We start from the raw sequence: 279,487 nt of genomic DNA on the forward strand, positions 1-279,487 counted from the left end.
TGTGTGAGTGCCAGTAGGGCGCCCCGCGCATGCGCGAGTCCCGGGACGTGCGGCGGCGGCGGCGGCGGCGGCGGCGGCGGCGGCCTGGGCTACGCCGGGGCGGGGGGGCCCTCCCCGCTCCTGGCGGCCGGCGCGGACCTACTACGGTGGCCGTGGAGGGACGTGCGGCAGTACGGCGCCCACGCGGGGCCAAACGCCGCGCCTCGAAGCCCGCTCCGCGGCCTGACGCCGCCATGCACGGGCCTCCCTGCGCCACCCGGAGCCCCAAGGGAGCGTGGGGTCCGCAGGCGCGGCCTCCAGCACCGCCGCCGGCCTCCCCCGCGGCGCTGAGCCGGTCCCCGGTGAGTGGGCGGGCGGTGGGCGAGCCAGAGCCGGCAGGGAGCGGGGACCCCCGCTGGCCACGCAGACACACCCCTTGCTTTTTGCCGGGGCGCCCGGGGCCAAAGCGCACTGATGCAGAGGCCGGTGCGAAGCTGCGCCCCCTTGAACCCCGCGTTGGAGTGGGCATCGGAGCCGGGAGAGTGGGGTGGGCGCGTGCCCGGGTGTCCTTCGCCTTCCTCCAAGCTGGCTGCGGGCTTCCCGATGTTGGGGGACCCCTCCCCACCTCCCCAATAGCTGACCCAAATCTTTTTTTATTTTTATTTTTGTATGTTCTTTTGGATTTGGGGTCACACCGGCAGCACTCAGGGGTTGCTCCTGGCAGGCTCATTTGGGGGACCCTCTGGGATGCCGGGATTCGAACCCCTGCACTGGCCTTCTGCATGCAAGGCAAACGCCCTGCCTCCGTGCTATGTCTCCGGCCCCCTGACCCAAATCTTGTCCTTGCCTCTCTCTCTCTCCCCCCACCCCCGCAGGCCCAAGCCTCCTCCCGAGGGCTCCTCCACCCGCCTCGCTGCGCCCCGGGGCCCCGGGGCCCATGAGGGCCTGCGCTGCCCGATGCTGCTGCCCGCCGCCCGGACGGCGGCCCGATGCCCGTTATGCCCATCCCGCGGCGGGTGCGCTCGTTCCACGGCCCGCACACCACCTGCCTGCACGCCGCCTGCGGGCCCGCGCGCGCCTCGCGCCCCGCGCGCACCAAGTACAACAACTTCGACGTGTACGCGCGCGCGCGCTGGCTCTACGGCTTCATCCGCTTCTTGCTCTACTTCAGCTGCAGCCTCTTCACCGCGGCGCTCTGGGGCGCGCTGGCCGCGCTCTTCTGCCTGCAGTACCTGGGCGTGCGCGCCCTGCTGCGCTTCCAGCTCAAGCTGTCGGTGCTGCTGCTGCTGCTGGGCCGCCGCCGCCTGGACTTCCGCCGCCTCAACGAGCTGCTGGTGTCCGCCATCCACGTGACCATGCTGCTGGTGGGGGGCCTGGGCTGGTGTTTCATGGTCTTCCTGGACATGTGAAGTCGGGTGGGGGGCTTTGAGAGGGAGCCCCCCTAGGAGGGGTGTGGCAGCGCACCTGGAGGGGGGAGTCCCAGCTTGAAGGGGTGTCCTGCCTGGCATCCTTGATCAGCGCTGCTGCTTGAGCGGGTTGCAGCCAGCCCCCCATCCTCCCAGGCTGCAGGGGCGCCTGGACCTGGCCTATGCAGAAAGGCCCCACGAGGCTGACCGTCATCGAGAGGGAGCCCCAGATCCCTGGTTCCTGCAGCACCACCTTAGAGGGTGACCCCCAGGAAAAAGAAAAAAGTCAAATGTAGATCAGGTGGCATCTTCGTTCCTGTTGACTTTCTGGCCCTCCCTTTGAGGGAGTGCCCCAGTTCCATACTGGTATCCATCCTGGGTAGATGTGAGGTCCCCAGGGGCAACACAGGAGCAAACCTGGGGGTACACCAGGTTTACTTCTCAGCTCCCCTGGCACCTACCTGCCTTGGGAGCTGCTGGACCAGTGACCAGCAGGGGGAGGGGAGAGTTTCTGGTCAGCAGCTTTCTTATTCTGCAGGGCACGGGTTGCTCTGGGGCTGGGGCTCAGCCATCTCAGCTCTGGGTGATCCTGGGCAGGGATTTGGGGTGGGAGGGGCTGCAGGGTGCCTGGGAGTGACATGAATCTACTGCCCCAAGCAGAAACTCAGGCCAAACTCAGGCCTACAGGGCTGGAAGTGGGGGGCAGCCTGGACCCTCCAGTGTGAGGGTGTTTGCATACTCCCTGGCTGAATGTCTCTTCTCTCCCTCCCCCCCTTTTTGCACTGAGTCTTGCTTTGTTTCCTGTTATGTGGTTCAAGTTCTAGGGCCCCAGAGCCCCCGTCTCCGAGGTGGGTGCATGTCCTGGGATGAGACGGCAGCTGTCTGCCAGGGCGCACCAACCTGCTCGTTGCCAGTGCCTGTGGGGTCCTGTGAAGGAACCGCCTGCATTAAACTTATTTTTCTACTGTGATGGCCCATTGCTGCAGGCACAGAAAGCCATTTCCCGCACACCAGGCTTACTGACCCACTCTTGAGTGTTTGTGTGGGCGCGTGCATGTGCGTGTGTGTGTGTGTCTGACCCCCTCTTGAGTGTGTGTGTGTGTTGTGTGTGTGTGTGTGGTGTGTATGGTGGGGTTTTAAGCCATGTCAGGATCTGCCCAGAGTTGGCTATTGTGAGGGTAGAGTGGAGGGAAGGAAGGGATGCATTCATCACTGGACCCCAACTTGAAAGAGGGTCCGTCCCAGGGAGCCTATGCAGGAAGAAGCCAGGCAGTGGGATTTTATCTCTAATGAAGGTTCCTGACCTTCCTGTCCTCACTCCACACTTGCAAGCTCTTCTCTCAGCCTGCAGTGAAGAGAGGCCGGGCTGGGCTGTTCCAAGGGAGAACTGAATGTTCCGGAAAACTGCCCCACCATGGGGCTGCGTGCAGATGCGGAGACTTGGCAGGTCCTTGCCCTGGAAACAGCAAGGGGCCCAGCCTGTCCCACTGAGAGGGCCCCAGATTCCCTGTTGGGGGGCCTTGTGTGGGCGCTGAGCCCAACATAAGGCGAGCCAGAGTGGCTGTGCTGCCCGGAGACTTAGCTCTCCAGGGTGGTGCTCAGGCTGCCCAGAGGAGGCTGTGGGGGACCTCTTTGGGGGTGGAGGGTGGCCAAATGCCAAGCCTGCTTGGGAGGGGGGGGGTAAGGGGCTACTGGAGTGACCAGAGGCTTCCAGAGCTGCTCACACTCTCAGGAGCAGGTTGGCTGTGGGAGAGCTGGGCGGAGGGCAGGAGGGCAGGCGGGCAACAAGACAGGACCCGGTTGAGGGGTGACTGGCTGCAGGAGCTGGGGGTGTCCAACCCCTGGCCCTACCTGGCCCCAGGCTGCTGAGAAGATGAGCAGAAGTGAATGAGGGTCAGTGCTGTGGGGATGCTCCCTGGGAAGGTGGTCCAGCCCCATCTCTGTCCTCCCCAGCCTGGTGCGGGTGCTGATACTCAGTGACCTTGAGAAGCTCCGGGATAGGCTGCGCCAGCCAGAGGGTGGCAGGCACCTGGCGCTGACTCTGCACTCTCCGCCTCCCCAGCCCAAAGCCCACGCACCAGCATGGCTCCCTGGTTGGGTCATGTTTGGAGGGGTCCACAACACCCCTTCCAGGAAGACCTTCGCCTCAACCCCCTGAGAGTAGAGGTATAGCCGCTGGCACCCACATAGGGACTGTGACACTGGGCCCTGCGGGCTTCCCAGAGGCCCCCCTGCTTCACCCCCACCGCACCCCCTGCATCCAGCCTGCCAGGCCAGCTGACTCAGCACTCAGCATGCCCCTCCCCCACAGCCTGTCACAGCTCCTTCACTGGCTCTCTCTCTCTCTCTCTCTCTCTCTCTCTCTCTCTCTCTCTCTCTCTCTCTCTCACTCTCACTCTCTCTCTCTCTCTCTCACACACACACACACACTCTCTCACTCTCCCTTTCCCTCTCTCCTCCCCCCTCCCACCAAGATCCAGATTGGATCACCTCTGGGTTGTAGGGTAGAGGGTGGCCTTCCTTTACCAAGGGTGTCCTATGGAGCCTCCCTCCCCTGTGCAGAGGGTGGGAAAGGGTCTGGCAGCATGAGGTAACTGGGATGGTCAGGGGGTCTTTATAGTGTCTTCTGAGATAGCCGGAAGGCTCCTGTGCTGCAATGAGCCCCACCCCCCTTCCTCCTGCGGCAGCCATGACAGGTGCCTGAGGGGATCTGGGTCTGCTGTAACCTGGGAACATCAAGTCCTGCCCTCATGCTTCAGGGAGCCATTGTCCCCTTGCTGGGGATGCCCTGACCTAGGTCAGGAACATTTAGGAGGCAATGCCAGGTCTGGGCACAACCAGGCATGGGTGAGGGAGCCAATTCCCACACAGCCTGGAATTCCAAAGCACCCACCCGGCCCCACAGTCCCACTGCACACATGGAAGCTCGTGGTTCTAGCCCCACCATGTGGTTTGGCTCCCTTGCTGGGGCTGAAGGGGGTCCTAAGCTGCTGTCACCCACCCATCCCACCTCTGAACTCTATGCCCCCTGTCTGAGGTGCCATCCCGTGCCCTGTCTGCACACTGGTGGGTTTCCAGGGCCCTACCCTGCCTCCAGCTCTGGACATTTCCCCTGCATGCCAGATTTGAGACAGCACAGCATATGACATACAGAGCTCTTTGTCCCGCTCCATGTCCCAGCCCCTCCATGCCTAAGCCCCCGGGAAACACGAGACAGCACTGGCCTGGTGAGCTATCGTCAGAAAAGTATCAGTCCAGAGTCCTAGTATGGTGTGCAGTTTGGAGAGCATACATTTGAATCATACATTTGAAGGAGGTGTGCACACAGCTACATTGTATACATGTGTATGTGAAGTGGGTCACCTATGTTAGGCCCATGTACATGTATACATGTGTGTCTGGAGATGCACATTGGGTTACATGTGTGCATATTTGTATGAGTGTGCATTGTATATATGTGTATGCCTATTATGTGTTGCTGGGGTATACACACAGGTGTGTGTGTAAATGCAATGGGTGTGTACAGCTTTGGGTGTACATGAGTGCACGAGTGAAGCTGTGGTGCGACACTTCAGGTGCACATGCACATAGCTGTGTCCACACATTCGTTGTGTTTCACATGTGTATGTATGTAATGGATGAGCATGCTAGGTACACTACATGTGTGTTGGGCTATACACAAGTATGTGTGGATGGTATGCACGCATGTGGGCGCACATGTTCATGTGTTAACTGGGGTATGACATATAAGGTCCATGTGTGTATGTGGTTGTGCATGTTAGGTGCACTTGCCTGTGTGTGACAGGTATGCACACATTAGGTGTATGCGTATATGACTAGGGAGCGTGCACGTTAGGAAAATGTGTGTGTAGCTGGCCGCCCATGTCCATGTGCATGCATATACCGTGTGATTGTTTTCTGTTGCTCTAGGGTTGGAGTCCTGCTGTTCTCCCACTCCTGTGCACAGTGCTGGCTACCCCTTTTGGTGGGGCCTATGGACAGAGAGCCCGCTTCACTGGTGGTTGCTCCCCCCTTCCCTGTAGGGGTGAAGAGATCCCAGTCTGAGAGAAGCTCTGACTTCTGTGCTGGGCTGACTGCCCCCCTAGGTGCTTCCTGCCCACAAGAAAGTTAGGAGCCGGGCCCGGAGAGATAGCACAGCGGCATTTGCCTTGCAAGCAGCCGATCCAGGACCAAAGGTGGTTGGTTCGAATCCCGGTGTCCCATATGGTCCCCTGTGCCTGCCAGGAGCTATTTCTGAGCAGACAGCCAGGAGTAACCCCTGAGCAACACTGGGTGTGGCTTAAAAACCAAAAAAAAAAAAAAAAAAAAAGAAAGTTAGGAGCCGCTGGGCATAGGCTGCTGGATACTGTCCCACGGGAGGGGAGAGGCTTTGGGGTGTAGCCAACGCAGAACTGTAGAGAGGATGGCCAGGGTACCTGGCACTTCTTGTCCAGACTTCCCAGGACCCTAATCAGAGAGCAGGGCCAGAAGCCAGGGGCCCTGAAGAGGGCTAAGCCAGGTGGATCTGGCCAGGGTGGCAAGGCCCTCGAGTCTCAAATCCATTCCCTGATCTTACCCTCAGGAACATGACTGTTGGGGCCAGATTGATAGCATATCGGTAGGGCATTTTCCCTTGCATGCAGCCAACCCGGACAGACCCCAGTTCAATTCCCAGAATCCCATACAATCCCCTGAGCCTACCAGGAGTGACTCTGAGCGCAGAGTTAGGAGTAACCCCTGCTCGCCGCCGGGTGTGACCCAAAAACAAAAACAAAAAAAGGGAACATAACTCTTGGGGTTAGCCTGTAGGAGGACATCTGACCTCACTGAGCTCCAGGCTCTCAGCAGGCTGAGGATAAGTGAATGCCTAAGGAATGAGTGAGGTACACTGAGTACGTGAGTGAGTGAGTGAGTGAATGAGTGAGTGAGTGAGTGGATAAGATACACTGAGTGAATGAATGAGTGAGGTACACTGAGTGTGGTTCTCTGAGTAGATGTGGACTCCTGAGTGAGTGAGTGAGAGTGAGACACACTAAATGGGTGAGTTACACTGGGTGAGTGCATGAGGAACAGTGAGTGGTGTAGATGAAGCAGATTGAGTAGGTGAGTGAGGTACACTGAGTGAATGAGTGGTACACTGTGGATGAGGCAGACTGAATGGGTGAGGTACTGAGGGGATGAGATACATTGAATAAGTGAGTGAGGTCAACTGAGTGATTGGATAAAGTATATTGAGTGAGTGAGTGGATGAAGTACCAAGTCCACCATGGAAGTGTTGGCCAGGCTCTGCTGATTTCCCACTTCATGAGGATGGTCATTTCCCATCACTGCAGATAGGGAGGGAGGATGTAAGGTTGGCACATGGGGAGACTCTCAGAGGAGAAAGGACCGGCTCCCAGTTTCCACACACCCAATTCCTTTGGGGTCCCTGAGAGTGAGTGTGACCCTCTGCCCACTCATTTGGGGTCCAGCTGTCTCTCCTGCAGCCTCTGAGTTCTCAGTGCTTTGGGGGCATGCCTAGCCAGGTCACAGGTGCCCCCAAGCCACCCCTGGGGCTTGCTGAGGCAGAGAGGCAGCAGCTGGGCTCCAGCTGCAGTTGGAGGGGAATTTAGGACAGGGAGAAGGCGCGGGAGCGAAGGCGCAGGAGCCGTGAGCTGTCCTCATTCACGCAGGGAGCAGCACCGGTTCCGCCCAGACACCAAAATACTCACCCAGTTTCTTAACGTGGCTGGATCTGAGTTCACTGCGGGGAACAGGGTGGGGATCTCAGCCAGCCGGAGCCTGGCAGACCCCACAGCCAAAGATAGACACCACGTCCTGGTGGGCATCTGGGCAGAGCCACAGGGTCAGGCAGCATCTGGGGGAGGTGCTGGCTCCAGCTCTGGAGGCCCCTGAGGCCACCATACAGCCTGATCCTTCTTCCTGGAGCTCCTGCATCCTAGTGCTCCCTCCAGGTGCTCCTGGCTGGAGCAGGGAAGCAGAGGCTGACCCTCACTGGAAGGACTTTCTAGAAGGAGTCTGGAACTGGAGGAGCAAGACAGTACCCTCAGTGACAACCACTACTCTGATGGTCTGCAAGCAAGTGGCAAGTCTCCAGCCCTGGTGTTCCCTTCCTGGTTATGCCCTCCCCAGCCCTGGCTCCTCTCTGAGCCAGGCTCCCTTCTACACCCTGCGCAGAGACACGCTAGGTCCCATTCAGCTTGAAATGTCAAACAACATCACCACCCACTGGCCCTTTCTGCAGGACTAGCCAGCCTGTTTGGCCCATCTCAGGCTGCTCCGGAAGGAAAACGCATGTCCTAGTAGAGCTGCCCTCGGTGATGAAGGAAAGCCTTGAGGGCCATTGTTTGTGTCCTGGATCTGCATAGATTTGGTGTCTCACCATTCCAATGCAGGGCAGAGAGGAAGGGGCGTTGGAGTGAGCAGAGGGATTAATAGGGTGCAGACTTGACCTTGTGCCCAGAGGGAGGTATGGTGGCATTATTGGGTGGCACATGGCCCCTCCTTCTGCAGGGTGCAGAAGGTCTCAGGTGGAGTCAAGGTACTAAGAGCCCAGATGCCACTACCTCCCCAGAAATGGGTCCTGCCTGGGCAGTGCCAGACAATGCCCTGCCTCTACCCTTTGGGACCAGCCATTCCCTTCTTATGGGGTCTGCAGGAGATGCTGCATACCTGGAACACAGTGCGCTGTCCACAGTGAAGAGGCGAGCACACCCCAGTACCCATTGATTCGAGGTACTGGGCTCAGCCTATGATGAGGGGATCTGTCACAGCCCCACATGGATGTACCTGGGGGCCCCGTGAGGTGTCACTGGGGCACAAACTTCAGAGACCTGGTGCAGGAGGATGGAGGGTAGGAGCTGGCAGGCCAGGTCTAGAAGGGACAGAGGTGGGTGTGGGGCCCTTGCCAAGGCCTCACCCAGGTTCTTCCTTTTGTCTCTAAGAGTGGACCCCACAAAGCACCCTCAGCTGGCCCAGTGTCTCCACCATCACCCTCCTGCAGGCTGGTGCTGTGGCTTGGGCTATGTAGGGTGGAGGTTTGGGCCACACAAGGTATTGGGGCTGGGATAATGTGGGTGTCTCTCGAGACTGCCGACCCTGCGTAGGCCTGTGTAGGCCTGGACAATTTTGGGGTGTAGTTCCCAGGCCTCTGTTGGGGTGAAGCATTAGCAGTTACCACTCCTCCCCAGCACGTCTGGGTTGCTGACCCCTGACCAGTCTGCAGGACAATTTGGGTGGGGAGCACACCCGGCCATGCTCAGGGCATACTCCTGGAGGTGCTCAAGGTACCATTTAGGATGCCAGAGAAGGAAGACAAAGACAATTGCCCTGCCCATTGTCCTATTGTTTTGGCTCCAGCTTGCAGGATTCTAGAGCACCAGGTTTGTTTCCAGGTGCTGGCCAGGCCAGATGCACGCTGGCCTGATGGTTCTGGACTCTAGACAGAGGAGGGTCCAGCCTGCCCTGTGGGATGCAGGGGCCTGAGGTGCACCCCTTAGTTTAGCACCAGGAAGGGAATGCCTCTGTCATGCCCTGCATCCCAGCTGGTGCAGGGCCGGAGCCAACAAAGGGGTTATTGTGGGCTTTGGGCCTGGCCTCGAGCAGAGTGAGCAACAGGCCCCTTCTGGAGTGCCTGGCCCACATTCTCTGCTCAAACAGGGCTGATCCTGGGGCTGGGGCTGGGACTGAGGCTGCTCCAGGCTGGAATCACTCTGGGAGGCAGGGTTCTCTGAAGGGGACAAGCATCACTCCCAGTAATTAGGCTTCTCTTGAAGTGGGCTTCTGAGGGGCACGCACGCGCGCGCACACACACACACACACACACAGATATAGATCTATAGTGGGCTTCTGAGGGGCACACACACACACACACAGATGTAGATATATATTTTGGCCACACCTGGTGGTGCTCAGGGGTTCACTTTTGGCAATGCTCAAGGGGGCCATATGGGATGCTGGAGCTCTAACCCCTGCTGCCTGCTGCAAGGCCAGTGCCCTCCCAGCTCCACTATAGCTCATGCCCATGGGGATGCAGCAGTCTGTGCAGGGAGGGAGGGAGCTTCTCTTTGGAGACAATTTTCTGGAGGACCCATCTCACTGGACTTTTTTCTGTTGGGAAGAATTTTCTTTGGTGGGGGGGAATTTTGTTCAGGGGGTTGGAGCTGTACTCTGGGCGGGCAGGAGATAGTTTCTAAGGGGGCCATGGCTTCCCACCCCTGTGGGTAGAACGCTTCCGGTGGGGGCTTGAGATTCCTTTCCAGAAGACAGGAAGTTCATGTGGGTCCTTGCAGTGGGCGTGGTTTCGTTGGGGGCGTGGCTTCTTAAGGGGCGTGTCCTTCAGGGGCGGGGTCTCTTAAACCCTTTGTTTTAGACCGTGGCCCCCCAGTCTCATGCACTGGGGCCAAATGTGTTTCCTTTTCCCCTGGGGCCTCCTTAGAGTATCCCGGGGATGAGAAAGGGGGATTTTATTCTGGGCTAGCGCTTCTTCCTGACGAGAGGGGGCTTTTCTCTGGGTGGGGGGAAAATAGAGCTTCTCTCTGAGGAATCGCTCCTCAGGGGAATGGGGTTTGGAGCGTCTTGAGGGGTTTCTCTGAGGAGCGAGCTTCTCCCTGAGAGGAGACGCTACAGTGGGAACAGGCCCTTCCTCTGAGGAGGCGGGGTTTCTTTGAGGGGCGGAGCTTCTCTGTGGAGAAGCGTCTTCGGGAAAAGGCATTTCCGGATAGGGGCGGGGCTTTCCTACGAGGAGGCGTGGTTTCTCTGAGGGAAGCTTCAGGGCAACAGGCACCTCGTGCTAGGCGGGGCTTTCCCAGAGAGAGGCGTGGCTTTTATACGGGGGCGTGGCCCTCTCTGGGAACCGTTCGGGCACTTCCTGATTGGGATGGTGCTTTTTCTGGCGGGGGTGTTGTTTCTCTCCTGGGTACTTACTGACTGACTGACTGGGCCCTCTCCTGAATGCACGAACCTTCCCAGAGGCGTGGTTAGCAAGACGGGCGGAGCATCCTCTAGGAGGGCGTGGCGTTACCTGATATGGGCGTGGTCTTCTGTAGATAGGCGGGGCATCATTCTAATGGGCGGGTGTTCTCGTGTGGGCGGGGCTTCTCGCTGGAGGTGCTTCTCTGGGTGCGTGGACCTCTCTGTGCGGTGATGGAAGGCTTCTTCCTAGGGGAATGGCATCTTGTTGGTGTGTTGAGGTTCTAGGAGACTGTGCACTGGAAACAGATAATGTTCCTGGGGTCAGAGGCTTCCTGGGGTCCGGCATGTCAGTCAGGGTATGGGGATGGAGATTTGTCTCCCCCCCAGCCCTAGCCAGCCTCTGAGACCTTTGCTTTGGGACTGGAGAAAGGTACCCCCTTCTATATGGTTTCTAGGAAGGGAACAGCAGATCCCCAGAATGGGGTGGTAGGAGAGGAGAGGGGCTGGTGGTGGGCAAGGAAGCTGAAGGCTCCTGTGCAGGTGGGAGGAAAGCACCTGGCAGGGTTTGGGGCATGTCCGCAGAGGTCACCAGTTCCACATGGGTGACATGAAAGTGCTGATCGCTTGCAGGGGCTACCAGGTGGTGAGGAGAGCACTGGGGAGATGAGGGAGCAGCAGAGCTGGGAGGACAGGGCAGAGGCCAGTACTGCAAACTAAAAAGGGACACCCAGAAGCTGCTCAGCACTAGGGTTTCTTTTTGTTTGTTTGTTTTTTTGTTTTTGGGTCACACCTGGCATCGCTCAGGGGTTACTCCTGGCTCTATGCTCAGAAATCACCCCTGGCAGGTACAGGGGACCATATGGGTTTCTCTGTCTATCCCTTCATCAGGAGAACCTACTTCTCTCCCCAACTCCCCTCTTTCCTCCTCCTTTTCTTTCCTCCCTCTTCTTCATTTCTGCACCCATCTACTCACTCTCTCCCCCTCTCTGTACTCCTATGTTGCACACAGGCCTAGTGGCTGTGTGCTGACTTCACTCCCAGTCTGTGGGAACCCTAGTACCAGAAAAGGGTTACTCACAGTGGCCTCCCCCAGGCCCCAGGGATGAGGGTGCCCTGCAGGAATCAGGATCGAGGCCACTGAAGGTGAGCCTGGGTGGATGGAGGCCCTTGCGGGGGAGGTCCCCTGACACACCCCAGAACCCAGAAGGAGGAGTTGGTATGATTGGGATTGGGGCAGGGTTTTGAGATAGGACTTTGGGACAGAACTGAGGTTTTAAAGGGGGAGGGACAGGGCAGGGCAGGGGGTGAGCAGGTGGGGTGTTCTGGGCAGACCTCAGCTGGGAGGGGATGGATGACTGGGTCCAGCTGACTTGATGTTACTGAGGCTGACCTTCATGGCGTCTCCCCAGAGGTCAGAGCTTCCCCTCACGGAGGATCCTTGAGTCCCCATCACTATTTTGCAGGATCCCAAGTCCAGGACATCCTTTTCCCACCCCAATAAGTAAAGCTGCCTTTGGGGGACCCCAGACTTCCAGACTGTGGGAAGGGGTAGTGTGGGTGGGTCTCCATCTTCTGTCTCTGGGAACTTGGCCTACGTGTGTGTGTGTGGGGGGCACACCCGGGGAGTCCAGCCTGGATCACACCTGACCTGAATGTAGGTAAAACTGCCGCATGCAACCCCATTGATGCAGTAGCAGGCTCGCCCCGTTCTGGGGAGCAGCGGCGAGCGACCCTACCGGCGTCCGTCCCACGGGGTACCGCTCCCGGGCAGGGTACCTCCCTCTGCGCGGAGGTGGGGTCCCAGTGGGGGTGTGGGTCGGCGCCCCCGGGTCGGGTCCGACTGGCAGCCAGCCCCCGCGGCGGGCGCCTGTGCCTTTAAACGGCCCGGGGCGCCTCCCCCGCGTGCCCCGCCTCCGCCGCCGCGTGCGGCCGGTGCTGGGCGAGGTCGGAGAAAGTCCGCGGAGCCGCCGGGGACGCCGCAGCCGCAGGCCGGACCGCGCCGCAGGGCCCGCAGGTAACGCGCTCAACTTCGCCCCGCGGGGGCCCGCACTCGCGCCAACTCCGCGGGGCCCCAGGCCGCCCCGGCACCCCAAGTTGGCACCGCGCGCGCCGGACGCGTCCTCCCCGGCACCAACCCCACCCGGCCGGGAGACGAGCGCCTGGCCCCGGGGTCGCCCTTCCGACGCCGCCCGGGCCAGGGGATGGAGGGCTCTGCGGTCCCGGCGCCCCTGGGAAGTTTGCTCCCGTGGCCCGGGAAGCGGTGAGCGGGGACGCCCCGCGTCCGCGCCTGCAGCGGCCCCTTCCCTCCACCCCACCCCCCGTTTCCGATGGACGCTGCGCTGCGGGGGACCCTGGCTCCGCGCGTGGCTTCGGGGTGGGGGGCACCCCGCTGCAGCGGGCCCGACGTCGTCCGCTCTGGTGTGTCCCGCGAGACTCAGTCTCCCCTCTTCCTGTCCTGTCCCCCGAAAACACGCCCCCCCACCCCCATCCAGCCGCCTCCTGCTTCCTGCGCCAGGACGCCGGGCCGGGTTGGGTGGGAGTGTGGGGGTGCTCTCTTCCAGCTTCCCCACACCCCCAGCGTCTTGGGGTGACCCGGCTCACTTGGGCAGGCCGAGGAGGAAGCGGGCTGGGTGCCGGCAGGAAGGCGCTGGGGCCCGAGTGAGGCCCCTGCATGCAGCAGTGAGCTGCCTGGCCCGGTGGTGGCCTCGCCCCAGGAGCCAGGAGGGCCCCAGCTGGGTCCACTGCGCGCTGCTCTGCGCTGCTTTGGACTCCGCTCGCTCGCTCCGGGGTGGCACTTATTCTTGGGAGAGGAAACCGGAGGCGCCCCGAGCAGCTGGGCCCCGCTTTCGGGGAGCAGTTGGAAGCTGCAAGGAATGAGAACAAGATATCACTTGTCACCTCTCGGCGGCCAGACGCCTGTCCTCACGGTGCACACCCAGGCCAGGACTCTGCGGCAGTGCCAGGGGACTCTGGGGTCTCGGCCCCGCCCTGCCCTGCGCTGCCTGAGCACCGATGCCCCGGCCCGGATCGGTGCCCAGGCGGGGACAGCTGCGCCCCCTGGCATCAGGGCAGGGACAGTGCAAGATGCGGGGGGGGGGGGCGCCCTGGGGCCCTGCTCTGTTGGGGAAGAGTGCTGGAGCAGGTGCTCCTCTTTACCTCAATCCTCCAGTCCTGCTTCCCAGCTGGTCCTGGGGGCTTCCCTGCTCCTGTTCAGGGACCACTAGGCCTCAGGGGAACAGTTGGAGCAGCCAAAAGTGAAGTGCATCACCCCCTCCCCGAAACTCGGACACTAGATCTTTTGCTTCCCCTCTCTTGGTAGTCAGAACTGGTCAGCCCTGCCATCCTGCCAGGCCCCCTTCCAATGTTCCCTTGGGATGAATGTGCCACTGAATCTTGGGGCAGGAGTCTCCTGACATGGACTGTGTGTGGCCCAGTCCCCAGTGCCTTTGGATTCCTTCTAGAACTTTCTTGGAAGCAAGACCTTCTCCTCTCAACCCCCGTGGAATAGAATAGCCGGACTTGGGAAGTTTTCACTTGGCTGAGGCTGGGTTCAAGTTGCCTGTAACTTCAAGGCCTGGCTGCTGGCTTACTTCTGTCCTCCCCTTATACTCCCATCAGGGTGCCCAGGTCTAAGCCCCCTGCACTGGGTTCCAGGCTTAGCTTTTGTGAGGCTGCAGAGCTGGGGTGAGGGGGACTGGCATTGGTGGGGACTGGTGGAGGGGCCTTTCTTTGGAGGTTTGTGGGGTTGGCTGGTTCTGGGAGGGGGCCCACAGAGCTGGTTCAGGACTGGCTGGATCTGGCCAGACCACCTCTGATCCTTGCTGCATGGGGACTTCCAGGCAGGGGGGCTGGAATAAAGGGTTGAGACCAAAGCCCCAGTTTGGGGAGAAGTGTCACTGCATGCAGTTATCCTGCCCCACCTTTCGTACTTCCAGGGCATCATGAGTAGAGAGCCCCCTGGACTTGGGTTCACCCAGAGAGGTGCTCATACCCTGTGCCTCCCCCCACCCCCAACATGGCCCAGATCTGCTGACCAGCTGGGTCCTCCCTGAACTCATTGCCAAATACCCCTCCTGGGCAGCAGCCTCAGACACCTGCCCATCCCTGGGAGCTTGGCTGCCTCAGCAGGTTTGGGCCATGGGCACTGAGGGGCAAGGGCCTTGCACACAGGGCAGGTGCACACAAGTATCCCGAGGTACCTTACCTCCCTGGTGGCCACCCTTGGGCTTGGCATCTGCAGACCATGGCAGTGCCTGAGGGTGAGGCCTGGGGAAACCTGCGGGGCCCTGACCTGGGTCTTTGCTCATTACCTGGGCCTTGGCAGGGGCTTCTGAGCTGGGGCTACAGTGGGCTTCCTAGTCTCACACAACTATGGCTGTGTGACCTTGGGTGGGCAGCTTGCCCTCTCTGAGCCCCGCCCTGCCAGTTTTTGCTTCCTTATTCGGTGATGCTGGGTGAGCATTCCCTGTTGGGGTGGGAGTTCCCCCTCTGCCCTTCCTTTCTGCTCCTCCCTAACAGCAGGGAGCCTTTGGGGTACATGCCCCTTTAAGGGGACATGGCCTCTCCCTCTCCAGGAGGACTGAGGCTTTTTTCTCAGAGGTGGTTCTTGTTCCCCCAGGGAGAGGAGATAGGCTGGCTCTGGGCTTCTGAAGGAATCTCTTCTCCCATCCCCCCATCCCTGGCATCGAGAAGGGCACATGTCCCTGGGTGGGCCCCACCCGTGGGCTTGGGAAGCAGGCAGGACCGGCAGGGCCAAGGGGCCTGAAAGTGCCCATATATAGTCACTGCTGCACATGGGGTGAGCAAGGGGTGCCACTAGGCTGTGGCCCAGCCCAGCCCAATCCAGTGCTGTGTTCCCGAGGGCAGCTGCATTTGGGGGAGAAGCCTCAGATGCTGCAGCAGACCTAGGGCTGGTCCTCTAGACATGTTTGTTGATTGGAAAAATAAAATATCTGAACGCTGTATATGAGGGCATCCCCATGGAAGCTCAGGTGCCGAAATGTGCCCTGCGGGCATGGTTGGTTCATCCTGTGTCCCCTGGTTCAGGAACTTGGCCACTCCTTCCCTGCCCTGAGGGGGAGTCTGCCTCTGGCCGGTCCTTTCTAGAAGAGTCCTTCCCTCTCTAGAACAGTCCTGGAATCTGGCCAGTAGGAAGGGCCCGGCTGCTACTGCTATGGGTGGGTGGCCAGTGGCCCTGGGGCCCTCCCTGGCCTGTGCTGGAGCAGAAGGAGGTACGGGCGCTTCACCCCACCTCCCCTGTGATTCCAGGCCAGGCCTGTCTCTCTGCCAGGCAAGAGGTTTCTGGGCTGCAAAAAGTGAAGCTGTTCGCTGAGGTTTGCTCATTTAATCTCTTCCCGTGGCTCTGCAAAGCGCCTTTGTTACATTTGGTGTAGTGATACTTTTTGTTGCCTCAGCATCTTTTCTTCCTTTTTTTTTTTCTTTTTGGATATAAAACCATTAGGGTGAGGGAAGATTAAAAAGATACATTACAATTAAAATGTTAATGAAATCTGCATCATACAACTTTGGAAACCCTTTAGGCATTAATCTTGCCCATGTCATGTCCATTAACTTTGGCTATTCTTATTCCACACTGACCCCTGCTGAGAGATTCTTGCTATAATTGGATTTTTTTAATAAAAAAAGAAAAAAAAAAGCTTTTAAGAAAATAGAGGTTGAGTGGTCGCCCCTGGCCCTGAAAGAGAGAGGAATGAATCTGGGTGGCGCTCCCTTCTGGGGCCAGGGAATATACCCCTCATATATGCCCTACCATTCCCTTTGTGGTCCCAAGCCTCTGCCCCTCACTGTCACCCTGAGGGGACGGGGATTCAGCTCTCAAATAGCTCTCACTTGTCACTTGCCTTGGGATCTCCAGGCTGTGGAGTGTGCTCAGAGGAATGATGCCCCCCAGCCTAGGTGCTGCTGGGGAACATTGCTTTGCATATTCTTAGCTCCCCTTGTGGCCTGCCCAGCACCAGTGGGCAATAGGTGCCCCTAAACTTCTCTGCCCATACTGGCCTGTGTCCTTCGGAGTGGGGCCCAGGGTGGGAGACAGGCTGGCCAGTACCTCGGTGCCAAGCGCCAAGTGGCTGGGAAGCTGGTCAGGTGGCTGGCAGCGGGCGGCACTGCCAGATTTCGTGTCTGTGTGTTTTTGCAACACCTTTCTATAAAGGGAAACATAATTTAAAATATGATTACTGAGTGTTGTAACAGCCGCCTCAGCGCCCCGCGCCAGATCATTATCAGAGACTGATATTAACTGCAAAGAATATTATGCAAATTGCCCGCTGCTCCGGAAGCTGCTTCCTCCGCCCCCACCCCAAGGCCTGCAGCCCACCCCTCCCTTGCCAGGGTTGGTCTGTAGGTCTGCTTGGAGGACGCTGGGCAGCAGGGCCTGAGCCAGAGCCAGCCCCATTGCCCACTGGTCTGTGATGCTCGCCAAGGTCTGCGTCTATGCCCGGGCCTGGCACCAGTGACCTTGGGGGAAATCCTGGGCCCTGCATGGCCCAGTGTTTGAGGTGGTCCCTGGACGGACTCCAACACAGCATAGACTTGGCCGCTGTGGGGATGCAGGTATTTCAACTTGACCATCCATTCAGCCATTCCCATGGGCAAGGGGCAGGCCAACCCCTACTAGTCCCGATGGCGGGACCCTGCCATCTCTCTGTCTAGGGGTCCACAGCCCTCTCTTTAGGCACACTGAGTTGGAGTTCAAAGCCTCTGGCCGACGTGGTAAAGTTAGGAGTTCTATAAAGCCCATTAGTCTCCAGGTCTGCAGGATAGGCAGTGCCCATCAGCCCCAGACTAGTGGAGCAGAGTGGGAGCTGGGGCCCCTGTTCCAACCACTGTCTTCCAGAGGGGCAAGGTGTGCTTTTTTTGGTGGGGGGGCATAGTGGTGCCACACCTGGTGGTACTCAAGGTTACTCCTGGCTCTGTGCTCAGAATCATTGCTGGCAGGCTTAGGGAACCAAATGGGATGCTGGGGATTGAATCGGGTCAGCCATGTGCAAGGCAAATGTCTTCTCTGCTGTGTTCTCCCTCTGGCTCTCAAGGGGTCAGGGCAAGCTTTGAGGAAGACACACAGAGAGGTGGAAGGCCACCAAGGGTGTGTACTGGGGTTGCTCCTGCCTCATCTCTACCAGATTCAGTTTCCTTTGCTGTGACCCCTGTTCCGAGGACTGCTCAGCTGTCCTTTGTTGTGCAGTGTGCCCCCCCATACTAAGATTGGCAGGGAGGGGGACCCCACTAGGAGGGTTCCTGATAGTCTGTTCTCATGTCAGTCAGGATAGCCGGAAACAGGTTTGAGATAACCAGGTTTTGTTTAGTTTTGCAACCACACCCAGTGGTGCTCTTAGCTTACTCTTGGCTCTGAGCTGGGGGTCACTCCTGGCAGGACATGAGGGGGTTCTTGTACAGAGCCAGGTTCGAACCTAGGTCAGTGGTGTGGCAGATCAGTGCCTTAAGCCCTGTGCTCTCTCTCTAGCCTAGATTCAGGTTCACTGTTGCCTAGTTTAGTTTTGAACCCTTGATAGCAGGAAGCCTGGCAGTAAGGGGTGGGGCTTCTCTGGCTGCCCAGTGGTTACCTGGTTATCCTTTGCCCCTCACTCCTCTGGCTCCTATTCATACCTGGCCCCAGGCCTCCCAGTTAATATTGAGGTATCAGTGTAGGGACCCTGGAGGTGTACTGTGCTTGGAAATAATACTTTGGGCATTGGAGCTGCTGGTCCAGGGTGGGAGTGGGGGTGCAGCGGGCAGTCATGACCCCACTGAGGCCACCCATGATGGTTCTTCCCGAGAGAGCACTGTTTGGGGAAGTGGGTCACTAGAGTCCTATCTGGAAGGTTGGAGTTGTGCTGGACAACTGGTCACCGGGGTCTGGGCTGAGGGGACGAGAGTTCCTATCTCGGGGGCCTGAGGGGACATTTCCTAGTCTCTGGGGAGAGATGGGGGAACTTCTGATCTCAGGGGGGACTTGAGGGAAAATCCCAATCTCAGGGGTGGGGGGGTGGGGCACTGTGTCTTTCTGTGCTCTCGGTCTTAAGCTGTCCCTGGTGCTCTGTCCTCTGGGCTCCTCAGACAGACCTCCTGGCCTGGAGCAGGCAGGTCACACTTAACAGTCAGATCTAAAGTCCTACAGTGCCCACACAGGCTTGTCCTGGGGCTAGGAGTCATCCAGGTCCCACTGTGAAAGGGGAGTCCCCAATGAGGAGTCGGGGACTCCTACTGCTTTTCATTTTGGGAGGAAGGGAGCAGAAGGGATGAGGGACAGACCCTGCATGACTGGCTCAACACTGAGGACTGGGCTTGGGGGCCCCTGGGTGGCCTCAGTGAGTTGAGCTGTTCACCCATGTGGGTGGCCCCGGGTGTCTGACTCCTGGTAGCCTGAGCTCTCAGGGCTGGATTTTTCAGACTCCAGGGACTGCCCTGGGTGGTGCAGTTGGGTACACAGGCACATGGTACCCCACTGTTTCCAGACACAGCTGCACAGGTACCTCATGCAGCCCTTGCCGGCTTCTAGGCGGGCCTGCCTTTAGTCACCGTCCCCCTGGCTGTAGCCGCAGGCCGGGAGGCTGGCACCAGGCCTGCAGCTGGGATTGCGTTACAGACGTTGACTTCCAGGAATCCCATCAGCAGATTCGTTTGTTTGTGCCCACATGCTGTGCCCAGATGCCCCATGATGTGTCTCCTGGCCAGGCTGTAGCTAGGGAGGGAGGAAGCCCTGGGGAGACCCTGCTGGGCTGTCCCATCCACCTTGCCTCTGGGTTCACTGGGATGCCCAGATACTCACACACCCCAGCCCCTCTGCTGGGTATCTGGGGGAATCTTAGGTTCTGCTGGGTTAGGCTTCTTTCTGCAGAAGTGATTCCCTTGCCCTTCCTGGTTCTGGAAGGTTCTACAACAGAGGCTGCGTTTTGCTGTCCATGGCTCCATCAGTCCTGGAACACCAGAAGTGGCTATGGGGGTCTGACTTATAAGGGGGTTCTCACCTGGACAAGTGGTGCTGGTCCCTGGATCCCTACACCCAGGGCAAGGATAAGTGTGGGGCTGAGCTTGGTTTCCATCCTGGTGCCCCTGTATCTCCCTGCCCCACCAGGTGTGACCCGAATCAAGTGAGTTAGTGAGAGAGGGCCAGCCCAAGGGTTTCTGATGGAGTGGCCATTTGGGGACCCTGGAGCTTTTGGATGTGGCTCTGGGGCTGGGATGTGGCACTTGGGGGCGTGGCAATGCAGAGCAAGGCTCTAGGGCTAGGGGCGTGGCTCTGGGGTTTTAGGGTCTACTTCTGGGATTGCAGGGGTGTGGCTGTCTCTGGGTATTAGGTGTGATGGCTTGGGGGCCTGATGCTAAAGAGGAATGGCCCTGGGTTTCAGGGATGATCTTGTGGGCGTGGCTACTTAGGGCATGGCCTCTCAGGTGGGGTTTGGGGACTGGCTTCAGGGATATTCAGGGGGCATTTTGCAGGCCCCTGACTTTCATGAGCTCTTGTAGCCCTGAGCTGGGGCTCCACACTCTTCATGGCTCTCAGAGGTCTTTGCTTCAGGCTGTGTATGGCTCTCCCAGCTAATGTTCTGGGTATGAGTGTTCTGAGCAAGTTGGAGGGGAATTAGTGGCCACAAGTGTGCCTGGACCCTGAAACCTCCTTGTTCAGATGTGCCCATCTGCGACCCCATCTCAGGGGTCTCAGTCCTGAGTGGCTGACATTGCCCTCCCCTAGTTTTCTCTGAGGATTCTGGTCAGCCCCTTGGATTCTCCTCCCTCCCCCTCCGGTGCATTTTCATCAAATGCTTAGTTATTCTGGATTTTTATGCTTCTTCTATTGTCTTTGAGCCCTTTTACAAAAGTCTCATTTCTTTTTTTTTTTTTTTTTTTTTTTTGGTTTTTGGGCCACACCTGGCGGTGCTCAGGGGTTACTCCTGGCTGTCTGCTCAGAAATAGCTCCTGGCAGGCACGGGGGACCATATGGGACATCTGGATTCGAACCAACCACCTTTGGTCCTGGATCAGCTGCTTGCAAGGCAAACGCCGCTGTGCTATCTCTCCGAACCCTCATTTCTCTATTTTATTTTATTTTTTTAGGCTGTACTGGCAGTGCCCAGGGCTTACTCCTGGCTCTGCTCAGGGATCACTTCTTCTGGGGCTCAGGGACCCTTTGCAGTGCTGGGTTTGAACCTGGGTTGGGGAGCACCATGGGTCATCTCTATGTAAGGCAAGTGCTTTACCTGGCCCCTAACTTCAGTTTTTTGTTTGGGGGCCAGACCCAGTAATGCTCAGAGGTTACTCCTGGTTCTATACTCAGGAATCACTCCTGGTGGTGCTTGGGGAACCATATGGGATGCCAAGGTACAAACCCGGTTAGCTAAGTACAAGGCAAGTGCCTTTCACGCTGTGCAGTTACTCTGCAGTCACTCTGGCCCCTATTTTTTTTTTTTTATTTTGTGAACACACAGATGTAAATTTCTGAATATACATATGCCCCCGGGTGGCCCCAACTCGCTCACACAAACGACTGTCTCCACATGCATCTCAGGATATCCTAGGTGGACACTGGGACCTGTGAGACACCCCCTCACCCCTCTCACCTGACTCTTCCGGGTCCTTGTATCACTGTGACCCCCAGTGTATCCTCTGTGAAGCCTCATTTTTCCTTTTTCTTTCTTTTTTTTTTTTGGGGGGGGGTCACACCCAGCAGCACACAGGGGTTACTCCTGGCTCTATGCTCAGAAATTGCCCCTGGCAGGCACAGGGGACCATATGGGATGCTGGGATTCGAACTACTGTCCTGCGTGAAAGGCAAATGCCTTACCTCCATGCTATCTCTCTGGCCCCGACGTCTCATTTTTCTATGCAGGCAATGTGGTCCCTTACTTAAGGGCTGTGCTATGGGGCCAGAGCAATGGGAGAGGAAGAGGGAGAGGGAGAAGGAGAGGGAGAAAGGGAAGGAGGGAGGGAGGGAGGGAGGGAGGGAGGGGGAGAGGAGAGAGAGAGAGAGAGAGAGAGAGAGAAGACCAGGGCGGGTCAGGTAGTGGCCATCTTGCTGTGGCTGTCATGACCAGATAGGGCTTCCTTACTCACCATGGGTGGCGAGTGTCTCAGAGACTGTAACTGCCACAGACAGACCGTGGGAATCAGAATCGGGCTGCGTCCTGTCATCTCCCTGGGGCCCTGAGCATGAAGGGCCCAGGGACATGTCAGCTCCATGGTGGCCACCAGGCTTGGCCTCAGCCACTGCTATCACCTGGACCTTGGTCTCCCCCCCACCCCCCGACTTTTAGTGGAGCCATGTCCAGTGGGATAGGGGGCGGCACAGCCCCTTCCATGCCTGCTACTGGGGCCATATGCGGTACTAGGGCCTGAGTCTGTCCAAGCAGGTGCCCTGCAGCCCCTATACCCTGCTGAGCGAGTTTTGGTTCTTTCCCACCCCCTTCTGGAACCCTTGGAGCCTCTTCTTGTCCTTGGTCCTGCAAGGTGGGGGTCTGGGGTGGAGGGGTTCTGCCTGGCTTGACTCAGAGCCCACAGTACTATGAAAGGGGCAGACTGGACAAATGGGATCTGGGTTTCTTTGGGAAGGATGGAACAGGTAGAGGAAGAGGAAGAGGCAGCTCTGTGGGGACCCTCAGCCACTGCCCCACTACCCAGGGTGGCCACCAGCCACTGTCTGCCTCACGGGCTTGCAGAACCAAGAATATTTCCTAGAAGACCAGTCCCCAATAGCCTTGCTGAGCCAAGCTAAGCACAGGCCCTTCTTGTTCATTTGGAGGTCACGCCTAGTCCTTCTCAGGGTTCACTCCCGGGACATCTCTGGATGCCTGCCCCCCAGGATGGCAGGAACTAAACCCAGTTTGGCTACCATGCCAGGCAAGGGCCCACCCCTTGTCCTGTTGCTCCTATCTTGACTGTAGGCTCTGTGTGCTGGTGATTTGGGCTGGACCCTAGCACTGCATCTGCCTCCAAGCACTGCTGGATATGATCCAGAGTTGGAGGGAAGGGGAAGACAGTCAGACAGAAAAAGAAGGAAAGAAGGGCTGAAGGAATGAGGAAGGGGGGTGGGTGAGCTGGCAAGGAAGAGCCTCATCAACCCCTCCTCGCCCCTACCCCTGCATGTCAGGACACAGGTTTGATTTTGGTTTTAATTTTGAAATTTGGGCTTTGTAAGGGTCCCGTAGCTGTGAAAGACTAAAGAACCTTAGAACCTTCTCGGGAGGAATCAGCCCACTCCAAAGATGAATTCCACCCAAACCTGGATGCTTTCTGGCTTCTCCTTAGTCACCTTGGGCCAGGTGTTCTTAGCCTGGTACAGGCCACAGGCCACTTTCTGTCAGTTTCTACATCTGCTGTCCACACTGTAGTTCACACTGCCACCCATACTATCGTTTACATTGCTGGCCACACTGCCATCCACACTGTGCCCCCCACAGAAATTTATTGGAAAAAAAATGCCTCTTCCTATGGCAAGAGAATGGTGTGTCTGTGTGTGAGAATGCATACATGTGTGAGTGTGCATTTGCACCTGAGTATGTTATGGATGCATGAGTATACATATTTGCACACATGCATTTTGTATGAAGTTACATGCTTGTATGAGTGCATGTATGTGTGAATGCATATATGGATGACTATGTGAGTGTATTGTGTCTGATTATGTATTTGTGTGTTAGTATATTTGAATGTAGTATATAATGTACGTATGTGTATATGTGAGTGTGAGTGTTATTTGTGTGTGTGAAGTGTATATCTTTTTGAGTGTGTGTATGTTTGTGAGATGTATTTGTGTATTTGTGTGTAAAATATAAAAGGATGTGAGAGGTGTGTGTGTCTGAATGCTGGCTATTGAACTCTGATTTTAGACTCTGGCCCAGCAGAACCAGCTTCGTCGTCAGCCAAACTGCTCTGGGCTGAAGGGATCAGACCACGGCACCAGGGCTTTAGAGGGAGAGGCTGTTGGCAGTGTATAAGACCACACATACACTGGGGCCGGAGTGTTGGTGCAGTGGTAGGGCATTTGCCTTGCACGTGGCTGACCTAGGACGGACTGTGGTTCAATCCCCTGGCATCCTATATGGTCCCCCAAACCAGGAGCGATTTCTTAGTGCAGAGCCAGGAGTAACCCCTGAGCGTCACCGGGTGTGGCCCCCCAAAAAGAGACCACACACATGTGCCCACATGCACACAGATGCATATGTATACACACAAGCACAAGAATGCACCCACATGCATACTCACGCTCACACACATGCACATCTGTGTCTTCTGTGCCTCAGTGCAGGTCAGAGTCCCTTAAGCAGGACCAGGACCCACAGGGGTCCAGCATCAAGTGAGGTAAATGCATCTCTTAGCAGTGCTTGATGCTACCATCAGACCACCTCATGTATGGGGAGTCTGGGCACAGCAGTGGACACTGAGATCAGTGACTCGTTCATTGACTCACCCAGTGGACACACTAGTGGACTAACTCAGTGACTCCCTCAGTAGACACACTCAATGACTCCCTCAAAGGATTCCCTCAGTAGACTCTTTAGTGGATATACTCAGTCAGTTCCTTCAGTGGACTTGCTCAGTGACTTGCTCAGTAGACTCCCTCAGTGGACATCCTAGTGAACTCCCTCAAAAGACTCCCTTAGTGGACTTGCTCAGTTGCTCGCTTAGTGGACTCCCTCAATGGACTATCTCAGTGGGTTCCCTCAGCGGACTCACTCACAAAGCATACATGCTCAGTGGACTCCCTCAGTGGATTCCTTTAGTGGACTTGCTCAGTGGACTCCCTCTGACTTCCTCAGTGGACTCCCTCAGTGGACACTCGTGGACTTCTTTAATGGACTTGCTCAGTGGCCTCCCTCAGTGTATTCTCAGTGGACTCTCTCAGTGAACTCACTCAGAGGATTTTCAGTGGACTTCCTCAGTGATGCCCTCATACATGCTCAGTGGAATTCCTCAGTGGACATGCTTAGACTCCTTAGGGGACTCAGTGTCTCAATTAATGGGCTCCTTTAGTGGACTCTCTCAGTGGACGAGATCTCAGTGGTCTTGCTCAGTGACTTGCTCAGTGGTCTCCCTCAGAGGACTCCCTCAGTTGACATGCTCAGTGAGCTTGCTCAGTGGACTTGCTTCGCTAAGTGGATATGCTTAGTGGACTCCACCAGTGGATTTCCTTAGTGGACTCACTCAGTGGACTCCCTCTGACCATACTCAGTGGATACACTCTGGCATTCAGTTTTTGGGGACTTACTGTTAGGGGCTGGGGAATGGCTGAGCCCCTCACACCTGAGGCCCCAGATTCCATACCTGGGACCACACAGAAGGATGGTGACTGGGACAGAGAAAGTCCATCCTGAGGAGGGGTTGGTCCCTAGATCGTGATTGTGTGGGACAGGGGGTAGAGAACAGGCCCAGGAGGGATTTCCTGGAACTAGAACAAAGAGTACTGGGGCTTGTGAGGCTGGCTTAATGGTGTAGCCCCTTCCTTCTCCCCCAGATATTCACCCTGACTTCTGGGCCCACCCTGCTCACCCACCTCTTTCCCAGCCCCCAAGCACCCATCACAGCTGCCCATTGCAAACTCAGTGGTCTCATGGGACCTGGTGGAACGTACCACTGGGGACCTTGCATTCACTGGCCACTTGTCTGGTCTCCTTTTTTTTGGGTCACACTTGGCAATTCTCAGGGGTTACTCCTGGCTCTGCACTCAGGAATAACTCCTGGTGGTTCTTAGGGACTATATGAGGTGCCAGGTATGGAACCCAGGTTGGCTGTATGCAAGGCAGGCACCCTTACCACTGTACCATCACTCCAGCTCCTGGTTATTTTCTTTATGTTTTCGTTTTTGGAGATGCCCACTAGTGCTTGGGTTACTCCTGGTTATGCCCTCAGAAATCATTCCTGGCAGGTTCAAGGGACTCTATGGAAAGCCAGAGATTGAACCTGGTCCTGCATGTACAAAGCAAATGCTTTACCCATTGTGCTATCTCTCTTGTCTCTTAGGAATCACTCTTGGCAGGCTCAAGGGACCTTGATGTGATGTTGGGGTGGGGATGGGGAGACCCTATGTAGTGCTGGGGATAGAACCCGGGTCTGTTGCATGCCAGTCTGTTTACCCACTCACTGTACCTTATTTTATTTGTTTGTTTTGGGATCACACCTAGCACTGCTCAGGATTTACTCTAGGTTCTGTGCTTAAGTATTGGAGTAACTGTTTTTCAATTATTATTATTCAGGATATTTCTTCTTTGCATGTGCTTGTCCCACCTTGGTGGGAAGAACCTCTTGATACCCCTACCTGTTTTCCATCAGTGGGGATGGTCCTACTCTTCCCAATAAAGACCTCTACTCAGAGAGACTTACGGTTTTGGCCCACAGCTTACCTCTCTGCCTGCCAGTGCCCTTTTGCCTGCTAGCAGATTGCTTGTGGTGGAAGTTCCTGTACCTGTTTTATCTCTCTAACCTGTGTGGATTATTTCCTATGTTGACATTGCTTCCAGACCAGTATTTCCAATGCCCCCAGGATTGGGCTATGAGGCTTCATTTACATTCAGGGATTACTCCTGGTGAGCTCAGATCATATAGGATGTTGGAAATCAAACCCAGGTTGGCTGCATGCAAGGCAAGCACCCTCTCTGCTATACTATCACTCCAGGCAAAGGCAAAGTAATATAATTAGTTCCTATTGACTTGTTACAGAAAGAAAGGATTGATTTTGGGTTCCTGCAAACACCATCACCATGAAACATGTAACAAATAACCCACTACAGGTGCCCATCAAGGGAGAGAAACAATTGTTTAGTTCTGTTATGTAAGATACAGTTTCCCTTTTTTTTTGGTTTTGGTTTTTGGGTCACACCTGGCAGCGCTCAGGGGTTACTCCTGGCTCTACCCTCAGAAATCGCTCCTGGCAGGCTCGGGGGACCATATGGGATTCGGGGATTCAAACCACCGTCCTTCTGCATGCAAGGCAAATGCCTTACCTTCATGCTGTCTCTCCGGCCCCTGTTTACCATTTTTGAACGTCATCCTCAGCAATTCATTCTGCACCCTGCAGAAAATCTTGCTCCACAGTTTTCAAGGATTCATCCCCCCTACCCCACCCCATCACTGCTGCAGTTTTATCTTGGGTTCCAGGGCAAGACTGTTCCAGAGTGTGTCAGTCTTCTCCCATGGACTCCATGGACAGGGCATCGAGCAACACTGTAGCACACAATTAAAGCATTATTACAGATAACCTCAAGGAGCTTTGTCCAGCATTGTGACAGACGATTTCCTAAAATACCCAGAATGAACCAGAACAGAATGATCTTGAGGGTTCCCGTGGGCTCTGAGACTGCTGTATTATGATCTACATGCTTGCTACGAAGGTCAAATAACTCTGATTACGTGACATTGCTCATCACAAACCTTACCACACTGGCCGGAATTGATCCCGTTCCTATTTTGTTTTTGTTTTTGGGTCACACCCGGCAGCATTCAGGGGTTCCTCCTGGCTCGATGCTCAGAAATCGCTCCTGGCAGGCTCGGGGGACCATATAGGATGCTGGGATTTGAACCACCGTCCTTCTGCATGCAAAGCAAATGCCTTCCATGCTATCTCTCTGACCCCTTGATCCCTTTCCTTAATGAGAATAATTATATATACTTCTATATATGTTATATAGATATAGGTTCACCTAAGACTTTCTATTTACTTTCCCTCTAACCAACCAAGTTTGTTTGTTGTTTGTTTTTCCTTAGAATTTTTATTTCAGGGGGCTGGAGAGATAGCACAGTAGTGCTTGCCTTGCAAGCAGCCAATCCAGGACCTAAGGTGACTGGTTCGAATCCCGGCGTCCCATATGGTCCTCTGTGCCTGGCAGGAGCTATTTCTAAGAAGATAGCCAGGAGTAACGAGTAACCCCTGAGCACTGCCGGGTGTGGCCTCCCCCGCCCCCCCAAAAAAAAGAATTTTGATTTCAGGAAAGTTTTGTCTTAGGCATTGAAAGGTTTTAAATACTTTCCCAGGGGCCAGAGCAATAGCACAGTGGTAAGGCATTTGCCTTGCACGCAGCCAACACAGGACGGACCCTGGCTTGAATCCCAGCATCCCATATGGTCCCCTGAGCCTGCCAGGAGAGACTTCTGAGCACAAAGCTAGGAGTAACCCCTGAGCACTGCCAGGTATAACCCCAAAACAAAACAAAACAAAAAAAGTAAATACTGCTGACTTTCCTCTCAAACAAAAATGTCTCTTTTTCTTTTTCTTACTGCATTTGTGCTCTGGACAGGTTGAAATTTCTAGTTTTGAAAGCCACTAACGAATCAAGTTACTCGGTGAATTCTCATTACTAGACTATGTGGCTCAGTTTCCTCACATGATTTGGAGAGCACTTGAGACAGAGCAATGGAGTGGTTGGTGAGTTTGCTCTAGGGACTCCTTCTAAGCCCTCTTCTCCCCATGGATCTCACTGCTACCAGTTAGAAGCCTTGTCTTGTGCTGTGGCCATGCATTGGCAATTTTCACCTGGGCACCACAGAAGACCCTAGGATCCCACCAGCCCGCCGGGAAGATCCACTCTCTCCTTGGTCCCCGGGCAGTGGCTTCCACTTTCTCAGGATCTTGGAGACTTGGCACAACCTGGCATCACTCACCACCATGGTTTTTCCTAGGCTTTCCCATGGTAAGAAGTGCTTTTCGAGTCTGAGTGCTTTCTCGGGCACTGCTTTAAATTCTGGGAATCTTAGACCCACAAGCAACCCCCACAAGCCAAGGGATGGACTCAGGTTCTAAGTAAACATCCACAATCACTGCCCCTTCATAGAAGCCCCAAGTCCTCAGAGGAGGCTGCAGAGGGCAGGGAGTCCTGAGGGACCACTGCAGAAGGGAGTCATCAGACAACGAATGTGCAGGAGTGAACACTGCTTCATGTGCTGGAGATAAGTTATCCTTGCACTGCCAGGGAGTTACCCTGAGCACAGAGTCAGAAGGAAGCACTGCCTAGGAGCGACTCCTGAGCACACAGCCAGGAGCACCACTAGGGAGTGGCCTCTGAACACAAAGCCAGGAGCAATGCCAGGAACAAACCCTGAGCACAGAGCCAGGAGCATTGCCACAGATCGACCCCTGAACCTGGAGCCAGGAACACTGCCTGAGAGCAACCCTGAGAAATAGAGCCAGAAGCACTCCCAGGGAGTGATCCCCAAGCATAGAGCCAGGAGTATTGCCACAGAGTGACCTCTGAGCAGAGTCAGGACAAATGCCACAGAGTGAATCTTGAGCATGGAGCCAGGAGCACTGCCAGGGAGGAGTCCCTTAGCACAAAGCTAGTAGCACTGACACACACACACACACACACACACACACACACACACACACAGGGAGGAGTCCCTTAGCACAAAGCCAGTAGCACTGACTCTCTCTCTCTCTCTCTCTCTCTCTCTCTCTGTCTCTCTCTGTCTCTCTCTCTCTCTCTCTCTCTCTCTCTCTCTCTCTCTCTCTCTCCTCTCTCTCTCCTCTCTCTCTCTCTCTCTCTTCCCAGCTGTTCCCAATAGTGGAGGGGGCCCATCCATAGGGGCTTCCTCAGCTGCCCACAGCTGTCCACAACTGGATAGTCTGGTGTGAGGCTCCTGGGTGGATCTGGGAAGGGGCGACTTCCCAGGATGGTGAGCCAGAGGTGAAGGGGCCTCCCTGACATTTCCTGATTCAAATCAGGAAGGGAGGGGAAAGGGTTCCTGACTTCAGAGCAGCCTCCTTTGCACCAGTGGCTGGTTGTGGCTTGATTTCAGGCCTCACCCAGCTGTGATCAGAGGTTGCCCCTCCGATTTGGGCTCTCATGTGCAGAGCAAGCGTGGCTGCCTTTGAGAGCAAACTTCGAGGAGACCACATGCAGGCCCTGGGAGCTTGTCTTGGGCAGGGGGACTCAGCTGTGTCCCTGCTCCAAGTGGCAACTGGGTGGGGCCAGAAGCTGCCCCAGGCATGCTTGGGGACCTCTGCTCTGTCTCCACTGCAAACTGAAGAAGTAGTGCTGGACTCCTGGGCAGGGGAATGACAGGGGAGTCAATCCAGACAGACTGTCCTTGGGCTCTGGGGCAGGGATGAGTCTGTCTAGGGCCTATTGCTGGCATTGTTCCTTGGGGCTGGTCACTCTCAGGCGGCCTCTTTTGCATCTCTGGAAAGTTAGCCTGTCTCCATCCCTAGCACCTCATGGTTCTGAGCACTGGACTGTGCCCCCAATGTAAGGTGGTTCAGCCTGTTCATGCTGCATCAAATGCACTGGGAAAACAGGTCCTGGGGCGGAGGGCAGCCATCACCAGAAGTGAGCCTGTTAGGAAGTGGCCCAGGCCAGGACCCAGTCAGGAAGTGACCCAGTCAGGTTAGGACCCAGTCAGAGAGTGACTTAGGTCAGGACATAGTCAGGACCCAGTCAGGAAGTGATCCTGGTCAGGAAGTAACCCCATCAGGAAGTGACTCAGGTTAGGAAGTGACCCAGTCAGGAGTTGGCCCAGGTTAGGAAGTGACACAGGTCAGGAAAGGCCTAACAGGAAAGTGATCCTGTCAGGAAATGGCATAGGTTGGGAAGTGGCACAGGTCAGGAAGTGGTCTAACAGAAAAGTGACCCTGTCAGGAAGTGGCCTGGTCAGATTGTGTCCTTGTCAGGAAGTGGCCTGGTCAGATTGTGTCCTTGTCAGGAAGTGGCTTGGTTAGGTCATGACCCTGTCAGGAAGTGGCCTGACTGGAAAATGATCCAATTAAGAAGTGACCTGGGGGCCGGAGAGATAGCATGGAGGTAAGGCATTATTTGCCTTTCATGCAGAAGGTCATCGGGTTTGAATCCCAGCGTCCCGTATGGTCCCTCAAGCCTGCTAGGAGCGATTTCTGAGCATAGAGCCAGGAGTAAGTAACCCCTGAGCAATGCTGGGTGTGACCCAAAAAACAAAAACAAAAACAAAACAAAAAAAAGAAGTGACCTGGTCAGGAAGTACCCTGACCTGAACCTCTATTTCTCACCCTCCATTTCTTGTTCCCTAGCAGCCTCATTTCTATGGGATGCAGTGGATGAGTGGCCACGCCATGACTTGTGGAGAAGGCAGCTAGGGCTGCCCTGGGTGTATGGCTGTCCCTGGGATGAGCTCATTGAGTTTCTTGATGTTTGGGGGGACCCTGGGGATCAGCAGTCATGGCATTTTACTCCTTTCTCTGACTAGTTCCTACTGGTAAATGATTTTTGGTTTTGTTTTTGAGCTGCACACAGTGGGGCTCTTGTCTCACACCTGGCAGGCTCAGGGATGCTGGGGATTGAACCTGGGTTGGCTGCATGCAAGGCAAATGCTTTCCCTGCTATGTGTTCTCTCTGGCCTCTGTAATCTGCCTCTTTCTCCTTCTCTTTCAGTCTCATGAAATGTCGTCAGAGTCATTGATCACTGCAGTGAACCAGCTCTTTGTTTCATTGATTTCCCCCACCCCCCGTTGTTTTCTATTTTCAATTATATCGATCTTCACTCTTATTTCCTGCCTTCTGCTTGCTTTGAGTTTCTTTTGTCGTTCCCCCCCCCCCCCCACTGTTCTTGAGATGAGAGCTTAGTAAGCTCTCAGGGATCTCAAACTCAATTTACCTGGGGGGGCCTGGAGAGATAGCACAGCGGCGTTTGCCTTGCAAGTAGCCGATCCAGGACCAAAGGTGGTTGGTTCGAATCCCGGTGTCCCATATGGTCCCCCGTGCCTGCCAGGAGCTATTTCTGAGCAGACAGTCAGGAGTAACCCCTGAACACCGCTGGGTGTGGCCCAAAAAACAAAACAAAAAAAAAATAATTTACCTGGTGGCCACAGGAGGCAAAGTCGGGGTGATCCTTGAGTGCAAAGTCAGTAGTAAGCCTTGAACATTGGGGTGTGTGACCCAAACAACTAAAACAAAACAAAACAAAAAAAGATTCCTCTAGGGCAGGGCCACAAAATGTTGTATGGAGGGCCACAAACGGCCCGTGGGCCACGAGTTAGAGACCCCTGGCTTAGACCATTGCTTAACCCCCTTGGGCCTGGTCCATGCCTTCCCTGTAGATCTCTCCCTCTCATTACGGCTCCCCCCAGTTGGAAGCCGTGAGTTTTGCCTCCTTCGGTTCTCCTTCTAAGAAGTATCTTTCTTGTTGTTGCTGTTTTGTTTTTTGGGTCACACCCAGCAGCACCCAGGGGTTACTCCTGGCAGGTTCTGGGGACCATATGGGATGCCGGGATTCGAACCACCATCCTTCTGCACACAAGGTAAACGCCTTACTTCCATGCTATCTCTCAGGCCCCAGGAAGTATCTCATTGTACCCTGGGGCTCAGCGCTTTCCCTGTTCTGTTTCTGTTCTTGTTTCTATCTTGACTCTGCGGTGCTGAGCTGCACCTTATCTTAGACCATCCTTGGCTTGGTTCCCACCAGCGCTGTAGCCTGGTTGTGTGTGGGCCTGAACATCCATCCCTCTGCTGTGTCCTGGTGTGAACCTAGACCACTGGGTTTGCTGTGTGCTGGAGGATGTCTTGAGGGTTGCCCTCAGTCAATGAGCCAGCCGCCTCTGATGGCTCCTTTGCTGAGTCTGCTTTATTTGATATTAATGGATCATTTGTACGATTTGCAATTTTGTTGTTTTTGTTTATTTTTGTTTTTTTAGGGGGGCTACAGCCAGCGGTGCTCAGGAATTACTCCTGGCTCTGCACCCAGGAGTCACTCCTGGCAGGGTCAGAAGACCCTAGCAGGGGTCTCAAACTCGCGGCCCATGGGCTGCAAACGGCCTTCTGTACAACATTTTGTGGCCCTGCCCTAGAGGAATCTTTTTTTGTTTTGTTTTGTTTTAGTTGTTTGGGTCAGCCCCCCCAATGTTTGCACTCAAGGATCACCCCGACTTTGCCTACTGTGGCCACCAGGTAAATTGAGTTTGAGACCCCTGATGCTGGAGATCAAATGGGTCAGCCACATGCAAGGCAAATGCTTGCCCCCCTGTACTATCACTCTGACCCCACAATTTGCTTTTTTTCCTCTATTTTTTTCTGTTAAACTTTCCTTCTATACATAGTATTACTATTATTATATTTTATTTGACATCCGTGGATCTTTGTACAATTTTATTTATTTTCTGTTGCCGAAGATAGCATGGAGGTAGGGTGTTTGCCTTGCATGCAGAAGGACAGTGGTTCTAATCCTGGCATCCCATATGGTCCCCCATGCCTACCAGGGGCCATTTTTGAGTGCAGAGCCAGGAGTAACCCCTGAGCACTGCCGGGTGTGACCCAAAAACCAAAAGAAAAACACATTTATTTTCTGTTAAACTTGACTCCCTTAGATTGATAATGATGATGGAATAACTGGTCTTCAGACCTTTAGATTGAAGCACCTTTTGGATCCCTTAACCTACCTATTCTTCATCTCCAGGGCATGGTCTCTCACTTCCCAATAAAGACACCGGGTTTCAGGAAAAACTATGTGCAGTTTTGATTTTCCACAACTGAGCTATCTGCCTGCTGGCCTTACTGTTAGGAGCAGAAAGCCTGTAGTGGAATTTTCCTGGACCTGTACCATTTCCTTCAACTTTGTGTGGATTATTTCCTGTGTCAGCATTTGCTCCCAGGCCCTCATCTCCTCAATCCCTTGGGATTGGAGCATGAGTCTTTGCTTCAGATGATGATGGTGGTGATGGTAATGGTGATGATGATGATAATGATGATGTTGTTTTGATTTGGGATCATATCTGGTGGTGCTTAGGGATCACTCCTGGCAGGCCTGGGAAAGAGGTATACAGAGAATCGAACTTGGGTCAGCTGTACGACACACGAGCACCTTACCCACTCTTCTATCCCATGAAACATTATTTTGAAGAGGGCTTTTTTTTTTTTTTTTTTTTTTTGCCTTTGGGCCACACCCAGTGGTACTCAGGGGTTCACTCAGGAATTACTTCTCATGGGCTCAGGGGACCATATGGGGTGCAGGGATAGAACCTGGGTGGGCTGTTACCAAAGCAAGTGACCTCCATGCTGTGCTATGGCTTTGACCCGAGTTTCAGTCCTTCTTTCCTTCCCATTCTCCTCCATCCTCCAGCCTTCCTCCCTTCTCTCTTCCTTCCTCCTTCCCTTCTTCCTTCCTTCTCCCTATCCCTTCCTTTCTCTTTTCCTTCCTCCCCTTCCTTCCTTTCTTCCTTCTTCCTTCTTTCTTTCCTTCCTTCCTTCCTCTTTTCCTTCCTTTCTCCCCTTCCTTCCTCCCCTTCCTTCTTTCCTCCCCTTCCTCCCCTTCCTTCCTTCCTCCCCTTCCTTCCTTCCTCCCCTTCCTTCCTTCCTTCCTTCCTTCCTTCCTTCCTTCCTTCCTTCCTTCCTTCCTTCCTTCCTTCCTTCCTCCCCTTCCTTCCTTCCTTCCTTCCTTCCTTCCTTCCTTCCTTCCTTCCTTCCTTCCTTCCTTCCTTCCTTCCTTCCTTCCTCCCTTCCCTCCCTCCCTCCCTCCCTCCCTCCCTCCCTCCCTCCCTCCCTCCCTCCCTCCCTCTCTCCCTCCCTCCCTCCCTCTCTCTTCCCTTCACCCTGCTCAGGGATCCTCCCCGATAGTCACTGTATATACAGGTTCCTGTTCCTGTCTCCCCCAGCCTGTTTTTTCACTTGCTTTTGTTATTGTTGGTTCACAGCTATTCTCAGGGGTTACTTCAATGAAGGACCGAGTAGGATGCTGGGTGAACCTGGTACCTGCTGTCCAGTCGCCCTGGCTTGGGCTTATGTGGTGAGCATCTTTGCTGATAGACGTTTGGTGTGTCAGCTGGGGGTTTGAAAGCGGCAGCCAGAATCCCCGACACCCAATCCCCAGAAGCAGAAATCGACCACATTAATTTTGAGATCAGTGTCGGAATTATTCAGGAGAGTTGACTATATAATTTTATGTTTTTTTAGAATCTTGTGCATAATGTGAAAGTAACGGCAGCTTGTCAGGCTGCAGGCGTGAGGAGCCCCAGAGTTCAGAGGCGCTGTGCTCAGAACGCTTCATGCTTTTGGCTTCTGAACAGAGAAAAGCCAGCAAAGTGGTTTATGTTTGGACGAGGGTGGGGGGGCATACCCCCCAGCAATGTTTGGGGCCCTTTCAATGCTGGGGATGGAGGCCGGAATCAGTTCTAGCTTAAGGGGATGACGAGTTGCGTCTTTAACCCAACTTGCAGAGTCTGTGCCCCTTTGGTTGTGTGACTTTGGGGCCTGTGTGTGGAAATCTCTGACTTCTCAGGAGAGGCTTTTCCTCCTCAGAGTGGGCTCAGGATCATGGTGTGGTGGCTGTGGTGGCCAAACTTTTGCTTCAGATTCAGGTAACCATGAGAATTATCAATTCTGAAGTTTTCTCACCCAAAAGGACAAAGTCCTGAGTGTTGCCGAAAGTCACAGGCATGGCGGAAGCAGGAAACCTGCTAAAGGGTCCTCAGGGATTGGGGTTGATGTTCAAGTCTGCGCCATGCACCAGGCCCAATACTGCTCGCAGGACCTGTAGATGCCCGCATGGACTGTCAGGGACAGTACGACTCACTGCCACCTCCCTCCTGTCTCAGCTCTCAGTCTGGGGTATCCTTCCATCCCCGACTCTTGACCAGGGGTGCCCTCATGGTATGGCTAACCCACCAGCCCTCACTGTGGAGAAGGATGGGCCAGGCTCTGCCTGCTGGGATCATAGTCAAGGATTGTCTGCACTGGCCTAGCCATACATGCTGTCACTCCAGACCCCACATCAGTTTCATTTTAGTTGCTGCTGCTGTTGAATATTGGAGGCCTGTGAGACTGATTTTGGGGGCAGGGGTCACACGCTCAGGGGTTATTCCTGGCTCTACTCAGGGATCACTCCTGTTGGGGCTTGGGGATGAAACCTGGGTCGGCCGCATATAAGGCAAGTGCCCTCTCTGCTGTGCTGTCACTTCAGCCCCAGGCTGATTTTTCCAAAGCTAAACCCCAGTAAGCACAAGGCCATGTTGTATCACCAGGGGAGAAACACCAGGCTTGGCAGCAGGCAGGGCAGAGCAAAGCATGGGCCGAAGTTGCTAGAGAAGAGCATTCTCAGGAATACTGTGAGGGGCACTGTGTTGCTGACCTTTCCCTTTCCTTTAGATCCCTTTCCTTTATCTGAATTCGGAGTGGGGATAAGGAAAGAAAGAAAAGGATAAGTTTCCCTGCCATAGCCTGAGCAGGAAGTGAGTGGAGGTGACAGAGGACAGGCAGGAAGTGAGTGGTAGCATCTCCTGAATGGTCCCAGGCTCCGTCATCCTACAGGTTGGCCCTTGGGGTCTCACCATGCTGTGATCTTGAGGCCCAGGACCTTTCTGTGTTTGTAGGCAGGTGGGAAGGAGACTGTGACTGTAGGATACCGGTGTGGGGCATTGGGGTGTTCTGGCCTGTCACCTGCCTTTTCTAGGTGAAGGCCTTCACTTTCTGCAGTGTGTGTGTGTGCCTGTTTGTGTGCCTGTTTGTATATTTTTGTATGTGTGTGCCCCTGTCCTTGCCTTTTCTGCAGTCACTGTGGCCCGCCTCTGTCTCATTCTGTCTCTGTTTAACCCCATCTCTGTCTCACCATGTATGTAGCTCACGCAACTCCCTGCCCTGCATTACCCGGATTTCCTTTAATTTGTGGGATTTCTAGTAAATGGGTTTAGAATTAGGCCTGGGCATGGTGCCAGGCAGCATACACCTGTCTCTGGGAGGCACAGGGGCAGCCCTCAGCCACACCCTGAGGGACCTCTGCCTTGTGTCCTCAGGGCTAAGGGTTGCCCCAGCCCAGGCTCCCATAGCAGAAAGTTCTTGGTTGTCCTGGAACAGGACAATGTGTTAGGAGGTGTGTGAGGAAGTGGGGTGCAGGCCACAGGGCCCTCTGGCACACTTGAGGAAGTTTAGTGGCAAGCTAGGGGGTTCTGGAATCTGTTTGGGTGCTTTGCAGGCCTGACAGCCCCTCTCATGCTCCTTCTGTGCCCACCGTGAAGTGGGCACCAGAAGAAGGGCTCTACTCAGAGCCAAATGCTATGTTTCCTCAGAGGCTGCCATGTGCTGGCCTGAGGGGGGAGGCTGGGGAGCGCTGAGCTGCTCCTGCAAGGGCAGGTGCCCAGCTGTCCTCTTTCCTGGAAGTGTCAGGGGCGGGTGTCTGGGCCGCCTCTATGGAACCCTCACCCCGGCGCTGATTTAGTGTTTCTGTGTCTGTCTGATTTACATGAGATTTTCGGCATAATTAGAGATGCAGGAGCGAGTGTCGTACCTCGACTATTTATGGCAGTGATGCAAATGAGTGAGGATGAATATTAACATGGGAGTACCAGTCCCTGAGTGCTCTGTGCTGGTCCACCCACCCCCGCCTTATCCCAGCATCCCTGGGTCTGTGCTTGCGGGGTTGCCCCCCTCCCAGCCAGCTCAGGGCCTGGTGGACTATGGTCTGTGTCCCCCAAAGGAGCCACAGCAGCACTGTCCCTACAGGCCCAGAAGCAAGGCTGCATGGTCTTGGGGACCCATCTCTATCCAGGAATGTTAGGGTGGGCCAGTCCCTGTGGGTAGGACCCAGCAGCACCCTGGAATTTTCAGGCCCTGCCCACAGCTCCCACTGTGGCTCCCAGCCAGTCCCACTGGATTATACAGCTGCTCCTGGCCACTGACTCTGGCACCTGCTTCCTACTGGCCTACCTTAGGCTGGGGGCGCCAGGAGGCCATAAGGGAAACTGACCCAGGGTGTCCATTCTAACCTGCCCCTCTGTTCCACCAGTCCCATATCTACTCTCAGGAACAGTGGATGGGGCTCTGCCCACCTGCTTGGGGCAGCCCTGAGTTAAATGCACGTTAGAGTCCCCATCACAGGCACCTGGCCACCACCCCAGTGTCCTCTTGTCTCTCCCACCCCATCCCCATTTATGGAAGCTCTTTGTGGGTACTATGTGCACTGAGCCTGCCAGGTCAGGTTGGAGCTGTGCAGGGGGCCAGGACTGCGTCTGCCAAAGCCCAGACTCCATATCTGTGCTGTGCTGGATGCTGAGCTGGGCTGGGGCTTCAGGGCACCCTGGGTGCCTTTGTGGGTACATCTGTGCTATGGGGGTGCTATGAGGCACTCCTGACCTCAGGCTGCCATGGGAATCCTTTAGCACAGCCCAGTACCAGCTAGAGCTTCTGCTCCCCAGTTGGGCGATGCCTGAACCCCTAACTAGTTTATCTCTGATGTACATTGTACTGCTTTTTTTTGCTTGATTGTTTTTCTTTTGTTTGTTTTTTTTGTTTTGTTTTAGAGCCACACCCAGTGGTGTTCAGGGCTCCTCCTAGCTCTGTGCCCAAAAATCACTCCTAACATGTTTGGGGGACCCCTTGGGATGCCAGGGATCAAACCCAGGTCAGCTGTGTCCAAGGCAAATGCTCTCCCCGTTGTATTGTGTCTACAGCCCTGTATGTGCAACTCTTGGGCTCAGACCTTCTTGTTCACAGGACTGTACCCCATGTCCATGTGGGCTTACACAGGGGGGGGACCCCAGAGGAGGAATTAGGAATCAGGGGGGGACCCTGGCCAGGGCACCCCGGTGTGGCCTGAGGTGAGGTTCCTTTGTCCACTTAGAGCAGGTAGGGGATGACAGGGTAGGCCCTGCTCTGGGGAGCTGGTGGGGGAGGCTGGGCAGGGGCAGAGCTTAGGGAAGGGGCAGGTTCCTGGTGCCCAACTGTCCTCTGGTGTGTAACTCGAGCTCAAATCACTGCTTTTCTGCTCAAACCCAGCTTTGTCCGAGTCTGTCGGCAGAGGCTTCTGAGAAAGCGACCCAACACCAGCCCAGCCGGACCTGGCAGCCAGGGCAGTAGAGTGGCCACAGGTGGCCTGAGGACACAGCAGCAGGTGCCAGCTGGCCCGGCCTGGCCCCGACCATCTGGGGGGGGGGGTCAGCAGCTTCTGTGTGTGAGGGCAGTCACAGAAAATGGGGTCCTAGCCCCCCCAGGGTCCTTCAGCTCTCAGGAGGCTCCCAAGGAGCACTTGTGGGCCATGGAGAGAGTTGTGGGGGGTCCCACCTCAGCCACTATTAGTGCCTGTCAGGCCCCTGGTCACATGACCAGCGCTGGGCAGATATCTCTCATACTGTACACTTCTCTGTGCCCAAGTTAACAGGGCCAGGCACAGCAGGGAGCATTCCCAGCTGGCCTGCCTCAGCTTCCCTACACCTAGCTGCAGCACTTGCTCCTATGCAGCCTGTGGTTTGTGTCCTATACTGGGGACTTCTGTGTCTGGAGAAAATCCCTCCAAAACACCAGTTTCTGGGCACGAGAGCAATGCCTAGGAGGGTCAGGTGGTGTTTCCCAGGGTAGCAGGAACCTACTTCTGGCTTCCCCTGCTCCAGCCTCCACTCAGGGTCACAGGGCAGCCCTTAGGTACCTGCACCTCCCCTGGGCACCCATCAATACCTTCTTCTCCCTCTGGCGTCCTTAACTCCCCTGAGCACTTTATCAACATCCTAACTTCCCCCTGGGTACCCACCAACAGACACTATTCCCTTCCTTCCAGATACCTTCCCCCTGGATGCCCTCTCTTTCCCAGACATCCTGACCTTTCCCTGGGCATCCTCACCTCCCACTCACCTCACCTCACATCCCCCTCTGGGCACTTTCACTCCCCCCAGGATCCTCACCTCTTCTGGGCACACATCAACACTTTCATCTACCCTAGGTCCCCCACCAGACACTTTTACCTCCCCTGGACTCCCACTGACATCCTAACTCCCAGAAGCTGCCTGCAGCCCTGTGGTCCAGCCGCAAAGAGGTGTCCTGGCGGAGAGGAGGAGGCCATGACCCACACTGGGCCAGGCCCATAGTGACCACAGAACAAAGTGCCCTTCTGAAGGAAATGTTTGGAGGCCCAGCCACTCCTGGGGTCTGACCACAGGGTCTTGCACCTGATGGGACCCCAGGAAGGGGGTGAATCGCCCTGTTTGCTGGGCAGGATGCAGAGGGCCTGCCTGTACCCTCATTTCCCCTCCATCCACCCTCCCCTCCCAGGCTCCCCTGCCCTGTCCCTGTCTGTCCCCTGGCGGGCCCCGCCTGCCAGCAGCAGACTGTTTGGAATAGTTGAAATGCTTTGACGCTGGGCAGCCCTGGAGGGCGGGCGGGCGGTGTTTGCGGGGTGATTCATATGCAAAGCCGCAGATCAGTTGCCAGGCTGTCTGGTTGCGGCGGCCAGGCCCGCAGCTTCCCGCGTCCCGTACAGTATTTCTGCCATCTTTGTTTGCATCGCAGTGAGTCATCAAAAGTCTGTCCTGTACCGACACCCCGAGCCCAGCCGGGGCCGCGCCGCGCATTCCGCTGGCACCAACACGCCCGCTGTTTGTAAAGCCGGGCTGGGAGCTGGCAGCGCCTTGGGCTCCCGAATCAAAGGCGGTTATTCATCCCTGCGCGGGCGCTGCCTGAATGTCCGTCTGCATCCGGACTCTTCATTTAGATGCTCAGCACCAGGGCCTGGGAGGGAGCGGGAGGGAGAGCCAGAGCGTGCGGGGCTGCCTGCAGCTGAGCCTCTACCGAGCCTCTGCCCCCACTCCTTCTCCTCTTCCTCCTCCTCCTCCTCCCCCTCCTTCTCCTCCTCCTCCTCCTGCCCCTATCTCCTTCTCCTCCTGCGCCCTCCCCACCCCAAAGGCTCCCACTCCGTTTGCTGCATTCTCGGAGCAGCTGCGGGCGGCCAGTGCTGGATTGCGGGGCGGGCACGCGGGCTGGCGAGCCCCTGCCAGGTGGAGGGACCCGGGCCGGGCCGGGCTGGGGCCACAGGAGGCAGCAGCTGAAGGTAGGTGTCCCCCCTGCCCAGCACACAACTTCTCCGCAGCGGGGGTCCTGCCCCCCTCAACCGCCACCTCCCCAACTCCGGAACCCAGGCGGTCCCACGTGCCCCTCCCAGGCTTCTTTCTGCTAGGTGGGGGGTTGGGGGGGACCCTGCACAGAGTTGGGCCAGCCCGGTCCTGCCCTGTGTCCTCATTGGTCACCAGACCAGCCTCCTCCCCAGCCTCCCCAGGCAGCGCAGGGGCCCCAGATGTCACCAGGCTGGTGCGGGGGTAGGGGGAGCCAGCAGGGATTGGCCGCTCAGAAGTGGGGCTGTGAGGGGCTCCAACTCGCCTGTGCGAGGGAGCCGGGAGCTGGCTACGGGTGGGGTGCTGGCACTGAGGGCCCCCCACCGCCGCGGGAGACTGTGCAAAAACCATGAGGGTAGGATAGGGAGTGGCCGCTGCAGCCAGGACTAGGGGTGGCCACTTGGCAACTGGGCTGGTGGGACTTGATCCCCACTAAAAGGGGAGGAAGAAAAGGTGCAGAAACTCTGAGCCAGCAGCTTTGGAGGGAGTGCTGCCGGGTCACTTCTTGGAGAGTTGATGGGAGGGAACTGTCCCCTCCTGCCCTGCATTGCCTCTTTGCAGCAACTATGCACCCTCCACGCCCCCCCCCCCAAGCCCTTCATTCCTGCATCCTCCTGAGTTCTGGGCCAGGTATGGGGTTTCCTGAGCTCTGACAGCACCCCCTGCCCTGTGTCCCACAGATGTGCCCCGTGAGGGCAGTGCCGGCCTGAACCTGGGAAGCCATCGCTGCATCGCCATGTCCCAGGTGCTCCACATCGAGATTCCCAACTTTGGGAGCACCGTGCTGGGCTGCCTGAACGAGCAGCGGCTGCTGGGCCTATACTGCGATGTGTCCATTGTGGTCAAGGGCCAGGCCTTCAAGGCGCACCGGGCCGTGCTGGCCGCCAGCAGCCTGTACTTCCGGGACCTCTTCAGTGGCAACAGCAAGTCTGCCTTCGAGCTGCCGGGCTCAGTGCCGCCCGCCTGCTTCCAGCAGATCCTGTCCTTCTGCTACACAGGACGGCTGACCATGGCAGCCAGCGAGCAGCTGGTGGTCATGTACACAGCTGGTTTCCTGCAGATCCAGCACATCGTGGAACGTGGTACGGACCTCATGTTCAAGGTGAGCTCCCCACACTGCGACTCGCAGACAGCCATGATCGACGACGCTAGCTCCGAGCCACAGAGCCCCAGTAACCAGCTGCAGCCAGCCACCGCTGCGCCCTATGTGGTGTCCCCATCGGTGCCCATCCCACTGCTGACACGGGTCAAGCACGAAGCTGTGGAGCTGCCGCCAGCCGCCGCCATTGCCGCTGCTGGCCCAGGCCTGGTGGCCAAGAGGCCACTGGAGACAGGGCCCCGGGATGGCCCTGTAGTGGCAGCAGCCAGTACGGCGCCTCTCAAGCTGCCCCGTGTGTCCTATTATGGGGTGCCCAGCCTGGCTGCCCTCATCCCCGGCACCCAGCAGGTGCCCTATGCTGCAGGCGAGAGGGCCAGTCCTGGGGCCAGCAGTCTGCCCACCACCGACAGCCCCACGTCCTACCACAACGAGGAGGAAGAGGAGGACGATGAGGCATATGACACGATGGTGGAGGAGCAGTACGGCCAGATGTACATCAAGGCCACCGGCGGCTATGCAGGTGACAGCAGTGACAGCATGCAGGGTGTGCAGGGAGGGTGAGTGGGGAGGACAACTCAGAGGATGCTGCAGGCCTGTAGGGACAAGGACCAAGGAAGGACTTTGAGATTGGTTTTCCTGGATGAGTTCAGAAGACTATATGGGGTTCTGGGAATTGAACACCAGGTCGGTCAGATGCAGGGCAGTGCCCTTCCCACTGTGCTCTTATTCCTGCCCCTGAGTGAGAGAGCCTGAAAAGGAGAAAACACGATGGTAGGATAGTGACAAATGGAACAAGGGCCAGGGCTGGGGGACACACTGAATGTGGTGGTCAGGGCCGGAAACACTGGCCTTTCTCAACTGCTCAGGCCTGAGCTCTATCTAACCCCTGTTCTCCATCTCCCTGTCCTGGCCTGAAAGGGCCAGTTGATGGAATGAGCTTCCCTGTCCTTGGTTAAGGGGTGTAAGGGATAATTGTGGCCCTGAGAACTCAGGGTTAGGAGCCCCTCATCCTCACCATCCTTCTCTCCAGGACCTGCTAGCTTATGGGCTGGGCCTGGCCATTGACAATGAGCCAAGAGCTGGCCTAGAGGGGCTGGGACTCTGTCCTGCACCTATCATGTCTCTTGAGAGACGTGATCCTTTGGCCAGGACAGACACTCCTGTGCCCAGTGATAGACATTCCTGCGTGTCCCATAGACAGACACTCCTGTGTTCCATGGAGAAACAGTTCTATTCCCAGGGACAGATATTCCTGTGCTCAGGGACAGACACTGTGCCCGCTCTGTACTCATCAGGTCATGGTGCAGCATGGGGACTGTGAAAGGCATCCAGGGCTCCCCTTGGGAGCTGTCCTGGGCTCCTTGTGGGTGTCTTGTCTGCAGACTGCTGGGAGCATATGTTTGACAAGCTCTGTTGCCTTCTGAGACCCCAGTTTTTCCTGATATGAAGACCCCACAACCTGGCTTTCGACTTTCCATTTCTCAGACCCAACTCCCTAAGGCCCCTTTTCCTGGTCACAGCTGAGGGATTCAGGTGGGGGTCCTCACAAAGCCCCTGGACTCTGGCAGGGACTTACCTGCATAGCTCCAGGTCAGCCAGAGCAGTGTTGAGTCAGGGCCAGCAGCATGAGTGGTCCAGGGCCCCGTGGCAGTGTCCTGGCCAGTCCCAATGCATCTTTTCCAGTGGCCGCAAATGCTAACCTGCCTGGAGGGAGATTGGCATCCACCAAAGCCTGGTCTCTTTCCATGGTGTGGTCACAGAGGCCACTGGCACCCCATCTGCTCCCCTCAGGTGGGGAGCCCTCGTGAGGACCAGGACGAGTGATTTACTGGTGAAAATCCAAGTTACCTTGGAGCCAGTGACACACAGCGGATAGGGCACTTGCCTTGCATGCAGCCAACCTTGGTTCAATCCCCAGTTTTCCATATGGCTCCAAAGCCTGCCAGAAATGATTCCTGAGCACAGAGCCAGGACTAACCCCTGAGCACCACAAGATGTGGTTAAAAAAAAAAAAAAATCGGGGCCGGGAAGGTGGCGCTAGAGGTAAGGTGTCTGCCTTACAAGCGCTAGCCAAGGAACAGACCGCAGTTCGATCCCCCGGCATCCCATATGGTCCTCCCAAGCCAGGGGCGATTTCTGAGCACATAGCCAGGAATATCCCCTGAGCGTCAAACGGGTGTGGCCCAAAAACAAACAAAAAATAATCTAGGGGGCCAGAGAGATAGCAAGGAGGTAAGGCGTTTGCCTTTCATGCAGAAGGTCATCGGTTCGAATCCCGGGGTCCCATATGGTTCCCCATGCCTGCCAGGAGCAATTTCTGAGCATGAAGCCAGGAGTAACCCTGAGCACTGCCGAGTGTGACCCAAAAACCACAAAAAAAAAAAAAAGAAAAAAAAATCTAGGTCATCAACGTGACACTCGGGCGTCATTGGTGCAGATGTGGGCAGGCCCTATCCCATCCAGGCACCCTGACACCTCACCTAGGGACCTTTTCACACCCTGGGCAACCCTGCAAACCACACCTTGTCATTGGGCCTTCACTCCATCCCTAGCAGAGGCCACAGTGACCCCCCCACAAGGATGCCCAGATTCTGGTCTCGGGCTTCTCCATCCTCATTTTCCTTTATGACCCACTGAGACCAGGAGTGTCCAGATTTAGGCCTCTTTCTGGGTTGGGAGGGGCATTTCCTTCTCTGCAGTGGCAGCTGTGGGGTTCTCTCAGGTGAAGTAGCTTTCCAGGGTGGCTTTGGGACTCAGCTCCACTCCCCTGCTGTGGAGACTCCTCCACTTGAGTCGGTCCCTGCACACTTGAGTCCAAAGAGCTCTGAAGGTGTGGAGGACCCAGTCAGGGGATACAGCCCTACCTGCTGGCAGGAATACTTGGTCACTATAGCCTACAGCATGTGCCCTGGCTGGCCTGTCTCTGTGCCCAGCTCTGACCCTGCCCCGCCCCAATTTCTTTGCCTTTTCTGGACCCCACATTTTTTGTTGTTGTTGTTGTTGTTGGTTTTGGTTTTTGGGCCACACTCAGCAGCGCTCGGGTTACTCCTGACTCTGTGCTCAGGAATCTCTCCTGGCACTCTCAGGGACCATGTAGAATGCTGGGGATCAAACCTGGGTAAGTCCCATGCAAGGCAAATGCCCTCCCCGTTGTGCTATCGTTCTGGTTCCCCCAATACTTATTTCTTGATGCTGTTGCCAGCCAGGTCTAGGGACTTGCATGTGGCCCCTCTTGTCCTCAGCTCCTGCTTGCTGAGAGTCTCGGGTATGAGAGAGGCACTTGTGAGCAACAGTGACAGCCATGAGCAGTGGTGGCAGGGTCTGAGAGTTGTTTCAAGACTGGCATCTGGCCTGGATGGCCTGGCTGTCTCTTCCCTACACGGACGTGCCTGGTGCTGCCGAGATTCTCAGGGTTGAACCTTCCTTGTCTGGTGCTGGTCCTGGTTCCTTTCCACGGAAGGTCCCATTTTCTGCCCTGGTTCTTCTCTGTCCTGGATCCCATTTGCCTGATGCTCAGTTTCTCAACAGTGCTTATGTATCAAATTCCCTCTAGTCTCATTCAGCTCTGGGTTGGTGACTGGTTGGTGACTCTCTGGCCAAGCCTATGCCCCAGGACATTCTCTCTTAGATGATGCACACATTTTGTGTTCACTACAGAAGCCTCTGGAGCATGCTGTCTTGTCACTTGTGATTCCATATCTGTCAGATTTTTACTATCTTGCCCCATAAAAATTAGTAAGTGGCACTGTATGCAGTCCTTGTGTGCTGTTGTATGCCATGCGCCCATGTGTGCCCATGCTGCTGTCAATACAGAGCTGCTGCTCTCCCCCTCTGTCCTGTAGTCTCATGTTCTTCTCTGGAACTGAAGCCTGTTTCGTGTCCCTCTTTCTATCCTCCATGGATTTGAGGATAGGCTCTATCCCCCTGCAGAGCTCTGGTTTCTCATCCTGTCTGTCCTGCCCTGCCTGGCAGGACTGTGAGGCTTGGCTGCAGGTATGCTAACATGCATACTCTCTCTCATTGTATTTTAGTGTTTTTCATTCTTTTTTGTTTGTTTGTTAGTTTTGGGGTTACTCCTGGATCTACACTCAGAAATCGCTCCTAGCAGGCTCAGGGGACCATATGGGATTCAAACCACCGTCCTTCTGCATACAAGGCAAACGCACCACCTCCATGCTATCTCTCCGGCCCCTTTCATTCTTTTTTGTTTGTTTTCTGGGTCATTCCCAGCAACGCTCAGGGGTTACTCCTGGCACTGTGCTCAGAAATCACTCCTGGCAGGCTCTGGGGACCATATGGGATGCCAGGAATTGAACCAGGGTCTGTCTGAGGTTGGCGTGTGCAAGTTAAACGCCCTATCACTGTGCTATCACTCTGGCCCCTCATTCATGTTTTTTTCTGTTGACCCTTTTTTTTTTTTTTTTTTTTTGGTTTTTTGGGCCACACCCGGTAACGCTCAGGGGTTACTCCTGGCTATGAGCTCAGAAGTCGCTCCTGGCTTGGGGAACCATATGGGACGCCAGGAATCGAACCGCGATCTGTCCTAGGCTAGCGCTGGCAAGACAGACACCTTACCTCTAGCGCCACTGCCCGGCCCCTTTCTCACTCCTCTTTTGTTTTTTGTTTTTTTTTTTTTTTGGTTTTTGGCCCACACCCGGCGGTGCTCAGGGGTTACTCCTGGCTGTTTGCTCAGAAATAGCTCCTGGCAGGCACGGGGGACCATATGGGAAATCGGGATTCGAACCAACCACCTTTGGTTCTGGATTGGCTGCTTGCAAGGGAAACACCGCTGTGCTATCTCTCCGGGCCTCTGTTGACCCTTTTGTACTCTGTCCTCTACTCTGTCATTTCTTTCTTTTGGTTTTGGTTTTTGGGCCACATTTGGTGGTCCTCAGGAATTATTTCTGGCTCTGCATTCAGAAATCGCTCCCGGGGGCTGGAGAGATAGCATAGCGGTAGGGCGTTTGGCCAACACAGGACGGATGGTGGTTCAATTTCTGGCATCCCATATAGTTCCCTGAGCCTGCCAGGAGCAATTTCTGAGCACAGAGCCAGAAGAAATCCCTGAGCACCACCGGGTGTGACCCCACACACAGAAAAAAATTCACTCCTGGTGGACTCAGGGGCCATATGGGATGCCGTGGATCGAACCTGGGTCAGCTGCTCGAGCCTTTTTCATCTTTCTTTACTACTGTCCAAGTAGATTAACTTGGGCCTCTGCAGCCCCGACCTTGTTTTAGGTGCTGTTTGTGCTCCGAGAACTGTGAGTTATTGTGTTCTCCATACATGCATCCCATGTTGACAAGCACACTCCACATGCATGTCCTATGTTGGCAAACATTGCATGTATATCCCGTGTTGGCAGACACACTCGGCATACATGTCCTTTGTTGGTGAGCATTTTCTCCATGCTCTTGTTCGTAATATTCTCTAAATATTGTTATTTGAAGACTTTTTTTTGTTTTGTTTTTGTTTTTCAGCCACACGCAGTGACACTAAGGGGTTACTCCTGGCTATGTGCTCAGAAATCGTTCCTGGCTTGAGGAACCATATGGGACACTGGGGGATCAAACTGTGGTCTGTCCTAGGCAAGGCAGATGCTTTATGTCTTGTGTCACTGCTCTGGCCCCTGAAGAAGACTCTTTTGCTTTGTTTTCTAAAAATTGATTTTAAGGCCTCTCCCAAATATAAAGGTGACATGGGCAATGCCGGCTGAGAATGTGGCCCTCACACTTCAGTGCCAGGCCCCGTGGGCCAAGTGATGCCGTGCTGGGGTCAGTGTTGGGGCCTTGGTGTCCAGCGCCACCTGAGCCCAGAGCAGCTCCAATTCCCTGTGGGTCAGGCGGGGCCAGTTCCGACCTTCTTGACAAAGGTGGTCTGAGTTTTCTTCGAATGGGCACTGGGTTGAACAGTCAGCCAGAGAGGGAACCGATTTTGATGGTCATCAGTGGGTGGACCTTGGGTTTGATGGTCAGTCAGGGAGTGGACATTGGATTTGATGGTCAGTTTTTAGTGCTGGGTTGGACAGTCAGCCAGTGGGTGGATTTGATGGTTTGATGGTCAGTCATGTACAGATTATTTTGTATTCATTGTTACACAGGGCCACAGAGTTTAGCGAGGTTTATTTTTTTTCCCCTGCAAATATTGTTTCCTTTCCATTCATTCCTGTCTTATCTCTTGCCTTTGCTCAGTCATTGAGGGTTTACACATGGGCCTGGCTATGGCCTCCAGGTTATGGGGCTCCCCAAAATCCTCACATGTGTTCCCAATGCTTGTTCTTTCCTGGCTGTCCCATCATCCTGGTGCTCATGGGGTGGGGTTCTCTTTGTTTCTCCCACACTCTAGGCTGGTACAGCTACTACTTGACCCTGGCACAGACACTCACAGACCAGAATTGCGCTGGCCACACCTAGCATTTTGGGGTGTTGAGGGGTTGTGTTTGTAGGCAGGTACCTGAGCAGCCGAGCCATTCCCCAGACCTGTCTTTCCTCTCCAGGGGTTTGAGTGCTTAGTGAGGATGCAGTTTTGGGTGCAGTTTTAGCTGCAGCAGTGACTGAGCATCTGTATTGTCAAATCCACAGCAGGCCGAGATGTTGGCCTTTTGCCACCTGTGTCTGCAAAGTTTTCTTCTGAAGAATTCTGAAATATTAAAAACCCTTTTCACAATTACTCAGATATAACTGTTGAATTGGATTTTTCATAGAGGATCATTATCTTTTGCTCAGATAATTTTTTCTTGGATGTTTCTTTTTTTTTAATTCCTTAATTTTTTATTCCTGGTACCAATACCACAATTTACAGGGCAATATACCTGATGCAATGAAAAGAAAAAGAAGGGCCCGGAGAGATAGCACAGCGGTGTTTGCCTTGCAAGCAGCTGATCCAGGACCAAAGGTGGTTGGTTCGAATCCCGGTGTCCCATATGGTCCCCTGTGCCTGCCAGGAGCTATTTCTGAGCAGACAGCCAGGAGTAACCCCTGAGCACTGCCGGGTGTGGCCCAAAAACCAAAAAAAAAAAGAAAAAGACAAAGCTACAACAAATAAAAGACCTCAGGAAGGTACTTTTAATTGACCCTACATTGCATTAATCAATATCTGCACTTCTGCAAACTGGTTATGACAGTCCTGAACAAGAAGGGTTTCCTGTTTTAACTGCAGTAACTTTTCTGACTATGATCATCACTCCTTCTGTGGCAGATTTTTACAGTTCCTCTAATGGATTTGGGACAACTGTCTCAAAGTAACCCTGCAGCTTTCCTGACAATCCCTCTCCTGCTAAGATCTGTAGCCCTTTGCTATTGAGTTTTTAGAACCTTCTGCTACCATAGCCACCACTTCCACCACCAGATTTATAACCACTACCATATGGACTGCCCAAGCTTCTGCCACCAAAACTGTCCCCTTTCATGGGTCAATAATTTGATTACTGTTGTCCAGTATAATTTCTAAAATCATTATAGTTGCCGCCACCACCATAGTTACCACCACCAAAATTTCCTCATTCATTGTAACCATCATATCCTCCACCACCTCCAACATATCCATCCCCTTCGTTTCCATATCCTGATCCTCCACCGCCATAGCCTCCTCTGCTACTATAACCAGGACCTCCGCCATAGTTGCCACCATCACCACCAAATCCATTATATCCACCATCTTAACTACCTCTGCTGCCACCGCCTCCACCACCATAGCCTCCTCTTCCACCAAAGTTTCCACGATAGCCAAAGTTTCCTCCACCACCTCCAGAATTGCCTCCACAACTCATAAAGTTGCCAGATCCACCTCCACGACCTCTTTGAGATACAGCAGACTGCATTTCTTGTTTAGAAAGGGCCTTTTTCACTTCACAATTATGCCCATTAATAGTGTTGTATTTCTGAACAACAAATTTTTTTTTGGGATCGAACCGAGGCCCGTCCAAGGCTAGCGCAGGCAAAGCAGACACCTTACCTCTAGTGCCATCGCCCGGCCCCTCAGAACAACAATTTTATCAACTGTATCATGATCATCAAAAGTAACAAAAGTGGGACTGGAGAGATAGCATGGAGGTAGGGCATTTGCCTCCAAGTCTGCCAGGAGCGATTTCTGAGCGTAGAGCCAGGGATAACCCCTGAGCGCTGCCGGGTGTGACTCAAAAACAAAACAAACAAACAAACAAAAAAACTCACAAAAGCAAATCCTCTTTTTCCACTCTGCCTATCTTCTATAACTTCTATGTAGTAACTTCGAAGTGGTCTCTCAAATTATATTCCTTTGTATCTCCTTTAATACTATCAACAAAAATTTTCTTCACTGTTAGATGGGCACCAGGTTGTACAGAATCCTCTCTAGAAACAGCTCTCTTTGGTTCCAGTACTCACCCATCAACCTTATGTGGTCAAGCACACACTGCTGCATCCACCTCTTCAACACATAAGTCACAAAACCAAAGCCTCTGGAACGTTTTGTCTGGGGATCTCTCATCACCACATAATCTGTAAGTGTGCCCCATTTCTGAAAATGTCTCTTAAACTATCATCTGTAGTTTCAAAACTCAAACCTTGATAAACAGTTTTCTCAAGTGCTCTGGTTCCTTTGGTCATGGCCCTCCTACACCCAGCGGTGGCGATGGCCGGAGTTGTGCTGGGGGTGACTGGGTGGCGATTTTACCTCCATTTTGAGACCTCTTCCAACTTGAGTTCAATATCTCTTGGACATTTCTTTCCTTTTCTGTCTTTTTGATGAGGAAGAGCTATACCCATTGATGCTAGGGGGGCTTACTCCTGGCTCTGCACTCAGGAATCACTCCTGGTAGTAAGGATTGAGCCTGGGTTGGTAGTGTTCAAGGTCAGCATCCTCCCCGCTGTGCTGTCACTCTGACCGTGTATTGTCTTACACTTTTTAGTGATAGTTCCTTCTCCAGAGTGTTTGGCATCTTACTCAGTGCTGGTCTCCTAGGAGGGCAAGGTAGGATGGCTGTAGATGGAGGCCATGTATGGGCCCCAAGGCCTGGCTCCTTGAGCTGCAACCAAACTTTGGAGCTACTTCTGTGTACCCCTATTTAGCACATGCAGCTCAAGGAGCTGGTGGAGACCCTGAGCCCTCAGAGAGGGCGGTGTGGCACTCAGAGAGGACAGCTGAGTTTTCTGAGAAAGCTTTTCTGAGCTTTCATTCTAGCATGTTTTGTTGTTGTTGGTGGTGGTTTTTGGGTCACACCTAGAGGTGCTCAGGGGCTAGGGGGACCATATGGGATGCCAGGGATCGAACCCAGGTCTGTCTTGGGTCAGCTACATGCAAGGCAAACGCCCTACCACTGTGCTACCACTCTGGCCCTCCATTCTAGCATGTTCTTGGGGACTCCTTTGGCACTCCTGCCCTCTATGTTTCTTCAGTCCCTGCTGTGCTTTTTGTTTTACTAGTCTGAGGAAAGAAGGCAAGAACAGGGCTTGGAATATGGTCACCTGCTTTGCCCTCTGCAGACCTGGATTCTGCTGCCCCCTCCAAATTCTTCACCCAGAAAAGCTCTCACCACAGGGCATGGCACCCAAGCATCAGAACAGAACAAAAGAGGAGATGGAGCAGTAGTACAGCAGAGAGGGCACTTGCCTCACTCAGATTCAATTCCTGGCATCCAACACAGTCCCCAACCACCACCAGGAGTGATCCCTGAGTGCAGAACCTGGAGTGATCCCTGAGCATAAACACTGCCAGAAGTGATCCCTGAGCTCATAGCCAGGAGTGATCTCTTAGTACAGTGCCAGGAGCCAGACCTGAGCGTTACTAGGAGTCAACCCTGAGCTCTACCAGGTGTGCTCCAAAAACCAAACCACAGACCTGCAGCCGAGTGGGTGTGGTGAAGAGTCCTTCCAGGAGCTGCTGATTTGTGCCTTTTCTCTTCTCTCAGAGCAGCATGCCGGGCATTTCTCATGATCTCAGCAATGCTCAAGTCTGGAGTTGGTTTGCACTGTGTGGTGGGGCCCCCAAGTTCATCCTAGAATGCACAGCTTGCTTAGCACTGAGCATGAGCAGCTCTAGCCATGGACAGAACCACCAATTTTGGAATTTATTTTCTCATGTAAATAGTTGCATGCTTTCATTTCAGTTTATTACAGATTTCCTTATATGTTCTTTTTCTAGCTTTTGAACTGGGTTATTTTTTTGGGGATGAGCAGTGGTTTGGGGCCATTCCTGGTGGTGCTCAGGGGTTACTTCTGGCTCTGTGCTTGAGTGCTCCCTAGAAGTACTGGAGTACCTGATGTGGTTCTGCCACATGTGCAAGCAGCCCAGTGCTACCCGCTGAGCCATTTCCGTAGTCTGTCAAGCTACAGTCCTGGCTCACTGGTCTCTCAGCCTTCTCTGGCTCCATATCCAGCCCCTGCCTATGTGCTGTGCCCACATGTCATCCAATCACATGTGTTTTCTGAGGCTTCAGGTGTTGCCCGGGACATTTCCAAATACGCTGTGACTCTTTGGTCATCTTGTCACTGCTTTGCTGTAGATCTATGCAGAGATGCATCTACACAGGCGGTGATAGCTTAGGTCAGGGCATGCTACTTCTCCAGCTTTGTACCCCTTTCTCCCCACACCATGACCCTGCATTACCATGCCCATTTCCACTACTCAGGAAGATCAAGGTTGGTCCTGAGTGACAGCAGCCCTGCTGTGGGCAGGTCCTCTTGTGAGCGACAGCAGCTGGTCTGAGAGTGGGTTACTTCCATGTGCCCAGCTGTGCTCATAGCTGTCTTGGCCCTGCACCACCAACCCATCTAACCCCTATTTCCGAGAAACTGTGTATCTGCAGACTTTGGTTCTCGTCACTGCCTCTGTTCTCTCGCTTTTGAGTCCCTGCTAAGACCTGGCGTCCACTTAGTATCTCACTGCTCCCATGGGGCAACCCGCCCGGCATCTCCTGTACTATGGCTGTCCTAAAGGAGCAAGCTTGCTTCCATCTTTTCTGACTTGTCTTCCAGTGCTGGGCGGTTTTCTCCAGTTGTTTTCAGCACCTCTAGGGAGTCTCTCTTATAAGTTCCTCCTTGTGGACCCTAGCCTGGCTGTCTGCTGAACGTCCCCTCTGTCCCTTAGCCTGACTTCCTATCATGAGTTGCTGTCTACCATAGTCTCCTCCATCTAAGTTTGCTGGTTTGTGTCAGGTTTTTATGGGAAGAACACAACTGATGGTGCTCAAGCATTATTCCTAGTTCTGTGCTCAGCAGTGATGTGTGCAGGGGACCCCATGTGGCACAGGATTCAAACCTGGGTTGGCCCGATCCCCTTGTATATCTCCGACCCTCTCCATTGCTTCCTGTGGTCTTGGCTTCCTGTTATTTTTGGAGGGGGCCACATTGGTGTTGCTTGGGTTATTCCTGGCTTTGTGCTCAGAAATTACTCCTGGCAGACTTGGGGGACTCTGGAATGTTGGGGATCAAACCCAGGTCTGCTGTGTGCAAAGCAAAAAAGAAAGAAAGTACCCTCTGTGCTTTTGTTCTGGCCCCAGCTGTTACTTTTATTCCTGAATGCTGGTCCTCTCGGAAGCTCCAGGCCACTTTTTTACTGATGCCAGGGATTTGGAGGGCACTGGGTGCATTTTTTTTCTGAAAAGGGGTTGGGAGGCCAGAGTGAAATACAGCAGGGAGGATGCTTACCTTGCAAACAGTCTCCCCAGATTTGATCTCTGGCATCCCATATGGTTCCACAAGCCTCACCAGGAGTGATTTCCTGAGGGCAAAGCCAGGAGTGACCCCCTAAGCACCACTGGGTGTAGCTAAAAACAAATTGATAAGGGGGCCTGAGAGGTGGTGCTAGAGGTAAGGCATCTGCCTTGCAAGTGCTAGCCTAGGACAGACCGCAGTTCGATCCTCCAGCGTCCCATATGGTCCCCCGAAAGCCAGGGGTGATTTCTGAGCGCATAGCCAGGAGTAACCCCTGAGCGTCAAACGGGTATTGCCCAAAAAGACAAACAAAAAAAAAAAACACCTGAAGGGCCAGAGAGGTAGCATGGAGGTAAGGCTTTTGCCTTGCATGCAGAAGGACGTTGGTTTGAATCCAGGTATCCTGTATGGTAACCTGAGCCTGCCAGGAGCAATTTCTGAGTGTAGAGCCAGGAGCAACCCCTGAGCGCTGCCAGGTGTGACCGAAAAACAAACAAAAAAAAAAATTGAAAAGGGGATGGTAAGCCACACAGGACTGGGATTCTTGAGTTAGGCAGTGCCACTGAGGAGGGTTTGGACTGATACAAACTTTAAAGCATTTCCTTGCATGCATCTGACCCGATTCCATCACTTTAGTGGTATCCCTAGGGCTCCCCTCCTTGCTAGAGATGAAGTCCAGCATTGTTCCCCCACAAGTGGAACTGCAGCATGATTGGTTGGTGGTAATACCAGCCTACAGGTACTGTCCACATGGGCCCCCCCAAGACCTATCCCCAGAGGGTACATACGTGCCTGACCTGCTCCCCCAATACCTGCTGGTATGTGTGCCCTCTTGCTGCAGGGTTGGGTGGTTTCAGGAAGGGTGAGCCCGATGCTTTAAACACCTCTGTCTTCCTGAGCTCACTGTGTATCCCCGGTCCTGGGGGTTCCTGGTATCACATGAACACACACACACATACACACACACACACAGACACAGACACACACAGACACAGACACACACACACACCTCACATTGTGTTAAGGGCACTTTTCTGTGCCACTATTCCCAGAGGCTGATGTGTAATACAGGCAGCACCAACTGAGTCTGTGCAGTTTAGGCCCGGCACTGGCTGTAAGGGAGCCCAGAGCCTCCAAGCCAACAAGTCTGGGGCACTTGTGGCCGAGTGTGGGCGAATGGTGCAGAGGAGACAGTGGTCCTGAGGGTAGTACACAGGGTTGTCTCCAAGCCTTCTGAACCACCACCCAGAGGAACACCAGCTGGTCCTGGGGCTGAAGTCAGGGATATATTGACTGCCAACTGTCTTGGGCCCTAAGGGTGCCCTCCATCCCTGCCCCACCTACCTGGCCTCCCAACCCCACCCCACATCCTCCCAGCCCTGACCACACCCCTTAGCACCACCCACCCTGCCTTATATCCTCTAGCTCCATCCACTCCTTCTAGCCCTGCCCCTTGTCCTCCCAGCCCTGCCACACATCCCCTGAGCCCTACCCACACCCTCCTAGCCCTGCTGCATCCTCCCAGCCCCACCTCTCTAGACGTCCTTCCATGCCCCCTTCCATCAAACACTTCCCAGCAAAGGCTGGTGCCTTCGCTTTGCCTTGCACTTCATTTCCCTTCCATTTTTGCCGCTTCTTCTGACAGGCACCTGTCTGTCACCCTGTGGGACAACTGTGACCCAATGGCTTCTGCCCTCTAGCACGTGTGAAAAAGGGCCATGACCTCCTGGGTGATGCCTAACTTGACCAGGCTGATTCCCAGCGGCCCAAAGGTGCTCACTGCCATGTGCCACAGGACAATCTTGTGACTGCAGGGCAGCGGCCCCCCCCCCCCCACTGGGCATGAGAGTAGGGTGCTGGGACAGCCGGCATCCCCACAACCCCTCTGCTTCCTTTGATCCCGCAGCAGCCCCGGCAGTGTCTGCTCATTGTGTCTGCCTGTGTGTTGTGCGGGCCCTGCATGTGGGTGGCTCAGAGCTGGCGAACTCGTCTGTGAGGACTCTAGGCAGACTCTGGGGTCTTGGTCTCCTGTGTGGCACACACAGACGCCACAACGGACTCCTGCATGTTCTAGGTCCCACCTGTCCCTGCCATATTCACCACATTCTGCACCCACGCCCCATACTCCGCACCCACCAGGCGGGGCTGTGCCGGCACTTGGTGTGGGCAAATTTCCCTGCAGCCTTCCAGGAAAAGTGCAGCCCGGCCCGCGGGGCTCCCTCGCATGCTCGCATCTTCCTCAGGGCTAATGATGGGCGCGTCTTCCATGTGCTAATTCGCCATCTGTCTCTTCGCTGGAGAAGTGTCTGTTCAGAGCTTTTGCCTGTTTTTAAAATCAGTTGCTCACTTTGACCGTGGGGTTCCTAGGGTGCTGCTACACTCCCAGTAGGTAGCTCCAAGCCCGAGGAAATGTCCTGGTGGGGCTATGGCTGAGGTGGCCGGACGGTTTCATGTGTCTGTCCAGCAGCACACAGCAGCTTTCCCACCCCTCGTTGTTCACTGCAATTTCCTTTTCATCCTAGGGACAGGCACGTTCCTGTCCCACTGTTAGGATGTTTTAGGGAAGCTCCCCGTTCGTTGTCAGAGGGTCCCGGCATGGGGCTGCTCATATGCTCTCAGATGGGGTGTCATGGTGTGCTTTGGGGTACAGGGAAGGAGCAGGGATTAGAGGACCCAGCGTGTTCTTCACATCCTACTCTGGGCTTGAGGGGGACACATGCACTGTGTCTCTCTTAGAAGGTCACCCCATCTGTGCCCTGAGATGCGTGTCCTCCCAATCGAGGCCTCCTCTTTCCTCCCAGGGACGCTCAGGGCTGTGCAGCATTGGGGGCACTGATAGTGAGCACCAGGACCCTGCAGGAGGCCCTAGGGTGTGAAGATGATGCTCCCCCCTTGCCTCCCCGTGCCTCCTTCTGGGGCCCTGGTTCTCCAGGAGCAGGTGTGGCTTGGAAGGAGCAGTTTGGGGTGCAGGGAGAGGTGGGGCGCACCTCTGCAGATGAGACACTCTCTTCGGGGTATTTTTAGAGGCGGCAGCAGCCCATAGCAGAGCAGAAATAGAAGAGGCTCCGGCGTGTGAGCTGACAGGCTCTGGGGTGGGGGGGACTGTCTGTTTAGAGATCCGCATGTAAGGGAGTGTTGTGGCAGGGTTGTTCTGTGGGGTGAACATTGGGTTAGATGCTTGGTATCATTGTCTGAAATCCAGGGTAGGGTAATTGTGTATTAAAATGTCATGGGGGGGGGCGGGCGGTGGCGCTGGAGGTAAGGTGCCTGCCTTACCTGCGCTAGCCTTGGACAGACTGCGGTTCGATCCCCCGGCATCCCATATGGTCCCCCAAGCCAGGAGCGACTTCTGAGCGCATAGCCAGGAGTAACCTCTGAGCGTCACCGGGTGTGGCCCAAAAACAAAAACAAAAACAAAAACAAAAAAAAAAAGAAAAAGAAAATGTCATTGGGGGGGGGGGGCAGAGAGATAGCATGAAGGTAAGGCGTTTGCCTTTCATGCAGAAGGTCATCAGTTCGAATCCGGCTTCCCATATTGTCCCCCGTGCCTGCCAGGAGCAATTTCTGAGCATGGAGCCAGGAGTTTCCCCTGAGCACTGCCGGGTGTGACCCAAAAACCACACACACAAAAAAAATGTCATTGGGGATAGGAGGGTCTAGTTTGATAGTACAGCAGGGAGGGTGCTTGACTTGCACAGATTCTATCTCTGGCATCCTATGTGGTCCTCTGAGCACTACCAGACATGGTATCCCCTGAAATCCAAATTTAAAACCATCTGGAGCTGCTTCCCTCCATCCCTAGGCTCCAGCCATTCTGGGCTTGGGGATTCTTCAGCACTTGTGTGAGGGTCACACCCTTGGATCCCCATTCACCACACAGACAGGGGTGAAGGTATATCCAGAGTCCCTGTACCCTGATCCCTTCTCTGGTCTGACTGCAGCCTCCTGGGGCTGTCTGTGGAGTCCCCCATCCCCCTAGACTGACCTGGAAGGCCAAGGCAGGGCTCCAGTCCCCCAGTCCTAGGGCCCTACCTTCTCATTCACGCTGAGTGGCTGGTGGGGGAAGATGGGAGATTTCTGATATGTCAGACATGAGGGGCGTGGGCTGAGGAGTCTGGTTAGAGATGAGGGAGTAGGCAGGGGAGTCAGGTCAGAGATGAGGGTGGTGGGCTAGTGGGCTGGTTGGAAGTGAGAGGGCCACACACCCTAACCTCCCGGAACGGCTGCCTTGCCTGGCTAATCACTGAGTACCTCCAAGGCCTCTGCAGTTCTGTCCAGCACCAGGGTAAGGGACTGAAGGCAGCATCGGAGTAGGGGACTCCAGGCATAGGGGACTTCAGCCTGGCTGGGAGGTGGTTGGGGCTCTGGGGGTGCTGAGTCTGAGCTTGTCCCCCAGCAGTGAGGTCTTCCTGTGCCCACAATAAGGTTTATCCTGACCATGCCCGAAAGACCCAGAGCAAGAGCCCTGTGGAAACTCCTCCAGGCACCGTGTGTGTGCCCACCAGGCTCTGCTTTTGCCCTTTTGTGCCAAGTGCCCCTGTCCCCTACCTCTGCTGGGGTCTCCCCTGGCAGCCCCCCAGCACCAGCTACCTGGAGAGGGCAGCACTGCAGTCTGAAGCGCCAGGCGGGGCCCTGACTCCTGGTCCTGTGTTGCAGTGCCCGAGAAGCCGGAGCCAGCACCGCTGGAGAGTCGTTCCTGCGTGCTCATCCGCCGTGACCTGGTGGCACTGCCTGCCAGCCTCATCAGCCAGATAGGCTACCGCTGCCACCCTAAGCTCTACTCTGAGGGGGACCCTGGGGAGAAGCTGGAGCTCGTGGCAGGTGAGCCCCCACACCCTGATTGCCCACAAACGAGGTGCTCCAAGCCCAGTGCTCATCACATAGAGCTCCGAGCTCAGTGCTCATCAGTCAGAACTGGGCCCAAGAAGGTCAGTGGTTCGGGCCTGGAGAGATAGCACAGCGGCGTTTGCCTTGCAAGCAGCCGATCCAGGACCAAAGGTGGTTGGTTCGAATCCCGGTGTCCCATATGGTCCCCCGTGCCTGCCAGGAGCTATTTCTGAGCAGACAGCCAGGAGTAACCCCTGAGCACTGCCGGGTGTGGCCCAAAAACCAAAAGAAAAAAGAAAAAAAAAAGAAGGTCAGTGGTTCGAATCCCGACATCCCATATGGTCCCCTGAGCCTGACAGGAGTGATTTCTGAGCTTAGAGCCAGGAGGAACCCCTGAGTGCTACTGAATGTGACCCAAAAACAAAAACAGAACTGGGCCCAGGTCCGCTGATTTCCTTAGTATTAAAGCAGCATCATTCCACTGAGTCCATTTGGCATTTTAACCCTGGCCCAGGCTGTTACACCTGATTAGCAGGGCTGCGCTTCTGCATGTTTGGTTCTGGGGCTATTAAAGCTGGCCGATACCTGGGCCACCGTGCCTGGTGATGCAATTGTAGGGTCCCTCCTGCTCCCCAAATCTCCCTGCAGGCCGTATGGGTTGTGGGATGGTGGTGAGGGACCAGGGTGGGCGGTACTAGTGGCCACGAGCCTGGGCCATGGAGGAGTCCCAGGCACTGATAGGTGTGTCCCCCCACCCCTGTGCCACCAGTGAGCTCACCCTGCACAGTTCCCTACAGGTGGGCTCAGTGGTCTGACTCTACAAGGGAGCTTTGCCTTCAGGGCAGGTACACAGGGTTTGGGTGAGGCCCAATGACAGATCTGTAGGGGCTCTAGCCCTGTTTCTGTGGGGTTGACATGGGGCATTAGGTCCTCAGAGCTGCTTCTGGAGAAGCCACGCGGGGCCAGAGCAATAGCACAGTGGGCAGGGGATTGACTTTGCACGTAGCTGACCCAGGTGAGCGCCACTGGGTGTGACCCAGAAATTAAGAAAAAACATATCACTAACAAAGAAGCCACAGCGGACAGCACCAGCTGTACCAAAGGCCCCAAGCCTTTGGGGTCCTCAGACCGTGGTCCTGTCAGCCCCTTCCCTCTGGGTATTCCCTCCTGGGTATAGGTTTCACGTCCCTCAGCCAGCTGCACCCCACCCAAACCCCGCAGCCCTGACTATACCCCCTTTGGAGGGGCCCAGGACTGAGTAAAGGGTCAGCCCCAGTCTGAAACCTGGTCCTTAGCATGCTTCTAGCCTGACTCTGGCTCCCATCCTTGTAGTCCCAGACATCTTGGGCCTGGCCTGGGCTGTGTTTTGCCCCAGTTCCCGAGTTGGGGTTCGAGGGCCCAAAGCCTGTGAGTCTCACTGTCTCCCATACAGGCTCTGGCGTCTATATCACTCGGGGGCAGCTCATGAACTGTCACCTCTGTGCGGGCGTCAAACACAAGGTGCTGTTGAGGCGGCTACTGGCCACCTTCTTTGACAGGTAGGATTGGGGGCTCGAGATCCAGATGTGGGGAGCTCAGGGGCCTGGGGGTGCTCAGGGCCTGGGTGTGGGGGACTCAGGGGTCTTGGGGTCTGGGCGTGGAGACTCTGCCTCTTTGGTCTGGCTGTGGGCTGGGGGACCAGCCTTTGAGACAGCCTAGGGGAGCATGTGAGCACATGCACCATGTGTTTGCCATGTGCATTTATAGATTTCAGCATTGTACATGTGTCATGTGTGCACATACATGTGAGTATGTACACGGTGGCTTCATTGCCCCATCACAGAAGGTGAAGGGTACCACAGCTTTTGCCCTCCATAACCCTTCCTTCTCCACAGAAACACCCTCGCCAACAGCTGTGGCACCGGCATCCGCTCGTCCACCAGCGACCCGAGCCGCAAGCCCCTGGACAGCCGTGTCCTGAACGCTGTGAAACGTGAGGGGACATGGGGGCGGGTGGGGCCCCCCAGAGCCAAGGTGTGCGCGTTCTTGGGCCCTTTCCAAGCGTGATGAATTCAGCTGCGAAACTATTTTAATACGTGCCATAGATCTAATTTTCCTTTTTGAACAAAACCCCTTATTTACATTGGGAGGTTATTTCTAGCCTTTGCCATCTGCTCGGCGGCTCCTCCTCCCGCTCCTGGGTGTGTGGGGTGGAGCCAGCCCCTCTCTCCAGCACCCCCAACTCCCTCCTGTACCATTCCTGTGGGTGCCTGTCAGAGAGGCCCGTCAGCTCCCCAGTGGGTCAGGGGAAGGAGCCAGGGGCTCATGGCAGGGGTGGCTGGGGGGGATCCCTGCACAGAGAGGCCTCCCCAACCTCGTGGGGGTGTGGGGTGTGGGTCCTCACAACTGTGCCCCCCTCTCCACAGTTTACTGTCAGAACTTCGCCCCGAGCTTCAAGGAGAGTGAGATGAATGTGATTGCGGCCGACATGTGCACTAACGCCCGACGCGTCCGCAAGCGCTGGCTGCCCAAGATCAAGTCCATGCTGCCTGAGGGCGTGGAGATGTACCGCTCTGTCATGGGCCCCGCAGCCGCCGGCGTGTCCCTGGATGCCGACTTCGGGCCTGCCCTGGAGCAGCGGCTGTTCGAACGCCGGCCCGACGCGGCTGCCCTATCAGCGCTGAGAACTGAGGCTGCCAGCGTGGAGTTGAGCGTGGCCAACCCGGCCTTCGAAGCCAGCGAGGAGGCCGTGGGCGAGGGTGCGGGCACACAGGAGGCGGCCGCCCCTGAGCCACTGCCGGCTGACAGCCAGAGCCCCCCGCGGCCCTTCGACCAGGCAAGCGGCAGTTCCAGCCGGCCCCAGACGCCGGCGGCCCCCCGGAGACAGGAGGGCGCGTACTCGGGGACCTTGTAGAGGCAGCCGGGCCAGGGCTGGGCCAGGGCCAGCCATACTAAGCTGCTTGCATGCCGTACTAATACAATGTGACCAGCCCTAACGCCGGGGCTGCTACTGTTGCCTGAACAAAATGTGATTCTGATCCTGCTTGTATCCACCCCGAGGAGATGCATCGTTATGCTGGCCGGCGGCCGGGCCTCAGGCAGGAGCCCCAGGCTCCTTTCTCATGCTGAGGTCGCCTAAGTCTGTCCCCTACCCCCAGGAGGGACCCAGGCTGCCCTCCACCCACCCCAGCTCTTACCCTTGCTGCTTCTGTGTCCCGGACAAACAAAGCCGGGGGCCTGGCTGGCCGCATCTCCTGAACCCCACCCACCCTGGGAGCGACTCCTTGTTTCCCTGTGACTTGGGGTTAGGCTTTCCAGGTCCACTGTGTGAAGGAGCTGGGGGGTGTGTGGGGTGCACCCATGAGGATCCTGTGAAGTGCGCGCACATGGGTGGCGGAGTGCTTGTCTGCCTGTGTGCGTAGGTTGTTTTGTGCAGCACATGTGAGTCAGTGTCCTTGTGTTCAGTACATGTGTGCCACATGTGTGCAGCATAGTTGTACCTTGTGGCAACTGTGTACAAAGGTGCGTGTGCATATGGTACATGTGTGTGTTGCATTGCAGGTCTTGCATGTGTGTCCACATAGTTCTATGCCACGTCCACACTGCGCCCATGTGCAGTGTATGTACCTGTTTGCTGTACATGTATGTCTATAGTACACGTGCCCTTTGTTGCATTACATGCACACATGTGCCTATGTGTGTTGCATTGCATATATGTATCTGTGCGCCATGGGCACACACATGTTCCCATGAGCATGTGAGCCTGTGTGCTGAGCATGTGTCTTGTTAGCATATATGTGCCTGTGGGCTGAGTGTTTTAGCATGGATGAGCATATGTGCCATTTGCTGCATGTGTGTGCCTCGTGTGTGAGCACGAGCACCTGTGTGCTGAGCGTGTTTCATGGAAGCACACGCGCCATGTGTGGACATGAGCCTCGTGTGCTGAGTACGTGTGCCTGTGTGTGGACACGGGCCCCATGTGCTGTGCTGAGTGCGTGTGCCTGTTTGGGCGTGAGCACCCCTGTGCGGAGTGGGGGCAGGTGCTGGACTGGCCGTGGGCTTCTGGGGTCCTGGGGAAGGGTCTGACCCGACTTCTCCTCCCACCCCTCCCAGATCACATGCTAAGACCCAGTGCTGAGCCCTGCTGGCTTCCGGGTGCCTGTGGCCTGTGGGTGGGCCGCCCCAGCCTCCTCAGCCACTTTGGATTATTTATTTCTTTTCCGTCTTAATTCAGAACAATTTCATACACGGTTTGGAAACTTTCAGACCCTCAAAAGCAAAAAAGTAAAAAAAAAAAAAAAAAAAAAAGCAGATGGGAGGGTTCCGGGTTCTGCCCCTTAGGGCCTCTGTGACCCAGGCTGGACCTCTGAGTGCCCCGGCCACACCCCCAGCACAGTGCCTGCCTGCTGCTGCCTGTTGCTCACCACCATGATGATGAGCTGGGGTGGGGGGGCACGACCAGCTGAACATAGGCTGGAATGAGCACTTTGAAGCAAGGTTGCTGGTTTGGGGGTTCAGGGGTGAGGAATATCCAGGGGCAGCCCTGCTCTGCCTGGCCCCATGTGCACTCAGGCCTGCTGCTTGATGCCCTGCCCGGTGCTCGCGCCAAGCCTCACCTGCTTCAGGGCCACAGGTGGCAGTTCCTGTGTAGCAGCCCCAAGCTGGGTCTTTTTTTCAACACCATTGCCCCAGGGCCTGGCCTTTTCCTCTAGAACAGTCCCTCAGCTTCTTGAAAGGTGATGGGGTTCAGGGGGATGGCCGAACTGCACCTCCCTTCCCTGCTGCGACTAGTGACTGAGTCCCTCCCTTCTTGAAGGGGCTCCAGATTGTGTCCAGCCTTGAGGCCCAGAGCCAGGTTCCCCTGCACCCCACCCCCCACCTTGGGCCCACAAATCCTGGGACCAATCCTCCAGTCCTGAAGGGGCTTCCCCCCTGTGCTCTGGAGTTTCCCTTCATTCCCTGACCCCCATCCCCCAAATCTGCACTTTAATTTAACCCTCCCTGGGGGCCTTCAGGGACGGGCCCACCTGTCTCAGCTTGGACAGAAAAGCTCCCCCCTCCTCTCCAAAGGGGGGAGTCCCCACCAACAACAGGGGGGGGCACCATGCCATGACCCTGTCCCGGAGGCAGGCAGAGGCTGGGAACCCCTTCCCGGAGCTGCAGGGAGGATTTGCACTAATGTGCCCGTGATGGTGGGCCGGGAGCGCTGCAGACGGGCCAGCTGCTGATTGTATCCACTGGGCGCTCCCTCTGCGTCCAGAATGTTCCGGAATGTTCCTGAATGTTCTGCGGGGCGGGCAGCGGTGGGCTGGGCTCTGACGGGCTTTCCAGAGTGCCTTAGCATCTTTGGATCGTTTCCCCCCTCCCCAAGGAAAACCAATTAAGGAACCCTCCCCACTTCCCTCCTCTGTTTACAAGACACTTTGTCCACCCCGTCTGCTGTCCGGTCCCACAATCCTGGCTCCCCAGCTACCCCCCTGCCAAGCCCCTCTCCCGGCCACCCCGTCTGGCAGAGACAACCCCATCATTCAGTATTTAGGAGATGCCCGCGCCTTGCTTCCTCGGCTTGATGATCAGCAATACGCATATACTACATAGTCTATTTTAGAGCTAAGTTCTACCTGCACCTTTCGGGGATGCCACTGGGTCCCGGGGAGGTGGGCCAGGCCGGGCTGGGCCGGGAAGTGTGTCCGCTACTGTGAGCTGGGGGCGGCAGCCAGCCTCGTACTTGAATTGTCCGTTTCTGCACTGTGTGGGCGCCACAGCGCCTGTGGTCAGTTCCCTTCACGTTGGATTCTGTCTCCCTTTGCCCCTGAATGTGGATGCAGCTATGGATGGATGGGAGAGGGGCAAGAGAGAGGTGGGAGACCTGGAAAGCTGGATCAGCCTCTGCCCAGGCTGGTTTCTCTTTTCAGATGAGCAGCTGGGAGAGGCGGACAGCATCCCCCCCGGAACTGTCCAGGTGGGAACCCCAATATGCGCCTCTCCCACCTATCTTTGACAGCTCCAGTTGCCCACTCCCATCATGAGCATGTCGGGGGCCAGTCTTGGGATCCTTCGAACCAAGCGCCGGGCTGCCCTGGCCCCTAAGCCCCCATCACTGCCTTGGTTTCAGCTACTGTTGGAGAAAGTTGCTGCTGTGACACCTTCCTCCCCCCCTCGAGCTGCTCGCAGGCCTGGCCTGCACCCGCTTCTCGGGGCTCAGGACCGGAAGCTTCGGAAGTGGCGAAGGTCTTTGGTGTCTTCATGTGTTTGTTCGTTTGTTCGAGAAGGTGGAGAAGAACCGTCATGCAGAATCAGAGGCTTCCAGACTGGACGACCTGCTTGAATTCTGACCAGTCGCTTCCATTGCTATCGCGTTTTGCACATGATTGTAATTTTTATGTCAGAAGAAGCCAAAACTTGCAATACTATTTTTAGCAGAACAAAAACAAAAGACGAACTAAGTGTAAAATGTATAAATATTTTTGACTTGAACACTTGGGCGACTCTGGGTGCAAACAGCACATTCATCCCTGGGACGGGGTGTTTGGGGAAAAGGGAGTCAGTGGCTTCTCAGCCTGGTTCCGAGGTGGCTGTTCCAACAGCCCCATGTGACTCTGCCCGTCCTCCCCCTGCCTGTGCTGCCCAGTTGCTCTCTCCGTTGGTTGGTTTGCTTGCTCCTTTAAAGGAGAGAGAACTTGGTGGGCGCATCCTAGGGCCCCCCAGGGAGCGGTTGCAGGGATGAGGGTGCCTGGTCCTTACACACAGCAGGACGTGATCTTACTTGTAAAGCGCTTTGTAAAATTCACATTTACAAAATAATAAAGTCAGTTCAAACCAGTTGCCTTTACTTTTGCCAGAGAGGGGAATCTGGGCAGGTGACCCACTGTCTTGGACCTGCTAGTGAGTGGCACCCCAGGGCAATATACGCCCCCCCAAGGCCCTACTCTCCTTCCACACCCTGAATGAAGGTCCTAGAGGTGATGGTTGGGGGGAGTGTTGAATACCCAGGGGTGTGAGCATTCGTGAGGAATGAGAGACTTCCAGAAGATTACAAGGGGGCATCCCTCCCCCCTTTTTTTTTTTTTTTGTTTTTGGGCCACACCTGGCAAGTGCTTGGATTACTACTGGCTCTGTGCTCAGATATTATTCCTGGCAGGCTCGGGGAACCATGTGAGATGCCAGGGATCGAACCTGGGTCAGCTGCATGCAAGGTGAGTGTCCTCCCCACCTGCTCTGCTTTTTGTCCACTCCCCCGACACACACACACACACACACACACACACACACACACACACACACACACACACACACACACACACACACACACACACACACACACATCCCAAGGCTCCCTTTTTTGTCCTCTCCCTGTAGGACTCCAATTTCTCCCTCTCCCTGCTGAGTCCTGGGCCAGGCCTGCCCCCAGGTGGATAGAGGTGGGATTTCAGCCTAGGGTGCTGCCCAGAGGGCCTTTCACCTCTCTAGCCCTGGTCCTTGGGCTGCCCTCTACCTTTTCTGAGCCTGTGTGCGCCACAAGTCAGGCAAGGGCCCAGGGCAGGGGGATCTCTTTAGAATTACCCTACCTGCAGCACCCCCATGCTTGTTGCATTATCTGCCAGCACCCCATCACTTAATCACTCCCGTTACTAAAGGTCTGTGGAACCCTGGTGCAAGAGGTAACCCCAAGTCTAAGTGGGCCCCCATGCAGTGAAATTCTGCTGCAGGGTCACTGAGCCAATGCTGCAAGGGGACGGGAGCTGGCTTGGGGAGGTGGGGGGGAACCGGGGTCACACAGGGACTCACCAGCTCTACACAGATCCAGATCAAGGATCTTCAACCCCTCCCAACAGACACCCAGGCTCCTGGTGAGAGATACCCACTCTGCTCTGCCCCCCCCCCCCCCCGAACCTGGGAAGCTGCCCCAGTTTACAGCTCATTTATTTATTTTTGTTTTGAGTCCACACCTGAAAGTGCTCAGGGTTTATTCCTGGCAGGCTTAAAGGATTCTTTAGGGGGCCGGGCGGTGGCGCTGGAGGTAAGGTGCCTGCCTTGCCTGCGCTAGCCTAGGTTCGATCCCCCGGCGTCCCATATGGTCCCCCAAGCCAGGAGCAACTTCTGAGCGCATAGCCAGGAGTAACCCCTGAGCGTCACAGGGTGTGGCCCAAAAACCAAAAAAAAAAAAAAAAAAAAAAAAAAAGGATTCTTTAGGATGCTGGGGTTTGAACAAAACTTGGCCCCATGCAAGGCAAAGGCCCTTCCTGTAGTGCTATCGCTCTGGCCCTAGGCGCTCCTTTTGAGGCATGATGGGAGGAGTTGCTGGCATCCAGGGACTCCCATTTCCCCTGGCTGAGGCCCAGAAGAGGATCCTGCTTTGATCAGAGCAGTGACCCCAAGACTCAACCATCAATGCCACCCTCCTTTGTGCCCTGAAAGCCCAACATCTCTGACATGCCATGATTCATCTGGAGGGAGGGTTCATCTGGAGAAGGGGTCAGCTCTCAAGATGGGGAAGTCCCCAGGGGGCCTGATGAGGGGGTGTCCTTACATCCCCATACCTGGCCCTCAGAAGGGCTCTAGGGAGCCACACCTTGCCCTGCATCTGCCTGAAGGGGAAGCCCTGAACTCTGTCCAGACCCCAAAGCCATGAGGGCCCTGAGGCTCCCACAGCAGGGGAAATGCATGCCCCATCCTGTAGCCCCCTCACTGTGGGGCAAGGCACCAGCAGCCTTTCCTGCCCACAGTCCGCACCCCTGGGAGCATTCATAGTCCGGAGACTGGGCTGCAGGCACGAGAGATGATGCCACATCCCCATTCATCCCACAGCGCAGTAAAAGGAGGCTCAGGGAGCTGCAGCAGCGGGGGCAGGGAGGGTGGGCAGTGATAGGCATTGACTGAAGCGATACAGCCTCCTGGGGTCAGGGAGCATGGGGGGAACCTGCACTTCCATCCTTCCATGCATACCAGCCCCCATGGCCCTCCCAAGTAGCCGGTGAGCCTGGGCCCTCCCTGGGAAGGCAGAGGCCTGAGAATTCATCTAAGACACTGGCCGCACCCAGCAGATGCTCCCCCCAGCTCTTGATACTGGCCACTCCTGCCCATCACTGCCCCAGCTGCCCTTGCCTTGCCCTGAAGGTGAGCAAGCAGAGGCAAAGCCTGGAGGTCCACTGGCGCCCTCTGCTGGCTGGGCACTGTGCCTACAGGGTCTGCAGAACCCGATGCAGGCGCTGGGCGGTCTCAGCGAGGACTCACTACCACATGTGACGCATACAAACGCGCGCATATTAACACACACGATGTATACCACACGTGTGCATGTCTCCACGAACACACTAACACTTGATTTGTTCAAACATGTCTGTGTATACTAATACACGATGTACCTACCCACACGTGTGTGCTCACATTAACGCATGCTATGCTCATATACACACAGGTACACACATTAACGCACATGAAGTATCATACATGCACACAAAAACTGGGAGGTCTCAGCACACACACTGTAGTGCAGATGTGTATACATTAACACAGAGCACATGTCATGTACTTATATGTAGATATGTGAACCCAGGTAAGACATGCATGCACGCATGGAGTGAAGATGTATGTAGATAAGCCCATGAATATATATATATATATATATATATTGAACACAAATTGGTCTAACCTCAGGGTCTGGCACCTGGTCCTCCCTCCCAAGGGAGTGGCAGGGTCATAGGCAATGGGGTATGTCTCTGGAAAGACCAGGGCAAGGACTAGCCCCCCCTCCTGGGCAGACAAAAACTGGGAGGTCTCAGCACACACACTGTAGTGCAGATGTGTATACATTAACACAGAGCACATGTCATGTACTTATATGTAGATATGTGAACCCAGGTAAGACATGCATGCACGCATGGAGTGAAGATGTATGTAGATAAGCCCATGAATATATATATATATATATATATTGAACACAAATTGGTCTAACCTCAGGGTCTGGCACCTGGTCCTCCCTCCCAAGGGAGTGGCAGGGTCATAGGCAATGGGGTATGTCTCTGGAAAGACCAGGGCAAGGACTAGCCCCCCCTCCTGGGCAGAGGATCTCCTCCTGGGTGCTGCTGCTGGCTGGGCCTCAGCCGTGGGCGCCTTCCCGTGTGTGTGCATGCCGGGAGCTCGAGGATGGGAAGCTGTCGCCTGCAGTCGGCAAACACCCGCGCCTCACTGTCTGCCAAGCACTAGCAACAGCTTGGCTCTGCCTTTGGCACAAACTGCAGCAGCTCAGGGCTCCCTGCACGGGATATTTGGGGCAGCCCTGAGTGTCTCTGCCCTCCTGGGTCCTCACGAGAGGAGTCAGAAAATCCTAGGACTTTCAGCTTCTAAGAGTCCCAGTAAGGGAGTGGGGAGTCCCCAGGATGGAGCCTTGGGAACGGCCACCCCAGGGCAGCCTGTCTAGTGCCCGGACTCCTCTAAGGGTTGCAGCACCTCCTTCCTTCCTTCCTTCCTTCCGTCCACCTACTCAGTCCGGTTGAGGAAAGCCCCAAACTAGCATTTCTTGACATGTTTTTGTTTGGTTTGGTTTTGGGGGCCACACTCAGCAGTTCTCAGGGTAGACTCCTGGTTCTGTGCTCAGGGATCACTCCAGCTCTGGGGGGACCATGTGGGATGTCCAAGATATGATCAAATCACATTCAAGGCAAATGCTTTCTCTGCGGTGCTGTGGCTCCTTGCCCAGTCTCTTCTGTCTCCGGTCTCTTCTGTCTCCTCTTCCTTCCTGCTGCCGCAAAATTCCAGGCTCCCAAGTCTCTGAGTCTGTCTCTCTCTGTGACTGCCCAGGAGGGAGATGTCATAGGGGAGCCTCACAGGGCACTGTGTGATGAGACTGGAGGGCTGGGTCTGGGGTTGCAGGATACAGTTTTTTGGGGGGCTGCGACGGGCAGGGCCCGCACAGGAAGAGCTGCAGGTCACTGCAGGTTCTAACTCCCTGCCTGGCCCCATTTGCTAGACCCCACTTGCCTGGAAGGTGAGGACTGTGGCTTTGAGCTGGGCTGGACTGGGCTGGACTGGGCTGGGCTAGGTTGAGCTCAGTGAGGCTGTGCTGGGCTGGGCTGGGCAGGGCAGAGATGGGGCTGGGATCAGGGATCAGGGCTGGGTGGGGCTCCAGGAATGGTTTTCTAGGATGGCCCCCCAGCCCAGCTCTTTGGTTCATTCACATCCTCCACAGCTCACATTCCAGGGCATCAGCAAGGATTGGCCTCCTGCTGTCTCCGTCTTTAGGGTCCAGCCAGATGACTCAAAACATCCACCTTCATCACTGCCTAGATGTTGCCTGTGCAACAGGCAGCAGGAACTTTGGAGTCCATGTGGACAGTGAGCTGGTCACTGGCTGTCACCAAGTCTACAGCTGGCCTGTCAAGGAATCTCCACTGCGGGAAACCCAGCACTCTGCGTGACCTATAGAATTGGGGCCCAAGGGCTAGGCCCCCCACGCTACTCATGTCCATCCCAGGTCACCCTCTCAGGTGCCAAGGGTTGAATCTTCGGGTCAGCCCAGGGGGGACCATCCTGCCTCTCCTACTCTCCAGCGCCTCCTGGTGTGCTGTGTGTTGATACCCACTGCTGGCTCCTCCATAATAATCTCAGTGGAGGTCACAGAGCCTCACTCAACTGGGACATCCACAGTGACAGTTCCTTCAGGACCCCGTATTTACATCAGGGCCCAATCTGGGACAAAATTCTTTTTTTAGGGGCCCCATCAGCTTCCTCCAAATCCTTCACAGAGGGCAGCTGAAGGTGCCTGGCCTTGCCCACCTCTCACCTCTGCCTGTGCCCAAGAGGCAGGTAGATCTGGACAGCCTGCCTGGTCTCTTCCCTCTGACTCTGAATTAAAACAGCATGTTCTGCTTATGGATCCCCAGCAGGGCCACGGCTCCATAAAGGCAGTTTCCAGAACAAGCCATTCTGCACGGCTTGCGCCATACCCGCCTGCAAATGGCCCGCAAACAACCACGACTTATGGGCAGACATGGCGAGTGGTTCATTTGGGAAACAAATGAGCCTTGATTTGATTTTAAGTGAAATGACAGCCGCGTTTATTTCTTATTTAATCACTTGGCTGCACTGCTGAGGCGGCCAAAGAAGAGATGATGTTTATGGGCCCTGGCATGGGCCTCCAATTGCGGCTCCTGCAGTAAAAATGCAGCAGTGGGGTTCTCTGTAGTACTAGTCTCCATCCAGGGGGCCAGAGCGACAGCACAGCGAGGAGGGCATTTGCCTTGCACACGGTCAACCTGAATTTGATCCTTGGCATCCCATATGGTCCTCCAAGCCTGCCAGGAATGATTCTTGTGTGCAGAGGCAGGAGTAAGCTCTGAGCACCACAATATATGGTCCAAAAAACAACCAACCAAAAAAGTATACATCCTTTATGGATACTTTTTTCATCTTAATAAACACAGGTCCAGCAGATTGGATTGTATGGTTGCCCTGTCCTGGGTGCCTTCCTGAGAAGGGAGATCCCCTTGTCCCTCTAGCCTCCCCCCTCCCTGTGGGTCCCAGTGCTGGGCAGGGACAAGTTTACTGCCTGAAGACTCATCTTTGTTCCCCTTATTTAGGGAAAGAGAGCCGTGCCTGGGTTTCAGGCCTGGCCAGTGCCACCCACTGGGAGGTGCTCAAGTGCAGACCAGGGGACTGGGACACTGACCCTGTGAGCCAGTCGGGTCTTGATGCTGGATGGCCCAAGTAACGTGTGTCCTGACATCCCAGAAAGAGAAGAGGCACCCAGAAATGAGGCAGGGGAGCCACCCCTGCACAGTTGATGGATGAAGGTCAGACGAAGCCTGTCTGGGGTGGGGGCCACCCTCTGGCACCTCCTTCAGAATTTGGCAGTAGACTTGGGGGGGGGCTGCCTGAGAACTCAGCACTGCCCTGGCACCAAAACATTAGCTTCTTATGTCCTTCTTCAGACAGGACTCCAAATACAGTGAAGACTACGTGTGTGCTGATAGCAATGGGCTGTGGTTGACACAGGGTGAAGGTTTGGCTGAGGTTCTCAACTGGGTGTTCTTCCCTGAGTGTTCTCTGTTGTGGTTCTCTGCTGAGTATTCTCTGCCGGGTGTTCTCCACTGGGTGCTCTCTATTGTGGTTCCCAGCAGGAGAAATTCCTGAATGTAGTGCCCTAAGCATCACCTTACGTGTCCCCACTGCCCCAAAATAAAACAGTTAATAGAAACTAATTCCTGGTGCCAGACTCCCCATCTGTGGAGGAGTGGAGGGAGGCCAGTGGGATCTCGCATATCAGTGCCTCATAGATGCACTCATTGAGGATAGACCCTGAAGTCAGAGCAAGGGGTCAGGCAAGATCTGAGAAGGGTGCAGACCCCTGAGTGGGGACCCCTCCTTAGGGCATCTCCCTGACTCTGACTGGGAGATTGTCCCTCCAGCATACAGTGTGGCCACATAGGCTCAAGGATGTGGTGCTGAGGCTGAAGCAGCATGTGGGTTGGGCTGGGGGCACTGTGGGATCCTCACAAAAACCCTGTGAAGACTCAGTCCTGAGCCACACTGTGCTGACGTGATAGGGCTATTTCTAGGGAAGAACAGGAGGTGCCCCTGGCCAAGGCTTAGCTGGGTTAGGCTCAGAGGGAGCCTCAGGGGCACTGGCCGGAACCTTACTGGCCTATGGCCACATGATCGGTTTCGTTACGGAAAACACCAGAAAGCCATTAATGTCGGTCATGAAATATTCAGCAAGGAAGTCGCTTACTGTCTACCCGGGTTCCCAGAAACAGTGCTGAGCTTCCTGCCCAGGGATCCATCTCTGGGGGATGTAGCACAGCAGTGGGAAGCCCAGAGTCTACCCCCAACGCTTCATCGCACCCTCCTAGGCTCTGGCCCTCCCAGGCCAGCAGCCACCCCTACCTGGCACGTTGCTCCTCCTCATAACTCTGTGCTTTTTGTTACCACCAGCTGGGAGGAGAGGTGAGTCAGGCTCCGTCAGTGGGTGCCAGGATCATCCAGGAAGAGGAGGGATGAGGGCAGTGAGAGTGTAGTGGGACATGCCCAGGGTACATGAAATCTATGGGGGGCAGCATGGGGCAGCGAGGTCTGGAGTTCAACACAGGAGAAGTCTATGGTGCAGCAGTATAGGATGCCCAGACCACCTGGTCATATCTGAACAGAAATAATGCCCCTCCCTCCCTTCCTCCCTCCCTCCCCCTCCCTTCCTTCCTTCCTCCCTTCCTCCCTCCCTCCCTTCCTTCCTCTCTTCCTCCCTCCCTCCCTCCCTCCCTCCTTCTCCCTTCCTTCCTTCCTTCCTTCCTTCCTTCCTTCCTTCCTTCCTTCCTTCCTTCCTTCCTTCCTTCCTTCCTTCCTTCCTTCCTTCCTTCCTTCCTTCCTTCCTTCCTTCCTCCCTCCCTCCCTCCCTCCCTCCCTCCCTCCCTCCCTCCCTCCCTCTTGCAGACACCCTTAACTAAAGCAGCTGCATCAACCAGGCATCAACCAGGCACCAACCAGGGATCATTGGGCAACGGGGGCTTTGGCGCCCTCTAGTGGCCCTTACAGGAATGGTATGATCACGCTCAGAGACTACAGATCCCTGAGGCCCCCATAGACCCAGGTCCCTGGGACACCTCAGAGGGTGCGTGTTTGTGGGGCTGGGGTGGGGGGGCAGGGAGCAGTTCGGGAGGATAACACGAAACACTTGAGGCCAGGGCTGGAGAGATAGCATGGAGGTAAGGCGTTTGCCTTGTATGCAGTAGGTGGTTCGAATCCCATATGGTCCCCTGAGCTTACCAAGAGCGACTTCTAAGCATAGAGCCAGGAGTAACCCCTGAGCGCTGCAGGGTGTGACCTAAAAACAAAAACAAAAACAAAACAAAAAAAAACAACACTGAGGCCATCCCCACATCAAGGTGCCAGCGCTCACCCTGCATCCTATAAATAAGACCATATTCTGAAGGGATGGAAGCCGAGCACAGGGCAAAGCTGGGCAGAGGTTTTGCACGTAGGAGGCCCAGGTGCAAGCCCTGGCACTGCATAGCGTGGGATGAATCGCGAAATATAAAACCCAACCCCAGGGGCCGGAGAGATAGCACAGCGGTAGGGCATTTGCCTTGCACGCAGTTGCAGTTGACCCAGGACAGACAGTGGTTCGAATCCCGGCATCCCATATGGTCCCTAGTGCCTCCCAGGAGCAATGTCTGAGTGCAGAGCCAGGAAGAACCTGAGTGCCGCCTGGTGTGACCCCCCCAAAAAATCCAACCCCAGCAACCTGGGGCAGGAAGGCCTCCCAGGACAAGACCCCTGATCCCAGGAGCAGCAGGAACTCGGGAGTCCCCAGGGCACTGTATCCCGAGATCTACATAGTGCCCTGCAAAGGTGCACCTCTCTGCGGTGATCTTACTCCTTCTGTGGTGCCCATGAGAGTGGGGTGGGGGGAATAGCCAGCACGAGAGGCCCTGCTCTAGCACTGGCCCCGGGAGGTAGGAGTGTCTGCTGTGCCCAGTGTCCCCACTACCCACCCCATGGTATTGAATCATCCAGGCACATAGTGCCTCCCTCCCAGAAAGTGGCTTCTTCGCCTGAGTATCTGAGGAGATCCCTGCTTACAGGGAGATGTGCAGGCATACAGTGGCCAGGGCAGAGCCGGCCCAAAGAACTGAGAAGTGCTCCCAACCCCTTCAGTCTCCATGACCAGGGAGGGCGCTGAAGGATGGATTTGGTGTGTTGTGGGGAGAGTGCGGGTGTCACAGGTGTTGCATCTTTTAACTATGCAGAGGGGGACTGCCTTCTCCTCTCTGGTGGTCCCAGACTGTTTCATTTTTTGTTTTGTTTTTGAGCCACAGTTGGCTCCAGATGTTACTCCTGCTTCTGTGCTTGGAATCATTCCTGGCAGGCTTATGGGACCCTATGGGATGCTGGGGATTGAACCCAGGTTGTTGCGTGCAAGGTAAACACCTGTGCTCTCACTCTACCCCATCCCCAGCCTGTTGTGGAAGCCCAGTGGAGGCTGGGGGCTTGTGTTCATTTGTGGTGGGGCAGTGGGGTGCTGTCCCTGTGTGGGCTGGAGCTGGAGGGCTGCAGGTGAGAAGCTGGAAATGCAGGCAGGGCCTGAGGCCCAGTCTGCAGGGCAGATACTGTAGACCTGGAGCAGGTCAGCAGAGGCCAGCAGTGGAAGATGGGGGCGTTGCCCACATTGCACCTTGCAGATGTATCTGTGGACAAGCTCTCTGGGCACAAGGGGGCTACCATTCATCCTGCTGGCCCCTTATGATGGCCTCTGTGACCGTGTGAAGGGGAATAAAAAACTGGGGGTGTTGTGGGAGCTGCTGGCAGGCTCACTACTGTGCTCTGGAGTAAAAGAGGTTTAGAAGGTGACCAGAGGGAGCCAGTGGGAGCTGGGTCTCCCATTTCACAGATATTCAACATGAGGCAGAGTCTGGAGCTGGCTGAGCCTCACAATGCCAGGGCTTGGGCTTGGCACCTGGCTTTGATGTCAACCCCCACACACCTGGCTCACAGCTGGTACATGGCCCGACACCAGGCCTAGGTTACAGTGTTTGGGGGTGCCCAGAGAAGAAGGAGGCAGTGCATTCCTGCCTTCCCCAGCAGTGTGTGATGCACGGGACATAGCATGAAGGCTGGCATCATGCCCAGCTCTGGACAGGAAACAACCCTGATTGGCCCTGGCACTGTCTCTGGAAGGACAGTTACTGCCTTAGCATTATTTGGAAACCCGGAGGATAATTATTCATGACAGCCAACTTGAAAATGAAATAATGAATCTGTCCTTTTAAGAAGCTAATCCTGGCGCTAGAATATTCATGAGCCAGGATGGGCAGAGCTGGGAGATGATTCGGTTAAGTCAGCAGCTGGGGAAATTTAGGGAAATGCACATGTCATCGGGAGGAAGCTGGTGATGAATCCTTTCCGGTTAGTAGAAACCCTTAACTGATGCGTCCTCACTGGGGGTGATTAATTGGTCTCTTGCCCAGACTCTGCAGACCTCGGTTCTTCAAGGGTGGGTGAGACCTGTCCAGGCTGTGGTCAGTCGGAGCTCAGGGTACCAGGGGGTGGAGGTCCTCGGCAGGGCCTCCGAATAACCTTCCCAGAAACCAGTTTCTGCAGACGGGGAGGGCCTGGGACTAAGTGCATCAGGGGAAGGAGGAGGAAAGCTGAGTCAGGAGGGAGCACAGCGCAGGCGAGGAACATGCACCCACTCAGCACCAAGAGCCAGTATGTGGGTGACCTGGGGCCAGCCTTCTGGCCCCCGAGGATTTGAGCCAAGGCTCCATCGGGGCTCAGGCTTCCAGCCCCAGACACTGTCACCGAGGCCAGGATCCCGGCATCCTAGTGCGAAAGAATTTCGGGTTTTGGCTGAACAAGGGGTTCAGAGGCTCCCCGCGATAGCAGCGTGCAGGGGCTGCGGGGCAGCTTTGTAAGGGCGCCTCAGTGTCTCCCCACGCCCCTTCTCGAACGGTGCCGAGGCAGTGAAGCCAGCACGCACTCATAGGGCACCCCCAGGTTTGCAGCGTTCAGCATCCCCAGGCGCCCCCTGGCAACAGCCTGGAGCTCCCCGCGGCCTCCCGCCCGCCTGCGGAACCGCAGCTCGCTTTCGCCCTCTGGAGGCCTCCGAGTGGGTGGGTGGGCGCGCGCTGAACCCGAGGGGCTCGCGGAAGGCCGGGGTTCCCTGCTGAGCCTTCCGCGCTCAGCCCCTCATTCCGACCCGGGGTGCACGGGAGGAGCAGCCATAGAACTACAAGTCCCGGCCTGCATCAGGCACATTCATGACGCACTTCCGGCGCGACGACCCCAGGGCGAGACGCCTCCTCGGAGAACTACATTTTCCGTCGTGCTCCGGGCGCCCTATAAGACACTTCCGGCGCGGCGGCCTTTGAGAACTACATTTCCCGTCCTGCCTCGGGCGCCACGTGACTCCACATCGGGATCCCAGTGAGCACTTCCGGGTGCGGCGGCCTTCGCGAACTACATTTCCCGTCCTGCTCCGGGCGCCCTTCATGTGATGCACTTCCGGCGCGCCGACCAGAGAGGCAGCAGCAAAGGGCGCGCGGCCACCGACCGCTCGGGCCGCAGCGAGTGACGGTCGGGGCGGCGGCCGAGAGGGCCGGGCCGGGGCGGGGCGGCAGCCCAGCGAGGCGGCGCGCGGGCGGCCTTGTCCCGCCCCCGGCCCGCCCCGGTGACCTTCACGGGCTGGGCTGGGCGGCGGCGTTGGCGGCGGCGGCGGCGCGATGTTCGTGCAGGAGGAGAAGATCTTCGCGGGCAAAGTGCTGCGGCTGCACATCTGCGCGGCCGACGGCTCCGAGTGGCTGGAGGAGGCGGCGGAGGACACGTCGGTGGAGAAGCTCAAGGAGCGCTGCCTCAAGCACGTCAGTCCGGGCACGGATCGGGGACGGATTGGGGACGGGTGCGGCTCCCCGGCTGCCTGGCGCCGAGTGTCGGCTCTCCTGGGTGTCCCGGGGTGAAGGCGATCGCCGTGGAGGAGCCCCCGACCCTCCCGACCCGGTGACAGCTGCCGCTGGGGTCGCGTCTGGCTTCCCGTTGGTCCTAGAGACACCCCCCCCCCTTTTCTGCAGTGAACCCCTTCCCTGGCGTTGACTCCCCAGGCGGCTTCTCTCTGGCCTGGCATGCACTCCATCTCCCTAGCTCCCTCCCTCCCTCCCGCAGGGCCACTCTGGCTGCCCGGGGACACTCGATCCCTTGGCCTGATGGAGAGAGAGAGAGGTCAGTGCCCGTATTCGGGCTGGCCTTGGCGGTCTTAGCCTTGCTCTCTGGCTTGAGCTGATGACTTTCGGCCAGTAGCTCCGTCTCAGCTGGCCAGGCCCTCCTGCACGGGAACTCACAGGGGCATATTCTGTAGGGACCTACCTGCCTAGGGCAAGAACCAAGAACCGCTGCTTGAAGTGATCTTTGACAGGAGACCAGAAGTTCTCCTGTCCCAGGACTGAGTGCTTGGGGGGGTGGGGGTGGATCCTCGGTTGCTTGTGGAATAGATGCCAGGTAGGCCAGTCCTGAGTGTGCTATAGTGTCATGTTTGCAGTCACTTTCCAGTGAGTTTTTGCTGTGCAAGTGCCCAGCTGGGACTTGCAGCAGTAGGCTGGGTGCTCCTGGCAGGCAGGCCCAGGATTGCTCCGGTGTCTACCCTCCCCTTCCCTCCCCTCCTCCCTGGGTGGCCTTATCAAAGGGTCCCAGCAGAGGGCGCTGTTCCCGGGACCCGCCCCCCCCCCCCCCCCCCAGGTCACAGCAGGGCACTGTTCTCTGGGACCTCATCAGACCCCAGGGGCACTGTTCCTGCAGACCCCGACAGCCGAATGTGAGCCACTCATCCTTTAAGGCAGGGGTCTTCAAACTTTTTAAAGTGGGGGCCAGATTATGGTTCATTTGAGAGCTGGAGGGCCGGACTATATGAGCTACTAATTCCTACTCACACTGCACATATCTTTTATAAATAAAATGAAAACCATTTATAAATAAACAGATCACGCACCAGTATTTCAATGGGAACTGTGGGCCTGCTTTTAGCTAATGAGATGGTCAATGTCCGGTTCCATATTTGTCACTGCCAGCCGTAACAAGTGATGCAAGTGGGCATCAGTTAATCTTGATCTGGTTGGAGATTTCAGATGTTTCATTCTTGAAAAAGTCTGTTCACAGGCATAAGTGCTACCAAAGATGGTTACCATTTTGAGTGCATGGTTCCTGATATTTGGATATACACTGAGTGTATATGCTGGCAGGTATCTTGGCAACCAAACAGCGCTCACTGCTGGCAGGCCGATCAGACGCCTCTGCGGGCCGCATGTGGCCCGCGGGCCGTAGTTTGAAGACCCCTGCTTTAAGGGGTTGAACAGCAGTGACGCTGATGGCTTTCAGGCTTGTGGGTAGCTGCTTTCTTCAGGGTGATGCTGGGCCTGCTCTTGGTGACAAGGGTCTTGAGATCTGGGCCTTGTACTGTCTGCCGGATGTCATTACCCCTCCCTGCAAGCCCCCGAACCCCCCTGGGTGGACAGAGCCAGTTAGGGTTCCTAGGCCCTGACCTTGCCTCCTGTCAGCCTAGGCTCACTCTCTTCTCTTTGTCTCTGTTCCACTGGCCCTGCTGACCCTTCCTGGGCTGGGGTTGGGGGCTAATGGGGTTCCTGCTCCCCTCACTAAAGCCAGACCTGTTGTCTCCTCTTCCTCTTTGGTGTGACACTAAGTGGCATCTCCTGTGGCCAGGCGGGTGGGGCAGGTGGCGGGGGCTCTAGCTAACATGAGGCATGGGGGTCCCATGAGCCACTCCAAAACTGTTGAGACTTCCATGAGCTCTGTGGCTTCAGGGACAGGCTGTAGCTCTGGACAACTTATCGCACACACGGCACCATAAGCACTGGAAGACCAGGTAACTGCAGGCAGAGTCCGTGGTAGCCTGTGGAATGGATCCCAGGCCCAGTCCTGAGTGTGCTGTAGTGTCATGTTTGCAGTTACTTTCCAGTGAGCTTTTGCAGTGTGATTGTGGGACTTGTAGAGGTGGCCTGGGTGCTCGTGCGTGGCAGTCAGGCCCCGGGTTGCTGTGGTGTCTACTTTGGGGTGCCATGCCCCAAAAGCTGAGAGACTATGGGGACAGTGCCCCTAATTTGGGAGAGTGGGGTTCATGGGACTGCACATCTGCTTTTGTGAGGATCCCTTAAGAAAGCTGATAAGGTGCCAGGGGCTATACTGGGCTTGGGGTGTCTGAGTGCAGTTTACTTTGGGGGTGTCCTGGGCTGAGCTTGCTGCTGGCTCTCTCTTGAAGGGATCTCTGTGGGAGCTGCTTCCAGGCTACTGGTATTAGTTCTGGGCCTGGGACCCAGAGGTTGGGGCTAGTCATTTGTTTTTCTGCTTCCCAGAGGGAAACTATAGTATGATTTGTCTGTTCTTTTTTTTTTTTTTTTTTTTGTCTGTTCTTGGGTTTCTTTCTTTCTTTTTTTTTTCTTTTTGGTTTTTGGGTCATACCCAGCAGCGCTCAGGGGTTACTCCTGGCTATACGCTCAGAAATCTCTCATCTCTCCAGCCCCTGTTCTTGGATTTCTTAGCTGCTAAGAAAATCCCGTGGATTCTGGTGTATGCCCAGCCCTACTCTAAGGTTATTAGTAGCTTTAGTATTATTTTTGGGTTTAGGGCCACACTTGGTGGTACTCAGGGCTTACTCCTGGCTGTGTGCTCAGGGCTCACTCCTGAGTCGTCCTCGTAGTGCTGGAGGGACTATACAGGGTACTAGAGATCAAGTACTCTCCCCTCCCTACTGTCCTATCTCCTACCTCACTAAAAGTCATTATTACGGTTTGTGTCTTTTCTGAAATCTCGTTTTTCCTTAGTGTGCACCGGGGAGCTTAGAAGACCCCAAAAGTGTGACCCATCACAAGTTAATCCATGCTGCATCAGAACGTGTGCTGAATGACGACAAGACAGTCTTGGAGGAGAATGTCCAGGACCATGGTAGGGCCAGGTGGTGGGCAGAGGGCTCCTTGGCATCCAAGTTTGTGGGCTGGGTATGAGCCAGGGCATCTCATCCCCTTTAGGGTGCTGGCCTCAATCTCGGGCCTCACCCCGCCACTTCCTCTTCATCCATTTGTGTGTGGGCTGGACAGCGAGTCCAGGTAGATGCTTCCTCTCCTGGGCCCCTTTGGGACGGGGCCCCAAAAAACAAAACGTACCTTGTGGGACATTTTAAGAAATGGATAGAAGCTGGAAGTATCTGCATGGTGTCCCTGAGAGGCTTAATGTGACAGACCTTCATCCTTAATCTGATGCAGAGGACTGGTCGAACAGGACAGCAATGGCAACTGGGCAATGCTTGGGGAGTCCAGTCTCATCCTGTAATGCTTAGGGACAGCCTCTTTCTCACCCTGTAGTCCTCAGGGACAACCTCAGTCTCACCCTCCAGTGTTAGGAGAGCCTTGCTCTGACCCTGCAATGTTTGGGGAGCCTTGGTCTCACTCTTCAATGCTCAGGGACAACCTTGGTCTTATCCTATAGTGTCCTGCAGTCTCAGGGAGTCTGCTTCCCACCTGACTATTTGGAGGTATGCTGGGCTCTGGTTAATAGATGTTGTGGTGGCTCACCCCAAACATGGGGGCTGTGCTGTGCTGGGCCATTCAGCCGGGCCATAGGCTCACTGTCTTGATCCCACAGAGCCTTGACCCTGCACCTCTCTCCTAGATGTCCTGCTGCTGGTCCGGAGGCGTGTGCCCACCCCACTGCCCAAGATGGCCGAGGTGTCTGCAGAGGAGAAGGTGGGTCTGGGGCCCCAGGAACATCCTGGGCAGCTCCATCCAGCCTATGGACGAGCTAGCTCCAGTCTGGCACAACACTGTGCCTCGCTGTCAGGGCCACCTTCTGTCCCTGCTCCACTGAGGCTGTCTTACTGGCTGGACTGGTTGGGCAGATACAGGGGCATCCCTGCCATCTCTCTTCCTCCAACAAAGGCAGGATCTGGGAACCCACAGCTCCTCTTAGCCTAGTGCCTGCCTACTGCTCACTCTCTAGAAGCTTTGCTCAGCAAGGCAGGAGGCTGGGGCCAGCACAGCCCGTGTGTGTGGGGCTGGGTCAGACCTGTGTGTGAGTGTCCTGGGCCAGGTATAGGATTGGTCTCAGCCGCATCCATTTCATAGGCAGTTTTTCCCTCCTTCTCAGAACTCAGACTGAGTTTCGAGCTGCCTACTCTGAGATTCCCCAATACTGCCCTGAGCCTGGCAGTGGAGGCTCTTGGGGAGGGTGAGGCATCTTTGGGGCCCTTATCTAGCTCCCCACCTTCCTGTGCTAGCAGATAGGATGTGCTGTTTGCCCAGGAGGGAGAATCTCCTTCTAGGCTGGGTGTTTGCTGCCCTTAGAGTGAGAGTGGGGTGTTGGGAGGCTCCAAGGCAGCCCCCCAATCTTGCTCTTTGGGGACCCTTAGGGTCCCACTCTCTGTGCCCCTTCTGTTGCTGTGCCCCAGCTCCTCCTGCAACTCCAGCTGTGCTGGTCCTGACCTGGGGTACAGGGAGCAGAGGGAGGATTCTGGGGGCCTGTGGGAATTGGGGTGCTGGGAAGGAGGAGGGAAAGGGTGCTCTGCCTGAGACCTACTATTCTGCAGTCCTGAGGGTCTCCTGGAGCCTCTCGGACTTCACACCAGACTGAGGAGAATGTGAGTGGCTGCCCTCCACCTTGGGGCCCCTCATCTCACATGTTGAGGGTACCTCCTTGTAGTAGCCCCTGAGCTGCACCCAAAGTACTGGTTTTGGGGTGCTACCCATCTGCTGCTGAGTTGTCCTTCTGGGTACTACTGGGTCTGTGCCTCACACCCACCTGTGATGCTCCTCCTCTGTGCCCTCCCAGCCACTCCCTGCTGGTTCAGACCGAGCTTGTGAGGGAGGAACCCAGGTACTCCCCAGAATGCCCCCACCATTCTGGAGGCCAGGTCTGCTGTCCGCTTTCCTTGCCCCCTGGGCTGCTCAGGCCTCCCATGTACCACTTTCCTGCCCCCCCCCCCCGGGCTGCTAGGGTCCCCCATGTGTCCCCATGTACTGCCCAGGGCATGTGCCCGTGTCTGGTCTGTGAATCCACTGCCAATCAGCTCTGCATTTGTGTCTGTTCTGAGGTGCCTGCCTGGCCCCCAACAGTGGTCTGGAAACTGAATGGCAGGCGGGCATCTGTCCCTCTGCCAAGCTCAGGACCCAGGTCAGTGACTTGAGGCTGGGCTTTCCTGGTACCACCTAGCAGCTCAGTCAGGCACTCACGGGGCCCAGCTTCCTTGGGCTCTGTTCCCTCCCTACAGAGTAAGGCTTGTCTCTAAACCTCCATCTGACCTTGCACTATCCCTCTATCCCCACCTCCCACTGTCCTCCATCTCCCTCTGTTCCCATATTCTGCTGTCGCTCTGGTGGTCAGTCCCTCTCCTGCCACACTCTGAGCCCAGAGTTCCCACCCATCACAGTGGTGGCCCCTTCAGACTGACGCAGGCATGCCAGACTAGACCCTATGCATGCCCCTCCCCACACTCAGAATCTTCTGGAATCTGGTGTTTTGGGCTTTTCCTGACTCAGGGTACTTGGTCTTGGCATTTTGGGTGTTGGGTTTCTCAGGCTGCTATGATCTTCCCCATAGAAGAAGCAGGAGCAGAAGGCCCCTGACAGGGACGCCATCTTCCGGGCCACTGCCAACCTGCCAGCCTTCCACACAGAGCAGACAGCATCGCAGAGCAGCATGAGGGACGTGAGTGTCCGAACCTTGGGAGGGTTCATGGAGTCTCGACCCCGGTTGCAGAGTTTCAAAGTAGAAGCAAGAGGACAGTGGGGAGGGGTCCTGAGCGATAGCACAACAGCTAGGGAGTTTATCTTTCACATGGCCAACCTGGGTTAAATCCCCAGCATCCCAGATGGTCCCTGAACTTGCTGGAAATGATTCTTGAGCACAGAGCCAGGAGTAACCCCAGAGCACTGTAGGGTGTGACATAAAACAAACAAAATATAAATACATTGGGGAAGGTGTATGCCTTGCACACAGCTGACTGATTACTGTCTCCATTACTCCATCTGGTTCCACAAACCAACCTGGAGTGATCCCTGGGTAAAGAGTAAGGCACAGCCAGGTGTGGCCCCTACACAGTGGAGGGGTGCTGAGAGCTGGTGGCAGAGGGGCTTTTTCTGTGCCTGAGGCAGAGACGGCTCTTGGCGCTGCCTGGCCCATGACTCTGGGCTGGGCATCATGTGCCAGCACAGCACCCTTGTTCTAGGGCCCTAGCAGCTACAGGGCCCTAGCAGCTACGGGGCCCTAGCAGCTACGGGGCCCCCTACACACACACACACACACACACACACACACACACAGGGACCCCTACACAAACACACACACTCACACACACAGGGACCCCTACACAAACACACACACTCACACACACACACACACACACACACACACACACACACACACGCGCGCGCGCGCGCACATGCATAGTCTCTGAGCTGAGGTATGTCTGTGCATGACCCAGGCCCTTCTCCTCCTGCAGTTCCAAACAGAACTCCGCAAGATCCTGGTATCACTCATCGAGGTGGCACAGCGTCTGCTGGCATTGAACCCCGACGCAGTGGAGCTGTTCAGAAAGGCGAACGGTAAGGGTGGTTGGTGGGGGCTTAGCTTGGAGACAGGCTCTACGAGCTGAAACTTCGTCTCTGTCTTGGAAGGTGGGGGACACACCCCCAGCTGACCACTAGGCATGTGCCCGTGTGTTGTCCGCAGCAATGCTAGACGAGGATGAAGATGAGAGGGTGGATGAGGCGGCCCTACGGCAGCTCACGGAGATGGGCTTTCCTGAGACCAGGGCAGCCAAGGCGTTGCGGCTCAACCAGTACGTGATCTCGGGGTGGGGAGAAACTACATTGTCCCCGTCCCTGTCAGCCTGGCCAAGTTCATAACACCTCACAGCCTCTCCCCGGGCTGCAAGTGCAGCCTTTGTGTCTGTCCTGAGGTGCCTGCCTGGCACCCCATAGTGGTCTGGAAACTGAATGGCTGGTGGGCATCTGTCCCTCTGCCAAGCTCAGGACCCAGGTCAGCGACTTGAGGCTAGGCTTTCCTGGTACCACCTAGCAACTTAGCCGGGCACTCATGGGGCCCACCTCCCTTGGGCTCTGTTCCCCCCTACAGAGCAAATCTTGGCTCTAAGCCTCCCTTGAAGGGCTCATCCTGGGCCCCTTCTGGGGCTGGTGTGAGTGATGGCGGGTAGAAAGGCAGTCGCTTCTTTCATGACCATGATGCTCCTCTCAGCATGTCAGTGCCTCAGGCCATGGAGTGGCTCATCGAGCATGCGGAGGACCCCACCATTGATGCCCCTCTCCCCGGCCGCACCGAGTCGCCCGCTGGGCCCCAGGCTCCTTCCACATCCGAGGCAGCATCTGCTGGGCCTGGGAGTGACGAGGAGGCCCGGGACGAGCTGACTGACATCTTCAAGAGGATCCGGCGGAAACGGGAGTTCCGGGCAGATGGCCGGGTGAGCACTGATGGACAACATTCTTGCTCCTGGGCCCTGGCCTCATGGCCCCAACACACCCCCTGCATGCCAGAGACCACCCACCATGGAGGGACGGGGAGGTCGAGGCTCTTGGGAGCCAGAGAACGAATTGTGCTTGGCCATGTTGTGTGACAACACTAGGGAGCCCCGGCTTGCTTTTTGGTGTTTGAAGGCTTTACCTGGTGGTATTCAGAGGTTATTCCTTTTGTTTGTTTTGGGGTTGCGCCCAAAGGTGCTTGGGGCTTATTGCTGACTCTACTCCAGAATCCCTCCTGGTGGGCTCTGGACCACATGGAGTTCTGGGAATCAAACCAGATAGACTGTGTGCAAGGCAGAAACCCTATCTGCTGTGCTATAGCTCCAACCCATCTTCTGTGATTTTTTTTTTTTTTTTTTGGTTTTTGGGCCACACCCAGCAGTGCTCAGGGGTTACTCCTGGCTGTCTGCTTAGAAATAGCTCCTGGCAGGCACGGGGGACCATACGGGACACCGGGATTCGAACCAACCACCTTTGGTCCTGGATCGGCTGCTTGCAAGGCAAACGCCGCTATGCTATCTCTCGGGGCCCTTCTGTGATTTTTTTTTTTATAAGTTTTTAAAATAACTTTATTGATTGGGGCTAGAGCGATGGCACAAGCAGTAGGTCATTTGCCTTGCACCTGCTAACCTAGGATGGACCAGGGTTCGATCCCCCGGCATCCCATATGGTCGGTCCCCCAAGTCAGGAGCGATTTCTGAGCACATAGCGAGGAGTAACCCCTGAGCGTCACCAGGTGTGGCCCAAAACACAAAATAAATCTTTATTGATTGATTGGTTTTTGGGCCACACCTGGCAGCACTCAGGGATTACTCCTGGCTCTGTGCTCAGAAATCGCCCCTGGCTGGCTGGGGGACCAGCTGCTGGGAATTGAACTAGGTCTCTTCTGGGTCGGCCACATGTAAGGCAAATGCCCCACTGCTGTGCTATCTCTCTGGACTCTGTATATTTATTTTTGTGGGGGTGGGTTTATTTATTATTTATTATTTATTTATTTATTATTTTTTTGTTATAGGGCCACATCTGATGCTCAGGGGTTATTCCTAGCTCTGTGTTCAGGAATCACTCCTGGCAGACTTGGGGAGGACCGAGATAGGATACTGTGCATCGAAGCTAGGTTGGCTGCATGCTAGGCAAACACCCTTCCCACTGTGCTATTTCTCCATTCCCATCAGGATTATTACTAGCTCTGGGCTCAGGAATGACTCCTGGCAGGGCTTGGAAAATATATGGGGTGCTAGGGATTGAACCGGGTTGGCCTCTGTGCAGTGCATTCTTTTCCATGAGTGTTGGGGGTGCATGAAGCAGCAGGGCTAGAGCGCAGTCCCTGGGGCTGCTTTCAACCCCTCTCACCAGTGGGATTCCAACCCAACATCACCCCTACTCAGTCCTCTGGGTTTGTCAAAGTGCACAAGCACGGCAGAGTCTGTGGCCTTCATGCGGGTGGTAGCACCAGTGAGCAGCTGCGGTGATGGTCAGGTCAGGGAGAGTGAGGAATCAGGCCAGGGCTGGTGGGCCAGTGGGATGGGCACTTGACTTTGGACTGTGAAGCCCTGGGAAATGGAAGGAACCTGCTTTCCCATTTGCTTTTAAAGACATGATCCTTTATTCTGCAGGGGCCATGCAAGTCTCTGTATCATGCCAATTTTAATATATGAGCTGTCAAAGTGAACATGATATGACCCTTGTTGTTTTGTTTTTGTTTTATGGCCACCACAGCATCACTCAGGTTACTCCTGAGTCTGCACTCAAAAATCACTCCTTGTGGACTTTGGGGACCCTATGGGATGCCAGGGATCCAACCCTGGTTGGCTACATGTGAGGCAGTGCCCCCCCCCCCCAATTGTGCTGTCACTCAGGCCCCCCAGAAGTGACCTTTTAAAGTCTTCTCCAAGGGAAAATGGAGCAGAGGGGCCGAGCTTTTGAGTCAGGTTCAATAAACCTTGTGTGTGTGAGGTCCTGGGTGTCACCCTAGCATTGCTGGGAGAGATTCAGAGGGCCAAGCAGGGTTTGGTCCCCATGACCCCAGGATACCCAAAGCGAGAGCACAGTGGGGAGGGTATTTTGCCCTGCAGAGGACTGACCCAGGTTCAATCCTCAGTGCCCCATGTGATCCCTCTGAGCATCATCATGAGTAATTCTTGAGCACAGAGCCAAGAGTAACCTAGGAGCATAACCATGTATGGCCTCAAACAAAAAGCAGGATACCCTGGAGTGGCCAGAGAACAAAAAAGCTGAAGGTTTTTAATCTCAACAATGGAGAGAACAGGGATTGGTGGGGGGGAGGGGCTGGGTATGCAGGCATAGAACCTGGTTTCTTCCTGATGGCATCTGTGACCCTAGACTGCTCCTGATGCCTCCAATCATAGGAGTCCGGGTTTGTTCCCTCTAGACCCAGCTCCTGTTCGTATTCTTTTTGTTTTGTTTTGTTTCTTGGGTCACCCCCGGCAGTGCTTAGGTGTTACTCCTGGCTCTGCACTCAGAAGTACTCCTGGCGGGCTCAGGGGACCATATGGGATGCCAGGATTTGAACCCAGGTTCATCCTGTGTTAGCCGTGTGCAAGGCAAATGCCTTTCCACTGTGCTATCACTCAGGCCCCTGTTCATATTTTTTTTTTGTTTTTTTTTTTTGGGCCACACCTGTTTGATGCTCAGGGGTTACTCCTGGCTAAGTGCTCAGAAATCACCCCTGGCTTGGGGGGACCATTTGGGACATCTGGGGATCAAACCGCGGTCTGTCCTACACTAGCACTTGCAAGGCAGACACCTTACCTCTAGTGCCACCTCACCTGCCCCCCTGTTCATATTCTTGACTGAAATCCTGTGAAGTAGCAGATGCAGTGTTTGTGAGGTGCGGAGAGCTCCCCCCCTTGGGCCCCTTCTGGGGATGCTAGATCCTCCAAACCTGCTGTTCATGCTTAGGGATCTTGAGGTGCCAGGGAGGGAGCCTGGGGCAACTCGAGCCTTAACCCCCGATTCTCTCTGGTCCCCCTCACTATTTCTACTTGGGTTTCCTTTTGGGGGGGGTCACACCCGGCAGCGCTCAGGAGTTTCTCCTGGCTCTGCCCTCAGAAATTGCTCCTGGCAGGCCCGGGGGACCATATGGGATGCCGGGATTTGAACCACTGTCCTTCTGGATGCAAGGCAAACATTCTACCTCCATACTATCTCTCCGGCCCTCTACTTGGGATTCTTTTTTTTTTTTTTTTTTTTTTTTTTGTGGTTTTTGGGTCACACCCGGCAGTGCTCAGGGGAAACTCCTGGCTCCATGCTCAGAAATTGCTCCTGGCAGGCACGGGGGACATATGGGAAGCCGGATTCGAACTGATGACCTTCTGCATGAAAGGCAAATGCCTTACCTTCATGCTATCTCTCTGGCCCCTCTACTTGGGTTTCTTAAAGGGTAAAGTTGGGGTGAGATGGTTCTTCCCTATTCTGACCTGGGTCTCTAGATCTTTTCACCTAATCTGGCCTGTGTCACCTGCACTGATCAGGGCCTTCTCCCTTATTCTGGTCCGTGTCCCCTGGACTGGTTACCTGTGGCCCTCAGACCAACCCTGGCGGGCCTAGTCCTTGCTAGGAGCCACTGAAACAAGAGGAGGGTCAGCAGACCCATAAGCTGGCCCTGCCCCCATATTGAGACTTGGGCAGGGGTTCCCTGAGCAGCATGTAGAAGCAAGTGATCACTCCACACAGGCTGTCATCTCCCTCATGGAAATGGGATTCGATGAGAAGGAGGTACTGGATGCACTGCGCGTCAACAACAACCAGCAGAGCGCCGCTGTGAGTACCGTGGGGGATGGGGTGGGGGAGATCTTAGAGCTTCAACCCCCTTCCCCCCGCCCCATCTTGGCAGGGCTTCCTAGAGCTGTAGTCTCAGCGCCCAAGCCAGAGCCTATCTGCTTTATATCCTGGGGCTTTTCTAACTCTGGAGTATTGTGGGGTCCTGCCTCCCCCCACACACACAGTGACACCTCGCTCTGATGTCCCCAGTGTGAGTGGCTGCTAGGTGACCGGAAGCCATCTCCCGAGGAGCTGGACAAGGGTATCGACCCCGACAGCCCCCTCTTTCAGGCCATCCTGGACAACCCTGTGGTGCAACTCGGCCTCACCAACCCCAAAACTCTCCTCGGTGAGTCTGTGATCTTCGGCCCTTCATCAAGCCTGAGGAGTGTGAACTACCCGTCCTGCTGAGCCTAGGGCCAGCCAGGACTCCCTTGGACTAAGAGGAATTATGGGGTGTGCATATCCCTCTGTCCCCAACCCATAGAGATCCTATTCCACAGAGATCTTCCAGAGCTGGGCCATAGTTGTCCACTATCCTGCCTGGCCCAAGTTTATCCCTTCCAGGAAATCTAGGGCTAGCCCTGGCAGTGAGCATGGGCTGACCCTGGGTCTTGGTGCTGGCGAGGGGCCTGGTCTTAAGGTTGAACCCCTCTAGAATCCCCACCCTGCCTCCTGTATTCCTATGCACTCTGTCTGCCTATGACTCTCTGCCTGTGACCCTTTCTCTGTCTATGACATCTGTCTGCCTATCTATGATTGTCTGCCTGTGACCTTCTGTATGTGTTTGCTTGTGACCATTTGCCTTGACTGTCTCTCTGCCTGTTGCTTGGTCAGGTGCAATGTGGCCCTGAGAGCTGAGCCCATGAGCACCCCTCAACCTCTTTTCTGTCAACCCCTCCCTCCTGCCATCCCATCCTTTCTACTCTTGCCTGGGACTGTCCTATCCCCTCCCGGGACTGGTAGCACAAGCTGGTGGGGAGGGCACTCTGCCCTACTTTGGGGCCTTTCTTTTGCTGCTCTCTGAGCATGGGGAACACTCGGGCATCAAAGGGTGACATGGGTACTCCTGTGGATCCCCAAGAGTTGATGCTGGGGGCACCACTAATGTGGTGGGAGGCCAGGGCGGATTTCATTCCTAATGGGCATCTGTCGCAGCATTCGAAGACATGCTGGAGAACCCGCTAAGCAGCACGCAGTGGATGAACGACCCTGAGACAGGCCCTGTCATGCTGCAGATCTCGCGCATCTTCCAGACCCTCAATCGCACCTAGGATGGTTTGCCCACACTCACGGAGAAGCAGCTGCTCCTTGGTGGCCTCTGGGAGGGTCCCTCTGACAGCGGTGGTGAGCGTGAGCGGCCCACTAATAAAAAACCCTTCCTAGCTCCTGAGTGTCCGTGAGCTCTTTGCCGCTTCCGATGGCCTCTAATGGCCTCTCTCCGCAGGAATCACGTCCCTGCTATGGGGCCCTGCCCTGTTGGCCTTGCTTACCCAGAACATACCTGGACAGAGGTCCCAGCCCTTGGGACTCTGCTCCACTGGACAGCTTCTGCCCCCCTTTTTCTCTCTCCTTTTTCCTTCCCTCTCCCCCATCTTTCCTTTCTCTTTTCTCTCTTTATCCTACCTTCTCTTGCTCCTCTTTGATCCTTCTCTGTCTCCCTTCTCCTTACGATCCCTATTTGGGGCCCCTCTTGGTTACACTCAGGACCCATATGTGGTCCAGGGTGCTGCAGCCTTTATCCTTGATCTCTGGACCTCACTCTCTTGGCCTACAGAGCCTTCATCTGACCCTGACTTATTTTCCTGCTCTCTGGCTTTCTTTCCTTTTCTTTCTTCTTTTTCTTTCTTTTCTTTTCTATTTTGTTTGTTTGTTTGTTTTTGTCGATTTGAGGTAAATGGGTGGTATACTTCAGGGTCACTCCTGGCTCTGACATGACTCCTGGGAGTGCTCAGGAGATCATATGGGATGGCAGGGATCAAACCCAGGTAGATCGCATGCAAAGCTCTTTGTTGTCCTATGGCTCTGGCTTTGAATCCTAGAATGTTCGTGTGTGCTTGTGTGTGCATGTTTGTGTGTGTGTGTGTGTGTACGCACACGTGTGTTGGGTCACTCCCATCAGTACTTCAGGGCTACTCCTGTTTCTGTGCTCCAGGGTTTTTTTCCAGTGGTGCTGGTGCTCGGAAGACCATGTACAGTGCCAGGGAGTGAGTGACCCAGTGTCTGCCATGTGCAAAGTGCCTAGTTGAAGCTGCACTTCCTGCCCGGACTAAGAGAGATTATAAGCCCAGAGTGGTGAAGATTGGCCCAGCCCTGCACCCATACCAAGGAGGCAGCTGAGCTGTGTGGGTCCAGGCTAGGTGAGGCCCCGACATAGTGGGGGGGGAGAGAAAAAGAGAGGAGAGAGAGCGAGCGCCAAGGTTAAAACAAGACCAAGAAGTAAATTAGAGAAAGAGAAACAATAGAAAAAGTAGCCAAAGGCAGCAGGAACAGAGTCCAGCAAGCAGCTTCTCTGGCAATCCAGCAGGCACAATCTGGCAGAAGTTGGCTCCTAGCGCTTTTGCCCTGGCCTTATATATCCTCGGCTCAACTGTCCTCCAACAGCTGGTGCTACATAATTGACTTCTTCATTCTTAAAGGAACAGTAGCATGCTTATGGCTGGTCAGGGCCGTAAAAGTCTGTTTCCTTATAGGCCAGCAAGAGGGCACAGAGCCTGCAGGGTCTGCAAAGTCAGTAGTCTGAGCCCAGGGAACCTAGTGCTTGTGTGGCTCAGACCTCAGGGACAGCTGGGGGTGCTCTGGCCTTTGGGGCCTGCAGGTGCACCCCAGACTCTCTTGACACCAAGTGCTTGAGGCTGCCCCTGCGTAGGGACAGAATATGCTGGAGGCCTGTGTGGGACCAGATACGAGGACTGGTGTAGGAGGACACAGGCTCCAGCAACTCCCACGTTCCTGCCTTCCCTGTCAATGGGTTCCAGCGGCCCCTTGTAGGAGGGGCACCCCAGAAAATGGGGCATATGAGCCAGGCCAGGTTATAACATGGGAAAGGAAACCTGGGGGTCAGAGTGGTAGTACAGCCAGGAGGGCATTTGCTTAACACATGGCTAACCCGGGTTTGATCCCAGCATTACATATGCTAACCCAAGCCTGCCAGGAGTTATTTCTGAGTACAGAGCCCCTAGTACTGCTGAGTGTGGCCTCAATAACAATACCAATAACAAAAATGTAGATCGGGGCAGTAAAGGTAGCACAGTAGTAGGGCATTTGCCTTGCAAGTGGCCTACCCAAGACCAACAGTGGTTCGAATCCCAGAATCTCATATGGTTCCTTGTGCCTGCCAGGAGTGATTTCTGAGCACTGAGCCAGGAGTATCCCCTGAGTGCCACCAAGTGTGGCCCAACCCAAAAAAGCCAAAACAAAAAACCAAAAATGTAGATCGTCTGCAGAGCTGCCCGCCCTTGTTCTTGCGACCTTCACTCCTCAGGATATGATCCCCCAGGGCTGATGGGAACTGGCTGGTGGCTGAGGTGGTGCATGTCTGGGTCTAGTGGCTGGAAGGAAGGAGAGTGAGCACTGGGTCTAGGCAGCTTGGTCCCACCATGTGCCCCTCTTACATCCCCTGCTGAGTGACAGGGTGGACCTTCCCATATCCCTTGAAGGGCTGGGGGCGCCTGTCCCCAGGGCTGAAGTTGGGCTTTGCAGCCCCTGTTTCTCTCATAGGATGCTCCATCTCTACAGCTACTCCCAAACCTGGGTCCCCATAAAGTGGGGTTAGACATGGGCCTGACATGATAGGCTGGACATCACCTGGATCCCCAGGCTCTATCCCCATCATCTCATGCCCCCTCCCCACATACTAAACAGCTCAGGAGAGAGCCCCAGGTGAGGTGTGGGGTCCCTGGAGTTCATTTTTGCTTCATCTCACAGGATCTTCATGTACCTCATGGAGATACGACAGGCTTCTCCTGAGGGAGTCTGGGTTCTGTGCTGGGAGCACAAGTGTCTGGGAGTCCCTTGTTTCACTGCTGCTTGAACTAAAAACACATGGGAGATCCTTTCTCTTAGTACTTGGGGAGTATGCACTCAGTCCCTTAGCACCCTGATGTGTAGGCATTTGGGGGACCAGGAGCCTCTGGTCTGTGCTGAGTAAGGGGTCACCTAGTGTGGGAGCAATACCCTAACCTGGGTTCGATCCCCAGCACCCCATATGGTTCCCTGGGTGCAGGGAGTACCCTGAGTACCACTGGGTGTGACTCCCAGTGAAGAGGAGGAAAGGGGATGACTCATCCCCCTTACATCAATATTCCCTCGTGGCTCGTTTCCGCTTTTCAAACACTTGGGGTCACAGCAGGCACCACAACTCTAACTCCTGGAGGCCAAACTCTGGTCAAACAGCCAGGCAAGTGGTCTGCCACAGTGCTGTCCATGGTCCCAGGAGCAGATGTCTGGCACTGAGGACCACGTGTGTCACCTACACTCAGAACTGTTGGCTTTTGGAAAAAGAACATGGGGCTGCTCCAGGCTCTGTACCTAGGACTTGCTCCTGCGTTGTTTTTTTTTTTTTTTTTAATAAGGTTCTACCAGTGCCTTATATATCTTTGATAGTAACCCCAACCAGATGATTGGTTGATAATCTCTCCTAATTTGTGGGCTGGCCCTGTATTCTGATCACTTGTTTCCTTTGAGGGCAGAAGCTTAAATTAATGTAGTCCCATTTGTCTTTGCTTTTATTTGCTTGGTCAGTGGTGTTTTATCCTGGAAGATGTCTTTATCTAAAAAAAAGATGTCTTTATCTTCAATGTCATAAAGAGTTCTGCCTACATTTTCCTCTATTTATTAATTAAGGTCTGACATCAAGATCTTTAATCTACTTTGACTTTGTACATGGTGTTAGACATCTGAGTTCATTTTTTAGTACATAGCTGACCAGTTTTCTTAACACCCTTTTTAGACTTTCCTTGCTCCACTTCATAATTTTTGCTCCTTTATTGTTTTGTAGTATCTGGGTCATACCCGGTGATGCTCAGGATTCCATCTGGCTCTGGCTCTGGCTTTGATTCTCAGGAGTCACACTTGCTGGTTTTTTGGAGGATCCTCTGGACGACCAGGGGATCAAACCTGGGTCAGCTACGTGCAAGGCAAGTGCCTCACTTGCTGCACTATAGCTCCAATCCCTCTTTTGCTCCTTTATTAAAGATTAGCTGATCATATACCTTAGGTTCTGTTTCAGGATATTCTATTCTAATCCTTTGATCTGAAGGTTTGTCTTTGTTCCAGTACCATACTGTCTTAATTACTACTGCTTTGTAGTCTGAGGATGAGGAAAGTGATACCTGTCTTTTCCCCAAAAATTTGTTTTAGGGGTGTGTGTTATTGTTCCCAGTGAACTTCAGGAATGTTTGATCTGTTTCTTTGGAAAACGTCAGGTGTGATCTCGAGTGCAGAGTAACCCCTGAGTATTGCTGGGTGTGGGCCCAACACAAAAACACAAAATTCCCAATACAGAAATACAATTTTAAAAGTAAAAATAATTGAAGTAGGGACCTTAATTGAAGTAGGGACCTGCACAATGGTAGGGCTGTGATAGCAAGTGGCAGACCCAGGAAAGACCCGGATTCGATCCCTGGCATTCCATATAGTCCCATGAGCAATTTCTGCCAGGAGCAGTTTCTGAGTGCAGAGCCAGGAGTAACTCCTGAGCACCTGAGCACCCCCCCTAAAAAAAAAAGATAAAACTAATAGAAGTGATACCCCACTTTCCATATTGGAGAGACAGAAAATTGACATGAAAATTTATACATTCACACAGACCCAACAACATTCTGGCCACAGTAGCACATGTGGTGTAATCTTGAGCACACAGAATGTGGGTAGGGCGCATTTTAGGTCACATGCAAGTGATAACATGGTTACAGGATTTAGATCAGATCAAGTAGCTGTTGTGTCTTTGATGTCACGAAACTGAAAATGAATGCCTAGAAAATCAGGGAACTTCATTACAGACATGCCGTGGAGCACCACACACTGAGCAACTTGGGCCAAGAAGAAATCTAAGTGGGGCTAGAGCAGTAGGACAGTGGGGAGGGCTCTTGTCTTCTATGTGGTTGACTCTGAGTTCCTTCTCTAGCATCTATGAGCCTGCCAGGATTGAACCCTATGCATCATTCAATCATGGCTCCCCTCACACTAAAGAGAAAAAAGTTCAACTTTTTTGCCTTGCATGCAGAAGGATGGTGGTTTGGGTCCCGGTGTCCCATATGATCACCTGAGCCTGTCAGGAGCGATTTCTGAGTGTAGAACCAGGAATAACCCCTGAGTGCTGCCGGGTGTGACCCAAACCACCCCCAAATTCTAGAAATATTGGGGCTAAGTAATAGCACTGCAGAGAGGGCATTTTACCTTGCATGTGGCTGACTTGGGATGGACCCGAGTTCGATCCGGCATCCCATATGTCCCCCGAGTCTGCCAGGAGTGATTTCTGAGCACAGAGCCAGAAGTAACCCCTGAGCATCGATGGGTGTGGCCCCCCAAAAAACAAAACAAAACAGTTCTAGAAATACTGAAAGCATCATGAAAATTCTTCCAACAAAGACTAGCCTAGAAAGTGGGGGCAGGGGCAGCGGTAATAGCTTATTGATACAGCACTTTTCTTGCAGTGTGAGGCCTAAGGAGGGAAGAAGGTAGAGAAGGGAAAAAGGCAGGAGGGCAGCTTAGGGTTCATGGTTTCTCTGGCAAATTGGATCAAACATTCAAGGGCATGATGTCAACTACTGGTAATTCTCAGGCTCTTCCAGAATATGGTGCCCAGACAAAAGGAATGAGCCATGCAGATAACCTGATAGATGAGATGTGTGTCATGAACGGAGTGAAAGATCATATGAGCATCTCGAGAGATGCAGAAAAATACGACAAAATACAACTTTTTTTTTAATTTTGGGGTCACACCCAGCAGCGCTCAGGGGTTACTTCTGGCTCTACGCTCAGAAATCACTCCTGGCAGGCTCAGGGGACCATATGGGATGCCGGGATTAGAACCACTGTCCTTCTGCATGCCTTACCTCCATGCTATCTCTCCGGCCCCCAAATTCAACTTTTTCTAGGGGGGAGACACATCTGGCATTGCTCAGGTTTTACTCCTGTCTCTGCACCTAGGAATCACTCCTGACACCATAAGATGCCAGGAATCAAACCCATCAGCTGTGCAGGGCAAGCGCCCTACTACCTGTTCTATTATCTCTCCCATCCTCTACACATCCCACCCCTAATTTCAATTTCTTTTTGTGGTACACGAATTGTTTCATGTGCTATGATAGGAATAGCCGCAATAGACCCAGGTTTCGAGAGTTTAAGTGCAGCTATCACGGAGCCCTCACCAGACCTGTTGGGCAAGAAAACTGAGTAACAGGCACATCGAAACGAGGGAGGAAGCCACAGACTGGTCTCTGCTTGCACAGAATGATCCTGAACAGCGTGTCCTAGAAAACTTCAGGGAATCCTTAGGAAAAGGGTCAGGTCTGAAGTGCAGACTCATGAAGGAGCAGGATGCAAAACCAACACTCACAACAGCTGCATACCTATAAAGTGACAAGAAGCAATGGGGGAAATTCTATCTCGAATCTCAAGCCTATCAGTATAATCTATCGAATCGAGAAACAGTGAAATGCCTGGGAGGAAACCAGGGAAAGATGAGACGTGAGGAGGGCAGAGACAGTACAGGGGTTAAGCTGTTTGTCTTGCTCTCATCTGGTGATCTGGGTTCAAATTCCAGCACCATATAGCCCTCTAAGTACAGTCAGGAATGAGCACTGCCAGGTATGATTCAAGACACCCAAAAGCCAAAACCAAAAAAATAAGATGTGAAAGAAATGGTAAAGTGGGCCAGAGCAATAGCGCAGTAGTAGGTGTTTGCCTAGCACACGGCCAACCCAGGATGGACCTGGGTTCAATCCCCTTATGATTTCCCAAGCCAGGAGTGATTTCTGAATGCATAGCTAGGAGTAACCCCTGAATGTCACCAGATGTGGCTCAAAAACAAACAAAAAAGGGCCAGAGTAATAGCATAGCAAGAAGGGCTTTTTCCTGGCATGTAGCTAACCTGGGTTTGATCTCCATCATCTCAAATGGTCCCCAGAATCCACCAGGAGCAATTTCTGTGTGCAGAGCCAGGAATAACTTCTGAATACCACTGGGAATAGTCCAAATACAAAACAAAACAAAACAAAAAAACAAACAAAACACACACACACAAAAGGTAAAACAAAATAAATGCAAACTAGTTTGTGTTTGTGATCAGAATAAAGTTAATCAAGATGTTCATACTGCTCCAATTCTTATTGTTGAATTAACTAGGTCCCTCCCTATTTTTCATCCCAGGGTGTGATCTAGTGCTTCCTAATAAAGATCCTTATATCTCTTATGTTTCCAGCTTTTCTCTTAAAAGTGGAAGGCTTGCATGTTGGAGTTTCTGAAACTGTTTTTGCCCGCTTCACTATGTGTGGATATTTTCACTTCCAGACCTTCGTCTCTCATTGTCTGGTCTTGAGGCATGAGGCTTCCTCCACACCACATCATGTTATATTTGATTATGGTCACTTCTGCTCTATCTTTAGAATTCATTTTTGTTTTGGAGACCCCTGAAGACACTCGGGTTACTCCTGGCTCTGCTCAGGGACTACTCTTGGAGGTACTTGGGGGACCATATGGGATACTAGGGACCAAACTGAGGTCAGCTGCACGTAAGGCAAACTCTACCTGCTGTGCTATTGCTCTGGTCCCAATCTTTTTTTTTTTTTTTTTTGGGGGGGGGTCACACCGAGCAGTGCTCAGGGATTGCTCCTGGCTCTGCACTCAGAAATTGCCCCTGGCAGGCATGGGGGACCATATGGGATGCCGGGATTCGAACCACCATCTTTCTGGATGTAAGGCAAATGCCCTACCTCCATGCTATCTCTCCGGTCCCTCAGTCCCAATCTTTAGAATTTCTTAATTCAGAATATCAAATATAATTTCATTAATGGTTTTCTTTACTCTCAGGGACAATGACAGCTGAGAAGTGATCCAGGGCCTCACAATATGTGAAATATTTGCTGTACTCTGAGTCCCATCCCCAAGCTCCAGTAGCATTTTCCATAAAAAAAGAAAAACAGTCCCAAATTCTAAATAGCAAAAGCAGTCCTAAGAAAGATCAGCATCAAAATCGTCACACTTAGTTCGGAGCCACAGATAGCACAGCAGGGAGGGCATTTGCTTTGTACACAGCTGACTTGGGTTTGATCCCTGACATCTCCAGGTCTTCACAGCCTGCCAGGAGTAACTTCTGAACTCAGAGCCAGGAGTACCCCTGAGCACTGCTCAATGTGCCCCCACCCCCGCCAAAAAAATCTGCACTTTCTGATTCCAAAATTTAAAAAATATTTATTTATTTAGGTTTTTGGGCCACACCCAGCAGCACTCAGGCTACTCTAGGCTCTGTGCTCAGAAATCGCTCCTGGCAAGCTTGGGAGATGAAATCCATGTGGGATTTCAGGCATCAAACCCGGGTCCTTCCTGGGTTGACCATGTGCAAGGCAAACGCCCTACCTCTGCTATTGCTCTGGTCCCTCTGATTCCAAATTCTGTTACAAAGCCACAGTAATCAAATCCATAACACTGGCTGCCAGAGAGATAGTACAACAATGAAGTTTCTTGACTTGCACAGGGCTGATCCAAGGTTTGTCTCCAAGCCCACCAGGTGTGCTCCCTGAGAGCAGAGCCTTATTGTAAACCCTGAGTACAGCTAGATATGGTACAATCCTCCTTTTCCCCAAGAAAAGAAACAAATGACATTGGTCTTAAACTAAGAAATGGAAGGGCTAAAGTGATAGCACAGTCGTAGGGCATTTGCCTTGCAAGCGGCCAATCCCGGATTCAATCCCCGGCAATCCATATGGTCCCTGAAGCTTGCCAGGAGAGATTTCTGAGCACAGAGCCAGGAAGTAACCCTTGAATGCCCTCTGGTATGGCCCCCCCCAAAATGGGAAGAGAAACATGAACCCCCAATATAATCCCCCAAATAAACAGTCAAGTTTGACAAAGAGTGAGGTCCCAGTGGGAAGAGTCTCTAAGTGCTAGGTCCGAATTTGAGATCTATCCTACGAAGACCACAGGAGACAAACAGCATTACAATAAGGCATGCTGGGGTCACCCTGCTAAGGCAATGACCCCTTACTGAGCTCTCAGGCTCCTTTCATATGGTTATAGAGGCTTCAAACCTTCACAGTTAACCTTTAAGTTGATTGGCTGTTGTCTAGGTTGTTTCCTTTTATGAATAGATATCTAGAGTGTTTTATGGGGCCTTGGGGTCTGTATCATCTGATAGAGGAGGTCACTGGGCACCTGTGACCTTTTTGGCCTGCAGGCTCCCAGGTGTTCCTAGCTTATCTAGTTGAAGTAGTAGAGGAGAGGCTTGGGTGCTCATGACCTTGACCACCTGCAGGTCCCTACATCCCACATCCGCTCTTGGCTGTTCTGGCCTAGTCTTTGTTCCTTAAAACTGCAGCCTGTCATGGCTGTACTTAGGTTCACAGCAAAGCTACATTACAGTTAATTTTTTATTTTTTTATTTATTTTTTTTTGGTTTTTGGGCCACATCCGGCAGTGCTCAGAGGTTACTCCTGGCTGTCTGCTCAGAAATAGCTCCTGGCGGGGCCGGGCGGTGGCGCTCGAGGTAAGGTGCCTGCCTTACCTGCGCTAGCCTAGGAGACGGACCGCGGTTCGATCCCCCGGCGTCCCATATGGTCCCCCAAGCCAGGAGCGACTTCTGAGCGCATAGCCAGGAGTAACCCCTGAGCGTCACCGGGTGTGGCCCAAAAACCAAAAAAAAAAAAAAAAAAAAAAAGAAATAGCTCCTGGCAGGCACGGGGGACCATATGGGACACCAGGATTCGAACCAACCACCTTTGGTCCTGGATCGGCTGCTTGCAAGGCAAACGCCGCTGTGCTATCTCTCCTGGGCCCCCCCTTTTTTTGTGGTTTTTTGGGTCACACCCGGCAGTGCTCAGGGGAAACTCCTGGCTCCATGCTCAGAAATTGCTCCTGGCAGGCACGGGGGACCATATTGGAAGCCGGATTCAAACTGATGACCTTCTGTATGAAAGGCAAACGCCTTACCTTTATGCTATCTCTCTGGCCCCACATTACAGTTAATTCTAAATAAACTTTAGATCCTAATATAAGAAAAGGTGAAAAATTAAACAAAGGAGAAAATTATAATCACATGCAAAGGAAGGGAACTTTGGGGCTAGGGACATATTGGGGGAACTGGAGCTTATGCTTTGCATGGTGGTGGGGACCCCTGGTTCCCCTGAGCACTTTCCCCTACTTGAAATCACCAGGTGTGGCCCAAGGACCTAAATGTGAGCCTGAAATCATTCAATTCTTAGAAGAAAGCAGAAGGTAAGTGTCCTGACATTGGTTCTAGGCAATGAATTTTTGGTTTTATGGTCACTCCTGAGTCTGCAATCAGTGATAACTTCTGGTAGTGCTTGGGTATCATATGTGGCAATAGGTTTTGGGGATATGATGCTAAAATATATAGGCAAGAAAAGCAAATCCGTGTGGGATGACATCAGACAGAACAGCTTTACTCCAGGCTGGAGAGGTAGTGGGTAGCAGGCCCTGGGTTTTATTCTTGGCACCACAGGGTCTCCCAAACACCACCCTGAACCACCCCCAGCACAGAGTGGGGCCCAGAACAGACCCTGAGCATTAGGGTGTGACTCAACACTCTAACCACCACCCCTCCCACAAAAAAAGCCTAGAGGAACAAGTGTTGATGAGGATTGGAGAAAATGGGAGGTGCTGGGCCACTATGGATGGGAAGAGAATCCTAATATGGGCTGACCCTGGGATCCAGCAAGCTTGGACACATCGCCCATCCCCACCAGTGCAATCAGAATGAGGGCTTTCGGGGGGCCTCAGCACAGACAGTAGGGCAATTGCCTTGCATGCGACTGATTCACGTTTGATCCCCTGCATCCCATAAGTATCTGTGCACTACCAGGAATGACCCCTGAACATAGAGCCAGGAGCAGCTCCTGAGCACTGCCAGGCATAGCCCTCAAACAAAAAATGAATAAGGGCATCCAGGAAAGAGGCAGCCTGCCACTGGGGTATTATACTGAATGAAATTTGGAGATGAGAGCTGGGCTGGGGAGGTAGCGCAGGGGTAAGACGCTGGCTGACTTGCTAGTAACCAACTCTGGATTGCCCCTCAGCACCATTCCTAAGCACAAAGCTAGGAATAGCTCTGGAGCATGAGCAGGTGGTGAGCGACCTCCCCACAATGAAAAGATACTGATGTTGCTTAAACACGATCTACTAAATCAAACATAGAAAGCTAGAGAACCAAACCAATTCTCCTTTTCCAATTGTAAATTCCAGTCCCTGGGGATACAAGTTATACCCCGTACTCCCACTTTCTCCCCGTCCCTCAGTTAACAACTTTGTGTTATGGGTTTGAGGTTGCTAAAGAGCCTAGATTGTTTGATTGTTTCTTTGTTTTGGGGCCACACCTGGTAGTGCTCAGGGCTCACTCCTGGCAACCTTGCAGGAGACAGTTGAATTGGTGCCAGGATCTAAAACCAGCTTCTGAGATTTTTTTTTTTTTGGTGGTGGTGGTGGGTGGTGTTGGGGGGGTGGGTCATACCTGGTAATGCCCAAGGTTTATATCCAGGATCTGTGTTTAGGAATTTGTTCCTGTAAGTGCCAGGGATTGAACTGGGATTGGTTAAGCTGCAAGGCCAGAGCCTTAATTTTTGTCCAAACCCGACTTTTCTGGTCCTGATGTTTAAAAACATTTTTGGGTTTGTTTTTGGGCCTTACCCTGGCAGGGGTCAATCCTGGCAGTGCTTGTAAGACCCTTTGCAGCGCTGGGCTTATAAAATTAAGGTCAGCTGCAAGGCAAATGTAGTTCTTGTTTGGTGGCCACACCCACAAATCGCTCCGGGCAGGCTCAGCGTCCCTTTTCGAACCGTCTAGTCCGGTTCGGCCCTGATCGGCCAACTCCAAGGCAAACCCACTCCCGCTGTGCAATCGTTTTGCGCCCCCCCCCAACAGTTCTTAAATATTCTCACCCATGCTAACTGGGGGGGGGTTAGATGCATATGCAAATAACCGTAGTGCCACCATCATTTCACAATTTTTATGCATCTGACCCAAATCACCACGGGTTTTTTTTTTTAATATAGGATGTCAAGTAGTATCTCAGTCCAGTTTAAATATCCTTGTCAGGCCTCAAGCTATTAGCCGACCTTGTTGCCCCGCCTGGGGCGGGCCCAGATGGCCCAGATGGACCTGCCTGCATTAAAAGAACTAACCCCTGAGCGGCACAGGGTGTGGCCCAAAAACCAAAAAAAAAAAAAAGTACTCATGGAAACGCCCGGTGGGCTGGGTACCCAGGTTCGCCAGGCCACACGACCTGGGTGGGCGTTGCAACATAGGACAGGAAACGAGTTCCAGCTCCCAGACTTGGGGGATTCTGAAGACGAAGCTGGGGGGACAAGGACCAGCTGGAGGTGCAAGCGTTCAGGGCTGAGGGTGCTGTGATTGCACTCAGGTGTCCCAGAGCTAGGGCTCCCCAGCACCTCTCAGAGAGCCGTAGACACGGGCGACGCCAGTCTGGAGCCCACCGTGGAAGCCTGGGAGGAACAGGAGGAAATGTCAGTTAGAGGGAGCCTCGGGGGGCAACCGGCTCTTAGCACAGCCGGGGAGTAGCGAGAGAGAGTCCCTGAGGCTAGGGAGAGGCGCGTGGCCCCAGACAGGTGAAAGGTGCGGCCGATCTCAGCCGTTCAGAGTTGAACAGTGGGATCGGCGCGGGCGCGGTCCAGTCAGCAGCAGCAGCGGCGGCGGACGAACGCGCCGCACAGACAATGGCTCGTGCGTGCGGGAGCCGCCCGCATGCATCATCCTCCCGCTCCGCGCGACCCCGCGCTCGCTAGGCGCCCGGGGAAAGGGGGCGTGGCCTCGGAGCGGCACGCACTGCGCCTGCGAAAAGAGGCGTGGCCAACTGAAAAGGGGCGTGGCGAGCGGCCGGCGCGCACTGCGCCTGCGGAGAGGGGGCGTGGTTATCTGCGAAGGGGGCGCGGCAAGCGGCCGGTGCGCTCTGCGCCTGCGTAGAAGGGCGGGGCGGGCCGCGGGCGGCGCGCATTGCGCGTGCGTAGGCCGCGCGGGGCTGTGGGGGGGGCGGCGGTGCGCGCTCCCGCCGTTGGTCGCCGCCTCAGCCGCCTCGGCCGCCTCCGTGCGGCCCCTTCAGCCGCCTCGGCCCGGCCGCCTCAGCCGCCGGTCCGGCTCGCGCTCGCGCTCGCCCCGCCTGTAGGCCCGCGAGCGCCCCGGCTCCGGCCCCGCAGCATGCAGCCCCGGCGGCGTCGGCGGCGGCGGCGGCTGTGAGGCGCGGCGAGCGAGGCGAGGCGAGGCCGGGGTGGGGGCGGCCTCCTCCGGCGCCTCCGATCCTCGCCGGCCCCGCTCGGCTCGGCTCGGCCCAGGCAGTCGGCCGGGCTCGGGCTCGGGCTCAGGCTCGGGCGCTGCTCTGCCTTTGTCGCGGCCCTCGCCTCGCGGGGCCCGGGGGACGCCGCGCGCCGGCCGAGGATGGAGGCCCCGCCCGACGGCGCCGCGGACATCGCGCCCCTGGACCGCTACGACTCGGCGCGGGCCAAGATCGCCGCCAACCTGCAGTGGATCTGCGCCAAGGCCTACGGCAGAGGTGCGCGCGCCCGCCCGCCCGCCCGCCAGCCTGGGAGGGGGCCTCCCGAGCCAGACCCCCGGCTTTGTGGGGCTGCGTGCGGGTGCGGGTGAGGGTGCGGGTGCCGGAGTCGCGCGCAGCCCCGCTCCCAGATCCGCTCCCACCCGGCCCCAGCTCCTGCCCCGCGTCTGGACCCGCCCAGACCCGCTCCTAACCGCGCTCCAGAGCCTCTCTAGCTTCGCTCCAGCTCCGACCCGCTTCGAGACCCGACCCAGCTCCTGACCCGCTCTAGACCTGCTCCGGACCCGATCCAGCTCCTGACCTCGCTCCTAACCCCGCTCCCACCCGGCCCCAGCTCCTGACCCGCGTCTCGACCCGCTCCTGACCCCGATCCAGACCCGACCCAGACCCGCTCCAGCTCCGCCCCGCTCCCAGCCCCGCTCAGCTCCCCTCCCGCGCCGAGTCCAACCTTGTGGCAGGCTCCGACCGGCCCCGGCCCCGGCCCCGCCGGCTTAGTCATGGGGAGAAAGAAACACGCTCGGCAGGTCCCGGGATTAAGTGGGTCGCCCTGTTGGCGAGAGCTTTGGCTTGGCTTTCCCTCCCAAGGCGATTCCGGGGTCCCAGGCCCCCCCCCCCCCACACCCCCGCTGTCGACCCCAAAGCTCGCGCTTTAGGGGCATCTGTGAATGATCTCTGGGTGACCCGGTGAGATGAGGCTCAGGTGGGGACTGTGAAGAACCCACATATCCTCCTCGACGTGATTCGATTTCTGATCGCTCACCCGTTTTTTTCTGATCGCAAACCCGTTTTTTTTTTTTATCCCCGGCTTTGTTTCTTCTCTCGCCCCATTTCGTGTTGGGTCCGGCTAGTGTTCCTTGATTTATGAGACACTAGTACAGACACTTGCAAAGCGCCCAGATTCTGGGAGGTTGTCTAGTTCCTATGACCCACCAAAGCCCCGGCAGTGCCCTTCACCCCAAGATTTCAACCCCTTGATTTCTTACCCAGCATGTCATTGGGCATTCTTGGAGACAGGGTAGGTGCCTCCTGCTGCCCCCTGGAAGCAAAAATACATCCCACCCCTTTTGTTCCGTTGTCTGTTTGGTCTCTGGTATGTTGGGTCTCTGCCTCTCGGTGTACTTACTCCCAGTTAGAGGTCCGGCCTCCGAGTCTGGAGTTGATGGTGAGGTGGCCTTGCGCTTGGCTCTCTTTGAGTCTTGGGCCCCCCAATTATGCAAGAATGGGGCTCAGTACTCTGAAGCGCCTAATTGTTTGTGTTAGACTCAGGGACTCCGGGTGTCCCCAGAGCCTGAGTCTGCCTTTGGTAGTCATTGGGGAAGCTGAGAAGCGCGCTGGCCGGGCCCTGGAGTGGCAGAATGGCAAAGGGCTTGGAGAAATGTTGGATGCCACTATTGCTGCTTTACATTCAGTCTCCTCTTCTTCCCGTGGTAATTTTTTTTTCTTTTTGGTTTCTTGGGCCACACTAGAAAATTCTCAGGGATCTCTCCTGACAGAGTAGGGGGAGCATATGTAGTGGTGGGGATCAAACCTGTGTCAGTAGTGTGCGAGGAAAGGGCCTCAGTTGTGTTGTATTTCCAGCTCTGACCATTTTTCATTTGCCTTAGTAATAACGTACTGAATATTTTGAAAGTCACGCATTTAAAAATATTATAACGCAAAGAACCGGCTGCACTGGAACATATCGTTTTTAGGATGTAATGGTAAACTAAAAACCTCAAAAACGTTTGAAGAGTGACTTCAAGTACCCTTTATAGGACAGAACAGTAATCTGGGCTTTTCCTATCAGCTTTTTATTGAGTTATTTTGGGGTGTCATTCCCTGTGATGCTCAGTAATTATTTCCTTCTGGCTGTACTGGAGTGGGATCATTTTTGGTGGTGCTCCGGAGAGTGTGTAGTGCCAGCGCCCAACCGGAGTCTCCACTGCAAGGCAAACACCTTAACCACTGTGCTAGCTCTCAAGGCCCTAGGTTTTGATTTTATTTTTAAATTTTTATTTTTTTCTACACAGTTTCAAAGTTGTTCTTGATTGAGTTCAGTCAATGATCAACACCCTTCACCAGAGCACATTTTCTGTCTTCAGTGTCCCCAGTTTCCCATCCCTCTCCCCATCTGCCCTTCCCTGTCCTGCTTTTATGGCAGACTTTTTTTCTTCTCTCTCCGCTCACTTTTTTTTTTTTTTTTGGCCACACCAGTAGCACTCAGGGGTTACTCCTGGCTTTGCTTAGAAATCGCTCCTGGGGGGCCGGAGATATAGCACAGCAGTAGGGCGTTTGCCTTGCACGCAGACGGATGGTGGTTCAAATCCCAGCATCCCATATGGCCCCTCAAGCCTGCCAGGGGCAATTTCTGAGCACAGAGCCAGGAGTAGCCCCTGAGCGCTGCTGGGTGTGACCTAAAAATTAAAAGAAAAAAATCAGTCCTGGGGCTGGAGTGACATAATGGTAGGGTTTTTGTCTTGCATGCTGCCAACCTGGGATGAATGGATCTGCGTTCGATCCCTGGCATCCCATGTAGTCCACAAGCCTGCCAGGAGCAGCTTCTCAGGTTAGGGGCCGGAGTGGTGGTGCATCCGCAAGGCGTTTGCCTTGCTCATGGCTGACCTAGGATGGACTTGGCATCCCATATGGTCCCTCAAGCCAGGAGCGATCTCTCAGCGTCACCAGGTGTGACCCAAAAAGAAAAAAAAGAAAGAAATCACTCCTGGCAAGTTCGGGGTACATATGGGATGCTGGGTATCGAACCCAGGTCCATCCCGGGTAGGCTGTGTGCAAGGCTAATGCCTTACTGCTGTGCTCTCTCTCTTTCCCTGGTCCCTGTGCATGTCACTTGATCTCCTTTCAGCACCCAGTTCTTGTCCACAGTGATCATTCCCAGCTCTCTTGTCATAGTGGTCCCTTCTCTGCTGCTTTAGGAGATGTCAAGAGATGTTGATCTTGGTTTTGCAGGACAATCAGGATTAATAGCTTTTGTTATCTCAAGGACTGGAGAAAACCCAGGAAGGACCGGAAGGGACAGTTCCATTTGCTATCTTTTTGTGGGATTTCCATCTGCTGGGAGGACCTTGTGAAGGGAGTTGACACTCCTGGTAGCTGAGCTGCAGGGAGGACCAAGGTATACCAGGGCAGCCTTCTCATTCTGCAGCAGCATGCAGATGTACCAGCCCTTTGGAGGCATTAGATCGGGGGCCTCAGAGACCCAAGTGTGGACTGGGGTTTCAAGTGGGAGCCTCTAGGCTGCTGCAGTGTCTTCAAAGGATAGCTTGATTTGCTTGCTCAGGTCAATGGTAGGAGCAAAAACCCCTTAATTATTGACTTCTGATGTTACCACCTTGATGTTTGGTCATGACCTATGACTGAAATGAATGATGCACTGAGAGCTCTCTCTCCGGTCCGAACCATGAAGCTGGTATCTTGACTCCAGGGAGATGGACCATCACACCAGCACATTGACACAAGCTGTTCTTGTGGTGCAAAGCATTTCATGTGGTGATGTGCTTTCACTGTTTTGTTTGTGGCCACACCCAGCGGTGCTCTGCTTGGCTCTGCTCAGGGATTGCTCCTGGCATGGCTTGGGGGGACCATATGGGAAACTGGGGATCGAACTTGGATGCGGTGCATGCAAGACAAGTATCTTACCCATTTATTATTCCTCTGCCCTGGCCTCAGCATTTTCTTTTCTTTTCTTTCTTTTTTTTGGACCACATCTGGCAGTGCAAAGGGGTTACTCCTGGCCCAGCAGGCTGGGGATCATATGGAATGCTGGGAATAAAAATCAGCTCTGGCTCCTGATCTCATCATTTTCATCTTGTCTTCTGATGGTTTACAGGGCTTGAGTGAGTGAGTGAGTGAGTGAGAGAGAGAAGAGAGGGAGGAGAGTGAGAGAGAAGGGAGGGAGAAGGGAGGGAGAAGGAGGGGGAGAGAGTGTCCAAGTATTGGACTTCTTTTTTTTAATTGAATCACCTCACTGAGGTAGTTAGGAAGTTGTTGATGACTAAGTTTCAGCCATGCAATGTTCTAATACCAGTGTGTTCATCAGTGCACGCTTCCTGCCACCAGTATCCCTGGTTTCCCTCCCCTGCAGTCTCTTCTGTCTCTGTGGCAGGCACTTTAGAATAAACTCTTTTATTTATTTTTGTTTCTGTGCCACACCCGGTGGCACTCAGGGGGATTACTTCTGGCTCTGCACTTAGGAATTAATCTTGGCAGGCTCTGGGGACCACATGGGATGCCAGGGATCGAACCTGGGTTGGCCGTGTGCAAGGCAAACCCCTTATCTGCTATGCTATTGCTCTGGCCCCTAGAATAAACTCTTCACAAGCTCAGAATAGCTCTCACTTTTTTTGGGACCTTCAAGCCATGTTCAGGGTTCCTGGGGGGCATGGTTGCCATTGCTATACAGCTAGGGTCTAGTGGAGCTGAGAAATACTAGATCATCCCCAGGGGAACTTGGGTGCTCTGCGATGCTGTGTGTGTGTATGTGTGTGAGTGTGTGTGTGTGGGGGTGGTGTGGTGTGTGGCTGGGGGTGTCATACAGGGCAGTGCTCAGGCTGCCCTGGCTCTGCTCAGGGATTATTTCTGGCTCTGCTTAGGGATCGTTCCTTGTGAGGCTTGGGGATTATGGGGTACTGGGGACTGTGCTTTGGTCTACTAAATATCTGCTGTACTCTCTGGCCCCTTGGTTTTGTGTTTTTTTTTTTTTTTTTTGGTACTCTGTTGTACAACCCCCCCCCCCATTGTTCTTATTTTTATGGAGGTGGGCACACCTGGTGGTACAGTTCTCAGGGCTTACTTCTGGCTCTTGGCTTAGGGTCACTCCTGGGGGTGCTAGGATGTTCATATATAATGAATGCTAGGGATTCGAACTACAATTGGTTATGTGCAAGGCAAAATGCCTTCACCCCTGTACTAACTAGTTCCTGCTTTGATGCTCGCTTGGCTTCTGATCAGTGTGACCATTCTCTAACAGCTCACACTGCCTGTGTACTGTTGACTGTGAGCACTAGAGTATGGTAGGGTGTTGTTGGGCCAGACTGAGGCAGGGCATTGGAGTTTTCGGAACTTTGGTGTGGGTTCCAGGGGCAGCGGTCTTGGTGGCTGCTTTGTGGTGGGCAAGGTGATTCAAGAGTGGGTCACCTTGAGCAGAGAGCTGCTTTAGTGGAAGAGCCAAGAGCTGGCTCTTGACCTTGTTGCAGGGGATTTGGAGGCTGAAATCTTAAGATGATCAGCTTGGAAAGGTCCAGGATTTCTTTACTGTTGTGGGTTGGGAAGGGGTCAATAGGGGCATGTGATGGCAGAGAGCCTGTCAGCAAGTGGGGTGGGTAGCTGGGCCCCATGGAAGATGCCGAAGCCCATGCGGCTTAGAACGGCGCATTCATTTCTTGCTGTTCCGGAGGCTGGAGCCCAGATCCTGGCACTGGCATGAGAGAAGGAGCCAAAAGATAGGCACACAGTCCGGAAGGGGGGACTGATTGACAGCGGGGGTAGGAGGAGGCGGGGGGAGTCAGCTGGGCCCCAGCTCCAAGCCTCTTGGTATTTATAGCTTCTACTTCATAGTGTTCTTCTGCTTCCAGGCTTTGTTGGTGTACACGGGAAGATGGTCTTGGCATTTTATTTCTATTTCAGATTCTTTGGGGCTTGCACCTACCTTTTTTTTTTTTCAGACTTGGTGCTAAGTAACTCTCAGCAGTTCTCCTAGATATCCCCTTGGTTACCGTGAGGAGACCTAGTCAGAACAAGTTCATTGGGGCATCTAATCCTCCTCCTGTGGTGCCTGGAATGGCCAAACTGGCCTGTGGTACTGGGGGAGGGACTCTAGAATGTTCCCTTCAGGAAGGGAGAGCAGGGCTTTGTACTTGGGTAGGTAAGGAAGGAGGTCAGGGCAGGATAAGTGGGGAAGAAGCATCCTTCACGCTGAGGAAGAGCAGGGGTCTCATTGGAATGGATTGGGGGAACAGGTCTCCTGGGATGGGACCAGAGGTTTCCAGGAGTGGGCCCAGGAAGCAGGGGTCTCACTGGGATGAACTGGAGGAACAGGGGGGTCTCCTGGATGGCTGGAGTTAAGCTGTAGCTGTGCATTCTCTGAAGGTGAGAAGGGGCTCATGGGGGCTGATGAAGGCCTAGAGGGCTAATCCATGTATTGGTTTTAGGTGGCCTGGGGATATTAAGGTTTTTGAAGAAGAAAGGAAGGGAGGGAGGGTTGAAACCTGGGCTTCCCAGAATGCTGTGGAGTTGGTGATGCTTATTTTGCTAAAGACTAGGAACAGTGAATTTGATTCCAGGTCTTTGAGAAAACCCCTTTTTGGGGTGTATACTTTTGTATTGTTTTGGTTTGATTTTTGGGCCACACCCGGCGGCACTTGGGTTACTCCTGGCTCTGCACTCAGAAATCGTTCCTGGCAGACTCTGGGCATCATATGGGATGCCAGGGATTGAACCCGAGTTCATCTTGGGTCAGCCGCGTGCAAGGCCAGCGCCCTACCGCTGTGCTATCACTCCAGCCCTGAAGTATATTGTTAATACATTTTGAGAAAGTAGCGGGAGAACTGGAACTGACCTTTAGCGCCTGTGAGCAGAACTCCAGACCAGGTAGCATTTTCTTTCCTCCTGCCTGCCCCTGGGGTGAGGGGGCTCTGCACACAGCAGGTGCCCTAGTGGGGGGCTTGGCTAGGACATGTGAACAGGGCCTGCATTTTGCTTTGTGGGTACTGGGAATAAACTGAGTGAATATTCTCCTGCACTTGTGTGGGTTTGCATTTTCATCTGTCTGCACCTGAAATTACTTTGTCAGAGAAGTGTTTGGGAGGGAGGGAGGGAGAGGGGGGAGGGGAGTGTGTGTGTGTGTGTGTGTGTGTGTGTAAGAGAGAGAGAAGAGGGGAGGAGTGTGTATATGTGTGTGTGTGTGTGTGTGTGTGTGTGTGTTTTGCTTAAACTCTTGGCTCCATGCTCAGGATCACTCCAGTCGGGGGTTCAGGGACCTTGAATGGTAGCACCATTAAGTGGAACTGGGCAAGGTAGCAGGCAGGGCAGTCACTTTCACCTTCTGTCTGTCCTGAATCACCCAACTCCTTTTGCTTTTCTTTGGGGATTGGGACCACACCCAGCAGTGCTCAGGGTTTACTCCTGACTCTGTGCTCGAAATCACTCCTGGCAGATTTAGAGGACAGTATGGGATGATGGGGATCAAACCCTGGTTGGTCCTGGTTCGGCTGCATGCAAGGGAAAACACCCTACCGCTGTGCTCCTGCTCCTATGGCTCCTGCTCTCCACTCCTTTTTTTAACCAGCAGCACTCTAGGGAGGGAGGGTCTTGTCCCGTAGCTCTGTTGCCTGTCACTCTGTTGCCGTGGCAGCATTGCCACTGTTAGTCTTACTTAGTGATTTAAGGACTGTGTCCTGCTGTGGTTTGGGTTTGTATTTCCCTGGTGATTAATGATGATGAGGCAGTTTGGTTTTTCCCCCTTGGTGCTTGGGATAGAACTCAGGGGCTTCCTACTTGTCAGGCAGGTGCTGTATGTACTCCTGAACTACGGCCCTGATCCCAGTAATCATTTTAAATGCTTGTTAGCCTTCTCACTGTCCTTTTTTTTTTTTTTTTTTTTTTTAATTTTAAAGAAATTTGGGCCACACAGCAGTGCTCAGGGTTTACTCTTGACTGTTCTCAGGTCATTTCTGGCTGTGCTTGGGGACCACATGGGGTGCTGGGGATTGTACATGAGTTGGCTGTGTGCAAGGCAAGCGTCTTAACTGCTGTACTATTTCTTTGACCCCAAAAGACTTTTTTGGAAGGGGTCACACCTAGCAGTACTCAGGGGTTACTTCTGGCTCTACGCTCACAAATCGCTCCTGGCAGGGTCAGGGGATCATATGGGATGCCAGGATTTGAACCTTCTGTATGCAAGGCAAATGCCCTACCTCCATGCTATCTCTCTGGCTTGAGACTTTTGCTTTTGAGATTTTTTTTTTTTGATTTTTGGGCCATACCTGTTGATGCTCAGGGGTTACTCCTGGCTATGCTCTCAAAAATAGTTCCTGGCTTGGGGGACCATAAGGGAGGCAGGAGGATTGAACTGTGGTCTGTCCTAGGCTAGCGCGTGCTCAAAGATGATACCTTATGCCCTGTGCCACTGCTCTGGCCCCTTTTAATATGTCTTGTGATAGATTATTGATCTTAGGCATCCTTTACCTTGTATCCTTTGATGTCAGTAAAAGGATTTGATTTTGGCCACACTTGGTGGTGCTCAGAACTTACTTCTGGCTGGCTGTGCTCAGATATCATTCCTGGAGGCATTTGAAGACCTTATGTCAGGGGTCTCAAACTCAATTTACCTGGGGGCCGCAGGAGGCAGAGAGAGTCAGGGTAATCTTTGAGTGCAAAGTCAGTAGTAAGCCTTGAACATTGGGGGGTGTGACCCAAACAACTTAAAACAACAAAACAAAAAAAGATTCCTCTAGGGCAGGGCCACAAAATGTACGGAGGGCCGTAAATGACCCGCAGGCCTCGAGTTTGAGACCCCTGCTGTGTGCTGTGGATTGAACACAGGACGGTGTGTGCAAGTCAGGTGTCCTTAGCCCATTTCTTCTTGATTAGTGGTGCAGGATATTGAACACAGGACCTTCCAGTGAAAGCCATGTGCTGTACCACTGGGTTTTAATTGGTCCCCTCCTATTTGTCTCGATTTCTTGTATAGGTTTCATGTTTTCTTTCCTTGTCTTCCTATGGATCCTTGACCTTTTAGGGTTCATTCCATCTTGAGTTACTAATGTGTTTTTGGGTGTGTCTTTGTTTGAAGTTCTTGGTTGTTCTGTAACCTCACTTTGTACACCAGAAAGGTATTGATTTGTCGTTTTGAGTTGTGAAAATCTTTCTGTTTAGATTCCTTACTCTCCTCATTCTTAGATACCATTGACTTGGGGCCAAGAGGGTAGTGCAGGGCTTAAGGCACTGTCTTTGCAGGCAGCTGGCTCTGCCCTGCCCTAATTCTATCCCCAGCATCATCTGTGGTCCCCTGAGCACTGTCAGGTGTGTGATCCAGAAACGAAAAACCAAAGTAGCAGCAACATCACACCAACCAAACAAAAGCGTTGTCTTTAGTATCTGAGGGTGGTGCAGCTGTGTTTGTCCTAGTGATCAGGAAAACTGTAGTCATCTGGGGTCACTCATTTGTTTCCCTGTCCCCTCGCTCTCCCCATCTCCTCCTAGAACTTTGCATTTTGGGGGTTCTTTAGCTGCTCTGGGGTTCCTTTGAGAGAATATTTTTTACTCTTTGCTTGTGTGACTGTCTTTATTTCTTCTTCTTACCTTTTCATAAAAACTTGATTGATTGATTGATTGGTTTCTGGGCCACACCCAGCAGTGCTAAGGGTTTACTCCTAGTTCTGCACTCAGAAATCTCCCCTGGCAGGCTGGGGGACCATATGGGCAGGAATCGAATCGGGTCCCTTCGGGTCAGCTGCATGCAAGGCAAACGCCTAACCGCTGTGCTGTCTCTCCAGCAGCCCCTCTTACCTTTTTTTTTTTTTTTTGGTTTTTGGGTCACACCTGGCGGTGCTCAGGAGTTACTCCTGGCTGTCTGCTCAGAAATAGCTCCTGGCAGGCACGGGGGACCATATGGGACACCGGGATTCGAACCAACCACCTTAGGTCCTGGATCGGCTGCTTGCAAGGCAAATGCCGCTGTGCTATCTCTCCAAGCCCCTTATGTTTTTCTTTTTAATTTTATTTTTGTTTTATGTTAATTTTGGGTCACACCCAGCAACACTCAGGCTATTCCTGGCTCTGCGCTCAAAAATCATTCCTGGCAAGATCTCCTGGATGCCAGAGATCTAACCCGGGTTCGTCCTGGTTCATCCACATACAGAGCAAATGCTCTATCACTGTACTGTCGCTCTGGCCCTTCTTCTTCATTCTTTAAGGATATTATTGCCACACATGTAATTTGTGGTGACAGTTATTTTCTCTAGCATTTGAAAAATTCAGCCCCCAACTCAGAGGGCAGTCCCTGGACCGCACCGCTGACCCCCGGTGTTAGAGTAAGTATCTTCCAAATGCCTCAGAGCCTCTCTCTTAATCTTGTAATTTCAGGGGTTTGATTAATATGTGTCTTGGCTTGGAATTATTATTATTATTATTTTATTTTGGGCCACACCAGTTGTGCCAGGGATTGCTTATGGCTCTGCACTGAGGACTCACTCCTGGTGGTGCTCCCAGGACCATATAGGATGCCAGGGATTGAACCTAGGTCAACTGCCTGCAAAGCAACACCCTCCCACTGTGCTATCTCTCCAACCTCATCCAAGGAGTTTCTAATATTCTTTTTATTCTTATTTTTCAGTTCTTTGTTTTATTCTTTCTGACTTCCCCCTTTCCTTCCCCCATCTGTTTAGTTTGAAGAGATTGTGTGATTGTGGTGCATTCTCTTGTTTGAGCCCATGCCGTGGTGGGAAGGGGACCAGGGGCTTCACAGGGTGGCTTAAAACTCAAAAGCCAACCAATTAAAAGCACTATCAAAGGGGCCGGGTAGGTGGCGCTGGAGGTAAGGTGTCTGCCTTGCAAGCGCTAGCCAAGGAAGGACCGCGGTTCGATCCCCCGGCGTCCCATATGGTCCCCCTAAGCCAGGAGCGATTTCTGAGCACATAGCCAGGAGTAACCCCTGAGCGTCAAACGGGTGTGGCCCAAAAACCAAAAAAAAAAAAAAAAAAAAAAAAAAAAAGCACTATCAAAAACAAAAACCACCGAAAGATTCAACAGAAGAAATGAAACAATAAATAGAGGAGGGTGGAAAGATAGTCCAGTGGATATGGCCTTCACCTTGCACACAGCTGGACACAGGTTTGATCCCTGGCATACCATTACGACCCTATGCCTCCCAGGAGTGATTCTTGAGTACAGAGCCAAGAGTAACCTGAGCACTGCTGAGTGTACGTACAGGTACACGTGTATACACATATAAAGCAACAGTACAGCAGGGAGAGCGCTTGCTTTGCATGTGGCAACCTAGATTTGATTCCTGGTATCCCATATGACCCCCCAAACACCATCTGGAACCCAACTACAAACATGTTTGTAATCATGGTGTTTATAAAAAAATATTATTAGGGGCCGGGAAGGTGGCGCTAGAGGTAAGGTGTCTGCCTTACAAGCGCTAGCCAAGGAACGGACCGCGGTTCGATCCCCCGGCGTCCCATATGGTCCCCCCAAGCCAGGGGCGATTTCTGAGCACATAGCCAGGAGTAACCCCTGAGCGTCAAACGGGTGTGGCCCAAAAACCAAAAAAAAAAAAAAAAAAAAAAAAAAAAAAAATATTATTAAAAAAAAAACACTGCCTGGAGTCATTCCAAGCAGAGTCAGGAATAACCCTGAACCCCAATGAGTGTGGTTCCCTGCCTTCCCAAAAGACAATAAGGATGGGAGAGGGAGTCCAGCAGGGACGGTACATATCGTATAGTCCCCTGAGCACTGCTAGGAGTGATCCTGAGTAAGCCCTGAGCATTGCTGGGTATGAATCCCCCCCAAAATAAAAAACTGATTTACTGTATCAATTGTCAAAGCAGCTTTTTAGACACTAAGGTAGAAATCTTAAGTTGTAGTCCTATGTCCAGAGAAGAAGTCAGAAACCATGAAATGAGAATCCTCAATACTGGGTAAAACCACCAAGATTAAAAACAAAGAAATTTATGCCCCAAAGGACATTGCAGCAAAAGGAAGGAAATTCATGAGCAAAGACAAAAATGGGGGGGGGGGAGGCACTGACCTTACATGAATCCACACCTCTCCAGCACCATCAGGACAGCCCCTAGCACAAGCTGGGAGCAGTACCCAAAACACCAGGTTTGCAGGTGTGGCCCAAGCCCCCTACCTAAACAAGCTTTAGAATAGTATCTCTTACTCTGACCCTGAAAAGGGGGCAGAGGCTACAGAACAGCTTGGGGCCCAGCAGAAAGAACTGGATAGCAGCAGCCAGCACAGGAAACCATCATCCCATCAAGTCAGGACATAGGTGGGAGCCCCCTCAACCACAACTAGCAGCCCAGCCTGGATAGAGTTGCTCATTCGCCTGCCCCTGACTCACAGGGTTCAACAGTAGTTCTTCCACCATAACCCTGGTAGAACACAGACCAGCCACCCACAGACAGTCTTCTGCCTCCAGAAACAAGGTCAGCAGGAACAGAAGAGGCCCAGACACACCACGGAGACCAGACCAAGCTGGCCACACAAAGGCTGTGAATGTTCTAGTGTCACCAGAACCACCATCCATAGAATCAATCTAAGTTAAGCACAGTCATGACTGGAAGGTACGGCTACCAGCTACCTGCTACCACCAACAATTTTTTTTTTTTATTTTTAATTATGAGAACAAAGATGCAAAGAAAGAGGACAAGGTGGGCCGGAGAGGTGGCGCTAGAGGTAAGGTGCTTCCTTGCAAGCACTAGCCAAGGAAGGACCGCGGTTCGATCCCCCGGCATCCCATATGGTTCCCCCAAGCCAGAGGCAATTTCTGAGCGCTTCGCCAGGAGTAACCCCTGAGCATCAAACGGGTGTGGCCCCCAAAAAAACAAAAACAAAACAAAACAAAAAGAGAAAGAGGACAAGGTAAAGTTACAGTGGAAGGACAATCACCCATAACATAATTCTCAGAAGAAGTCCCCTTGCTGATACCTTAACTTTGAACTTTCAGCCAAAGAACATTAAGATAAATAAAACAGAATCCATGTACAATTACTTTGTCCCTCAAGTCCCCAGATTGTAACACATTATAATATTTCTTAACAGCACACAAGGCAATCTAAAGCCATAAAACTTAAGTAACTCCTTAAACATTAGAGGCATAATATTTTTTACATTTCCATGTACATGCATATTAGCTTAAGTTAACCTCAAATTTTAAGTGGTTTTTTTTTTAAGGATTAGAGTCAAAAGGAGCACAGTAAAAACGGTGTTAGAGTGGCAATTGTTGTTTGCATAGGCCCACCAAAATATTAGAGGCATGGAAAGGAATAACCTTGGCCTAAATACAAAGAGACCCTACCCCTGAAGTTTCCTGGCATAAGATCAACTCTAGGCTCCAGGCAAGTTAGATTGTTCAATCCAAGACATTGTCCGTAGTGCCAACACACTTTTCACACAGTCTCTGTTGTTGTACCAACAATTTAAACAGTGCCCCCAAGCATTCACAACACCCTAGCCAGAAAAGGAGCAGGCAATGACAGAGTCAGTAGTCACATCAGAAACCAGAAAAAAGAAACATGACAACGGAAAAAGGAAAGAACCAACACTGAGGCCATCAGTCAGGTCTGGAGCTCTCTGGGCAGGAAGTCAAGGTAGAAGTTTAAGGATGGGGGCCGGAGCGATGGTGCAAGAAGTAGAGTGTCTGCTTTGTACGCTAACCTAAAACAGACCTCCATTCGATCCACCGGCATCCCATATGGTCCCCCAAGCTAAGAGCAATTTCTGAGCGCATAGCCAGAAGTAACCCCTGAGCGTCACTGGGTGTGGCCCCCAACCCCCCCCCAAAAAAAAAAAAGTGCAAGAATGGCTGCAAGGGGGCCAGGACAGGCTCTGTGGACTGCACACAGGCCTTGCATGAGGAGCCCCTGGATCCTGCCTCTTTGCTCAGGGATCATATCTGTTGCTCAGGGCATGAGAGGTAATCAAACATAGTTTGGCTGTGTGTAAGGCAAGTACCTTACCCACGTACTGTCCTGCCTCTTTGCTCAGGGATCATATCTGGTGCTCAGGGCATGAGAAGTATCAAACATAGTTTGGCTGTGTGTAAGTCAAGTACCTTACCCACGTACTGTCGCTCCAATTCTGAATTTTTTCTTTCTGAATTATCAGTCTCTCTCTCTCTCTCTCTCTCTCTCTCTCTCTCTCTCTCCCCTTCCCTCTCCCCCCTTCTCTCTCTCTCTCCCTCCCTCTCCCTCCCTCTCCCCCTCCCTCTCCCCCCTCTCTCCCCCTCCCTCTCCCCTCCCCTTCTCTCCCCCTCTCCCTCTCTCCCTTTCTCCCTCTCCCTCCTCTGTTGAGAATTTCTGTAGTTCTCAAGCATTCTTGGTATCCGTCTCCCTCAGTGTCTTTCCTGGAAACTTACTCCTCTTTTTTGCTTTCCTATTTTTTTTTTTCGGTTCCTGTTGTTTTGTGATTTTTTTTTTTTTTGGCCATACCCGGGGGCACTCAGGTTACTCCTGGCTCTGCATTCAGAAGTTATGTCTGGCAGGCTTGAGGGATCCTATGGGATAATGGGGATCGAGCCCAGGTCTGCTGCGTACAAGGCAAATGTCCTACCCGCTGTGCTATCACTCTGGCCAACCCTTACATTTGAGAAATGTTGGTACTTTGGGTTGGGGGTTGTTGTAGCTGGGCCGTGATCTGAGTGTGTCAGCCATTTCTGGGCTAGTGTAGTTTTTGGATCTGCCTACTTGGAGCTCTGGAGGGATCATGGGGTTGTATGGATTTATACTGGACTGGGGATCAGGTTTTGGCCCTCTCCTCTCAGAACTGCCCATGCCTTTTTGCTTGCTAGAGTTATGCTCCCTCCCCTCCAGTAAGCTGGGCTTCTCTCCCCCACTGACAGCCAGGCAGGGGCCCTCTGACATCTCCTTGCCCAGGTCTCTACCCACCTGTCTACCTCCGCATGGTTCCAGGACCCTGGTGGACAGCTTGCTCTGCTCCAGCATGCTGTACCCCCTAACCAGACGGAGGGGCTCTCTGAGGAAATGGGTTTCCTGGGAATTGCTGCTCCAAACTTTGCCTTTGTCCAGGTTGCTCTGGCAGGTTTTGGAAGCTGAGCATTGTGTTGAGGTTTGGTGGTGTCTGGGGCAGTGTCCTTGGCAGCTCCACTGCAGGCAGGCACCGGGAGTCAGAGCTACTTCTATTTCTGCCTTTGTCCTTTGTGCTTTGTGTCATGTAGTTGAAGAAATTAGCAATCATTTTATTATTTAAACTTGGCCACACCTGACTATGCTCAGGGTTACTCTTGGCTATGCACTGCTGAGGAATTACTTCTAGTGGTGCTCTCAGGGGACTGGATGGGGTGCTGGGGATTGAACCTGGCTTGGCTGCGAGCAAGGCTAGCCCAACCTGTTGTCCTGTAGCTCTGGCCCTAGTTAAACGTGGTAGGGTGTTTGCCTTTCATGCAGACAACCTGGACGGACCTGGGTTCAATTCCCGACATCCCATATAGTCCTCCGAGCTTGCCAGAAACCATTTCTGAGTTCAGAGCCAGGAGTGAGGGTCCCCCCCCCCCCACTAAAAAAGATATTCTTTCTCCCCTTTCCTTTCTTCTTTTGTGTCTCCTCCCTCTCTTCCTCTGTTCCTCCTCTCTTCCCTCCTTTTTTCCTTCCTTTGTACCCCTGCATTGCATGATGGGGAGGGGGGTCACCTACACTAAACTGCAGTACTTGCACACTTTGGATCATATACTTGCATGCACTTTTGTGTAGTGCCAAGGACATGCACTTGGCCGTGGCGCACCTGGTTCCCAGACGGTAGTGTTTGGGGACCACACTCAGGCTTGTGGAATGTTGCTAGGGAACAGACTTTTTACCTCTTTTTTTTTTTTTTTTTTGGTTTTTGGGCCACACCCTGTGAGGCTCAGGGGTTACTCCTGGCTATGCGCTCAGAAGTTGCTCCTGGCTTCTTGGGGGACCATATGGGACGCCGGGGGATCGAACCGCGGTCCGTCCTAGGCTAGCGCAGGCAAGGCAGGCACCTTACCTCCAGCGCCACCGCCCGGCCCCAGACTTTTTACCTCTTGATTGCCTGGAAGTTACTATGCTATTGAACTTCCTGGGCCTGGAGGGGGAATCGAGAGGTTGGAGTCCTTGACCTTTCTTGTGACTCCAAGCTTGCAGTCGTCATCCAGGCATTTGGGGTTGTGGTTGCAGACTGGGGTGCTTATATGTCTAAGTTTAGTCTGTTTTCTTATTTCATAAGGACAACAACAACTCATAGTCATGGTAGCTGGAAGCTCCTCTTTTTTTTTTTTTTTTTTGATCACACTCACTGGTGCTCAGGGATTACTCCTGGCTCTGCTCAGAAATTGTTCCTGGTACAGGAGACCATATGGGATACTGGGATTCGAACCACTGTCCTGGATCGACTGCGTACAAGGCAAACACCCTACTGCTGTGCTATCTCTCCGGCCCCTGGAAGCTCCTCTTGACTTGATGTTTCTTGGGTTTCCAGATCTGGAGGACAAAGTGGTATTCCTGAGTGCCTCAGTTTTTCGATGCCTCAGATGCTTGGGACAGGACAAAGACAACTAACAGGGCTCTTGTGTAACCTGTGGTCCTTGGGTCCCCAGGTCACACCTGTTGGTGGTAGGGATCCAGCTCAAGCCCCTGTGTGCAGCTTGTTTGTTCTGCCTCTCAGTGCCTCCTGCCCCAAAGCCTCATTCTTCAGTCATCAGACAGTGTGCAGGAAGAGAGAATGGGTTTCACATAACCTGCTGGTCCCAGAGCCCAAATTGGGAGCTCAAAAGATGGCAGCCTGCTGACAGAACCCCCTTCCACTCCCTGCAGGTGATCACTGGGTAGTGGGTGCCCGTGGAGCCTGCTGACTGCCCCTCCAGCCATCCAGTGAGTTGGTGGGCACAGGCACTAAATAAAGCCAGTCTTGTCCTGTTACCTGGGCCAGGCAAGAAGGCCTTCCTCAGTATACACAGTACCCTGTTCTCTCCTCAGCGCACACAGCACCCTGTTCTTTCTCAGAGCATACACAGTACCCCGTACTCGCCTTAGCTCACATAGCACCTTGTTCTCTCTCAGCATACACAAAACCTCATTCTCTCCTCAGTGCATACAGCACCTCGTTCTTTCTCAGCACACACAGCATCCTGTTCTTTCATCAACTCACACAGCACCCCATTCTCTCTTCAATGCACACAGCACCCTGTTCTCCTCAGTGTACACAGCACCCCGTTCTCAGCGTGTACAGCACCTTGTTCTCCTCAGAGCACACACACCACCTCATTCTCAGTGCACACAGCACCCCATTCTCTCTTCAGTGTACACCGCACCCTGTTCTCTCCTCAGTTCACACAGCCCCCCTGATCTCTCCTTAGCACATACAGCACTCTGTTCTCCCCTTAGAGTGTACACAGTACCCAGCTCTTCCCTCAGAGTGCTCATGTCACCCCCTTTCTTCACCCCCTTTCTCTCCTCAGAGTAAGCACAGCATCTCATTCTCTCCTCGAGAGTGTTCACAGCATCTTATTCTTTCCTTAGAGCATAGCACATTGTTACCACACCCCCATTCCTCCTGCATAATCTTACCTGCTAATAGACCTCCCATTTCTGGGAGGGGTCTTTGGTAGATAATAAAAGGCTTTGACCGGGAGGGAAAAGGATTTACCTGAATGGAGAAGAAGCAGGAGGAGAGATAACTGAAAGAAGCTAGACGCAGGACAAGCTAAACAAGACCATGCTTAAATAGGTTTAAGATTATAGGCCACACATGTTGGCCAGGGCAAATAAAGATCTTATCTCCTAAAGAAGCCTGAGTGCATGTGAATGATTTCCTTGCCTCTGTGTGAACCTGCTGACCCCTCTACTGGAGGGGTTTGGAGCCACGTGGCCTGGGACGGCAGAGAAAGGTCCCTCCATTCATCCCATCACCATCCAAGCCCATTCTAAGGGCTCTGATGCAACAGCACATCATTCTCCCCTCAGAGCACACAGTTACCTTGCTCTCCCCTTAGAGCACGGCACCCTGTTTTCCCCTCGTGCACATAGCAGTCTGTTCTTCCTTCGAAAGCATAGAGCACCCCGTTTTCCTGTTCTTCCTTAGAACGCATAGAGCACCCCGTTTTCCCTTCAGAGCACATGGCCTGTTCTCGCGTCATCATGGCACCCTGTTCTCCAGAGCATGGAACCTCCTTGCCCACTCTGGGCAACATGGGTCTAGGCTCCCCCTTTCCTCTGTCGGTGGATCCCAGGCCTCACACATGGGATGAGCACTGTCCCACATTGGCTCTCTTGATACAGTTCGTCCCTACCCCAGGTTAGGGGGTCGGGCTGGTGCCAGGTAGGTCCTGTCCTGTCTTTAGAGTCAATGTGTGCCCTTACACGCCTCTCTCCTGCATCAGCTTGGAGTATGGTTGGGTCACAAGACCCGATAGTCTCTGGTCATTTCCCTCATGCTGGAGGGTAAGGGTGAGCCACTGGGTAGTGTCAGGGGTGTAAACACAAGTGGTTACAAATTTGATTGTCTGTCTCCCTGGGCATGCAAGCAGCCAGAAATCCTGGCAGTCCAGGGCAGCCCACTTACAGCCCATTTCCATTCTCATGTCACCTCTTGCTTTAAGGATCTGAACCTGTGCTCTGGCTAGGTGGCCCTCTAGGCACCCACCCAGCTTCAGGGTGGGACATCCCTGGTGTCCTCACTTTAGAGATGAGGGGAGTACTTTAAGACCTTGTCAGCAGGGGTTAGGGAGGTGACTTAGAAGATGGAGTACAGGGGCCGGAGAGATAGCATGGAGGTAAGGTGTTTGCCTTTCATGCTGGAGGTCATCGGTTCAAATCCCGGCGTCCCATATGGTCCCCCGTGCCTGCCAGGAGCAATTTCTGAGCCTGGAGCCAGGAATAACTCCTGAGCACTGCCGGGTGTGACCCAAAAACCAAAAAAAAAAAAAAAAAAAAAGAAGATGGAGTACACCTAATTTGTAGGATATATCTCTACACAGTAACCTAAACACCGCTAGAGTGACCCCCAACCACTACCAAGTAGGGCCCCCAAACTAAAATTCGAATACTTGTCGACTGAATGCATGGATGAATGAAGGAAGGCAGGCTTGGAGGTAGCAAGTACTCCCTGCTCTTGGACATGCTGTGGTTCTCAGTGTTCTTCCTGGAATCTCTTCCTCCTGTCTCCCTGACCCTTCTCATGCCACCAAGAGCCTGGGACCTCTGCCACTGTGCCCACCCATGCCTAAACCCTGGAGCATTTTGCCCTGCCTTTGCTGACTCCTCACTCTGGATCTTGTCTCAACGCCTTCCCACAAAGATTCAACCTCTCAATAGTCTACCTGGTGACTAGTGACAGTCAACTGGTTTCAATACTCTTGGTCCCTGAAGGAGATGAAAGGGAGGCTGGCTGGAGGTTCAGGGCTTGTGGCCAATCACGAATGTGGTAGCAGCTGCCATGGTTGCAGAGTGACTGCAGCAGGAAGGGCCTGCAGGCCCAGTCTGTCTTATGTGTGGGATGGGATCTTGAGGCTGTGGCTTTGATCTCTATGCTGTCACACTTTGCATTTGCTCTTGTCCCTAACCTGAGCTTTGACTGAGGAGTAAAATGGTTCATCTGAGGAGAGGCACCAACAGCTAAAGGGGCCAGAATTGGCTGTGAAGAGAGCACTGGTAGAGTATTTGCCTTGCATGTGACTAACCCCAGTTCCTCTCTCATACTCATGGGTGTGGTCCCAATAGTCAGTCCCCTTGCTCTCCATTCCTGGTGTCGTCAGTCCACAGCAAACTGAACTGTGCAGTGGCTCATGTAGATGTGCTGCCCAAGAGCCATACCATGCTTGCTGCCACCCTTGGGTCCTATGTTGGGATGACTCAGGTCCTCCTGTTCCTGTACTCATGGTGTTCAGAAGGGGCCACCCTTCACCTGTGCTGCATTCTCTCCCCCAGAACCATGTGTCAAGGACTCCTCTCAATGCATTCTGACCCACATACAGAGGCGAGTTGTCAGGGAAAGGTTGGGCTCTTGTGGCTAGGCATAAAGCTTACAGCAAGGTAAGTACCTTTTAAAAGAAGAGCTGCAGGTCCAGGTCTGGGTCTGATCTTGAGCTTCATAGGAAGGTGTTTTGTGTGTATATGGGGTGTGTGTTTGTGTGTGTGTGTTTTGTGTGTATATGGTGTGTGTATGTGTGTGATGACAGTGGGTCAGGCTCCATTGATGAGTTCCCTGGAAGCAGAGAGATAGAGGGACTGGGGAGGTGCAGCTCACATGACCACCCACATATGGTCACCCTGCAGTACCCTTTCTGGAATTCAGGGAGAGAAGGAAAGTAGAATAGCTCAGGAGGTGAAGTGGAAGGCAGTGCAGAGAGGCTTCTCTGGGGGTGGGGGTGGAGTCACTGTAGCCAGAAGTGCCCACATCCACTTCCCATGTCAGTGAGCAAGACTGTATGAGCTACAGAATAGTGGTAGAGTCTGGGCTTTCTGCCTCTGGCTGCTGCCTCCTGTCCCACGTAGATTCAGTCATGCATGAGTCTTTACTCCTGGTGACAGGTCCCCTCCCTCAGATCCCATTTTTTGCTGCCAAGGCAGAAATCTTCCCACTGTATTTGTTTGCTTTTGGGCCACACCTGACATTACTCAGAGCTTCAAGTTCTGTGCTCAAAGATCGTACTTAGGGCTTACGTCCTGACTGTTAAGGGATCACTCCTGGTACTACTCTGGACTTACTCCTGGTTCTGTCCCAGGAATCACTCCCTAATAGTGTTAGGAACCTATGGGATTTTGGAGATTGAATTTGAGCAGGCTGCTTACAAGATAAGTCCCCTTCCCGCTATATTTGAGTAGGGCCCACTTCTTTCTTTAAAAAAAAAAAAAAAAGATAGAGCCATAGCACAGCAGCCTTGCATGCAGCCAACCAGGGTTTGATCTCCAGCATCACATATGGTCCCCTGAGCCTTCCAGTAATGATTTCTGAGTGCAGAGACAGGAGTAAACCCCCCCCCCCGCCCCCAGTATCACCAGGTGTGGCCCAACCCCCCCAATATTCTGTAAATTGATTTACAAAGTTAATCACTATTGAGTTGAGTTTCAGGTATACATTGTTCCAATACCTGTCCCTTCACCTGTCCCTATTCTCCCTCTTCCGGCCTGCCCATTTGGCTGGCAACTTTCTCTTATGGTACTGTGGTTTGCAACCCCGTTACTGGTACATTGCCATTTATACTACTTTATTGCCTTCCAACACCCCTTTTTCCAGAGTAAGACTCCCTCCACTATATTTATACCCTGCATCCCCAGTAGCATGCTTCTCTGAAGACTAGTTCTCACATTCTTTTTTAGTTTCTCTTGCCTTTGGACATGTGTTATTCTAGTATGTTTCTTTAGAGCTTTCATCAGAGATCATTCTGGGTAGGTCTCTCTCCTGTTTTCACTCAGCATGATACTCTCCAGACCCATCTACATAGCAGCAAAGTCAATGATGTCATCTATTCTTACAGCTGCACAGTATATCTTCAGTCAGTGGTGTAGATGGATCGTAGTTGCTTTACCTACTCCTGTTTTGGGGCACTTGGTTGTTTCCAGATGTGGGCTCTTGTGTGTAGTGCTGTGTTGGTTGCCATTTCTGCCTCATGCACCCACCATCTGTTCTGTTCCAGAACTCTGTGCAGATAGTGCCAGGAGGCCAATCCCCAATGTAGTGGGATTTGGGATAGTCTGTAATCTCGGTCTGGCTGTCCTCTAGGGGGCCTTTGGCTGTACAGTTGCAGGAAGTTCCTCAGGGGCAGGAACGCTGGAGAGACTGGTGAGGTACCTCCATCTTAGCCCTTTTAGGGGGCTTGTGGGCTCTTGGCCCTTTTGGAGACCCTACTCTTTCAGATGCCCTACAGAGCCAGGGAGTTCCAGAAAGCTTTAGGAGTAGGTATTAGGGCACAGCAGGGGAGAAGCTCTTTTCCTCTGGGGCAGCTGGATGCCACTAGGGTGCAGAAGACTGCAGACAGGAGAACTAGGGCCATTGAGATTTGGGCCTGGCCTGCTTGGAAGGGAGTATAGACTGGGTGCCCCTATGGCTTCTGGTATCATGACTCAGATGCTCACTCACTGGCTTGGTGCCTCAATTCTATGTTGGTGATGAATGGCGCTGGTGGCTCATGCCAAAAGGAATGTGCTGTCTTGTCTTGGTTCTCCATGGGGGAAGCCCCTGCCATGGTCTGGGCCATGCAGTAAGGTCTGGCTGGGCCTCTAAGGGAATGTGCTACTGTGACCAGATCCTCATGTTCTGAGGTCTGAGGACTAGGCAGCCTCCTCCAGGAGGGGTGGCACCAGCAGCACGTCTTGTTCCACTCCTGCCTGGGAGCATGGAGCATGTTGATATGGTGCGGTACTCATGAACCCTTTTCTTCCTCAGATAACATCCCTGAGGACCTCCAAGACCCCTTTTACGTCGACCAATACGAGCAGGAGCACATCAAGCCACCCGTTATCAAGCTCTTACTGTCCAGTGAGCTGTACTGCCGCGTCTGCAGCCTCATCTTGAAAGGGGACCAGGCAGCCGCCTTACAGGGACACCAGTCAGTCATCCAGGCCCTGTCCCGGAAAGGGATCTATGTGATGGAGAGCGATGACACTCCTGTGACGGACCCCGACCTCAGCCAAATCCCCATAAAGATGGTGAGTGCCACACCCCTTCAGTGAGGGCTGGAGTGGTCAGCTGGTTGTATGCCGAGGCTACCAGTGTCCTGCAGATCATGACAGTGCCAGTGGACCAAGGAAGATGGGCCTTTCTGCAACAGGTTTTTCAGGCCAGGCCCACCCCTCTGTGGTTTGCTGCTGTCCAAAGACATTGAGTGCCACTGATTTCTCCAAAAAGCCAGTCAGTTGTGTGAAGACTTGCCAGGCTGTTCTCGGTCTTAGCTAGTTTGGTGGCTCCAATTAGGCCTCACTGCCATCTTGTTCTGGGCTGTTGCTCTTGGACCCTATATCTGCCTATACTGAACAAGGATGTTCCTGGGCTGCTGGGGAGAGCAGAATGAGGTCTATGGGGCCTTTTGCTGTTTAGGGCTGTGAGTAATGCATCCCACTTACACCTTTTTCCCCAGTTAGGAAATAGGGGTACCATCTTCCCTTGAGGAGTTCTCATAGTTTAGGGTACCATAACTGCCTCACCCAAGGGGAGAAGTGTGATAGGAGGAGAAAGGGAATCCAAAGGAGTTATGGGTGGCACGTGTCCTGACTGTCCTTGCTCCCAGAGTGCCCACATGGCGATGGTGGATGCCCTCATGATGGCCTACACTGTGGAGATGATCAGCATTGAGAAGGTGGTGGCGAGTGTCAAGCGCTTCTCTACGTTCAGTGCCTCCAAAGAGCTTCCCTATGACCTGGAGGATGCCATGGTGTTTTGGATTAATAAGGTGAGTGCTGGACCGTACTTGGAAGGTGCTCCTCGCTGCCTGTGCTGAGCCAGAGCCAGCAGAGCTTTGAATGGAAGTGTCAACTGGGTCTGTTGGGGTGGTTGATTTGTAGGGAGGGGCACACCTAGTACTCTTCAGGGCTGAGTCCTGGCTCTGTGCTTAGGGATCACTCCTGGTGGGCTTCAGGGAACTATCTGGGGTGTTGAGGATTGAATCCAGGTCAACCGCATGCCAGGAAAGCACCCTACATACTATACTATTGCTCCAGACCCATATTTGGGATTGGGGTAGTATACTCTGTGATACTCAGGGCTTACTTATGCCTCTTCTTAGGCATCCCCCCTAGTGGGCTTCAGAGACCTTATGAAGTGCTGGGGATTGAACTTGGGTCTACAGCTCTTATCTTATTGTGATTCCAGTCTACCCTTAATATAGGTTTTTGGTCTCAGTCCATACAGTTTTTTTTTTTTTTTCTCTTAGTTTTTTGCTTTTTGCTTTGGGTCATACCCGGCCATGCTCAGGGCATACTCTTGACTGCTCAGGGGATCACTCCTAGCAAGCTCAGGAGACCACATGGGGTGCCAGGATCAAACCCAGGTTAGTCAGCTGTCTATAAGGCGAGGGTCCTACTCACTGAACTATGTCTTTTGCTCTTTTACTTTGGGGTTTGGTGGTGCTATTAGCTGTGGCACTGGCCTGTGCCACATCGTGAACTTTGGTGCGTCAGGGCTGTCTCCTGGCACACATTGTTTCTAAGCATTGAGGGGTTCTGAGTGCTCCTCCAGTCATTCCTAGGAGTAGAATGATCACTGCCCCTTTGTTGATTTTGGGGGATAGACCTCCCTTTCAGGAGCCTGACTGCTCCCAGTGATTTGGATAGTTGAGTGTTCGGGTCCAAAGTTGCTGGAGAGCTTATAGAATTGTACTCAGCAATGGGGAGTGCCATCTGTGCCAGGAATCAGATCAGAGTCTGCAAATGCCACACACACAAACACACCTTTGCTCATCCCTGTGCTATCTCAACTCCTGTTTTCACTTGTTTTCTTTTCTTGGTTTTGGGACACACCCAGTAATGCTAAGGGGGTTACTCCTACTATGCACTCAGAAATCACTTCTGGCTTGGGGGACCATATGGGATACCGGGAGATTGAACCGTGGTCCTTCCTAGGGTAGCGCAGGCAAGGCAGACGCCTTACCCCTTACACCACCACTCTGGCCCCTTTCTTTCTTTCTTTCTTTCTTTCTTTCTTTCTTTCTTTCTTTCTTTCTTTCCTTTCTTTCTTTCTTTCTTTCTTTCTTTCTTTCTTTCTTTCTTTCTTTCTTTCTTTCTTTCTTTCTTCCTTCCTTCCTTCCTTCCTTCCTTCCTTCCTTCCTTCCTTCCTTCCTTCCTTCCTTCCTTCCTTCCTTCCTTCCTTCCTTCCTTCCTTCCTTCCTTCCTTCCTTCCTTCCTTCCTTCCTTCCTTCCTTCCTTCCTTCCTTCCTTCCTTCCGCCCGCCTTACCCCTTACACCACCACTCTGGCCCCTTTCTTTCTTTCTTTCTTTCTTTCTTTCTTTCTTTCTTTCTTTCTTTCTTTCTTTCTTTCTTTCTTTCTTTCTTTCTTTCTTTCTTTCTTTCTTTCTTTCTTTCTTTCTTTCTTTCTTTCTTTCTTTCTTCCTTCCTTCCTTCCTTCCTTCCTTCCTTCCTTCCTTCCTTCCTTCCTTCCTTCCTTCCTTCCTTCCTTCCCCCCTCCCCCCTCCCCCTCCCCCCCCCCCCCCCCCCCCTCCCCCCTCCCCCCCTCCCCGCCCCGCGGCCTCCCTCCCTCCCTCCCGCCCTCCCTCCCTCCCTCACTCCCTTCCTCCCTCCCTCCCTTCCTTCCTTCCTTCCTTCCTTCCTTCCTTCCTTCCTTCCTTCCTTCCTTCCTTCCTTCCTTCCTTCCTTCCTTCCTTTTTTAACTTTTGGGTCTCCCTTATCGAGGCTTAGGGGTTACTCTTGGCTCAGGAATCACTCCTGGCAGTGCTCAGGGGACAACAGAGGATTCTGGGATTTAAACCCAGGTCTGCCACTTGCTAGGCAAACAGTTTGTCGGCTGTATCCCTCTTTAGCCCTGAGATTGAATTTTATAGGTTATTTTTTTGGGGGGGAGGGGTCACACCTGGCAGTGCTCCGGGGCTACTCCTGGCTCTACACTTAGGCTCGGGGATCATATAGGATGCTGGGATTCGAACCATCGTCCTTCTGCATGCAAGGCAAATGCCTTACCGCTGTGCTATCTCTCCGACCCCGAATTTTATAGGTTTTTTGTTGCTGAGCTTTTTGAGTTTTTTTTTCTACCTTTTGAATGTTAGTGTTTAGTGTGCTGTATTCAGTGGATAAAGCTTCCTCCATTTGGGAGGGTGTCTTATTTTAGCTTGTTTCTCTTGCCATGTAATACTTCCTTAACTTTGGGGTAGAGAGATTGAACTTGGGATGTCCGCATGCAAGGCAGACTCCTTACCAATTGTACTATCCTTCAGCCCAATCTCTCTCTCTCTCTCTCTCTCTCTCTCTCTCTCTCTCTCTCTGTCTCGCTCTCGCTCTCGCGCTCTCTCTCTCTCCTTCCTTCCTTCCTTCCTTCCTTCCTTCCTTCCTTCCTTCCTTCCTTCCTTCCTTCCTTCCTTCCTTCCTTCCTTCCTCCCTCCCTCCCTCCCTCCCTCCTTCCTTCCTTCCTTCCTTCTTCCTTCCTTCCTTCCTTTCTTTCCCTTCCCTCCCTTCCCTTCCCTTCCCTTCCCTTCCCTTCCCTTCCCTTCCCTTCCCTTCCCTTCCCTTCCCTTCCCTTCCCTTCCCTTCCCTTCCCTCCCCTCCCCTCCCCTCCCCTCCCCTCCCAGTTTCCTTTTTTATTTTTGTTTTTGGGGTCACATCTGGCAGCACTCAGGGGTTATTCCTGGCTCTGTGCTCAGAAATTGCTTCTGGCAGACTCAGGGACCATATGTGATGGTGGGGATTGAACTCAGGTAGGCTGCATATAAGGCAAATGCCCTACTCTGTTATTGTTCTGGCCTCTAATTTTTCTTTCTTTCTTTCGTTTTTTTTTTTTTTTTTTTTTTTTTTTTTTTGGTTTTTGGGGCCACACCCATTTGATGTTCAGGGGTTACTCCTGGCTAAGCGCTCAGAAATTGCCCCTGGCTTGGGGGGACCATATGGGACGCCGGGGGATCGAACCGAGGTCCTTCCTTGGCTAGTGCTTGCAAGGCAGACAGACACCTTACCTCTAGCGCCACCTCACCAGTCCCTCTTTCTTTAGTTTTTTTTTTTTTTTTTTTTTTTTTTTGTGGTTTTTGGGTCACACCCGGCAGTGCTCAGGGATTATTCCTGGCTCCAGGCTCAGAAATTGTTCCTGGCAGGCACGGGGGACCATATGGGACGCCGGGATTCGAACCGATGACCTCCTGCATGAAAGGCAAACGCCTTACCTCCATGCTATCTCTCCGGCCCCTCTTTCTTTAGTTTTTAAGATACCCATTTTGGTTCTTTTCTTTTCTTTCTTTCTTTTTTTTTTTTTTTTTTTTGGTTTTTGGGCCACACCTGGTGACGCTCAGGGGTTACTCCTGGCTACGCACGCGCACAGAAGTTGCTCCTGGCGAGGGGGACCATATGGGACACCGGGGGATCGAACCGCAGTCCATCCAAGGCTAGCACAGGCAAGGCAGGCACCTTACCTCTAGTGCCACTGCCCGGCCCCCATTTTGGTTCTTTTCATTTGATCTACATTCTTGTTTGTTTGTTTGTTTTTGGTTTTTGGGTCACATCCAGCAGCGCTTATGGGTTACTCCTAGCTCTAGGCTCCTGGCCTAGAAAATGCTCCTGGCAGGCTCAGGGGATCATATGGGATACCAGGATTTGAACTACCATCCTTCTGCATGAAAGGCAAATGCACTACCTCCATGCTATCTCTCCGGCCTCTGATCTGCCACATTCTTTTAAATATCTAGTGTTACTATTTTTCTCCCCAGGGTATTGCTTTATATTTGCAATTTGAGACACTGAGGAGATAGTTCAAAAGGCTGTTGGCAGGAGCTGGATGATAGTACAGAGAGTAGGACATTTGCCTTGCAAGTGGCCAAACTGGGTTTGATCCTGGGCATCCAATAGTTCCATGAGCTCACCAAGAGTAAACCCTGAGCACCTCTGGGTGTGGCCCAAAAATAAAAAACAAACCAACCAACCAAAGGCTCCTGATAGGAACTGAGCTCTGGGTGTGATCCTCAGCAACAGATGTTTCCTTGGGCATTGCCAGAGTAGATCCCTGACTCCCAGCACTGCTGAGCTCCAGAGTGAATATCTGGGTGTGATCCCAGCCCCTGACACCATTGGAGAGATAGATACCCAGAGGCAAAATTTACAGTTTACACTGGCAATTGTGATGGTCACCCGGCAGTGCTCAGCAAACGCTCCTGATAGTAGTGCTCAAAGGACCATTTGAGATGCTGGGGATCTGACCTGGGTCAGCTGCATTCAAGGCAAGTGCCCTCCCCGCTGCCCTCTCTCCAGCCCCTCTACCCCCTTCACTTCTAAGTTGTAGTGATTATGTAGTTGTTCTTGTTGCCTTTTTTTTTTTTTTTTTTGGTGTTTGGAGCCCTACCTGATGGTGCTCAGGGGACCGGGTGATGCTGAGGCTTGAGCTTACTACCTTCTCTCCACCCCACTGCAAAACCCCACTCAGCCTTCTGCAGCCCAGTGTGCAGGCAGGGCAGACTGCAGCTCGACACAGGGTCAGTGAGACATAGGTGTCCTGTGGCTTGGTGCTCAAGAAGATCTGTTTCGAGTTCACTGCACAGGGTGCTCACCACACCAGCCTTGGTTCTCCTCTGGGCCTGCATGTTCCTTCCCACTCATTGACCACACAGGCAGGTGGAGCCAGCCAGGACAGGACACCTGTGTTGGAGAGGAATTGCCTTTGACATGGAGCTTACTACTGTTTTAGGTAAACCTGAAGATGCGGGAGCTGACGGAGAAAGAGGTGAAGCTGAAGCAGCAGTTGGTGGACAGTCCAGCACATCCAAAGGTACTGGGTCTAGATGAGTCCCTGGAAACCCTGGTCGGCTTCTACTCTAATCTCAGAGCTGGGGAATTGTCCCACTAACTTTCTTGTGGGGGCGGCAGGTCTTTTCTTAACTGGAGGCTGTTGGGAAGTTTCTAGAAGTTAGCAGTTCAGGTCAGATAGCCTGTGGCAAAGCCCTGTCTGAGCTGTGGGCCACTGTTTCCCTGACAGTGGGCTTAGATATAAGGCTGCAGGACATGGCTCCTGTCCCCTGACTGTGGTTGTGATGTTGTGGGTTCTGAGTGTGCCCCTTATCACCTTTTCCCACTCTTGGACGCCATACACTACACCCCCCTTGTTACCTGTAAAGGCACACTTGACTCCAAGGCTCCTTATTGTCAGATGGGGAACAAGGATTCTCTGAGCCCTTTTCCACTGTCCATCTGCCACCTCCCATTTGATGCCCAGCCTGTCCCCAGTTTAGTTGGAGTCTTGATTCTTGTAAAAGTGCCTTGAGCCCTCTCAGTGCTGCTGAGTCCAGTCACAGGCACTTGATGTGTCTGCTTCTCCAAGGACATCCAATTGGCGTGTCCACACTGTGCATGTGTCTCACCTCTGTCTCAGTGGACCTGCTCTGCTGACCTCCTCTCCTGCCTTCCTTCCTTCCCTGCCTCCTCAGCAGTCTCCCTCCAAGTGGTACTGGAAGCTGGTGCCTGTAAGTGGACTCTGCGCTCCAGCTGCCCCTTGGCAGCCGTTCTGTGCCATCACCTGCTTCCATTGACAGCCGTTCCCCATCCTGGTCTCATTGCTCCACCTGCTTCTGAACACCCTGGCCTCATGCAGGACCCTGGGACTTTCTACCCACTTCCTCACTTCACACTAGTGGGGGTAGGGGAGGCGTCTTGCCTGGTTTCTTAGTTTTATAGATGGTCACTATTTTTGGAGGGTTGGGGTAATTTGTCTGGGTTGGCCACATTCAAGGCAAGTTTCTCTATAGCTCCAGCCTGAGATTTTTTTTTTTATTTTTTTTTTATTTTTGGGTCACACCCAGCAGTGCTCAGGGATTATTATAGAGCATGATTATTATAGATTATTATAGAGCATGCTCAGAAATCACCCCTGGCAGGCACAGGGGACCATATGGGATGCCAGGATTTGAACCACTGACCTTCTGCATGAAAGGCAAACGCCTTACCTCCGTGCTATCTCTCTGGTACCACACTTTTTTTTTTTTTTTTTTTGAGATTGTTTCTTTTAATAGACATTGTTACTTTAAAAAAAAAAAACATTTTTTTTTATTTAAACCATTGTAATTTAAAAGTTATTCCGTAGTTGAATTTTAGGCATATCATGTTTCAGGACCAGTCCCATCACTGTGTCAACCTCCCTCCACCAATATTCCCAGAGTCCATCCCATGACACAATCTGTTACTTACTTACCTCTGCCCCCAGGTGGGTACATTGTTCCTGGAAGTACCAGGTCAATGAGTAGAGTGGATAGAGAAAATTCCTATTCAAATTTCCTTATCCAAAAATCCATTTACTATATTGTCCTTGGATAGAGGACGTATCTCATTCTGTTATTTCTTAATGAGCTGACCATAGATGAGTTTGCTCTTTTTCATAGAAAGGAGGAAATAAGAAATAACCCAGCATTCAGTTATTCTCTAGACTTTGCTCTTTCTGGTATTTCCCTAGTGGTGACATTTAACTAATGGGCTTTCAGTTATTCTACAGAGGGTTGTCTGGTAAAAGAGATGCACCAGATTGGGGTGCCAGCTTGGGGGAGCAAGTTTTCTGGGCTCTAGAGGCCTTTGCTATTGGTGGCTGCTATTGTGGAGCAGGGTAGCCCCTGTTCTAGCCCAGGGCAGTCTGGGCAGCCTGGAAATGTGGTGTGGAGCCTGGGTGAGCACTCAGATTTTTCAAGGCAGTGGTGGAGGCGTAAGGCTCTGGCCATGTGCAATCGACCTGTTCCACAGGGCAGCCTTGTGTGCTCTGTGGGGTGTCAGCACAGTGGGAGCACAGGTTTCTCTCCACCACATCCTAGCATCTCCTTCAAACCAGGTTGTCCTCAGCATCAGTTGGGTAGTAGAGCAGGCTGGTGAGCGGGAGCAGGGACAGATCCTATGGAGCAGAGATGCAATTATGGTTCTCTGTGCCAAGAAGAATTTTTTTCTGGGTAATTAAGTATTTTTTTTGACTTCTTGAGTCCTCAAGGCTGGGGAGCTGGCACGAGCATTTCTGAGAGTGAGCAGGCCATGAGCTGCACCCCATCATCTTATTATCACAGCAGACACCTTAGTCACTAAGTAGGCAAGGGCCCCACCAGGTGGCCTCTGGACTGTCCCTGCAGACTCATCAGGTGCCAGTTGTGTGCTCAGCATGTCCAGGCTCCCCTGGTTCTCAGTGCCCCCTTCATCTCTGTGAGCGCCCATCTGCTTCCTGCATGTTGTGTCCGTGTGTGCGTGTATCAGTGTGGATGCCTGGCCTGCTGGCAGGCTGGTGCCATGCATGCTGCCCACCTGGCTTTGAGAAACAAGTTAATTCATGCCCACATGGACCTGGGCAAGAACCCAGCTCTGCAGAAGCTATTGGACTCTCATGGGCTGGTGGGGCCCTGAGCTGCCATGCCTCACACTGGCGTTGCTGTTGGCCTCTCGGAAATCTAGGCAGGAAGGCTGTGGGGCCTCTCCCAGTTGGTGTGGGATGTGTTGGAGACCTCCCTCCCTGGCTAGCCTCTGAGTCGGGCACCAGTTGCCCTTCATGGGACAGCCTGCATTGAGGCTCGGGGAGGGCAGGATCCAGCAGCCCTGGTGTCATTGTCCCTGTTCCATCCACCTTCCTGAACCTGTTAGAGGAGCTGGTTGATGTCCAAATGACAGAACTTTGACCCGTTTTCCAAAGTTCTTTACTCTCAGAGCTGTTTGAGAGTCTCTGAGCTGAGGTCTTGCTGAGGAACTGAGAAGAGCCTGTGACTAACAGGCACCCACCGCTTAGCTTGTTTCTCGGGCCATTGTCCACTGTGGCAGCCCATGTGCCTGCGCTGCCTTCCCTGCACGGCTCAGTGTAGCGTGGCCTGGCTACCTGGCCACTCCCCAGATTAGACATGAGGGTTGGACTGAGTGGCGGGCAGATGTCTGGAGCTTTCCACCTTCAGCATACATCCGTTCTAGAACTGTCTGTGAGGGCAAGAGAGCGACCTTTCTTTTCGTCCCTCAGGTGCGCTACCGCCGGGAGCCCCTGTCCACTAGACAGCCACCCCACTTCCCGCTGCTGGAGGATCTGATGCGGGATGGTAGCGATGGCGCCGCTCTCCTAGCCGTGATCCATTACTACTGCCCAGAGCAGATGAAGCTGGACGGTGAGTGCCGTGGGCCTCAGACTCACAGCGCCCCTCTGCCCCTAGGGCATCTGGGCAAGGGGAAGGTCCACCTTCCTATTTCTCTGAAACCTGCTTCTGTTTGGCTGATGCTGGGGATCAAACCTGCATCTTGTACACTGATGGGCACTCAGCCTGCTGAGCCTTGTCTCTGGTACTTGCCTGCATCTTATGAGATGTAGAAAGTGTCCAAACACCAGGTAATGGGACCTGGTCAACCCTGCTGACTGGCCCTGTTTAGGGCTTTCTGGAAGAGCTCCCAGGTGCTTGGTGGCCAGAGCCTGATGCGCCCACAACAATGATGTGAGGGCCCTCTGGGGACCTTCAACAAGTTTACCTATATGAGCATCTGTCAGACTCAGGTGTGGAGTCCAACTCTGAGATCATTGTTTTTATAGAGAAAATACTTTTGAACCTATTAGACTGAACTTAGGGAAGACGAACACATGTCTGTGGACACATGTAAACAGATTGTAATTGGCCTAAAATGACTCAGTGTGGCGAGGTTGGGGGCTTGACTTGGCTTGTGAGTGGAGCTCTGCTGGGTAGAATACTTGGTGAATTTCACAAACCTCCTCTCTAACCAAGCATTGCCTGTGGCACTGGGATGTCTGCTCACTGTAGGGTCCATCCAGGGCATGGCAGCAGAAACATCCAGGCAGGGACAGTGCCTCCTCTGGTAATAGCTGAGAATAGGCTCACATGGGGCTTCACTGTAATCACTGGTGGGTCTTCAGGGCAGAGGGTTTGGACCTCAAAGATGCTAGGCACGGGTAGGCCATTGCCTCCCCCATAGAGCAGGCTCGTATCTAGTGAGCTGACATTCCTGATGTGATGAAGACCTTAGAAAGAGTCGCAGCTGGTTGCGCGCGCGCGCGCACACACACACACACACACACACACACACACACACACACACACACACACACACACACACACACACACACACACACACACACACACACACTGCTGCAAGGATTCACAACAGACGCACAAAGAGTCACAGCTAGGACCTCCGTGAGCCATATTCCTTGGCCCCGAGGACTTTAATTTTTGATCCTATCTGAAAAAAATAGCCCCAAGGCTGTGGATAGAAGAAGAAATGAGACTTTTCTTTTTCAGTTACTGAGGGAAGACAATCATCACCCTGAGACTTGGAGCAGAGCTGAGGAGGGGTGGTGGTGGTGGTGGTGGTACCCAGACACAGCCATGCCCACTCACAGCCTGGGGCAGTGGTGCCTGTTGCTTGGCTGACTGGGCTCTGGCAGTGCAGTCCTTTGTCCTCCTTTACCTCCTAGAGGTGGGGTTCATTCTCCAAGACAGCTGAACTCAGCAGACTCAGGCCAGCAGGAGTATAAGGAAGCACCCTGAAGTCAGACTTTGTGTAGGACCTGTTTATAGGCCTCCTGGATTGCAGGAGAGCCAGAGTGTGGACTGAGGCCTGTCAGGTGGTACAGGATCTGCTTTATGTACTGACTTTACTCCAGTAAGCTTTCTTCATCCCTAGCAAATGACCCATTGCACCCCACAACCATCTCTAGTCCTGAGCTCCCTGCCCTGTTTTCTGCCTTGCTAAGCCTCACAGTTGACTACACGTCAATAGCCCCTCCCTGGGATTTGGGGGTGGCCCTGGTCTGAATGAGAAGTCCAGTCTCCAGAGGCAGGCAGGTGGGCGTAAAAACTGCAGGAGAATTTCCCAGTGTGGGGGGGGGCAGGTGGGCAAGTGAAGCCTTAGTCCTGGGGGGAAGGTGGGAAGCTGCACAGAGGGTAGCCTGGATGTGCCTCAGCACAATGCTTGGGACCCAGTGTGTCAGTGATCAAACCTGTCCATGTCTTAATCTGTGAGAAATTTTCCTGATAGGGATTTTTTTTGTTTTGTTGTTTTTTGGGGGCCACACTTGGCAGTACTTAGGTGTTAGTTTTACTCTTGGCTCTGCACTCAGAAATCACTCCTGGTGGACTTGGGGGATCATATGGGATGCCGAAGATTAAAACCATGTTGGCTGTGTGCAGGAAAATGCCCTCCGCAGCATAAGGCCTCTGATAGGGATTTATGATAGCTTCATTTAGACCCTTGGGTTTTGGGTTTTTTGTTTTGTTGTTGTTGTTGTGTTGTTTTTTTTTTTGTTTTTTGTTTTTTGTATTTTTGGTGTTTTCCTATGTTCTTTGTTTTCTTGCAGTACTGGGGATTTACTCTAGGGTCTACACATGCAAGACAAGTTCTCTACCACTGAGCTTTGGGCCTGGCATCACACATTTTCAAAGAAACATTTGTTATGCTGGAGAGATGGTACAGCAGGGAGAGTGTTTGCTCTGTACCAGGCCAATCTGGGTTTTATCCAGTGGGGCCTTGCTCAGTGAAGCCCGAGTTGGAAGTCTTGAGTTTGCCTAGACAGGAAGCTCAGCTGCAGGCACAGTGTGTTAAGGGGTGTCTGTCGGGTGCTGGGAAGATTGGCACTTGCTGGTATTCCCATTTCATGGTCAGATGTACCTAATCTCTTCAGAGCCAGCCAGGAGGCTGGTAAAAAAGTAGGAGCTGCAGTGTGTGGCTTTGAGATCCCTGTGGTACCTGTTTCTTCCCCCGAGGAGGGTTGTGGTCAGTTTTGATCTCTCTTGGCCTTGTAGAGTGTGAGGGTCAGTGCTTTCTGGAGTCTCTGCCAGATATGATACCATATCATACTCAGAGGTCCCAGATATGATACGGTTCACTGCCAAGAGCGATCCCTGAGCACAGCAGGGTGTGGGACCCCGGCCTCTCTTGACATGCATTTCTCTGCAGACTGTTCTGACCAGAGTCCTAATTGCACAAACTTCAGACTCCTCTGAAGGGATGTCCTTAGACTCAGTCGTGTGTGTGTGTGTGTGTGTGTGTGTGTGTGTGTGTGTGTGTGTGTGTGAGAGAGAGAGAGAGAGAGACCCATATGTTATAAGAGGTGCACCAAAATCTGTAGCCAAAGAAAAGTTTTCTTAAGCAGTTTGTTTATTTATTTATTTATTTATTTATTTATTTATTTATTTATGAATTAATCGGTTTTTGGACCACACCTGGCTATGCTCAGGGGTTACTCCTGGCTCTGTGCTAAAAAATTGCTCCTTGGGGGACTATATGGGATGCCAGGAATCAAACCAGGTCCGTCTCAGGTTGGCTGCATGCAAGGCAAATGCCTTACTGCTGTGCTATCTCTCCAGCCCCGGAAGCAGAGGTTGTTTTTGGTTTTTGGGTCTTACCCAGAAGCGTTCATGGGTGACTCGTGGTTCTATGCTCAGAAATCGCTCCTTGCAGGCTCAGGGGACCTTATAGGATGCTGGGATTCGAACCACTGACCTTCTGCATGCAAGCAAATGCCTTACCTCCATGCTCTCCCCCCCCCTTTTATTTCAGAAGTAGGGGTTTTTGATAAAACTTGTGATTATGTCTCTAGCATATTCCTGTATGCAATAACCCCAACAGTTACTTACACACACACACACACACACACACACACACACACACACACACACACACACACACACACACGTCAGAACTGTTCAAGTGGACACGTGAAAAGCTGCCCATCTCTATAGTCCTTGGCTCTGTAGGCTCCTGATTTGGATCTAGGGAATCCTGTGTTAGTCCTGGGATAAACTTAACACTTGCCATTTGATCTTTTCTCGTTCCTGCCCTATCTTCCCCCCTCCCCAGCTAACTGTGGGCATCACCTGCTGAGGGGTTCTAGTAGGTGACAGAATATTAGTTGGCCCTTGCTGCCTTTAGTCAGCCCAGCCCTGAGTAAATGCTCCACTTTGGGGACCCAGTCTCAAGCTTTCATTAATTGCTGAAAGGTTTTGTGTGTGTGTGTGTGTGTGTCGGGGGGAGCTGCAGTTAGGCTTAGAGCCTGGCGCTTTCTTTTGCTTTTTGTTTGTTTTTGGGTCATACATGGTGGCACTTGGGTTACTCCTGACTCTGCACTCAGAAATCGCTCCTGACAGGCTCAGGAGTCCATATGGGATGCTGGGAATCGAATCACTATCTGTCCTGGGTTGGCCACTTTCAAGGCAAACACCCTACCGCTGTGCTATCTCTCCAGCCTGAGCCTGGCGCTTTCTCAGGTCTTTTTCCTGTACGTTGAGTCTCCCCACCGATCCCTTCTCAGTGTTATCGCAGCTTTCAGTGATAGTGATTTTGTTTGGAATTCGACACATGTGGAAGCAAATGTGGCAGTTTCTTGATCATAAATTGTTTTCTCTTTCTCTCTTAGATATTTGCTTGAAGGAGGTCACGTCAATGGCTGATAGCCTGTATAATATTAGGCTGCTGAGAGAATTCTCCAATGAGTATCTCAACAAATGCTTTTACCTCACCTTAGAAGACATGCTGTATGCTCCACTTGTGTTGAAGGTAACACCGAAGACACTGTTGACGTGCTGTTGAGACATAGGGAAAATGCTTGCTGCATGTGTCCTGGTGGTTTTATCTTTCAGCCGAATGTCATGGTTTTCATCGCTGAGCTGTTCTGGTGGTTTGAGAATGTCAGGCCAGACTTTGTCCAGCCCCGAGACACTCAAGAACTGAAGGATGGTGAGTGCCTGCCCCCATGGAGATATTTGCCCAGATCTGAAGTCCTAGTATCTCACAGCTTCCATACTGTGTCTTGGCACTTCCTTCCAGGCTTGTTCCCATATGGGCAAAGAATTGTGGTATGCTTGATTCTTTATAGCACCAGCTCTTGAGCACCATGGTTCTTTGTCGCATGCTGGCTCTCTGGTGAATGCAGGGTCCAGGACCCCTGCTCCTTGCTAGCTAGGTGAAGCTTTCCTAGGTCACCAGAGCTGCCTTATCCTGCCTGGCAGTGTCTCCTGGGATAGCATTGTCATCCCAAACCACAAATGCTTCCCAGTGGAGCCTTGCTCAGTGAAGCCCGAGTTGGAAGTCTTGAGTTTGCTTAGACAGGAAGCTCAGTTGCAGGCACAGTGTGTTAAGGGGTGTCTGCCGGGTGCTGGGAAGATTGGCACTTGGCTGGCATTCCCATTTCATGGCCAGATGTACCTAATCTCTTCAGGGCCAGCCACGAGGCTGGTAAAAAAGTAGGAGCTGCAGTGCGTAGCTTTGAGATCCCTGTGGTGCCTGTTTCTTCCCCTGAGAAGGGTTGTGGTCAGTTTTGATCTTTCTTGGCCTGGTAGAGTGTGAGGGTCAGTGGTTTCTGGAGCCTCTGCCACTGGTGGGGGGTGCACTGTATGTCCCTGTGGACAGAGCAGGTGCCATGCCCTTGTATCCTACTCAAGTGGCACACTGGTCTGCTCTTCAGGCTTTGTTTTTAATTCAGGCAGAGCCATTGTGAGATTGTATCTCTCTGTGGTTGATGGTCTTGGCCCATTGGCACTGGCCTGTGGAAGCTAATCTGACCTTGCTCTTCTTTGCTCCGTTGCCTACCAGGTCAAGTCCCTACTGCCAGTCCATTAGGTCCCTTTACTGCCTGAGCCCTCTCATCAGCCTCACTGTCCCCACTTTAGATCCTGCTGTCTTGCTCATGCCCTACATGAGCCTCTCCCTGCCCTGCTTCAGCTTGCTGCTGGCACAGAGGTTTTATGGCTCTGAACAGGGCACGGGGTGTGGGTTCCATCCCCTGTGGGCTCACAGTCCAGTTCCAGGGACTTTCCAGAGCCAGCAGTTTTGTGGTATGCTCAGATGCTTCCCTGAACAGGGCTAAGCCACATATCCCTGCCAGGGTTCTTCAACTACTTGGTATCTGACTACTGTCATCCAGCCTCTCCCATTCTTTCTCAAGGCCCAGTGGGCTCCATAGTGCTGGGCATTCCCTCCTCATGGTCAGACCCCCTGAAGTCCCTGGGCAGTGGGTTGGCCCCAGGAAGCAGCTTCAGAGCTACATGTGAATGAGGCCCAGTCGGCTGGACCAGGCCTTTCCACCAGTAGCAGCTGCAGCTGGTTATTCCAGGCATAGGGTAGGACTGGGGGGGGGGGGAGGTGTTTAGCTCCTCTCTGGAGGCCAGTCTTCAAATAACCAAATCTCCCCTTCCTAGTGTTCATTGTCACAAACACTCAGGGAATTGAAGTTGAAGTGCGGTTGTTGGTTGCAGCCACCTAACACTCATATCCATAGTTGCATGTGGAGACTTTTTTCCAGTAAATATGCTGTATTCAAGGCAAGGATTTATTTGAGATATAACATGAATGTTGCTGTAAAATGGCTTTTTCTGCAGCCAAAACAGTGTCACACCCAAAAAGCAGCCGGCCTCCTGTTCCTATCTCCAATGCAACCAAGCGAAGCTTCCTGGGTAGCCCCTCCGTGTCCAGCCCAGCAGACCTGCGGTCCCCTGCCCAGTTGCCTACTGAAGGGCCTCATAGACACTCCCTGCACCCTGAGGACTCAGAGCATCTGTAAGTCCTCTACCCTCAGGACTGGAGTGGGAAGTACCACTGATCTGTGAGGAGATTCAGGGGAACTGGCTCAGCTCCTCCCTCAGAGGAAAGATTGTCTTTGGCATCTCTTTCCCAAGAAGTTGGTCTCAGACAGCTTGCCTGGAATTGGAGAAATAGCTGTGGTGGCATGTCCTGTGGCTGCCCCCAGTCTCCAGGGAAAGGGCAAGAGGAATGAGGTGGTTTAGAAAGTAATTTTTGACACAACAGCTTCCCATTGTTAGGGCCTCTCCTGGTGATGAGTTGTTGGGGGTCATTCGTTTTTGTTTTGTGGTTTTTGGGTCACACCCGGCAGTGCTCAGGGGTTTTTCCTGGCTCCGTGCTCAGAAATTGCTCCTGGCATGCACGGAGGACCATATGGGATGCCGGGATTCGAACCGATGACCTTCTGCATGAAAGGTAAATGCCTTACCTCCATGCTATCTCTCCGGCCCGTTTTTTTGTTTTTTTAACACATGCACACCACGAGCCCTGCGTCCTGAGCGTCATCATGCCCACCCTTAGGGAGTAGTTGGGCTGGAAGATCTTCCTCCTCATGACCAGTTGCAGGCTGCACAGGGCTGGGTAGAGAAGGGCAGCTATAGCCCTGCTGGGCTTCGGCCCAGGTGGGAGAAAAAGCCACTGTGCCCTTGGAGGGGGTTTCGGGGTATGATGTGGAGGGGAGCCTGTAGGTCTGACTTCAAAGAGGGGAATAAAACTGCTGTGGGCCTGGCCAGCAAAGAGAGAGAGGGAGGCTTTGGGCTCAGATGCTGAGCAGGGCCATTGTTGGGTGGCCTGGGAATTGGTTCACACACCTGGTCATGGTCATGGAGCTAGAGCGGGCACCTGGTCTGGAACTTAGGCTTTGTACACAGGACACCCAGGTTCAGTCCCTGGCACTACATGGTCCACAAATGCCACCAGAGAGTACCTTAGGATGGCCCAGAGGTGGGGCTAGAGTGGTGGTGTGGAGCGGTAAGGTGTCTGCCTTGCCGCTGCTAGCCTAGGACAGACCTCGGTTTGATCCTGGTGTCCCATCTGGTCCCCAAGTCAGGAGCGATTTTTGAACTCATAGCCAGGAATAAACCCTGAGCGTCACCCAGTATGGCCCAAGAAAACCAAAAAAAAAAAAAAAAAAAAAAAGGATGACCCAAAGGCAAGACACCCACAAATAGATACTGCACACAGCAGCCATGCTGTCACCCTGTTCAGGCCCTACCTGAGTTCTGCTAGAATGCCAATGAGTTATGTCTTAAAAAATTGCCCAGGTGATCATTCTGTCCCCTCCCTCACCCCTGACCTCACCTCGACCACTACCATACCTTATCTCATCTCTTGTCTCTGGGCATCTCTTTGACATGGGGAGCCCAGGGCACCATACTGCTCCCCTTAAGTGCCCATTGTCCAAGCAGCTGCCCTATGGTCTCTTCTTCTTCTTTTTTTTTTTTTTTGGTTTTTGGGCCACACCCAGCGTGCTCAGGGGTTACTCCTGGCTCTCTGCTCAGAAATACCTCCTGGCAGGCACAGGGGACCATATGGGACACCGGGATTCGAACCAACCACCTTTGGTCCTGGATCGGCTGCTTGCAAGGCAACCGCCGCTGTGCTATCTCTCTGGGCCCCCTATGGTCTCTTCTTACACAAGCATGCTGGGCACCCTCTTAGAGCAAGAACTCTGTCAACACCAGAACCACATGGACATACTTCCAAGCTGTTCCCAAGCCCCTAATCTAAGGAGCTTGGTGTCTTACCCAGCCAGCACCAGGTTTTGATTTGAGCACTTTCACCAGTTTTCTTTTTTTCTTTTTTTTGTTTTTTGGGTCACACCCAGCAGTGCTCAGGGGTTACTCCTGGCTCTACGCTCAGAAATTGGTCCTGCCAGACTAGGGACCGTATGGGATGCCAGAGTTCAAAGCACCGTCCTGCATGCAAGACAAATGCCCTACCTCCATGTTATCTCTCCAGCTCCACTTTTATCAGTTTTCTTCTGTTTTGTTTGTTTGTTTGTTTTTGGGGGGTCACACCCGGCAGCGCTCAGGGGTTATTCCTGGCTCTATGCTCAGAATTCGCTCCTGGCAGGCACGGGGACCATATGGGATGCCGGGATTCAAACCACTGTCCTTCTGCATGCAAGATAAACACCCTACCTCCATGCTGTCTCTCCGGCCCCACTTTCACCAGTTTTAGCCTTGCTTGTTCCTCAAGGTTGCCTTTGGGCTTTGTTGCTGAAAAGCGAAGGTTGCAGCACTGTGCTGGGCCTGACATTAGCCCCATTGTTAGCATCAGGTCTTTACCCCACATGGATCCATGGAAGCCATGGGAGCTCTTGGTTTGCACTTAGTATGATAGGAGCTGCTGTGACTTGGGCTGCTTCTGTTGAGCTCTGAGTCTCTGTTCTTGCTCTCTAGTGGGAAGGGAGCAACTGCCTTTGGCCCCTCACATCCGCTCCTACCCCTGAGGCAGAAGCAGCAGAAGACAGTCCAGGGTGCAGAGGATTTCTCAGGTAAGAAGGCATTTCTCCATAGCCTCTTTCTACTGTTCCGTGGGCCAGCAGATTGGAGTTCTCTTTCTCTGCCACTCAGAATTTCTCCTCCCAGTGAGAAGGAATATCAGAAGCCATGCTCTGAGAATGGACAGAGAACGGCTGTGTTGTCTGTAAGCAGGAGCTTCCAGCACCTGAGCAGTCACTCTGGAGGCCCTTGTTGCTGGCACGGCCTCTCAGGAGGCATATTGTCTCCATTGTCCCCCCGAGCAGCTCTGTGCCTTTTCAGGAAATGTCTCTAATGGTGTGGACTCTTACTTGGTGCTGACATGCTCCTCCATCCCACAGACCCTCGGCATCGGACCAATTCGTTAACCCGCACTGATGGGCAGCCGCGAGCCACAATGACGACAGCGTGGGCAGAGAAAAGAAGCAGGTGACTGGTCATTCTGTTCTGTGTAAAGCGGTGTTAGATTAAAGAGCAGCTCCCATGTGTCCTGGGGACTGGGATACCCTTGGGGGAGCCTAGGCGTGGTCTACACGCCTTCCCTTTCTTCCCTCATCCTTTCCTGTCTACCCCTCTCCTCCCCTCTTCCCCATTCCTCCCTCTCTCTCCTCCTCCCTTTCTCTCCTTCCCTCTTTTCCTCTCCCCTCTATCTCTTTCCCCCTCCCACCTCCCTGTGGATCACAGCATGCTGAGTCCAAATGAGCTAGGGAGCTGTACCCTTCGTTCCCAGAAGTTTTTCCCTCAGCGGTTTCTCCACCCATTTCTGGATTCCTTTATCATCCGGGGTGATAAATGCGGGTAGTATGGGATATGGAAATCAAAGCTCTTGGGAATCCGGTTGATAGAGATCTTAGGCTGGGCAAGATTGTTCAGTCCCTTCCTGTGAAGGGTTTGCTTCTGCCTCTTCCTGTGTAAGGCTTGTCATGGAAACAGGCCTCCTCAGGCCCCCATGTACAGCACATGGCAGGGGTTTCTCCCTTCCCTTGCAGGCCCATTTCACAGACCGCGCCATTTGCTCTCCACCACACGGCAAGCTGTGATGTGGACCCTGGCTCTGGTGACAGCATCAGCTTAGCTCGCTCCATCAGCAAGGACAGCTTGGCGTCCAGCATTGTTAATGTGACTCCTCAGAACCAGCCACACCCACCAGCCCTCAGACCCAATGGGAAGAGTTTACTGAGCAATGTAGACATTGAGGGTGAGGATGAGGAGCTGGTGGCCATCATTAGAACAGATGGGGTGCCTCAGGGGCGTGACCAGGGTTCAACAGCCAGCGCCAGGTCTCCCCACAGACTGGTGGACCCCCAAGAAAGTAAGGCAGAAAGTTTCTTCTTGGAGCCCTTGATGCCAGCGGTGCTCAGGCCGTCCAAGGAGAAGCAGGCAATCGCCAAGGAGGAGGAATATGGGGAAGGGCGGCCGCGGAGCTTGCTGTCCAAGAGACCCAGTGAAGGCCACCAGACTGCTGGAAGGAAGAAGGTGCCAGCTGCTCACCTCAGTCGAGACCTAAACAGGACTTTCACCCCCATCTCCTCTGCAGAGCTACCTGCAGGCTTAGTGCCCACAGAGGCAGCACTGCAGGCGGAGGCAGGCCCCGGGGTCCCCCCCTCTCAGGGACAACCTGCCCAACCCACCGATGGCTTCTTTCTTCACGTAGCTGGAGCTGATGCTCCCGAGGGCAGGTTCCACACCAGGAGCCCCCACTCACACAGCCCCGAGACCTGGGCCATCCTGAGGCAGGATTCTGACTCAGATGTGGCCGAGCTAGAGGAAGTCGGGCATGATATAGGGGGTGATGACCACCCTGTGGGAGTCTTGAGGTACCTGGGTGAGGAGGAGTCGGCCAAACTGCAGGAGGACCTGAAGGTAAAAGAGCATGAAGACAAGGATGATGCCAGTGGCCGCTCCAGCCCCTGTCTGAGCACCATGTCCCAGCTCAGTAGTGTCTCAGTGGCTAGTGGTAGCGTGAAAATGACCAGCTTTGCTGAGCGGAAGCTCCAGAGGCTCAACAGCTGTGAGACCAAATCTAGCACCAGTAGCTCCCAGAAGACCACACCCGATGCATCGGAGAGCTGCCCAGCACCCCTGACCACGTGGAAGCAGCGGAGGGAGCAGAGCCCGAACCGCCAGGGCCGGGACCACGCCAGTCTCCTGGCCTCAGAGCTGGTGCACTTACACATGCAGCTGGAGGAGAAGCGCCGTGCCATTGAGGCACAAAAGAAGAAGATGGAGGCTCTGTCGGCTCGGCAGCGTCTCCAACTGGGCAAGGCTGCCTTCCTGCATGTGGTCAAGAAAGGCAAGGCGGACGGCACCCCGCAGCCCCTTAAACCTGAGGCCACATCCCCTGACTATTTGCAGCACAATGGGGATGACCTGGACAGCAGCGTCTGCAGAGTGGAAGAGTTGCTTATGAAAGAGGAGGGCCGAGGCACCTTGCTGGAGCCTGCAGATGTGGACAAGGAAGGCCTGGCTCTGGGGCCACAGCGTCGACTGGACAAGAGTCGGCCATTCTCGGAGACCGGCATGGGAGAGGGCCTGGATGTGGGTGAGTGTGACCTATCTATTGAGAAGCTTAATGAGACCATCAGCACGTTACAGCAGGCCATCCTGAAGATCTCGCAGCAGCAGGAGCAGCTCCTCATGAAACCACCTGGCCCCCCAGACCAGAAGGCAAAGGGAGCCCTCCACTTCGTGGAGCCATTGTCCCCTCCAGGAGTGGCGCCTAGCCGCAAAGTCCCTCGCGGGGGTCAGGGCCGCAATGGTCGCTCAGGTCGGCCAGCGGAGCTAAAGGTCCCCAAAGACCGGCAGCCAGGCACCTCCCGCAGTAAGACCCCCACACCCGGACTGGAGAGCCTTCAGCAGGGACGATCCTTCCCCCCAGGCAGTCACCCTCAAAGCTCCCCCGGCCCTAGTGACCTTCCGGAAAAGGGCTTCTTCGAGAGTCACCGGCTGCATGATGAGAACAACCAGAGGACCTTGGCCCTGGCCTACTGCAAGGACACGAACATCGTCCTGGAGCAGATGGGTTTCAAAGGCAGCCTAGACAACAGTGTTGGGGAGCCCCTGGGGAAGGAGAGCGCTCCCTCAGAAGAGCCCTTGCGCAGCAAAGCCAGCCTCATCGAGGTGGACCTGGCACACCTCAAGGCCCCTGATGAGGATGGAGGGACGGAGGACCACGACAGCTCAGTGGGTCTCCTCGGTGAGGGTGACCAGAAGCTAGGAGTTGGCTTCTTCTTTAAGGTAAACCCCCTGTAGTGTTGGTTAAACAGTGGCAAGTGTCACCCCGACCCTGGACCTTGAGTGTCCCTTGTATGGGCTGGTGCTTGGTACTCATGGCTCAGATTCGGTGCCTGGAAGGGTTTCTCATGCTTCTCACATGCCCGAGAGTTGCTTTTTTTTTTTGGTTTTTGGTTTTTGGGTTACACCCGGCGGCGCTTGGGGGTTACTCCTGGCTATCTGTTCAGAAACAGCTCCTGGCAGGCACGGGGACCATATGGGACACGGGGATTTGAACCAACCACCTTAGGTCCTGGATAGACTGCTTGCAAGGCAAAAACAACTGTGCTATCTCTCCGGCCCCGAGAATTGCTTTTCCTTCCTATCCTCTATTCTAGAGCAAGGCTTCTTACTTGTACTCCATGTGGTCCCCTTTTTAGCCCCAAAATGCAGCACAGGCAAACATGGAAGAATACCCTCAGAGTCGTCGTGTGATTGATTTAGAGTGGAAACCCTTTATTCATGAAAGATTTTTCTGACCCCATTTGGAATTCTGTCACTCCACATGACCCGCACTTCCAGCCTGAGCTTGGAGCAGAGAGCTGTTGGTGCTGAAAACGAATCTTCCCTTGCCCCTGCATGTTGCTCCAGGGGTATGCATACACTGTTCTGCCTTTTGCTCTCCTGGTACTGAGGATCCCACATTTCTCATCACCATAGGTGGTTTCATGGGAGCTTGGGCTTTGTGGAGGCCCCACCCAGCAGTGCTCAGGGACCCTGCACATGGCCCACTGAGCCTTCAGCAGTGTGGGCTGCCTGCTTTGGTCAGGCTGCTCTTTGTGCTGAGCAGTGCACAGCACAGGAGCTGAGGCCTCCTCTGGGTGTGGTGTCTGCTCTGGACACCACAACCAGATGTTGTCACAGCAGCAGCAGTCTCAACTGCTGGACAGACCCGGTATTGCAGTTGGTGGGCCATGTCCAATGGGGTCCCATGTGCCTTGTGTTTAGGATGAGCAAAAGGCAGAAGATGAACTTGCTAAGAAGCGGGCAGCCTTCCTCCTCAAGCAGCAGCGCAAGGCTGAGGAGGCACGTGTGCGGAAACAGCAGCTGGAGGCAGAAGTAGAACTCAAAAGAGACGAGGCCCGGTAATCCCTGACCCTGTGAGGGAAGAGCTGAGCTGCAGACCAGGCCAGTCCTCCCAGAGGGGTGGGGTGTGTCTGCCCTTACTCCTGGCTGAAAAGCCCTGGGTGTCTTATGTCCCAAGAGCTGCCTCTGTCCTGCAGTGTGAGTCTTGGGTAGAGAGGCAAAGGGGTGGGGTGGCTGCTGGACACTGGAGCACTGCTGGAGTTGCTGGAATATCTTGATGTCCCTTTGACCAGCATGTCTACTATTTTCCTCAGACGTAAAGCTGAGGAAGATCGCATACGGAAGGAAGAGGAGAAGGCACGGCGAGAGCTCATAAAGCAGGAGTACTTGCGCCGGAAGCAGCAGCAGATTCTGGAAGAACAAGGACTGGGCAAACCTAAATCAAAGCCCAAAAAGCCTCGGCCGAAGTCCGTGCATCGAGAAGAGTCAGGCAGTGACCCAGGAACCAAGTGCTCATCCACCCGTGAGTAGCTGGGCTGGGGCTGAGGCCGGAGTGCCTCCAGCCAGTGTTCATCTGCCCCCCAGCTCCTGACCATGGTTCTTGTCTCCCTCTGCAGCTGATAACTTGAGTCGGGCTCAGTCAGGCTCCAGCCTGTCCTTGGCCTCAGCAGCGACAACAGAACCCGAGAGTATGCACTCCGGAGGGACGCCGGCCCAGCGGTGAGGGCCATGGTCATGGGGGCTCTGGGTTTGATATGGTCAATTATGAAATGTCCACATTCATTTCAAAGCATCATTGGAGAGACAGTTTGGGGACTAGGGTTGTGTTGGGGTGTTGAGTCTACATAGGAACTGCTGTTCCTTCTACCAGGTCCTCATGGAGATATGCCCCAAGGGCAGGATTTGTTCTGAGGCATTCCAGGCTTTTCTGCACCCCTTCCAAGGGCATCCCTTAGAGTGCAGTGACCTGTGTTTTCTGATATCCATTTCCTCCCCCTGCCCAGTGCCAGGTCTTGCAGCTGGGACAGTCCTTCAGCTCTGGTTGTTCCTCTTGGCCTTACTATTGACATACAAGCCCTGACTTTGGGTCCCAGGAGCTGAGGGAGGCCTCAGCAAGAATATCTCCAGGGGCGCTGATGCATTGGGCCCTATTGATACCATGTATCTATGCCCCGGAACTGGGGTGAGGGGTGGTGCTGGAGCCTCTCTGGAATTTCCTTGCTGTTCAGTTTTCCTGGCTGCCTGTCCTTGATGAGGTATCTGTCCTATGTGGCCTATTTTCCTTTGCCTGTGTCCGGTGTGTCTCTGTCCTGAATTTCCTGGACTCTGAATAGATAGCTCTGGAATTCTGTGGGTTTGCTGTGCAACCTCAGGCTCCAGCACCCACTTGCCTCCCTTACGAGAAGCCTGAGGCTGGGCAGGGACTTGAATGGCTCAAACGTGGTTCTCTGCCTTAGGGAGTTGGCGGAAGGCCTACCTACTGCTGTTGCCTGTGCCTAGCTCCTCTGTGGCTATGCTCACAGGGTTGGGTTCTGTGTATTGCCTGTGTGCTGGGTGCTGCCCGAGTTTGTTACCTGCCCATCTCTGACCCTCGTCTCATCTCCACAGGGTCGAGTCCTTGGAGGCCCTGCCAGTCCTGAGCCGTAACCCCAGCAGAAGCACTGACCGCGACTGGGAGACAGCATCTGCCGCGTCCTCCCTTGCCTCAGTGGCCGAGTACACAGGTGACTGTGTGTGTGGGGTGGGGTGGAGTGGGGTGGAGTGGGGTGGGGGGTGGTGTCATAATGTATACCTGGCCTTGAGGAATCCTTCCAGCAGTGGAGCCAGTGGTGGTGATTGGTACACCTTTGTCCTGTCAACTCCTGGCTGAGTAGTATGCCCTTCACTGGGGCATCTTTAGGCCTTTCCTTGACAGAGATCGCATGGTGTCAGGCCCAGAATACATTTGGCTGCTGTGTCGCCCCTTGCCTCTCTACATGCCAGGGCTTGGACTTTAGTCTTGATTTGTGTTTGGTGGTGCACCTGGCAATGCTTGAAGGGACCATATGGTGCCCAGCAAGGTATCCTCCCTTTAGTGTCCCCAGTGCCAGGAGATGGCATTTCATTTTCAGGCCCATAAGAGCCATAGAGATGTCTCCAAAGACTGAGCTGAGCACCTGCCTTGCATGTAGGAACCCTGGTTTCCCTCCCTAGCACCTCATGGTCCCTTCAGCACTGCTAGAGTGACCGCCCCAAATACACCTCTTCCTCCAAAAACAATAAACAAAAACATAATAAAAGTTTTAAGTAATTTGGCCTGGAGATAGCTCAGAAATAAGTTACTTTCTGTTATGAAGCCGGAAAAAGGGGTCTAGTCTCTCCCTTAGTTGATTCACAACTCTAATTCTCTTGAATAAATGCTTTTGAAACTACTTAGTTCCTCTTTGAGCCGGGGGCCAGCATCCCTGGTTGCACAGGCCCACCCCTATTCGTGAAAGTGTGTACTTGCCTGTGTTCCCTGTGGGGTGGCTGACAAACCCAACCCCCCCCCCCCCCATCTCTCCATAGGGCCCAAGCTCTTCAAGGAGCCAAGCAGCAAGTCGAACAAGCCGATCATTCATAACGCTATTTCCCACTGTTGCCTGGCTGGAAAAGTGAATGAGCCACACAAGAACTCCATATTAGAGGCAAGTGAGAAGGTGTCCCCAGGCTCGCTCCAACTGTCTGCTGCTCTGTATCAGGGAGGTTGTCTTAGGCAGCTAAGGCTCTGCTTTCCAGAACATTTCTTTTCTGTGCCTTGGAACTCTGACCTGAGTCTCCCACTGCTCTTGGGGTTGTAGGCATCGGTGCCTTGCTCTATTCTGTGGTCTTGGGTGGAGACCTCTCCCTGGGACATCTCCTTGCTGGCTCTTGGGTGGGCTTTTTCCTTGCGACTTTCCTCTTGCTTTATGGCACTCCACCATGGCCCTGGTGTGCTTGACCCCTGTCTCCTTACCTGTTTGTGCTTTTCCATGCTTCCCTGTGTTCCTGCAGGGTGCCATGGTGGGATGGGCATATATCTAGCCAAGTAGGATCCTTTGTGGCGTTCCTAGGTGGGGTGTGCAGTGTGCGCACTGCTATTGAGCTGCGTGGGTGATATAACAGAGCAGTCCCCAGCTCCCCTCATCTCTGTCCCCTTTCCCTTGGTGCAGGAGCTGGAGAAGTGTGATGCCAACCACTACATCATCCTCTTCAGGGACGCTGGCTGTCAGTTTCGGGCACTTTATTGCTACTATCCTGACACTGAGGAGATCTACAAGCTCACTGGCACGGGTCCCAAGAGCATCACTAAGAAGATGATGGACAAACTGTATAAGTATAGCTCAGACCGGAAACAGTTTAACCTGATCCCGGCCAAGACCATGTCTGTCAGCGTGGATGCACTTACCATCCATAACCACTTGTGGCAGCCCAAGCGGCCCGCAGTGCCAAAGAAGACACAGACTCGGAAATGACAACTGCTGGCTGACAGCGCCCCTATTTATTATCTTTCCGTTTGGGTACGAAGTGTAGAACACAGGCCTGAGAGACCCTGCCCCTTGGCACCCTACACAGGGTGTGGAGGGGAGGACAGAAGCACACCCGCTACTGTGGTCTCTGGAGGTTGCGAAGCTGGCGGGTGCAGAATGGGCCACTGCTGGGGCTCTGGGCTGTGCATCCCTTTACTTGAAGTCCCCCCTGTGGAAAGCAAATGCGTGGATGGTATTCACCCTTTTTGCACATGACCTGAGGCCCTTCCCTTTGGCATCTGTGGTCTTGGGAGCCTGCCGGACAGATCTCGTCCTTAGGGAAGGAGTTGGGAGCTTTGTCATTAGGGAAGTGTCTGATATTTATTGATTGTGTCTACTGCCAACATTGCTGTTTGAGTCTAAGATTTATGAGAAGTCTATGCTTGCTGCTCAGAGAAGTTTACTGAATGCAAGTTTGGAAAAAGCACTGAAATCTGCACCATCTGTCTGCGGAGGAAACGCTACAAGGATGGAGAAGAGTCCTTGCGTGGTACGAGCAGCTGGTTTGCTGTGGAAATTGGGCAAGCTTCGCAGATTGCAGCTGTGGGGCAGAATATTTGGTTAGGTCACTTGAATAAAGACAGATTTGGGTACAGTCGAACATTTCTCACTCTGAGCTTGTTTCTCTGCAGAGGTGGTGCTCCTAAGCCGACTGTTCTGTTCATGTTTCTCACGTGACCTATCCCATCCAGTCTTGCTTCGGGAGGACCAGCCTGCCCACGGGTGGGGTGGGAGGTTTGGGTCTTCGTGTCAAGCCACAACTGTAGTTGCTTACTTCGAAAGAAAGGGATGCTTCACAGCTGTGCGGACTCCAAGCTGGTAGACTGACTTGGGTTCTGTCAATGTCTTCCACCTAGACATTCCCAGGATGACGGCACTCTGCCCAACCTCTCTTTCCCTCTGCTGACCTGCAGTGGCCGGATTCCGGGGTCCTGCCTGTTAGCTTCGAGCATGTTTCTCGGGAGTGTCGCTCTGATCTCCCACACTGCAGCCAGACCTGAAGACATAGGAGAAAGAGACAGGGCTAATATGATTGTGTTGTTGAGGTAGAAAGTAATGAGGGGTGCACATGGCTGGAGCAGAGGAGCTAGGCAAGCTGGGGTGCAGGGGTGTACACACCATCTGTGAACAGTACCTCATTTCCCTCGTGCACACAGCCCTCACTGTATGTTCTATAGCATATTATTTATTTATTTCACACACGTGCTCCAGTGTAATAAAGAAACAGACAGATCGGCTTCCCAGGAGCTACTGCGTGAGACCGTGTCTCTCTCTTATACCCGTCATCTCTTGCTCAGGTGTTGGAGGTGGGGAACACATAGCACTCAGGGCACTCTGGCAGTACTCAGCTAGACATAGTACTCAGAGTAGTTCAGTGTTGCTTTCCCTGAGTACTGTGGTGGGGCAGGGTGTCTAGTGCCAGGGGTATAACAGCCCAGCCTACCTGATGTATAATAGCTCCTCCCACATGTTTGGAGAACACAGATATTAGCAAGCTATGGGGCCATGTCTACAACAGTTTATGCAGCTGCTATCCCTAGAGTCCCCTGCTGGGGCTTCCCTCCATGAGCAAATCATATCTGATTTGTTGGTCTGGCTCTGGCTGGCTCCTTGTTATTTGGAGTCTCCTGGACTTGCTGTGACAGCAGCTTGCATGAACCCTGGCTTGGGGGTGAACGGCAGGTGAACTCACCATTCCATCCCCTGGCTACAGTGCCCCGTGGTTCTTTCCATTGACCAGGACTTGATTCTGGCCTTTTTGGCCTGGATGCTGGTGAAGGTGTCATTTGTCAGTTTGGGGTAACTCCTGGCCTTGTGGCCTGAAGATGGATGGGGCTCAAAAGGAAGAACACACCACCTTCCAACCCCAAACCCACCTACCCCAATCACAATCTAGCCTGTTGGGGTTTTTGATGCTGGGGATGGGTCCTAGTACGGCCTCACAGGGAGTCTTGGCCTAGTCAGCTGCTGTGCCCCACCTCCCTAATGGCTTTTTTGGGTGAGGAGGCTACACCTGGTGACGTTCAGGGGTTACTCCTGGCTATGTGCTCAGAAATCACTCCTGGCTTGGGGGACCATATGGCACACTGTGGGATTGAACTGCGGTCTGTTCTAGGTCAGCCTCATGCAAGGCAAATGCCCTATTGCTGTGCTATCAGTCCAGCCCCACACCCCCCATGACTTCTGAGCAAGAACTCTGGCAGGGTCCTGAAGACCGTAGCCCTGCAAGGCCTTTGGGAAGGTGGGATTCTAGGTACTGGAAGTGGATGCAGTCTCTTCCTCATTGCAGGCTTTACTCTGGCGTGTCTGAATTGAACCCAGAGCTGCCAAGCGAAGCCTTGTGCTCTGCTGCTCCTTTCTTGAGCCTCTCTGTTCTGGTCCCAGTGCGTGTCATCGGGTTGCAGGCAGAGCTTATGTGAGAAGTAACTTGACCCTCTTATTCCTGGGAACCAAGAAGGTGAAGTGCTACTTTAGCAAACCCTTCTGCAGGGTGTTGGGGTAAGAATGAGGCACAATGGGATGTGGCTTCCATGTGCAAGATGGCTGCTCCCTCTGGCTTTTTCATGGGTTGGAGAGGGAGCTTCATTGTACCATATTTGGTGCTGGCTGATAGATATTCTTGCTTCCCATCTCCCCAAGGACTAGCCCAGGCCCCCTGAGGTCTTTGTGCCTTGATTTACGGACGTTGGACCCCAAGTCCAGGTGCCTGTCCGCCATGACCTGGTCTCCATGGAACCACTGGGAGGTTCACCCCAGCCACACTCAGATCCCACTTTCCCCAGAAACTGCTGCTGGGGGCTCTGGGCCAGGCCAAGCAGTGAACCATCTCTGCTGCCCTCACCAAAGGGATGTTGGGGATGGTCCAGCCCATGACTGGCTGTTTCTGGGGGCAGCACTGGTCTCTGGGGCTGCTCAGAAGCACATCGCACCAGATGTGGCTGCAACAGTCAGACTGGGCAGGAGCTGTGGGGACCTGACAGTGGGTTGAGGGGACTGGACACCCCGTGATGGGTCATGGAGAACTTGAGTCTTGCCTTGTGGAGCTGCCCTCTCCCCTGTGTGCACAGACACTGGAATCAGACTCCAGAACAGACCCTGAGAGGAAATGAGGGTCAAGGTGGCCTCTTGCCATGATTCCTGTGAAGACAGTGGCTCCCAAGAATGTTTTTAGCTCAGGTCTGTCCCTACTTCCCCATCCTATGATGAGCTCCGTTCAGTGGAGTTGAGTGTAGGTGATGGACGGGCCCCAGGGCCCTGCAAACAGGTCACTGGTAACTGCTTTGCTGTGGAGACACAGGCTGTGGTTTGCAAGACACATGAGAGTTGTGTTTGGGGGCCAGCAGACCAACCTGACAATGCCCTTGGTTGAGGGCTGAGAACCTGTTCTGTGCACAGGGCCCTAATCAAGGTGTGGAAGGGGTGCCGGAACCCGCAGACCAGTTAGGTAGAGCAGGCGGTCCTGGCTCTCCTGTTTGCACTGACCAGAGGTCCAGTGTGACACCAAGAAGCTCACCTGTGTGAGGTAGGTGACAAAGCTCAGAGCGGGTCCTGGGGTACAGGAATTCTGGGTGTGAATGGTGGATCAGGATACAGAGGGGTCATGGGGGACAGGACAGGGATACTGGATGCAGACATTGGGTCACAGGGTGTATTGGGGTCACAGTACAGGGATACTGAGTTATGGGTGCAGTGTCACTGGATGCATTGGGGTCACAGGATGGGATGGAGGCCATCATCCCCAAGTGGCCCGTCTGATGTCCTTATGGTGGCACCCACAGTGCTGTTAGGCAGCAGGGGAGGCTCTGCCATCTTCCAGCCTCAGCAGTGGAGTGCATCAGAGACATCCACTCTCACTGCTACAACCCCAGGCCCTCCCCAGAATTGTGGGTACATGAGGCCTGGAATCCTGTGCATATGTCCAACTAGAGACAGCGATGAGTAGTAGCTGCAGGATTTGGGGTGGTGCCTGGGCTTGTATTAGTCCCACACCAGTTCCCCACCTCCTCTGCATCCTATTCGTCTCAGACACAGCATTTGGGAGCCAGGACACCTCTGAAGGGTGCAACCTCTGGAGAGCAGGGGTGGGTGCCCCATGAGACCCCTCCCAGCGGAGTCCCAGGCCCCCAAGCTCCCCGCCCATTAGCTCTTCCTGCTACCTCCCAGCACCCACACTTGGGGGACAGGGGGAATGAACTACTCTTCCCTTCCCCTGCCTCATGGAGTTCCCTACATTCCCTTCATGTGCCTTCATGTTACCAGGGTGAGCCTGCACCCCCATAACTGCTGCTTTCAGGAGCAGAACACAGCTGTTCAGGGGTGCCTGGGTCTGTCTTGGGCTCACCCCCTCCAGAATTGATGGGGTGGGGGCCTATAGGAGACCCTAGAGCCAAATCCGTTTAATTTGCAGAGCAAATCCATTTAATGCAAGTCAGCACCTGCTGTGCAAAATTGGTCCCAAGTACAGGGGGCTGTCTACACCCCCTCACTGGGCCCTGATGGCCTTGTGCTTGGGAGTTGGGGCTCACCTGGCCAGTCCTGGTGGCAGGCGGTGCAGTGTCCACCTGAGAACGAACATCTCCCCAGTCTGGGTCACTGAGTTTGTGGCCTCTAGGGGTCTCTTTCGTGCTCAGCACCAGTTCCCATGAGACCCCCCCCCCTCAACCCTCCCCATGTGTCCAAGACCAACAGGGCCCCTTGGGGAAGGTGGAATGACCTCAAACATTTGGGCTTGGCCAGAGCAGCCCCATCCTGGAAGCCTGGCTGGGCCGAGAGCCCTGAGTCCAGACATGCGCAGGGGTTGCCTCCATCCAGCCTAGTCACGAGTTATGGTATATTGTGCAGACAGATAGTCAAGGTCGGTAGAAACGGTTAAAAACAGCTGCAGTCAAGTCCGTCCCACGTGGGGACAGGGCCACTGGCTCAGAGCTGTGTCTCGTCGTGCGTCGCAGGGTGACAGGATGCCAGCTTGTGGGTATAGCTGCTCTTCGGGCTCTGGGTGCTGCTGGCCACATGGGCCAAGGGGTCACAGCGGATGAGGTACCTGTGGGAGCAAAGAATTCTGGGTGCCATATCCTCTCGGAAGGCCCCCAAGCTGGCATGGGACGAGACTTACACAATGTCATTGGGCTCCAGCCTGGTGTCTGGTGGGGGGTTGATGAGGACATAGGACAGCGTGTTCTGCTGGTCGTTCATCTCATCTGCAGGGGAGGCACTGGTCACCACCGTGCTGCCCTCGGAGCTGCCTCAGCTCAGCCTGGGCAGGGGCACGGAGCACACCTCCCGTGTGCCCGCAGCCCAGCCCCTCAGTCACTCCTTGGTTCCTCAAACCCCCCCCCCAGTACTGTGGTGGGTTCAGGGGCTCAAGCAACTGTGGCACCCATGGACATGTTGGCCACGCACAAGGACCTGGATTACCTCAGACAGGTGACCTAACCTCAGTTTGCCACCTGCTGCGACCTCAGCGTCCCCAGCCAAAGAGCACCCTAGAGGGCCTAAGTGCCCCTGACAGGTACAAGAGAAAGGAAAAAATCATAGGCTGGGAGGGCTGAGCAAGAGCATCGGGCAGTTCTGCCATGAATCTGGGGAACTGTGTGCAGGCTGCAGTGGGGTACATAGACTGGAGGGTGGGGGCTGTAATGTACAGGGGAGCTGGAATTTGAGGGGGCTGGAATGGGGGCTCTGGGTGCATAGGAGTTGGGGAATGGGAGTACATGGGTGGCTGGCTGGCTGAGCGGTATTGGATGAAGGGCTGGGGTGCCGTGGGTGGGCTGTGGGGTGCTGAGTGCACAGAGGTTTGGTGTTGGGAGTACATGTAGGATGGGTTGGGAGGTTGGTGTGGGGAGCTACAGTGCAGCGCCGACAAATCATCCTATACCCTTTCATGTCTTGCACCAGTGCGGCTCCACCCAGAGTGAGGAGCAGTGAAGTCCTGGGGTGCATTTCAAGGGGATGCTGGCAACTTTCACAGGAACCCTCTCTCCCTGAATCAGGTTCTGTTGAGAAGGCACCATATCCCCTGATGTGCCAGGCAGTGGGGCCCGAGGGAAAGTCATGGGGCCCAGGACTGGGCTGGGGTTAACTCTGAGGCAGACCTCATTTTCCCAGGCAGCCCAGAGGAAATGACAGAGCGTCCTCTCTTGAGCTACACCACGAGGTTACACCTCCCGCTGGAAGCCAAAGGCTGCCCCCAGGAGTTGCTTTGGCACCCATTTGCCTTGGGGCAACTGGGAGGCCAGTCACAGCCTGGCTATGGAGGCCTCCCCCAACTTCCTCTCCTGGCTGCCTTCAGCACCTCTGAATTGTCACATGGGGGTGCAGCAGGGGGTCCTGGGTGCTGCAGGATGTAGATTGCAGGAAGGCCCAGATGGACACGTGCAGCTGGTGGTGCTGGGGCAGCCTCTGTAGGGGACATGCCCAAAGATGCAACAGTGCCCCTTACAAGGCTCCCTCAGCTCCCCATAAGTGGGGGGCTAGGAGTGGGGCCTGTTCCTGCCTCGATCTAGCCGTGGGCCCAGTACATGCTGAGCCCCGGGGCAGGGTGGCCCCCATGACTGCTCCAACCTGTTGCGTTGCTGGGCTGGGGCTGCCTGGAAGAAATGGGGTCATTAGCTCCAACACAGGCAAAGTGGAGGCAGCCCTGGCAGGGCAGCCCACCATCTCCTGCTCTGCCTGTGGGGTACAGGGAGCAGCCTGGGAACATCCAAGGGATGCTCATTGTCTGTCTGGCTGGGGGTGACTCCAGTATATTACGGAGGCGGGTGTGAGTGCCCCCTGGGGGGCACCCACCATGATTAGGGTCCTTCTCAGATCAGCCCAGGGGCACGAGGCCCCATCTGCAGGCCCCTCTGGCCTACTCCTGCCTGCCTGCAGGGGGAGCATGCCCCGTGCGTGCAGCGGCCCAATTACCTTGCAAATATCCCAGGTTTACCCGATTCATGACATCACTGGCTGTTAAATTTGCTACATCCTCTACAGAACACACAGGAAGAGGGACAGACAGACAGAGAGAGAGAGAGGTCAGCAAGCAGAGTGGCGGGCGGGGCGGCAGCTGGGCAGAGTCCAGGTGGGCCTGAGCGGTGGTGGTGAGGGGTGCGAGGACATGGTCAGCCCAGTACTGGCTGTGGGCTATCACCCAGCTCCCTGCACCCTTCCCAGAGGCAGCAGCAGCAGCAGCAGCTCCTACAGTGCAGGTGCTGAGATGGGCCAGCCCTGGGCTGCTGTTTCCTGTAGCTGCATCACTTGGGCCAGCCAGAGAGGGCCCCCGGGCACAGATGGGCTGAGGCTGCAGTGGATGGGCACCCCTCTTGAGGGAGAGGAAGAACGCAGGTGCAGGGAGCCTCCCTGCAAAGCTGCAGAAATCAGGGGGTGTTACAGACAGGGATGACGTGGCACCCTGCATGCAGGCCAGATGGGGCTGTCAGACACCCCCTCCCTAGGCTCCTGAATGCTGACCACGGGGATAGGGGTTAGGGGGTGGGCCGAGTCCGGGTCCTCTGCTGGGTCCCATGTTGTTTTGCGGCTCTGCCCACTGCCCAGATGGCCTGGCCCCTCACCGTAGCCTGTGGTGGGCAGCCCCAGGTGCTTCATTCGGTTCTTCACCAGCTCTGACAGCTCCTGGCGCTCTGAGCGGCGGCACAGGCTGAGCCTCTCCTGGCTCCATGCATCCGCCACGTACCTGGCCGCAGGCTTGGGGCTCCGGCGGCTCAGCCTCCGTGCCCACTGCAGGCTCTTGCGGCGTGGTGGAGGCGGGGGCTCAGCTGGCTCAGTGGGCCCCTTCTCCTCCCGCGTGTCTTCGCACTCCTCCATGTTCACAGAGACCTGGGAGGCATTCAGGGGGTGTCTGTAGGGTGATGGGCTCAGGGGTCACCAGGAAAGTGCCTCCCTGCTCACTTGGCCCCAGCCCCACGGCCCTGCACCCGTTTCTGGGAGGTATTGACTTGGTTGCAGAGCCCCCCCCCCTTTCCTCTTCTCAGAGGGGACTCCCAACCAGGCAGCACTGTGAGGCTGGGGCTGGGGCGTCCACGGGGGCTGGCTTGGGTGCAGCTCCAGCAGCCCCACACTGGCGCTCACCTGGGCTCTGAGATCGGGAGGCTGTAAAGGAAGGCAGGAGTGAGTGGGTGTGGGTGCCCCCAGCCCTGCTTCTGGCTCCCCACTTCCCCCATTCCCCGCTTCCCACTGGCCAAGGGGACACCTCGGAAGAAAAGACGTGGCACTCGGTGCGGTAGATGCCAATGGGGACCTCGGCGCTGGACGAGCACAGCTTCTGAAAGAGGCGCCCATAGGTCCGGATCCACAGGTCTGCCTCTGTGATCTTCATCTACAGCACACAGGACCTGCCTAAGCCAGGCTGTTGGGTGCCCACGGACCACTTCATGCAGTCACTCGCATACCACCTCCCCAGGCTGCCGCACCCCGACTCACTGCGCAGAGGTAGCCGGAACCGGGCGTGGTGTCCAGGCCTAGCAGCAGCCTGGTAATGGGGATCATGTAGTCCTTGACAAATGACTGCGGTGGAGCAGGGACTCAGTCTCTGTGCCTGCCTTGAACATGCCCTGTGCATGCATGCATGCATGCATGCGTGAGTGCGGTATGGAGCGCGTTGCATTAGGGGTTGGGGCCCTTCACCAGTGACTGGCGGGACTGAGCAGAGAAACCCAAGCCATCTGTGGGAGGCCCCATCAGTCCTGGGGCTCAGTGTGGTCACCCATAGCCACCTGAAGAATGGGCACCTTGTGCATTAGCTGGGAGGGGAGCGCTGGGGTTCCCACGGGCCAGGGCGCCCCAGAAGCCTGACCTGGTACAGCAGCGTGTCCAACATGCTAATACTGAAGACGCGGCCAGCAGCGAAGGGCAGGCGAAACATGAAGGCCAGGTTGGAGCCGTTCTCACGCTCCCTCTGTGGGAAACAGGGCTCAGGTGTTGCACATGGGATGCCCCTCAGCTTCCCCACCCCACCACATGCAGCTCTCTGGAAAGGAGGTGGGAGCTGGGCTGCACCCCACTCTTGGGTACCACCCACTCCAGGACTCTGGGTGCTGATGGACCCACACTCTTCAATAACCGGAGCAAAGCCACACAGACACCCTGGTGCTCAGGCCAAGCATCTCATTCCAGTTTTAGGCTAGCGGCTCCAGGGATACCAGTCCCAGGACCAGGGCTCCCATCTGTCTGGGGCTCACCCTGTGTCCACCCCTTCCCAGGGCTGAATTGATCTCATATGATGGCTGCCATCAGCTGGGGGGTGCAGGTTAGGGGTTGGCCATAGATGTCACTGCTCCTCTCCTGGTTCCCTCTCAGAATCTGACAGTTCTGGGAGGTTGGAGTTGGCCCTGCTGGACCCACATACATGGATCCTGTGGCTGAGCCCAGTGGGTGTCTGGTCTGTCCTGGATCCCCAGGGAGCAGCTAGCTGGATGGAGGCCCTTAGGTGGGTCCTGATCCTCTGTTCCAGCCACCATGGACACCAGTGGCCTGTGAGAGCCTTGATGATGACACCGACATTCTGGCCCAGAGGAACGTGCCCGAACCCCACATCAGCACCCACAAGGTAGTCTCACCTTCTCCAGCTTGGAGAGTGCTAGGGAGTAGCTGTCCTTGGCTCGGAACTGCATGAAGCGCATGTTGGATGGGTGTGTGAGCTCCGTGGTGATGCTAAGGCTGGGGAACAACCTGTGGGGCACAGGTCCACTGAGGCTGGGTGCCTGGGGTACCCATACAGGCTGCCAACCCATGCACGTTGGCTCACCGGAACATGGTCTGCACATTAACAATGGTCTTGGCATCTGCCATGTAGTCCTCCTCAGCACTCATGGTGCTCTCCTTGTCTACCACCACCAGATTGTCGGCATAGATGATGCCACACTGCAGCAGGCTGTCCAGGCTGTGGGGGGACACACAGGGCAGGGACTTGGAGCAGGGCTGTCCAGGCTGAGGGGACACACAGAGTGGGGACACGGGGCGAGGCTGTCCAGGCGGGTGGAAATGGGACGAGGTTGTCTTGACTGGGGGACACACAAGACGGGGACACAGGGTGAGGCTGTCCAGTCTGGGGGGGAGAGGACAGTGGGGACACAGGGTGGTGCTAATCAGGGTGGGGGACAGTGGAAAGAGACATGGGGTGGGATAGGGGGTGTCTAGGCTGGGGGACACACAAGATGGGGACATGGAATGAGGCTGTCCAGGCTGGGGGAAGGGGACAGTGGGGGCACAGGGTGGTGCTGACCAGGGTAGGGGACAGTGGAGACATGGGGTAGGGTAGGGGATGCCCAAGCTTAGGGGGACACAGAGCAGGGCATCCAGACTGGGAGAACATATGGGGCTAGGCAGGATGTCTGAAGGCAGGGCTGGGAGGGGCTATCCAGACTGAGGTGCAAGGGGCTGATACATGGGGTGGGGCTGTTGAGGCTTCAGGCCCAGAGGTGGGCCTGGGGCAAGTCCCTGGGGTGGGGGTCTTGGGGCTGTCTTGGGCTGACCCCTGGCAGGGTCCTTACTTGTCCACGGATCCTTCCATGTAGTAGACCATGGGGAAGCAGCAGATGGCCTCCAGGAAGTGGTTGTCAGGCCTGGGGAGAACAGGTCCCTGGGGGAGCCACCTGCTCGGCCTTTTCTGCCCCCCACCCGCTCTTCACAGCACCCAGGAAAATTGAGGTTGCAGGGGTTCCTCAGGCCTGGGGCAAACGTTCCAGGCTGGGTCCTGGGTTAAGGCTGCCCAGCTCCGGGGATCACGAGGACTAGGAGGGATGAGAGACACCCTGAAAGGCACAGGGGCTCTGCCTGGCCTAGCATGAGGAGAGTCAGACCAGGAGGGGCTGTGGCTCAGGAGACCCCAGCCACCCCCATGTGGGTGTGGGGGTCCCATGTGGGGTTCTCACTTGTTGTCAAGCAGGAGGACAATGGGGTTGAGCTCACGCCGGGCACGGTAGTAAGCACGCAGGGGCACGATGAAGTTGTACAGCCCGTTGCCTGCTGTCTCGGCCGACACGATGATGAGCTTGTTCTTGAAGCCATAGGCCTTGGCATCCTCTGAGCTGTTGTGTTTGCAGCCCTGCGGGGAGCTGGGTCAGCACGGAAGGTGGCAGCTGGGGGCTCCGGGAGCCATGTAGCACCATATGTTCCCCTACCCACTGCACAAAGAAATGACCTCGAGGGTCCCCTGGAGCCCCACCCATTTCACCCCACCCTCAGGATCTGGAGGTATGGTCTGGGAGCAAAGGGAGTGGGGGACACATGCAAGCAGACGTGTACATAGGCTGTTTTATGCACAGTGTGTGCATGAGCTGTGGCCTTGAGTGTGTGGTCTGACCAGGCTGTGTGTGTGACCTGGAAGGGGTGTTCATGTGTGGCCTGGCTGGGATGTGTGTGTGTGTGTGTGTGTGTGTGTGTGTGTGTGTGTGTGTGTGTGTGTGTGTGTGAGATTCGGCAAGGGTGTGCAGCCCTGGGTAGGGTTTTTCCCCTTTTCAGATGTACACCAGGTTCATATGCAGTGAGGAGGGTTGAGCGCAGGGTGGGCTGGTTGGAGGCAGGAGTGGGTGGTGTGTGTGTATGTGTCTTTATATGCATGTTTGTGCATATGTGTGTCTCTGTATACCTGTGTGTCTGTATATGTATGTATTGGTATGTGTCTGTATGTGCATGTATGTTTGTATATGTGTATGTCTGAGTGTGTTTCTGTGCGTCCCTGCAAATTCCAGTAATTGCCAAAGGACCACAGGCCTTGCATGCAGCTGACCCAGGTTCCATCTCCAACATCCCATATGGTACCCCAAGCACAATCATGCGTAATTCCTGAGCACAAAGGCAGGAGTCATCCTAGAGCACTGCTAGGTGTGCCCCCCCTCCAAATAATTTAAAAGAGAGAGGAAGGAAAGGAAAAAGTAACTGGCAAAGGAGAGGTGCTCTGGAACGGGGAGCAGGCAGCTTGAATCCACTCAGGTCCCCCAGGGTTCCCCACCACCCTGCCGTCTGTGCACCCACCTTGTCTAGTCGAAGGCAACAGAAGGGCGCCCTCACGGGTAGAAGGTGGCACAAGGTGGGGGAGCTGCCAATGTATGGTGAGTTTGGGGGGTAGCCCTTGACGTACCTATAGAGACAGGCCTCAGTGGCGCCTCCACTGACCACACAGGGGCGCCATACTATCATCCTTCAGTCCTTGCCCACATTCCCCCAAAGCCTAGGATGCCCCATGGCCAGCTTGGATGTGGGCTGCAACGTACACAACATGCAAGTACATGTGTAAACACCCAAATCCCAACAGCGCTGGCCTGGAGTTCTGAGCAGCTCCAACCCCTACAAGACCCCCTGTTCTGGGGTGGGTCTGAAGCAGGCCCAGGTGGACAAGGGGAGCAGGTAAGGGGTGGCCTCACTGCCCGCAGCTCCAGGGAACCTCCCCACCCACCACCCGCTCACTCTACAGCTGGTAGCGCCTCGTCCTCGGATGGCGTTGTCTCGTCCTCATCTGACTGGTCACTCAGCAAGTCACAGGGCAGCAGAGCTGAGCTGTCTGCCAGCTCCAGGACCGGTGCAATGCTGGGCCGCCGGCTGCCCGCGCCATTTTCTGTTGGCAGTGCCAGCTTCCCGCCTCTGCTGCTAGGTGCTGGCTGGCAATCAGCGCTCTGTAGGTCCATGGCCACAGTCCCTGGGGCAGAGCGGAGGCCAGGCTAGCAGTCCTTCCTCAGGCTCAGCCATGCCCGGCCCTGCCCAGCCCGGCCCAGCCCAGGGCAGTGGCTCACCCATGGAGGCAATGGCACTGTGCACAGGCATTCGCCCTGAGCCTGCCCAAGCAGGGCCCGCTGCACGCCGTTTCTCCTCCTGCTTGAAGATGAAGGCTGAGTTCTCTTCCTTGGTGATGTTGATGTAGAAGCATGTGTCAGAGGCGGACAGTGTGTGCCGTGGGCCCGGGTTCAGCAGGATGCTCTTGTTCTCCTCACGCTTCAGCCCCATGAGGCACACGCCATACCTGTGGGGCAGATGCAGATGCCAATAGGACTGAGGTCAGTGCCCCTGTGAAGCATAGGCCATGCAGAGGGTCTGTTATGGATGTTATGGGTGCAGACACAGGACCCAGAGGGGACATGGCCCAACTGTACTGGTTGTCCAGTACCCCCTTGGCACCTGTGCTCCCAGCCCAGCCAGCTCAAGACCCTAGTTCAGTGTCCTCAGTATGTTCATGGCACCACATCCTACCCACTCAGCATCCCATGCCTTCTGCCCCCCAGCGTTCCTATATATCCTGCCCAACATTTCAGTGTCCCAAATTCCCACCCCCATGTTCCACCCCCAGATTACCTCGCCCACATTACCCCATGCCTAGACATATGTTTTTGTTTTGGGGCCACACCCTTTGGGTTCAAGGGTTTCTATTGGCTCTGCACTCAGTAATCACTTCTGGCATACTCAGGGGAACATTTGGGATGCCAGGGATTGAACTTGAGTCAGCTGTGTGCAAGACAAATTACCACCCCCCCCTTGCTGTGCTATCGCTCTGGCCCCATCCCACACACATTTTATGCCCCACCTCAGTATCCCCATGCCCCACCCCCAGCACATCATGCCCTGCCCAGTCCTCACACCCTCATGTCTTGTTCCCAGCATCCCATCCTACATCTTATTTTTTGTTTGTTTGTTTGTTTGTTTGTTTTGTTTTGTTTTTGGGTCACACCAGGCAGTGCTCAGGGATTACTCCTGGCTCTATGTTCAGAAATCGCTCCTGGCAGGCTCGGGGGACCATATGGGATGCCGGGATTCACCCTCCTTCCGCATGCAAGGCAAACGCCTTACCTCCATGCTATCTCTCTGGCCCCACATCTTATTTTTTTTTAAACTTTATTGATGAATTGATTGGTTTGGGGGTCACACCTAGCAGTGCTCAGGGGTTTTCTGCACTCAGAAATCGTCCCTGGCAGGCAGGGTGACCCGTTATGTGCTATCTCTTCGGCCCTATTCTTATGCATTGCCTCTAACCTCCCATGCCCAGACCTACCGCAGACTAAGCCCCGCCCACACACCATAAAAACCCCACACCCAAACCTCCCAAACCCCGTTCCTGCTCGACCCACCCACCCATGCCCCACCCTCTCCTGCGCACTTCTTGTGGGCGTGGAAGGCGGCGTAGGTGAAGCTCTTTCCCTGGTATTCTCGGAAGAACTTGCTGTCGCCCATGCGCACGTGGTAGACTTCGTTGCCCGAGCAGCGGCCGTACATGCGCTGCCACTGCTCAGGGGAGTCCTGCCCTTCCCTGTGGACAGGCCAGCAGAGTCAGGGGTCGAGCAGGGCAGGCCAAGCAAAGTCAGGGACAGGACAGTGAGGTTGGGGTCGGTGCTCTCTAGGGGCTTTGGGCACATTGGGCACTTTTTTTTTTTTTTTTTTTTTTTGGTTTTTGGGCCACACCCGACGGTGCTCAGGGGTTACTCCTGGCTGCCTGCTCAGAAATAGCTCCTGGCAGGCACGGGGGACCATATGGGACACCGGGATTCGAACCAACCACCTTTGGTCCTGGATCGCTTGCTTGCAAGGCAAACACCACTGTGCTATCTCTCCGGGCCCACATTGGGCACTTTTAGGGCCTTGAACACTCTTGAGTCTGGGAAGGTTGAAAGGCTACTGGGCAGTTTTCTCAGGGGTCAGGGACACAGCCTGGTTTTTAGGTCCAAGGCCAGGGACCAAAGCCAGTTGGTGGCCGTGACTGCCCTGGGAGCAAGGGGGGGATCAATGTGGTTCCCAGACCCCCCAGCTCCCCGCTCTGTTGAGGCTCCCCAACACTCTCAGCCCCCTGCAGGACTTGCAGAACTCACTGGCCACGGGACGTGTGCACGAGCAGCGTGATGAGCGTGGATGTGGCTGGACAGATGCAGTTGAGAGCCAGCAGGGCGTACTTGCACTCCTCCTCACACACCACATGGTCTGTAGGAGTATGAGGCCACTCCGTCCCCGTACCCTGAGTCCCTCACACCCTGTGCCCTGTACCCCCCACCCCCCACCCGCTGCCCACCATGGGGCCAGCTCTGCCGTCCACCATGCTGGGACTTGCCAGCGGTTGGTGCCCTGGTTCTGCCCGATTCTGTCTCCCTAATCAGCCTTAAGAGGTATGACCTGCACCCCCAGGATGGCCCTCTCCCCCTGCACGACCCCTGCACCCCCAGGTATGTGGACATCCCCCCACAGCCCCCCTGCGCACCTGCAAACTTGACATGAAACTTGTTTTCAGGCTTGAGGATCTGAACATACAGTGGGCAGTTGGGGGCAAAGTCCTTTACCGCCCAGGCACGCAGGATGGTTTGGTGGTCCTGGGGGAAGTGTTAGTCTCAGGTCGGGTATAGGCAGGGTTGGGTTAGGTTGGATGGGGTCAGGTCCTGTGTGAGGGGTTCAGGTTGGGCGTGAGCATGATCAGGTCTAGTGTGGGTGGGTATCAGGTATGATGTGGGCGGGGCCAGGTTGGTCATGGACGAGGCTAGTTTGGGCATAGGTAGGGTCAGTTTCAGTGGGGGGGGTAGGTCCAGCAGTGACAGGGACAGGCGGCAGCTGTGGGCCCACCCCAGGTTAGCGGCGACCCTCCATAGCCTCACTCACTGCCGCTGTTCGGTCCACCTCATTGCGGCTGCTGAGGATAAAGCAGGCTTCCCCGTTGTCCATCCTGCAGGGATACCCCATCTTGGTGTTGGGGCACAGCCGACTGGAAGTCGCGGCCCATCAAGACCCCCCTCACTGCACTGAGTAGGGGAAGAGGGAACCCCAGGAGTCCCTGTACTCCCAGGGACCTAGGATAGGATGGGACGTGGCAGAGGCTGCATATAGAGGAATATGCTGGAGTATGAAGGGTGCTCAGATCTGACGGTGCTTTGCCCCTCTTGTTACCCACAGAAGCCCCAGCTGAATGAAGGGGTACAGGGGCCCCTCCCAGACATATCCTCCCCCCTTGCTGGAACCTGACTGGGTTTCCTCCCTTTGATCAAGGTCTCAGTGCTCAGAGGGGACAGTGGAGGACCAAGGGTACAATTCCCTACCCTGCAGACCTTCCACTTCCAGAGCATGTGCTAGAAATTCTGAGTTCCACCTGAACTCAGCCACCCACCAGATTGCCGTGCAGAGCATCCCCCACCCCAGCCAAGTCTCCCACCTCTCCCACTTCACAGCATTTCTGGGCGGGCTGTGGGTGGGACACGGGAGCAGCCAGGAGTGGCGGGCCCCCACTCACTTGGCGCGCATGAGGTCTTGGTCCTTGAGAGCAGAGCCCTGGAGGTAGATGACGCGCTGGGACCACAGCGGAATTTGCAGCACCCTGCGAACCTGCACGTCCATCTCCGTGGGGCACAGGATGACCACATAGTAGTCCTGGGGGTGGGTAGGCATGGGTTGGGGCCTCAGATCACCACACCTGCCCAGGTTCCCTGCGTGCAGCACCTGGAGCCTCAGATGCCTGTTCCTGTCTCCAACTCCCCCACGCACCTCCTGTTCCCCTGCACATGCTCCCATCCCAGCTCCCCGCATGGAGCTCTGGATGCTCCCAGTTCCCAGATCCTAGGGGCACACCTGGAGCCTTGGGTGCGCATAGAACTCGTTGAGGAAATCCATGAGTAGGTCAATCTTGAGCGAGCTCACACACAGCACCACGTGCTTCTCAGTCTGTGCCCGGTGGCGGCTGTAGTTGCCCCCCGACTTCTGCCGCTCCATCCACAGGTACACAAGCTCCTCAAACTGGGGAGCAGAGGGGGTGGGGAGGGGACCAGCGCTGGCAGCGCTATGGGTCAGGGGGGCTGAGCTCTCTGACCCTCAGGACTGGGACAGAGCCTGGGGCTCCAGGAAACTCGGACAGGGTAACATCACCAGTGGGTGGACCTCACCTCTGGGTGGGAGAAGTGAAGGGCATGGCCTCTGATGCTACAGACGCTTGTCCCACCCACCCTCCCTGCCTACTTCCTGCGCTGCAATCTGCTGAACCTAGACATCCCCCCATCACCATCACAACACCTTCAACACCCCAGGATGACCCACCTCCCCTGTCCCAGGAAGGGCTCTGAGCTCAATCCTCTGAGTGCTCTCAAGCTTGCTGGGTCCATCGCTCCTAGAGCTTTCACCCGCATTGCCACTAGGAGGCATCTTTAGTAGTCAGATAGGAGACCTGGCATGGGTGTGTGACCTGGCATGTGTGTGTGTGTGTGTGTGTGTATGCATGTGCGCGCACGTGTCACGTGAGCTACCCCAAAGACAGGGGCGGGGTGGGGTGGGGGCTGCAGAAAGAAGCAGAGCCAGTGAATCCTTAGTCCAGGCCCAGGAGTTGAGGGGACCCACGCTAACAACAGCCTAACTTTTTTGTTGTTGGCTTTGGGCCATACCCAGCGGTGTTCAGAGAATACTCTTGACTCTGCACTCATGAATCACTCCTGATGGGTTCAGAGGACCATATGAGATGCCAGGGATCAAACCTGGGTTGGCATCGTGCAAGGCAAATGCCCTCCCCACTGTGCTATCACTCCACTCCGCAGTCTCACCTTTTGTGGGGATCTCAGCTATGGCCCTGAGGAGACCCCTTTGCTGAACTGAAGAAGTGGGAAGTGGGTACCAGTCCCTTATCCCTTACTGGAGGCAGAGCCTCCAGGCCTTGTCCCCTGGGGGTGCTGCCTATGGGGTGACGGAAGGGCAGCGCTGGGTCCCGTCTGGAGGAAAATTCTCCCAAGGGCAGCCATATTTTCCTGGGGGACACTGAGGCCTCACACCCTCAAAACATAACCTCAAAGCCAGTCCAAGGGGGGTCAAGGCAGGCCTCCCCTTCTGCATGAGTTAGCTGTGTGCATCCTCAGAAGATCCCGGGTGGCTAGGCAGGAAAGCCAGTTGGAACTCAACAGCACCCGTGAGCATGAGACCTCTAACTTGGAACAAATCCGCGGGAACCCAGGACACTAGAGCAAAACAAGGCTCAAGTACAATGCAAACTGCATCTCCGACAGAAAAGTCTGTGGATAGAGAAGGGTCAGAATATGGAACTTGTGGAACATGATGGAGCAAAGTGCCACCTGGTTTTAGCGGTAACCTCAGGGAGCCCAGGGCTATGGTTGTGGGGCCCCACGAGGGGATGGATGGGCTCCAGATCAGGGGAAAGTTCTAGAGGACCTTGTTTCAAGACCTTGGGCCTTTGTTTCCTGGTGTTCCTGGGGTTCTGGGTACTGGGTATGGTGGGCATGGAAGAAAGGGTGCCAGGAGGTGAGGTCATTAAGCCACTTTCCCAGGCCAGAACCCCCTGAAAAGGCTGAGAGGTGAGTGTGGGTCCCTCTAAGGCAGGTCATCTATGACCCTGTGTGTGGCCAGAGAGAACTGGGGTGTCGTCTGACCACTACCTTTTACCCACCATGGCTTAGAACACAGTCCCCCATATGACCCTGACTCCTCAGGCTAGGGTTATGCCCACCCCCATGTCCACGAACACCCTGTACCCAGCTGAAGTCTTGTACCCCATGTCCACACACACCGCGTGCCCAGCCGAGGGCCATGCCTACCCCGGCCCACCTGCAGCGGGAGCACCACCAGGGCTACACAGATCATGACGACCACCAGCAGCTGCGAGGGCCAGATCTTGGGGGTGACATCCCCATAGCCCACAGTAGAAAAGGTGACGATGCAGAAGTAGAAGGATGTGAGCAGAGACAGGTTCTCACCCGCACGCTCCAGGTGCTGGATCCCGCAAGTCCTGAAGGATGTCAAGGTCATTCCAACTGCCCCGTGACTGCAGTACCCTCACCCCCAGATGCTGCGGGAAGGTTCCCAGGACACAGGATTGGGGGCATGTATGGCTCCTGCATACCACAGTGTTCCTCCCACCCACAATCCAGTCTGGCTCCCTACCCTGCCTTGCACCCCTCATGCCATGGGGACGGACAGGGAGGCAGACATGGTCACTGGGAAAGCTTTTACACCAGATGTCTGGTCATGCTTCAGGGTTGAGGGGCCAGGAAGACAGGGGCGCAAGACTGCAGGTCCCCCACTCAGCCGGTGGCACCCAGGGGCAGCTGCCTCCAGAAGCCTTGGCCCCACTCACCCTGTGAACACCAGGCAGAGCAGGGTGCAGAAGAGGATGAGCACCTGGTTGAACATGGCTGACTGTGTCCGAAGGATTGCACGGTGGAAGTCATTCTAGGGGTGGGCAGCAGTGGAGCAGGAGGTCACCAGCCCCTTCGCTCAGGTGGCAGCACTCTATGCACAGCCCTGACCCCAGAACACTTGGTCCTGGCTCTGGTGGTCTCGAGTGAGGGTCCTGGGGGCCCTGGGTCCCATGGTCTTGCATAGTTCTGGTGTCCACCAGGAAAAGTGGGGTTGAGTGCCCTGTGTATCGTCTTTGCCCTGATACAGGGTGGTTCCTATGCCCCTGGCTCCCAGGCATCCTGGGATATAGCCCTCTCCTGTATCCCTGCACCCCTCCTCACAATCATGTTCTCCAGGGCATGCTTGGCCAGCCAGCAGTTGAGGAACACAGGGATGAAGAGATTCCGCAGTGGCGGCCAGAATATCTGTGGGGGACGAGGGGAACAATGTGAGAGGGCTGAGGGCTGGGATCCCCGTCCCCGTGGCGGATACCCACCGTGACGATGAAGGGCAGTGTGGTGATCATCTCCAGAATGAAAGATACGCGGAATATCTGCTCCCAGATGTTGCCCTGGGGGGCAAAGGAGCTTCAGCACGGGTAGGGCAGGGCCAGCCGGGTGACCCCCTCGCTCACCTTGTAGCTGAGGTATATGAGCAGCATTGTCTCCAGGAAGCTGATCATGGCCACGATGACCTGGGAGACAGGGTCATGTCTGGGCCCTGTCAGGCATGGGCACAGTCCCCCCTCTACACCCCAAGAGACCCCACTCACCTGAATGGCCCATAGTGCCACCTTCCTCTCCACCCACAGGATGGGTGCCCTGGGAATGGAAAGATCTTAGGCAGTGAGTTCTTGGGGGTACTCAGGGTGGCTGCTCTGCCTGGGAGGGGCTGCCAGGGACAGCAACAGAGGTGCTCAAGAAAGGACAGTGAACTAGGCTCTGTTGGTTGGGTCACGGCTCATGATCACCATGGTGGTGCCCCTTTATCTGGCCCAAGGCCTCAGTGGCACCCCTTTCCTTCCTTGGAGTGTGAATTGCAGAAGTAGCTGCTCAAAGGGGTCCCTGCCTACATTCCCAAAGCTCTGAACCCACAGGAGTGTCATGAGCTGAGGGCTATGTCCAGTTGCTTATTCTTTACTTGCTCCTGAGATCCTGGGCAGCCCGACCATTGCCTGAAACAACACTGACCCAGGGACTGGCTAGTGGGGAGGGAAGGGCCCGGGGATGAGGCAGGGTTTTTGGGGAAGGGCATGACCTCCAATTGGTATAGGCGGAGTCTCTGGTAAGGGGTGGGGCCTCTAGGAGGCTTGGGCAGGACCTTTGAGGGAAGGGAAAGGTTGCAAGCCGGATGGGTGAGCTCACCAGTTGATCTCTGAAGATGACTCATTGAAGGTGTAATTCTGCTTCTGGCAGCCCCAGCTGTGGAGAGAGACCTGGCCAGGCTCAGGCTCCCAAAAGGACCATTCCCGTGGCTGCCCTGGGCCCAGGGAGTGCAGTGCACTTTCTGTGTACCTAGGGCAAGCTCAAACACAGGGGTGATGGGACCCCAGGAGAAAGCTGGGTTCCACCCCTCACAGTGAGGCTGGGGAAGTCTACACAAGGCCAAGGTGGTTTGGTGGTACTTGGGGCCTACCCAAAGCTGCTGCAGGGTGTCGTCCTATGGGCCTTGTCACCCTTTCCTCCCAGCCCGCTTCCCCCACTCCTTTGATGCTCACTACCAGTCTTGACCTCCCTCTGCATTCTTACAGCCCCCCAAGAAGACCTAGGAGATGTGGCAGAGACCCACAGCTGCTCCCCTTCCAGTGATACTTGGCCAAATGGGCCTGGTAGCACAATGCCTCTCCATTCAGTGTCAGTGGAGGTCACCAGGCACCCCACAGTGTTCAGGGTTTCCAGGACTGGACATGGAGGTGCTCTGAGAGCTATCAGGGCCTCGGGCCAAAATCTGGCCCCTGACCCCAGAGCCACCTCTTGGTCCTTTCCTCATTTTTGTTTGGTTTTAGGACAAACAGACCATGCTTGATGGATCATGGAGTACAGGAGAACAGAGATGGGGCTCATGCAAAGGAGCAGTCTGGGAGGGAGCCACTAAAGTTAGCCCCACAGTTGGGATCATCCTCTCCCTGGCTCCCAGATTCTCAAGGAGACACTCCTGGTACCCCTGCGGGGATCTCGGACTCCCAAAGGCCTTTCCCAAGTGCAGGAGCTCAGTCTTAAGAATGCACACATCCAGACATACTCATGGACACACGCACACAGCTCACTCATGAACATGAGCAAGCACACGCACACACATGGAGCATGCATATATATATATGCTCACTGACAGATGCAAGCACACATCTAGGCACACTCAGAGGCGTGTACGCACACTACTCACTCTCAGACACACACGCATACACTCACTCACAAACACATGCACTGAGTCAGATAGGGACAAGCCCAGAGCATCCCTGACCTAGCCATGGTTCTGGGGGTCCCGAGTCCCACACCAACCCCATGTGCCCGCCTGGACACAGGAAGGCCCATGGGCACCCACCATCCGATGCCCAGGGCTGGGTCCTCCAGCAGGACACGAACAATGTAGAGCAGACACGTGAGGAGCTTCAGTGAGAAGTTGAAAAGCCGGATCCGCAGGCCTGCAGGGGTTTGGGGGGTGTGGAGGGTCAGGCCTGAGGCAGGGTGAGGGTCCCTGGGGCTCAGTCCTGGGCAAGGCAGGGGTCCCTGGGCTTGTGTCCCCAGCAGGATAGGGATCCTTAGGGCTGGATTCCAGGGTAGGGGGTCCCTGGGGCTTGGCCCCCCCACAGCAGGATAGGGGTCCCTGGGGCTTGCCCCTTGGGTCACCCACTCACTGGACCGCTGGTTCCTGATGAAGAACAGCTTCAGCCGCTCCTTGACTGTGTTCTCGTTGACATAAAATTCTACTTGGACCCTGCGTGGCAGGATGGGGCATGGGGGTTCCGTAGGAGGATAAGGGGATGCCGCAAGGATGTCCACCTCAGCTGTCCCGGGGTCCTAGCTGCCTGCTTCATGCTCAGAACCCCCAAGCACTCAGGACACACCATTTCTCCTTTTCAGAAACTTTCAGAAACCAATGGCCCCAAGGGACTGGGGACTTAGTCCTCAGACCTGGGACTTGCTGAGGCCTACAAAGCAGACAAATTCCACCCCAGTGTGTCCCAAGGTATGCATTGGGGGGACAGGGCACACAACCAAACAGTAGTACTATCCCACCCTGTGCACCCATTCTCCGAATGTTGCATCTACCACCAGTAGTTGTACCTGCAGCCAGACTCACAGCCAAACCGTCATTATGGGTCTTAGGACCCATGACAGGAGGTGTAGTTGACATAGCCCACAAGTTCCACAGCCTCATAATAGCCTACCAATCCCAGTGAACCCCATAATCTGCTGTACCCCCTTACCCACTGTACCTTATAGCCCATAGCACCCCATTATCCACTGCACCCCATTGCCAACTGTACCCCATTATCCACTGTACTCCATTACCCACTGAACCCTGCCCAGCAACAACCTCATGTCCCCCATAAACCATTGTACTCCATTATCCACAACCCCATTGAGAGCCATACCCCCATTATTCACAACTCCTTATTATCTACTGTATCCTCTTACCCACTGGACCTTATTGTCCACTCACCCCATTATCCACAGCATCACATTATCCACCACACCTAGCAACCCACTGTACCTCAAAACAGCACTCTTCTGTACCCCATAATCTACCCCCTGATCCATGCGTATCTCATATCTATCATACCCCATAATTTCTGGCATAGACCCCCGCTTCCTAGCCCAGCCCCTCCTAACCATGTGCAGTTTGTCCTTTGGGGGCTTCTGGGGGTGGGTCCAAGGCTCTCTGGCTCTCTGAAAAGCCCCTTAGGTAGACAGGGAGTAGGGGGTCCTCAGAAGACCCAGCTATCCTTTAGTGCCACTGCATTCCTGCATGTCTACAGTACTGGACAGTTAAGTCCCTGCATCCCTCACTGCTCCCTTGCCCTACTCTTCCAGCTTCTGCTGCCTGAGGCCTCAGACCTCAAACCTCCCAGACTCCTGCCTCTGAGAAGCTCCTATGTACCCAACTTCCCATAGGGGACACTTGCCACAACCCATAGAACCTACCCCACTGCTTTCCTCATGGGAGACCAGATGCAGAGCTGAGAAACAGAGACAGAGACCAGGCAGGCCCCCTGGCTCCTCCCCACTCCTTGTTCAGAAATGAGAGATGCAGAACCACCCCTCAGTATCTCCAGTGAGAAGTCCCTGCCCAGGCCCAGTGGGTCGGGCTGGTGCCCATGACCTCTCCCACCCTCATGCCCCCATGTTCTCCGGCCTCAGTTTGCCTCCATGGGGCTGAGTCTGGGTGGCTCTGGAAATGAGATCAACTCGAGCTGAACTTTCCATGTTTGCACAGCTGGGCCACAGCCTCACTGCCACAATGGTGCTTGTACATCCCAGCAGTTCATTTCCCACCAGCAGAGGGGACCCCTGTGGTGTGACTTGCAGCACAGGGGGGCTGCCTGGCAGAGGTTGCAGCTCCCCACTCCTTGGGCCTGGTGCCTAGAGCCCAGAAAAGACATCCTCAGAGATGAGGGGGTGGAGCATGACTCTGGTATATCCCTGGGCTCTGGCTGTTGTTTCTGTTTTGGGGTGATGTAGGAACTGGCCCAACTTAGGTTTGGACCCAGGGGAAGGGAGACAAAGAAAGATCAGGAAGAGGGGGAGAGCATTGGAGGGTGACAAGTGTGTCTCTGCACCTGCCCCAGTGCACACCCCTGTAACCCTGTACTCACTCCTGTATTTCTATACTCAATCCTGTGTCCCTGTTCTCATTCCTATACTCACACCTACATTCCTGCATTCATCCCTGCTCTCATCTCTGCATCCCTAACTCACCCTCACTCACCTCTCCATCCCTAAACTCACCCCTGCATCTCTCCACTCACCTGATCTTTCCACTCACTCCTGCATTTCTCCACTCATTCCTGCACTCATCTCTGCAACCCTGCTCTCATCCCTACACTCACCCCGATTTCATCCTTCAATCATCCCTGTTCTCATCTCTAAACTAACCCCTGCATCTTGGTTCTCACTCATGCATCTTGGCACTCACCCCTGCTCTTTTTTTATTATTAATAATAATTTATTTAATGCATAGAGATGCCAAATTTTCATCAAAATACGAATCTGTCAAGGTTCACAAGCACTTATGAAAGTTGAACACTCTGTTCACATGCAATTTACCCAAGTTGCAAGAGTGGTTCAATATGCAAGATTAATATGTGCACCCCTGCTCTTATTCCTGCAGCCTTTCATTCTCCCCTGCATTCCTGCACTCACCCCCTCAACTGCTTGCTTACAGAGGTGTGCTGAGTCTTGGGTCCCCTGCCAGAGTGGAGCCCAGTGTAAAGGGAGGCATAGAGCAGATGGAATTCTCCAGCATGCAGCAGCATCCTGAGGAGGGTCTTAGCAGGCATGGGGTGGCTCCCAGGTGAACTGTGAGCCCAAAGACTCCATGGACCAAGCCCAGCACAGTGGGTATTCAGTTGGAGGCCAGGTTGGAGCCTCCATAGCCATCCTGTATCCTGTCAGAGGGCTGTGGCCTGCACTGGGCTAAGGGCCAGGACCCTATAGATGATCTCTATGGCCTGGGAGTCTCAGTTGTGTGTGGGCTCCAGTTCTGGGCCCAGTGGTAGCTGGGCCCCCAGACTTTTCCCTGTTCTAGTTGCCCCAGGGAGACCTGCAGAGCCCCCTCGTGCCAGCGGGGTGCCATCCAGTGCTGAGGGACAGACCAGGACCCAACCCTCCTGAGCCCTCACAGGGACACACAGGCCAGAAGGGAGGGGTGAGTGTGAGTGGAGGCTACTCTGTCTATGGTCCCCCAGCACACATCCCCCCAGTAGGCACCCCCACTTACTGAGGCAGGGAGGAGTCCAGGCTGGAATCTTCCACCTGATGTCTGGGGACACGGAGTGACGGTCAACAGGACGGACGTACAGACAGGCAGACAGATGGGCAGGACAGGTGGACAGACGGACGGAGGAGAGCCTGAGCAGGGAGGCCCTGGCAGGCCAGAAAGAGGCAGGGCGCCCTGGGCACCCCCTGATCCCTGAGGCCCCAGTACAGAGGAGGTTATGCTGCTGCCCAGCTGAGTGAGAGTCTTACACGGTGGATGTGGGCCGAGAGCGGCTCTGCCAGCCACTGGTCCTACCTGTCCCATCTGTGTGGCCCTCACGCCCCCAGTCTGGAGCTGGCACCTGGGGTGAGGTGGGGGTGGTACGGGGCTGGGCAGTTGGTCAACCCTAGGATATTGAAGACCCCTGAGCCTCTCTCACTGCAGGCAGGGGGACCCTAAGATCCCACCTCCCAGTCTGGGATAGGGATCAGGTAGATGGAAGGGGCAGACATACTCCAGGACACCAATGTGCTTATTCAGGAAGTTGGAGGAGTTTTCCTGCATAATGCCAGCCTTTCAGGTGTCCCTCCAATGCTGGAGAGACCTCCAGGCAGACCACAGCCTGGATGTGAGTCCTCGCCTGCCTTCCCCTCCTTCACAGACACAGCATGGCAGAGCCAGGTGGGCTACCCTGTGCCCACTGTGTGCCAGGGCCACCTCCTCCAGGAAGTTTTCCTCTCACAACACTATTGCAGGCCAGCAACACCCTCCCTGGTATCTGCATGCCCCTCCCAGACTGCCCTGAGAGTAAGATTTTGATGGATAAGACCCCAGAAGGGGGATGGCTCATGAAGCTGGAGCAATAACACAAAGGGTAGGGTGTTTGCCTTGTACACGGCTGACCCAGGACCGACCCAGGTTTGATCCCCGGCACCCCATACGGTTCCCCAAGCCTGCCAGGAGTGATTCCAAAGTGCAGAGCCAGGAGTAACCCCTGAGTACCACTGGGTGTGGTTCAAAGATCAAACCCCCGGGCCCAGAGAGATAGCACAGCGGTGTTTGCCTTGTAAGCAGCCGATCCAGGACCTAAAGTGGTTGGTTCGAATCCCGGTGTCCCATATGGTCCCCCATGCCTGCCGGGAGCTATTTCTGAGCAGACAGCCAGGAGTAACCCCTGAGCACCGCCGGGTGTGGCTCAAAAACAAAACAAAAACAAAAACAAAGATCAACCCCCCCCCCAAAAGAGAAGGGGATGGGCCAAAGAGATAGCATGGAGATAGGGTATTTGCCTTGCATGCAGAAGGATAGTGGTTCAATTCCTGGAATCCCATATGGTCCCCCGTGCCTGCCAGGGGTGATTTCTGAGTGTAGAGCCAGGAGTAACCCCTGAGTACTGCTAGGTGTGACCCCAAAAAACAAAACAAAACAAAACAAAAAGAGAAGGGGGGAATGTCTTTGACTCAAGAGCTCTCTCCAGCCTGCCCTTCTCCCTGAGCTTCCCTGGGGAAGTGCTGGGATGTACTCTGTCCAGTTCTCCCACCCTCACCACTGGGAGAGGGAGGATCCTGAGGTGAAGTGCAGTGTGGGGTTCAGGGAGTGGGAGGGGTGCGGTATGGGGCCTATGGAAGGGGGTCCTGAGGTGGGGTTCATGTTGGGTTTGTGAGAGAGATCCTGAGATGGGGCCTAGGGTCTGAGGGGGGTCTATGGAGAAGAAACTGAAGTGGGATGAGGAGCCCGAGGTGGTCGGTGGAGAGGATCCTCAGGTGGGGTGCTTCTGAGGTCCAGGCAGTGTTTGAGACACCCCTCTGCCTGCTGCCACCAGCACCATCAGTTCTGTTAGGGGCCCTAGGGCTGTTAGGGTAAGGGGTGCTGTCCCTGTAAAGCAGCACCCTGGAACCCTGAGGCATGTGAGTGGGAGAGCTTCCTGGAGGTGGAGGCCCTGCAGCATCAGGGTTGGCCTGGAGGTAGTTTCTGCCCAGGAGTCGCTGGCCCAGGCTGGCACAAACACTGCTCTGCACCACCGCCCCCCACGGCGTCCAGGAAGAGGCGGCGGCAGGGAGGCCTCCGGGGGCCCTGCGCACGGTGGTTGCCCATTAGCTGCTGGGGGCCACAAGTGCCCGTAAGAGCCACTTAGCGGCTGCCTGGGCATCACGGGCGTGCAGGAAATGGGTGTGAGGGTGGGGAGAGGCAAGCAGGCCCCTGTCCTGCCATCTGCCCTGTTGAGGGCTGCCAAGGCCTGCGCGGCCGCACCCCTCCCTAGGCCCTGGCGGGTGGGTGTCCAGCGCCTGATTCCCAGTCCCTTGGGGCCACCCGGCCACCTGCCTGGACATCTGCACAAGTCCCGTGAATGTGGGGACCCACAGGTTTACTCCCGCGCAAAGTTCGGGGGGGGTCCCAGCCTCAGTTTCCTCATCCGTGAAATGGGGTGTAGGGGAGCAACATCTCCCTGAACCTGCCTCCGCTCGGCTGTCACCTCCTGTGTGTGTGTGTGTGTGTGTGTGTGTGTGTGTGTGTGTGTGTGTGTCTGTGTGTGTGTGTGTGTGTGTGCTTGCGTGCGTGCGGCCCCCGCATCCCTTAGCGGGAACTCACCCCGCAAGAGGGGACCAGACCCCGTCCCGTCCCGCCAGGTCCAGTCCCACGTCCAGGACCCCCCCGCCCAGGGTCCCACTGTCTCCATCACATCCCGGGGCGCAGCAGCAGCGGGTAGGGCAGGTGCGGGGAGCGGGACGCGGGATGCGGGCGACGGTGCCAGCCCTCCCCTGACCCCCGGCCCTTACCTCTGGCCCACGTCGCTGCCCACCGAGCCCCCGGCGCGCGCCTGCAGCAGCGGGCTGAGCCCGTGCGGCTCCTCGGGGCCCGGCGCTCCGGCCGGGGCGCCCCCCGGGCCCGCCTTGCCTTCGGACGGGGAGTGCTGCAGCTTGGCCCGCGCCATCCTGCGGGTGCGCTGGCGGGGGCGGCGGGCGCTACCATTTGGGATGCGGGGGACCCCCCGCGCACCGCCGCAGTGGAACGGCCGAGGGGGCGGTACCGAGCGGATCCGGATCCGAACCCGAATCGGTTGCCCGCCTGAGCGAGGGCTCCTGGGCGCAGCTCCCCATCCCTGCCGCCCAGGTGCGGGGCACTCGCGCCCCCGTACCTGCCGCCCTGGTCCAGGGAGCACCGCGTGAGTGGCTCACCTGTGTGCATTTATTTCTACGCGTGTTCCCCTGCATATATATGTATATATATATACACATACATACATATATATACTTGTGTGTGCATGGGATATAGACATGTGTGCATGGGCATGAGCATATATGCACAAGCGTGTATGTCTTGGGGGCCATTCCACTTGCTCCCAGCAGCTTCTTCCAAACCCTGATGCCTCACTGCAACCCAGAGCTGGGGAAGGATGCTCTATACGGAGGTGCTGGGTAGGGACGAGGGTGCTCTGGAATTGGAGGGAAGGTTGCTGTGATGGGGGAGGGTTATTGCTGTGCATGGGGGAGGGTGCTCTGCACTGCTCTCTGCGGGGGGGGGTACCCTGCTCTCAAGGGGTACTCTGCTTTCTTGGGAGTGCCCTGCAGTGGTTTCAGCAGCACCCCACTCCTGCATCTCTCGGCCTGCCTATGGCTCCTGTCCCCAGAGGGACCATGGTCGTATCCATTAGCACTGCCTTGGGTGCAGAACCTGCAAATCCCTGGGGTGTCTTGTGCTTTATGTGCAGAAAAAGGGCGGCCAGAGGCTGGAGTGATAGCACATCGGGGTGGGCATTTGCCTTACACATGGTTGACCCTGGTTAGATCCCCTGCATCCCATGTGGTTCCCCTGAGTGATCTCTTAAGTTCAGAGCCAGGAGTAACCTGTGAACACTGCCTGGTGTGACCCAAAAACCAGGGAGAAAATAATTTTTTTTGAGGGGGGGGGCCACACCTGGTGAGGCTCAGGGATTACTCCTGGTTATGCGCTCAGAAGTCACTCCTGGCTTGGGGGACCAGATGGGACGCCGGGGATCGAACCCAGATCCATCCTGGCTCAGCTGTGTGCAAGGCAAATGCCCTACGGCTGTACTATCACTCTGGCCCCATGTTTAAAAGAGACTGGCTGGCCCAACGAAAGGTGCCTGCTTCTCACTAAACAGGCCAGGCTCCGTTCCTAGAACTGCATATGCTCTGCCCCCAGAGGCCCTCCTGAGTCCCCAAGAGCGTATTTTAAAAAATAGGGGCCAGAGGAATAATACAGCAGGGAGAGCATTTGCCTTGTATGTGGCCAACTCGGGTTTTGACCCTGCATCCCATGTGGTTCCCCAAGCACCACCAGAAACAACCCAAAAACAAGCAAAAAGAAAAGGGATGACTGGGGCACACTGGGCCCTCAGGGGTGCAGAAGGACACCAAGGAGCCTCCCAAACTGTGGGGGCACAGCTGAGTAGCCACACAGAGAGGACTGTGCACCCCAGCCTGTCTTGGACCTGTGATCTCATTCCCTGTCCCTGCAGAAGCAGAGGCATGGTCATGGCGCCATGAGGGGCATTGACGCTGGACAGCGAGTGGTGAAAAGGAGGGCAGCGAGCACAGAGTAGAGGGGCAGTAGCCAAATCCCTAGAAGAGGGGAAGAAACAGGCAGACCTGGCTGTGGTTTCTCTCAGGAGCAAGCCTGGGCAGAGCACTGCCTGGGTGAGTGCTCCTCTGGATTTGGCACATGCAGAGTAGATGCGGGTGCAGAGTGAAACCAATGAAGCACAGAGCCCAAGGAGGGGCCCCGACAAGGGTGGGTATTGTGTGAGGGATGGCACCCTGGGGCCATTCCGAGAGTGAGCTGGGGCTGCAGATGACCTGTTTCATGTATCTGTGTTGCCACCATTGACATATTGAAAAGACAGGAAGGTGGGGAGGGGAAAGAGAGAGAGAGTGGATAAATAGGTAGAGAGACAGAGAGCAGACTTTAAAGATTGGCATCGGGCCAGCTCAGGACCCCATAGGCATTTCTATGAGACTTCACATGCTGCACCACTTCTCACATGCAACCCTTACTGAACACTAGGCTGAGCAACAGTCAGGCCTTGACAGGCAAAGTTTTGGTCTCACCAACACTGTGAATGTCTGTCCCTCTGTTCCTTGAGAAGGCCATGAGACTGGTACCCATATATGGGGTCAGAGGAAGCCACAGAGGAGGACAAAAAAAAGAGTTCTGGTAGCACAGAGGGCAGGAGCAGACTCAGGGGTGTGAGCTTGGGCTTGAACAGGGCTGAGAGCTCAAGCAGTCACCACCGTTGAGCAGTTTCTGAGAGGGTCAGGCTGTGGCCACCTGCCTGATCCTGAAAGAAGGTGTGCCTGGAAGATGCAAGTGTCTGTAAGTGTCCGGAGGTGTCTGGGAAGTAAAAATGTGTGAAAGTGTCTGGAAGTGTCTAGAAATGTCTGGAAGGTGAATGTGCCTAGAAATGTCTAGAAGTGTCTGAAAGGTTAAAGTGTACAGAGTGTCCAAAAGTGTACAGAAGTGCCTGCAAGTGTCTAGAAGGAAACTGTCTGGACCCGTCTAGAAATGTTTGGAAGATGAAAGTGTCTGGAGTGTCCAGAAGTATCTGGAAGTGTCGAGAAGCATTTGGAAAGTGAAAGTGTCCAGAAATGTCTGGGAGTGTCTAGAAATGCCTAGAAGGTGAAAGTGTCCAGAAGAGTCTGAAAGGTGAAAGTGTCTGGAAGTGTCGGGAAAGTGAACTGAAGCTCAGAGACCATATGGGGTTTAGGCAGAAGAAGCACAGGTAAAAGGAAAGGGACATACCTTTTGGAAAGGGGTGAATGGCCCCTGAAGGTGGGGATGTTGAGGATTCTTGGCTTATACCCTCAGACCCTGGAGGCCCTCAGCATCCTCCCTGATGGGTTGACCCAAAGGCTGCCTCACATCCTGCAGGAAAGTCAAAGGGCACTCAGGGACACTTTGTACCAGACATAAAGGGCTGTGGAATAGGGTAGGTGGAAAGGGATGAGGGTGCTCAATACTAGGACTGAGGAAGTGGCAAAAGTCACAGAGGCAAGAATTAAGAAATGAGAAAGCCTACGGCATCGAGGTTCAGAGATGAAAAAAACTGACCAAGTTGTAGTGGATGGAGTAAGACGGCTGAGGCAGAGGGAGTGGATGGACGCTTTGCTCCCAGATCTCCAGATGAGAGAACCAGCTGTGCGCCCCAACAGGAAGGGACAGGGGCAGCACCCACCCAGGGAAACTGGCAACAAGCAGGAAGTCTGAGCATAGTGGAGCAGAGAGAGGTGGTGGCCAACCCATGGCTCACCACTGCTTCCCGTTCCCATGAACACCCATCCTGGAACTTTAAAAAAAAGGAGGAAAGGCTTATTCCCAATTTCTTCTGCCTGGCAGCAAGATTGAGGTGCTGAATCCACAGACAAAAACACAAACACTCTGCAGCCAGTAACTAGTTGGTAGGGCCCAGGGCAGTCAGAAGGTCAGACACCCTGAACCTGGGGTTTATGCCTGGAATTCAAGGATGATGTAATGAGTGTCATGAATCACATTAACAGCATCACTAGGATTTCACTAGAATTAATTAATGTCTTTTTTTGGCCGCCAAGGGAGGGGGAACAAAGCCATCCTGCACTTGCTCTAGAGCTAGAGAAAAGCACTGGATAAAATTCAACAGCTGCCTGTGAACAACAACAACAAAAAAAATTCAAGGGGCCAGAGTGATAGCACAGTGGTGAGGGCATTTGCCTAGCATTCGTCTGATCCTGCACTGATCCTCTGCATTCCATCCTTAGCATCACATATGGTCCCCTGAGCCTTCCAGGAGTGTTTTCTGAGCATAGAACCAGGAATGCCAAAACAAAACAAACAAACAAACAAACAAATAAGCCCAACAATGCAAGTCCCATGGGTGGATTTTGAATATAAAGCACTCAGTCAGCATATCTGAAGACCTGAGTTGGGTCTCAGAACTGCACCCTCTAAGTACTGTTGAATCTACTGAAAGTGGCCCTGATAAAATGTTCAACAGAAGAAGAAACACCTCAATAGGGTCAGACAGAGTAGGAGAACCAAGCCACGGTGACTTTCCCAGTCAGTGATGGTGGTGTCAGAATGAGGAAGACTCCAATTTAGCAGGCTGGTCAGGTGAGAAAGGAAATGACCCAGGAGGACAGGGGGATATGGTGTCATGAGGACCTGAGGCCTTAGTGAGGGAGGTGCTTCTGGTGTCCTAGCTAAAGTGCACTCTCCCACTCTCCTCTACTGTAGTAGAAACCTCAGGATTGGAGCTACAAAGATAGCACAGCAGTAGGGCATTTGCCTAGCAAGTAACCTATCCAGGACGAATGATGATTCGAATCCCGGCATCCTATATGGTCCCCATATAGGGGACCTGGCTCACCTGCCAGGAGTGATTTCTGAGCACAGAGCTAGGAATAACCCCGAACACCCTCAGGATTGGGGAACGCGGGTCTGGAAGTAATGCTGACACAGGAAATAATCCACACAGGTTATGGAGATAAAACAGGTCCAGGAATTTTCACCACCAAGCTATAAGCCAGCAGGCCAAAGAGTACGGGCAGGCAGACAGGCTAGCTGTAGGGCCCAAACCGGAAGAAGTCTTTTGACCTGAGTCTTTATTGGGAAGAGGAGGACCAACCCCAACGGTGGAGAACAGGTAGGGGTCGGGTCAATCCAGAGGTACTTCCTGCCCAAGAGGGACAAGCACATGCAAAGAATTGTCCTAAATAAAGTAAGAACTTGTTTCTCCAACACTCTATCCCTCAGGACAATACCTCATCACAGCCTCTCCCGCCTAGTGAGAACTTTCAACACCCTCAAATCCTATCATTCCCATATTCTCAAATTGCCTGATTCTGCACATCATGGCTGCACATTGCGACTCCCACAGAGTTTGGACAAAAACCACTGTTGCACTACCCAGAAAAAATAACAGCAGTGCCTGTCGAATTGCTGTCTGAGGAGTGAACAGAACCAGGGAGGGAAACTGTCGCCTTTCAGACCACCTAGGCTGACTTAGTAGCATCAGCTCCATCCTCAACTGCAGCCCAGAACAGTTCTGCTTGGATGGGAGAGGCCCGGAATCCACACTGCTCTGGATCATGGAGAATGACCCCTAAACTCCCATGTATTGTCCAGACAGTTGGGAATTTGGGAGGGGTTTGGGAGGCCTGACTAGCCCCAGCCCTGAACTGAGCAGGATCCAGAACCCTAGGGGATGGTGCTGTGGAATGTGAGTCCCAGTTACAAGGGCCTGGCCATGGTCAGGCACCCCATCTCTCTATCTTCACCACAGAAGGGTGGGCATCCCCCCACTCTAGCCCTTCAGAGGCCCAGTAGTACCTGGGCCTTTTGCACGAGGGCTCCTGCCTCCTGTTGCTTTGTCTAAGAGGGACATCTTGGGGTCCCTTGCTCCCCACCCATGATCCTCAGGTAGCAATCAGGATCTCCAGCTCCCTGAGGGCACTGCAGCTGTGCCTGCCCCCCTACCCCATGAGCAGAAACCACAGGGAGAGGGGATGGGGTTAGTATGTCTAGTGTCTTATCACTCCTGGAGCCTGCAGAAAGCCAGTCAGCATCATATCATGCGTATTTCTCCAGCTCATGTCATATCATTCATGTTCCTTGGGCTCACATCATATCACATGTGTTCCTTGGGTTCACGTCATATCATGTGTGTTCCTCAGTTGGCCAGGACAGGACACATGGTGCCAGCCCTGCCTATAGGAAGCCCACACTGTCCCCAGGTGTTAGGCCCCAAGAGGCTGGGGGGCAAGGTTGGGGACAAGACTTCACTTTCCAGGATGACCCCACTCTGCTCTCAACCCCGGGGGGTCAACTGCTGAGGGTCACCACAGATTTGCCAGGGGGAGGAGGAGTGAGTAGGAATTGGGAAGCAGTGCCTGTCTCTATAGCTCAGACCACCCAAACCTCTCTTCTTAAAGTCAGAGGATGTGGTCCTGGAAAGGGGGTGCACCCAGCTCCCAGGCTGAAGAGGAAGAGCTCCTTTCCGGCTTTTCTCAGCATTTCCCATCTGGACTGAACCCCACCCCGACATGGCCGCGAGCCAGTCCACCAGGGTCACAGGGCATGGAAGGGGCACAGACCTCCAGGGCCTCTGTGTGACCCTAACACTGGTCTCCCATTCCCCCATCTCCCTGACACTGGTCTCCCCTCACCCCAACAATGATTGCCCCCATCTCCCTAAGGTCCTTTCTCTTCCACTGATCCCTCATCTCCCTGATGCTGGTTTTCCCCTTTCCCCAATACTGGCTCCCCCTTCCTCCACAGGTTTCTCTTCCTACATAATGGTTCCCCTCTCCTATCCCCCTTCAGCAGGGACTGAGCTAATCAGAGGGGGGCTTGAGGTCACTATTTCCTCTACTCACTTACTATGCCACATTCACTTCCCCCCACCCCATCTTTGCAAGAACCCTCAGGGACTGGCCCTACCCTCTTTCTTTGCTTAGAACCAGGAGAGGCTGAGGCAGAAGCTGGGGGCCAGCCTGGATAAGCTGCCCCTTGACCCCACTGTACTCTGACGCCCAGCGGGGCCTGTGGGTGTCCGGAGGGGACACGGCAGGGAAGTGCGGGCGGCCGGTGCACCCCGGGGAGAGGAGCACACTCGGACCCTGGCCCAGAGCCCGCTCGCTCTCTGCCTGCAGCGTGGACAAACAGGTCCGGGAAAGACAGGTCAGCGGGCTCCGGGACCGCCCTCCTTCCCCTTGATGCGGCCTAAACTGGAGCTGGGACCAAGCTAAGCAGGGGCGGGGCTGACAGCAGCTTTTGGGGACCCCCATGAGCCCCACGTGGTCCTCAGGTGAGCCGTCTGTCCCCCAGCACCGGTGACTCACTGCTACTCTCCAAGGACCTGCATCGCCCCCACAGCCACATTCACATCCACGTGGCTGGGGGGAGGTAAGGGAGGCCTGAGGCAGGAAAGGGCTGGGGTCTAGGGGTCCCTGGGGCTGTGGGGCTATGGGGCTGGGCCAGCCCTGTGTAGGGGAAGGTCTTTCTAACTTCTAACCCTGCCCCGTGCAGCAGCGACAGTTTAGCACTAGGATAAAGATGCCCACCTGGCCGGTCCATCTACTCAGCCCCCTTGAGCTCCATCCCTTCTTTCTGGAGACCCGCACTTCCCAGCAGCCACGCCCCTTCTTTTTGGAGCACTGCTTCTCTCAGCATGCCCCTTCCCCTATACAGAAGCTCCACACCACCCATCTTCCTCCTACTTGGAGCCCATCACAGTTGGGCTCTCTCCCCTGACGAGTTCCCCATTGCCCCACTGCAAACATAAGGCCGCTGGGGGACAGGCTGGTCTTACTGCAAACCTCCCTATCCCTATCTCCCAACCCCAGCTCCCTTGGTCTGTCCTGACTGCCTGTGTGGGCGGGCGGGAGGCGGGTCACAGGTGCACCCAGTCCAGAGAGAAGTGGCTTTCAGGCCCTTCACATGTTGACCCTTGAGAGAAGGCTGCTCTGCCTGAGGAGGCCTGGGTGAGGGCCTGTCACCATGCCTGCCCCAGAGCCCAGCAGTTCCCAGGCCCCCAGCCCATAGTGTGCCACAAACAGGATCGCCAGTGACCATTCTGAGCACTGTCCTCCTGCCAGTTTCCAGCCTCTTTTGATTTACTGTGCATATTCAGTCAGTTCAGAGATGAGGGTGACCTGCAGATGCCCACAGCCTTCTACTTTCTGGTACACAGGCAACATGCATGCACACTTATGCACACAGACACATGCATGCATGCACACGCATACACGCATAATATATACATATACACAAGGACACAGTGAGACACATGTTCATATATGTATGAGCTCATACACATATGGTCAGTCAGGAACACACATGCTCAGGCACCCAGGCACCCATGTATACACATATACGCAGGCACACACAGTACACAAATGCACACATAGGCACATACAGGTGCACACTTGAACACTTAGGTACAGATACGTGCACTTCAGGTACACACACACCATGCTCAGGCACACATACGCTAACACTCCGGTACCCATAGGCACCCTCAAGTACACATATATGTTCAGGCACACACTTGCAAGCTCAGGTACACTCATGCACATTCAGGCACACACACAAGTGCACACTTAGATACATTCATGTGCACGCATCCGGTCTTGGTGCGTACATGCGTGCTCAGGTACATTCAGGCACGCACATATAGACACATAGGTACACATGGATCCACACTAGGGCACACTCAGGTCCACACATGCACACAAAGGTCCGTCCACACACTGGACATGGGCCCAGGGTTCCTAGGCTCTCCCTACCCCCGACAAGCTGGACACCCCAACCCCCAGGCTTCTGCGCCCAGGCTCCAAAGCAGCTTCGGGCGGCCCCTTCCCCCTTGGGCGCCTCTTTAAGGAAAGACCCCCCCCCCCCACACACACACACTTCAGCTCCGCCCTCCGAGAATGCAGGCCGGGGAAAGCTGTCCCTTCATCCAGTGCCCATGGCTGGGGCCTGAAGGACGCGAGGACGAGGACGCAAGCCTTCGTTCAATAACAAGAGAGCGCCAGGCCAGCCGCGCCCCCTGCAGCGCATTTCCGGCCCCCCCAAACCCCTCGCGCCAAGGCGGGGAGCAGGGATGGGGGTCAATCTGGTTTCTGCTTCAGGATCCTTGCTGGGAACATCGCACCCCCCAAACTTCTCGGTCCGGGAAGCAGGAAAGTTGCGGGGCACAGGGCGAGGGGCGCGGGGCAGGCGCTCCAGCACCGAGGACAGCGGCGATGGGGCGGGCGGACCCTCCCCCTCCCTGCCCGGTCCTCCTGTCCCCACCCTCCCCGGACCCTCTGTCCCTGTCCTACCTGTCGTCGTTCTGGAAGGGCGGGTCTCCCAGAAGCAGGTCTCGGAAGCGGTACCGGGGCGGTGGGGGCGGCCCCGCAGGGTCCAGGTCGCTCATCCCGCTGCCCAGGCACTTGCTGGCCACAGGGCCACTGTCCCCGGCGCAGGGCTGCCTGCAGGGACACGCCAGCGACCCCTTAGCTGTGCTCCGTGCCGGGCATGGAGGGCACTCGGGCTCTCTCCGCCTGCCCTGCTCGGGGCCCAGCTCCCTGCGTCTCCGTCCCCGCCCCCGTCCCCGTCCCCACCCGCTGCTCCCTGCGCGGTTCCGACTGACCCAAGATGCCTTCGGAGGACCGGCTGGAAGGCCTGGCTGGGGTGGGGTGTGGGGAGAGCTGGAGCTGAGGAGCAGGACCTGCTGGGGGTGCGATGTGAAGTGAGGACTGGAGGGGGTCTTCATGGATCGGAGCCATCCCTCCGTGCCACCAGGAGTTGGGGCAGGCTCCTTTTCTCTGAGTGGGGCCAGAGCTGCATGGACAGTAGGGGAGGGTCCTAGACCAGCGCCCCTAAGGTCTGGTAGCTTCTCTCCTGCCCCCAGACCTCATCTGGGTGACCCTGACATTGTGCCCCACCTACAGTTCTCAGCCTATAGGGGAGCTGTGTGGGATCTCTCTGTCCCTGTGGTGGGGCACAGCTGTCTCGAGTGACCAGAGGCCGAGGGAACCTTCTTCCCTGTGACACAAAGGGACAAATAGAAATGTGAGCACTGCCCAGAGTGGAGCCCCAACCAGCATCCTCGGGGTTATGGGCTTCTAAGGTACACCTGGTGCTCTTGGTGGATTTGAGACTGTCAACAGCACATAGGAGGGGACACTCACTTATAGTCTTCCAGGGGTGGGGGGGGGGGGACTGGCAAGGGAATCCTCCTGGCTCAGACCTACAGGTACAGCCCAGAGTCCTCCTAGCCCAGACCTGGGTCCCCAGCCCCAAGCCTTTCCCCAAACCTGGGTCTCTCACCCAAAGCCCTCCCCAACAACCCCAGTCCCCTGCCCTGAGCCTTCCCCCAGATCTGTGTCCCCTTCCCAGTGCCCTCCCCCTGCAGCTGTGTGCACCCCCTCACAGCTGCCCCTCCCCGTGTAGGGCTCAGCGTGGGCCAGAGGCAGGCTCAGGGACTTGGGCCCCAGGTCTTGGCAGAGCTAAAGAAACAACATATTCTCTTGATCCAGCCACATGCCTTCCCAGCTCAGTACCTCCTTGTTTGCTCTGCTTCTCTTGAGCTACAGGCACCCTGGGAGGTGAACCACAAGGTGGTAGGACCCCAGTTCTGGGCTGCTTGCAGGAGTTCTCTCCCGGCTCGAGCAAGAATGCTGAGGTAGCCTGCTTGGCTCTGGGGCCGGCAGAGGCAGCATGTCCCCACATGAGCTCAGGGTCAGGGCTGAGGGGCACCCTGGGCTATTCCCAATTCCAGTGCTGCAACTTGATGCTGGTCAGGGAGCCCCCAGGAGCCCCTAGAACCCCCATGAGGTGTCCTGTTGGGGCAAGCAGAACCCTGGGGTCCTGGGGACCCACATACTGGCAGTCAACACCCAAAGAGATGGGGACTAGAGAGGACCCCTGAGACCTGCGGGCTGAGAACTTTGGGGCACAGAAAAGACAAGAAGGTCCTAGCCTGGCCATAGTTGAGGTTAGTCCAGGGGAGCAAGGACAGGGCTGCCCCATCAGTGGATCCTAGGAGCCCCCAAATACAGCTCAGGCCCCTCGCTCTCCCGAGACGCAGTGTGGAGTCTCCTGTCTTGCCACAGGCTTAGGGCTGGACAGTGGGTAACTCTGGCCACGTGGGGCTCCAGCACCCGGGCAGAGGGCAGGCAAGCCTGGCACCTCAGAGCTCCCTAGGCCTCAGCACGGGGGTGCCCAGTCTTTTTGGAATGCCACAGAGGGCTCCACTCCCTCATCTGTGCTGGGTATTCCCAAGCAGATGGGACAGAGGTGGTGATTTGAGGCTTCAGCAGAGCAGAGCTGTGCCAGGCTGCGGCACAGTTGGCCAGACTCCACAGGCACAGGGACTTGCTGATGTGCGGGGCCATCTCCATACAGGTTGGGTCTCCCAGGGTCCCACTGCTGGCCTCAGCCTTGGGGGGGGGCACACTGGGGTTTGTGCCTGCTACCACCAGGCTGCCTGGTAAAATCATCTGCCAGGAATTACCTTTTATTTTCCCTCAGGGCCAAAGGGCGTATGAACAGGACTGAAGGCACCCCAGCTACATGGCCCTCCTGAATCTAGGACCCCTTCCCAAAGCCTGCGTGAACCCACCTCCTGCTTTAGACAGGTAGCACCCTGCACCAGGGCCCAATGCAGTAGACAAAGCATGTGGCCAGTGAGCAAAAGACCCAAGTTTGGTTCCTGCCCCAAGTGCCATCAGCTGAAGCCATGGAGGCTCCCAGAGACTTGAACATCCAACAAGATTCACCTGAGACTGAATCAAAGGCAGAGCTAGGCAGGGCTGGGCAGGGCTGGGTTGAACTGAGCAGGGCTCATTAGGCAACATGCCTGCACTGTTGCAGGAGTCCTAGTTGTAACCTGTGCCCTGTTTGCTCAGTGTGGGGGACCTCCCAGGACTGCGGACACGCCATTCCCAGTGCCCAGACAAGCACTCTGCCAGTCCAAGTTATGGCATGCCCCTGGTGGGCAGCTGTGCTTGAGAGCAGGTAAGTGATCACTGATGGTCCACAGTCAATCATGGGGCAGACAGGCAGGCTACAGAGCAGGAAGCCCACCCAGCTTGTTGGGAGATCTGGCAAAGGCTGTGATTCTGCTTGCAGAGGAAACCCATGTGGGGCCATGCAGGGTCTGACCCTCTGCCAGGGTCCACCCATGAACCCAGCACCAGCTCAGCCATGCTCATGTCTAGGGTGAGGTGGGACACATTAGAGGCCACCACAGAGGCTGAGCCTGGAAGGCCTAGAAAGTCATCTGCAGTAGGGGGCTACCGGGGTGCATTCAATTGACCACACACCTTGAACCCCAGCGTCATCGGCACATACAGACCATGGAGAGTGTACAAAAGGACATAGCTACCTCGAGCACTTCACAGGAAACCACACAGTAGGGGCAGGTTGGGGTGCACAGCTGTCCCCTGACTGTCCCTTGTGTGGCCCCTCCCTCACCAGTGCCATGAGCTCCATACCACTGCCAGACCTGGGCAGAGCAACAGGGCAGGACAGTGACAAAGGGGGAAGTAGGGCAGATGTGTGAACAGGGTGAGGTGGGACAGTAGTGGATACCTGCTGCCAGGGACAGGACGAGTCTCAGAAGAGGCTGGGAACCAGGGACCAGTCTGACAACAGCCCCCCCCCCCCACACGCACATAGGCTGCAGGGCAGTCCAGAGACACTGGCCTCAGTTCAGGGTAGTAAGGATCAAAGGCTGAACGTCTGTCTCGGCAGCTCACAAGGAGACCACTTGGCTGGTGGACTTGGGACAGCAAGAGAGAACCTCAGGAAACAGTCCCCTCGGCCCCAGCCCTTTCCTAGTCCATGAGGGAAATGAACAGCTCACTCCTGGAAGAGTTTCTGATGAAGAGATGACCCGTGCATATGCAATATAAGACATTGTTTAGATAACTGGAGCAAGAGCACAGTGGGGACCTAGCATATGGTCAACCCAGGTTTGATCCCTGGCATCCCATATGGTCCCCTGATCCTGTCAGGAGTGATTCCTGAGCGCAAAACCAGGAGTAACCCATAAGCTCCGCTGGATTTGGCCCAAAAAATAAAATAAAAGAGGAAGTGTCAGTGATGGGGCCAGAGAGATAGTATGGAGGTAGGGCATTTGGCTTGCATGCAGAAGGATGGTGGTTCAAATCCCAGCATCCCATTCGGTCCCCTGAGCCTGCCAGGAGCAAGTTCTGAGCGTAGAGCCAGGAGTAACCCCTGAACGCTGCTGGGTGTGACCCAAAAACCAAAAAAAAAAAGTGTCAGTGTTATATATGAAATAAACAGGACTCAACATGTCAGTTCATGTGTGCGCACACATGGGGATATATAAGTGTGCAATACATGTATTGTGGGCATGTACAGGCATGTATATGGGTACAAGATACATGCTTACATGGATAAACATGTGTGAATATGCACCCATATGTTTAGATCTCACAAGGGATACATTTGTACATGTGTTGTGGGTATACATGCCAGTGTGTGTACATGCATGTAAATGTGCAACACAAATGTCTATGCACGCACTTCTGTAAAAACAGGAACACATGTGTGCCTTGCCCTGGGTATCCATGTAGGCAAATACCTGCAAGCCTTCTGTGCAGGTTTGGGGGTGTCCAGGAGCGCCTGCAGACTCTGCAGTGCACTGGGCACAAGGCCAGAGGCGGAAACGGCCCATCGTTGCTGACCGCGGCAGAAACACCGAAACACCAAGAACTCAGTAATTAAAAGCTGGCGCTGCTGGAGCAGCTGGGCTGGGGTGTCTCTGGAGGAATTCTGCCCTCCCTCCTCTTCCCTCCTCCTGCAGAGAGGACTTTGAGGTCACACCTCCAAGCAGCCTACTTCCTGGAGGGCTCTGGAAGGTTCTGGAAAAATCTAGAGGGTAGTGGAAAGTGCTGCATGCAAACTGCAAGTGAGTTCTCCTGGTGGTAGCATCCACAGTTCACCCCCATAAACAAGGGAGGCAGCAGCCACAGGGCTTGAACCCACCTGGGCAGTTGCGGGGCACATACCTCAGGGCCCAGACACATCAAGCCTTCACCCCTGGATGACCCATTCACCTCCATGTCTTTCCCAGGGCCCAGGGCCTCCTCCTGTTCCCATTCCTCTCCAGGCCTCGCCTTTCCCCCACTGTCCCCAAGAGCTGTCACAGGTGTGGCCAGGCCCCCTTGGAGACCTGGGAATCCATAGCCTATTTAGCACATAGGGAGGTCTCTGGGGGGCATGGGTGAGCTGTGTGTGTGTGGGAAAGCCTGTCCTCCAGGGTACCCTAGGGCTCTGCATCATGTTGGTGGCCCACCCTTCTCCCACACCATGTGCACTGACCTCATATACCTAGCAGGGCTGCTGACCTGTGACCAGAAGGTGGAGGCCACTTTTTAGTTTTGGGGGCCACACCTGGTAGTGCTCAGGAGTTATTCCTGGCTCTGCACTCAGGAATCACTCCTGGGGGTGCTCTGGGGACCATATGGGATGCCAAGGAGCAAACCTAGGTTGGCTCTAGCAGAGGCCACTTTTGGTGCAAGGAACATAAGCCAGTTACACCATGTGCCTGATACCTCGAGCCCTACCTCTGTTGGATTAAGCGTTCTCATCCTGGAAGTGGTGGCTGGAAGGTAGCACAAACAGGTGACAAGGCCATGGTGATGCCCATGTCCCCTCTGACTCTGGCCGGTGATGCCCAGTCTCCTCTAACCCTGGCCTTACACAGGAGTACACTGCCTCCTGCCTGTCGGGGCTCTTCGGTGTCCCCTGTGTGAGGTTCTCCATCTGGTGCCCATGGTAGGAAGGTGTGAGGTGGCCAGCTCTGTTTTCTGGGGAGGATGTGGGTAGCTTGGCCCTGTATGACCACTGCTAAGGGGGCTGACGCGGTCAGGCTGAACCTCATAGGGCTCCAGGTCCTGCATTCTGCAGGGCAGACAGATGGACAGACTGACATCATCACCTGCCGGTCACCAGTCAACCCAGAAGACACCCACCCCATCTTGTAGGTTCCCCTCCCCTAGGGCTGTATCTTGGCTCTTTGGGAGCCCAGGGGTGGCATAAGAAGGGCATGACAGGCCGTACCTGAGAACACAGGTGTCATCCAGCTTGACGGTCCAGTTGGTATAGCTGCCGATGCCCCCTGGGCTGTGTGCCCTGTCCAAGAACACCATGGATGTTGCCACTCTGTGCCACTCCAGGGACCAGGGAGGGACCAGAGGGACCTTGTCCCTGGGCAGAAACTGCGAATGGAACGGGATGGGGGGTGCCAAGTGCCTCGGGGACCCTGCAGAGCCCTTCCCAAGACTGCAGGGCCAGTACAGACTTAGCCTCCTGCACAGCTCAGAGCCTGACCCTGTCCCCAGCGCCTCTCTGAGTCTGCACGGAGGAAGAACAGATGCCCAGCCTCTGTGCAGCCCCCACCTCTACTGGGCCAGCGTCTGAGAGTCCAAGGTCCTCTGGGACCAGCCTGTAGGTGTCCCAACCTCCAGGCCCTGCCTGACTGAGGTGTCCAGTCACCCTCCTCCCCCACTAAACTGCCCTGCCAGGTCTGGGAGTCCTGAGGTCCCAATGACCCTAGGATGCTGTTTCTCATGGGCCCTGGGGTGTCCCCAGCATGATGCTTCTTCCTGTACCCTATGCAAACCAGGAGTTTCCCCATGTCAGACTCAGCACCCTGATCTTCTTCCAGGTTCTCTCCTTCCCCAAATCCTCCTACCTCCTAAACTGGGGGCAGGCCAGGAACCCTTAGGGAAGAATTGGGGGACAAGATCGAGGGCAGGATGGAGGGCTGGCTGGGGTGTCAGGGCCCCCTGGGAGAATCATCTCCAGGACCTTGGTTTTGGGGCCACACCAGTGGTAGCACTCAGAAGTTAACCCTAACCCAGAATCACTCCTGATAGGCTGGGGGTCCTATGGGATGCTGGTTATCGAACATGGGTCCACCACATGCAAGGCAAATGGCCTATTGCTGTGCTATTGTTCCAAAACACACAACAGGGATCTTTGGCATATAGGGCACCACGACTAAGGGGCACTTTCCATTCTACCCACAGCCAGGCATGTCTGGAGAGCCACCCCCTGCTGCCTGACTCCTGTGTGGTCCCTGATTCACTCCCTTTATAGAGCCCCCTCTTTTGGCCTCCTGGGTCTGTAGGGCCAAGCCTGCTACTTGTCACCAAGGAACCCTGGATCAGGAGCACCCGGGGCCACCACATCTCCTTCTGGACCCACCATGTGAGGGCATCTCTGCCCCCTCCATCTCCTCTGCTGGGGCCAGACCCCACCTTGGGCATGAACCCCCAAGCTTGCAGCATGTACACAGATGGGAACCGTTGGAGAACACCTTGTGGTGCTTAGGGAATTATTCAAGGCAGTGTTCAGGGTTCACTCCTGGCGGGACTTCCAAATCCCTTTGCAGCCCTGGGAAGGCTGCACACAAGGTCGGTCCCTTAATCCCTGTACTCTGACCCCAGCCTTGAACTCTTGTTTTCTTCCAATCTGAGAACCACCCGCCCCTAACAAGGAGTTGCAGGGACTAACTCTGGGGCCTCCCAGGCCAAGGGTCAAGCCAGGAGTTGCTGGTCTAGCTTGCTGTCCACCCACCTACATGCTTACAGGTGTTTACACGCATCTCCAAGCTCCTCCCTCACTACCTTCCCCAGCCACATCACCACACAACTACCCGCCTTGGCCTTGGCATGGGAGACCCTGGGGTGTGGGAGAAAGAACTTCAAACGCTTGGCCAACTGGGCAAGAGTGGGTGGCAGGGAGGTTGCACTGCAAGGCAGGATGCTAGGACCCTGGGCACTTGTGAGTGGCTCCAGGCCCAGCAAGGTGGTGAGAATGTGGGGATGGCAGGGGTCGGGCAGGAGCTAGGAGACAGCACTGGGGGGCAGGGCAGTAAGTGAGTACTTGCATGGGCAAGAGAAGACCCTGGGATTGGGCAGGACATTTCTAGAAACTGGGACAGACGCAAAGAAACCGCGAGAGGGACCAGGTGCTCAGAAAGCGCACGGGGGCAAGGAGCATCTGCGCATGTGTGTGTGCATGCGCGGTGGTTTAAGGGATTGTGGGGGGAGTGTGTGCGTGTGGGCGGGGCATGTGCACGTGTCGTTGGAACGTGCGAGTAGGAGATGAGGCGAGTGCAAGTGCGGGAGCGGCACGTGTGATGGCCACGTGTGGCTGTGGGCGGGGCCTGCGGACGGGGTATATATAGAGGGGCCGGACCGGGCACTGGTTTAGTGCCGAGGCAGGCAGGCGTCCTTGTCTTGTTCCGCTTTATGGCGTCGTTAGCCCCTAGGATTGGTGGAGGACGGGTCCCCCAGGGCCCTGCTTCTGGGGCACAAGGGTGAGGAACCTGGGGGAGTGCCCCAGAACGTTGGGGGTGGCCCCTGGTGCTATATTTCCTAGCCAGCTTCAGCATACTCCAGGACAGGGCCTAAAGCAGAGTCGCCCCCTTCCATGGGCTGTGGCCAGATTCTTCTCTGGATTCTTTGCAGAAACTTCCCAAGGCCTTGTGTGGTGTCACGCCACCGTGTGGACCCCCGCGAGGGGCCAGTGCTCCCCAAGAATGTGCTCAGCGAACGGGAACGCAGGTGAAGCACAGGGCCGGCCAGGCGGGGCGTGGGCTGTTGGTTCTCAGCTTCGGGGTACCCCTCAGCCAGCCGCGGAACGTCGTTCCGAAGGTCGGGGTTCCCTTTGTGCCCGCAGGAAGCGGATCTCTGGGAGCTGTGCGCGCCTGCGGACGCTGCTGCCTCACTTCGAGGGCCGGCGAGAGGACATGGCGTCGGTGCTGGAGATGGCGGTGCAGTTCCTGCGCCTGGTGCGGCCTGTGAGTGCCTGGGCCGGCCCAGGGAGACCTTGAGGCCGCCTGGTGCCACCCCTGAGTTCAGCCCTGCAGCAAGGATGGGGGGCACGCTTCTACGGCACACCCCCCCCACACACACACACAGAGATCCTCTCTTGCAGGGTGGCGACGACTCGACTCGGCAAGACTTGGTGCAGGTGGCCACTGCGGCCCAGCTCAGCATGGACCCACACGACGACGATGACGACGACGAAGATGGCAGCGGCGTAGCGTTAGTGTCCCCCTGGTTACCAGGATGAAGTGTGACCCCGGGGGACCTGGGCTAATCTGTCCCAGGTGTCCCGAGGTGCTGGGCCTGCAAAGCCCCAGTTTTTCTTTCTCTCTGAGATGATGGGTCTGGAAAATGACTGAGGAGCTGCAGGGTATCTGCAACCTCAGGGGCACCCCAACTGCAGAAAGGCCTGGAAGTGGGGATGTAGGGGACCGAGGGTGCCTTCTTGGCTGCGGCAGCAATGGAACTGAGCCCGGGGCTGCTGCTTCTGGATGCTTCCTGCAGGGCCCAGACTCTTGTGCTGCCTTTGCCTTTCAGACTGCCCAGGGCCCCCGGCTGTGCCAGCTCCACAGTGGTAACTGAGGCCTATGGTGGGCCTCAGTCTGGTAAGTCAGTTCTTGGAGTATTGATTAGCACAGGGATCCCTGAGCGGGAGGGGGGGCTAAGTGTACAGATGGAGCTTGGCCTGCTCACACTATCCTGTCTGCCCAACTCTCCCAGGCTGCTCCTGTGGGGCCTGACATGTGTATGTGCCTCTTTGTGCACACATGTCTGTGTGTACATGTGTGCCTTGTACTCCTGTGTGCAGGTGTTTCTGCCCATGTGTATCTGCATGTCCTCATCCATGCTTCTATGCACATGTACATCTGCATGTGCGTGTGTGAGTACACACCTGTGGGTACAAACAGATGCTATTGTCCTTGGTGGCAGGGCTTCACATACCCTCACTGGTGGTGGTACTCACTAGACGTTGACTGGTGTCTATGTGTCGGGCTTGTCAGCCTGTGCCCTCAGCTCCAAGAGTTCTCACTAGGGAACTTGGTGCATAGAACTGGGATCCCCTGGGAGTGGCATAGTTCTGGGCAGGTGTGGGGAAGGCTGTAGATGATCAGAGCATTGGGGGACCTCTACAGGCGACAGGACTTCAGCAGGCCCCCACTGCTTCCTCCCACAGAGCCTTCCAGCAGTGGAGCCTGCACCCTCAACTCGCAATTCTTCAGTGTCGCTGGGGACAGTGAAGAATTCCCAAGCTGTCTGGACACTAGGTGGGTGCCTGCAAGGCCTTGTGTGTCAGTCTGTCACATGCCAGCCTGTCTGATGGGAGCTTAGCCTCCCTGAGCCAAGGTGCTGGGCCTTGGGCAGGGGCCTTGCCCTAAACCTGTGGCTTGTGAGGCTTGGGTTGGCTTGTCCTCTTGCCTTGTGCTCCTGAGGGTCCCCTGTCCTGTCTAGGTCTCTGTTGGGAGGTGACTTGGAAGATAGTACTCCCTTTCTCCTGGCAACTAGTTCAGACTGCTATCTGGGTGAGTGTGGGACTAGGTAGCATCTTGTGGGGAGGGGGCAGGCAGGGCTGGAGCATTGGGGCTGCATAATCATTCTGTTGGGGTGTTACCCATCAGTGTTGTCTCTATTCTAGGGTCCCTGGAGGCCGGAGGTGGTGGCATCCCCTCTTGTGCCCTGGCGAGAAGCAACTCCCTGGATGGGGCACAGCTGGGCTTCCTATTGGTCCCTGAGCATGATGCTCAGGAGCTGCAGGACAGCGCCCTTGAGCAGTGGGGCCTGGACATGGGGGCAAGGCTGTTGGCATCTTGACTGACTTCCTGGCATAGAAGGCTTGCTGGACCCCAGGCTTTGGAGGAGGCTGGACATTAAAGAGGAGGCACCCTGAAAATGACTAACTCTGTTGGTATATTTGTCTCATGAATTCAAAGCTGAACTCTCTGACTTACCCTGAGGTGGGTCCTGTGGGTACCCAGCTACCTTTCTCCACTTCAGGGGTGCCTAAGTTGTGGAGCCTCCAAACCAAAAGGGGGTCTCCACAGCTCCAGTCCAGCAGCCTTGCTCCAAAGAGACCAGAGCACCTAATGGTGCTGGACCCACATAGCACTGGGTGTCCACCAGGGAAGCTATAGTGGCCAAGTTGGACACTAGGTGCTGAAGCAGGGACAGGATAAGGAGGGGCCGAGTGGTTGGACCTAGGTAGGCTGCAGCTTTGCCAGGCAGAGTCTCCACTGTTCTAGGTCCCATTTTTCCACTGCTTCTGAGGTTGTTTTCTGGCAGAGGAGGGAGCCAGTTTTCCTTCCGTCAAGGAGTCCTGTGGACTGCATCACAGCACCTGGCTTTGCTGAGAGAGTGGAGCAGCTGCTTGGAGGTCTTGAGGCAGCTTTCTGTGAGACTCTGAGTCTCATGTGAGATCGTATGCAGAACCATGTACCACAGTCCTAGCTCTGAGACTCCTGATTCACCTAATGTAGAAGAAGGGCCCCTCAAAATCTTCAGTGTGTCCCAGTGGTACCTGGAGATGCTCTGGGTGGGGTGCAGAGATGATGGCCCTCCAGTAAAGCCACCCTGAGTCTGAGCCCTTCCATGTCCCCCTGCTTTACCCCCTGTCTGTGAGGGCCCTTCCCTGATGGCCCTCTGTGTCCAGGTCCCATCAGCAAGTCATCCTGAGATGTGGGGCCCCAGTCCTTATGCACTGGGAAAATGGTTGTCAGGGGAGTTGATGTGATGTAGGTAGGGAGACTTGTGGTCTCTGTCCTACCTGAGTCCTCACCCCATACCAGAGCTCCCCAGCCTTTTTTGCTTCTCTACCCCCTTTCCAGCAGAAAGATCACTCAGTGACTCCTGTAAATCTACCTGTCCCCAATTGTACCTGAAGTTCCTCTTACTCTGGGGTGTTCCCAGTGCCCTGGACATGACATTGTCAACTCTAGAATACATTGCTCAAATCTTAGGTGGTGGTGGCTCTGCAGGAACTTGTGTATGCTAGTACTATTCAGGTAGCTATGTTTCCTTCACACTATAGTTTCTCACAGCCTCTGTGGAGTGTGGGGACATCCCATATTATAGCCTCTGTGGACTGGGCTATATTATGGATTCTTGTATTATTTTTTTGTGTGTGTGGCTTTTGGGTCACACCCGGCAGTGCTCAGGGGTTATTCCTGGCTCCAGGCTCAGAAATTGCTCCTGGAAGGCACGGGGGACCATATGGGACACCGGGATTTGAACCGATGACCTCCTGCATGAAAGGCAAATGCCTTACCTCCATGCTATCTCTCCAGCCCCATATTAATTATTAATTATAAAGTCCTGGTAGTCTTGGTGGATGTAGGATGGTGAAGCCTTTTACTGGCCCAGCCCGGTGCCTGAAGCCCCTACAGCCTAGTGGGTCTGTAGGAATCAGGTTGATGGCGAAGAAATGATCCACAGCAGTCAGATGAAGTTTTAGGAGACATGAAACTTTATTACAAGACTCTAACCAACATGTACTATTTTTCACATGGCTACTAAGCTAACCAGCCTCTGTGTGTCTCCTCTCCTTGCTGCCTCTTCCTTGTTCTGTTTTCTCAGCTCTCCCCCTGAGGCAACCCCTTTGTTACCAACCACAGACCCCTCCCATCCAGGTAAGATAGGAAGTTGGGGGGAGAGGTAATAGACCCTCATCTCCTCTCAAGACTCTGGATTCTTGTTTTCTAACAGACTATCTGAACTGGGTAACTATTTCCATTTCCTCACCTTTTTTTTTTTTTTTTGCCACACCCTGTGACACTTGGGTTATCCTGGCTCTGTGCTCAGAAAGCGCTCCTGGCTCCTGGCTCGGGGGACCATATGAGACGCCAGGGGATTGGGGATTGAACTGCAGTCTGTCCTAGGTTAGTGTGTGCAAGGCAAATGCCCTACAGCTTGTGCCACCGCTCTGGCCCCTCCTCACTGACTCTTAACTGGGGATCATTATTTCACAGACTCTGTGGACTGTAGGGACACTCTTCTCAAAGAAGAGTGGGGACACTGAGGACACTTCCGCAGATTCTGTGGGCTTGGTAGATATCCCCATCTCAATCAGATTCAGACTTTGTGAACTGTGGGAACACCCTCATTTCACACACGTTGTGAACTGGGGAGACATTTTCCCCTCACTTTTGTGTTGTGTATTTAGTGGGCAGTTTCTTTCCTCACAGGTTCTGTGAACAGTGAGACACCTCTCTTTCCACCTGGATTGGGTGGACACCCTCATCTTCTCACAAGTCTGGTCTCCCATCTCCTTGCACAAGACTGGGTAGCTATCTCAGTCTCATGAACTTTACAATGGAGACATCAACATTTCCTCACAGCCTCTGGACTATAGGGATAACATAACCCCTGTTCTCATGAACTCTGTGAACTGGGTGGACACTTATCTCCTTACAAACTCCATGGAATGAGTGGATATTACCATCTCCTCAGACTCTGGACTGTGGGAGACCCCTGTCTCCTTTCCTCATAGACTATGAACTATGACCTAAGGTGCATACTTACATTCCTCACAGATTCATCTCAGTCTGGACTGGGTGAACACTTCCTTTTCTCACAGACTGTGTGTGGGCTGTTTGGGCATCTTCATCTCAAAGACACATTCGTAGGGACACCATTTCCTCAGACACTGGACTATGGGGACACTATCTCTTCATAGCTTTTGTGGACTGTGTGGAAACTCCTGTCTCCAATAAACTGGGGGGCTGGAGAGAGAGCATGGAGGTAGGGCGTTTGCCTTGCATGCAGAAAGACGGTGGTTCAAATCCTGGCATCCCATGTGGTCCCCCGAGCCTGCCACGAGTGATTTCTGAGCTTAGAGCCAGGAATAACCCAGAGCACTGCAGGGTGTGACCCAAAAACCACCACCCCCAAAAATGGGTAGATGTTGACGTAAAGGTAATTGATCCTGGACACGCCCCTTGGACACCCCTGTAACACACCAGTCAGGAGGGTGTATAAGGAAAAAGTTTGACAGATGATTGGGGGGGGGGAATCCATGGAAAAGGCAGGAATAGAGCCTACTGGCTGGGTGAAAGCATTGGCATTCATTCATTCAGCAATCTTTCTCTGCCCTCCCTCTCTCCTTTCTTCTCCCCTCTTCCCAGCTAGAGACTTCTGGCTGGGAATAAAAGGATATATTGTTTCAACCCTCCCCACCTCCACCCCACTGCTTTGGTGGGTGGGTCCTGGCAGCCGGCTTCCAGCCCTTGCAACTTTTCCAGGTAGAAAAAGCTGTTAGACACTGATATGAGTGGTCACCCCCATTTCTTCCTGTGGATTGTGGAGACACAGCCATCTCCTCTCAGACTCTGGACTGCATGAACATTACCATCTCAAGGCCTCTGTGGGGGCGGTGCTGCCAAGAATCATTCTCTGCACTTTGTAAAATTGGGCCTGTGTGTTCAGTCCCCCCTTTGCTGCCCTAAAGCTGCCCACCACTGCCTCTAAAAGTGGGGCTCTGGCTCAGTGGATCATAGGGACAACAGTAACAGACCCAGGGTTTGGTTTGTGGACACATCCCACTGCCCTGGCTTGGAGAGGTGGTCATGTCCCCCACTACTTCTCCCCACTGTTGGCAGTGGCTCGTCTGCTTGTGTCTACAAGCCTCCATACCCACCAGTCACTTTTTTTTTTTTTGGTTTTTGGGGCCACACCCATTTGATGCTCAGGGATTACTCCCTGCTAAGTGCTCAGAAATTGCTCCTGGCTTGGGGAAACCATGTGGGACGCCGGGGGATCAAACCGTGGTCCTTCCTTGGTTAGCGCTTGCAAGGCAGACACCTTACCTCTAGCGCCACTTCACCGGCCCCACTTTTTTTTTTTTTAATTTGGTTTTTGGATTACATCCGGTGACACTCAGGACACTCCTGGCTATGCACTCAGAAATTGCTCCTGGCTTGGGGGACTATGTCGGACGCTGGGGGATCGAACCATGGTCAGTCCTAGGTTGGTGCAGGCAAGGCAGACGCCTTTCCACTTGTGCCACTGCTCTGGCACCCCCACCAGTCAGTCCAAAGGTACCAAACCTGGTGCTCAGCCTCTATTGGCATGACTGCCTAGGGCCACCCAGAGTCTTGGGCATTCAGGTGATACCCATGGCCAGCCAGCATCTTGGGTATGTGATGCCCATGGCCACCCAGTCACGTGGTTTGGGGTACATGACTACCTATAACCACCCAGTCTGGGGCACCCACAGAACACCAACAGTGAGTTGACAGTGGTCAGACAAGCACCTTCCTGCAGGGGACATGCAATGCCCTGGGACCTCGGTGGTGCTTGCACCTTCAAGGCCATGCCGGCAGTGCTTGAGGACTTTGAGATGACAGATTTGGCTCCAGTCCTGGTGCGTGCAGGGCACATGCCCTGCCCCAGAGCTGCCTTCCAGGCGTATACCCAATCTGTTCCTAGGTTCCCGTGGATTAGATGCATATCCTGAAAGTAGGCGCAATAGAAACATGGCTTCACTGTCTCTGACTTGCTCATGGTGGTGCTCAGTGTCATTAGGCAGACCTTAGTCCTCCCAGGCAGACACGCAGCCTCTTTGGCCCCTATTTGGGTACCAGGACGGGTTGTGTAGCCTCACACTCTGCCATCTAGTTTGCTGCATGCGAGGCCCCATACGTGACCCTTTCAGCCTGAGCACATGTGGCCGTGCACCTCTGTCCTGGGTCCCACCAGGGTTCTTCTGTCCTGCAGTTTTCCCTGTGCTTCTGAGGTAATACTGAGTGAATGCCTCAACAGCATGGACACAGGCCCTGAAGCACTGACATCCAAGACTGTCCCATTATTACGAACGATCCCACTTTCTCCAGACGGCTGAGCGCGTGACAGCACTGAGGAGCTTTTTCTCAGCAGCAGCCTGGGGGTGACTCAGCCATATTTTTAGCAGTTCCCATGCTGGGAGGCTTATGGCTGTGGTTGTGACAAGGACACAGGCACCTCAGCCTGGTGAACCCCTTGTCTTGTCACTAATTGCCTGTGTTGGTCCTAAGGGCATGTCCACTTTTCTCTGACTGAGGAGATCTCTTGACTGGGCAGCTGCAGTTCTCACAGACAGGTATGATCCTGCAAAAGAGACGTCAACGGTTCGAGAGCAGACTCCTTATTGCATAGACCAGCTCCAGGGACACCCCTGGACATGGCTCTGACCCACATGGCTGGGCCTGCAGGCAGCTGCTCCAGCCTCAGGGGCCTTAGTGTGGGTGGGATGGTCAGGACTGGAAGGTATCTCTGTGGAGTCTGGGAGGTAAGGTGGGATCATCTGCATCCAGGACTCTCCATCTGAGACCAGGCAAAACAAGATTTCAGGGATGTCACCTGGGTCAAGGGCCACCCCATCTCCTGCCCTGGAGACCCTCCCATGAAGTGCTGCATGCAGAGGTTCCAGAGGTGTCATGGATCTGTGGCCTTGGAGTTCCTGGTAGAGTCCAGATAGGCATGGGTGGGTAGCAGCTGCTCAGGCTGTTCTAGAACCTTCTCTTTGCTGGGAGAGACTCAGAGATGTTCCTGCAGCTCCTCTGGGTCAGCTCAGGCGATTGTGACTGGGGAGAGGCCAGAGGTTTAGCAGACGGACCAGCCAAGGCAGCATCCTTGTTCCATGCAACAGAGAAGGTGGAGACTCAGAGTCTGGCTTCGATGGAGTCCTAGGCAGGCTTGTCCCTGGCAGTAGGAGGCCCAGAAGAGTTTTTGGTCACACCACTAGGGGGAGGACAGGCCATGTGGTCCCTGGAGAACTGAGTGTGGGGTGGTACCCTTTTTTGTAATAGTTTGTCCAGCAGGGCTCACCATCAGTGGAAAATGTTGCACCCCATGCTCCATGAGCAGAGGGCAGTGGTCAGTGGGTATGAATATGGCCCTGAGGAAGACCCACTCTCCACATTCCTGTGACCACACACATCCACCGACAGCTGTTGGCAGTGGTTGTTGGTCAGTTTTCGCTCAGGCTTTTCAGATAGATGGGGACAGGTTATCTGGTCATGAAAAGGCTGTGATCCCTCTGGGACAGGAGCAATAGCACACTGGGAAGGGTGTTTATCTTGATCGTGGCTGATCCTCGGCATTCATACGGTTCCCCGAATACTACCAGGAGTAATTTCTGAGGAGTAACCCCTGAACACTGCTAGGTGTGGCCTGAAAACAAAGGCCATGCAGTTGTCAATGACCGGGACTTCATAAAATGCCATGACTTCAATGGCTGTGACGCATCAAAGCTCATGACCTCCACAGAAGCCATAGACTTACCAAAGGCTGTGATATCACAGTCTGACCTCACCAGAGGCTATGCCCTTTTCAATAGCTAGGATGTCATCAAAGGTCAATGATCTCTGTGGCTATAATCTCATCGATGTCTACGACATCAACAAAGGTAATGACCTCTATGGTTGTGATCTCATCAATGGCCATCACCCCAACTGACAGCAGCACCTTCACCTTCAGACAGTCTAGTGCAAGGCAGTAGCTGGCTTCAGCTGGTTCCTGTCACTGCCTCTCATCCTCACCCCACCTCAGGTATGTCCTAGAGGTGTGAGCTCTGTGTGGAGTGTCAGGGTCAACCACACACTATGCTCAGAACTCTGAGGTGTACTGGTGACATATTTTCACACCCCATTTCCTGAGAGGGTCCATCTTATCAAGCCTCTGAGGCACTGCTCTGAGGGTTGGTCCGGCTGCAGATCCTTGAATGTCCAGGTTTCTGGTCTGCGCCCAGTGGTTGGGTTTCTGCACTTTCCTGTGAGGCTCGGGTCTGAGTGGAGGGAGCAGAGGGTGGAAACTGGAGCCAGGAGAGGTCAGGCATGAGAGTCCCCATGTCCTGGGCTCTGGCCATGGGGTTGTAGCCCCTGTTTCAGGGCATGTTGTGTAGACAGGCACAGGGATGCAAGTGTGAATGGTTAAGTCTGGACAGATCCAGTTCTGTTGATGCTCTTGGCAGTTTTGGGAAAATCCCCATGGTGGGGTCAACAGAGGTTTCCTTGTGACCCACAGTGAGGGCCACCAGCCCCTGCAGAGCCCAGAGGTGTGTCCAGGTCCTCTTCCTTCTGACCCAACATCTTGCTGATTGGTCCCTGTGTCCCTTGTCCATCTGTCACATCTCTCCAGCCCAGGTCACTTTTTTGTTTTTGTGTTTGGGCTACACCAGGTGGTGCTCAGGGGTTACTCCTGGCTCAATTCCAGAAATCACTCCTGGTAGTGCTCAAGGGACTATATGGAATGCCAGAGATTGAACCTGGGTTACATATGTGCAAGATGAGTGCCCTGCCCACTGTGCTATTTCTCTGGCCCCGAACAGGGCATTCTTTTTCTATCTCTAGTCCATGCTCTGGGTCCAAACCAGCAGGGTCTTCCTCAGCACCTCTATGCCATGGTGTCCACCCCCTGCCCTGGCCAGTGGTTGGGAAATGGTCAGCAGATGGTCATTTCTAGCTTCCTCATTGGGAGCCCAGCCCAAAAGCCATTTGCTACAGGCCCTATACCATGGACAGTCAACTGTGGGCTGTGGAGAGAGAAAACTCCAGTACCCCTGAGTGTAGCCTGCCCCTGGGTTCCCCCTCTGACCCTCCCTGCCATGGAGGCCCCCAACCCTGGGACCAATCACTTCTGGCCCCTTCCCCAGTCAGGAGGCCATATCCATTGCCAGGCTAGGGGGCCTTTTCAGCAGACATGGATGCTCCCAGAGGATGATCAGAAGCGGGGCTTCAGAGTCCCCAGGAAACCTGAACTTCACAATGTGGCCATGCTGGGCAGGGCCCCCACGAGAAGGAGAAGGTGTGAAATTACCCCATGCACCATATTTCCAATCCCAGGTGAATGGGTCTGAAGCAGGTAACTGTGAAGAATTAATAAACCAAACCAGTCAGGAGAGAATCATGGAGTCGGGTTGGCTTCTCACCTCTTGGTCTCACTCCATGCCCAAGCCAAAACTGAAACCTTTTTATTCAACCAGTGAGAGACAAAAGTACCTATCCAGGCGAACTTTTACAAGTGAAAGGGCTTGGTGAAAAAAAAGGAAGTTAGGGGACCACCTTTGTTTTGGATAAAGGCAGGGTGTGACTAACAGTGAAGAACTTGTCTGGCACCATCCAAGACACACTTCTCAGGCCACAGAGATCTCATCATGCAGGGCTCTGACCTAGGTGTGATCCCTGGTATTATACAGGGCTCCCCAGTCCCTCTCCAGAGCCCAGAGTAAGCCCTGAGAACAGTCGAGTGGTCCAGAAATTGAGAGGTAAGTGGCTTCTCCACTGTTCTGCAGGAGCCCATGGCATGGCGCAAGAAGAAGGTTCTTGCGCTGCTCATGTTTTTCTCCTCTCTCCTGTTATTGCAGTATTACCGCAGGTAAGTAACAAGTGTCCATGGCTCCTGACTGACTCGGGAACTCAAAAGTCAAATTTCTGCTGGCCTGGACCACCTTCTCTGGCCACACGTGTGATCTCACTCGAAGCTCTTGTCCCCGGTCAGGGTAAACAGAGGGGTGTTGAGTGTCCCATGGGATCCCCCTTCTGTGTCAGGAGGGCAGGCAGTGGATGGGTTCCACCACATCTATTTTTTTCCTATTCCATATTCCCTGTTCCCAACCCTCGCTCTGTGCCCATGCCCAGCTCTGTTCCACACTTTCTGCCCACTGCTTTAGCTCCTTATATGTGGCCTATGGGGTCCTCGTCTTTCTTTGAGCCTATGTCCCTTCCCCTGAGCCCCCAGCTCCTTCCACCTTTGAAGAGTGAGGGGGACACATGGTGGTGGCTGACTAATGACCCACCAGTGTCCCCAGCTCCATCGCTCTTGCTCTAGTCTCAGTGACAGTGAGTGATGCCACAGATGCACAAGGCAGTGCCGTGCCTTCCTCAGGCGAGTCTCAGAGTAAGAGGCTGGGCCCTGCCACAGCTCTGTCCTCAATTCTGGGGAGCCCCAGAATTTTCCAAAGAAGCTGCACCAGCTCAGCTTCCCCAGTCAGGGCCTGGGATCCCAATTTCTGCACTACCCCCTGATGCTCATGGTTACTGTGCTGTGCTGAACTCCACTCTGAGCTCTCTCACCTCAAAAGGCAAGTATCTACTAACACCTGCCTCTTTTTTTGTGTTTGTTTTGGAGCCACACCTGATGGTGCTGAGAGCTTACTCCTGGCTCTGCACTCAGTTTTCATTCCTGGCAGGCTAAGGGGACCATATGAAATGCTGGGAATTGAACCTGGGTTGGCCATGTACAATGCCAGCGCCCTCCCTGCTGTGCTGTCACTCTAGCCTCGAGACCTACCCACTGTCTTGGGACTCTCCTGGGGGTCAGGACTGGGTGACACTGTCCAGGGCTGACCTCCTGCTCTTTGGGTGGATAAACTGATGACAGCATTAGGCTTCAGTTAGTGGCTGCAGGATAGCTACACTATGTGGCTCAAAGACAGCTACGGGCCCCGGTGTTGCTAGTGTGTACACCTGCACGCACACACATACACATGCGATATATGTGAGCATGTGCACAAACATGCTAATGTGCACACATATTCCACACATACACATGTGTATACACATATACATCGCACATATGCACACACATGGACACATACTCACATTTATGCACAATCCCGTGTATATACCTGCAATACATGAGCATGAACATGGACACATGCTTATCTATTCATAATCGCACACATGTTTGCAATACATGCACACACAAACACGTGCAGATATGCTCACATGTGCCTAAACGTGCACACAGTCCAACTCAGAAGGGAAGCCTGGGAACAGGAAGCTTCAGGAGGTATAACACCCCAAAAAATAGGTTTCATGGGAATCCCAGCACTAGTCTGGCCTGAGATGTTTGGAACCTGAAGCAGGTGAACTCTATGGTTCCAGAGTGTGAAGATCTGTGGGAGTGTCAGGTGCACTGGACTCTGAGAAGGTGAACCAGGAGTGGAGTGCACCCCCCTTTTATTGACTCACTTTGATGCTCTCAGTGAGTCTCGGGTGCAGGTGCCGTTTCTGCTGTGTGTGTCTCTCACAGAACAGGGCTGGGAATCCTAAGGTTCAGGGATCTGGGGACAAGATTATGGGATGGCGAAGGGGAACTGTGGGTCAGGGGGTGCAGAACTGTAAAATGGGGGGAGCTATGGGACAGGGGTGCTGTGGAATAGGTGGGTATTGTGGGATGGAGGAGCTTTGGGGAAGGGGGGCTGCGGGGATAGTGCCCTTAGTATTGTTCTCAGTTTTCCTTGGCAATGCTGAGCACTTATACTGGAGCACCTCCAGGATGCCCAGTGCTTGCTCACCAGCTGCCTGAGATCCCTTGTCCCCATGGCCCCACCATGTCTGAGACTGGGGGATTTTGACCTCCTGCCTGCTCCTGCTTTGCATCTTGCATTTGCCCACATCCCTCGTAACTTGAGGGTGTCTCTGATGTGCCCCACCCTACTTTTACTGCTGGACCCAGTGCCCACCTCTGGATACCTGCATGACTCTCTCCAACCCAGGGAGCCAAGGCAGCTACATCTCTCCGACTGGTTCACCCCCAGGTAAGAAATGCGAGGAGGGAGGGAATCTGCCAGAGGCACACAGAGACCCCTGCGTGAAGTGCATAGGCCCCTTGCTGAGTGCATAGAAACCCAGGCTGTGTAGGAAAGAGCATTTTGAACTCGAGGCACCTATGTGGGGAACATAGGCACTATGTCTTCCATGTTAGGAAGGGGACAAGCTTCTGTCACTGGCTGGAGACACAGGCTAAAGACCCCGTGTGCCAGCCCCAGGCCACACACCTGTTCCACTCTGCATGACTACACTGCTATGTCCACAATGGTCAATTCACTTTGGTTGATCCACACTGGCTTGCCCACACTACTCTGTCCACACTGGTTGGTCCACTTGGGTGCCCCCCATATGGCCTGCTGCTGTCCCTGCTGCCTTTCCTTGTTGGATCTTTGTCAAATGCATCTCTGTTCTTCATCTATCTGTCCACCAGTGTGGGAGTCACCACTTTGATGCCATCTTCTGGGCATAGGTGGGCTCATGGAGCAAACACCCTGCCTATGGCTCTTCTGTCCTGCTCTTCATATAGCTGGGAGTTTAAATGAGCAGTTGTGAGTCTGGAGAGATAATGCAGTACACAGGGTTTAGACATGGCTGATAGTTTCAGATATCTTTGGTCCCTAAGTCTGCCAGGAATGATCCCTGAGCTCAGAACCAGAAGTAGCTGATAGCTGCTAGGTGTGTCCCCAAGAATATATTTTAAAATATATTTAAATAATTAATTGGACTAACTAGAATATCTGTCCCCTTCCATTCCCAATGGGGAAGGGGGTGGCTGGAGGCATCAGAAATGCCTCAGCCTGTGACCTCAATACTTAGCACAGCACTTAGTGAAGTACTCAACATTACTAGGCTTAGCACTCAGTGAAGTACTACGCAGTACCCAATAGTGCTCAGTTTGGGCCAGAGCAATAGCACAGTGGTAAGGGCATTTGCCTTGCACATAACTACCCAGGATGGACCTGGGTTTGATCCCCAATGTCCCATAAGATCCCCTGAGCCAGGAGCAGTTTCTGGGAGCATAGCCAGGAGTAACTCCTGAGCGTGACCGAGTATGGCCCCTAAACCAAAAAACAAAACAAAAACAAGTGCTTAGTTCAGCATTCAGCAGTACTCATCTCAGCACCCAGGATAGGGCCTACACAGCTCCTCCAGCCTCCTGTGCTGAGTTTGGGCAGCAGTAGAGATGGCTGATTGTGGCACTGGCCTGACTGTTGGTTTGTCTTTACTGCACAATTTGTGGGTTCCCTGAGGGGTCACCTGCTCAAAGACAAGATTAGAATTTTGATATCAGCCCTAAACTGCTTCTAACTTCCTCTCATTTTGTCTCATCTCAAAGTAAACTTGATTTTGTAAGGTCTGTCATTCTGGGTCAAACTTCCTGATCTAGTTCATGTCTGGAACTTGTAAATGGTATTTAGTTTTCTTCTTTGGTTTTAGACCATACCTGACAGTGCTCAGGATTCACTTTTTGATGGCCTGACCTTGCTCTCACTCAATCCCTTTGGACATTTGTGGTGTTTGTATTAGTTTCCACTCCCACTGATTTGTACCGTGTCTAGGGAAGGAAATCAGCCGAGGAACTGATGTCTGACCAGACCCTGCTCAGGGCCCTCAGTCCGCAGTCCTACCCCATATGGCCTGCATCTATATTTTAGCTGGTTGTCAGGGACACCACAATAGCCTGAGATGCTTGTCCCTGGGACCCTCATCACCTCCACATCATCATTTTTGACCAACTGCATTAGCCTCATCTCACCTCCTCTGCTCCATTCTCACTCCTCTGCCTCATCTCACCTCCTCTGCTTCATTCTCCCTCCTCTGCCTCATCTCACCTCCTCTGCCTAATTCTCAACTCCTTTCTGCCTTATTCTCACCCCTCTCCTTATTCTCACCTCCACCTTATTCTCACATCTTCTGTGTAGTTAATCATCTTGAGAACACATCCTATTTTAACACCCAGAGCATATACCCTGCTTACACTAATCCCCTTACCCTATCTTCGCTAAACACGGAACCACACATCCTACCTGATTTAGTCTCCTCTCACATCCTACCTGATTGGCTGACACAGAGTCCACACCTTACTTTCCCTTAATATAAATATCCATTTCCTACCTACAATAAACTGAGTTACTCTTCTGAAGTGGCTGTTAGATGCTTCTTTGTAAGTATTCTACTTGCCCAGGATCTGACATAACTAGTGACTTCTACATCTTGGGATCTGACTTTACCAGTGTCATTTACAACTGGTTTCTGAAGAGGGACACAGTAGGGATCTGAGAAGACCCTAAGGATAGTGAGTAAAATGATCCCCTCATGAGTCAGGGCTGTGGTCTGTTGGTGGTTCAGGGCCAGAATTCCCTGGGTGGTCAAAACAATGCTATTTATTGGGTTTTGACTGATGTTTCTACACCTTTCAGTATATCTCTTACGGAGGTGGTGATATACATACTGGGTGGCCTGACATTTATTTTGATGTTATTTTGAACATCTACATGCATCTCTCTCCAGAGTATTAAACTTATACTCAGGGATGTGAATTCCAAGCTCTCTGAAATATCTTCTATAGTAGAGAGTAAAAGCACCTTGGCAGTGATGACGTATTCTCAAGATAGAAGTCTTTTTAGGGCCAATAATTCATCCCTCACCACTGGCGTTATACCACTGTTATACCAGTTATACCAGAAAAATCACCATCTAGTAGATCTAGCACCTCAGGTGAGGGAAAGACCCATAACAAAGCAGCTACTGAGGCTGAAAGTGGTTTAGAACAAACGTGTAGGCCTCATGAACCTAGCCACTCCTTCCCCTCCCATCAGGAAAATAATCAGCCTCCATTTTATGAGAGCTTGAACAAGGCCTCACTTAGCCTATTTGAACTGGCCTGCACCTCATATGTACCAATATCCATTGTTTTGAGTTCATTATTGGCTGGGGTGAGGGTTTGCTTTGGATTTCTCAGGATTTTTATACAATAGCTAGGACTTGCCTTAGACTTTTGCAATTTTGGCAGTGGAAGATGTAGCTTAGTGATGAGGCTAAGACAAAAATTCACACCCTAGGTCATTCTGGTAGGAAAATTTCAGGTGATTGTTAATTAATTTAAGGAATGTTAATTCTACTATGGTTCCTATGGACACATTACACCTGGCCTCCCAGTCCCAGTCCTTAAGACTGGCCATTGATTGTGATAGACCTAAAAAATTGCTTTTTATAACATAACCATACACCCAGAGGACCACAAACACTTTGCATTTTCAGTTTCTTCTCTTAATAACAGGGCCCCCATGCATAAATTTCAGTGGACTGCTTTACCTTAGGGAGCGACCAACTCACGCCCTACTTGTGCAAGGTTTCCCCATGTTTATATTATTCACTATATGGATGCTATCTTGCTTGCATGTTCTAACGACAGGCAGTCTCAGAGATGATATGAGAATGTGATGATATGCTTGCTGGAAGCTGGATTACAGGTTGCCACAGAGAAAATTTAGATACTATCTCCATATGACTATTTTGACTATGTTGTTGTTGTCGTTGTTGTTGTTGTTGTTCTTTTTTTTTTTTTTTTTTTTGGGCCACACCCGGCATTGCTCAGGGGTTACTCCTGGCTGTCTGCTCAGAAATAGCTCCTGGCAGGCACAGGGGACCATATGGGACACCGGGATTCGAACCAACCACCTTTGGTCCTGGATCAGCTGCTTGCAACGCAAACGCCGCTGTGCTATCTCTCTGGGCCCTGTTCTTCTTCTTCCATCCTCCTCTTCCTCCTCCTCCCCCTTTCCCTCCTCCCTCCCTCCTCATCCTCCTCCTCGTCCTCCTCTTTCTTCTTCCACACCCGATGACGACGACACTCAGAGGTTCTTCCTGGCTCTGTGCTCCAGAATTGCTCCTGGCAAGCTCAGAGGGACCTATGGGGTGCTGGGAATCGAACTGGGGTTTGTCTGTGTTGGGCAAGTGCAAGGCAAATGCCCTATCGCTGTGCTATTGCTCCAGCCCCCAGATATTAGAATTATTTTTTTGGGCCACACCCGGCAAGTTCTTAGGGGTTACTCCTGGCTGTCTCCTCAGAAATAGCTCCTGGCAGGCAAGGGGGACCATATGGGAACCCGGGATTCGAACCAAAGATCTTAGAATTCTTTTTTTTTTTTTTTTGGTTTTTGGTTTTTGGGTCACACCCGGTGGTGCTCAGGGGTTACTCCTGGCTGTCTGCTCAGAAATAGCTCCTGGCAGGCACGGGGGACCATATGGGACACCGGGATTTGAACCAACCACCTTTGGTCCTGGATTGGCTGCTTGCAAGGCAAACGCCGCTGTGCTATCTCTCCAGGCCCGATCTTAGAATTCATTTTTTTTTTTTTTTTTTTTGGTTTTTGGGCCACACCCGGTAACGCTCAGGGGTTACTCCTGGCTATGTGCTCAGAAGTTGCTCCTGGCTTGGGGGACCATATGGGACACCGGGGGATCGAACCGCGGTCCGTCCAAGGCTAGCGCAGGCAAGGCAGGCACCTTACCTTTAGCGCCACCGCCCGGCCCCCCCATCTTAGAATTCTTAATGACTTTCAAAAACTGCTGGAAGACATTCATTGGGCCTGCCCTTGAAATTCCCAATTCTGAGCTCAGTAACCTATTTTTCACCCTGGCGGGGGGACTCTGGATAGCCCAAGACAGCTAACACCTGAAGCTCAAAAGAAATTAGAACTTTTTTTTATGGACCAACTCCAACAGTCTTATCTTTTTCAGGTTTACCCCTGGAGAGGAAGTATGCTTGCTTCTCTTTGAAATGCCCCAGTGCCAATTGCTGCTATATCCCAATTATCTGGCTCAATAGAATAGCTCTATTTAAACAATAAACAGCCTTGTACCCTGGTAAAATATTTAAAATTGATAGCTGCTCTAGTAATTAAAGGGGAGACTGTGGGCACGTGCCCTACTGGGTTATGACCCCCATATCATTGTCTTACCTACCTCCATAAAGGAAATAAATTCCATTCTGCCTCTCAGTGTGGCTCCTCAAAGACCCTTAGCTGATTTCTCAGGAGAAATTTTTTTGGGGGGGCCGGAGAGATAGCATGGAGGTAGTGCATTTGCCTTGCATGTAGAAGGGTGGTGGTTCGAATCCCGATATCCCATATAGTCCCCTGAGCCTGCCAGGAGCAATTTCTGAGCATACAGCCAGGAGTAGCCCCTGAGCGCTGCCGGGTGTGACCCAAAAACAAAAACAAAAAAAAATTTTTTTTCTTTTTCTTTCATTATCCATCTGGAAGAGTCTCGGGTTTTCTCAGAATGAAGAAGCTTTTTGTAATTTCTTCTATAATTTATTTCTCTTCCATCTCTGATGCTCTGGTATTTTATATAAATGGCACTTTATATATAATATATAATTTTTATATAATATATTTATATAAATATTTAAAATTTACCTAAATGGGAAAGTTGCTATCGGCCCCTCATTGACCATGACAATTTCTACAAATTATAAGCTTCCCAATAAGTGGAACTCACCACATTGATTTACTTACTTTCTTATGTGTCAGGCCCATGTAACATAGTAACTGACAACATTTGTGGTTGGCCTTTTCCCTGGAATAGTCACAGCTTCTCTAAATGCTCATAACCATGTTTGTCAGGAATTATTTTAACAACTCTAAACCCTTTTAAACAGTGTTCTGAACCCATTTTCATCACCCACATAAGATTTCATGCTGGCCTTCCTGGGCCCATGGCTCAAGGAAATGAAACTGCTGATCCCTGGCAGTGCCTGTTTTTACATCACCTTTAGAAGAGCATCAAGTCATACATACGAACACTCACCGCCTTCATGTACATTATCATATTCCATAGAGGCAGTCATCAAGACAAATTTTCAGGGGGCATAATATTTGCACCCCTTTGAACTGTACTCCTCATGGAGCCAAACCTCGAGGTCTGCAGATGAATGATTTGTGGCAAATGGATGTTACACACGTAAACCTTTTTCTGAACAAGCCATATCTTCATGTAGTAGTTGACACTTATTCTCTCTGTCCCTATGACTTCTGAAAGAGCTGAGCCTGTTTGTCCCTTTATACCACACATTTCTCTGTCATGAGCATTCTGCATACTATCAAAACTGATAATGGCTCATACTACACTAGTAAAACTTTTCAAATCATTCTGCATTACAGTGATCAATGCTCTTAACTTTTTTTTTTTTTTTTGGTTTTTGGGCCACACCTGGCGGTGCTCAGGGGTTACTCCTGGCTGTCTGCTCAGAAATAGCTCCTGGCAGGCACGGGGGACCATATGGGACACCGGGATTCGAACCAACCACCTTTGGTCCTGGATTGGCTGCTTGCAAGGCAAACGCTGCTGTGCTATCTCTCCGGGCCCGGTCTTAACTCTTATTACAGTGGTCATTATAGAATGCTTAGCAACTTATGAAAAAAGTTTTTGTAATATGCTTTAGACAGGATATAAAAATATCCAGGATATAGACAGCCAATGGGTATGATGTATTCATAATCTAACCCATGATGCTTTTACAGCCAAATCTAAAATTTCTTTACCACCTTACTTGTTGGCTTTATATTCATGAAGCACTTTGACCCATTTACCTCCCTAGATGGGTCAGTTCTACAGCGGTAACATATTAACATAATTGATCAATTATGCATGTATGCATGTATGTGCATAGCATAAAGGCCACCTTTTTGTCAGCCTAATGTCCTCTGTGTTGTACATAGCTCTTCTATCTTACCCCTCCTCTACCTACCATTGATCAAATTCTTTTCTATTGTTTCCCTATGCTCACTTATCATGGACCTTGGTTCCATCCCTGGCGTCCCATATGGTCCCTCGAGCCAGGAGCTATTTCTGAGTGCATATCCAGGAGTAACCCCTGAGTGTCACAGGATGTGGCCCAAAGGAAAAAGCATAAAATAAAAGATTTTTGCCACCCTGGCAATGACTTGATACTGGAGCAAGCTTTTTGACACCTTGACAATGACTTATACACCGAGGCATGCTTCACAATGTCCTGCCAATGACTTAAGGCTTGTAGAGCCCAAAGGATTCTAGTGTAATATTTGTCAGTGACAAAGAGAAGAAGATGAAGAAAAGAAAACCTTTTCCTGCGTGACCTAGAAGAAGAACCTGCTGGGTTAGGCAAACTAAAGACTGTCCTGGGGCCCGAAGAGATAGCACAGTGGCATTTGCCTTGCAAGCAGCCGATCCAGGACCAAAGGTAGTTGGTTCGAATCCCGGTGTCCCATATGGTCCCCTGCGCCTGCCAGGAGCTATTTCTGAGCAGACAGCCAGGAGTGACCCCTGAGCACTGCTGGCTGTGGCCCAAAAACCAAAACCAAAAAAAAAAAAAAAAAAAAGGCTGTCTTGAAGACTGCAGTTGAAATGTATGGCCATATGTTTCCTGGGAAAGGCCACCGTGTTCTAAATCTAATCTAGGTTAAAAGTTTTTATCCCAATTTTTATTGCTCCTATGCAAAATTACAGCCATTTTTTAACACTTTGCTATAAACTCTGATATGGGGTTCCCACTTCTAGTGGAAGACAATCTAGCATGATTTATCTAGCCCTTCTCTAGTTTTTGTGCTTAACAAACTTCTCAATTTTTGGTTAACAAACAGAAAGGGGGGAGGTATAGATAATTACATTAAGAACACGGGGCTGGAGAGATAGCATGGAGGTAAAGCGTTTGCCTTTCATGCAAGAGGTCATCGGTTCGAATCCCAGCGTCCCATATGGTCCCCTGTGCCTGCCAGGAGCAATTTCTGAGCATGGAGCCAGGAGTAACCCCTGAGCACTGCCGGGTGTGACCCAAAAAAAAAAAAAAAAAAAACCACAAAAAAAAAAAGAACACACTGTTTTGGGGCCGGGTAGGTGGCGCTGGAGGTAAGGTGTCTGCCTTGCAAGCGCTAGCCAAGGAAGGACCGTGGTTCGATCCCCCGGCGTCCCATATGGTCCCCCCCAAGCCAGGGGCGATTTCTGAGCACATAGCCAGGAGTAACCCCTGAGCGTCAACCGGGTGTGGCCCAAAAACCAAAAAAAATAATAATAAAATAAAAAAAAATAAAAGAACACACTGTTTTAATACCCAGAGCACACACACTGTTTTCCCTAACCCCCTTACCCTGTCTTCCCTAAACTCAGAACCACACAACTGTTTTAGTCCCCTCTCGCATCCTATCTGATTGGCTGACTACAGAGCCCACACCTTACCCTTCCCACCTACAATAGACTGAGTTATCTCCCCAAGTGGCTTGGTGGATGCTTCTTTGTGAGGACTCTACTTGTCTGGGATTCAGCCTCATCGAAAGTGGTGACTTTTACATCTTGGCTCTGACTTCAACAAATCATTTACACAGTGCCTGATTCTTATCTCCTCTGCCTCATCTCACCTCTTCTCTGTCTCATTCTCACCTCCTTTCCCCATTCTCACACCCTCTCCTCACTCTCACCTCCTCTGACTCATCCTCAACCCCTCTGCCTCATCTTACCCCTCTGTTTCATTCTCACTCCTCCTCTGAGCCAGGAGAGGCCTATTCTGCATCTGGCCACATCCCATTGTCTCTCCAGAGACTTCCCTGGCCCCGACTCACCCTACCCATCTCAGACTGCATGTCCTCTTCTCTGGACAGAGAAGTCAGGTGGGACTGGGCAGGTTCCTGGGCACATGCCTTGCTCTGGGCCTCGGGTGGCTCCTGAGCTGGCGTCACTGGATCAAGTTGGAACCACAGATGAGCATCTCTTGATTGGCATCTGCAGGACCTCAACAGGGCATGGCACAGAGTCCCCCTGGGCTCAGCCCAGTCCTTGCAGAGTAGGTTTTCAACATGAGATCTGCTTCAGCTGAGGGAGACACTGTCCTTATCTTTTGGCCTCGATTCTTCTCTACCAAGTAGTGAGCAGACAGGCTCCAAGTCATGCCAGCTCTATGGCTCTGTCTGAGCTCAGAAACAGCTTGTGCCAGCAGTGGAGGAGGGGTAAGAGGTAGGAGCCCAGCCTGCTGAAAATGGGGGCACACTCTCAGCTGGAGTTTATCTGGATTGTCTTAGCAGTTGTTTGTTTTTTTATTTGCTCAAAGACTTGGCTGAGTCATTTGAGTCTTTGTTCCTTCCTGTGCCTCAGTTTCCCCATGGAGGGCAGGGATGTGTTCAAAGCTAGAGCCCCAGGAGTGAAATGTCTGGTGGGTGGCCAGAGGAACCTGAAGCTATATTCCAGAGCAGGACTATTCCCATCCCATCTAACGCATGTCCCACAGACAACGCCCTGATGTGATGACCATGACCAACTGGCTGGCCCCAGTGGTCTGGGAAGACACCTTCAACTCTGAGGTACTGTGGCAGCACTACAGGACCCGGGACCTCACCGTGGGCCTGGCCATCTTCGCCGTGCATCGGTAGGGGAGTCCCATGGTGGCTATACCAGATAAGGTTGTGAGGGCCCTACCTGCACCCTTTCCACCCCTTCCTGTTCATTTCCTACCTCTTCTTCCCTTCCTGTTCACTTCCTTTTCCTTCTTGCTCCTTCCTATTCACTTCCTGCCCCTTTCTGCCCCTTCTCTCCTCTTCCTATCCCTCCTCACTGGTTATGGGTTATGGTGTTGCAAGACCTGACAGCTTTCTAAGTTGCAGCTAGTGTTGTGGGCCAGAGCAGCCCAGTGAGGTGACCCCATCTGCTTTGTGTTTTAGCAGAGCCAGGGCAACCCTGAATCTGTCCCTGGCCTCAGCCAACAAGCACTTCATGGTGGGCCAGCGGGTCATCTTCTACATCACGGTGGAGCCCTTGGACAAGAAGAAGCTGGAGAAGAACCTGGACCGGATCCTGAAGCCAGGCTGGACGCAGGGTGGGAGGCGGGCTGTGCGCATCATCCCCATCGCAGAGGAGAGCCTGTGGCTGGGTCCAGATGGGGCGCGCATGAAGGAGCTGGAGGAGCACATTGTCAGCCACATTCAGGACGAGGTAGACTTCCTCTTCAGCATGACTGCCAGTCAGATCTTCCAGGCCCATTTTGGGCTGGAGGCATTGGGCACATCAGTGGCACAGCTACATGGCTGGTGGTACTTTCGACGCCCGCTAGAGCTGCCCTATGAGCACAGGCCCCAGTCAGCAGCCTGCATCCCCTTCGGCCAGGGCGACTTCTACTACGATGGTGCACTGGTAGGGGGCACTCCGCTGGAGGTGCTTCGTCTTATCCAGGCCTACCTGAGTGGGATGAAGCATGACCTTCAACTGGGGCTGAGCAGCACCTATGAGAGTCACCTGAACAAGTACTTCTTTCTGCACAAGCCAGCCAAGCTGCTGTCACCTGAGTACAACTGGAACGAGGCCCTGCGCCCACCTCCCCAAGTCCGCATTGTCAGGCTGGCTCACCGCGTTCAGGACAGGTGACCCACCTGAGCGGGCATCTGGCCTGGCTGTGCAGGGCTGAGAATAAATGGTGAAGCAGCAAGTGTGAACAGGAGTTCATGGGGAGCGCTGGCAAGATTGGGGCTCAGGGAATGTGCTCCATGGGACCCAGGAGCACAGCAAACTTTGTCCTCCTTGTGCCCCCATCCTCACCCCCAGGTTTGATTCCCGGCATCCCATAGGGTCCCTGAATCTGCCAAGAAAATGTGTGCACGGAGTCAGAGAGTGTCCAAGGTGTAAATCTCTGCTCCCAGTCTGCCAAGTCCCCTGAGTCCCCTCTGGGCTCAGCATGCAATTCCTGGAACCCACCCACCCACTTTCGGCTGGAAATAGTTTGACATCCCTATAGAGATATGGGTTCTAAAGACAGGGAACAAGTCTCATCATTCTTAGACTTTTATTAACGTTTTGTAGCCCTTCAGCCAGAAACTGATGCTCAGTGAAGCAGCCTCCTTGACCCTGTTGTCGGCCCCCTACTCCCTCCTCATACAGAGAGACTCAGGGTTCATACTGCTGCAGCCCTTCTTTCCTGCTCCCCTCCCAGCCACCAGACCTAGGTGTCTGACCCCACTTCTGCTCCGGCTACCATAGATTTTGGGTCCCAACCAGAAACTGTGCTGGGGAGTAGCTGTGATGGCTCTGTGGGCCTGTCTGGACCCAGCTATCACCTCCTCACAGGGCCAGGAGCCTCTATAGACCACTTCATGGCCAGGCAGAGAGAGAGATGGAAGAGTCTGTGTCCCTAGTTACATGTTAGGCAGGGCCTAGGACTGCATACAAGGAAAGACTTTATTTAATGCATTAATTTTAAAATAATTTAAATTATTAAACCCCAAATTTCCTGGGAAGAGCCTCCCTCAACTCTGATCTCTGAGGGGACACCCAGTCCTCCTGGGAGGAGCCCACACACCTCTGATACCCCTGGATGGGACTTTGAGTACTCCTGGGAGGTTTCCCCACATCTCTGATCCCCCTCATCTCTGATCTCTCCTCAGGGAGACCTAAGGGTCTCCTAGTCCTCCCGGGAGGAACCCCCTACATCTCTGCTTCCCACCAGGTCAATCTGCTGGAAGCCTAGACTAGCAGAGAGAGCAGGATCTGCATGGCAGCTCTGGAAATATTGGGCATCTGAGGATGTTGCTGAGGTAATTAATGCAGAGCAAAGGCTATTTCCACCATCGCTGATCCAGCCACATGTTCCTCAAGCTGCTGCAGTGGAAATCTAAGCCTCATGTCAGTGAGAGCATCTGGGCTCAGAAATACACTAAATAAATGAGTTTCTTTCTTTTTTTTTTTTTTTTTTTTTGGTTTTTGGGCCACACCCTGTGATGCTCAGGGGTTACTCCTGGCTATGCGCTCAGAAGTTGCTCCTGGCTTCTTGGGGGACCATATGGGACGCCGGGGGATCGAACCGTGGTCCGTCCTAGGCTAGCGCAGGCACCTTACCTCCAGCGCCACCGCCCGGCCCCAATAAATGAGTTTCTAAAGTTCTTAAGGAACTCTTATGATTTTGTTTTTGTTTGGGGCCACACCCAGTAGTACTCAGGGGTTACTCCTGGCTCTGCACTCAGGAATGACTCCTGGAAGCGCTCAGGGAACTGACTGTATGGGATAATGGCATAGTACTCAGGTCAGCTGCATGCAAGGCAAGTGTGTTCTGCATTATACCATTACCCTGCCCCCAGGAAACTTGAGTTTTATTAATGATGGGGATTTGTCATATTTCTAGATTGTTTTATGAAAATATTAATTATGGAACTTAATTTATTTTGAACACTAAGTGCTTAAACCGAAATAGGATAAGTGTGTTTTAAGTCAGAAAGATAGTGGCTAGAGGGATCTTTTCTGAGGGAAAGAAAGAATTCTGTCTTAAGGTGAAACTGGTCATGAAAAGAAATGAAGAGAAATTCTTGAATGTGGGTGTGGTGGGCGTGGAGAAGTAAGATGAGGTCCAGAGAGAGGACCTGTGGTCAGGCTAAATGGGCCCTAATGGGTTGTCATGGCGAGCTGAATCAGAGTCTAACACCTGCCATGTTTTTGAGTAAAACTAGACTCAGTTTTCTGAGCTGAAAGCATCAAATCCTGTCTGTGGTTTTGCCAGCACTAAACTGCCTGGTGTGCAGGGACAGGAAGTGTATGCTACTAAAGTAACCGTGTCTCCTCTCAGCTTTAAAATATTCATCCATACTTAATTAGATAAATTTGTAGAAATTGAGATTATATCTCCTGAAAGCACAAAAGCCTGTAAGCACTAACAATGCATGAACTCAGGACAATCAGGGCTTTGTTTGCATGTTGATCTTGTCGGTTTTTATTTGTTTTTGTTTGTTTGTTTGTTTGGGGTCACACCTAGGAGCACTCAGGGGTTACTCTTGGCTCTACACTCAGAAATCACCCCTGACAGGTACGGGGTACCACATGAGATGCCGGGCTTCGAACCACTGTCCTGCATGCAAGGCAAATGCCATACCTCAATGCTATCTCTCCGGCCCCTGTTTGTTTGTTTTTTATTGTTTTTGGAGCCAGGCTTGGCAGTGCTCAGGCTACTTTTTACTCTGAGCTCAGGAATCACTCCTGGCAGGCTCAGGGGACAATATGGGAGATGCCAAGGATTAAACCCTGATCAGCAAGGCAAATTTTCTAATTTGCAAAATTTCTAATACACACAAGAGGCAGATGCATTACTAAAATATATTATAGACTGGATCTCTGATGGATGCCAAGATTCTCCATAAAATCTCAGCATTTAAAAACTCACAGACAACATCCTCCTCCTGGTGAAAAGCAGAATGCCTTCCCTCTGAGAAAATGAGGTAAAGGCATCCTCTTTCTTCACATTACTCAACATAATAACTGAAGCAATTGGCAAGGAAAAGAAATCAAAGGTGGGGACCTGAGTGATAGCTCAGTGGTAGGATGTTTGCTTTGCATGTAGCCTCTCAGATCTATCCCCAGCATCCCATATGGTCCCCCAGGCCTGCCAGGAGCAATTTCTGAGCTCAGGGCCAGGAGTAACTCCTGAGGGCCACTGGGTGTGGCCCCAAAGCAAAGCAAAACAAACAAACAAACAAAATAAATCAAAGGCAACCAAACTGGGAAATCAGCTAAACTATGTTGGGCCAGAGCCATAGCACAGCAGAAAGGGTGTTTCTCTTGCATGCGGCAGATGTGGGTTCAAACCCTGGCATTTCACATGGTCCCAGAGCCTGCCACAAATAATTTCTAAGTACAGAGACAGGAGTAACCCCTGAGCACCATTGGGTATAGTCCATAAACAAAACAACACAAAAGTTACTATTTGCAAATGACATGAGTATATCCAGAGAAGAACCTAAAGACTCCATTAAAAATGTTTAGAAATGGGCTGGAGAGAAGTACAGCAGGGAGGGCACTTGCTGTTTACATGCCAACCTGAGTTAAATCCCCAGGTACACTAGGAATGATGCCTGATAGTGGTGCTTGGTAGAAACTATAAGGCAATACAACAGCACATCAGACCTAAAAATCAAGATGCAAATGAAAAATATTCAAACAATGAACTATTAGAGGAAGAAAAAATTAAAAACCCCTTTATTTATTTATTTATTTATTTATTTATTTATTTTTGGTTTTTGGGCCACACCCAGCAGTGCTCAGGGGTTACTCCTGGCTATCTGCTCAGAAATAGCTCCTGGCAGGCACGGGGGACCATATGGGACACCGGGATTCGAACCAACCACCTTTGGTCCTGGATCGGCTGCTTGCAAGGCAAACGCCGCTGTGCTATCTCTCCGGGCCCTAAAAACCCCTTTAAAAGAAAGGCATCAAGTACCTGAAATCAATCAAGGCTGTGTGAGGCAGACAGTGAGAACTGTCATTGTTAGAAGGAGAAGAGGACACAGACACACTGGAAAATCATTTTTGTTCATGAGTTGAAAGAACGGATGTCATCAGAAGACCTACATGTAATCATGTAAATTCCTTCCATGATCATCAAAATTCCACGGACTTCCTTCAAGTCAGTGAAATAAATGCTACTAAAATTGGTATGGAATTACAAAATTCCCCAAATGGTCAAAGATATTCTGAGTAAAATGGAAATTTACTAGTCCAGAATAGTAGTACAGTGGAGTAGGGTGCTCGCATTGTATGCAGATGACCTAAGTTCAATTTCTGTTCTCATATAGTTCACCAGGAGTGATTCCTAACTGCAGAGCGAGGCGTAACCTTTGAGCATCACTGGGTATGGCCCCATATATGCCCCAAACAAAGCAAAACAAAACCAAAAGAAAATTTTCTATACCATCCTATATCACACCACACCACACCACATCACACCATCCTATTCGATACATCTACAGTATTCCAATGAACACAATACTAGAATAAAGGCAGAACTTTCAGAAAAATGGAATATAATTGAGAACTCAGAGATAAAACCTCAATTATATGGACAGTAAATCTATACAAAGGAGTGAGGTGCATGATATGAAGAAAGAAAACCTTTTAAACAGATGGTTAGCCACATGCAAGAGAGATTGGATCCCTATCTCACACCATACACAAAAGTTAGCTCATTAATGGATTAAAATACTGCAAGTGTTGTTGTATGGCATTTGGACTTAGATACACCCACTATAATGACAATTGAACCTGGACACACCCCTGAATACGCCCATTAGACATGCTACCTTGTCATGCTGGGTATCTTTTTTTTTTTTTTTTTTTTTTTTTTGGTTTTTGGGCCACACCCGGTAACGCTCAGGGGTTACTCCTGGCTATGTGCTCAGAAGTTGCTCCTGGCTTGGGGGACCATATGGGACACCGGGGGATCGAACCGCGGTCCGTCCAAGGCTAGCGCAGGCAAGGCAGGCAACTTACCTTTAGCGCCACCGCCCGGCCCCCGAAATTTTTGTTTGTTTGTTTTTTGGTCACACCCTGCAGCACTCAGGGGTTACTCCTGGCTCCATGCTCAGAAATCACTCCTGGCAGGCTCGGGGGACCATATGGGATGCCGGGATTTGAACCCATGACCTTCTGCATGAAAGGCAAACCCCTTACCTCCATGCTATCTCTCTGACCCCATGCTGGGTATCAAAGGAAAACCTTGGACCTTTGCAGGGTGGACAGGATAGTGATCAGAGCAGCACCTGCTGGTCCGTGAACAACCAGAGACAAAACATCGGAGAGATGCTGCCTGCTTTGTATCTATTCCTTCTCTTTCTTCTTTAAACCCAGGCCCTTTTGACCACTTCTGGCTCATGAATTTCCCCTCCCAGAAGTTCCTAAGTGGTGGGGGCAGGCCTCAGACTCCAGGAAGAATGAAAAAGATACTTGGTTTCTCTCCTCTCTCTCTCTCAGTCCCATGTGGGCAGTTGCTACAAGTTGGCATCCCTGGGTGGGCATGAGCACCACCTGGCAGCCAGGCCCGATAGGCCCCTGCGAACCTTGCAGCACTAGACCCTGGCAGCCTTGGGCTTCTGCAGCCTGCAGCCCTGCTTCCCCTGCAGCCTTGGGCCACTGCAAATGATGCTCTTAACAGGTCAAGTGAACACTGGCTTCTACAAAGATTTCAGAAAAAAGAAAAATATGTTAGTAAAAATTTGAAATGTTGAAAAGATAGAGAAATTGAATGAAGAAGAGAGAAATGAATGTAAGAGATAAAAATGTATTAAAAAAGAGAAAGAGGGGCCGGAGAGATAGCATGGAGGTAAGGCGTTTGCCTCTCATGCAGAAGCTCATCAGTTCGAATCCCGGCGTCCCATATGGTCCCCCGAGCCTGCCAGGAGCGACTTCTGAGCGTGGAGCCAGGAGCAACCCCTGAGCACTGCCGGGTGAGACCCAAAAAACCAAAAAAAAAAAAAAAAAAAAACCAAAAAAAAAAAAAAGAGAAAGAGAAAAATATATTATATAGATAAAAATAGATTTAGATGCAGAGAAAGGCAGATAAAAATGAGCAAAAAAAGATTTATTACAGAGGAAAAAGAGACAGAGAAGAAAGTAGACAAAAGGAAATGAGCAAAAGAGATTTTTTGTTTTGTTTTGTTTTTTTCGGCCACACCCGGTGACATTCAGGGCTTACTCCTGGCTATGTGCTCAGAAAATGCTCCTGACTTGGGGGACTATATGGGCTGCCGGGGGATCGAACTGCAGTCTATCCTAGGCTAGTATGTGCAAGGCAGATGCCTTACGGCCTGCACCACAGCTCCGGCCCCAAGGAGATTTTTTTTTTTTTATTGACCAGATTTCATAAAATCCATGAGGAGGACATAGATGAAATTGTTGTGATATAATTGCTGTGATATACCTCCTTAGAGGTATATTCAGTCATTCAACTCTTCTGGCAAAGAAGGTAAATATTAACACATGTGACTTTATGAACTAAAAGTAAAAGAAACTGGGGCTACAATGGAAAAGGGAGAAAATGTTTAAAGTCTAATATTCAAGCTATGCCCATAAGGTTCAACAAACAAAAAATTCAATAACTTATCCAAAAATGGTGCAAATAGTTGAAAAAGTATTTCCCCAAAGGTGGCTGAAGTATGAAAAAGTGTTTATATCACTAATGGCAGGAAAATGCAAATCAAAGCACAGTGAGTGAGAACTCAAAGAGCTGGAGCACACAGGATTCCTGGGTTCAAATCCTAGACCACATAATCCTCTGGGAATTGCTCATGAAAGAGGAAGCCCCAGTTCTCCTGACCAACAGTTCCATGTGTCCCCACTGGGCCAATACACATTTCTTCGACAAGAGCCAGAGGATCCTTAACAGTCCATGGAATTCTGTCCCAACAAGAAGAAGATAATGAGTAATGCCTAAGGTAAATAGACAAACCCAAAGGACTCAGACTAGCCAGACCCCTCTAAGGAATGCAAAGAGCTTCTTTTTTTTGTTTGTTTGTTTTTTTTTGTTTTGTTTTGTTTTCGGGTCACACCCGGCAGCACTCAGGGGTTACTCCTGGCTCTACGCTCAGAAATTGCTCCTGGCAGGCTCAAGGGACCATATGGGATGCTGGGATTCAAATCTCCATCTTTCTGCATGCAAGGCAAATGCCTTACCTCCATGCTATCTCTCCGGCCCACGAAGAGCTTTTTAATATTTTTTGTTTGTTTGTTTGTTTGTTTTTGGGGCCACACCCATTTGATGCTCAGGGGTTACTCCTGGCTAAGCGCTCAGAAATTGCCCCTGGCTTGGGGGGACCATATGGGTGTCGAACCGAACCGCGGTCCTTCCTTGGCTAGTGCTTGCAAGGCAGACACCTCTAGAGCCACCTCTCCAGCCCCGAGCTTTTTAATATTGACTTAGATTTTCTATAAACACCTCCAACAAAATGAGCCCTATTTGACTTAGTTCTGCCCATGTGAGGAGTTCCTTTTCCTTCTCCTTTACTTTCCAATAAACTTTTCTACCTTCTAACTCTGCGTCTGATCATTATGACTAGTCAATATTTTTTCATTTTTGAAAATATTGAAAAACCTTGGAACTGTGAAAGATCACAGAGACCCGCTGTACTTGCTTCTGTATTACTAGAGTGACCCCAAGCAGTAAGTTGGGTATAGCCTCTAAGCACCATCACGTGTGGTCCCCAAAACAAAACAACAACAATAAGAAAGTCTCTTGCACCAGTGAGAACAGCAGAGATCATAGCTGGCTGGGAACGACTTGTCTGAACAGGACATGATGAAAAGGGACCATCATTCAATGTGAGGGGAACATTATGCTTCAGTCTTTGTGGGTCGAAAGTACCTCAACCTAAAAAATTTTTAAAGTAGAACTACCATATCACCCAGTGACTCCACTCCTCAACATCCTTTCCAAGAATATAGAAACACGAATTCAAAACGTACAGCTACGGTCACTGCAGCATTGTGTGCACAGATGGATCAAGTTGTGGTAAAGACACACAATGGAATACTAGATAGCTGTAAAGGAAGATGAATCCACACTTTTACTAAATCATGGAGCTAGAAGATGTGTTAAGTTAAATTAGCCAGAGGGAGAAAGACAAATAGGTATATTTGTGGTATATAAGGATAAAGAAAACAATTAAATCAAATGAAGTCAACCTTTCTAGTATGAACTCTGGAACTGAGGCCACCAGGTGGCAGGGGAAAGGGTCTGGGGATGGAAGTAGTGTGGGGGGAGAGATGTGAGGAAGGTGGTGTTGGTCCTTGGCATTTCCATGGTGATGAATAAAAGACACGAATATGAGCACTATTGTTGTCGTGTTTACCTCAAATACAATAGTATCAAATTTAAAAGAGAAATACAAGTTTTTCTTCAGACACTTTGGCCCTATAACTCTCGAGAGCTGCATTTTCTTCCAGCTCTGCAGGGAAAGGCAAACGGTGCGGTGTGTCAGTGTTCCAGGCCACCCTGCTGTGCCTCCAAAATATCCCTGCAATGCCTCAGGCAGCATCTAAAGAGGGCAAAGTTTGATTGGAAGTAATTGGCTTCAAATCAGTTTTTATTAGTTTCAGTGCCCAGTAAATTTTTTACTTATTATTCTCGCAAAGGCTGGGTGTCAGTAGGGCTTGCATCATTGACTGGAAGCTAGGTCTGCAACATGAACCATTCGTCCATCACTTGTAATGGCCCCAAATACCACATGTCCACCCAGGGAAAGCATATCTGGGGCAAGGGTCACTGCAGGAAATAATCCAAACAAAGCTGAGAGTGATATATGCAAGGCCGAGTGTCTTGTCAAGCTGAAAGAGACACTGCCTGCCAGAACTGCAGTTTTTATGAGTACAAAGACAACCGCCGAGTGGGGGAATAAGAACAGAAAGCCTATCCTGAGCCAGTCCCACCCAGGGTTGCTTGAGACATGCTAAGTAGAAAAATCTCTGTTTTGGGTAAAACCAATTTGTAAGTTGCAAACCAACAACTCCCCTTTTTTGTTTGCTGAAAAGCAGAAAATATGAGATATACCAGAATAGATATGGTTCTAAAGTTCTAAAACTTTAGATGATGGGGGGGTTGGGCAAGAATCCCAAAATAGGGCCTATAAAAGTGGCTGATATTTTGCTTAGACACTGTAAAAGCTAGGGAAATAAAATTTAAAAAACTTTAAGCTAGAGAGGGGCAGGGTGGCCTTTCCAAGGAAGCACTTAGTCATACATTCAACTGTAGGTTTTAGACAGTCTAAGTCAGTGTTTTTCAACCTTTTTGTGCAAAGGCACATTTTTTTCATGAAAAAAAAAATCACGAGGGGGCCGGGCGGTGGCGCTAGAGGTAAGGTAGCTTAGGACGGACCTTGGTTCAATTCCCCGGTGTCCCATATGGTCCCCCAAGCCAGGAGCGACTTCTGAGCGCATAGCCAGGAGTAACCCCTGAGCGTCACTGGGTGTGGCCCAAAAACAAAAAAAAACAAAACAAAAAAAATCACGAGGCACACCACTATTAGAAAATGTTAAAAATTTAACCCTGTGCCTATATTGATTATATATAAAGTAATTCTGTTGAATAAGAATCAAATAAACACAAAAATTATTTTATAATTACTTTATTATGAAATAATAAAATATTTTATAATTGTTCCTATTTCTGTTTACTCTTTAGTGCGAAACCTGGGCCTGTTTTTTTTTGTTTGTTTGCTTTTTTGTGTTTTTTTTTTTTTGGTTTTTGGGCCACACCCAACGGTGCTCAGGGGTTACTCCTGGCTGTCTGCTCAGAAATGGCTCCTGGCAGGCACGGGGGACCATATGGGACACCGGGATTTGAACCAACCACCTTTGGTCCTGGATCGGCTCGGCTGCTTGCAAGGCAAATGCCGCTGTGCTATCTCTCTGGGCCCAACCTGGGCCTGTTTGACTGAACACAAAGCTCATATTCTGGCAGGAATCGAAGAAAGACACGCATGTAGCTCTTCATCAACAGCTCTCAGTCTCTGTCTTCAGTTTTTATAGTTCATAACATGTGCTTCGGCTCACAAATAGACCAATCATGCCAAAGCCGCATGTTATGGATGAAATTGGAATTTTCCCCACGGCACACCAGAGAATATCTCATGGCAACCTAGTTTGCCACGGTACAGTGGTTGAAAAACTTGCTGGTCTAAGTTTTGCTTAATCCCAGAGAGTCTTTTTCTAGGGCCTGAGAAGAGTTCTCATGGCAGCTATCATATGCATAGTACTAGAGTCCTTGGACTCTCACAAGTACTATGTCCTTGCCAGGGCATCAAGAAACATGCCCTAGTATACAAGTTGTTGCCAGGATATCATGTAGCATGCCCAGGTTTGCAAGTCATTACCAGGGCATCATGAAGCCTGGTTTGTAAATCTTTGACAGGGTGGCTCAAAGCCTGTCCCTGGATTCCTTATTGTCAGGGTGACATAAAACCTTGGTTCCAGTGATGAGACCCAAAGTTAGGGGGTTGTGGCTGATATTAGAGCAACTGAAGCTTAAGTCAAAGTGAATATGATGAATGTTCAGGGTAAAAGGCCCACCTGGAGCATATAAATTTTGAGTTGTGATCCCTAGTAGACAGGAACATAAGGTTTCCAATTTTACTGGGTCTATGCAAAAATAAAAAGGATAATGCCACAAAGTACTATTGGGGCACCAGGTGACTATGCAAGGTTGTAGTATCTATTCTTCAGTTGATGTCATGCTCTATAATTCCTGATATGTAGGTAAACAACATTGTCCCCCAAGAAATACATAAAGATAGATATTCTCTATTTTCTTTTTTTTTATTCTCTATTTTCTGCTGAACAAATTCAAAGAAGCAATACTGTTCCCCAATAAAGAAATGCACATGAGGTAATACACATAAAGAAATTTGCATATCCTCCTGATCTGTTGACTAGTCCAAGATGGATGTTGATATATTTAATGTATCTTTGGGGGGGTGATGTGCTCTTTTATAATGATAATTGAACTGGGAAACTCCCCTGGACACACTCATTGGACACCCCTATAAAGGACATCTGTCTAGATTTAAATTCCTTAAATGGAAAGACCTGGCAGTTGGTGGGGGTGGGGTGGCCCCAGAGCAGAACAGAGCACAGCCTACTGGTCCACTGGGGGCCATAGTCCCAGGCCCTCTGCCTGGATGAGCCTGGGCCTGAGGAAAAGCATTGGCAAGATGCTGCTTGCTTCACCTTTATCCCTCTCTAATTTCTCTCTCTCCTCTCTCTCTCCTCTCTCTCTCTGTCTCTCTCTCTCCTCTCTCTCTCTGTCTCTCTCTCTGTCTCTCTCTCCTCTCTCTGTCTCTCTCTCTCCTCTCTCTCCTCTCTCTCTCCTCTCTCTCTCTGAATTTTTTCTTTCTGAATTATCAGTCTCTCTCTCTCTCTCTCTCTCTCTCTCTCTCTCTCTCTCTCTCTCTCTCTCTCTCTCTCGAGCTACCAGCCTCTTCCTCCTCCTCCCAGCTCTCTAGCCAGAAATCTTTCTCTTTAGCTTAGCTGCCCCACCTCCAGACTTCAGGAGATGTGTAGAAATAAATGCAATGATGTATCTCTATTATTATTATTTGGGGGGGGGTTGGCCACACCTGGTGATGCTCAGGGATTACTCCTGGCTATGCGCTCAGAAATCACTACTGGCTTGGGGGATCATATGGGATGCCTGGGATCAAACTTGGGTCCATCCCAAGTGGGCAACCTGCAAGGCAAACGCCCTACTGCTGTGCTATTTCTGTGGTCCCAGTTTCATTTTCCTTTCTTTTTTTCCTTTTTATTCTTTTATTTAATTTTGGGCCACACCTGGTGGCACTCAGGATTATTCCAGGCTCTGCACTCAGGAATCACTCAGGAGATCATATGGGATGCCAGGAATCGAACCAAGGTCAGCTGCGTGCGAGGCAAAAATGCCCTATTTGTTGTGCTATGGTTCCAGCTCCCTTTTTTGTTTTTGGGCCACTTCTAGTGGCGCTTAGGGGTCACTCCTGACTCTGCACTCAGAAATCGCGGTGTCAGGCTCGGGGAATCCTGTGGGATGTTGGGGATCGAACCCGGGTCTTTCACGGGTCGGCTGCGTGCAAGGCAAACGCCCTACCGCTGTGCAATCTCTTTGGGCCCCTGACAGTTGCTTCTGCTCACAGGAGCCAGGCCCCCGGAGTGAAGGGCTGTGAGGGCCCGGCTAGGGGCTGAGGCTGGGCTGGAGCCTCCCCTAGGAACCCCTGGCAGCTCTGGACTCCCAGAGCGCACCCACCCGACGGCCTGAACTCTTTGGGGCCCCTTTCCCGGGTCTCTACGGGTCGCTTTTTCAGTCCAGCGGCTTCCTAGTAACGGTTGCTATGGACGCTCCAGTCTCCGTGGCAACAGCAGCCACGACAGGCCGTAAAGAAGCTGCGGGTGGGTCACGTGGTAGCGGTGGCTGCGGGCGGGGCCGGCGCGCCCCCTGCTGGTCCATAGGTGGAATCTCACCTCCCCGGATCTCCCGGTTAGCAGCAACTTCTCTAGGCCTCCTGCAAACCCCAAGCTAGGTCCTTGGCCCACAGCAAAACTGGCTGTCCCGGTGCTCTCCCCTGCTGTGTGAGCTACACCCAGCTGTCTGGGAGTCAGCACCCTGGTCGGAGGCTCTGAATCTTTCTGCAAAACTAATTTTGTTCCATCCATGCGTGCGGCCTTTGGCCTTTGGCCCCCTGTGCACCTCTGCACCCTGAACCTGCCCTGTCCAGTCCCGAGCAGAGAAATAGCATTGGCAAGATGCTGCTTGCTTCACCTTTATCCCTCTCTAATTTTCTCTCTCTCAAACCCTGGAGCTTTAGGCCTCAGCAGATTGGCCCTGGAGCTACCAGCCTCCTCCTCCTCCTCCCAGCTCTCTAGCCAGAAATCTCTCTTTCTCTCTAGTTCAGCTGTCCCACCTCCAGACTTCAGGAGATGTGTGGAAATAAATGCAATGATATATCTCTATTATTATTATTTGGGGGGGGGTTTCGGCCACACCTGGTGACACTCAGGGGTTACTCCTGGCTATGCGCTCAGAAATCGCTACTGGCTTGGGGGATCATATGGGATGCCTGGGATCAAACCTGGGTCCATCCCAAGTGGGCAACCTGCAAGGCAAATGCCCTACTGCTGTGCTATTTCTGTGGTCCCAGTTTCATTTTCTTTTCTCTTTTTCCTTTTTTTTCTTTTTTTTTTTTTTTTGTGAGCTGTGGCTCACAGCACTTATATCATGAGTTGTTTGTTTGTTTGTTTGTTTTCCCAGTGCCCGGGATCAAACTTTAGGACTTCACACACAAACATACAAAGTGAACTCGCCCAAACACCCACCTACAACCTAGCTCTCTGCTGCTACCACTCTGGGGCAGTGTGGGAGAAAGATGGCCACTCCAATAGGCCCTAAAGCTGATTTTATTTTATTTTACTTTATTTTATTTTTGCCGGGAGCGGAGGCACATCCAGCAGCACTCAGAGGCCTAAGGAGAAGATAATAAACCAAACAGTCCCTAAGCTGGTTCTATGAAAAGCACAGAAACTTCAAGGGTACTATCTATGCTATCTTCTAAGAATTCCTACTAGCAAATCTAATGTGAAGGGGGAAAGCTGTAACTACACAATGAAATACACAATAAGGAATATACAGGTTAAAGAGATATACTTAAAAAGTATATAAAGAAGGGCCGGCATGATAGCACAGCAGTAGGACATATTTGCCTTGCATGGGGCTGACCCAGGACTGACCTGAGTTTGTCCTCAGCATCCTGTATGATCCCTTAAGCCTGCCAGGAGTGACTAAATGAGTGCAGAGCCAGGAGTAACCCTTGACCACCAATGGGTGTGGCCCTCTGAAAAAGTATACCAAAAAAGTATACAAAGAGGTTATACATATCCCCTAAGTCTTTTCAGGTAGTCTGAGGAGAGGATAAATTCCGGATCACAACTTCAGTCGGCAATGTAGTCTTGTGGAGTCTGGAAAAATGACTCACAGCAATCACAAAAAAATCAGGAAATGTCCTAGAGCTGAGGGTCTTTCAAAAGCTGCAACCAGTTGTGAACAACAGTCTATGGTGAAATGAAGTGGTAGAAAGTGCCCACCGAGAGCATTTCAGCTAAAGCAGTGCACCTGCCTTCTTCTTTAGGAAGACTCACAATTCAAAGACTTGAGTAACTCAGCAGCAACAGTCAGGGTGATGACACAGAGCACGAAACCTTTATGCAGGATTGCCGCAGATTGCTCAGCCGTTGGAGAGCAGCATTAGGGTCCTTCTCGGAAGACAGGTGGGCAAGAGGTCAATGTAACAAAAGACTCGAAGTCTTGGATGCTGGAAATTGGTTAAGAGCTTTGGTTTGAGCCTCCACTACAGAGCAACTGCATTTATTTCTCTAGGTTATTTATATGTTTAACAGCAAGATATTGGGAAAAAATCAAAATACATCAATTTACAGGTCTTCATTTCAATACATTATTAACAATTTTCTAAGCATGCTGACTTTATCAAGAATCAGATCTAATCTCACTATTTCTAAGCAATGGCACTCTGGTGATTGTCTATAACTATATGACCTAAGACTAGTGGTTAATCTTTGCTTGACTTTAGAAACCTGCCCAGCCTGAGCTGTGATCAGGATTTTGGTTATATTTAAAATGTTATAGATTCACCATTTTGAATCTATGTCTGGGGATCCAGGTTTAGGTCTCCAATCATGTACTGCTTTGACCCAAGCCTCCCACAACCTTCTTTATTTGCTTTTTTAGTAAATACTTTTGTTCTTGTGTAAGATGACATTAAAGAGGCATTGCTCTTATTAATATTTCTAAAAAGGGCAATTTATAATAAGACACTGTTTTTTTGTTTTTGTTTTGGTTTTTTGGGGGGGCCACATCCATTTGATGCTCAGGGGTTACTCCTGACTATGCGCTCAGAAATCGCCCCTGGCTTGGGGGGGGACCATATGGAATGCCGGGGGATAGAACCTCGGTCAGTCCTACGCTAGCACTTGCAAGGCAGACACCTTACCTCTAGCGCCACCTTTCCAGCCCCAATAAGACACTTTTTTTTCCTTCATACACCACTCCTCTGTTACCAGCCTTATCATACACTCCTATAAGGTGTGGTTAGTCCTATGCTAAGTCAGCCATAGTCTAGTCCTATATATGAGTGGTTCTCATCATTTGCCCTGAATTAGATATAACCATCATGTGTCTTGCTTTTTCTTAGGAACATAAAAAATCCTGTTTCCTTTTCCTGATCTATTTTTGCCTTATACCGGGATACTCATATGATCTGTCACAGTCCTTCAAAGTGTCTCCAGCTGTCAAGTTTTTTGCTACGGGCTTTCCCCTAATTCTTCTATGAGAGATTCTTCTACTTGTAACTGATTCAAAGTTGTGGCTAAATGATTCTTACTATTCTTCTTCTTCTTCTTTTTTTTTTTTTTTTTTTTTTTTTGGTTTTTGGGCCACACCCGATGATGCTCAGGGGTTACTCCTGGCTGTCTGCTCAGAAATAGCTCCTGGCAGGCACGGGGGACCATATGGGACACTGGGATTCGAACCAACCACCTTTGGTCCTGGATCAGCTGCTTGCAAGGCAAATGCCGCTGTGCTATCTCTCCGGGCCCACTATACTTCTTATAAAATATTAGTGATAGCTTTTAAGCAAAATTCTTTGATTTTCTACTAAAGGCTTCTTTTCTAAAAAAAAAATCATTCTCAGAAGTTTCTGTGTGATTTGTAAAATCATTAATGTGCTCTCAAATTATTATGCTGTGGGTTTCTACAGAACTCAGTGTTCCCAGGTCATTGTAGCATGGAGTAAGAAAAACAATCATCATTGTTCCCAGAAGCAGTACATGACATGGGGAATATTTTCTTGCTCTGGGACCATTTGTGACTGTTCCAGGAGACTAATTTCTGTGAAACTTTTGCCTTAGGTCTGAGAGCATGGCTTTCGCCATGTTATGCAGACTCCACTGGAGCTGCTGTGGCACAGGATGAGCCACTGGAGCAAGCATTGGCACTGCCTGGACCCACACTCCATGCAGTGGGTGGTCTGCAAATAGTCCAGCTGGGCTGATTTATATTGATCCTTCAAACTTACACCGGAGCAGTATCATAAGTACCAGTGCCATTGCTGCAGCAGTGGTGGCATCATCTTCTTCCCGGGAGGAAAAAATGGCCATATACTAGAAGGAAGGGCTAAATACAATTTAGACAGACATCACGTATACTACGGACAGACATTAAACATAGAGGTGGCCACCACACACACACTCACGCATAGATGGACAAAGGGATTGTCCATAGGAAAAATGGGCCCAGGTAGAATGAGTCAAAGCACTTCAAAATATAAAGCTGGCATATCAGGTGTTAAAGTTTTCTAGATCCTTGGAGTAATCGACATTGATGAAGGGGAACTTTGCTGAAAAAAAAAAAAAAAAGGTTTCATGGTTTAGAACATGCATAGAATATTCTTTTTTGTTGTTTTTGTTTTTTTGATGGGGGGTTGGGTCACATCCGGCAGCACTCCTGGCTTTACACTCAGAAATCACTCCTGGCAGGCTCTGGGGACCATATGGGAGGCCGGGATTCAAATCTTCGTCTTTCTGCATGCAAGGCAAATGCTCTACCTCCATGCTATCTCTCCGGCCCCGCATAGAACATTCTTTTTTTTTTTTTGGTTTTTGGGCCACACCCGGTAACGCTCAGGGGTTACTCCTGGCTATGTGCTCAGAAGTTGCCCCTGGCTTGGGGGACCATATGGGACACCGGGGGATCGAACCGCGGTCCGTCCAAGGCTAGCGCAGGCAAGGCAGGCACCTTACCTTTAGTGCCACCGCCCGGCCCTAGAACATTCTTAAACCAATCGTAATATTTAAGACTAGAATATTAAGTGATATGGTCATGAGCACTGTACAAAGTGTCGATGACATTGAGATGCCATATCCAAGGATCTTTGTGGAGACATTAGAAAATTCAGATAGATAAAATCAAATGGAAAATGAATGATTTATATTTGTTTTTTGTTTTTTTTTTTGTTTTTTTTTTTTTTTTTGGTTTTTGGGCCACACCCGGTAACGCTCAGGGGTTACTCCTGGCTATGTGCTCAGAAGTCGCTCCTGGCTTGGGGGACCATATGGGACGCCGGGGGATCGAACCGCGGTCCGTCTCCTAGGCTAGCGCAGGTAAGGCAGGCACCTTACCTCCAGCGCCACCGCCCGGCCCCATGATTTATATTTGTTAAGACATCATAATGAGCACTATATTTGGAATTCAACAGAAAATAGCACTGTAATGTTAAACTAGAATATCCAAACTCTATCTCCACAGATCATTGTTAACAAAAATATTAAGATTACTATAAACATAATAGAATAGAAATTAAGATATAAATTAGCATTCCAATAATGAACACTATGTGGGAGTCTGCATGCTGTAGCTGTTTATCTTTTCTTTTCTTTTTTTCTTTGGTTTTGGGCCACATTTGACAACATTCAGGGTATGCTCCTGGCTCTGCACTCAGAAATTGCTCCTACCAGGCTTGAGGACCACATGGGATGCCAAAAATTGAACCCAGGTCTGTCCTGGGTTGGCCGCATGCAAGACAAACGCCCTACCACTGTGCAATCTCTCTGGCCCCACTGAAGCTGTTTTCTGTTGCTAAAAATGTTAGAACATTATTATAGACATCTCTAAAGAGCATTCAGTTAGACATCCACTAATTTAAACAGCTGTATTCGATGCAGCAAGTCTCTTTGAAGTATAAAAGGGAATATAAGTTGCTGAAGATTTCACAGATAAGTCAGCTATTTCTGAAATTTCTTGACCATCAAATTTAAACCAAACAAAAATTTGCAGTATGTTTACAATAGGCTGTACAATGACCCTTTTTCATCTTACCATACTGGTTCAAAACAGAGAATAAATTGTATTCTTCATGGTTGTTCTTAGTGTCCATAATGTTCTGTGATAAGTCAAGATTTTCTAAAGGAAAGTCCACATAGGTCTGTAGTTTTTTCAAATTCTTGTCATTGTAGAAGAAGCATTTCAAATGTATTAAGATCACAGGTGGGGGCCGGAGAGATAGCATGAAGGTAGATCATTTGCCTTTTATACAGAAGGTCATTGGTTTGATTCCCGGCATCCCATATGGTCCCCCAAGCCTGCCATGAGCCTGGAGCCAGGAGTAATCCCTGAGTGCTGCCGGGTGTGACCCAAAAAAAAAAAAAAAAAAAGATCACAGGTGGTGTCCATATTTCTGTCCTTTTTAAGGAATCCTGCTTTGTCACAGTGGCTGCAATAAACCTATTATTGTCTTTTAGTTTTTCCTCTTTTAAAAACATTTCAAGGCCATCTTGTAACATGTTTTTACCTGTAGATGTCAAAGGCAAGGATAAATGAGTAAAGATCTCTGATGTCAGAGATTCTTGGTGGCATATGGGGCATTGAATTGTAGACTTAAGCTGGCCTTGGAAAAATAGACTGACCTTGTAGCAAAAATAGACTCATTTAACTGCCTATGTCCCTGCCAAGCTTGTTTTACAGCTTTTGAGTCAACAGGATGATCTTTATTTTCCTCTATATGTCTATTGGGCATATCAGCTTTGTTCAAGTCCTGATGAAGACTCCCATTCAAGAATAGTACTTCAAGTGGATCCTGTTCACTGTCTCCTGCAAACTGATTACTTGTCTTTTCAATGACCATCTTAAAGTCTTTTGGGTTGATATCTGTGATGTCCTGTCCACAGGCTTTTATAATCTTACCAAACTCTTCTGCCACATTGCCTTTATGTCTCAACAGATTTGACCAGTTAATGCCCTTTTTATAATGGTTCTGGTAAAAATAATTAGTCAGACTGGAAATATTATACAAGCATTGTAGCACCGAATTTATGTAACAAGTGTTTCCTAAGTTATGATGTCTGGTGAGAGCAGGGCTAGTTCCCTTATTTATAGCATCAAGATTCTGGAACTGGTCATTTCCACTACCAACAGTCTCTGCCTCATGGTGTGGTGTCAGCTTATTATTTCAGTTACCTGTTAAGGGTTGCATTAATTATTAATTATAAAGTTCTAGTGGTGCATGGATGGATGGATGGTGAGGCCTTTCTCAGCCCAGCCCAGCACCTGCAGCCCCTATGTCCTAGTGGGTCTGTAGATATCAGGGTTATGGCAAGAATATGATCCACAGGCAGTCAGATAAAGTTTCAGGAGAAATTCAGCTTTATTACAAGTCTCTAACCACCATGTGCGTATCTTACATGGCTTCTAAGCTAAACTTTTTAAGCAGTCTCTTTCATCTGACCTCTATCCATCTTGCTGCCAATGCATCCATGCTGTCTCTGCTCTTCTTTGCTCTGTCTGCCTCAGGCCACTTTGAATTCCCAACCACAAACCCCTCCCAGCTGTGAGAGGATCTCACCATCAAGGTAAGATAGGCAGGAAGTTGGGGGGGGAATAACAATTGAGGTCACACAGTTTTCTACCCACATTTTTTGGAATAATCTGCGTTGTTTCTGAGCAAGGTTTACACTCATCATGCATTTGTATCTGACATTTTTCATTTGTGAGAATCCTGCTTCTGACAAGGCATAGTGGAACCCAAAGTTTCTTGGCAGGGTTGCCATTTGTAGAAATAGAGCATGTCTCTTTCCTCGAATTAGGAGATTACCAGCAATTCATTCATTATCTATTTTTACCCAAATAGGTAAGTCAATTATTTTTTGCACCTGAATATCTTCTCTTAAGTAATTTTCTGCAGCTATATAAGATTCTCCTTGGGGTAAATTTAAGAAGTTTAAGGACAAAATATCTGTGAGTGGCATGCCTCCTTTTCTGTACTTTAATAGAGTTTTTAGAGTTCTGTGTGCTCTTTCAAGTATGGCTTGTCATTGTGGATTATATGGGATTTCAGGAATATGTTTGTTTGCCATTCCTTACAAAATTATTGAAAAGTTTTACTGGTGTGTAGGCTGGACCATTGTCTGTCTTTATGGTTTGGGGAGCACCCATAACAGAAAAGCACTGGAGCATGAAGGTGCAAACTGCTTTAGCTTGTTCTGAAATCATTGTAACTTCCCATTTAAAATGAGAATATGTATCCACCACTACATGAAGATAGGTTTTTTTTTTTTTGGGGGGGGGGTTGGGTCACACTCGACCGTGCTCAGAGGTTACTCATGGCTGTCTGCTCAGAAATAGCTCCTGGCAGGCACGGGGGACCATATGGGACACCGGGATTCAAACCAACCACCTTTGGTCCTGGATCGGCTGCTTGCAAGGCAAATACCGCTGTGCTATCTCTCCGGGCCCAGAAGATAGGTTTTTTTGGCGGGGGGAAATGTCAACATGTATGATATCCATTTACTACAATTCATTAGTCTGTAATCCTTGTTTACAAGTGTTCTTTTATTCAAAGGTGCACAAATGGTACATGTATCAACTATTTGTCTGGCTTGCTTCCATGGAATATAATAGTTGACATGCAAACTACGGGCAGTTGTAGGAAGTGCTGCATGTTCTTCAGGTAACTTAAATATTGACATGGCCAAACAATCAGCAGTTTACATTTCCTGAAGCCATCAGCCCTGGGAGGCAAGAGTGGCTCTTATATGAGTGATAAATGTTATCAGAACGTTTTTTCAGAAGGGATTGTAATTGCTGCAACAAATCTTGAACAACTTGGTTCTGAGCACTTAAAGAGGTAGTTGTTAAGGCCGGAGCAGTGGCACAAGCGGTAAGGCATCTGCCTTGCCCGTGCTAACCCAGGAACCTAGGATGGACCAGGGTTCGATCCCCTGGTGTTCCATATGATCAGGAGCGATTTCTGAGCTCATAGCCAGGAGTAACCCCTGAGCATCACTGGGTGTGGCCCAAACCCCTCCCCCAAAGCAAACAAACAAAAAACCAAAGAGGCAATTTTTTATGCCTGGGAACAATCTACTATGTAAGCTGACTCACATACTACATTCCATGACCTCCCCTCTTGTCTATTCCCTCCTCATGTCTTCCTGATCCTGCCCCAGCAGCTCTCTCTGTGCTTTCTCCCTTTTTCACTCTCTGCTTCCTCCCACTGCTGGCAGCAAGTCTACTGGACCAAGTCTACTGCCCCTTCCATCTCTGTCTGCCCTTCCTGAGCCTCCCAGGATGGTTCTTTCATGACTCCAAAGCAAGTCTCCAGCCTTGAGATCCTGTCCCCATTTTCCTGTGTCTTAGACCATTCTCGGGCTTAGCTGGACACCCAAGTGTGGTGTTGGGGAAGCTCATGCCTTCTCTCAGATATAGCTCTTTTTTTTTTTTTTTTTTTTTTTTTTTTTTTTTTTTTTTGGTTTTTGGGCCACACCCGGTAACGCGCAGGGGTTACTCCTGGCTATGCGCTCAGAAGGCGCTCCTGGCTTGGGGGACCATATGGGACGCCGGGGGATCGAACCGCGGTCCGTCTCCTAGGCTAGCGCAGGTAAGGCAGGCACCTTACCTCCAGCGCCACCGCCCGGCCCCAGATATAGCTCTTGTTTGTTCTCGATGATCAAGTATAGAACTGGGCACTCAACACCACAGTGCTGCCCTAGGGGTATCCAGTGGCCTGTTGACAAGGTACCCAAATATGCCACCACATCACCCTCTTCGTGTATGTATCCACACATGAATGGGGAGTGTGTCCAACCCCATTCATTCCCGTCCTCCCAGCTCTGTGTATGGCCTCTGCTATGCAGCTGCCTTCTGGGTCACTGACCCTCTTCTTGTTGCAGATACTTGGCTGATCATTGAAGGCATTTTGGAATGATGGCAAACAAGTGTGCCTGCAGATTTGGGTTGTTTGGGGTGCTCAGTGGGAATTAAAGGGCCTCGCATTATGGGGCCCAGTGCTGGAGTTAGGGTATATCATATATGTATATGATATATATATATATATATATATATATATATATATATATATATATATATATATATATATATATGCAGGGCCTCATCTAGACACAAGAGATCTGGCACCCAGACAGCCAGGACAGGAAGGAACTGTCCTGGTGGGCCCTGCAGAAGGGACACAAAAGAACAGGGGGAAGGAGAGGCCTTGAAAAGTGCCTGACTGGGAGGAAATATTTAGGGCTGCTATCACCCAACTTTCCCTCCTGAGACACTCGGCAGTTGGTGAGACTGTTAACCAATAGTATGGACTCATCGGGGCCCGCTATCAGGCTTCACCTGAGGATGTAGGTGATATCTTGGACATGGAGAGGCCTCTGGGACAAATTCCCCACAATCCAGAAGCAGAGTTTTGCACTGGCAGGACCTGCTCTGTCCAGTGACACACACACCAACATGGCCTGGTGCAGATCTATAGCCATTTATTTGAACAAGGGAGGAAATAGGACAGAGAATGTCAGAGAATAGCTCCCTCTTCCTTTCTCTTCTGCTTCCAGTGATCAGGACTCCCCAGCCATTGCAAAGAATGCTGGAACTCAGTTGCAAAGTCAGCTGTAGCCATTGATGCTGCCATGGTGTCTCCCAGGAACATGCAATGTGTGCTGGGACAGTTCTGACTTTTGTTTGGCTATGGGAGCTCCTAGAGTTAAAAGTTGAGTGTGGTCAGGTTTTGGAGGTGCCAAGAGATTGGCATGTTTGCCCACAAAGTGTCTTATTCTGCAGGTAAGACCCTCTCAACAAGGGTTTTCCTCAAAGCAGCAATGTTTGGATGGTCTTTATGGCTTTCTCATTTTCTTTCTTCAACCTGGCACACTGCCAAAAGACAGGGGAAGGGTGGTGGATTTGGGTGGCAGAATGATAGCACAGGTGGTAAGAAATCTGAGAAAAGCACAACCCTGGCTTGAATCCCCAGCGTCACACAGGACCTAAAGATCACCGCTGATGTCAGTCCTGAGCACTGAGCCAGGAGAAACCCCTGAGCCCTCTTGGCTATGGCACAACTAAAACCATGAAGCCATGAAAGAGACACATGTAGAAGGCATGGCCAGGGACCCTTTCTTCCCACCCCAGCTTGCTTCTGGCATGGCGTGTTGGGGTCAAATGACACCAAGGTCATAGCATACCTCCTGGACAGCATAGCTAAGTTTTTCTTTCCAGATCTCTTGGATTTGGGATTGCCTTTTCCAGGTGTCTCTCTAAAGCTGTGTCAGGATCAGCTGCCTTTTGAGCTGCAATAATGGTCTCACATCAGTCCTCCCATTCTGGACCTCCTGAGGGGCCTTCTATCACCATCCCTCAACACAACTTCTCCCAAGCCTCATATTGTCAAGCTGCTGGTCCTCACTCACCACCTTGGTTGTCTGGAAGTGTCTGGCAGGTCTGTCTGTTTTGACAGGGACCTGGAGGGGAGGAGAAGAGCTGAGACATGCAGAAGCCCAGGGGGAATCCTAGGAAGTGCCCCCAATTAGGTTGATAGGGTGCCTGGGCAGGGACCACACCATTTTGGCCTGAGGGACCTGGTGGGTGCCTAGGATGAAAGCCAGGTCAGTCCTATGCAAGCCAGTCCCTTACCTGCAATACTAGCATTCCAGTTTCTGCAAAAGGGATTGGTTGATACTGGCTGTAAGAATATGTGGGGGGTCAGCATGGGGCAGGAACTCATCAAGAAGTAGGAAGGTTCAGGGGTGTGTGCACTATCTCTGGGTGAGAGGTCTGACCTTCACCTCAACCAGGGATCTAGGGATCTAGTACTTAAAAGTACTTTCCCAAGTGGGGGCCCAAGCCTTGACTGTGGAAGATTTGGAGATGGGATTCTATAGGTCTGTGGTCATGTGTAGGAATCAGGCTGTCAGGAGCACTTACATCCAGGTTTTGCAGAGGAGCTGATGGTATAGCTCCTACGCACTAAATTATGAGCTGGGCTGGAATGAAAGGGAGGCAGTGTTGACCCCTCATGGTGACCCCACTGGTTCATTGGCCTGGGCTCCCTCACTTGGTCCCTCCCACTGGAAAACATTTCTGGTCAATTCCTTGGGGTTTTTCTCTCTCCTTCCTGGTCTCTCTCCCACATTTATCTCCCTGAGTCTGGACAACCAGGATCTAGACTTAAGAAATCTTCACATTTTTTCCATTCCCCATTGCACCCAGAGATAGTAAATGGCTCACTAAACACACCTGTCTCTGATCTTTGGCCTCTTCCCTCCCTTGTGGGATTCTGCCTTAGCCTCTCTGCAACCCTCTCTTTCCACCCTCCAAGAGGCCCTGATGTCTTTGGTCATACAGAATTGATCCCATTAACTTTTGGTGCCATTTTACAAATATTCACCATAGAGGCTGTTTCCCCAGCAAGGTGGTCTCTTTTGGATGTTGCCATGGATGTTGCCAGCATGGTCTGGGTGCCAAGTGTCTAAAAGGTAGAGATGTACAAAGGTCAGTCAAATTCCAGGGTTGTTTCCAAAGCCTCTCAGCTTTCTAAATCTCAAGGAATATCCTGGTCTTGGTCTCCCTATCCCAGCTGTCCCCCCCACCATCCTGGCCTCAATTCCCAACAAAAGTGGTTGTGAAAGATCACTTTACAGCCAGAGACATCACTCCCACTATGGTGAAGCCCAGCTTCAATACCCACTGTGTGGGGCTCTGAGCTCTGCACCCCACCTGGCTCCTGTCCTTTGAGAGCTATCCCACCCTTCACCTGAGAATCTGGGATGCTGCAGGGCAGCCCATCCACCCAAGAGTCTCTGGCCTTTGTCTCAGGCCTTGACTATGGACACAACCATGGAGGCCCGAGTGTCCGGCTGGCTTGTGAAATGAGAACAGAGTGTGTCCTGGTCATTGCTCTGTGGCTCATAAACCTCCAACCTTTCCCATTCAGCTCTGAAGCACACCTCCAAACTGTCTCCTTCGGACTCCCTACCCTTTTCCCACACAAATTCTCTTAACTCAAAGAAATGAAGTACTTTGGAGTTTTTTTGGTTTTGTTGTTGTTGTTGGTATGTTGTTATGGGGCCACACCCAGCAATGCCCGGGGCTTACTCTTGGCTCTGCACACTGCCTGGGATTGAATCCAAGTCACCCACAGGAAAGGCAAGTGCCTTCCTTGTTAGACTAACACTCAGGCTCAAGGCTTAGCACCTTTGCAAAGTTCACTTGCCAGGGATCTGTGCCACAAACTACTCAGAGGGCCCCGACTGAGGCCATGGAATGAGAATGAGATGAGAAATCAGACAAAAATGGAAAGGATCTAGAGACCAAACTGGGTCAAAGAAAGTCATTTAGATTAGGCAGTCTAGGCTGATCCCACTTTGATCCTGAGCACAGAATAGGGTTCCTGGAGCCCCAAAAGAACCCCAAAAGAAGTACCCCCTCAAAGAAAAACATTTGCCCAGAGATGTAGTTAAAGCATGGGCACTATCAAGTCTAAGAATGTGCCAGAACCCCACAAAAGGTGGGCCCTCAGTCCCTAGTCACCTTCAAACTGGACATGGTGCCACCAAGAGAAAAAGAAAAGGGGCTAGGGGAGCTGGAGAGATAGCATGGAGGTAAGGCATTTGCCTTTCATGCAGAAGGTCATTGGTTCGAATCCCGGCATCCCATATGGTCCCCCATGCCTGCCAGGAGCAATTTCTGAGCATGGAGCCAGGAGTAACCCCTGAGCACTGCCGGGTGTGACCCAAAAACCACACACACACACACACACACACACACACACACACACACACACACACACACACACGGCTGAAGCCCCAGGAGATTGAAGGCTTCAGACCTGGGGTGTAAGGACCAGCTCAAGGCTCTACTCTAGGCTCTGGGCAGCTATGACAGAAGCAGGAGACAGAGTCCTCACTCCTCCCACTCTCGAGGACAAAGTGGCTGCCCCACAGCTGGGGAAGGGACATGAGGGCCACGCCTGAAGTCTTTGGAACCTGAAACCCTGAAGGTCCACTCCATGGACCAGGAAGGGGACCTGGGGGTCACCAGCACAGAGTCCTGGGAAGTTCCTAGAGAGGGCAGAGATTGCAAGGGTGAAATTGCAAGAGCAGGATGTGGGCTGAGGGGCTCATTCTCTGACCTTAGGGCCACACACACTGACCATTGCAAGAGCATGGCTGGGACAGGCTAGTAAGACACCAGACTTCCTTCAGAGGATGACTTTGTTGACTCTGGGATTCCGCAATCCTCGACCTCAAAAGACAAGATACAGAAAGGGAGTTGGGGCCACATCTCGCTCATTCCAGAATGAACTGGGTCTCTGGAAGAGGATGCTGTAGAGGCAGGGCCACGGGCTTTAAAGGGGGGCTCATGGGCATGGCCCAGTGTCTTTAAGCCCATTGACCAGAGAGAAATCCAGAACCCCAGAGTCCTAAAAAGCATAATGAAGGCTGTGCCTGTAGGTGCCCTTGAGTCACAGTGCCCAGGATATCCCACCTTGGACCCTCCTGCACTGCAACCCACCTAAGATGGTAAATGGAGATTTTCAGTAGTGCATTCCAGAACATAGCCAAAATATTCATATGGGGGTAGCACCTGAATTTTCTGTGACAATTTGTAATCCAGCCACCACCAAGCATGTTATCACATCCTCATATAATCTCTAAAACTCCCTGTTGTATAGTGAATAATATACCTTGCATGATCAGGGCATAAAAACTCATCAATAAAATATTGGCAGATGGTAATTGAGTTGCTAATTTCCTGAGGTAAACCAGTCCACTGAAATCTATGCATGGCGGCCCTATTGTTGGAAGAGGGATTGGAAAATACAAAGCATTTGCAGTCTTCTGGATGTTCAGCATGTTAGACAAGCAATCTTTTAAGTCTATCACAACCAACGGCCAGTCTTTAGAACAGATGCTGGGACAGGGAGGCCAAGTTGTAAGACAACAATGGGAACCATAGTTGAATTTATATTCCTTAAATCAATTAACAACCACCATTTGCTCAACTTCTTTTGTATAACAGAAACAGGAGAGTTCTCCTCTCTGATTAGCATCTCATAAGTCATCTGAACCCCTTTAATTTTTTTAATTCTCCTACCAGAATGACTTAGTCTTAGCCTCATCACTAAGCCACATCTTACAGCCAAAATTACGGCCAAAATTCTGAAGGACTCAGGCAAGTCCTAGCTGTTGTATGAAAATCCCGAGAAGTTCAAAGCACACCCTCACTCCAGCCAGTAAATAACTCAGCACAATACAGGGATGTTGGTCCATATGAGGTACAGGTCTTCTTAGACTGGCTGAGTGAGACCATGTTCAAGCCCTTATAAAATGGAGGTTGATTATTTTCATAATGGGTGGGGGAGGAGAGACTGGGTTCATGAGGCATAGGCCTTTCTACTTAGCCTCCAGCCTCTGAATCTGAATGGGCAGTAGCTACTTTGTTAATGGTCTTTCCCTCACTTGCACTAGATCTAGCATATGGTTATTTCTCTGGTTTAATACCAGTGGTGAGCAACTGTCTGGCTCTGGTGTGTGTGGGGGGGAATGATGAGGCCAATGCCAGAGTAGGGAGAGGGGTTTCTTTCAGCCTGTAGCCTATGAGGCTGGATTTGGGAAGAGGAGGGAAGTCTGCAAGTCCAATACACAGACAACTCACAGGAAAGTATTGTCTTCCAATAATCTTCATTGATTAAAGATAGGGACGAGGTTTTTTTTTTTTTTTTTTTGGTTTTTGGGCCACACCCGGCGATGCTCAGGGGTTATTTCTGGCTGTCTGCTCAGAAATAGCTCCTGGCAGGCACGGGGGACCATATGGGACACCGGGATTTGAACCAACCACCTTTGGTCCTGGATCGGCTGCTTGCAAGGCAAACACCGCTGTGCTATCTCTCCGGGCCCCAAGGGACGAGGTTTTTAAAGCAAGATTTAGGCAGGAAATAGTATATGAGTAATATAGCTTTACATTGCTCAGTCATTACAGCAACCAGTTGGTATGTGAAGAGAGCAGTTACAAGGTACATAGCATTATTAACTCAGGTGGTATGCAAGGATAGCAGTTACAATGCTCATGGCACCATTAACTCAAATGCTATGTGAAGATAGCAGTTGCAATGCTTATGGTACCATAAACCCAGATGGTATGTGAGAACAAGTTGTTTTGACTTGAATGACTTTCTTCTCGGCTCAACCTGCACTGGTAACAGCAGGTAACATAAGTCTCTGAACAGAAACATTCTTTTATATTCAAGGCCAGCTTGCAGAAATCCCCTTATATTTTCCCAGCTTCTCCCTCCCACAAGCAACAAATTATTAAGCGTGGAACAGCTTCTATCTCAAGAATGAGTCACTACTGGGAAGGAACTTTTACTCTCTAATATAGAAGATATTTCAGATATATAGGTGGCATTCATTTTTTTTTTTGAGTTAGAGTTTCATGTTCCAGAGAGAGATACATGTAGGTGCACTGAAATAACATCCGAAGTAACATCAAACCACCAAACATACGTTTTACTACACAGTAAGAGATATACTGAAAGATATAGCAGCATCAGTCAAAAACTTAGCATAGTTTTAACCACTGGTTAAAAAAGTTGGTTGTGACCAACTAAGGGACCCATAAGAAGATCATTCACTCATTATTATTGGGGTCTTCTCAGGTCCATGTTTGGTGTGCCAGATGTAATGACCCCAAATGCCATATTTACACCCAGAGAAAGCAAGTCTGGAGCAAGAGTCTCCTCAGAAAATAATCCAAGGGCTGGAAAGATAGCACATTGGTAGGGTGTTTGCTTTGCACGGAGCTGGCCCAGGACAGACCTGGGGTTCAATTCCTGGCACCCCAATCCTGCCAGGAGCTATTTCTGAGCTCGAAGCCTAGAGTAATTCCTGAGCATCACCAGGTGTGTCCCAAAAAGAAAACAAAAAATATTTAAATAATCCAAACAAAACTAAGAGTGAAATATGTGTGACTGAGTAACTATCTCATCAATTCAAAAGATAGTGCTGCCTGTCAGAACCACAGTTATTATTGAATACAGAGACCACTTTAAATAGGAGAGTAAGAACAGAAGGCCTATTCTTTTTGTTTTGTTTTTGGGCCACACCCAGTGGTGCTCAGGGGTTAGTCTTGGCTCTGCACTCAGAAATATCTCCTGGCAGACTCGAGGGACCATATGGGATGCCAGGGATTGAACCTGGGTCAGTCCCAGGTCAGCTGCATGCAAGGCAAATGCTGTGCTATCACTCCAGTCCAGAAGGCCTATTCTAAGCAGTTCCATCCAAGTTTGTTTGCATCATCTTAAAAATGTCTTTCTGAAATTGTGTGGAGCTTTCCTTGGAGTAAATTCAAGAAGTTTAGTAAAAATAGTGTTAAGGATAAAAAGTCAGTTGGTAGAGATTGTGAAAAATATAACTGTATGGGCACTACAGACAATGACCTGGATTGGACAAACTAGTTTGCCTGGAGCCCAGAAATGGTCTTATGTCAGGAAACTTCAGGGGTTAGGTCTCCTTGTACTGAGACCAAGGTTTTTCCTTTCCATGACCCCCATACTTTGGTGGGCCCATGCAAACAATAATAGCCACTTTAACATTGTTTTTACAGTGCTCCTTTGACTCTAAACCTTTAAAAAACCACTAGTAAAAATATCTGGAACTGCAAAAAAAAAAAAAAAAGTCAGTTGGTGGCATGCTCCTTTTCTTGTTTTGTTTTGTTTTGGTTTGGTTTGGTTTTTGGGTCACACCCAGCTGTGCTCAGAGGTTACTACTGGTTCAAGCTCAGAAATCCCTCCTGGCAGGCTCGGGGGACCATATGGGATGCCAGGATTTGAACCACCGTCCTTCTGCATGCAAGGCAAACACCCTACCTCCATGCTATCTCTCCAGTTCCTTTTCTTGTATTGTTTTTTTTTTTTTTGGGCCACACCCAGTAACGCTCAGGGGTTACTCCTGGCTATGTGCTCAGAAGTTGCTCCTGGCTTGGGGGACCATATGGGACACCGGGGGATCAAACCGCGGTCCGTCCAAAGCTAGCACAGGCAAGGCAGGCACCTTACCTTTAGCGCCACCGCCCGGCCCCCTTTTCTTGTATTTTAATAATTGAGTTTTGAGGGTTTTGTGAGCACATTCAACTATGCTTGTCCCTGAGGATTGTAAGGGATGCCAGTGACATGTTTGATTTGCCATTCTTTGCAGAATAATTGAATTTTTTTACTAGTGTAGGCTGGACCATTATCAGTTTTAATGATTTATGGAATGCTCATGACAGAAAAGCCTTAGCTATTTCAGAAGTCATGGAACAACCCATATAAAATGAGAATATATATCAACCACTACATGAAGCTAGGGTCTGTCATCATTTTGTTTGCTTATTTGTTTTGGGGCTACACCTGCAGTGCTCAGGGATTACTTTTTGCAGGCTCAAGGTACTATATAAGATGCTGGAGATCTAACCCAGGTCTGCCCGGGTCAGCAGCATGCAAAGCAAATGTTCTATCCACTGTACTATCTCTATGTTACCCAATTTTTTTTAGTTTTTGGGTCACACCCGGCATTGCTCAGGGGTTACTCCTGGCTCCACGCTCCCAAATAGCTCCTGGAAGGCTCAGGGGACCATATGGAATGCCGGTTTTCAAACCACTGACCCTTGGCATGCAAGACAAATGCCTTACCTCCATGCTATCTCTCTAGCACCCTGAAGCTAGGGTTTGTTTGAAAAAGATTAACATGTGTAACATCCATCTGCCATAATTCATTTGTCTGTAAACCTCAGGGGTTTACTCCAACTTCATGTGATGCATTTTTCCTTCCTCCCTCCCTCCCTCCCTCCCTCTCTCTCTCTTTCTTTCTTTCTTTCTCTCTCTCTTTCTTTCTTTCTTTCTTTCTTTCTTTCTTTCTTTCTTTCTTTCTTTCTGTCTTTCTTTTTTCTTTCTTTCTTTCTTTCTTCTTTCTCTCTCTCTTTCTCTCTCTTTCTCTCTTCTTTCTCTCTCTCTTTCTCTCTCTCTTTCTTTCTCTCTCTCTTTCTCTCTCTTCTTTCTTTCTTTCTTTCTTTCTTTCTTTCTTTCTTTCTTTCTTTCTTTCTTTCTTTCTTTCTTTCTTTCTTTCTTTCTTCTTTCTTTCTTTCTTTCTTTCTTTCTTCTTCTTTCTTTCTTTCTTTCTTTCTTTCTTTCTTTCTTTCTTTCTTTCTTTCTTTCTTTCTTTCTTTCTTTCTTTGTTTTTGGGCCACACCCGGTGATTCTCAGGAGTTACTCCTGGTTATGAGATCAGAAATCATTCCCCCAGACTCCAGGCTTGGGGGAACCAAATGGGATGTCAGGGATTGAACTGAGGTCCGTCCTGGGTCAGCCACATGCAAGGCAAACGCCCTACCTTTGCACTACTGCTCCAACCACATGATGCATTTTTCAAAGCCTTAGCAGTATATCTGGCTTTCCCCCATGAAATGCAATAATAAATAAGAAGGTGGCAGGAATTTGTGTGTAGGGATTGATGCTCTTCTACAAGTGATGTAAAAAATAGACACTGCTAGGTGATCAATAGTTTCATTTTCTTGAGTCATCAGCCCTGGTGGGCCAGAATGAGATCAAATATGAGTAATGAAAATATGCTCAGAGCACTTTTGCAAAAAAAAAATTATAATTGCTGAAGCAAATCCTAAACTACATGTTATGGGATTCACCATTCATTATTCACCAATTTATTCACCATCCACCCGTCCATCCATCATCCACCCATCTATTATCTACCATCCATCCACCATCCACACATCCATCTACCTTATACCCATCCATCCATCTACCCCAGGGGTTGGCAACCCATGGCTCTGCATGCAGCAATTTTGAAGCTTTGCAGCGGCTCTGACAGCAGGGCTGCTAACAGGAGGGCGGGGAGCAGTTTCACTTAAATATTTTAATTGACTATTAATTTGCAAATGTATATGTTTTACATTGTTAAGTGAAAAGGTTCTTTTTTTTCTTCAGATTGACAGCTAACGGCACGATGCTATATATAGCATTAAGATAAGAAACAATGTATGCAGTGCTATATTTGTTTTAAATGTCATGATGCTTTTGCAGCTCCCAGTTTTTTCTTCCTTTTTTTTTTTTTTTTTTTTTTTTTTTTTTGGTTTTTGGGCCACACCCTGTGACGCTCAGGGGTTACTCCTGGCTATGCGCTCAGAAGTTGCTCCTGGCTTCTTGGGGGACCATATGGGACACCGGGGGATCGAACCGCGGTCCGTCCTAGGCTAGCGCAGGCAAGGCAGGCACCTTACCTCCAGCGCCACCGCCCGGCCCCAGTTTTTTCTTCCTTTGGAAATGAATCCAAGAGGCTCTTTATGTCTTAAAGGTTGCATACCCCTGATCTATCCATTCATCATCCACTCTCCCACTCATTCATCATTCATCCACCCATACATTCATACATCCACCATCCATCACCCATGTACCCATCACCCATCCATCATCCATGTACCCATCATCCACCCATCATCCACTATTTATTCATTATCCACCCTCCACTCATCCACTATCCACCATACATCATCTACCATTTACATCATCCATCCATCATCCCTCCATCTACTATCCACCAATCATCTTTTTGTCTCTCTGTCTACCTAGTTCCAGATTTCAGAGAGCCTTCATAAGTGTTGATACCCAAATGTTAGGAAATATCTGAGGCAGAGTGTGACCTTGACCTGGTGTCTCTAGACACCCAGACTCCCCCAGGCAAGGAAAAAAGGCTCTGACAGATTGATACTGGGTCATTGCTTTATTGCTTAGGGCCAGAGGGCCATATGGGGATGATGGTGCTGGATTCATGGAAGTGATGAGTCACAGGTCCAGGGCTCTGGCTCCTCCAATGGCCTGGGCAGCAGTTTGCTTAGATGGGGCATTTCTCTGTGGAAAGGACAACAGAACAGAATCATAATTTCATCCCTGCTGCACTGGGTTTCAAGGGGTCCAGAACCTGGGGACTAGGCATGGGGGGAGGTGAGGGCCCTGCCTAACTGTGTGGGGATGAGACATGCCTAGGTGTGCGGGGAGGACCCTGCCCAGCTGTGTGTGTGTGGGGGGGGGAACGGGCTCACCGTTCAGCTGGCTGGCGCTGAGGACGATCTTGTTGTAAATGGGCAGATTCCTGGTGATTTTGTTGCATTTCTCCAAAGCCTGGTCATTGTTGGAGTTCAAAGTCTTGGCTATAAGGGAAGAAAGATCAGTTTATGACCTTTGGAACCGCCATATCCTATGGTCCCTTGAGGTCCCCCAGTCAACGTCCACCTGGGGCCTGGGCCCAGCACTCACTCAGGCACTGGCAGGCCAGGACCTGCTGGGAGTCGACATTCTTCACACAGAGGAGCAGGAAGTCCTGGTAGTCAGTATCGACCACAATCATCTGGTTCTTCTGGTTCTTCTGTGGGTCTGTGGGACACAGGTGCTGAATATTCCTTGAAGAAGTGCTCCCTAGCCACCCCAGTGCCCAGATCGCTATGCCCTGATCCCCCAAAGCTAACCTTCTCCAGCATCATCCCAACTGCATGGCAGAGCAGCCATTTTGGCCCAAGGAGGTAGTAACCCTGGAACTCAGGGGTCATTCAGTTCTCAAGCTATGGTGCACCCTAGATTTGGACCCAAAGCAGTTAAAAATGGGTCAGTGATCAGAGCAGTAACACACCAGGGAAGGCATTATTTTTTTTTCATTACGTTGACCTGGGTTTGATCATCAGCACTTCATATGGTCTACCAAGCCTAACAGGAGTAATTTCTGAGCTAGGAGTAACCCCAGAACACCACTAGGTATGGCCCCAAGTCCATAAAAATGAAAAAGGAAATGGCTATTGTAGTCAGAATGAAGGGATAGTGGGGAGGGCGCTGGCCTTGCACATGGCCGACCTAGTTTGGATTTCAGCATCCCATAGTGCCCCCCCCCAAACCCTCCAGGAGTGATCCCTAGGTAGAGCAAGGGTCCAGCCTTGAACACCTGGGGTGTACCCCCCAAAAAAACAGAAACAAGGCTACTGAGCTGAGGGGAGCTAAACATTTCATTAGGAGGTATGGGGGCCACCTGAGTCAGGGCATAGGTGGACTTTCCTTGGAGAGAAAGCCTGGAATCTCCACTCAACATGGCCTCTGCTCACCCTTGGGACCCCTCACACCTCAGAGTATTGAGTTATACCCCAGCAAGATGGGGCTGAGCTGACATGCCCAATCTAGAGGCAGTAATGCAGGGGGAGGCTAGCTCTACCATAGAGGATAGAGGGCTTCTCGCTATTACAGAGGAGCCAGGACCTGTCACTGGGGTGCCCCGCCTCAAGAAAACCTGCCTGAGAACATGGGGCCTGCAACCAAGCAGGTGAGCAGGGGTTGCTACCCTGGCATCAGCATGCTCAGCTGTGTTGTGTGTGCCATGTGGCATGTGATGTGGTGTGTGCTGAGTGGATAATGGTATTGTGTGGTGTCTGATATGGCCTGTGCCATGTGGAACATGGTATTGCCATGTGACATGTGAAGTGACAGTGCTATGTGGAGCTGGTGCATGTGGGAGAGACAGGAGAGGCAGGCAGACTCACAGTCCATGCGGAATTCAGCGGGGTTGGTGGCAGTCATGGTCCACTTCTTCTCCACACAGTTATTCATCTCCCTAAAACAATGTGTTGTAAGGTAGCATTGTTTATGGGGGTTGTCAGAGCCCAGAATATGGGCACCCACCAGCCTCCCCTAATGAAGCAGGCCCAGGAAAGATGGGACCTGTGGAGAGGGATGAGAGAAGAGAGGAACCCCATGTGCCTAACTCACCACTTGTTTGCAGTGATCTCCAGGTTGTCCTGGGAATCAACTTTCAGGTGATTAATGAAAACCAGCAGGGGAGAAATTTTGGGTTCCAGGAGGTCCACATTGTTGGCCAATAGCATCATGGTTTTCCAGTCCCCTTGCACCTGGAGGTTCACAGAAACTCAGTGGAGAAGGGACCATATCTCAACCGCTCACCATGGTCTAGGTTCACTTGGGCATCTCATAAAGAGGGGACCAGGCTTGGCTCCCCAATTCTAGGCTGAACTGGCACTGGATCCCTCTTCTGTCCAGCTTAGGAATGTTCTGGAGAAAAACCACTTGGACCCAAGAGAGGGAGGATTGCACTAAACTGTGTCCCTGAAATACTAAGGGCAGTGGTGACAGAGTAGATGTGGGGGATAAGTGACCCCTCAACCATCTACTGAGGCCCTGCCAGGGAGAAGAAATGAGGACAGTCAGTCAGTACAGGGAAAACTTGATGAGAGGGTCCAGGAGGGGCTAGCCTGGGAATCAGTCTCAAGACAAGAGACATAGAAGTCTGCAGGCCCAGGATGGGAACCCTAGGATCTGCAGGCCTAGGACAGGACTCAGGGCTTTGAGGGTTCAGGACAAAACACTGGGATCTATGAACCCAGGAGAGAACATGGGGTTCTGTGGGCCCAGGATAAGACTTGGGGGGGTCTAAAAAGACTTGGGGGGGTCTATGGGTCCAGGACAAAACTTGGGGGTTTATGGGTCCAGGACAGAACTCAGGGATCTATGGGCCTAGGACAGGACACGGGTCTGTCACTCAGGACAGGTCCCAGGAATCTGAGGGTCCAGGATAGAACATGGGTCTGATGGCCCACAGTTCAGGGCATGAGGTCTATTTCTGGCCTCCTATGGGAACCCAGGAAAGGATCTACTCCATGCACAACCCTCCTACAGCTCCAGGGACTTAGAGCCCCTCCCCACTACAGCCTAAGCTCAACTCCCGGCCCTCCAAACCTTCTTGATGTCCAGGTGCTTCATGGGCTTGGGGATGATGACGGCCTGAATGCCGCACACAAGGGCCAGGGCGAGCAGGATGCACTTCATGGCTGCGGTGGATTCTGCACCTCTGCACTGAAGCAAGTGAGGCTAAGCAGTGGGCCTGGGCCATTTATAGGCAGCTGGGGGGGGGGCTCAGGTCTCTGTACCACCCCCACCTATCCCTTGGGCCCAGGGGCTTCCTCCTGTGGGACAATGGTGGACTGTTCCCAGGTCCAGCAGTTCCTGGAAGGCTCAGGGAAGGACCATTTGGGGCCAAGTGGGGCTGTGCCAGGCAAAGGGATAAGGGATAGGTTTTGTGAAAATGATCAGAGCAGTGGGGACAACTGGGTCAGGGTGTTGGGGCTCATAATTGAGACCAGACTGAGGGGGACAAAGAAGTAGATCAACCACAGTAGGTTCAGTCTTCACAATCCTGACTCCTGTGAACTTTCCCAGGTATGGACACCAGCTCACACAGTGATCCCCGGGTGTAGATAGCAGCGCACACAGTCATTCTGAGTGTAGACACCAACTCAGTCATGTCTGGTATAGGTACCAGTTCACACAGTCATCTTAGATGTAGACACCATCTCATAGTTATCCCAGATGTAGATGCTAGCTGACAGTCATCCTGGGTGCAAACACCAGCTCCCACAGTCATCCCAGCTATAGACACCCAGCTAATAAGTCATTCTGGGTGTAGACACCAGGTTACACAGTAATACTGGGTGTAGACACAAGCTCATAATTATCCCAAATATAGATAGATACCAGCTCAGCATCACCAGGGCATGCACTCAAGTTCACACAGTCATCTGGGGTTAGACACCAGCCCCCATAGTCATCCTGAGTGTAGTTAACATAGTGATCCTGGGCATAGACACAAGCTCACAGTCATCCCGGGTGTATACATCAGTCCGCACAGGTGTAGACACCTGCCCACAGACTTTCTGGATGTAGACTTCTGCTACTCAGACTGCTGCCACATGGGTCCTCTCTGACAAGGGCAACCCAAGGCTGGGTTTCTCCTCCTGTCCCAAATTCTGAAGGCCTCAGTCATGGGTTCTTCTGGGTGAGGCTGCAATGGACCATGTTGTCCCCTGGACATAGCCTCCATGGCCAGGACTTTTCAGGGAGGGATGAGTTAATTGTGGGGATGAGTTAATGTGTTAAGTGTGAGGGCCACCAACCCTGAGAAACCCAGTAGAGTGAGGCAGTTGAGCAAATGTGACTCAGAAATGACCACATCCAGGGATTAATTGATAGCAGTGGGGGCCAGAGCAATAGAACAGTGGGTACTGCAATTGAGCAACCTGGATTTGATCCAGGGAACCCTATAAAGTCCCCCAGGACTGTCAGCAGTAATCTCTGAGCACAGAGCTAGGAGTGATCCCTGAGTCCTCCCAGGTGTGGCCCCAAAACAAACAAATTAATCTGTGGTTGTGGGAGCCATAGGCATAAGGAGTGTATCTTGAGAGCCTGGCAACAAGTGGGACAGAACCTGGCTCACTCATCAGCCCCTCATTCTCTCAGGGGTCCCCACTCACTCAGGGGTCAATTCCCAGACTCACTCAGGGGGCCCACACTCACCCAGGGGCCAACCCCCAGAATCACTTAGGGACCACCACTCATTCTGGGGCTCCCACTCACAGAGATCTCCAATCTCACTCAGGGTCTCTTTTCTAGGCTCAGGGACTCTACCCCGTGGCCCACTGTCACCTTTGCCAATATGTTCCTGTGGACAACTCCCTGGTCACATCTGTGGGAAGTTGTGCCCAGTTTTTCGATGAAGTGCTCTGAAGCCATGGGTCACCCCAACATCTCAGACATGTTCTGGCATAGGATGGATTTTCTCACTGATCCTCATTTTACTGTGATTTCCAAAAGCCTGTCCTGAGTCCCCAAAAGCCAAAGGAGGCCCCAGGACTCCTTAGGCTATACCTGCTGGGACCCAGAGGGTGCTCAGTTAGGGTACAGAAGTTCAAGGAGACCCAGAGGGGAATTGGAGTCCCTGATGTCTCTTGGCTGAGTAAGATTAGGCCAGAGTGCTCATGGAAAACAGGAGGAGCTCCCAAGCTTCAACCCAGCCTGGCACTAGATGTCCCTCAGGACTATTAGAAGAAGGGTACTTGGGGCCAGGCATAGCTTGGCTCAGAGGGGAATTGCCCTCAACAAAGGGCATTGTTCTAGGAACTGGGGATACTGGCTCTCAGTCAGCATTGATTCCAAGAAGTCTGAGAACAGGGCCCAGAGGCTTTGGGGTGCATCTGTTCACAGATTCTGGGAAATCACAGGACAGCCCTGCAGGTGTCCCCTGTCAGGCCTGAGCTCAAGCAGGTGCTAGATGGGTGCCAAGCAGGCACTGGGCAGGTGCTGAATGGGCACCAGAACCTGCTGAGACAGCAGCGCCCTTGAATGGGTCCAGGTGCCTGAGGTGGGATATAGGGGGCCATACACCCCACAGCTAATCTCCCACTACCCAATGGCCCACTCTGCTCCAGATCTATTTGTCACTGAGGTGTTGAGGTCCAGAAGGTACAGCCCTGTATCTATAGCCTCACACCTACCTCTGGGCAGATGCCCCAGGAGATTGTGAAAGCCCAATGCCCACAGCCTCCCAGGCTCCCCCCATGGTGCTGCACCTTTCTTCCATGCCACCTTCCTCACATTCAGTTTTGGGATTTTCTTGTTTGTTTGTTTTTGGGTCACACTCTGCAGCATTCAGAGTTACTCCTGGCTCTGCACTCAGAAATCACTCCTGGGACCATATGGGATGCTGGGATTCGAACCACTATTCCTCCTGTATTGGCTGTGTGCAAGGCAAATGCTCTACATTGTGCTATCTCTCCAGCCCTCTCACATTCAGTTTGGTTTGGTTTAAAACCATATCCAGTAACGCTCAGGGGTTATTGACTCTGTGCTCAGGAATCACTAATGGCAAGCTCAGATGACCCTATGGGATGCTGGGATTAAACCTGGGCTGGCCACAATGCAAGGCAAACACCCTCCCAGCTGTTCTAATGCTCAGATTTTGGCTGACTTCACCCCCCTGGATGTGTGTGACTGTTCCCTTGCTCTGTCCCTACTCAAAGATTTCTCTGACTCTGCCCCATACTGTTCCTCTGGGAACCCTGGAGCTTCTCTGGGGTGAGACCTCAGTCTCAGCATCACTGTCAATCAGCTACCAGAGGACACTTAAGGACTTCAGGGGGTGGTCCAGAGCTGGAGCATTTTCTTTGCATGAGATCCTGAGCCAAGTCAGCTTGTCACTGCAGAAATAGGAAATAGTTGGGCCCATTTGGGTCACGATGGCCCACAATGAGCCAGCACTGTGCAGAGGTGCAGACCTTCCTAAGAAGCATTGCTGTTTCTCCTGAGAGTGCCTGCAAGTGCTGTCCTGTGTCATGCCAATTCCCATTCTACTTCTTTCTGATGTCTCTGGACTGTTTTTTTTTTTTTTTTTTTTTACTTTTCAAGCAACAGCAGCCTTGTGGAGCAAACCTCAGGCTCCAAAAGTGGGACCTGAGAGACATGGGTCTGGAAGAAAAGATCAACATAAAAAATAATCCACACAGTGAAAGGGGGCAAGAATGAGTTCAGGAATCTCAGCCCTCAAGCCAGGAATTCCAATACCAAACATTCTGTTTCTGGGGCAGGAGAGATAGCCTGGAGGTAAGGTGTCTGCCTTCCATGCAGAAGGATGGTGGTTTGAATCCCAGCATCCCATATGGTCCACCATGACTGTCAGGGGAGATTTCTGAGTGTAGAGCCAGGAATAACCCTTGAGCACTGCCAGGTGTGACCCAAAAACCAAGAAAAAAAAAAAGCATTCTGGCCGGGAAGGTGGCGCTAGAGGTAAGGTGTCTGCCTTGCAAGCACTAGCGTAGGACGAACAGCGGTTCGATTCCCCTGGCGTCCCATATGGTTCCCCCAAGCCAGGGGCGATTTCTGAGCGCATAGCCAGGAGTAACCCCTGAGCGTCAAACGGGTGTGGCCCAAAAACCAAAATAAAATAAAATAAAAAAAGCATTCTGCTCCTAAGAAGGAAAGCAGCTTCGTGAAGGAAGACTGAAGAATGAATGCACTGCCTTCCTAAAACCCCAGCTTTTATTAACAAGAACCAGACCACACCCTACGGTGGAGAAGAAATACTAAGTGGGGAGGGACCCAGTAATCCAACAAGCCTTCTTTTTTCATGTATGTATTTGTTATTGAAATCCTGTGGCTTACAGAGCAGCTGTTGTTTCTGGCATTCAACGCGCCAATGCCAACTCTTCCACCAGTATCACATTCCCTCCACCATTGTCCCCAGTCACCCAACTTCCCCACGCCTTCCCCTTGATAAGTATGAATAATTTGTTTAATACTGTTTGACACAGCTAAATATAATGGAATTATTGGGGGAATATTTGTTAAAAGAAAATTTGAGGGACAAAAGATAGCACAGCAATAGGGCATTTGCTTTGCATGCAGCCAACTTGGGACAGACGATGGTCCAAATCTCAGCATCCCATATGGTTCTCCGTGCCTGCCAGGAGGATTTCTGAGTGCAGAGCCAGGAGTAACCTCTGAGAGTTACCAGGTATGACCCAAAATGCAAAAAATAATTTTTTGAGGGGAGGAGAGTGAAGATTAAGGGAAAGAAATAGGAGAAGTAAGGGGAGGGGAGATAAGATGAGGAAGGTAATAAGGGATGGAAGGGGATGGAGGTGAAGGAAGGGAGGGGAAAAGAAGGAGGGAAGAGAGGTGATGGTATAAATACTTCACTTGCCATAATCTAATCTGGGTGAATGGGTCAGAAACAGGATTGATGCAAAATTAATAATCAAAACTGTTATAAGGAAAAGAAAAGACATGAGATTCAGGGGGCTTCTAATCTTGTAGACTGAGAGTGCCAACCATCCTTCCCCTGCAATTTTTACTGTATAAGGCTTAGTATATCTCACATGGAGAGAAGGGCAGATATAACAGATAAAAATATCTGTTATATCAACAGATATAACAGAAAAAAAAACTTACCTATTTTATGCTACTGAAAGCCATTTACATCCCAAACCGGGTGGGTGAAGGGAAAAAGGAAACGAGGGCAAAGTCTCTGTTTGGGGAGAAGCTGGGTGTGAGTTCTTTGTGTAAGGCAACATTTCCCTCCTTTCTGGTTTCTTTCTTTCTTTCTTTTTTTTTTTTTTTTTTGGTTTTTGGGCCACACCCAGTAACGCAGAAGTTGCTCCTGGCTTGGGGGACCATATGGGACACCGGGGGATCGAACCGAGGTCCGTCCAAGGCTAGCGCAGGCAAGGCAGGCACCTTACCTTTAGCGCCACCGCCCGGCCCTCCCTTTATCTTTTTTTCCAACCCATCCCAGAGTCAGTTAAGCAAGTCTTGGAGACTGAGGGGAAGCTTTCAGAATGGCCAGGAAGCTTCCAGTTCTCTTAGATCTTTGACAATAGCTCCACGAGCCAGGGGTGTGTGTTTTCGATTGCATGGCAACATCCAGGATTTTGGATCCAAGCAGTACCAGGATTAATAGCATTCTGGAAGAAAACAAAATGCACTCCTCAGGACTGCTCAGAATTTTTGGACAAGGAGTTAATGTTCACATATTTATTTATTTATTTATTTATTTATTTATTTATTTATTTATTTATTTATTTATTTATTTATTTTGGTTTTTGGGCCACACCCGGTAATGCTCAGGGGTTACTCCTGGCTATGTGCTCAGAAGTTGCTCCTGGCTTGGGGGACCATATGGGACACCGGGGGATCGAACCGTGGTCCATCCTAGGCTAGCACAGGCAAGGCAGGCACCCTACCTTTAGCGCCACCGCCCGGCCCTCCTTTCTGGTTTCTAAACACATAAAATTAAGATGAACTAGGTAAATAGTGCTCTCAGGATGTACTATTTTCACCTGCAAAAGGCTCCCAAAGTCAGTAGTACCATCACTGCCAACAGCATGAGTGTACAGATCCAAAATACCCAGAGACAAGTTTATAGCAAAGTGTATAAGTGACTGCTATTTTGCATAGGCTCAGTAATAGCTGGGATAACAACTTTTAGCATTGATTAGATTAGAGCACATTGGCCTTTCCCAGGAAGCATTCGGTAATACCTTTCAACTCAGGTTTCAGACCAGTCTTTAGTTTGCCTAACCCCTAGATGATCCTTTTTCTAAGTCTTGGAGAAAGTAAAGTCTTTCTTTCCCCCATTGGTGGCTGTTTTTGTAAGACATCACACTAGAGCTCTTTGGTTTTTTCATGTCCATTGTTGTTGCTAGGGTGACTTGAAGCCTATCCTGGTTCTATGTCATTGCCAAAGTGACACAAAACCTGCCCCTTTGTATCTAAAATCCTTAGTGGGACCCATTTGGCAGGGTTTATGGCCAATCTCAGAGCCACTGAAGCTTATTTAAGTCAAACCAATAGGATAAATGTTCATTGTTTAGGACCAACCTGCAACATTCAAATTTTGGAGTTTCTAGGTCTAGTAGATGGGAACTCCATTTTTTTTTCAAACAAGACATCCATTTTACTGGATCTATACAAAAAGAAAAAGTGATATGGCCACAAAAATATTATTAGGGCTTTGTTAGTGGAGCCTAGGGATCCAAAATGAGGATCTGGTGAGACTCAGGTCTGGAAGCAAATGTTGATACAGGAAATAATCCACAAAGTGAAGCAGTACAAAATGGGTTCAGGAAATCCAGAACTCAAGCAAGGAATGGGGTATGGGGTATGGGGAGGAGGGCAGGCAGATATCTGGCTTCCAGTTCTCTACCGAATCCTTTCCTATTCTGGAGACTAGCTCTTGCCGGCATGGGGTTTGGGAAGACTCCAGGCCAAAGGCCTTCTCCCTAGCTTGGGGGAGTGCTGGAAGTTGCTGGGTTGCCCTGGTTTGCTCTGAGGCAGTCACTGACAACTTCTTTTCTCACCAGTCTCCATTTTTAAAATGTACAGTATACATTAATAGTATTCCCTATGACTAAGGTATGTTTTGCACATGCAGAATATCTATCTTGTATTCTGCTCTTGCCCACACCCCTACAAGCTTATTTCTAGTCCTTCACTCCTTCACTCCCAAACATCATCACCCCACATTTACCCTTTTCACCTTCAGTACTGCACAGGCCAAATCACAGACCAAAGTGGTGCACTGGATTTAACACCCCAACTATATCAAAAGACATAAAAGGGTCATGTATATGTCTTTTGAATATCTTATATGTATTTCCTTAACAGCTATAACTCTTACTAAATATTCTCTTATACAGTGACGCTTTCCCCCACTTTTTGTCTGTTCTTCTCTTTGTGATCTGTTCAATAAGGAATTCTGGTAGAAGAGTCCCTCAGTTTAAAGTTTATGTTAGAACCAAGTCATGGGGATTGTTGGACTTGTTCTAGCGGCCCCCATATGCACCAATAACAACACATGGCATTGTTCCTCTTTTGCATAGGCACATTAAAATGGGAAAATATTATACATACAAACAAGTTCTTATCTAATAGAGATAGGAACACACAAATCTTGTAATGCAATGGGACCTTACACCCTGAACATTGTCATAATGACCTGGCTCAGGCCTCAGAAGAATGGGCATTCTCCTATGCAAACAGTAATTGCCACTCTAACACTGTTCTTGCTGTGCTCCTTTGACTCTTATCCTTAAAAAAAAAAAAAGAGAGAGAGAGGATGTAGAAGAAAATAATAACTTTGCCTTTGTTCTTCCTGAAACAAATGTATTATGATCAATTGTGTCAACTATGTGATATACTTTCTTTAAATAAATTTAAAAAGAAAATTCAAAAGCAGACTAATATAATAGTATTAAACTTCAGATCAGGAAGTCTCAAAGTCTATCACTTAAACTTTTGAGGTTAACTTAAATTAATATGCATGTGCATGGAACTGTAAAAAATACTATGCCTTCAATGTTAAAGGAGTTACATAAATTTTGTGGCTTTAGATTGCTTTGTGTACTGCTAAGAAATGTTATAATGTACTATAATCTGGGGACTTGAGGGACAAAGTAATTGTGCATGTGTTTTGTTTTATTAATGTTTTTTGGTTGAAAGGTCAAAATTAAGGTGTCAGCAAGAGAATTTCTTCTGAGAATTCTGTGTATGGGTGATCATCTTCCCACTTGAACTTCACCTTGTCCTCCTTCTTTGCATCTTTGTCTTCATAAAATAAAAGTAAAAAATAATAATAGGGCCTGGAGAGATAGCACAGCGGTGTTTGCCTTGCAAGCAGCCGATCCAGGACCAAAGGTGGTTGGTTCGAATCCCGGTGTCCCATATGGTCCCCCATGCCTGCCAGGAGCTATTTCTGAGAAGACAGCCAGGAGTAACCCCTGAGCATCGCCGGGTGTGGCCCAAAAACAAAAACAAAACAAAATAATAATAATAATAATAATAACAACAACAACAACAACTTCAGCACCTTATAATCTTGTTTATACTTCAAAGAGACCTGCTGCAACAGAGATAGCAGTTTAAAAATTAGCGTACATCTAACTGAATGCTCTTTAGAGATGTCTATAATAATGTTACAACATTTTTACCAACAGGAAAACGGCTGCAAGATACAGACTCCCACTACAATGCTCATTATTAGAATGCTTTAGTGTCTTAATTTCTATTCTGCTTATAATAACCTTTTAATACTTTTGTTCACAGTGATCTGTGGATATATAGTTTGGATGCCCTAGTTTCACATTACAGTGATATGTTTTAAACTCCTAATACAGTGTCGTTTATGATAATGTCTTAACAAATATTTTAAATTATTATTTTTATTGGATTAAAACTGCTTGTGTGATGTAATGTCTCCACAGAGATCCTTGAATAAGACATCTAAATGCCATGGACTCTTGCTACAGTGCTCAGTCATTGAGTATGATTTTTGCAATTTACTTTTAGTACTTGCTAGTTCTTTTTTACTATATCATATGCCTTTGTTTTGAGTTTGTTTTCAGAAACCTAGATGTTCAAAACATGTGATACTATACTCTGAGGTGTAGACTCTTGTTTCAGTGCTTATTACCATATTATTTAGTATTCTCGACTTGAAAATTATGATTGTTTTGGGAATGTTCTGTACTCATTGTAGATCATGAAGCCTTTTTTCTTTTTTTTTTTAAGCCAGTCAAAGTGAGCAGTGGGGGGGTTATATACCAACTTTTGTGATACTAACGTTAATAAGTTCTGATAAACCACTGCCATTGGACCAGCCATAAAACAAAAAGTGGTAACAAAGCTTTTTCTTTTCAACAAAGCTCCCCTCTATCAACGTTGATTACTCCTGGGAATTGGAAAATTTTTTACATCTGACATCCATTTTGATTTATTTATTTATTTATTTATTTATTTATTTTGTTTTTGGCCACACCCTGTGATGCTCAGGGATTATTCCTGGCTATGAACTCAGAAATCGCTCCTGGCTCAGGGAACCATATGGGATGCCAGGGATCAAACCACGGTTCATCCTAGGTCAGCAGCTTTCAAGGCAAATACCCTACTGCTGTGCCACCGCTCCGGCCCCCCATTTTATATTTGAAGTGCTTTGACTCCTTCCACCTGTATTTTCCAAATACAACCTATGGATCGACCCTTGTCTGTCTATGTGTGTCTGTGTGAGTGTATGTATGGTGGCCACCTCTATGTCTGTTTAATGTCTGTCCTTATTGTATGTAATGTCTGTCTATGTTGTATATAGCCCTTCCTTCTTGTATATGGCATTTCTTTCTTCTGGGAAGATGACACCACCACTGCCACAGCAGGCTCATTGGTGCTTATGGTGCCGCTCCAGTATACATTTGAAGGATCAATAAATCAACCTAGCTGAACTTGCTGCCAACTGCCCACTGCATGGAGAGTGGGGCTTGGGCAACACCACTGGCATGCGAACTGCTCCTGATCCTCTCCAGTAGCTCACCCTGCATGAAGGACTCCTGCTCTATGTCATAGCTCTGGCTGCTGTCAGAGTCACTCAAGTCACTGAACTGAGAGTCATCATCAGAGAGATGACAGGCATACCGCTGTTGCTGATGTTCTTGTTAGTCACTTTTTTTTTTACCACTTATCTTCAAGATAGATTGTTGTTTTCAGCTTTTGAGATTCTCGGCTCTAGAACATTTCCTGATCTGTGACTGCTGCAAGACTTTTTTCAGACTGCACAAGACTACATTGCTGACTGAAATTATGTTCTGGAATTTATCCTCTCCTCTGGCTATTTCCAAAGACTTATAGGGGGATATGTATACCTCCTTTGTATACTTGTTAAGTGTATTTCTTCAACATGTATATTCTTTATTGTATTTTTCATTATGTAGTTATAGCTTTTCTTCTTCTTTAGATTTGCTAGTAAGAATTCTTAGAAAGTAGTATAGATAGTACCCTTGAATTTTGTTATTGTTGGGGTTTTCTTGGTTTTGGGGTCACACCAGCAGCACTGAGGGGTTACTCCTGGCTCTGCACTCAGAAATCGCTCCTGTTAGGCACAGTAAACCATATGGGATGCCAGAATTTGAACCACTGTCAGTCCTGAATCGGCTGTGTGCAAGGCAGACACCCTACTGCTATGCTATCTCTCTGGTTCAGTAACCTTGAATTTTGTACTTTTAATAGAACCAGGTTAGGGATTGTTTGGTTTGTTATTACCTTCCCCTTAGGCCCCAGTAATACCCTTTGGCATGGCCAAATTAAAATTGTACAATATTAGCTACTAAGAGTGTAGTATCAAATAATTAATGATGGTGGTGGATGGCGATGGATGGTGAAGGATGGAGGCCTTTGTCCTTAGGCCCCGGCCACATGGCTTCATCCCCCATTAACTGGCGGGTCTGGGGTTCAGGAAAGCGACGGGTATTGAACTCACTCACAGGCAGGCATCAGGAAGCATCAACTTTATTCATACCCTATCCACCACATGTGTGGTCTCTATCATAACCTTTCAAGCATTCAGCCATTCTTAGCTAGTCCTGCGTCTTAACTCCTTTCAGCCATCTTCCTTTGACCTCCATGCTGGTCAAAAATCAAAAGGGCAAAGACCCAAAAGCCAGAGAGCCCAGCAGTGCAGAAAATCCCTAATCCCCTGGCTCAAAGGCTTATCTACCTTTTCCAAGACCCCTCCCAGGAATGGGCGGGGTCTTGTAGGTAAGGTCACACATATCTGCTTCCCAAGACCCCTCCCAGAAAAGGGCGGGTCTCAGGTATGTACACCTAAATCCAGGGTGGAGTTACAAAGAGGAGTTATTATCTGTTAGAAATGAGAATTCAGGGGCCGGAGAAATAGCACAGTGGTGTTTGCCTTGCAAGCAGAAGATCCAGGACCTAAGGTGGTTGGTTCGAATCCCAGTGTCCCATATGGTCCCCTGTGCCTGCCAGGAGCTATTTCTGAGCAGTAAACCCTGAGTGCCACCAGGTGTGGCAGAGAGAGAGAGAGAGAGAGAGAGAGAGAGAGAGAGAGAGAGAGAGAGACTATTAGAGAGAGAGACTATTAGAGAGAGAGACTATTAGAGAGAGAGAGACTATTAGAGAGAGAGAGAGACTATTAGAGAGAGAGACTATTAGAGAGAGAGACTATTAGAGAGAGAGAGAGAGAGAGAGAGAGACTATTGCTTGGAAATCAGCAATGACTTGCTTTGAAGGCAGATTTCCCTTCCTTGCCACATAATGGTGAAATGAACCCAGGAGACACCGCAGGACATCCTGACTTCAACATAGGATATGTGCTAACATCAAGATCTCCAATTACTGAAACCTGACCATGAAAACAGTGATTGAGAAGAACCTTTCCTGGTACCTTGAAGAAAGTCTTTGGGGTTAGACAAATTAGTGTGCCTGAAGCCTAAAGTTGGTCTTATGGCAGGATGCTTAGTGGGTAGGGACACCCTGATTCTTAGGCCAAAAGTTTTTTTTTCTTTATATTTTTCCAGCTTTTGCTGTGCCTATGCAAATACCACCCCTTTATCTTTTAATTATAAGCATCCATCCTTTTCTTAGAACCATGGGATGTGAATTACCTTGTTTTTCTATAAAGTCAATTAGGGGGAGATGTTGGATTAACTGGGTCCTACCCTAATCAGTATTCGTTCTCCAACCCAGGGTGCATCTGATGTTGGATTACTGGGCACACCTTACTCAGTATTTGTTCTCCACCCTAGGGTGTGTCTGGTAATAAAAAGCCTAGGTCTCAGAAAATCTGAGGGCATTCTCTGGTCTTCCTCCACTAAGTTACCTTCCTTTTAGGAGTGGAAGGCTTGTGTGTTGGAATTCCTGCCTTGCATGTTGGATTCTGGAATCCATTTTTAACCCCTTTCACTGTGTGGATTCATTGTATTGGTGTTTGCTTCCAGACCTGCATCTTTCCAGATCCTAGTTTTGTCGCCTGAGGCTTCCTTCTCATCATAAGTAAATTAAACCCCTAAAATGTAGAATTACATATTAATTATAGAGTCCTGGATGGTGGTGGATGAATGGCGAGGCCTTTCTTGACCGGACCATGTGCCTGCAACCCCTTCCTGCCAGCGGGTCAAAAGTTTCTGGGTAGTGATGAGGAAGTGATTCACAGGCAATCAGGTTTAGGAGACATCAGCTTTATTCAAGGCCCCAGCCACCATGTGTGGCTTCTAAGTTTAAAGCTTTTAAGAAGGCTCTCTTCAGCTGCCCTGCTATTCAACCCTGTTTCTATCATCTCTATCTCATCAGTTCATTCTCCCCAGTCTTCTCCTCCTGAACCCTCTTTTCACCCTGCAGGCAACCCTTTTGTTACCTTCCATAGAGCTCCCTCCCAGAAATGGGCTGGTTTGTCTCTCCAGGTGAGATTAGCATTTTCGCCTGGGAGGGGTTCTACTGAAATTTTTCTCCAAGAGCAATATAAGATGTGGAATTTTGTTTTGGTCATGTCACTGAATCACATTTTCTACTGTATATATTAAGAAAGGCTTAGACAAGTTTTAACAACCACATGAAAATCTTGGGGGTCCAAAGCGCATTTTCACTCCAGTCTGTAAGATATTTATTGCAGTAAAGACATGTAGGTCTGTACAAAGAACAGGACTTTTTAAAGTGCAGAAAAAGTGAGTAAATTTTAAAGTGAGTAAATTTTCAAGACTTCTTATAAGATGGAGGCCAATTATCCTCCAGATGGATGGGGAAAAAAAACCAAAGCTTATGAGGAAGCATCTCAGAAGGAGGGTAATATGCACACTCCTGCTCAGGTAAAGGACACAGCATTTTCAGTCCAGCACAAGGGGGCCATCATGGCGATGTTCCACCAGAGAATCATGTCATACCCCACTCACTGTTTTCATCCCTGTATTGAGGTCTCTGTTCTCAGGTTCCTGTTAAGGCACCAAATGTAAAGGCTTCACTTACCATAACTCAACCCCAGGTAAACCCCAGAAGCAGAATTGCTGCAAGAATTAATAAAACAAGATAATCATAAGGGAGAGAAAAGGCATGGGAGTCAGGGACCTTCCAGCCTCATGGACTGAGTATGTGAACCATCCTTCCCCTACCTACAATCTTTATTGTACAGGCTTGGTTCACAAGAGGGGAAGGGCATATGTAAGAGACAAAAGTACCTATCTCAAGCTATCTAAAGTCTAGGTGGGTCTTTTACATCTCAAAAGGGGTCGTGAAAGGAAAAAAGAAACTAGGGCAAAGTCTCTATTTTGGAAAAAGCTGAGTGTGAGTTCTATGTGTATTGCAACAGAGGGGAGGGAGAGAAGGGAAAGAAGAAAGGGATGGGAGTGGAAGGAGGGGTTGGAGGGAAGGGAGAAAAGAGAGAGGAGGGGGAAGGAAGGAGGGGTCGGAGGGCTGGAAGGTAGTTAGCAGGGCTATGACAAGCTCTGTGAGTGGGTGTAGGCTCCATGTCTGGTTGGCTGGCTGTCAGACAGGAGACAGGGCAGCACCCAGGGCTGGTGATGGTTATGGTGGTGCTGGGCATGAGCATATGTCACAGTTACGTGGGGGGAGCACATGAGGCTGAACCTGACCTATCCTGGAAGGGGCTGCAGAGCTCCTGTTGGGGAGTGGCTGGAGGGCCCTTCCCTGGAGAGCTGGGTTCAGGTATTACCTGGAGCAAACCCTGCAATTGGGTTCTGAGCCCTGCCCACCCCAGACCAGGCCTTCTAGAGGGTTTCAGTCCTCTGTGTCCTCATGTGTCCATGTGCAGGGCCTGTGGTGCCTGGGTATACGCCCTCTGATCCAGTGCTCAACATGAGCCAAGCCTTCACTCAGGTGTCTGTGTTTCCCTTCTGGGACTCAGGGATCCAGACCTGTATTCTTTGTCCCAACTCCAGAAGTTCCTCATGATCTTTTGCAGGGAGCAAAGCCCCCTAACCTCTCTGTCCTGCTCCAGTTCTCTATACCTGGATCTGCAGGACGCCCCCTGCTGACCTCTCCTAGCGCTGTCTGCTTCCTTGTCTGAACCCAGTTGGAATTCAGGTCAGGTCTGCCTGACCTTGTATCCCATGTCCCAGGTGCAGAGAAAACTCATTGCACGTTTCGGTGCAGGAGTCAGTCCATCTGTCCCAGGGGCCCCTGCAGGGAGCACCAAGGTTGAAGTGATGCAGGAGGCACAGAGGATGCCCAGAGGGCAACTCAGGGTAGGACAGGGGAGCGGGCTCTCACTAGAGGGCTCAGCTGAACAACTTGAACCTGCATCCCCTATGGAGCACCCTGGTCCCCAGGTGCTGGGTAATCTGGCTGCTATTAGGGCAGAGAGGCATGGAGAGATGGGTGCATCCTAGGGTGGATCTAACCCTGCATCAGTCACTACCTGATTAGGATCAGGATCCAGCATTTGTCTATATACCCTGTGGGGATCAGAACCCCATACTATTCACACACCTTGTGGGGATCAGACCCAACAACTGTCTACAGCCCCTGTGCGGATCAGGACCCAACACTATCTATACCCCCTCTGGTGATTGGGACCCTGACTATCTCCACCCACTGTGGGGATCGTGATCCCTGCTATCTACACCCAGGGGCCTGTGGGGATCAAAACCATAGAGGTGGGGTCCCTTTGCTGGTGGGTCCCGCTCATGCATGGGGCAGTCGGAGCCCCAACTTTCTTCTCTGGCACATGGCCTGGAAAGTCTCTGAAATCAGGGAGCAAATAGTGCCCAGGACCCCATCAGTCAGGAACTTCTCACAGGGACCCTGGGAGATGTAAAGTTTCTCCTTACACAGAAAAAAAAATGAGTCAGACAGAGAAGAGATATCCAGTCATTGCTTTATTACTGTGAGGGTTTCGGGGTAGACTGGGCTGAAGTCACCCAGGGGTAACACCCAATGGTACTCGACTCCTCCTGACTCCGGCTGTGGCTGGCTTAGACGCGGCAGTGCTCTGCAAAGAAGTTGGAGAGTCACACTGGAATCTTGGTCTGGTCTGGGAGTGCTGGCCCAGCCTGAGCACCAGCTGCTATGTTTCCTCCCAAGCTGTAGAGCTCACCAATCTGCACCATGCAGATTTTGTCGGCCCCCTATCTGCACTATACACCCTGTTCCAGGCCCCCATCTGTACTGCAAACCCCATTCCGGGCCCCCATCTGCATTGTACAACTCATCCAGGGCCCCATATCTGTTTCATGCACCCTATCCCAGACACCATCAACACCATGCACCCCCTTTGTGGCCTCACCTTTCATCTGCACCATATTCAGGATAATCTGGGGTTGCTGAGGCATGTTCTTGAGGATTTTGGCGAAATTCACCATCATCTCTCCCTCCTTGGGGTTCATGGTTCTGGCTGGAGGGGAAGGTCACAAGTCAGTCCCAGGTTTTGAGGAGCAGACAGTGGAATGGAGGGCACAGGCTCCAGGGTAGCCTCCAAGATTAGCCTGTTCCCTGGCTGACACCACCAAGTCTCTGCATGGTCATGTGGGGGACCACCTGCCCCCTGTCTGGGGGTCCCCCTCAGTCGAACTGTGGTGGTGGAGATGGAAGCTCTGGAGGCCCAGCATAGCAGCACTGCCCTCTCTTGGCTGTCATGTGACATGACATGCCCTTGGTTGAGCTGGGCCTGGTGAACTGCTGTCCCATCCCTCCACCCTGCTGGTTGTCTGGAGAATCCACACCCCTCACCCATCTCCAGGCCTCTTGTCTCCCATACGCACTCATGTACTGGCACACATTGTACTTCTGGACATCATCCTTTGGCACCTCCATGCAGAAGACAGCATAATGGTCATAGTCGGTGTCCAGCACAGTGACCTTCTGCTTCCCTTCAACTGCAAAAACACCACATCACATCCAAGTCTCTCAGCTGCCACAGCCAATGACTTACCAGGATTCCCCTGGAAAGCATAAGCCACTCACTGCCACCTAAGACTAGGGGCTTGGGAGTAGGGAAAGCACAGAGGGATGCTGCCTGCTGGCTGGTAGAATAGGGTTCAGGACCAGTACTTGCCCATTCTCTGAGAATTGGCCACATCTCGGGAGAGAAGGATGCTCTCAAGACAGGGACGCTTCCAGGAGAGGGACGCTTGGGGTAAGGGTGCCCTGAAGGAGCAAACCAGCTCCACCTTGAGAGGTGGGAAGGCTCTAAGGGTACCCCAGTGGGGGGTCCAAGGCAGGCTGAGAGACAAACCCAGTCAGGTGGAATGTTCCAGAAGTGGGTTCTGGTCTGGGAGTAAATCCCTAGTGCTTTCCCCATAAGGAACTTAGGGGAGTTCTGGAAGACTGACACTGAGTCCCGAGCAGGCCCAACCGTGCTGTCCCCGCCACACTCACAGTCCACCATGAACACAGCAGGGTCCTGGGTTTTCAGGGCCACGATGTGACTCTCTTCGCAATTCTGGTTCACTCTGGGAAGAGCCACAAAATATCAGTGAGTGGGCAGAAGGGGCCACAGAGGAGGACTCCCCAGCCTGGCCTGACCAGCTGACAACAGGACCCTAGAGTCAGCAGGGACCTCAGAAAGAGCTGGGCCGAGGACAAATTCCCTGGATCTTTACTGGAGTCCCCCAACCTCGATCCCTCAACCAGAGCCCATGAACTTCCTGGCACTGCTTCACAGGCCCAGGCCAAGATTGAGCTGCCCCTGTATGTGGGTGACCATCACCCTCCCTCCCAACCCACACCTACTGTTTGCTCAGAGTGATCTCCATGTCCTTCTGGGTGGTGACCTTCATATTCTTGATGAAAACCTTGTAAGTCGAGCTGTTGTTCAGCAGGGGGGCATAGGTGGCTGCCATAAGCATTGTGTTCCACTTCCCTTCCAACTGTTGATGAGCAGAGAGTCAGCACAGGGGAGGCCCCGGACCCTATCTGTATCCCCAGGCTTCTCTGCCATATGGATGATACATGTAAGATGCCTGCAGTGGGCCACAGGGGATTACCAGGTGCAGCCAAAATTCCCATACAGGTCACCCCAGAGTGACAGGAGAGAACATGGAAGCAGAGACCAGTCCTTCTAGCAATTACAGGCAAGAGCACCATGACCTCACACTGGGTTTCTGAGTTCCAGGCCTTGCCTCCCCCTTTTCAGCTCATGACTGACCGCCCCCCCCAACACCCAGCTGAGTCTTACACACCTTCTGGATGTGCAGGTCTTTGACCTGGGGGATGATGGTGGCCTGAATGCCACACACAAGGGCCAGGACGAGCAGGACACACTTCATGGCTGCGGTGGTGTTTGAACCTCTGCACTGGAGTGAGTGAAGCTGAGTAGGGGCCCAGAGCCTTTTATAGGCAGAGAGGGGAGGACCCCACAACACCCCCATCCACAGTTCCCTGAATTGTTCGTGACCCCTCAGGGCCATGCAGTGGTTCTTCCAGGATGTCGTGAGCCCTGTCTGGGGCTGTGCCACTGATCTCTCCACTCTGAGACCAAACAGGAAGTGTCCCTGGAGTCTGGACAGTTCTTGGTAAGCACAGAAGGGACAGGTGTGATGTGGGGACAGGCCAGCCACCTGGGACCTGAGACTTGGGTGCTGAGAAAGGAATCCCACGGAGACCCCAAGGACTGGGAGGTAACAAGAGAGTTTGACACTGGTGGCAGCCTATACCAGCATCACTGACCTTGGACAGCATGTGGCCTTCCCTTCCCACAGACCCAGAGCCTCTTTTAGGGGAGCAGGTCTGACACAAACATCCTACTCTCCTGCAACTCCCCAACTCAGCCCAGGGACCTGAGGGGACTGACAATCTCCCCCACAGCACCCCCAAGAACACAAAGGCAGGGACTGGAGCAATAACTCAGCGATAGGGCATTGGCCTTGCACATGGCTAACCTGGGACCTAGGTTCAATCTGTGGCATTCCATATGGTTCCCAGAACCTGCCAGGAGTGACTTTTTGGTGGGGAGGGTCACACCCGGCAGTGCTCAGGGGTTACTCCTGGCTCTACACTCAGAAATCGCTCCTGGCAGACTCAGGGGACCATATGGGATGCCGGGATTCAAACCGCCGTCCTTCTCCATGCAAGACAAATACCCCACCTCCATGCTATCTCTCTGGTCCCTAGGAGTGATTTTTGGGTGCAGAGCCAGGAGTAATGCCTGAGCACAGCCAGGTATGGCCCAAAAACAAAAACACAAACAAAAACCGAAGACAAAGACATTTCCAGCTTCCTCAGGTCTGAGTCTCCACCTTGGATATGGTTCTTCCCAGCACCAGTACCTATGACTATAGTGCCCCCCAGATCAGCAGACCAAAGCCACAGGAGACAATTCCCAATCCCCATGGAAACTCTCCAAAGAAGCCACTCCATAAGACATTCACCTCCGGGGACACTCTTCGCAGAGGACCAACACAATCCCCATGAATATTCTCTACAGGGGACACTCTCCACAGGACATTTACCTCAGGTGATACTCACCATCGGGAGCCAGTACAATCCCTAGAAACACTCCATAGGGGACACTCTCCTAAAAACACTCACCTCAGTGGACGCACCCCACAGGGAGTACAATCCCCTAGAACATTTTCCACAGAGGACACTTTTCATATTACACTCACCTCAGAAGACACTACCTAGAGGACACTTGCCACAGACACTCCCCACAGGCAATCATTACAATCCTCAGGGACACTCTGACAGGGGATGCTGGCACCTAGTGTCTTGTTTTCCCTGACAAGAAGAGGCAATGACCCTGTCAAGACAAACCTGTGAAGTGGGCTTTGGGCACTGTGGAGAAGAGGAATTAGAAGACTGAGCCAACATCTCCTCCTTCTAGCTCCATCTGGACTGCTAGAATCAGAGGAATGTGAAGCCACCATCTGAATCTGGGGTTCACAAAGCCTCTTCATAATGGGCCTTCAATGCCACACTCAGGTTCACACCATAGGAATAGACTCTCAGGTTCTAGGACTCTCCATAGGTCCTCTACTCTTGGAATAGAGGTGAGACCCTTCGTTATCTCACTTTCTTTAGTCCCACAGAGCCTCAAACAGTGCATCTAGTGGCTTCTGAACCCCAGAGAGCTACAGTCTTTCCAGGAAGATGCCTCCATGGGATCCTTGATGAACCCTGCAGTCAGGGCCCTGCTTCCCTAGCGCCCTGCCATCTTGTGCCACACCTCACCACAGTTGCCAGGGTGCCCAGTGACACTTCTAAGACGCAAAGGCTGTCCTGATACCCTTCTGTCTCTCTCTCTCTCTCTCTCTCATACAAGATCAACACTATAAGCTTTTCTAGAAGGTTCTCTCAGCAGCAGGCCCCCACCCAGTTTTGTCATGCTGTTGCTCCGTTCTGATCGTCCTGTGAGACAGAAAAGTGTTAGCTGCTCCCCTGCTTATCTTGATATAGTTCCCTGTGTAAGTGACAAAATTCTTAGTCTAAGAAAGGATGTTTCAGTTTTTATTTGTTTTTGTTTTGTTTGGGTTTTGTTCGGTTTTGGTTTGGGGGTCAAACTCGGAGGCTTTTAGGGGTTACTCCTGGCTTTACACTCAGAAATCACTCCTGGCAAGCTTACAGAACCATATGGGATGCTGGAAATCAAACTGGAGTTGGCTGTGTGCAAGGAAAACACCCTTCCCACTGTACCATTGCTCTGGTCCCTATTTATTTCTTTATCTGGAGAATTTGCCAGAATTTCTGGATATACATACTTGTTATCATCACTTTGATTTGTTTGAGTAGCAGACACCATTGTTGGGTTTTGGTTTTGGTTTTTGGACCATACCAGGTGATGCTCAGGGGTTACTCCTAGCTTTGCACTCAGAAATTACTCCTGGCAGTGTTGAGAATAGGACCCAGGTCAACTATGTGCAGGGAAACTGCCCTCCCTGCTATACAATGTCCAGCCTCACACCATTATCTTTGCATTTTAGAAGTTGCCTCTTGTCAGGTTGAATCCATTCAACTTTGCAAGAGTTATCCCGGGGCTGGCCATCTAAAGAGCTCTGCCGAAGACACAGGTTATAACAACACCAAAATGGTGTTTGGAAAAGGGGTGATGTATGAATGAATGATGGACTGGTAAATGGACTGAGAGTTGAATGGATGATGGGTAAATGAATGGACAATTAATTGATAAATGAATGATGGATGGATGGACTGAGAGTTGAATGGATGATGGATGAATAAATGGATGATGGATGGATGAATGATGAATGAAAGAATTGATGAAAGAGGGCCCGGAGAGATAGCACAGTGGAGTTTGCCTTGCAAGCAGCCGATCCAGGACCAAAGGTGATTGGTTCGAATACCGGTATCCCATATGGTCCCCCGTGCCTGCCAGGAGCTATTTATGAGCAGACAGCCAGGAGTAACCCCTGAGCAACGCCGGGTGTGGCCCAAAAACCACAAAAAAAGAAAGAAAGAAAGAAAGAAAGAAAGAAAGAAAGAAAGAAAGAAAGAAAGAAAGAAAGAAAGAAAGAGAAGAAAGAGAAGAAAGAAGAAAGAGAGAGAGAGAGAGAGAGAGAAGAAAGAAAGAAAGAAAGAAGAGAAAGAAGAAAGAAAGAAAGAAAGAAAGAAAGAAAGAGAAAGAAAGAAAGAAAAAGAAAGAAAGAAGAAAGAAGAAAGAAAGAAAGAAAGAAGAGAAGAGAAGAAAGAAAGAAAGAGAAGAAAGAAAGAAAGAAAGAAAGAAAGAAAGAAAGAAAGAAAGAAGGAAAGAAAGAAAGAAAAGAAAGAAAGAAAGAAAGAAAGAAGAAGAAAAAGAAGAAGAAAGAAAGACACAAAGAAAGAAAGAAAGAAAGAAAGAAAGAAAGAAAGAAAGAAAGAAAGAAAGAAAGAAAGAAAGAAAGAAAGAAAGAAAGAAAGAAAGGATGACAGGTGAGTAGATGATAGATGGGCTGATAGATGGATGAACAATGGGTGAATGAATAAATGTTAGATGGATAGATGGACAAAGGATGGGTATATAATTAATAATGGTCAGATATATATGAAAGAATGAATAATGAAATGTTGAAAGATGGAAGTTAGATGTCAGTTACTGATGAGAATTATCAACAGCAAATGGACATAGAATGGACAGCTTATTGAAAGATAACACATGGAGAGTCAGAGATGGGTGGATGGTGAGTGGGTGATGGATGAGTGCCAGAGGCAGATACATAAATGTGACAATAGTAGAGAAAAGGAAGATGTCTGGAGAGAAAGGTTCTGTTGTATCTGATAAATCATTCAGCTTCAGTCTCTCGATCTCTTCACCTTTCCCTGTACTTTCATGTCCACAGTCACTTTGACCCCGGCCAATCTGACTGCCATGCAGGTAGCTGACCTAGATATCATTGACAGTCTGTGACTGAGGCTGGCCTGGAGTCCAAGCCACTGAGGCCAGCCAGAGCCACCCTGGATCTGAACATTGCCTCCTTCCAGGGCCTGCTGACCTGGGTGTTGGCTGAGCCCCAAACTGGCAGGTCCCAGATACAGAAGCCCCACACAATGGTACTTTGTATCCTGCTGGCTCAGGGCTGGCTCCCTCTGGGGCTTCCTATGGCCATGAGGGTGGCCAGGGAGGGGCCACTGAACTGATGATGAAGGGACACAGGAAAGGGGCACAGGAGTCTACACAGAGCTGATAAGAACTTCCTGTGAGCACGTCCAAATGGGCAAAGAGCCCAGAACACACTGTTCTGGACTTGAAACAGGGTACAGGCCAGGGGGTCTCAACTGATGCCAGTGACCCCCTTTCTGAGCCAGAGCTGGTTGGGGACATTCTGCTGCAATGAGATTGAATCCTCAAGACATGGGTATAAGAGAAAATTGCCAATATTTAGGAAGCAGAAACATAGTGTATTACATCCTGAATGAGTTGGGTTAAGTAATCCTGGCAGGAAAATCTATAGTCCTAGAAACTGGTTCAGTTTTAAAGAATATAATTTCCTGGATTGTCCATGTCATTCCCAACTTAGGAGATAAACTGCAAATTAACAACAGAAAGCATAAGAGGGAAATTTCAAATGTGAAAGCAGAAATTACTAATTAGAGAACAGAGTAAGTTTACTTAATAACACAGTTCTCAAACCCACGTCAGCAGGGTTGGGAGGTGGTGCCCCAGGCTGGAACACAGGATTTACCTACAAGACACCCGGTTTCCATCCTGACCACTTGGTCCCTGGGCCCTATTAGGGTTGACATCTGAGCACCACACAAAATTAGTTCCAAAACACCAACAGGGCATGGCCCCCAAAACAAAAAATATAAAATCTCAGTAAAATGGATAAGATACCAATTAGGACAAAACAGGTGAAGATAATAAAGGGAGGTAATATAGGCCACAACAGAAACAAAACACACAGGGGAAGAAACTGAAAGGAGGTTTTTGGAAAGAGAAGGTGAATTAGCCTCACGGAAAGGGTTGAATGCACAGAAGATGAGACAGGAAAATTTTTCTAGAAAATTGAAGCTCTTTACACTGGCAGAAAAATAAAGCATAATTTTCATGGAGAAATCATAAAATAAGTGATTGTCATTGGGTATTGGTATTGGGTATTGGGCAGTACTTTAAGAAATTATTTGAGGGACCAGAGGGATAGTAGAGTGAGGGGGGGCATTGCCCTGCACACGGCTGACCTACATCAATTCCCAGCATCCCATATTGTCCCTGGAGTCCATCAGGAGTGATTCCTGATTGAAGAAGCAGGAGTAAACCCTTGAGTGCTGCTAAGTATGGCCTAAATCCTCCACCTCCCAAAACCAAACGATTTGACACCTAAAAGAGGAAACTTGTCAAATCATTTTTGCATTTTTTTTTTTTTTTTGGTTTTTGGGTCACACCCGGCGGTGCTCAGGGGTTACTCCTGGCTGTCTGCTCAGAAATAGATCCTGGCAGGCATGGGGGACCATATGGGACACCGGGATTCGAACCAACCACCTTAGGTCCTAGATCGGCTGCTTGCAAGGCAAACGCCGCTGTGCTATCTCTCCGGGCCCATTTTTGCATTTTTCAAACCTGATAATAAATTTCCTTTTAAATCCTTATGCCAAATGCTAATTAAAATGTTATCGGGGTCAAGCAATAGCACAGCAGTGGGGCATTTGCCTTGCATACAGCCAACCAAGAATAGACCCGGGGTTCATTCCCGGCATCCCATAGGGTCCACTGAGCCTGCCAGAAATGATTTCTGAGTACAGATCCAGGAGTAACTCTAGAACATAACCAGGTTTGGACCAAAAAACAACAAAGTTATCAGCCTGTTTGGGGATGGAACAATAGCACAGTGGGAGGGTGTTTGTCTTGTACATGTACCACCTGGGTTCAATCACCTGAATTCCATATGATCTCCCAAGCCTGCCAGGAGTAGTTTCTGAGCACAGAGCCAGGAGTAACAGAGCAGTGCCTGAGCACTGCTGGGTGTGTACCAAAAACAAATAAATAAACAAACAAAAATATTAACAGCATGGGTCACCAAATCATAAAGGAAATATGCATGAGATTCCCTACCCAACTGTGGGATCGCTCAAGGTAGAAGGGGGTGACCAGCCTACACGAGGGAGCAATAAGCGATTTTTAGTGATACTAGCCATTTCTGACAGAATTCAAAATGATCTAATAATATACTTGTAAAATTTCTTCTGACACGTTTTATACACTTGAGGATTCAAGTGAAGACAAATATTCACAGCAGCATTCTGGGTAGGAAACCCCATGACTCAGAGCAATAGCATAGCAGGGAGGGTGATTGCCTGATATGCTGCTAAACCAGGTTCAACTATGTACACCTTATATGGCCCATGAGCACTGCTAGGAGTGACCCCTGAGCACAGATCCAGGAGCAATGAGGCCCCAAAAACAAAAGAAAAAGGGAAATGCATGAAGATAGCTATAAATGTGGCATGATTCCATAAAAACCAGTAGAATATTCTTTCAGATCATTAATTTTATTCTAAAGGGTATTTGGCTACCAAACTAAGATTTACTAGCAAAGCTATATACAGGAAGATCACCCAGAATGAGAAACAGTAAAGAACTACAGAAGAAAATATCATAAATGTAACTTCATGAGGTTTCACCAAGTAAGAAGAAAAAGAAAAAGTGAGAATTAGTTTCACATAACTTAACTGAGTATTCCAATAATTTCAGGTGCTTTGATATATAACAAGTTCCTATAAAGTGGTAGGAAAAATACCAAGAACATGATAAACAAGGAAATGATTTGATTCTTCATAGAAATTACAACGCAAACAACTCTCAAGTGTATATAAATCTAAGGATGTTTGGGACTAGAGTAATTGCTCAGCAGGCAGGACTCTCACCTTGTATGCAGCTGACTTGAGTTGGTTCCCTGATACCCATTAGGGTCAACTGAGCCACAGGAGTGAACTCTGAGCACATGGCCAGGAGTAATCCCTGAGCACACTGGGTGTGATCCCAACACACAATCAAACTATCTAGCCATGAGGCTGGGTTGTGGCTTAGTGCTCAAAGCATCTGCCTTCTAAGTGTGACACTGAGAGTTTGCTGGGAGCAAACTCTCTTCACCAGCATCTGGAGACTCCCCTGAGTTTAACTTTAAACTATAAAGTGAAGTCTGCTAGGTGCTGTACTGCAGCTAAAGTGTGTGACCCAGGGACTTGAGAGATATGACAGTCAGGAGGGTGCTGGCCTTGAATGTGGCTGACCTAAATTTGATCCTCACCACCCCATATTGGGTACCCCAAATGCCTGCAGAACTAATTCTTGAGCACTACTACCTGTGGCAAAACAAAACAACAAAAACAACACAAACCAAAAAGAATTTGTGACAGGGCAGGAGCCATAGTACAATGAGAAGAATGTTTGTCTTGTATAAGGCCAGCCTGGGTCTGGTCATTGGCATCCCATATGGTCCCCTGAGCCTGCCAGGTGCAATTCCTAACCGCAAAGCCCAGAAGTAACCCCTGAGGACCCCCCCCAAGTGTAGCCCTAAATCAAAACAAAACAAAAAATGTGTGACACGGGCCTGGAGAGAAAGCACAGCGGCGTTTGCCTTGCAAGCAGCA

The 279,487-nt window shown here is 52.3% G+C and overlaps 10 protein-coding genes and 1 pseudogene across 18 annotated transcripts; 7 read left to right on the plus strand and 4 right to left on the minus strand.

Annotated features, from left to right (window-relative positions):
* The first annotated feature begins 217 nt into the window (after positions 1-217).
* TMEM250 (transmembrane protein 250) lies at positions 218-2,355 on the plus strand. Its single transcript, XM_049773736.1, has 2 exons — positions 218-341; positions 855-2,355. Exon 2 carries the CDS (start codon positions 969-971, stop codon positions 1,386-1,388), a length of 420 nt encoding a protein of 139 aa, XP_049629693.1. The 5' UTR covers positions 218-341; positions 855-968; the 3' UTR covers positions 1,389-2,355.
* A 9,876-nt stretch (positions 2,356-12,231) lies between these two features.
* On the plus strand, positions 12,232-61,049 carry NACC2 (NACC family member 2). Of its 2 annotated transcripts, none has more exons than XM_049773638.1 (6): positions 12,232-12,312; positions 40,749-41,687; positions 57,454-57,618; positions 59,057-59,162; positions 59,499-59,596; positions 60,030-61,049. In XM_049773638.1, exons 2-6 carry the CDS (start codon positions 40,805-40,807, stop codon positions 60,515-60,517), a joined length of 1,740 nt encoding a protein of 579 aa, XP_049629595.1. In that variant the 5' UTR covers positions 12,232-12,312; positions 40,749-40,804; the 3' UTR covers positions 60,518-61,049. The 2 variants fall into 2 exon arrangements, with proteins under 2 accessions (XP_049629595.1, XP_049629594.1); XM_049773637.1 differs by lacking the exon at positions 12,232-12,312 and adding an exon at positions 39,401-40,007.
* LOC126009279 (heterogeneous nuclear ribonucleoprotein A3-like) lies at positions 48,474-49,825 on the minus strand (annotated as a pseudogene).
* A 14,609-nt stretch (positions 61,050-75,658) lies between the features above and the next one.
* Positions 75,659-88,791, plus strand: UBAC1 (UBA domain containing 1). 2 transcript variants are annotated; one of them, XM_049773683.1, is made up of 10 exons: positions 75,659-75,953; positions 78,918-79,038; positions 79,762-79,835; positions 81,688-81,792; positions 82,586-82,688; positions 82,816-82,924; positions 83,341-83,563; positions 87,318-87,404; positions 87,615-87,753; positions 88,563-88,791. In XM_049773683.1, the coding sequence occupies exons 1-10, from the start codon at positions 75,816-75,818 to the stop codon at positions 88,676-88,678; spliced, it is 1,215 nt and encodes a 404-aa protein (XP_049629640.1). In that variant the 5' UTR covers positions 75,659-75,815; the 3' UTR covers positions 88,679-88,791. The 2 variants fall into 2 exon arrangements, with proteins under 2 accessions (XP_049629640.1, XP_049629638.1); XM_049773681.1 differs by having other exon boundaries at positions 75,662-75,953; positions 81,685-81,792.
* A 13,173-nt stretch (positions 88,792-101,964) lies between these two features.
* On the plus strand, positions 101,965-150,914 carry CAMSAP1 (calmodulin regulated spectrin associated protein 1). Of its 3 annotated transcripts, none has more exons than XM_049773583.1 (18): positions 101,965-102,141; positions 124,225-124,487; positions 125,066-125,227; positions 130,169-130,249; positions 130,905-130,940; positions 133,445-133,586; positions 137,843-137,982; positions 138,066-138,162; positions 139,803-139,980; positions 142,407-142,501; positions 142,829-142,916; positions 143,477-145,724; positions 146,709-146,845; positions 147,101-147,309; positions 147,404-147,506; positions 148,395-148,510; positions 149,334-149,452; positions 149,957-150,914. In XM_049773583.1, the coding sequence occupies exons 1-18, from the start codon at positions 102,027-102,029 to the stop codon at positions 150,257-150,259; spliced, it is 4,632 nt and encodes a 1,543-aa protein (XP_049629540.1). In that variant the 5' UTR covers positions 101,965-102,026; the 3' UTR covers positions 150,260-150,914. The 3 variants fall into 3 exon arrangements, with proteins under 3 accessions (XP_049629540.1, XP_049629541.1, XP_049629542.1); XM_049773584.1 differs by having other exon boundaries at positions 130,908-130,940; XM_049773585.1 differs by lacking the exon at positions 130,905-130,940.
* Positions 150,915-154,709: 3,795 nt separating this feature from the next.
* KCNT1 (potassium sodium-activated channel subfamily T member 1) lies at positions 154,710-187,345 on the minus strand. Of its 5 annotated transcripts, XM_049773594.1 has the most exons (32): positions 178,078-178,361; positions 175,322-175,363; positions 172,236-172,315; positions 171,923-172,022; positions 170,746-170,802; positions 170,154-170,202; positions 170,016-170,075; positions 169,878-169,952; positions 169,723-169,806; positions 169,338-169,432; positions 168,809-168,989; positions 166,838-167,002; positions 166,503-166,639; positions 165,878-165,941; positions 165,486-165,594; positions 165,103-165,211; positions 164,397-164,546; positions 163,042-163,268; positions 162,719-162,947; positions 162,287-162,392; positions 161,185-161,357; positions 160,804-160,875; positions 160,059-160,193; positions 159,871-159,982; positions 159,108-159,209; positions 158,735-158,818; positions 158,505-158,630; positions 158,384-158,404; positions 157,867-158,131; positions 157,220-157,282; positions 155,427-155,511; positions 154,710-155,354 (listed from the first exon to the last, which is right to left on the minus strand). In XM_049773594.1, the coding sequence occupies exons 1-32, from the start codon at positions 178,230-178,232 to the stop codon at positions 155,234-155,236; spliced, it is 3,633 nt and encodes a 1,210-aa protein (XP_049629551.1). In that variant the 5' UTR covers positions 178,233-178,361; the 3' UTR covers positions 154,710-155,233. The 5 variants fall into 5 exon arrangements, with proteins under 5 accessions (XP_049629551.1, XP_049629553.1, XP_049629552.1 ...); XM_049773596.1 differs by lacking the exons at positions 175,322-175,363; positions 178,078-178,361 and adding an exon at positions 187,117-187,345; XM_049773595.1 differs by lacking the exon at positions 157,220-157,282 and having other exon boundaries at positions 178,078-178,363.
* A 7,706-nt stretch (positions 187,346-195,051) lies between these two features.
* Positions 195,052-196,388, plus strand: LOC126008548 (spermatogenesis- and oogenesis-specific basic helix-loop-helix-containing protein 1-like). The gene is made up of 5 exons (XM_049772826.1): positions 195,052-195,384; positions 195,500-195,620; positions 195,758-195,867; positions 196,186-196,253; positions 196,369-196,388. Exons 1-5 carry the CDS (start codon positions 195,251-195,253, stop codon positions 196,386-196,388), a joined length of 453 nt encoding a protein of 150 aa, XP_049628783.1. The 5' UTR covers positions 195,052-195,250.
* Positions 196,389-196,752: 364 nt separating this feature from the next.
* LOC126008549 (spermatogenesis- and oogenesis-specific basic helix-loop-helix-containing protein 1-like) lies at positions 196,753-197,539 on the plus strand. The gene is made up of 3 exons (XM_049772827.1): positions 196,753-196,913; positions 197,098-197,168; positions 197,282-197,539. Exons 1-3 carry the CDS (start codon positions 196,753-196,755, stop codon positions 197,455-197,457), a joined length of 408 nt encoding a protein of 135 aa, XP_049628784.1. The 3' UTR covers positions 197,458-197,539.
* Positions 197,540-205,912: 8,373 nt separating this feature from the next.
* GLT6D1 (glycosyltransferase 6 domain containing 1) lies at positions 205,913-218,558 on the plus strand. The gene is made up of 4 exons (XM_049772828.1): positions 205,913-205,989; positions 208,115-208,156; positions 217,429-217,566; positions 217,859-218,558. The coding sequence occupies exons 1-4, from the start codon at positions 205,913-205,915 to the stop codon at positions 218,556-218,558; spliced, it is 957 nt and encodes a 318-aa protein (XP_049628785.1).
* A 12,234-nt stretch (positions 218,559-230,792) lies between these two features.
* PAEP (progestagen associated endometrial protein) lies at positions 230,793-254,176 on the minus strand. Its single transcript, XM_049772829.1, has 6 exons — positions 254,087-254,176; positions 253,103-253,242; positions 252,877-252,947; positions 251,612-251,728; positions 251,398-251,505; positions 230,793-230,965 (listed from the first exon to the last, which is right to left on the minus strand). Exons 1-6 carry the CDS (start codon positions 254,174-254,176, stop codon positions 230,793-230,795), a joined length of 699 nt encoding a protein of 232 aa, XP_049628786.1.
* A 15,269-nt stretch (positions 254,177-269,445) lies between these two features.
* Positions 269,446-271,737, minus strand: LOC126008552 (beta-lactoglobulin-2-like). The gene is made up of 6 exons (XM_049772830.1): positions 271,651-271,737; positions 271,202-271,338; positions 270,848-270,921; positions 270,232-270,345; positions 269,757-269,864; positions 269,446-269,462 (listed from the first exon to the last, which is right to left on the minus strand). The coding sequence occupies exons 1-6, from the start codon at positions 271,735-271,737 to the stop codon at positions 269,446-269,448; spliced, it is 537 nt and encodes a 178-aa protein (XP_049628787.1).
* Positions 271,738-279,487: the final 7,750 nt, after the last annotated feature.

This window comes from Suncus etruscus, chromosome 5, assembly GCF_024139225.1.
Source record: "Suncus etruscus isolate mSunEtr1 chromosome 5, mSunEtr1.pri.cur, whole genome shotgun sequence".
NCBI lineage: Eukaryota > Metazoa > Chordata > Mammalia > Eulipotyphla > Soricidae > Suncus > Suncus etruscus.

Excerpts from the sequence above, each read along its gene's own strand:
- TMEM250 (XM_049773736.1), top strand. The coding sequence starts at position 969 with ATGCCCGTTATGCCCATCCCGCGGCGGGTGCGCTCGTTCCACGGCCCG.
- NACC2 (XM_049773637.1), top strand. The coding sequence starts at position 39,641 with ATGTCCGTCTGCATCCGGACTCTTCATTTAGATGCTCAGCACCAGGGC. Across the intron at positions 40,008-40,748 it reads ACAGGAGGCAGCAGCTGAAG|ATGTGCCCCGTGAGGGCAGT; the intron begins GTAGGTGTCCCC and ends TGTGTCCCACAG. Across the intron at positions 59,163-59,498 it reads CTGGCCACCTTCTTTGACAG|AAACACCCTCGCCAACAGCT; the intron begins GTAGGATTGGGG and ends CCTTCTCCACAG.
- UBAC1 (XM_049773681.1), top strand. The coding sequence starts at position 75,816 with ATGTTCGTGCAGGAGGAGAAGATCTTCGCGGGCAAAGTGCTGCGGCTG. Across the intron at positions 79,836-81,684 it reads AGGTGTCTGCAGAGGAGAAG|AAGAAGCAGGAGCAGAAGGC; the intron begins GTGGGTCTGGGG and ends TCTTCCCCATAG. Across the intron at positions 82,925-83,340 it reads AAGGCGTTGCGGCTCAACCA|CATGTCAGTGCCTCAGGCCA; the intron begins GTACGTGATCTC and ends TGCTCCTCTCAG.
- CAMSAP1 (XM_049773583.1), top strand. The coding sequence starts at position 102,027 with ATGGAGGCCCCGCCCGACGGCGCCGCGGACATCGCGCCCCTGGACCGC. Across the intron at positions 139,981-142,406 it reads CCTGAGGACTCAGAGCATCT|TGGGAAGGGAGCAACTGCCT; the intron begins GTAAGTCCTCTA and ends CTTGCTCTCTAG. Across the intron at positions 149,453-149,956 it reads ACAAGAACTCCATATTAGAG|GAGCTGGAGAAGTGTGATGC; the intron begins GCAAGTGAGAAG and ends CCCTTGGTGCAG.
- KCNT1 (XM_049773594.1), bottom strand. The coding sequence starts at position 178,232 with ATGGCGCGGGCCAAGCTGCAGCACTCCCCGTCCGAAGGCAAGGCGGGC. Across the intron at positions 165,212-165,485 it reads GTTTCATGTCAAGTTTGCAG|ACCATGTGGTGTGTGAGGAG; the intron begins GTGCGCAGGGGG and ends ATACTCCTACAG. Across the intron at positions 161,358-162,286 it reads GTTGCCTTCGACTAGACAAG|GGCTGCAAACACAACAGCTC; the intron begins GTGGGTGCACAG and ends AGCTCCCCGCAG.
- LOC126008548 (XM_049772826.1), top strand. The coding sequence starts at position 195,251 with ATGGGCTGTGGCCAGATTCTTCTCTGGATTCTTTGCAGAAACTTCCCA. Across the intron at positions 195,621-195,757 it reads TCCTGCGCCTGGTGCGGCCT|GGTGGCGACGACTCGACTCG; the intron begins GTGAGTGCCTGG and ends CCTCTCTTGCAG. Across the intron at positions 196,254-196,368 it reads CTATGGTGGGCCTCAGTCTG|GCTGCTCCTGTGGGGCCTGA; the intron begins GTAAGTCAGTTC and ends CAACTCTCCCAG.
- LOC126008549 (XM_049772827.1), top strand. The coding sequence starts at position 196,753 with ATGATCAGAGCATTGGGGGACCTCTACAGGCGACAGGACTTCAGCAGG. Across the intron at positions 196,914-197,097 it reads CCAAGCTGTCTGGACACTAG|GTCTCTGTTGGGAGGTGACT; the intron begins GTGGGTGCCTGC and ends TGTCCTGTCTAG. Across the intron at positions 197,169-197,281 it reads TAGTTCAGACTGCTATCTGG|GGTCCCTGGAGGCCGGAGGT; the intron begins GTGAGTGTGGGA and ends TCTCTATTCTAG.
- GLT6D1 (XM_049772828.1), top strand. The coding sequence starts at position 205,913 with ATGGCATGGCGCAAGAAGAAGGTTCTTGCGCTGCTCATGTTTTTCTCC. Across the intron at positions 205,990-208,114 it reads TTATTGCAGTATTACCGCAG|GGAGCCAAGGCAGCTACATC; the intron begins GTAAGTAACAAG and ends TCTCCAACCCAG. Across the intron at positions 208,157-217,428 it reads TCCGACTGGTTCACCCCCAG|ACAACGCCCTGATGTGATGA; the intron begins GTAAGAAATGCG and ends CATGTCCCACAG.
- PAEP (XM_049772829.1), bottom strand. The coding sequence starts at position 254,176 with ATGAAGTGCATCCTGCTCGCCCTGGCCCTTGTGTGCGGCATTCAGGCC. Across the intron at positions 252,948-253,102 it reads GAGATCACTGCAAACAAGTG|GGAGATGAATAACTGTGTGG; the intron begins GTGAGTTAGGCA and ends ACATTGTTTTAG. Across the intron at positions 251,729-252,876 it reads CGCTGAATTCCGCATGGACT|ACCCACAGAAGAACCAGAAG; the intron begins GTGAGTCTGCCT and ends TGTGTCCCACAG.
- LOC126008552 (XM_049772830.1), bottom strand. The coding sequence starts at position 271,737 with ATGAAGTGTGTCCTGCTCGTCCTGGCCCTTGTGTGTGGCATTCAGGCC. Across the intron at positions 271,339-271,650 it reads AAGACCTGCACATCCAGAAG|TTGGAAGGGAAGTGGAACAC; the intron begins GTGTGTAAGACT and ends GCTCATCAACAG. Across the intron at positions 269,865-270,231 it reads CAATGTGTGCCAGTACATGA|CCAGAACCATGAACCCCAAG; the intron begins GTGCGTATGGGA and ends CTTCCCCTCCAG.